Raw genomic sequence first — 214,449 nt, 5'->3', positions numbered from 1 at the left:
ATCATTTCATGGAGACAATCAAGAGTCTAAATGGAGTTGAAACACAGAGGAGCAGGATCCCTTCAGCCACATACAAGGAGATAAAACAAGCAGAGTTTGATGATAGTTACTGAGGCTACCATGAAACCAGCGAAGGTTTTGCATTGTTATCTGAAATTGTCCTAAGCAAGGAATTAGATACACCAGCTTTCCAAAACATGCATGCATTTCTTATCATGTTTGCACAATATAGAGTCTAGCAAAAGGCACTGAATTATTTTTACTATGTTAAAAAAGGTGTTTTGGCTCATTTCTTACAGTTGATATTATGTTGGTACACCGTGTACAACTGACAAAATGGATACTGACGTCAAAGAAGAAGAACTCCCTTGTTGTAAAATTTCAGACAAATGACCCATTATACGAAACATGGATTATTTCTTGCACAGCCAGCATAAATCACACCAGTAGCCATGGGCTGACTGACAAAGCTAAGTGAGAATTTTCTTTAATTGATAAATTAAAGATTTTGATAGAAATTTTAAAGTATCCCAGCTGTCTTCCAGAGCGTAACAGTCCAGCTATTACCTAATCATATATTTCATAAAACAAAGTACATACATTAATAAAAGCCCAAAACAAAATGAGAATACAATAAAACAAGGACATAACAAAAGTTTAAAGTCAGTATTTTTCAATCAATATCGAGCAAATAAAATATTAATTACCTATACATTATGTCTACTATAATGATCTGCTTATGGCCCTATCAATATTGCCCAACTCATCAACAAAATATATTTGAAACTCACTGAAGTGGAGGAAGAGGAAAAATGAGGCACGGAGGACAACGGCTAATGGAGCGGTGGCCTAATTTTTCCAAACGTGAAGGAGCTTTTCAATCTTTTCACTACAGAACAGCAATAACAAAGCGGATAAGGAGAGTGATGCTCAAAATAATGACGATTCAATCACCCCTAAGCCTTGAGCATATAAACCCCGCTGGACAGAAATGCTGCTTTTTGGGGGGCAACTCTGAGCTGCTCCATTAGCAGCTCCTTAGGTATCGCTCTGTCCACAGAAGCGGTCATTTGTTTCTATTTCAAAATTGCATTTTGCATATTTTGTGTCAATCAGGTACTGCATAAGTCACCAGAAATCGAAGTTTGTTCTTTCAGCGATATTAAAATTCCAGACGTATGCAAAAAGATTGTCAGTTGCTCTCTCTCTGGCATCACAGGTTGTTGTAAGGGACTTTTAGCCTGTTAGCCTTTTAGCCCTTCTGAGCTCTTATTCTTTTCTTGTCTTCGATGCTTTTTCTCTTCTGTCACTGCTTCTTTCTTCAGTCACTGTTAAAATGTTTGTAGCTGAACCTAATATAAAGTAACATAATAATTATTATTAAAGTAAAGAAGAATTATTCAACTAAATATTCATCTATGGGGTGGCATGGTGGTGCAGTGGTTAGCACTGTTGCCTCACACCTCTGGGACCTGGGTTCGAGTCTCCGCCTGGGTCACATGTGTGTGGAGTTTGCATGTTCTCCCCATGTTGTCGTGGGGTTTCCTCTGGGTACTCCGGTTTCCCCCTACAGTCCAAAGACATGCTGAGTTGCTAAAATTACCCCTAGGAATGTGTGCGTGAGTGACTGGTGTGTGAGTATGCCCTGCGATGGGCTGCCCCCCATCCTGGGTTGTTCCCTGCCTCGTGCCCATTGCTTCCAGGATAGGCTCCGGACCCCCCGCGACCCAGTAGGATAAGTGGTTTGGAAAATGGATGGATGGATGTTTCATGAAATAATGGTGAATCACTAAAGGTTCTACATTTCATGGTCCCCATATGTAATATATGTAAAATATTTAAAAGGTGCATGCCTTCAGTTTTTAATGCTGTGTTCAGGTTATTATGTGATTCTACTGTTAACATCATAATTTGCTTTGTAAAATACTCCTTAGGTGTTCAGTTGATGCATTTTGAGAAACCGCCCAAACTGATCCATGAGATCAGATTCTGAAATGCACAGTAGAGCTAAAGTCACACTAAACTTGCTCAGCTTGATAAGCTCTGCTAAACACTTTGGCCTATTTTGTACCACACTTACAGATTAGTGAAAATGGTATATATTCAACTAATAAATCAAGCCATATTCTTGTATATAAAAATAATGTTTTAATGATATTTGGGACCCTTTGTTCAAGTTCAAGCTTTGGATCCAGTGAGGATTCATTTAAATCCTTCTGGCTTTATCCCAGAAACCAGCAGATCTGGCTATTTTATAGGTGCCAAATCCGCACCTCAAACAACCCCCCCTGTGTCTAGATCAGCGAGTATTACCACCATGGTGCATGTCAGCTCTTTTGTAAGCAAGCTTTTTTTTTCTAATTCTTATCTGTTGTATTTGTCAAAAGTGTTGACTTAAATCCTTTTACCAGTTGTGCATGCTGGTCATGCAGGTGTTTGACATTATCCAACACGGAATGCGGAATCGAGACACCTTCACGATACAGGTCATCACTGTCCTTAACCCTGTTATCATTCGCTTCACTAACTTCACTTTTCAGTGCAGACATAATCCCCACAGTGCAAGTTAAACTAAGCGAGTTAAATACAGGATGCTTACTTTGCATAAATTGAAATTTAAAATTCTGGGACCATTTGTCTAAAAAAAAAAAAAAAGTGAAAAATATATTTCTGTGCAGTGAAATCCAAAAGGATATACATAATGGCCATTGATTGATTGACATAATTGCAAATGTTTCAGAGTGAATACAGTTTTAATTTGTGTTTTGTGCCTCCAGTGCGTGTATGTAAAATAAGTGCCAATATTTCTTTTAACCTTATGAGGACATAAAGGAAGAGCTGTCAAATGCAAAAAAAAGAGAAAACAATGAAGTGCAACTAGTTTGAATAAGCACAAAGTAAATGATGGATAAATATGAACACAGTTAAAGAGAATAGTGAATTATTTACTCCAGTATCTGGCATTATTAAAAAAAAATACAAAATTGGTACAATTGGTAAAATTGGTGTAGTTGCCCAGGGTTCTTGGTACTAAAATTCCTGTCAAGGTGAGACCTCTGGTTATATTAGTTAATATTAGTTTTCCCTTATTTATGTAAGGGATGGTTATTCCTTGGGTCCCGACCCCTGAGACAGACCCAATAATTAAAATTTTATGTCAGGTAGGTAGGTGGGGGCAGTCCAGCAATCATACTAATAGGTCCCTCTAGGTAGGGGCTCAGTAGATTGGCGGCTGTAAGGGGGTTCCTTACTTGGCTATGTACCTGCTAGAAAGAAAACAAATGTCAGAGGGGGTTCTAACCCATCATTTGACAACATGACTGCCCTGTGACCCCACATAGAACAGGTGGGGATGGATGGATGGATGGATGGATGGATGGATGGATGGATGGATGGATGCAGCCAACGTTTCTGTTGTCCTATCTGAACATCAGGCTACCTGCCTCTGTCCTCTCTCCTCCCTCACACACGTTTCTCCGCCTCCGGTTTTGCCTTAAATGTCTGCTGTCATAAAGTTTCACATGCAGGATTTTCCAACACTACCCTGTGTACAATTACACTGATGTAGCACATTACATCCTAATGTGATGTCCCGCGGTATTCTGTAATACTTGGGAAATTTGTGGTACTGACTGTTTGAATTGCACAGGTAAGGTTACCTGTCTTACTTAATCTGTTGTTTTTATTGCTTCTGTTAAAATCTGTACTGTAAGTTGGAGTAATGCATATGATAAGTAAAATGAGTATTAACTGTATTTTGCTTTGAATGATTCTTTTTTCTATAGATTATTCCATATTATTCCTGAATTATTCTATAGAAATCAGCAGAATATTTGGAGAACTGTTGTTTGTCTTTATTTAGTTTCTATTGTCTATTTTTATGTGTTTGATGGTTAAATGTATAATTTAATTTAAAAGTATTTTATTAAAAGATTTCCATGTTACTTTCAGTAGTAGTTAATTGTCTTTAATGTGCATTTCTGACAAAGAATGCTGGTTTTGATAAAGTCGATTGTAGCGGGTTCTTCATTCCGCCAGAATTCTCAGAGCAGATGCGCTTTTGAAGCTTCTTTTCTTCCTGCCAGAGTGTGTGCAGGCTGTGTGTGTCTTGGTGGCAACCAGATAGTTTTTCCTTTTTCTGGAATAATAAACAGTTTGCCCTCCTTCACGGGCTAAGAAACTGTCTCCTGTCCTTTCTCCTCTCTCCAAACATTATATATATTGTTTAACTGCAATTCAATTTAAGTGCAACAATTGAAACAGTTTCTTAAAATGTTAGCTGAGTCCCTAGTATAGACACCTTTCCTTTGTCTCCCTTACTCTCTCACATACATACAAAACTCTGTGTTATTTGTACAGTTCATGTGTTTGTGTTATTTTGATTGTACCCTAACCTGCTTATGTTTCAGCAACAGGTCCAGTGAGAGACTCAACTTGAGGCCATGGGTCCACCTTTGGCACGCATCGCTCTTTCAGAGCTCAGTCATCGGTGGGGGCAACTTCGATTCCGCCTAAAGAACAAAAAAGCGTGGACTCAAATGGTTGATGAGATTTTCATGCTACAAAGCCAGAGGTAAACAGAGTAAAGATGGAGGCTGTGTCTTATTCGCATATATATGTCAACCTAGCTGCATTGAAAACAGTGAGATAGTAGGTTAAAAACCCTGGATGGGGTCCGGGGGGGGATTCCATCTCATGGCCGTCAGATGGCAAAACGGGGTGGAAACTGTAAGTCATATGGGAAACCATCAGAATTGACACTTATTCTCACACTAAATTGATCAACTCGTAATACACTAAGAAGTTTCAGAACTACGGTCAGCATTATTTCGCCAAGTACAAGCATAGTACAAGGAATTCATTCTAGTATCTAGTCATACAAAAGGCACATGTTAATATACATATTGCATGGTACGCTATGATAAATTCAATACAAAGCACAGAAGTCATAAAACAAACAGGAAAACACAACTATAATATCATTATAATTCTGCCAGCTTTTTCGACAATTTCACAGATTAATCAGATTCTCTGCCTTCCCCAAAATGTAATATGCAGCCTGGACTCAATCAGCTTATATTCACTTTCACATCCCTTTTTTAGAGTGAATGACATCCCTCTCTTCTTCGCTGCCCATGAGAATGCCGTTGGTTCCATAAAAAAGCTCCTTAAATGTCCATCCACAGATATCTTCGAAAGAGGTGTGGCCTGATCTTCTCCTGCTTAATCTATTTTCACCCCTGAATTGATTTCTAAACAATATTATTACAGTAAAGTAATATTGAAATTGTACTTTTTTTTTTTTTGATGAAGAGGCAATTACTTAACGTGCCCGTGATGATAGTCTCATAACAGTTTAATTAATTGAGTGATTGATTGATTGGTAATAGTTTTCTAGTTTTTTATGTAATCAGTATCTCTGTACTCTTTGAACAAACATGTAAATAAATGCTGCAAACTACTGATGGCAAAAAAATGCTTCATGAACCATTTGCTATATTTTTTGACGCCAATAGATGGTGCTGTCAGTTCAAAAAATGGCTCAAAATATGCAACAAAGCAAGCCAAGACCACCTTTAGAAGGGGGATAAAATACTTCACATGGTTCACGAGGCATCATTTTGTCCATCACTATTGTAAACACTGTAGTTCATACATGTTGGAAGTTGGAAGTGGACTTTCTGTTATTGTCAGTATTAGCCTATGACACTGTAAGGCACCCAATTCATTGTTAAAGTCACTTATTAAGTGTTTGTGTCTCCCTGCCTCAGGGGCCCTTGGGGAGACTGCACTCCATGTGGCAGCACTGGCAAATCACCTAGAGGCTTCAGTGGCTATAATGGAAGAGGTTCCTGAGCTCATAAATGAGCCCATGACCTCTGACCTCTACCAGGGTAAAAATTCAGATTTGTTCCATCCAACCACATTAGAACTGTGGCATGCATGTTTTATATCATTCATTATTACGGCCTGTGGGAGGCACAGCAGATCAGAGGTTAGCACTGCAGTCTCACACCTCCAGGGTTGTCCCTCCTCTACCCAGGTATGAGTGTCGAGGTTTTCTCCTCAGGATCACATGGATTTTCTCCATATACTTCAGTTTCCTGCTGCAATGCAAGGATTAACTGATGTTTCTAAATGAGCCATAGTAGATTACCTAAGATGTACTGTAATTCCGGCCAGAATGTCCCCTGTCTTGCACCCTGAGCTTCCTGAAATGTTCCCAAAATCACCTTAAGTTCATACTGGAAAAGTGACTATTGAAAATGGATGAATAGATTATCTAATGTTCAAATGATGTAAAGTTAAAGAAAGCTTTTTTTATGCAGGTATTGATTCTGTGATTCTCTCCCTGCAGGTCTGACCGCGCTTCACATTGCTGTGATGAACCAAAACCTGGACTTGGTAAAAGAGTTAATTGCCAATGGCGCTGATGTAGCAACTCCTAGGGTGACCGGGATCTATTTTATGAAAAGAAGAGGAGGACTCTTGTACTATGGTGAGAGAAAGAGCTGTTTCAAATCCTGGGGGTTTTAGACTGTAGCTGCAAGCAGAGCAGTTTCGTTTTTGGGCCCAAGTAGAATATCTGCAAGGCTCGTCCCGCTACCCCAGACAGATACAAAAGTGTCACCTTTGATACACATTTTAAAAATCACAAGGGTTTCACCTTTAATACAGCTGTGGCTTCCTTGGTGGAACCTCTGGGGTGTAAAATAAGTGAGAAACAGACTACTTACTACATGTGGTATGAGTTGTGGCTTCTGTTTGGAAAAAACTTTAGAGAAGAAATACATCTACAGTACTACATCTTTTTGGGAATTGCAACTAGTGTTTTTCCAGCTGTACTATTAATGGTATCATTCATGTTTTTTACATTAGTACCTGTGCATGCATACGTGTGTCCGTATGTGTGTGTGCGTGTGTGTGTGTGTGTGTGTGTGTGTGTGTGTGTGTGCGTATATGTGTGTAGGTTATGTGTACTACATTGTTGAGACAAAATGTTTTAGTCCCACAAGGGGAACCTCAGTTTTACAGAAATCTCTATCTGAAATCAAAAAAATTAAATGTCAAAATCTTTTCATTTTGTTTGGTTACTGATGGTTAAAGTAAGGGCTGGGTGAGAGCTTACGGTTGTCAGTTTTGGGATTAGGGCTTTTTCCATAGAAATGAATGTACGGTCCCCAGAAAGATGTGAATACGTGTGTGTGTGGGCATATATATATTATATTGTGGGAACCAGATTTTCCCACAATGTGATGAAAATCTCTTATGATTTGACCTTGTGGGGACATTTTGTTCAGTTCCCTCAAAGAGAAACTCAATTTCAGAACTTTTAACCAATTTTGAACTTTAATCAATCAATTTAATCATTTTGAACTAAAACAGCCAAAAGTCTTGTATTTTGTTTGGTTACTTATGATTAAGGTTATGGCTGAGTAACGGTTCAGGTCGTCATTGTTGACATTAGGGTTTTGCCCATAAAAATGAATAGAGAGTATCCACAAAGATTTATGTAACTAATTTGAGTGTCTGCTTGTGTGTGTTTGAGCCATTTCATTTTTCAACATGCAACTGTCTCCAATGTCAGGCGAACACATTGTGTCTTTCGCTGCTTGTGTGGGAAACGAAGAGATTCTCAGTGCGCTGATCAATGCTGGAGCCAACATCAGGGCGCAAGACAGCTTTGGTAAATTCCTGTTTATTTCTTTTCAATCCTATGAACATCCATGACCTACAACGAGCTTACACCATCTCCCCATTTTCCGATTCATTTGTATAATTTTATTACCTTAATTTTTTTAACATTTATCCTCTGCTTGTGTCTTTCATTAGGAAACACAGTGCTGCACATTCTTGCTATGCAAAATAGTAAAGAATCTGTTACCAAAGTTATTGACATCTTCTTGGCATCGGATAAAGAGCTGAACAGAGACATACCATTGGACCGCCAGACCAACTACCGGGGATTAACTCCCTTAAAAGCATCTGCTAAGGAGGGAAACATGTTGGTGAGAAATGCACCTGTCATCGAATCACTTCCCCAGCAAAGGATTGTGGGGGACCAGCAGCCATCACAGAGCATATACACATACAATAATATGTCAATAATATGTCAAGTAAGAAATCTTCATTATAATTATTGTTGGTTGGCACTTAACAACTAAAGTTATTAATCCTGTCCATGGAAACATACATGAGACAGATGTGGTGATGTTTCACCATTTGAGACAGTTGGAAGCAGAAGAGGAGAGACACAAGGGAAAAGTAGGGATGCTGTAGATCCCAGGCAGTATTCCAGTGAGCCACAGAACACTGGGGGTTGGTTAATTGGCAAAAAACAAAAAACTATAATCAAAACTAGCTTTTTTCACAATGCACCTTATATTAATAACCCCTGACATCCACACATTCTCATTACATCTGAAAATAATGGCAATTAATAAACATATTAAATCTGGCATGCTATTCGAAAACCACGCCCACCCGCCTCCCCCTGCCTGATTGATGTATTTTACCAGTAAAATTTTGGATGATATATGCTAGTCTGCAGTCATCAACAGCTTGGAAGCCCATACTCTACAACATTGGACAAATACAACAAACTTTTGAGACTTTCAAACCCACATCATGACCTGACACAGCAAGTCACATGGGGTAGTCACATGACAGAATTGTGACCTTGTGTCATATAGGAACTTTCACCTAATACTTAAAACAGGAGCAACCACATACAGGATAGCCTCCAACTGAGAAAAACAGATGGAGTAGATATTTTTGACTTTAAAAGTCATTGGTATTTTAAATTCACTTCTGAATGTGACAGGAAATCAAAACTGATGTTACTAAACACAGGAAAATGACAGATTTTTCACATACTTCATTCTGCATTGTTTTACAACAGTTGTTTTAGTAAAACTCACATCTTGCACTTCTTATTGGATGCACTAATGTGTCTTACAAGTGTTATGAATGAAAAACAGAGTAAATTATGATGTTATTAATATCCTAATGATCCCCTGTCCCTCATTTTACGCTGCCTATCCAGGTGTTTCAACATTTGGTCAATAGCAGACGGCGAAGCCAGTGGACTTTGGGCCCTCTCAACTCCCATCTTTACGACCTGACGGAGTTTGACTCATATGGCGATGAATTCTCTGTACTGGAGAATGTCATAGTGAGCCATAAAAAAGAGGTGAATAATGAATTAGGCTGCCGTGAAGTAAATAAAGAGGGACAACAGTGTTTTCACCAAGTCTCAGGGCTATGATCTCTACTTTCCTTCTCTCTTCTCTCTCAGGCGAGGAAGGTACTAGATGTACCTCCAGCAAAACAGCTCATTGATCTCAAGTGGAAGTTATATGCCAAGCATTATTTTAGGTAGCCGTCTTTTGTATTTTTTGGTATTATGATGAGGATGCTATTGCCTTATAAACCATGAGTGTCAAAGGTTTATTGATTCACTAAGATTTATATAGAGTTTTCCCAGTCCTGTACCTTAGCAGTCCATTCCTCAGTCTTTGTACTTAAAATAATGCATCTTATTGCGAGCTCTATGGAGACTTCATGATGAATTTGTGTTCTAAAGATTTTATTACATCACATTCATTATTACATGTATGAATTATCATTTTGTTGTTTTGTGACAAAGGTTTTTGGCACTACTGTACCACTTGTACATGGGGATCTTTACTCTCTGCTGTGTCTACCGCCCACTGAAGCCAATCCCAGAGAATTACACCCTGATACATCAGGATAATACCATCTATATTCCAAAGACTCTGGATGTAAGAAAACATCAACTTTTTGGGTGCATAATTTCAGCAGTTTGGTGGGAGCATTGTTTCACTCTGTCCTTTATTACATTTCCTTTCATCATCAGGAGAGCTACTTAACGTATAATGACCAGCTACGATTAGTGGGAGAGATGATCAGTGTCCTGGGTGCTTTTATTATACTTGTACTAGAGGTAACTACAAGCCTTGTTCTAGTTAATAACCTGCTATCCATCATAAGCTTATTGTAAAAAATATTTAAAAAAAAACATTTTCTTTATATTCATCTTAGATTCCAGATATAATGAGAATTGGACCCAAGCAATATTTTGGTCAGTCGGTACTAGGAGGTCCCTTCCATGCCACTCTGTAAGTATTTTGCATTTAATTTTCCCTACAGAAACAATTTTGGTTGGAATATTTAGCATTGTATGTATAGCTGGCCTATAATGCCATGAAAAAGTCTTTCGCAGTCAAAGAAAATACTGAATATTTCTCTGATATATCTGCTCATAAAAAGAAAACAGTTTAACATTAGAATGTATGCAAGTGAATTGTAATATAATATAAAGTAATATGTAAAGATACCATAAGAATTTCTTCTGCTCTACAACGTTTCTGACATCTTGTAGGATGGCAAGATGAACATCGCTTTAGTTCCGAAATCTCTCTTCATCTGTCATTGCATGTATTCATTAAATTTCACCTACACCTTAAATGAATTAACTTAATAAGCTAAATAACTTGATGAGTGGTGGTGCTGTTAGGGTCCTGAAACACTGGGGGCTTAGCCCAACCAAGAAATCTTTCGATTTTTACCTAATAATTGCACCATTTCCAGCTCTGAGGCTGTTGCCTGTTGTGCTCTAGCTTGGTGAGTCAACTACAGAACACAGCGATCACTTTTAAATCATTTGAACTAAATTAAATGACTAGTTAGTGAAATTAAAGCCCCATGTTTCAAACTGAATGGGCATTTATATCTTGTGAATATCAACAATGATGTGAATTTATTTGAGGAAACATATCATCTGGCATTCTTTATTTCATTTCTTTCCTTCCTTTTCACGTGCTGTATTAGTCTTTCTAATGATGTTTAATGTATTACAACCCATCCACTGTAAAGCGCCTTGGGATGACTCTGTTGTGAAAGGCGCTATATGAAAATAAATTGGGTCGAAAAATTGAATCGAACATAGACATTTCACTCATGGAGCTAACCTTTTTCCGAATGATAACGAGAAACTTCAAGTACAAAAATGATCTGTTTACACTGCATTGTTTGTGCATTTCTGAATAACGTATTTGTATTTGGGTGCATCCTTTCCAGCTAGACCAGTGGTTCTCAAACCGTGCCATTGCACACTGCTGTGCTTTGGGAGCTGGGCAGATGTGTTTTGGAATTAGTCTTATGATGTTTCACATGCAAACGTGTACCTTGGAAATTCTTGTTTTCATGAATGGTGAGCCTTGTTTCAAAATCATTTGAGAACCAGTGAGCTACACCAGCTAGCTAGCGAGTGCTCTTCTTCACCGATCTGAGCCTGCAGGTGAAGCTACTGTGGTAACAGGAAGTAACACTGCCTCCATGTCCTCCATCCTCGCATGCATCTCCTCGCCGTTTTTCCTTTTGAAAAAGCTTCATATATCCATAATTATTTTTGTAAAGAAAGTTTTTCCTGTAAAGTAGTTAGCTCCCCCCACATGCCAACAATGACAAGCCCGCTACCCAGTGCTCTCCCGTGCTCACACGTAATGCATGTGCTGTAGCTCCCGATAACCAGGCCTAACGATGTCCCTGTTCATGAGGCATCGATTAGCCAAATGTGGGTGTTTGGGATGGTTACTGCTAACGCTGGGGTTAGTATACATTTTGAAATGGTTAAGGTAATAAGGTCATACACTTTCACAAACTTAATATCATATCATATGAAAAATAATGTTATCAGTTTTCCTTCTGCACAGTACTATAAGGGTCTGTGAGAATACAAACCAATGAGTTGTTTGTTTGCATCATTGTAGTGCTGTTACTCGCTACGGCTTCAATAAAGTAGTTTTCTTCAACTCTCCCTCTCAGGATTGGCTATAGCTGTTTGGTGTTACTCGTCTGTTTGCTTCGAGTGGCCGAATTGCCAGGAGAGGAAAATGCCATGTCGCTCGCTTTGATCCTGGGCTGGTGTAACATCATGTATTTTGCACGTGGATTTCAGATGCTCGGACCGTACATGATCATGGTGCAAAAGGTAACTGTTTTCAACCATCGTCAGTAAGTAAGATTGTTTCCCTTTAATTGGTTAGTCTGCAAAAATAAGGCATCATTACAATATTCAGATTATATTTCTGTCAATAAGAGAGAAAGGACTTGAGGTGATTTGTCTTATTTAAAAGTTTATGCGAATGTTTATGTGTTATTATTTTTGCTCCTGAGTTTAAAAGATTATTCTGTTTATCATTTTTTAGATTTTGTGTGGTGATGTAGTGAGGTTTATTTGGCTGATAACTGTCACACTGCTCGCATGTACCACTGGTAAGTAAAAGTTATTTCTGGAAAAGTAACCATTTGATAATGATTTTCAGCAATATTATTACAGTATATTGCAGAAATAGTACAATTTTTGTAGTCAGTTGTTAAAATGCTGCTCAGGAAATGTGTAGCTGCAAATCTTTTTCACCGATTTGTCGATGTCATGTATCCCTGTGACCTAATTGGTTGGTCATGCAAATCTCTGTCCTGTCTACCCCCCTCCCTCTATTCTCCTTCCACAGCTATGTGGATGATATACATGACCCAAGACCCAACCAAAGTCCCCTCCTTTAGATCTTTCGGTGTTACCCTGTTCTCCGAGTTTGAGGTCTCCATAGGCCTTGTCGACCTCATTGTCGACAACAGCCAGCCCAACCCGCCAATCGTCTACGTGCTACATGTCGTCTTTTCATTGGTTTGCTCCCTTCTCATTATCAACCTGCTGATCTCCATGATGGGCGACACGCACTGGAAGGTGACTCAGGAGAGGGATGAGTTGTGGAAGACCCAGGTATCATCTACTCCTTTTTTAATACTTATAAATCAAGATGTTCTGTTCCCACATACTGATTGGTCAGTACAGTGTTCCAGCCTAGCAAAAATACAATTTTAGTGTTGCAGTTTTTGTTTGAATTTGTTTACAGCCTAGCTGTACTTGTGTCTAGTTGATTCATTGACAGCCATATGTTTGTAGTGTGCTATTTGTATCACTTGTGCATCACTTTGGATAAAAGTGTCTGCTACTTAAAAAAACATATGGTTTTGGGACCGGTCCACCACTTCTGCAGTCACTTATCACTGCAATATCTTTAAAATGATTTGCCTGATCTTTTTAAACATTATACATATTGCAAGGAAACGAACTGGAACTGGTAAAAATAACTGAAGTAGCACTGCGTAGCGCTAGCAAAGAAAATGGTATTTGCCGACCCTTATTTCATTACCAAAATATGCCAAACAATATTTGTTGAATCTTTCTCAAACTACACAGAAACATTTTTCTATTGGTGAAACTTTAGAAATATTTTCATGTTGATACAAATTGCAACACACTGAAAACATAATCTCTTGGTGGCAGCAAAGGGAAGGATGTGCATATGACCACAGATGACCGACCCTTACCCTTATGAATGTGACAAATCTTATTTCCACTTCACCAAAATACTATATGGATGAATATCTACACCTGATTTCACCTTCAGACAAATAACAGGAAAACCTGAGTAGCAGTTCCAGGTGGCATCAAAAGATGGAAAGGGTGGCTGCAAGGGACACTTGATGTTGTGAAGGCAGTAACTCTAAAAGTATTACATGGATCTTTTTCAAATTTCCCCGGAACATTGTATAGGTGTTGATCTTGGGCCTTTTTTTTTTTTTGGGGGGGGGGGCTGTCCAGGAAATACATTTCCTATTTCCTATAAAATTAAAACAACAACTAAACCAATTTGCTAAGAAGACTTTTCACCATCTTGCTATATTCGTCTCAACCCTCACGTTATAGTTGGTCGCCACCATACTAATGCTGGAAAGAAGATTGCCCCGATGTCTCTGGCCTCGGATAGGGGTGAATGGAGCGGAGTACAATCTGGGGGATTGCTGGTATCTCAGGTAAGCCCTCACCTGGTTCAGAGTGACTCCATAAACAGTGTTGAGTTTTTGACATCATTATAATACTTTGTAGAAGCATTAAAAAAATAAAACGACATGCTTCTGCCCACACCAGAGTGGAAGACAGAAACGAGCCGGACACTAAAAAGACGCATCAGCCTGTTAACTCCTCTTCAAGCGATAGCGTGAAAAATGAGCCGACCTCATCTCTGGTGGACATTGTTCGCAAAGCCAAGCCAATAATGATGGGTGGAGCAGGCAGGGGAAGAGGAAAGAGGAACTGGCAAGTGCTCAAGGCATCATATGTGGCACAGAAGCAAAAATCAGCCAACACATAGATGAGAGCCAAATATGGTGTAATCAAACCAAGCAAAACTATTTCTATAGATTAAATACACAGAATGATATTTACTGTATAATATTTAGGGATATATGCAGGAAGTGGACACAAAACTGAAGAAATTATATGTGACATATAAACAAATTTCTTCCCCATACATGTATATGCATTATAATCGTGTGCAGGGATTTACAGGAATAATAACCATTGATTCCTACAACTTTACTGGCACTGTTTACATATTGCCACCATGTCTCACTTTTCTGTATGTCAAAGAATAAAAATGGATTATGAATATATGAACAACTGTTTAATGTCATTTTGGGAATGGTACAAAAGTTACAGCAAATCACTCAGAGTAAACAGTATTGTGATCTTAGTGCAAAAATACAAGCAGTGTGTTAGTCAACATGGTTTTACTTTAACGTACAATAAAAGTGCAAAGTTCAACACACAGTGTAGTAGGAGATACTGTGGCTGAACCTTTCCTGCAGCATCTACTGTAGTGCAACATCGGCAAATCCTGGTCTTGAGTGAAATATAAAAAATCACAAGCAAGTTAAAATACATAATTGCACATATATGTTGCAGTAGTAGCTTGAGCTGGAAATGGACACATCTGAAACACTAATATGATTGTAGCATTACGCTAAACTGATAAAAGTTTCTTTAGTCATCTTGCTAAAAGCTGCAAAGTAATTCAGAGAGAGGGAAAAGGTCAATTACAGACCGGCCTCACACCATCTTCTGGCAGATGTAGGCAGTGTAATACATACACGGCGCGGATCCCCAGTTACTTCCGGGTGACTGCTTCCCCATCAGGCACCCGCAATTCTCCCCGTCTGCTCCGGGGGCCCAGTAACTGCAGGAGATCGAGAAGAATGCTTACTCTCTGATAACAGTGTGCAGCCATTGCTCCCTGGAAGGTCTCCAACTATTAAATCCTTTATTTGGCAATCATCACAGAAAGCATGATGTGGATCCGGAAGAGAGGTACCACCTGAGAGAGGTACCGGATGCACTTGAATGCTGAATTCGAGACTTTTACCCCTGGTAGGAACAATACTACATGGCCATGCGACCATGCCACTCTCACCTGTCTGCAAGCACGGTCTGGTTTATCCAGGTCCATTCTCCGCCTGTCGACCGGCTTAGCCCAATCCAATATACCAGGCTTCCCTTCTCAGTAAGAAATGCCTGTATCAAGAAAGAGACCAGCTCTGGGTCTTAGATTTGTGAGAGAGCCTTCACAGAAGACTCTGTTTATCCGGCGAAGTGCTGCCGGCAGAGCTCAGCACCTGCACTTGCTGGTTGTCGATGACGGCCAGATCGGCGCCCCATTTCCTGCACTGCTCCCTGCTGCGGCTCCAGGTCTCTCGCACATCAGACAGCAAAAAGCACCAGTTCTCAAACTGTAGCCAACCTTGACCACAGCGGTGGCATCCAGTGTCTGCAAAATACAGGAGGTTATTAATGTTCTTGGTTCTTATTTTAACCCCATAGCATAATCCCATGTTTTAATCTCAGTGAAGCACTTTGAGCTGCATTTCATGTGTGAAAAGTGCTGTAAAAATAACGATTATTATAATTTAATTATCACTATAAGGTACATAAAAACACACTAGAAATGACACAACAGAACAGAAGAAACTGTTGCTCCTGAAAATGTTCTTACAGTAATCGTATATAAATAAATCTGAAAAAAGACAACTTGAACGTCTAGCCAAAAGCTCTGATTGTACTCTAAATCCGATCAGGTACACCATATTCACGACTTGATAATGAAATCTAATGTTTCTGTTTCTTTAAAAGGGGCAGCATGGTGGTTAGCACTGTTGCCTCACACCTCTGGGACGCGGGTTCGAGTCTCCGCCTGGGTCACATGTGTGTGGAGTTCGCATGTTCTCCCCATGTCGTCGTGGGGTTTCCTCCAGGTACTCCGGTTTCCCCCCACAGTCCAAAAACATGCTGAGGCTAGTTGGACTTGCTAAATTGCCCGTAGGTGTGAATGGTGTGTGAATGTGCCCTGCGATGGGCTGGCCCCCCATCCTGGGTTGTCCCCTGCCTCGTGCCCATTGCTTCCGGGATAGGCTCCGGACCCCCCGCGACCCAGTAGTATAAGCGGTTTGGAAAATGGATGGATGTTTCTTTAAATTCTGTTTATCTGCTACTAATTCAACGAAAGAACAGCACGAAACCTAGAACGAAACCTAGGCAGTACAGTAGTGCCAATATATTTCATTATAACATTAATGCAAAAACAGTTATGTTATAATAATATTAAGCGCACGTGCTTAATTACTACGAACAAACACCTTTTTTTTGTGGGACAAGTGCTGGATATAACTCATTGCAAAGCTGCACACTGCAGACGTCAGATGGGTCCTTCTCTTGATTCTCTTCATTCAAGCAAGTGCTTCTTATCTGACCTTCTAAAAAGAAGGAGAGAGACAGTTACAGAATTCACGAAACCAAAAAAGAAGCATTCGTGCATATTGAAAAAAACGGTGTATATTATTATATAGATACAGACTGCTGGCACACAGGGCGATGACAGCGGCAGCAAGGATCACGGTGAGGACGAACAGGATGATGGACATCGTTCGGTAAATACGAATCCCTCTCTGAACCTCTGCAATCACGGAGAAAGCGTCGTAAAATACGTTTGATGCGTTTCTTTTCTTAAGTTCCAATAAGGCTATTATTACACCAATATGCAAATAAATCTAAAACGATATTTATGAATAAATTACTCAAATGTGTATTTATTATCAAATGTCTACTCGTATAAATACAGCTCTTTTGCAAAGAACCGTACCTTCATATTCCTTTGATTCATCTGGTCCTTTTTCCTTTTCCTCCCCAATCAAATAATTCCGGCAAAATTTGATATACATTATATGAAGATATTTTCACCCACTGTTGTAAGAGTAGCGACATGCACTGTGTGACATCCAGGGCATTGAATACGTATGTTTTTCCCCAAGGGACACTTTCCTTTTTTCAGGAGAACATGGCGTCGGGTGCTTAAATTAAAGTTCCTGAAAAGGAAGGGGTGGACCCCGGCGTTTCTTAGCAACGTCAAGACCTGCTTGCTTGCTTTACTTATTTATTTCATTATTTTATTTATTTATTTCATTTATTTATTTATTTCTCTCTCTGTTTTCTCCCTTTTTTATAGCTTACTTTTAAGTGTGTGGTGTTATGGGTGTTATGGCGAGTCAGTGGATAATACTGTTGCCCTACATCTGTGGGATTATAAGCTGTGGGATATCTGTGGGATACTACTGTGTTTTTGTGAGATTTCCATGATCTTTCCCTGCTGTGGGAGTTTACTTTTGGAGTTGTTATTAATTAGTGACTCTAAATTGCCCATAGTGTGTGATTTTGTGTGTTTGCCCTGCCATGGACTGGCTCTCCCCCACCAGGTCTACCTAAATAATTGACAATGAACATACTTGCTTACGTTAATTCTGTTACAATGTCTTTGTCCACAAGTCACCTTGGTGAGTATGAATGCAGGTTTGTGAATGACACATACCTCCAAGAGCACACACAAAACATTCCGCCTTGAAGAGACCATTTACAGACTAAACAGAATATAAGACCTCTGCTTTGTTCAGTCAGCAAATTGCTTCGGCAGTGCTTAGCCTTGAGTACTAGATAGTAAGACGATGTAAGTTAATGTTCCTTCTCAGCCACGCTGCGTCGAAGAATGAGTGAGCATATTGTAATGTAACTGTGCCTTGTCTACGGGCATTGACTGGCATTTGGGAAGGTTGCTCTTTTTTCTCCAGCAACAGCAATATATAGCCTATATGCCAGGGGGGTCCAACCCATCAGTCAATCACAGATGTTACTGGTTTGTAGAATAAACTCATATCCAAATTATAGGAGGCATATTTCATTTCTCATCTCACACTAACCATACTGAAATGTGTACTGTTTGACGTAAGCATAGAATTGCTATCCTCACAATCTGGCAAGCTGCGGTCTCCCATCTACCTTCAAGTTTCTTCAAACTTTTTTAAACTTCAGCTAAAATATTGGCGATAACAGTAGTGACCATATGGCTGAGGGTTTAATGACATCTGTAGGAGCTTCAAACTTGTTCTTTACACCCATTAACCTGAACATTAAAACCACCTGCCTAATATTGTGTAGGTTCTCCTCATGCTGCTAAAACAGCTCTGACCCATTGAGGCATGGATTCCATAAGCCCTCTGAAGGTGTCCTGTGGTATCTGGCACTAAGATTTTAACAGCAGATTCTTTAAGTCCTATAAGTTGCAAAGTAGGGCCTCCATAGATTGTACTTGTTTGTCCAGCACATCCCACAAATGCTTGATCAGATTGACATCTGAGGAATTTGAAGGCCAAGTCAATACCTCGAACTGAATGGACATTGTTCCGGACCTCCATTGTGGAAGTGGCCGTACAGACCTGTGGCTGCAGGGTGGTCGGTGCCAGTCATGGCGGTAACCCCCTTACCCAATGGTGGATACCAGAGGTGAGGGGGTCTATCAAGGTAAAGAAGGAGGCCTACCGGGAATTATTAACACAGGGGTCTCTGGGGGCAGCTAACAGCTACCAGTAGGGCAGGCAGAACGCGGCTCGAGTGGTTGCGGAAGCAAAAACATCACCCAGAAAGTGGAAGGAATACTTTGAGGACCTCCTCAACCCTGCCTTAGACACATCTACATACACCACCTTCAAGACATTAGAGGGCACGGGGCAGAGGGGCTGGAGTGGACCTGCCCATTCCTGAGGCTGAGGTTGGCAGGGTGGTTGTGGTTGCCCCCGGGGATGGACAAGAGGTCCGGGGTACCTGAAGGCTCTGGATATTGTGGGGCTGTCATAGTTGACAAACCTTCTCAACAGTGCATGGAGGTCAAGGACAGTACCGCTGGATTGGCAGACTGGGGTGGTGGTCCCCTTATTTAAGAAAGGGGACCAGAGAATGTGTTCCAACTACTTCCTCAGCCTTCCTGGGAAAGTCTATTTCAGGGTACTGGCTGAGATCGATAGTCGAATCTCGGATTCAGGAGGAACAATGCCGTTTTCGTCCTGGCTGTGGATCAGTGGACCAGCTTTATACCCTAGCGAGGGTACTGGAGGATTCCTGCTTCCAAAACATAAACTACAGAAACTGACAGTTCATTCCCCATATATGATGACACCCTTGACAGGTGCCATTATAACCAGCTATTCAATGTTACCCACTTCATCAGTGGTTTTAATGTTACGGCTGATGAATTATATTCATATAGCTATAGTGTATATTCCATAGCTATCCTTCACTCTTATTGTCTAGCTTCAGGAAGTTTGCTGTACTGTGCGGCAATCTCACATGATACAAAAAATGGTATAAATAGAATATTATGAAGAAGCTAATGTCAGCCAGTGCACTTTCATTATGACTGCGGTGCGTCTCTTTCATAATCTTTCTTTTCTTTCTTAATTCCTCTTTCTCTCATTTTCTTATCCACCACTTTTCTGTGATATTCATTTGTTTTGTTTTGATTATCCTAAGACACTCTGCAGCCTAAAATTGTAATAAACTCACACCAATAAGTATTAAAGATCATATTACATCTTTAAAAAAAAAGATTTTTGGGACATGCTGTTCCGAACATTCATGAATGAAAACTCTGTCTCCCTTCCTCTGGGTCTCAGTGTAAGCTTGACCATTACAGTAGCACAAAGCAGAGGCGGACAGCATAGAGAGTCACAGTCAGAGAGTGTTCATCTAGTTAGTGAAAACAAAATCTTGGTCTGGATTTTTACTTTCTGAACCTGAACTATCCTCCTCTGGCCCAAGGCAGTTATAAGACTATCCCCAGAAGCAATTTGCATCTCATGATGGTGTACAGCTTTTCTTTTTGTAACCACCAGACAACTTGTTTGTTACTTTATTATCAGATTAATTAGCTGAATTCTTCGGTAGATTGATATGCGGCATATTCTGCATCCCAATAAAATGCACTACTTTGAAAAGGAGTTCAATGTGTCGACTTGGTCTCCAAATTCCCCAGATCTTAATCTGATGAAGCATCTATAGGATGTGCTTGGACAAACAGGTCTAATCCATGGTGGCCCCACCTCTCAATTTACAGGACTTAAAGGATCTGCTGCTATCATCTTGGTGCCAGATACCACAGGACAGCTTCAGAGCAGGGACGGATTATGGGTTGTGTGGGCCCCTGGGCAAAACGTTTGCGAGGGCCCCCCCACCACCACCAGCACCACAACCACCACAATTCAAGGGCCCTTGGCAGCCAAACGCCCTCCCTATAGGGTCAGGGGCCCTTGTAAGCAGAGGATCAAAGAATGTAGGCCCTCTAAAATAGACAAACGAAAATAAATTGTTGATAAGCATTGCAAATTGTTTTGGGCTAGGGGCCCCATGGGCCCCCTGCACCCCAAGGGCCCCTGGGCAGCTGCTCCGCTGGCCCGGTCCGTAATCCGTCCCTGCTTCAGAGGTCTGGTGAAGTCCATGCCTCAAAAAGTCTGCGTTGTTTTAGTGGCATGAGGAGGACCTACACATAATTAGGCAGGTGGTTTTAATGTTATGGCTGACCGGTGTATGTATGTTTATGTGTAGATATACATATGCCAAGTCAGAAAATGGGCGGGAAAGATCACCACGGACACCTCACACCCAGCTCACAATGTCTTTGAACTTCTCCCCTCCAACAGATGCTACAGATCACTGCGTGTCAGAACAGACAGGCACAAGGGCGGCGTGTTCCCACAAGCTGCCAGCCTTACGAACAACTGACCGCACTGTTACTGCTACATTTAGAAAAAATTAATGGTCAGTTTGTAACTTTTTAATAAGAAAATGGGATGTACTATACATCAGAGAACGATACTTGAAGTCCATTATGGAAAGGAAGTTCTCATACTCTTATTGCTGTATGTTTTGTGGAAAAACCATCTCTCAAAGCTTTTTTCACTTCCAATTATTGCCCCCTATTTACAGCAGCTCATAGCATATAGTTGTGAAGCCATACAGCAGGTAGTCAATATTTTTAAACTACACACTGGCAGCTTCAATGTGTTAGTAATTATAGGAGACCACACACCTTTGTATTTTGTGCATTCTTAACTCAATCCGACAATGGCCACATCGAGTGTTACCTCTTGTCTTTTCTGTGGAGGGCACCACGGCTGTCTCGTATATATTTTCAGTTGGCCTGTCCAGTGTCCTGTAATCGGGTTCATTATCTTTCCCTGTGTAATGAAAGGTAGAGCAGAAGATGCTGCATACCGGGGAGAAGCTATAGGAAAACTAAACAAATACATGAGATGGTCCCTCTTGTACCTGTTTTTGCCAGAAGCTCACTTTTCTCTTTCGCTGTTCCTGGTTTCTCTTCATCTTCTCCCTTCTGATGATCTCCGCATACTTCCAGCTTTTCAATCTTTTGCAACTCCATCTTGGCTTTCTTCAAAGTTTCTACTTTCACTTTAGCTGATAACCCTACTAAGTTAGAGCCAAAATCACGTTTACAAGACTGAAATCCTTAAGAACCCCCCGCCTTTCCAACACTGAGCATTGTCAACGTGATTTTTTTTACCAGTGAAAAATAGAAGTGGAAGAAGCTTCCAGAAAGTATTCGGATGGATAATTGAAATAACAAGGCATAGAACAATACATTTCTGTAAAGAGATTAAGATTCTGAAAAGCAAATACAAGGACTGATTCCCACACTTACTACCATTTGGAGCACCACTCCAGCTTTTATCTTTTCATTTAGTCTGCAACACTTCTCCTTTATGCAATTTATAAATTCTTCCCTCCTTCCTAACCCCTCCCCCTTTACACAATTAAATTTTTTTCCCTCTTTCATAACCCATCTTCCCTTGAAATAAATTTGCATATTTCAACTTTTGTTCTATCAAGTCAACACTCCAGTCTTGTGAAAGAGTACAAAAAAATCTTTTTTTCAACATAGACGAAAAACATGGAGAAATATTAATCATCATTTCAACAATTCTTGTAGAGAAATATGGTAAAATTTAAAGTCTACCATTTATCCATCCATCCATTTTCCAAAACGCTTATCCTACTGGGTCGCAGGAGTCTACCATTTACTAAATTAAAATAAACAAAAATTTCTTATAAGGAAATAGTACACTCCCACATTTAACATTACATTAAACCTAAAATTTTGAGTTATGTGCATCAAATCAGGCGCAACTGATTAGGTTATTAGTAGACAGAATTTTCCAGAATCACCCCTTATATAAACAGTTGAGCTTGTTTGGTCATTACCATTGGGGTGCATGATATTTGTCACGGGTCGTGGGCAGCGATCGCGAGCCGAGCGGCGATCGTGCGGAAGGAGCAGGCAAGCAAGTGGGATACGGGGAAAACGGGGGTTTATTTCTAGGAACAGGACGGGTAACAGGCATTGACTCACAAACATCAATGACAGACAAAGCAAACTGGGGAGACCAGGACTTAAATACACGGAACAAGGCAGCAGGAAACAAGACACGACTGGGCAGGATCAGGAAATCACACGTGGGTAATTAGGGGGCGTGGCACACAGGAGGAGCGGACGAGCCGGGCATGACAGAACCCCCCCCCAAAGGCGCGCTACACCGGGCGCGCCAAGGAAGGGGGCGACGGACGGGACGAGGCAGAACAGAATCAACACACGACGGGGAACAGGACCGAAGCACAAAACAAGGCAAGAGACAGAACATAGGACAGGAGCTGACAAAGGGCCGGGAAAGCGGAGAGACAGATTAGAAAGGGAGAAACAGAGGGAACAGGCGGAACAAAAGGACCGGGAGTGAACGGAGGGAACCCAGAGGGAGAAGGAGGAACACGAGGAGCAGAGACGGGAGGAACAAAGGAACGAGGAATGGAGAAAGGAGGAAAGACAGGAGGAGGAGCAAACAAAGGAGGGACCAGGGCAGGAGAGAAGGGAGAGAAGGCAGGGGAACAAAGGGGAGCCCGTGGGAGCCCCAGCGGGCGACGGGCGGCAGCCGGAGGGGCCGCAGGCGGCCGGGAGGCCGGAGCCGAAGGGGACCGAGAAGGGGCAGAGGAGACAGGGCGAGGGACCCGCGGAGGGGCCAGGGAGGGAGCAGGAGGGAGCACCAGGGAAGGGGACGAGGGAGCTGGAAGGGGCCAGGGCGAAGGCACGGAGGAGGGGGGAGCCGCAGCAGGCGGCGATGTCCGGGGGAGGGCCGGAGGTAGGGGCCCCGCAGGCGACCGAGGAGCCGCCGTCGGAGAACCCCCAGGCGACCGACCAGGACCCGGAGAGGGGAGCGAGGCAGGGCGACGAGGCACCGGAGAGGGACCCGCAGGCGACAGCCGACCCGGAGGGCCAGGACCCGCAGGCGCCAACCGAGCCCCAGCGCAGGCGAGGCAGGGCGAGCCAGGGGGCAGGGCGGGCGGGACCCCAGCCCTGCGTCTGTGTCCCCTCCCTTTACGGGACACAGACATGACCCCAGGTTGGGGTCGAGTTCGCCGGGGCGAGGGAGAAACTGTCACAGGGGGCGCCTCGGGAGCTGCTGCAGCGCGGTCAGGAACAGGAGCGCTGACAGGAGCTGCAGGTGACTGCAGTGGGGGCGCCTGCCCGGGAGCTGCAGCAGGTGGCTGCAGTGGGGGCGCCTCTGCAGGGACAGGAGTGCGGTCAGGAACAGGAGCGCGGTCAGGAACAGGAGCGCGGTCAGGAACAGGAGCGCGGTCAGGAACAGGAGCTGGCTGCAGTGGGGGCGCCTGCCCGGGAGCTGCAGCAGGCGGCTGCAGAGGGGGCGCCTGCCCGGGAGCTGCAGCAGGCGGCTGCAGAGGGGGCGCCTGCCCGGGAGCTGCAGCAGGCGGCTGCAGAGGGGGCGCCTCTACAGGAACTGGAGCGCGGTCAGGAACTGGAGCGCGGTCAGGAACAGGAGGTGGCTGCAGTGGGGGCACCGGCCCGGGAGCTGCAGCAGGCGGCTGCAGAGGGGGCGCCTGCCCGGGAGCTGCAGCAGGCGGCTGCAGAGGGGGCGCCTCTGCAGGAACTGGAGCGCGGTCAGGAACAGGAGCGCTGACGGGAGCTGCAGCAGGTGGCTGCAATGGGGGCGCCTGCCCGGGAGCTGCAGCAGGCGGCTGCAGAGGGGGCGCCTGCCCGGGAGCTGCAGCAGGCGGCTGCAGAGGGGGCGCCTGCCCGGGAGCTGCAGCAGGCGGCTGCAGAGGGGGCGCCTGCCCGGGAGCTGCAGCAGGCGGCTGCAGAGGGGGCGCCTCTGCAGGAACTGGAGCGCGGTCAGGAACGGGAGCTGGCTGCAGTGGGGGCGCCTGCCCGGGAGCTGCAGCAGGCGGCTGCAGTGGGGGCGCCTGCCCGGGAGCTGCAGCAGGCGGCTGCAGTGGGGGCGCCTGCCCGGGAGCTGCAGCAGGCAGCGAAGGCGGCTGCGCAGGCGGCGGCTGCGCAGGCGGCGGCAGCGGCGAAGGCGGCAATGGCGGCTGCACGGGAGCGGGGTCCGCCGGCAATGGCGGCTGCACGGGAGCGGGGTCCGCCGGCAATGGCGGCTGCACGGGAGCGGGGTCCGCCGGCAATGGCGGCTGCACGGGAGCGGAGTCTGCAGCCCTCTGGAGCAGTAGGAGCTGCCGCACGTCCTCTGTCATACTCTCCAGCTGCTCGGGGTCGGAAGCGGGAGTAAACGCTGCAAAGCTCCTCTGGAGTCGCTCCGTTAGCTCCACTACCTCCGGACTTACTGGAGGGACCAGTTCCCCCCAGATCCTCCAGAACAACCCCTGAAGGGCAAAGAACTGGGAGGCGCAGTTCACCGGCTTCCCTGGGTGAGGCGCGGGTAGCGCCTCCGGGGTGGTTACTGCAGGGGGAGAGAGCTGTGTGTCCGTGGGCGTTAACGGAGGAAGCCCCTCTGACCAGGCGGCCGCAGCGAGCAGCGGAGGCGGCTGCTCAAGCTGTTCCGCAGGGAGGAGCTCTGGGTCCAGGAAGACGAAGGGCTCGTCCTCGTCGTCCTCGCTCGGAGCCCAGAGCCTCGCCAGGGAGCAGGGTCCCAGACCGTACGGCCCCAGGTCGGGACCCAGGACGAGCTCCTCCTCCTGTGGGAGCCAGGGGCTGGAGAGCGAGCAGGCGCCCAGACGGATCGGCTCTTCAGGGAGCTTCTTCCGCCTTCTCCGCTTCTTCTTGTGGTCTGTCATTCTGTCACGGGTCGTGGGCAGCGATCGCGAGCCGAGCGGCGATCGTGCGGAAGGAGCAGGCAAGCAAGTGGGATACGGGGAAAACGGGGGTTTATTTCTAGGAACAGGACGGGTAACAGGCATTGACTCACAAACATCAATGACAGACAAAGCAAACTGGGGAGACCAGGACTTAAATACACGGAACAAGGCAGCAGGAAACAAGACACGACTGGGCAGGATCAGGAAATCACACGTGGGTAATTAGGGGGCGTGGCACACAGGAGGAGCGGACGAGCCGGGCATGACAATATTGGCATCATGTCAATCTCAAATACTTTTCTAAGGCCCTCAGAAAGAAGGCTGTTGATGCCTTTGAGTCTGGGAAGGGTTTTAAAACCATTTCAAAGATATCTGAAATAATCAACTCTACTATTCATAAAATAATCTATACAGTCAGGTCCATAAACATTGGGACATCGACACAATTCTAATCCTTTTGGCTCTATACACCACCACAATGGATTTGAAATGAAACTAACAAGATGTGCTTTAACTGCAGACTTTCAGCTTTAATTTGAGGGTATTTACATACAAATCAGGTGAACGGTGTAGGAATTACAGCAGTTTGTATATCTGCCACCCACTTTTTAAGGGACCAAAGGTAATGGGACAATTGGCTGCTCAGCTGTTCCATGGCCAAGTGTGTGTCATTCCCTCATTATCTAATTTACAAGGAGCAGATAAAAGGTCTAGAGTTCATTTCAAGTGTGTTATTTGCATTTGGAATCCGTTGCTGTCAACTCTCAATATGAGATGCAAAGACCTATCACTATCAGTGAAGCAAGCTGTCATTAGGCTGAAAAATAAAAACAAACCCATCAGAGAGTTTCATTTCAAATCCATTGTGGTGGTGTATAGAGCCAAAAAGATTAGAATTGTGTCGATGTCCCAATATTTATGGACCTGACTGTAAATGGAGAAGGTTTCAAACCACTGGCAGTCTGTCCAGGCCAAGCTGTCCTACTAAATTCAGCCAAAGAACAGAGCACAAGATGTATCAAGAAATCTCAAAGCACCATAGGGTGCCATCAAGGGATCTAGAAGCAGCTCTTTCCACCCATCATGTGGAACTGACAGAGACAACCATAAGAAAAAGGTGGCCCACATGGCAGGTCTATAAGGAAGAGGCTTCTGCTCTCAAAAAACATAAAGAGTGTATGTTCAACACAAGACTGAAACATCAGCACAAGGGGCACAAATCCAAATGTCATGTTTGCCGGAAAGAAAAACATTTCAGAAAATGAACATCATAGCTACTGTGTAGCTTGGTGGTGGGAGCGTTTGGTTTGGGGCTGACTGGCTGCCTTAAGGCCCAGCCAACTTGCCCTCATAGTGCCACATTCTACTATTGGGCATATGAGTGCTTTTTGGGTGCACAAATTTCCACACTTTTGAAGTGTGCATATTCTCGCCCTGGCAGTGTAGTCACATCTATAGTGCTTATCCTGAAAAAGAAGGCACAGTGTGCAATTCAACATGTAAGAAAAGGCTGATACACCCTCAGTGATTCTCACTATAAGGAAAACATGGAATAGGAATGAATCCATATACTTTTTCTGCTTAGTTTTATTTTTCCTTTATTCAAAACAAGGAAATATGCTTAACCAATAGATACAGTATTATGTTAGTAATATTAGTAAAATGTTAGTAATACTAGCAACATGGATAGAAAGTTTAGAATGCATGGCTGATGAACAAATATTGGGTAACGCTTTACCCACGACTGTACCTTCAGAATGCCTTTATAATCCATTTGTAGAACATTTCACAGTTCACTATAATAATGCATTCATAGATCACTCATAAGCAGCATGTAAGTAAACATTAACATAGTAACATACCTCAACAAGAATTGCATGGACACACTACTTCCTTAGAACCTCTTTTCGCTCATCTAAGTTGCAACATGGACTGAACTACTAGATGATGCACTCTGTTCAATAAAAGGCACAGAGCATGCCCCAAAGCATACCAAAAGGACCATCTAGTGGGGTCAGAAAGTACAGAAAATGGTTCATGAGGCGTCCTTTTGTCCATCACTAACTCTATCCGTCAATACTGTTCAAACGAGATTAAAATAATGGTTTGTCAAACATGCTGAAAATAAAAAGAAACTTACTTTTCACAAGACTGTACATACATCAAGCCGACCAGCTTGCACCCCACTTCAGTACAGTGTCAATGGAGTGATTCAATAATTTATTCATTAATCTCCTATAACGCTTGTTGTGGGGTTGTGGCGCCTATTCCAGAAACACTGGGCACAAAGCAAGGAATCACCGAGGACAGGGTGCCACTCCATCACTGGACACACAAACTCCAGACACACTGACCCAGGGTAGGGAATGGAGCCCTGTTATCCAGAGGTGAAGTGACCATGACAACCACGGCGCCAGTGTGCCGCCCCCCCACAATTATTCATCACTTGCATAATGTCGCTGACAAACTGGGGTTTATGATGCTACATCACAACACACATCCTCTCTTTGCATGACCTAAAAATTGGGAAACCTCATACGACACACTGCAAAAAATGAAAATCTGTACTAATGTAAATTCAGCATATTAATCTTGTTGCATCATTTTTAGGATTTATTTTCTTAAGGCAGTACATACTTTAGATTATTTTACTTCTTTCAAGAAAATTCATCTTGAGTTACCCCTCTGGAGTCGATGGCATCATCGGCGATGCCCAGTGGCGGAACAACTGCACACAAGGCCCCAGGGCAAGACACTGATCGGGCCCCCCCTCCCCCTCAGCGCGCAGACACGCACACGCACGAAACGATTTTTAATGTATAGGTGCAGGATCACAAAAAACTAAATGAGAGAATTCGACTGTCCCCCACAACAACTGTAAAGTTTTAGTGGCTAAATTGCATTTTCTACACCTTTTCAGACAGCAGCAGATTTGTTTGGCTATGCCTAGAATTTTTTTTATACAATTTAGACAACACAGTATCATTAACCTACTTTAACGCATTTATTTATACAACCACATTTTTCCCACATTTTGACATCAGTGATGCAGTGAAGATACATGTTGGAAATGATGCTTGTTGCCATTTATGTATTCCCTGTAAGCTTGCAGAGCGAAACTTAGGCTGCTCAAGAAAGAGTGCAGGCTAAAATGCATGAAGATATTTCTTGCATGCTAACCACAGAGTTCCAGTAAAAACTCTTGCGAAATACATGTTGCGAAATCATATGTCCAACTGTCTTGTTCTGCTTAGCAGCAGTAGGTACTAATAGATGCACTCATGTGTTATCAACTATATATGGTATTAAAGGAAATAAAACTGTATCATGTGATCCTTCTGCTGTTCTGTAACTAGAAGTGCAAAATAAAAGGAGCTGAAAGGGAAAAAAAAAGTAAACCATCACCTTTCTTTGTTTTACCTGCAGTGGGGGCATGTAGTGCCGCCCTAACCTGAAGATCGCTATTCGCATTCTAAATAGCCACATTTCTGCATATTCAAACCGCATTCGCATGTTAATTTGATGAACAACGTGATCCCGATGAGTTTAATGCCAAAACAAATATATAAGAAATAATTTATTTGCATGAATTTTATGATATTGAATGAAATGTGTGACCATGCCCCAGTCAGTGAAAGTGTGTCCCTACCCATAGACCCCAGAGGGTTACCCTACTTAGATAAATCTGCTCAAAATTAGTTGTATTAACCTACACTGGTAAAAGGGTTGTATTAGTAGTTAGACCATAAGAATAGTTTACTTGTTTCAAGAGGATTAGTCCATCCATCCATCCATTTTCCAAACCGCTTATCCTATTGGGTCGCGGGGGGTCCGGAGCCTATCCCGGAAGCAATGGGCACGAGGCAGGGAACAACCCAGGATGGGGGGCCAGCCCATCGCAGAGAGGATTAGTCCATCCACAATAATCTGTTTTAATCAAGCCATGGGAAAAGGTTGGAATAGACCTTTTTGAGTGGGAAAAGCAAAATTACCTGCTCATTATCAATTATTTCTCCAGATTTATTGAGGTGGCACACCTTAGAACAACTTCATCAGAGGCCACAATCAGCGCCCTCAAAGACATTTTTGCACGTCATGGTATTCCTGAGGAAGTGGTCTTGGACAATGGTCCTCAGTTCCTGTCAGAGGTCGTCCGTCAGTTTGCCAGAGCTTCGGACTTCAGACACACTACAGCAAGCCCGCATTATTCTCAGGCAAATGGGGGGCCTGAGAGGGGGGTGCGTACAGTCAAAGAACTGTGGGCTAAAGAGAAAGACCATAGCAAAGCACTGCTTGTCTACAGGTCCACACCACTGCAGCACGGCTTCTCTCCCTCACAACTGCTTATGGGCAGACGATTACGCACAACTCTTCCCCAGGCGTCTGGTCACTTGGACCCTCTGTGGCCAGACTTTCTGAAAGACTGAACTTGTGAAAAAAAAACATAAACAGGAGAAGTGTGTTAAATGATTATTTCTCTGGATGTTATTGATGACTATTCCTCAGGGGGTACGATGCTTTATTGGTTCTTTTCTAGTTACTTAGTTACATGTTTAGATACAAAGGAGAAGGTGGGATTATCGTTTGGCTAAAAGGGGGAGGTGTAATGAGTGACGGGTACTACAGTTCCCAGGATGCTTTGTAAGGGTCAGGGGATGCTTCAGAAATAAAAGTGCAACCTGCATGTTGGTAGCAGAAGGTCTCTGTGTCTCATTTATGCCTGACGATACAACCACTTTTTAAAAAAAACGGTGCTTAGACTCGAATCTCATACACATGTTGGTGCAGTGGTTAGCACTGTTGCCTCACACCTCTGGGACCTGGGTTCAAGTCTCTTCCTGGGTTACATGTGTGTGGAGTTTGCATGTTCTCCCCATGTCGTCGTGGGGTTTCCTCCAGGTACCCCCCATAGTCCAAAAACATGCTGAGGCTGTACCGGAGGCTGAGGCTAATTGGAGTTGCCCATAGGTGTGCATGTGTGAGTGAATGGTGTGTGTGTGAGTGTGCCCTGTGATGGGCTGGTGATAGGCTGGCCTCCCATCCTGGGTTGTTCCCTGTCTCGTGCCCATTGCTTCTGGGATAGGCTCCGGACCCCCAGCGACCCACTAGGATAAGCGGTTTGGAAAATGGATGGATAATCTGAACATAAATATTATCTTTGATACTGTTCATAATATAAGGAAATATCTTCAGAAGTATGTATCAGCATCTGACCAGAAGACTGTTTAAGTTTTTACAGTATATATACATATACAATATATACTGTATTATATTACAGTATCATTAGATGCCATTGTACTGACACCGATTGAGCATGGTTTGTCCTGTACATCAGTGGATGAATAAGTAAAACCTTGCATGCCTGAATTTATACAATCCAGTTCCATATTCCCCGACAAAATGAGGTGCTTCGATGCATATTTAATTTCCTGCGGCACAACACCTTTAAGCACGATGTGCATTATATCCTGAGGGGTTTGCTGGATAAGATCATAGACTGTAAAATCTATAAGTATACTCCTTCTGTTTATACCGGTCATGGGGGCATTTTTAAGAAAGTCTGTTCTGGCCCTCTCTATTTCTTGGCACTGCCTGATGTGATTTTCTAATGTTCTCAGTTTAAAACTCTTTTCATCAAAATAGTTTTGCATAGTCTAAAAGTCACACTCAAGTGCCTACACTTACTGAAAGTAAACCCAGCTCCAGATTTAAACCTAGCCAGGTCATGCTGAGGAAGGGTATCACCACATACTGATATTACCGCACCATATACAGCGCCCTACACAATTATTGGCACCCCTTGTAAAGATTTCTTAAAAAGGGTTAGAAAAAAATCTACCTTTCAGTGAAGTAGCTTCATCTCACACTGAAAAAAACCATTCTCTGAAATAAATTTATTCAAAGAAAAAACAAATCCTTCATTAAGAAATTACTATTTTTAACAAAAACACATGTGCCACAATTATTGGCACCTCTGGAAATTACAGTGAACACAATGTAACTGAAGCATGTTTCCCCTGTAAATTCTACATCTTTAGGTTGATTGGAGTGAAAAGGAACCTTCAAGCTGTCAACAATGACTTCCTGATTAACTGGGGTACAAACATGAGGTGACACAGATCCCAAATTCCATTAGTCATCCATCAACATGGCAAAGATAAGGGAACATACGAAACTAATGAGGGAGAAGTGTGTTGACCTTCATAAGTCAGGGAATGGGTATGAAAAATAGCTACTTGCCTGAAAATGCCAATTTCTACTGTTAGAGAAATAATAAAAAAATGGACAACAACTGAAATTGTTACAAACCTGCCTGGAAGAGGACCCAAGTTTATTTTCCACCCACATACAGTGATGAAGATTGTAAGAGAGGCAAAAAATCCCCAAGGATTACGCCGTCTAACGCCACCATGCATTCTAATGGATTATTTGGATAGTATGCTAGAAAAAAGATTTTTTTTTGTCAATTAACCACAAACGTAAACACCTGGAGTTTGAGAAAGACTATTACAACTTTGACTGGAACCAAGATTCAATAGTCTGATGAAACAAAAATGGAGCTTTTTGGTAATAAACATTCAAGGTAGGTTTGGTGTAAAAAGAAAGGCGGCTCAGGTAAAAAGATCTGTATCTCAACTAAAATATGGTGGAGGTTCTGAGATGTGAGACTGTTTTACTTCCAAAGGCCCTGGAAACCTTGTTATGATACATGGCATTATGGACTCCATGAAATGTCAGGATATTTTAAATTAAAATTTTGCTGCCTGTGCCAGGAAACTAAAACTGGGCCATCAAGTTGGGCCAATACTGGATCTTCCAGCAGGACAATGACCCTAAGCACATGTCCAAATCAACACAAAAATAGTTAGCTGATCACAGAATCAAGCTGCTGCCATGGCCATCTCAGTCCCCTGACATGAACCCCACTGAAAACCAGTGGGCTGAGCTAAAGAGAAGAGAGCACAAGAGATGGCCTCGGACCTTGGATGATCTGGAGAGATTCTGTAAAGAAAAGGTCATTTTTCTTCATCTTTATGGATGGATTTCCCAGGAGCAGACCTCATCCAGCTCCTGTGGACCCACCAGTGAGAACAACGAGGAAACCACTCCATCCAAAACAATTCAACTACAAAGCCCCCAATATGTCATTTATACAGACAGTGAGTTAGAGCATGTTTGAATTGAAAAAAGTTGGGAGAGGAGGAGAGTATGAGCTCTCTAAAGAGCTGTCATGTAGGGTCATAGGAAATACAATAACAAACATGGTCTCGAGGGCCTCGGATGTGGAAGACTTCATCAAGTAGCCAACTAAAGAAGACCTGCAAGAAATGGCAAGACATCTTGTTTCATACTACCCGATGTTATCCGACAAACTCGACACAGAATGTCAATGGGTATGTAAGCATTGTGACATCGATATAATAATTTTATATATAGTATAGTATAGTATAGTATAGTATAGTGCCTCGTGCCCATTGCTTCCGGGATAGGCTCCGGACCCCCCGCGACCCAGTAGGATAAGCGGTTTGGAAAATGGATGGATACTATAGTATAGTATAGTATAGTATATATTTTGTAGGGAAGGGTACAAGTACGGTATGCATTTCTATTTTGTAGTCATGGTTTAGGAAATGTTTGACACAGTAAACCTGTAAGCTGCGAGCCTAACATTCACTGACAGTATTGTTGATACTCCATACATGTAAGAATAGAATTTTGAAAAGGTGACTAAACGGACACACCCTCAGCCTCTTAATGTGTTGGACTGTTCGCGTGTCTATGAGTAGATGGTAAGTAAATAGGTTTAATAAATAAACAATCAATGCCTGTTGCTTGCTGTTAAAGATGCATTCATCACACATTTGTATCCTGTACCTAAATGGATCAGTATGAACACATACCCCCTTACACCCCTAATCAGAGTAAGAGTTTGACATTTGTTGTGCACCTCTTTATACTTCAAAATATGTGATCATTTTGGAAGGTTGAAACTGTTAATGAGAAAAATTAGCGGCAGTTTAAAAATAGCATACCTTTTTAAATTCTAATAGGAAATTTCCTATTGGGGGGGGGGGGGGGGGGGGGGGAGAGACGCCATGAGTTTGGAGCCACAAAGGAAAGTGAGGGAAATCTTGACCCCCAAGGCATCCACTGTCATTCTCTCTTCAAGTTTCAGTTGCCCCATCAGCACTCCAGAAAGCTTAAAGGTTCACCCACCCATAACCAGCACTCCAAGGGCTGATGTTCTGGGTAAATGTATTAGCCTTTCATAGGATATTTATCGGCGGGACGTTGTTGTTTATGTATGAAATATAGTTAGGGTCAGAATTATCGGTCTCCTTTGTAAAACTGCACAAACCAGAAATGACTATAGTCGATACTGTACATAGTAATAGAATATAATAAAACAAGACTAAGCAAAAATGACTAAATTATTAGCCACCAGACAGTTATTTTTCAATAGTGTACATTTTCTGCCTCAAAACAGACAAGCTTTTATTTTTGATCAATGGCATAGATTCATGGAGAGACATTAATAAGTTGAGATTTTGAAGGGTGATGTAAACACATATGCCACCAGAGTAGCTTTGTGGTTTGTCACTGTGACTTTAAGCAAGACAGTGACCTAAGGTTACATCTAAATTGCTCTGAGATATTTTTAGAGACACCTAAATAAAAGTCCTACACAGCCCTCATATAGTGCAGAGCTCAGTGCAATTGGGAAACTGTTGCAGAAACTCAAAGTTCTTAAACATAAATGAAAACTCCACTATTTGGAAGAGCTGGAACAATGTTTGTATGGAAGAACGAACAAGAATATGTGCCACTCTCGTCAGGAACAAAAATACGAGATTGTGAGAAAGTTTACATGGCTAATGATTTTGACCTTGTCATTTTTGCATTTTCCTATTTCTATTCAGCACAAGAAGAATAAGATTTTGTCTCTTCTTCTGGAAGTGATAAGAGAATAAACATTAAGGGTTTTGTGCAGGTTCATACAGGGGACTTATAATTTTGACTTGAACAGTATGTTGGTGTCATTACCATTTCGGATTTCTAGTATTTTCTATCCTTCTATTCTTTCTTAACCTATTGGACGAATGCAAACAGGACAGTTGGGTGGCTCAGTCCAGACACTATAAAACTCTGCAGGAGATGTATCGCAAGACCAAACAAAACGGAGATGCTGTGGCACAACTTCTCGACCTGGAATTTGAGGAGAGAAGATCTTTTATCCATTCAGATGTACTGAAGGAACCAAACAGACCGGCAAAAATCATTGAGGCATATCCCTGTTTTAAAGATAATGACCATGTAAGTACACTCACCACTCACAATTCACACTTGGGCTCTTGAACAATCCAGTGTTTTGGGAAATTAGCTTATTAGAGTATTGGAAGTGTTCTGTTAAACATTTGGAGCATACTGCTTAAATAAAGTAACGGTTTAAAAAAATACTACAATGGTTGAAGAATGATGTGCATTAACTAAATTCCCATGAGTTGTGTCATTTCCATAAAACCTTAGAATTTGAAGAATGGTTTAACAATACACTTCATGGTTGTCTATTTTGTATGTTTTTTTTTTTTAAATACCAAGGTTCTTGATGAACTTGGACGAATAATCGACAACGACAACTCCAGTTATGCAATGGAACTAAGGGAGCGATGGCTTGATTTCTAATCCAATTACCTTCTACAGGGTTTCCAAGAAGGCATTGAAGCCACCAATGGCACCTCCTGCTGTTAAGGCCTTATTTTTTATTGAAAAATAAAACACACGTAAACACGAGAATTAGGGCTGGGTGGAGGTGCCTGGCTGGTTTCCATTGTGTAGAGGGCGGAGGTGAACCTCCTGGTCATAACTCACAAAGAGTTAAGCAAGGGAGAATATGTAAGTAGGGATGGAACAGTTCATGAATAAAATCTGTTTGGTTCGCTTATCTTTGTTCGGCTCAGCGCAAGCACAAAAAATTACTTTTCATCAGTAATAGATGGTATGCAGCTGCTGCATGGTTTCGGTCAGCTGTGTGAAATCATTCTGGATTTTGTGCTACCTATGGTGTTGGCAGTAAGAAAGGCATGGAAAAACTGGGACTGTGTGCAACATGCTGCTTACGCTAGCGGCAACACATCCAGTATGTTACCGTGGTGAAGTTAGTTTTACGTCAGATATTTGACAGACGTTCGCTCGGAACTAGCAGTGTCTTCGTACACGATATAGCCGACTCGTTGCTTTCAGAGAAGGCGCGCTCACTCCAGAGCCCTTGCTCTCACCCACAGCGGCTCCACATTGGGACCATCGACAAAAAATTTTAGTCAGCAGTGTCTCCCCATTTACTGTATGAAAATCACTCCTGAACTGAACTGAACTGTGGATTTTGTGAACCATTCCACTCCTAGTAGCAAAGTAGTCATTCTAATGGAGTAGAGCCAGACAGCATGATGCAGGTCGTGAAGCACTCTGAAGGGGGACCTATTTTGTGATAATGTCTGCCTCACCTTACATTTTCCTCATTTTACATTTTAGCTTGTTATAAAGCTATCAACCTGATCAATGCACTTCCAAATCTGCTCCCTTCTAATCTTACCGTGTTGAAGAAGATGACGTCTTCAGCAAAAGCACTCATCTATGTCCTAAAGGTAAATCAGAATTTTTTTAAGTAAGCATTTAACATAAACTCTTGACATTCTCTCAACAGTTAAAGCGCAACCCCAGCTATATTCGACCCATAGCTCTGTTGTCCAAGGTCACACCGTGCTTTTGGTAGGAAAAAGAACAGACCAAAAAGCAGCAGCTAAAGCGAACCTATCGGGGAACTTGAAGTTACGTTTCAGTTTGTGTCCCGTTAGGGTAGCTTTGGTAAACGCCAAGCAATGAGCTGTCAATTTGAAAGTATTATGTTTGGTTATGACATGGAACATGATTCAACCAATCAGGATGCTGATTGTGAGGTTTCTGTGTGTGGGTGGACAGGTGGGTTGATTGATGGGTGGATGTATGTATGATCTACTAATGTTGTGTGATTATGTTCAGCCCGCAGAGGACCCAGAGGCATATCTAGCCAGAAGGCCGCTCGCCACACCACTCCTCCTGCTCACCAAAGATGGAGGCGTCTGCTTTTTATGTGTGGGAGCCACACCAGCCACCTCCATCCCAAAGAGCAGTCTAGGAGAGGCAATGCTGTATATTATGGCATATTACTACGCCTTCCACATGACGTAAAAAAATGCATCTTAAGACAAGACAATTTCTTAAAATAAGTCTCCTAAATCTAAGAATTATTCGCTTATTGTGAGATTTTTAATGTGCTGCAAGCAAGCACACTGGTCTCATTTTCATCCTCTTGCTTACTTGTTTTCAGCAAGCTTGGCTCTGATCCAGTTGGCTTCTAAGCAATAATTCTCCAAAATAAGAACAAATATCTTAAAATTAGATAAACAGAAATTAACAAGAACACTACGTACTAGTATTTATTTGCCTAAATTAAGATTTTTTAAGATTAAAATTTAAGATTTTTTTTCTTGTTTCAAGAAAACTTAAGTGCAATTTTCTTAAGATAATTTTGCTTGAAATAAGTAGTTTTTTTTCTAAAAGTTATTATTTTCTTGTTTTTAGAGGTATTTTTTTGCAGTGCAAATGTTTCATTTTTTTTATTTTGCTTGAAAAGTTTAACATAATTCTAGAAAAATTAAATGCACATGACTCAGTTGAGAGCAAAAAATAGGAAGCAGATACGTCTCCTCTGACTCTCCAACACACAGCATTGCTCTGACTTTGCTCTTTCTCATAACTGTAATCAATTAATGAATATTGTTAACCAATGCAATACAGGAGCAAAACACTGAGAAACTCACACAAATGAACCTGCTATTTTGTTCTATAATTTCTTTCAGAGAATCTTGAATGTATAATTCAAAAGTGAAACAGCAGTGGTATAAACATACAAAAGTAGTGTCACCTGTCACAGCCCCAGCCCCTATTCCCTCCTTCCCCCTTCTCCTCAAGCGCCATAAACACTCTCAGTGCTATACGTCATGTACAGAAAGAGATCCTCTTCATGGTGTTCCTGAAATAAATGAACACAGAGAAAAAAGCTGGGTGTAATCACCCATTAAAAAGGGACTTTGTGAGAACCCCAGAGAACAGTGGGAGGGTGAAGGGATTACCTCGTAGACAACGGAGAGAGGGGAACTCGACGGAGGCAGCGAGTTATTGACGAAAAAGAAAAGTGCCTCCTCTGGTCGCATAGAAACCCGCTGCCGGATTAAGAAACACAGCTGACCCACTAGGAGAGACGAGCAGAAAATCTGTCAGCATTACCGGTAAATATCGTTTTGCTTTAGTTTAGACTGGAACATACTATTTCATCACATGTTATGAGAGTATTGTCTATATGTGTATCACTCGGTGCTGCTGAGTATTTGATACGTCTGACTGAAACAGCGACAACATACAAAAACATACGTGCAGCATGCAACAATTCAAAATAATTTTAAGTAACCTGTGAGATCAGATGGAACAAGGTATTTCTTCTTATCCAGGTCTGGTGCTCTTGATCTAGGCGCCCGCTCAACGATAATCTAATTAAAGAACATTTCAAAGTTTTTAAGCAAAACAGAAATGTTACAAAAATACATATGCATGGATACAGAGTAAATTAACACACTCCCGGAATGGACCGTTTTGCTTGTATGAAAGTGTAACAAAATAAATGGTAAACTGACCGGTATCTTGTCCGGATGCTTCGCTCGGACTCTCTCCCCCTCAGCCTTCCTTACATCCAGCGGCACACCTCGCTTATACTGGCTACCCATCTAGAGAAAAATAGAAGCTGTGCATTTACTGATTGGAAAACCGCGCGACTCTAAAATTACGCATACTACTACCAAGACATCTCATAAGCGTAAAGAAATTAATGATTATAGAATGACATACAGAGTGACATTTTAATGGCTGCGTTTTGAAACGAAAACACAATACATAAATGTAGCCATCCCGCTAATGATCCCTCATCCCAACGCGAATGCGCATTAGCTAGCAGTCATCTGAACGAAAGCAGCAATAAACAGGAAATTGATCAGATGAAGATTTCCAGGCAGATGTCAGTATTTAGCGAGACAGACACTTGCGAGCTAATTAGCAATCCACCCGACGTCCACGACCCATCTATAGCATGACAGCTTTCCCGATCTCCGAAACTCACCTTTGGATTAATAATTAAGAAAAACGAATTAGCAAAAATCCCCAAAATTGCTATTTTTTTTCTTCCAGTTACTAAAGAATATAAACCATATGAATGAAATATTAATTGCAATGTGTAACTTAAGTCTTATTAAGTCTTAAAATGTCGACTGGTCCACTTCTCCTACAGAAACAACAACAAACAGATGAACGCCCCCATTAAGGCTATCTTAACCAATCATCTGCAAGCACGCAGATTTCTGTCCATTTGGCAGCAAGTCAGGGGAGGGATTTCATTTGTTGACAGCACTTCTATTGGTCTGTTTTCATGCTTATCTTGCATGTGCAGCCCGTTATTCTGCTTGGTTTTACACAGATGGGACCAATGGAAAGCAGGTAGATTGCTGGGGGCGTGTCTCGTAGTGTGAGTTCTACGTGTGCTGCGTTGTGTTCTTTAAACTTCGGACCAGTCGTAAGCACGGTAGTTAACTTCAATACAGTAGGCTCCAGATAAATCCGAAATATAGTTTACTTTAAACAAAGTGTTTTATGCAGTCCAGTTATTTCGACTAACATGGATGTTTCTCGTGTTAACTTTTGCGACTACAAATGCAAACTGTAACTACTTGCTACGTGCTGAGCATGTATGAGCATGACTGATATGGCCTGCAGCTAAATCAACTTGTGTAATATTCAGCACAGCTGTCGTCCGTTTTTATGTTGTACATTACAAAATTCCCTCCTGGAAATTTTCAACTGAAAAAATGGAAAATGAGGCATTTATAAGACGGCTATCTAAATTACTTCTTCTTGTTAAAGTGTCAGAAAGATATTCCCACTTTGGTTATCCACATAGGAATTGAATCTTTAGGGAGTGTTTGGTGACACAGAGGTAACATCCCCATGATTCACCTGGCTTCTGTGCCAGCTATAAATACCTGTCTTAAATATTGTTTAGCAATTTCAGTATGACAAGCATAACAAATACACAAGAATTATCCAGTTGTTAAGATGATTTTCACGCTACCATGACAACCGCAGTCTGACCTTTTTCCATAGGTCATTCATTTGATGGTTTTCTGGCTGACAGCCACAGCCTGTACCTTTTCCTTTGCATAGGATTGTGATTACTTTCTTTACGTAGTGTGCAGCATGTAAGCATAGAATTAGTGGCTGGTTTACAAAGAACTTCTTCAAGGTGCAGTATATGGAGCCAGAAGAATACTGATATTTGCATTTTAATGTAACTATTTTCTACATTAAAGACATTCTATTCATTCCGTTCTGTAGTTAGTATGGAGTTTTGAATGTACCATGTGACCAAATAAAGTGACCCACATGTCATTTTGTTTTATTCATCCACCCACCCATCCATGTTCCCTTACTTTGACTTCAGTACACGATCATGTTGAGTCTGGAGTCTCTCCCAAAAAGTAAGTAAGTGCATTTTTATTCATAAAGCACATTTTACATTTAAAAATAACTGAAGTTTACCAAAATGCTCCATAATATTTACAAACAGTATGTAAAACAACATAAGACATAGCCAAACAATGTCAGTCCAAGAAGGGAGTGGAGGAAACTTTAGACAAATACAGAATATATTGTTAATATATATTGCTAATCTGGACTGAATGCAAGTTTGATGTACAGGCTTAGTGGATGGACACCCTGGATGGGATGCCTGTCAGTCATAAGGCACACCAGTGCACACATTCACACAGCCAACCATGCGATATGGACAGTTTAAAGACGCCGTATCACACACCAGTACCAGTTATTCAGTTTTCCTGATTGTTTGGTTGAAGTGTGCTGGAAACTGAGAAGGAGCAAAAATGTGGATTGTGGGGGGGGTACCAAGAACCAAACTGAAAAACACCAACCTAACTGTACGTTTTTGAACAGTGACAGGAAACCGAAGTACCCACATAAAATACAGAATGAAAAATGCTGTTTCCACACAGTCATATCGGATTAAAATTGAAATATATATTATTGGCTATAAATAACATGTAATCCAGATAATTTGATTCTAAATCTCAATAGAAATTTCCATTGGAAATCCAAGGTGATTTTATTAAACTAAACTACTTTCTGTCTTGGGCTTAGGGATTGTTACTAATTGTTTGTATTCCTGGCTGTGTTTGCTCTTTAGCGTGATAGAGAGCTATTTCAGTTTTCTACATTTTTCTTTGCTTCCATTAGCCCGTAATTACGTGAGGCAACATTTTATTACAAGGATTAAAAGGTCTCTGGTCAACCAGTTTTAATGGAATAACAAGCTACCCTTTTCCACAGTTAAACATTAATCTATATATACTTCATCTATTTACATTTTACTTACTAATATACACAACAGAACACAACATTATTCATTGTATGGGCACCTGCAGTAAGTTTATCTTTTGAAAATTATACAGACAATTGAGCAATTAATAATAGCAGATGTCATACAGATCTAACTAAGTCACCATAATATACAATTTTTATTAAAAGTTCTGAGGAAATACCCGACCATCCTCACTCTGAAATGTGCTCACCGCTGCTCTATTTTGCTATATATACATAATACTTTCATTGTTTACCTTGGCAGTGGTATATATACAAACATACACGATTTGTACAGGAAACACATTAGTATACTGTAGTACTGCAGTGGCATGAGGGAAACAGGAGTCAAATAGGAGTATGAAGAACTAGGCTTCTGTAAATCGTTACTTTATAATTTGCAAACACATGTTCCTCAAATCCTATTTGCCTGTTATACCAAAAAGAAACAAAAAAACAATATTCCCTTATTCGATGTGTCCCCAAAAAATACTTAATTCAAAAGTTAAAAAAAATATATTTGCCTGTTAGACATACATAACTATAATTAATGCACATATTCCCTAGACACTGAACTTAAAGAATTGGATCTGACTGCATATTTTTGAAATTTCTGTGAAATTCACAGTCTTGTTTATTACATGACTGTCGTGCCTGTTCAGCACTAGCTTAGTGAGTTGCGGTAGCAGTTTTAATCTTCTGCGTGTCCAGTAGGTTGCGCTGTCTGGCTCTTGCGTTAACGATGGGCTCCAAATGTCCCTCTGGAGCCCATCCTCTCTGTCTGTCCGAAAGCCTTGTACCCTCAACCCAGCCTGAGAGAAAGGAAAACGCAGACAGTGAACTAATGAATATATCCACATAAATGACTGATATGTACAAACACATTTATAACAGTGCTTCAAAGCAGCATTTTAAAGGAATCTGTTTCATCTGTCGAACACTGATCTCTCTTACCATCACTGCTCTGCTGGTGAACCAGTAGGACGTCGGCTTTCTCCAAGGATATTTCATCTGGTTGCTGGGCAACAAAAGCTTTGACACACTGAACCTGGGTAAGGTCTGTGGGTTAGAGTAAATGTAGTAAATAATGTGAAGCACTGATTCAACCAATAACACGGAAAAGGCTTCTAATAGGGGCACTGAAAAAGGCTGGTACCTTGTGCCATCGTGAAATCTATGTCGGGATGGGGTCGGGAAAGTGCAGACATCCAGCGTAGTTTATCGCTGCTGAAAGGGTAAGAAAAATCAAAGTCACTGTGTAAAATCTTTTTATCAATGTTATAGAACTATCCTATGTATTATTAAATTGTATAATGCTTAATTCATTACAACCCATACTTCATAAACTCTCCTTAAACCCCAAGCCTAAGATCATCACAGAATCTGTAGTAAGTGAACTGAATTGAATTCAATTGAATTCCTTTATTGTCATTGTACACAGCTTGCCTCTTTGGATGCAGTTCTACTACAATATTGTAATACATATCAGCAAATAACTACACATAGTTAATGTATAGAACATTTTATTTTGATATTTCTGATAATGTATTTTTTTCTGTGTTGGTTGTCTTTGCCCCAGTTAATCCTGCACGGCAAAATGGTGAGAACAGGCTGAGGTCTGGATGAAGCTCTATGCTCGTCCCACACGCCTGTGGCTGTGGGGTGCGGCTCTCCTACTGTGTGTCACTGCGAAGCAGCAGAGCCTTCTTGGGCGGCAGGTGGAGGCGGAACACGTTCTTCTGCAGGGAGTGCAGCTTGATGCGGCAGTTCTCCACACGAATCTTCTCCGTGGGAGCGTAGTCAATCACCGAGAACCTGCCACTTCTAATAACCAGAAAAGTAGAGGCTAATATAGTGACCAGAGTTGCACAATAACTCGATCAATAACTATAACTGCCCTGCAGACAGAGTTTCTGTTTCTGGTTAATTAATACACTGAGTAAGAGTGTGCTGCTACATTATCTGTGCACCCTCAAGTGAAGTGTTACCTCTATTTTTATTGAGTTGAAACAGGGTACACTTGCTTTTTCACTCTTTCAGCCAGGGGATTTGAACAAGAGACCTTCTGATCAGAGGCACATACTCCTAAATTGCTGAGTTACATGCAACCCACATACTAAACACTAAACCAACAACCACATGGACTACACTCTCCTTGGGTAATAAGGGAACTCAGCATGATAAAATGGATTAGGCTGTGTGCACAGAAGCTTGTTGACATGCTCACTCTTTCTGGAGGGACAGCAGCAGGTAGTCATTGAAAAGGTGCAGGTACACAGTCCTCTCCGTCTCTTTCAGAGCAAAATCACACATTTCTGCTACAGAGCCCTCCCGTATTAGCCTACGGGACTGACTGACCAGAGGCAGCGTCTGAGGAGAAGAGCATCCTTTCAGCATGTGCCACAAATGATCCATCCATCTCTTAACCACTAATCCTGGATCGGACTGCTGGCTAGAAATGATATTTTGTATAATTAAACAATCATCCATGCTTATATAGTAAGGATTTAAGGATTGCACTAGTATTTTAACAAACCACAAGGATGAATAGCTACCCAATATTTGTTATTATTATTAATAATAATAATAATAATAATAAATTGTATTTATATAGTGCCTTTCTCACACTCAAAGATGCTTTACATGTGCAATCAATAATACAATGAAGAAATGCACATGCAGAAATGACAGCAACAACAAGCCAACAACAATGAGAATGTCACGAACTGGTTATATAAATTATAGCATTGCTGAAATAAATGAGTTTTCAATTGATGCTTGAAAATATTAACTGACTGTACCACAAACAGACTTTCAGAAAAAATGCAAATTGAGACTGACAAAACGCTAGACAACAACAACAATAAACACCAGTGAGAAGCAGCAGCCAAAACGTGTACAGCGGTCGCTCGACTGTAGCCGGAAATCCCCCCAAAAGATCTCTCTCTGTGCCCATGGAGGAGGTTAAGACCATTGCCATTCAATGATATTTACCTTGCATCCAAAGTCCACCTTGAAGCTTAGCGAGACTAATGATTCAATACTCTTCATTTGAGTAATGCTGTCATTGCTTTCCTTTATGAGCTGAAAAAAGATGAGAGTGAATGACTTCACTGGACACTGGAGTAAAACGTCAAGACGGAGGAAAGAAGCAGAGAGATGGCATACCTTCTCGAGCAACTTCAACGCTTTGATAGCCTGTACCTCTTCCTTGGTGTTTGAGACTGATCTCTTGACAATGTTCTGCAAAGAATAAAAAATAGTCACCTCTGAAGGAGTGAAACATGGCTTTACTAAGGCGGAAATGCAAGTAGATGCACTAGTTTGATGCAAGGGGTGACAAAGACCTGTACAAGGAGCTTAAGTCGCGTGATCCTCTGGAAGGGAAGGACAAGGAAGGAACGCAGAGGTAGACGCTGACACACCGGACTGCGCTCCAGGGTCTCCACGACACGCCGGAACCCGGGACATTCGTCCCTGAAGCAGCAAGAGGATTCATGCAGGATGCTGACTGAACCGAATGAAAACACTGAACCTATAGATGCCTATTACAGTAGAGGTTACATGCGACATTCTCTCAAGTGTGTATGACTTTGAGTGACAATTCGTATAACATTACATTAATTTATTTTACCCAAAATTTAAAAGAATCACAGAAACAAAGAGAAACTTTATAATAGATTAAATTAGATCAGATCAGATCAGATCAGATTAGATTCAGCTTTATTGTCATTGTATTGAGTACAGGTATAGAGCAGTGAAATACAATTAGCATCTAACCAGGTGCAAATAAAACATATATAAATACAATAAAGTATAAATAAAACAGATAAATTATAAATATTAATTATTTCCTGCACAAAATCTGCAGCATAAGTTGCAGACAGGAAGTTCAGGACAGGAATGATTGTGCTGGAAATGACAAGATGCAATGAATGTAATAATCAAGATACCACCACTAATGCACAAAAACACCTACAACATTTAGACAAAGCTACACAAAATAGTAAAAGTCATTGAAGAGAAAATCATAATTAAACTTACATAAGTCTTTGGTAAGTCTTGTCCTGGTATGATTGGTTGGTGAGATAAGGCACATAGACCAATCGGAATCGAGGGCAGTAGCGGATGATGATGTCACACACAGTAAAGTGCATCACGTCCCTCTCTACCTGCTCCTCCAGTCTGGACAGGAAACTGAAAATGGATGAAAAGGGTACAAAGGTTCCCAACAGTCTATCATAAGGCAGAAACTCACACACAGAACTACACATTACAGGCAATTTAGAAAGATCGTTTATTGTAACTATATGTTTTTGGGCTGAGGCTACATTAAGTACAGCAGGGTGATATTAAAATAGAGCATGTAACTAACACCTATATACAGGTGTTAATGGGAAATGGTTCCGTACCTGTAACTGAGAGCTCTGACTTCCCGGAGTCGGGAAAACAGCCAGTTCTTGTCCTGTGCTGACAGCAGCACTGCCAGCTGCTTTGACTTGACAAAGTGATCTACTGCAATATCTAAACTCCGGCAGTAGGAGGCCTCAGAGGTCACCACCTCAAACCGCACCTGAAAAGTGATACTTCACTGAAGGCAAACGTAATGACAAACAGACCATCGTTTTCGAGAGATACAGAATCGTGATCTGGAAGAGAATGCTGGATTCACCTCCTGTAGGCGTCGCTCATCTTCATTCAGATCGCTCAGTTCGCTGCTTTTCCTGACTCCGGGTAGGTCCTGCCAGAGAGTGGGGGACAGGGAGAAGGAGGCAGAGAAGCGTGGAGAGGAGGATCGTGGGGGTGGTGGCAGCAGTGGGAGAGAGCGTGTGCTTGTGTTGGGAAGGGTGTTGGATTGGTAGAGTGAGTGAGGGTGCGGGTAAGACGGGACAGGGGGCAGGGGCCGCCGAGAAAGCTGGGACGACAGATGTGGCAATGTGGGAGAAGTGGCGTCCGAGCAAGACTGCAGGAGAATCTCCTGGTTCTGAACCACCTCACAGTACTCCTGATAGAGCTGGGAATCTGGGAGAGGAGAAGAGAGACAGACTGCTTTTATACACACACCTGTGGCCTGTGACCTATTATAAGTAGTTTATTTGTGTGTTGTAACTGAATGTCCCATCGATGTTTTTAGCACATTCCACGGGATCTATTTGTCTCATCAAATAAAAATTCAGAAATAATAGATGATTATTGTAAGAATCCAGAAAGATGTGGCTAATCAGGCATATATTACCATCCGGTGACAACCTATAACAATTAATTTTGTTGTAACAGAATGTCAGAAATAGAGGACTTCTACCTAAAATCAGATAAATGCGCAAATTCCTCATGTCAGAAGCAGAACCAGCACTGACTGGATACCTATAACCATCTTAGCATCTTCTCTTGCCGGTTTTGTTGTTATTCTTGGATCCAATCAGTGATTTGTCCCTAAATCAGCAAAATGGCTCAGTAGTAACGACTGAGCCAATGTGCTGCCCCAGATGCACCTTTTCATGGCAAAGCTCCTCCATCAGGCCCAAAAGGTTTAAATGATTTGGATGGAAAAGTTGTCAAGAACTACTCACTAAAAAATCTGGAGTTCTTCTTCTTGGGTCTTCTAAGGGAATCTGATGTTCTTCAGGAGGAAAGGATATGGATATTTAATTTGAGCTTGCAAATGGTCTTTTCTCACTTTTTCACAAGAATAAATCGATATATAAAAATGATGTGAAGCATATTCCTGCAATGGTACTCTATTAATATTGTTTTGATGTTAAGTTTTTTTAAAATCACTAGAAGTTAAATACCCTTCTCTGTTTTACTTTGTTACTTCTGTAATATAATTTGTATTTCAAGTTATTTTCATTCTCAGTATTTTTTGGTATTGTTGAAAAAAAATTTCTATCATGATCAATTGGTATAGTATTTCTCTATATCACTCACCCTGCATACTTATTCAAAAATATTTAACATCTGATTTTATTACAGGCTTACAGTCACATCGGATAAAATGACATCATTTAGAAGTGCTTGGGACTAGCTGTGTACACAGCGAATCGCATTGTGTCACCTTAGCTCCGCCTCGCCACAGCTGAGACTCAGCTTGTCGTCATCTTCTGGAAAAAACAATGGAATAATAATGGCACTATTTGACAATATGTCCACTTACAATGTCTTCACAGCTACTAGGTGTCTCTGTTTACAGACTGAAGAAATGCTACTGAGACATGGAGAAAGAGTTAAACAGGTTAATTAAATAGAATATACATTAAAGGGTCCATACGCTAAAAACAAACCCAACCATTGCTATACCCATCTGTGGCTGATGACCCCCTAACATTTGACCCCTTCAACTTGTGTAGATGGTTATATTCATTATTTTAAGCAAACAGACTGAGACTGGAATCGAACTGGCTCATTCCTTGTTGATTTCCCCTTTTCTCACCTGATACGTCAAAAACTCTTGAGCTGATAATTCGTCCCGACTCATTCTCTCCATATTTACATCTGTCCGTTGCCTTCCGGCACATTCTTCTCCTTAAGAGTGCTTCATCTGCCTGATTTTGAAAACAACAAGAGTCTTCCTCTTCGTTCTGTATCACCCATCTTTGCTCAGCAACTCCCTTGGTAGCTGATGTTGGGGATTTACTGGGACTGCTCACGGGGCTGGGGCAGCTATCAGACTTGGAAAGTGTTCGTTTTGTGATTGGCGAGTGGCAGATTTGGTCTGTCTCACTATTTGTACAGCTTTCATCTTCTGCAGTCATCTGGATGCCTGTATCTGCACCAACCTGCGCATTCTCTCGTACACTTACGACAATGATTGGGTCTGATTCCATGTAAGCATCTGTGCTCAGTTCTGAATTCTTCATTTCCTCTTTTTCATTGTTTGTCAGCATGTCACTGTAGGTATGTGTGTTTATCTGTATACATGCCTCTGTGTTTTTATCATCCTCACAATTTGTAACTGGGTCTGAGGTATCCTGTGTGTCCATCTCTGGACTTTCTTCCCATTTCTCAGTGGGACCATCTTCAGATGTATCAGGAATTTCAGTCCTAATGTCCACGGGACTCTTTAAATAGGAGGTAGCCTCTTCCTTACATTGTTCTACATTGTTCCTGCAGGTTGATTCATCAGTTGTTCGGGAAATGGGTTCCGTCTGTCTTTGGTTGTCTGATTCATGTTCTGAACAGGGTTCTTTGTCAGACTTCCGGTTGGCTGTAAACATGCTCTTGTTCTCCCTTCCATCGCCAGGTTCTGATGGTAGATCTACACAAGGCTCAGTGTGTCTCTTTTCCTCAGAGCTTGTAAAGGTATTTTCTGTCCCTGGTTCATTTTCCTCAGTCATAACAATCCTGCCATTTTCAAAGCATCCATAACCTCCATCCTCATTTAAATACTGATCAGTATCTTTACTATTATTTGACTCTAGAGGGATTTCAGAGTTGCCATCGCCATGTGGCTTTTTGGAGACACATAATGTATCCAGACTGCTCTCGTCGTCAGATTTTTCAGTGTCTTTTCCCACTTCTTTCTCCTTGTCAATGTCATTCTCGCTTTCAGCCAGAGGAGGGACACTACCATTGTCAGGCCCTAGATCTGTATTTAATTCTTCTGTTTGTTGACATCCCTCGTTTTTACACAGTGTCTGTCCAACTACAAAGAACACTGTAACTTTTTTGTCATCATCGTCACCATTTCCACCATCATCATCACCATCTCCATCATCTTCATCATCACCATCTCCATCATCATCTCCATCATCATCACCCTTCTTTCCTTCCAGTGCTTTGCTGTCTCGCATTTCAACCACTCTGTTTCTTTTCAAATCTAGATCCTCCCCCATGTCTGTCAGCTCATTGGTGCTCTCATCCTCTCCTTCCAAAGTTCTGTCTCCATCATCTCTTTCATGCTGCTCTGTACCCTTCTTCATCTGTTCTGCATTCTGAAATTCTACAGACTGTAAGTCTTCATCAGATGTAGCAGCACATTGCAAAAATTCTTTGCCATCCTCAATGGTCTCCTTTTGCTCCTCCTCTCCCCCACTAGAGACTGTTGCCAAGCCATCCTCCATCCTCTCCTCTTGTTTCTCCTGTCTTCCACTTTCTCCTTCATTCTCAGAGGGATAGCATTCCTCACTCACATTCCCCACATCACTCTCGCCTTCATCTGTGCTGCCCATGACATCCTCTGTCAGGTTTTGGTTTATGTCTTCTTGCGTCTTACTCTGTGCATCATTCTCAGATTCCAAATCCCCATCATAGCACATCTCCTTCCCTAACCATTTGTCGTTTTCATCCTCATCCTCTCTATCTCTTTCTGGTTTTCTTTCAGCTCCTTTACCATTTCCCTCATTCTCATCCCACTCTGAATCACTCTCTTCTCCTCCAGTAAATTCCCCTTCATCCATGGGCATTTGTATATCCTCATCAACACACTGTTCATGAACAGCCTCTCTCTCTGTGATTTCCAGGCCCTCTTTTTGTGAGTCTATCCGCATCCTGCTTGGCCTCTGCCTTTTGTCTTGTGTTGTCTGTCTCTCTTTCTCCTTTTTCCCACACTCCACGTCACTGCCATATCCCCACGGTCTACTTCTAGTGTCTGTCCAATGCTCATCTATACTCTTACTTTCCAGGTCTCCTTGTTTTTTCGGATATCTTTCCCTACCTGGACTGCGATGTTTCTGCCGTTCCTCTCGGGAATATTTCATAGGATCTCTGCCTTTTTCTCCATATATCTGCCAGTTTCCCATAAGCCGTGACTGCGTTCCTTCTCTTCCTGTTTCTGGTCCTCTGACTCTCTGCCTACCATTATATCTGTCCATGTCTGTTTGCATTAATCTATCTCTATATCTGTCATTCTCTCTCCTTCCCTCAATGTCTCTGTATCTTGCTTTTGTTTTGTCTTGCTTCTTACCTCTTTGCATGTCTCTCTCTTTATACCCCCAGCCATCCATGTACCGTTCTCGTCCCTTCTCCTCACCGTCTCCCTCACTCCTACTTTGTTTCTGCTGAAGTCCCCTCGGAGGGTCTATCTCCCTTCCTTGCAGAATGTCTCCTTCACCATCTCCATCACTTTTTATCACTCTATGCCTCTGTCTATTCCTCTCCCATCCCTCTCGATCGGAGAACTGCTCAGTTTCTGTTTCAGGTATTCTCAGTCTCTCAGCTGGACGGTGTCCCCTGCTTCTCTCATATTGGTTGGTTCTCCCACCTTCCCTTTCTCTGTCTCTTCCCCTCTCTCTTTCACCTTGTAACTCCTTCTCCTCCCACACTTCTCTGTGTCTGTATCTAGGACTCGGTTCCTTCCATATTTCACATTTCTCTAGTTGTACTTCTTTATCTCTCACTCCTCCTCCATTCTTCCTGTATTCTTTCCCTCTATCGTTCCATCTCTCCATGTCTCGATTCCTCTGAATGTCTCTCTGTTCATCTCTTGGACGGCCTACTTTTCTTTCTCTGTGACTGATTTCTTCCCTTTCCATTCCTCGTTGTCTCTCTTGAGGCTTAGTTGGTCCATCACCTTCTCTGCACATACTTTTTATCAGTCTCTCCACTCGCTCCCTGCTTGTTTCTGGCATTTGATGAAATATGCTATATTCTCTCGATCTTTCCTTCCCAGTCTTTTCACTGGCAAGCCTCTCATATTGTCTCCGTTCCTCCTTCCCTAACTTAATGTATCTTCTCTCTCTTTCCTGTGCTGTTCCTACTGATTCCTTTTCCCTTCCCTTATGACCTTGTGCCAGCCCTCTTTCTCTCTCCCTCCTCCATTCTCTAATTCTCTCTATTTCTCTTTGCCTCTTCCATTGTTCTTCCTGGTCGTGTTCCCGTTGTCTCACTGCTTGCACTGCAGTGTCACTTTTGGGACTGGATCCTCGAGCAGTGTGATCCTTTCGTTTGCGAGCACTCACAGACGGGTTTTCTCCGGAAGACTGCAGTGAACCAAAGAGGTTCCAGCTGAAACCTTTAGTCACCATGGTAACATGCTTTTCAGGATCTACAAGACAAAAAATATTTTTCCATGTACTACAATTAACCCGTCTATCTTATATTCATATATTAATTGAAATTCTTGCCTGACCAACAATGCATTTCAACTTAATTTAAAACTGCATTTGTACATTAACAATTATTTTACAACAACAATTACATTATATATACTTTGACCTATGAACATTTATTAAAAATGACTCACACCACAATTCTATTTGCTTATACCAAAAGACATTTGTATGAATTAGCTACCCTGTTACCAAATGCTGTAACATAGCCATTTTGCCGATTAAAAGATAATAATAATAATAATAATAATTCTCCAATAATAGCTTTCTCAGTTGTACATCACTTCGGAAAAAAACATCTGCTAAGTAAATAAATGCAAAAATAATTAATAACCCCACAGCCCCAACAGGAGAACCAGCTATTATTATTATTAATAATAATAATAATAATAATAATAAAAAATAATAATAATGAAGATGATGATGCGTGACCCTATTTCAATTGCTAATCCTGCTGGGAACAGCACTGAAACAGATCTGAATGCTCCAGAGCATTACTGAAAGGCACATGATAGGGAGAAGATTTATCAGTGTCACTACTGTGCAGGCGGTAGTGATATATTTGCTTTATCATCAAACATTTATTACACTAAGAAAATGTAGGTATTTTAATAAATGATTAAGATTTCATATCAAGACTGAATACTGTTCATTACAGGGTGCAGCAACAAGCTGCAACTGTAAAAATGGGTTAGGACTGCTGTCTCATATTTAAACTGGAAAGACAAGTTAAAACAACTTACTTCAACTTGATAAATAATGCAAAAAAATGGCAAGACTCACCTGAGTTTGTTAAGCAAGGAAATCTCTCCTTTTTTTTCCTAAAGCAATAAACCAGACCTTTTTAGAATTGCATAATACAGCAGAAACCTACATTTCTGTAGTCCAGTAACAAGATCATTTTGTGCTTTTGAAAGTGACTTTTATTTGACTCCAGAGGGATTTCAGAGTTTCCATCACCATGTGGCTTTTCGGAGACACATAATGGATTAAAAAGTAATAGTAACAGTAACAATCCAAAGAAGAATGAGAGAAGGAAGATCGTTTTACTTTTTCCCTTCTTCTGAAAACAAGCGTCTATGCTGCGACTGACTTCCTCTCTTCGCTTCACTTCAGATTTCACTCCTCATCCCCCTTCCTCCCTCCTTTCTCAAATTCCCAAACAAGTCTGAACAAATTGTCACTTTACCTTTCCCAGTGCCTTTTGTCTTCTACAGAATCCATGTTACTCAATATTGAAAAGTTTTTGTTACACAGTTCAGCTATATTGCACCGGTCTTCCTTCTCATTGTTAAGAATGGCATGGACACTTGAAATTATTAACTCTGTTTAAGTTATCTTTCTTTCTGAATCCATTCCAAAGACAGGAAGTGTACCTGCTGGGCGTTCCTCTCTGTGATTGGTGAATGGTGAAGGCTGGGTGTGTCATTGTCTTACAGCAGGTAAGGCAATGGCAATGCTGAGGGGGAAGGGAGAGTGTTTACACTCTCAATATGTCTAGGGAGGAGAAATTAACCGTTTAAAACCCAAACTGCATATTAAAGGCACCTCCATGTTTATATACATATTGTTTTGTAAGGTATGTTTCATTTTCTGCAGTTAGTTGTATTTCACTGCAAATGAGCAGTGGAAGAGTATTTTCTTCAAACCTGTTGATCAACTGTTGGCATATGTGTTAAATACACACACACACACACACACACACCAAAATCCAGCATGTAATTGCCATTTCAACATACCAATATTTCACAAATATCTGAGTGTTGGTAACGAAAACCGCGCCAACTGGTTTTTTTTTTCATAAATTAAGTATGATTCAAATCACGATGCCACCTAGATGTTCTTAGTTGCACATGACAGTTCTGCACTTGCTCTGTTTTTAATTATAGCTTATTAAGCATACACAACTGAAGAGATCTAATCAAGCACATTAACTTCATCAATATACATTTGCTAGCGATCCTTTTAAAAAACAGAGAATAAAATGTGGGTCAGTGGGTTAGGATGCTGTGGTTGTGATCAGAAGGTTGCTGGTTTAAATCCTGTGATTCACAGAGTGATTTCACCTTTGAACCCCTGAACAAGGTCCTTAATCCAAAATGCTCCAGAAACTAGCTTAGTCTGTTCTTTGTTATTTAACTTCGAATAAAAGCTAAATAAATAAATGTAAAAACATATGCATAAACAGGCTCAGTCTTTTAACGATGATCGATGAATAGGTGAAACAAAACACATTTAAACCAAAAAAAGCTCATCTTCTACAATGTCGGTCACATGGCACGAAAGAATGACTGTTTCCTAGTTCAGTCACATGACCTCTATGTTTAGTTTCACTTCCGCGTTTCGGATTGGACATGGGATAATAATGATAATCTGCATAGTGAAAGTATATGATAAAGCCAGCAACTATGTGGATTTCGCATGCCTACGTTTGCCAATATCTGTAACCAATGATGCTTATTGAGTTTTCTTCCCCGTAATACGTCTGATTTTTTTTTCCATTTCGACCGTTGCATCGCTCGTGGTTTTCTGATAAGCGAGGTGACTACCCTAGCTGTCAGTTACGGTTAGTAAGGCGTAATTCGAGGAACCAGTTAGCTGTAGCTAAAGTAGTAAAGGATATTTATCCTGATTATATTCGATCTGTTCGCTCTCCTTAACCGTGTTGGAGAAAGCCGAGGTAGGTTGGAAATGAGCTCGCTTCTTTTAACTTGGGCCACATGTTTTTTGAGTGAGTAAGCGTCATATGGCTGTCACTGAGTCTTCTCACTGTTACGGTGAGAAGTTCCGGTGTTCTGAATAATATAAAGGTTAATGTGGAGTAAAACGCTTTAAAAAAATATTTCTTCTTTGCAGTTCTTTTGGGAAGCAACTGTTTGTCCTGCTCAGTCACTTCAGACTATTTAAGTTTAAGTGTTGTTAAATGCATTCCATTGTATTCCATTAATCATACGTCTTTCCCCAGGATCCGATGTATATATTCCACAAAATGCCAGTGCTGTCTTTAGTTGTTCTGTTGGTCCTCGTCATTGAAGATGGGGAAGCTGGCAACAACACAAGCAACTGTAAGCTGGACTCAGTATCGAAGAATTCACAGGCCGAAAAAGAAGCTTTGGGCAGATTGGAGCCCCTCACAAATAGGAAGTGAGTATGAGCCAAAAATCCCATCCCATCTTCCACCATCACTGTGTTATCTTATAGCAGATAAACATCCATTTAGAATTACACATTACAACAGTGCCTCACATTTCTGTAATCAGTCATTCATGATCACATTGTTATTTAGCTCTGATGTGACTTTGTGTCCCTGTTAATGGGTGTCCCACTTCTATCTCTAAGCTTCACTGTGAACACCGGTGGAGATGAAGCCTACACGTACCAGTTTCGCGTGTGTGGTGATGCTGGGGAAATCCCCGAAGGAGGAGTTGTGCAGAGAGACAAAGAGGGAAAGGAGACTGTTGTAGGGAGGTACAACGTCACAGAGGCTATTGGTGGCAGTAAGTACAGCTGTTTGCTCTGATGTTCTTTCAACATTTTGGGAACATTGTGAACATTTTGTATGGTCATCAGCTCAGTGGGAACCTGGGTGGGGAATGGCTTTAGTAATGAAATTGTGTATCACTTTTGCTTTACACTAGAGTTTCCCAACCCGGTCCTTGGGGAACCTATGATGGTCCACATTTTTGCTCCTTCCCAGCTTCCTGCTTGGGAGGGACTGTCTGAGTGTCTGACTGTCCAGGCTGAGAAACACCGTTAGGGTTTTTCCTGCTTTGTGGAGAGTTTATAGATCCTGTAGATCAGTATACTGTAGATCCTATTTTAACACCCCCCATCCTCCAGGTGACTGGGTGATGCTGATCTACAAGAACGGCTCTTCGTATGACAGGCACTGTAGCAGTGAGGGGCGGAAGGCCATCATCATGATCTCTTGCAAGCCAGGAGTCTTGGCGGTAAGTGGAATTCCGGGCGCTAGCTTGTTCCATTATAATTTTATATCACAGTATTGTCTTGTTGATATCATCATAATTATCATTGTTATTATTATCATCATTCAATTTGTTACCTTGTGTTGAGTTGTTATATAATGCGGCATTATTACATAATACGTTGTTACACGGGTCCAGGCCAGAATCACTAAGGCTACGTTCACATTACGAGCCTCAGTGTTCAATTCCGAAGTTTTGCTCCGACCAGGTTGGCCTATCTTGATGGTTCCCATTGATAATTACAAGTGACTTGTATCTAACTGTAATGTCAATGCAACTGTCCTCCGAAATGGCACACATGCGCACATTGATACGTTTTTGCACAGTGCTATCAACAACGGAAAATGCTCAGCACATGCATATAAGAAAAAAACCACATGAATTCCGATCTGACTGTTCCCATTCATGCCTCATGGTTACGATTCCCTTATTTATCCAATCTATGACCACATATGAAAGGATCTAATTCCTGTGTCCACAAACAGCAATGAAAACATCAGATTTGTATTACTTCTGCCTGTTAATGTGAGCGTAGTCTAAGGATGCATCTGAAATTAGCGAGTGTACATGATCTAGTCGAGGACTAATTGATACATTATTAATTTGAGGTGCTATTCACCATTAGCCACTCCTGCAAACCTGGGTCTGGGGGAACTTCTGTTTATCTGTAATTCAATGATAAAATAACTCACCTGTCACTTGTTTATTCGCTCATTTATTTTTGTTCCACCACAGGGTGATCTAGCAATAATTCTGGAGGAGAGACAAAGGGAGAAGAACTGTTTTTATCTGTTTGAGCTGGATTCCAGTGCCGTCTGTCCACCCGTATCCTCTAAACTGAGCTTGGGTTCGATTCTGCTGATCATGTAAGAATGAACCAACATGGCTTCATTAGCTATAATTTTGTTTTGGGATGTTAAAATTGGTGATTCTCTGAGCTGTGTTCATGTGTCTTCTTATGCCTCAGTGGTTTTACCTGCTTGGCGGTGTACTTGATTGGTGGATTCCTCTACCAGCGGCTGGTTGTTGGAGCCAAAGGGATGGAGCAATTTCCCAACTACTCCTTCTGGCAGGAAATTGGAAACCTGACTGCAGTGAGTATTGACGATCTATGCCCATGGCCATGGTGTTAACGGACGCGTTTTAAACTCGTCTGTCTTTTCATCATTTAGGATGGGTGTGACTTTGTGTGTCGATCCCGTGGCAGTCGGGAGGAACCGCCTACCTGCCAGGGTGTGGCCACTGAGCCTTTGGGGGAGGAGTCGGAAGAGAGAGATGATCAATTGCTGCCCATGTGACCTCATCAAATTCATATCAGGATGTATATGTTTATGGTGACTTTTTTTGGAATTCAAAGATATGAAACATTAAAGGATAATCGAGAATCGTAAAAATTATGAAGAATAGGAGATTTGTGTTATGTTATAGATGTTTCTAAATATTATGGAACAGTGTTGCACATCCCAGATAGTCATAATATTTGACAGAGCAGCAATTCCAACAATAACATGGGAAATAGAGATATATCATGTGCTGTTACATAGAATTTAGCTGTGATTTAACCAAATGAAATATCACAAAGTTATAGCAATGTTGTTGACAGTTACGACTATAATGTAAATGTACGGATGGCCAGAAAAACAAAAACTGTAACTGTAATATTATTTTTTTCAAGAAGGAATGTGACACTGGTTAAACATTTGGCAAGAAAATGCAGCTACTGAAATAATGATTGTTATTTTAATACTGTACGATTCCTAATATACATGTGATGACTTTTTTTTCCATTTCCATTTATGTTGTGGTGTATATATTTCTAAGCTTGGAAAAAGCCACAGGAGTAATTCAGTATTTGGACGCACATAGATAGCTGTGAATCCAAAGAACAGCACTGATGCATAACCGTCAAGTCATCTGTACTGCAGGTGTGTTTGAACTTTAATGAGATTCGTGAACTCCCATTGCAGTGCTCTTATTTTTACTGTTTACTTCAAAGCAAATTTAAATAGCTATTTTTGTTTTCACCTTTGAGGCAAGATTAGTAGTAAAGAATAAAGTGTGTATCTGATTACGCCTCTGCCTTGTACTGTTTGCTTCTTTAATGAGTAGGACTGTGCTGTAGTGTTGTAGGTAAGTCAACAGTATGACTTCTTCGTACAACACCCAACGTGCTTTTGTCACCAATCGAGAAATGCGAGGTGGTTCACAACGGTAACTAGGAAGAGCCCCTGTTGCTAGCAGGTTTGTAATGCTTGTTGTGGTTGTGAGACATTATATAAAATGCTGCGTTTACATAAATAAAAGAAGAAAATTACAGTTTGTCCTGTTCTTTTTTATTTTATTTTTTTTACAAAAGTTTAAAAAAGTTTCTTAACTTTAGAGCAGTGTTTCTCAAACCAGTCTTTGGGAACCCCCAGACAGTCCGCGTTTTTGCTTCCTCCCAGCTGTGGACTGTCTTGGACCAAGGACCAGCTTGAAATATGGTGCTTTAGAGCAGCGCTTCTTAACCAGGAATCCATGAACTTGGTTACAAAAAAAAACTATATTTTCAGCTCTAGTTGAAATCTAGCATTTCCCAATAATGAATGTAGACCACATACCAGAGCAGTATCATCATTACCTGCGACTTGGTCACCAACAGGTATCAAGGATGTTTTCATGATTAGTCTGAGGAGCAGTCCACAAGCCTCACCACACTGCCAAAGGGGTCCATAACAGCAAGCAGGTTAAGTTTTAAAGATGGTTGTACTGTATGTTTACGTTTAATTATTTAGATGCTTTTGCTCAAAGCAACATACAAGTGAGGTACAGTGCTTACAAAAACTATTGGGGCGCTTGCTTATATTTGTGAAAATGTTGCAAATTTATATATTTCACAACATTGACAAGGAATGTTTAACATATCTGTGTACAGGGCCCTCCACAATTATTGGCACCCCTTGTAAAGATTTGTAAAAAGGGTTAAAAAAAATCTACATTTCAGTGAAGTAGCTATATCTCACACTGAAAAAAAAATTGAAAAATCCAACCTTTCTTTGAAATAAATTTATTCAAAGAAAAAACAAATCCTTCATTAAGAAATAATTATTTTTAACAAAAACACATGTGCCACAATTATTGCCCTGCTTTTAATACTTTGTACAACCTTCCTTTGCCAATATAACAGCACTGAATCTTCTCCTATAACATTTAATAAGGTTGAGGTCAAAGTTTTAATAGTCTTTCGCAAACTCCCGGTGTTTACATTTGTGCTGTCTCGTTATTCCTGGGTCCTAAAAGTGGAAGTGTGTGAGTAGTAAGCTGCGGCGCTTCCTCACACAGGAGATTGTAGGAGTGAAAGCTACGGCGCTTTCTCCTGACATAACTAGATTGTAGGAGTGAAAGCTACGGCGCTTTCTCCTAACAGTTAGCTGACATAAAAAGCTTTTTTTCTGGCATACCATTCAAATTGTCACGGGACGCTCCGGAAGTGAGCGAACGCGCTGGCAGGCTAGCGAGCAAGGAGCAGGCAGGCAAGCGGAATACGGGGAAAACGGGGTTTAATGGCGGAAAACGAGGTGCATGGAACATCAGACGCTGACTGACATCAATGACGGACAAAGGACTCGGGTAAGACACGGACTGAAATACACAGGACTGATTGAAAATAAGCAGACACAGCTGGGTACAATCCGGGAAACACATGTGGGTAAGCAGGGGGCGTGGCACACAGGAGGAGCCGACGAGCAGGGCATGACACAAATAATCCATTAGAATGAATGTGGCGTTTGATGGTTTTTTTTCAGAGACGTGGTAACCCCAAGATTTTACTTTGTCTTGTAAATCACCACCAGAGATCCTTGGGGATTTTTTGCCTCTCTTACAATCTTCATCACTGTATGTGGGTGGAAAATAAACTTGGGTCCCCTTCCAGGCAGGTTTGTAACAGTTCCAGTTGTTGTCCTCATTTTTATTTCCCTAACAGTAGAAATTTTCAGGCAAGTAACTATTTTCCATGCCCATTCCCTGACTTATGAAGGTCAACACACTTCTCCCTCATTAGTTTCGTATGTTCTCTTACCTTTGCCATGTAGATGGATGACTAAGGGAATTTGGGATCTGTGTCACCTCATGTTTGTATCCCAGTTAATCAGGAAGTCATGGATGACAGCTTGAAGGTTCCTTTTCACTCCAATCAACCTAAAGATGTAGAATTTACAGGGGAAACATGCTTCAGTTACATTGTGTTCACTGTAATTTCCAGGGCTGCCAATAATTGTGGCACATGTGTTTTTGTTAAAAATAATTATTTCTTAATGAAGGATTTGTTTTTTCTTTGAATAAATTTATTTCAAAGAAAGGTTGGATTTTTCAGTGTGAGATCAAGCTACTTCACTGAAAGGTAGATTTTTTCTAACCCTTTTTACAAATCTTTAAAACTACTGTTTTAAACATAATATATTTTGTAAATGAATTAATTATTTTTGTTGTAAAGCCAAATTGCAATATTTTTACTGAATCGAGCAAGCAACCCCAAACCTTCTGTGAGCACTGTATATACTGTAATATGCTGTATTTTAAATTATTAGAAATTAGTAGAAGAATCATGAGACTCAAGTTCATTTTTTATTTGACCTCTAAGTTATGCCTTATACGCATTGGTGATCTTCACTTTTGAGGACACAATTTTTGTCGTATATATGAAGTGTGTTAATATACAGTAGACCTTCGTTTGGGAGCTGTATCTATTTATGCGCCCTGGGACATTCCCTTACTTTAACCCGCTCCCCTGCCTTTTACACCTCTCCGTCTTTCTTGTTTTCTGCCCATGTTTGTGGCCACGTCTGCACTATACAAATAGGTTTATTAGTATTTCCACCCTTTCTCCTAATTTTCTTGTCTTTTATTCCCCTCTTCCCTCAACTGATATTCCACAGAAATGCATCAATGTAGAATAGCAGAAATGAAACTAATATAAAGTAAAAAATGAAAGTAAGTAGATTGAATTGCATGTAACAAACGCTAGTTATTCTTTTCTGTTGCCCTGTTAGTCCTGGGAACCATTGGAGCAGTAGTATCATTCCTTGGAGTTTGTGCTCCTTAGACTCCAAGACGATCGGCATGAAAAGGCACCTGAGGCTGCACAGTTTCATTCAACTTCATTGTCATTGTGAAACATCACAGCTGCTCGAACGTCGAAGCTGCTCAGATGCTTACACTTTTTCCAGCTTCCAACACATCAAATTCAAGAACTGGCTGTTCATTTGCCTAATATATAACAACACCCTTGACAGATGCAATTGTAATGAGAAAATCAATGTTATTCATTTCACCTGTATGTGGCTGATTGGTGTATATATTTATTCCAGAAGTTTGGTTGGGTGTTCATACTGGATTCTTTTTGAGGGGTTCAGGATGTGCACTGTGTGGGAAAAAAAGCTGTTTGCCAGTCTGGGGGTTTAACAGCACATGCTCTTATGGCAGAAGGGCAAAGAGTTCATGGCTGGGGTGTGTGTTACCCTTGTTGATTCAAGGTGCTCTCTTCAGACACCCCTTTTACTGACAACATCGATTTCTGGGAGCCATACATCAGGAATTCGTACAGTTTTATCCCTGGCTACAAAGCCTTGCAGTCACCTGCTGTGCGGTTGTCTTGGCAGTCGGTGATGCTGCTGGTCAGGCAGCATTCTATTATATCACTTGAGAAGTTTGTGAGAATGTGTCTCGTAAACAGCTTTCTTCAGTTTTCATAAGAAATGCAATGGCTGCTGGGCTTTCTTTGCAAGAGCAGAAGAGTAAGCAGTCTATGTGAGGTCCTCAGAGATCCCAAGAATCCCGAGAAACCTTAACACGTGTTTTGTCACTCATCTTCTTAGGTTAAGAACATTTAGCATTTTTATGAAATAAAACACATTCAAGGAATATAAAGTAGCTAATAAAGAAATTAAATTAAATTTTTTAAGGTTTTAGGACTTTTTTCAGCTTAGCTGTTACTTAACGTCCATGGAATATCTAAAAACATTTAAGTGAGCCATTTTATAGCCACATATTATAAATGCTTACGAAAATACGTTGCAAATCGCGCTAGAATTTTTTCATAACGGGACGATCCAGTGCTATACGGATTAGTAGGAAATGTAACTATGATTTCGAAATATTATTATTATTATTATTATTATTATTATGCGCGCCATTCCTCGCGGCTGTTAGACGTCATCAGTCTACGCCGGAAGTGCATAGACAGACGCCAAAAAAGGAGGCGGAATATTTTGTCTATTAGCAGAATCGCGGATTTTTATATTATTAGGTGCTTGGTAGCGAATTATATGAAAACATAAATAAACGACTACAGAAAACTATTACACAAGGAGGGGGGAAATAGACGTATGTATATCTAGAAAGGACTTGATGGGAAAACTGTTCTTTGCTCATGCAAAACTAATAAAAAGAAACGTATATTGCCACTGCGAACTGATAATAGCGATTGTATTTTAGCTGCAAGCGCGATTTTACTGTTTACAATATGGTATTTATTAATAGTAATAGATATTAATATAATATGGAAGTTTTATAGTAACGCTGTTATTTATCTGTAAGTATTGTTTTAAGCACGTAAGTGCTACACGTAAGCAGTATTAAGAGTAGCTAAGGGGTTAAGGTATTTTAATCGCGGTACAACTCGCTTTGTATTTCAGCTAAAGAAACGGGATTCTTGCAATAAATTTCACCATGTAAATCCTGTAGCTAAACTACGACCACGGGGAATCTGTTAAGTTAGCATTTTCTATTTCGTTTACATTTTCTCTGAGAAAATTGAGAAGTTGCGAGATAAATCATCCGTTATTTATGGACAATTGGACTGTAACTGCATTTTAGTGTATGGAAGTTTTTGGATATATTAACGTATTGCATGTGCTTGCAGAAATAATACTTTGTTATTTGTGCATTGTTTCAAGTGTTGATTTTGAGTCCATGTCCAGAAATTTAAATTAGCTGTGTGTTACGGAAAGACACGTTTATTTTTTGTTTGTTTGTTTGTTGGGGGGATACTTACCGTCTATTCATCATTGATTCAAATAAGTTATGATCAGTAATAGAATTAAAAAGGATAAAGACTTTATGAGTGTTACTTTGTACAGCCAATAACCATCAGCCTCCATTATTCATTCCCCCAAGCCAATGTTTTGTTTTGTGAATCTTTGATTGACAGCTTTGCTTTCCACTCAGGATGGAGACTGATGGGGACCAGAATGCAGGTTCTGCTAATGGAAACACTCCATCTGGGGGAAACTCTCGCCCACCTCAGATATCTCAAATGTCTCTGTATGAGAGACAGGCTGTACAGGTCAGTGGGTCTATACATGCATATTACGTTTCCCCTTGTACTTTGCCTTTTACCTTATAGGTAGTTGTCATGCCCTAACATATTGGCCACCCAGAATCATTATAAAAAATGCCTGGATAATAGATGGAAATGTATAATAAAATTGTACAAAAAAGTGTCCACTCTGATTGTTGTGGTTGTTATAAAGTACACATTTCTACCTCTTGAGTTTGTATGAAAGCTAATAATAAGCTTATTAGTTATAATGTAAGTAAATAAGATGTGGAATGACTACTTGGAAATCAGCCCTCAAGCAGTGAGTATTTAATGGGCTTTTTTTCTGCAGTTTATTCAGTGTAGCCTTATTAGCATTAGCACATTAACATAAGCATAATGAAGAGAAAATTCAGCAGTACTCACAGGAAGAGAAACCAGTAATAAAAAATATAATGTTGGCAGAATAAGAGGTATGGAAACCTGATCAGATGTAGTACACATGTACGTAGTTTAGTGTATGTTGATTTAGTAGGTGGTTCTTTCCTTGTACACAGACTCGAAGTACCGGCTTAATGTTACACTAAGCATTAACTGGGAAGCTTTCTTGTGCCTTTTTTCTCCCAGTATAACCACTGTTCTCATTGCTGGATACAGGCTCTCCAGGCCCTGCAGAGGCAGCCCAATGCGGCCCAGTACTTCCAGCAACTGATGCTGCAGCAACAGATTAGCAGTGCCCAGCTCCAGAACCTTGCGGCCGTGCAGCAGGTACCAGTACTGCCATGAAGCAGTGCTTTTGGGTGCCTCTGGGTCTGCCATTGGCTGCCTGGGTCGGGGGAAGCTTGTTAGTGCCATGTGTTTGAGCAGCCGTGACATCCTAGGAGGGTCCTGTTTGGATGCTGATTTTCTGTCATTCCTCGTACCTCTCTCTCTCCAGGCCACCCTCGCAGCCAGCCGTCAGTCCAGTTCCCCCAGTAACAGTGTCTCCCAAGCCACCAGCACAGCTCACTGCACCGTGCGTCCAAATGTCTCTCTCGCTATACCAGGAATATGAATCTTTCTTTATTAGGCTGATATTCATACTCGCTAGTTTTAATTGGTTAAAATGCATCAAATGAGCTTCACTTGCAGTTTGAAGTTACTTTTTGAACACATAAGGAAGTGTTTAGGAATGAAATTTTAGTTTTCTTTCACATTGTGCTCCTTTATTGATTACAGAGTAGACATAACAATACTAAAATGGCTTTTTATCACAAAGGTTTAGGTTTAATCCTTTCTGCCTAACGTCAAGTTAATTTCGCAGGTGAACTTAAGTTCTTCGGGGGGGGGAGCCATGAGCAACCCTCGGCCTCTTGGCCCCGCCTCCTCTACGACATCATCAGCCCTGAGTCAGTCAGTACTGCTGGGTGGAAACACAGCTGGACAGGGACAGATGTTCCTCAGAGTGAGTTTGAAATTTCATTTTCAGGCCCACACTGGTGCCACCACTGACTCCCACGCCTCCTCCTGTGGCTACGGAGGTCACCTTGCTGGTGGAGTTATTCAGAGACCCGCTATCCTGGGATCATTACTGTTATTTCAGTGTTTGACATAGTATGAGGTTTGCATTATTATATCTTATGTTGTTTTAAATGGACATTTTTATTAACCGTTTAACTACCATCCTTTACCAGGTTAATCGCTCTCTTAGGACACCACTTTCCTCGCAGCTTATATTCATGCCTTCTGGCACAGCAACAGCTGCTGTAGCAACAGTCACCCAGCAACAGACCCAACAGCAACATCAGCAACACGAAGTTACTCCCGTCTCTTCTAATAGCCAATCCGACACAGACCAAGTAAGAGCGCTTCCGAAGTATCCGTGGGACTCGGTGCCTGACGCATCACTCCCCTTGCTTTCTGACATGTGTCTCTCCATTCAGGTCCAGAACCTGGCCCTCCGCTGTGTCTCCAGTTCTCAGGTTGCCACAGTGAAGACAGAGTGCCCCGACCGGAAGGACACGGGTAGGAAGAACCGGAGTTTCACTCCATGACATCACTAATGCCTGTCATTTTCTAACCTCCTCCTTTTCTAATTAATTAAATAATTAAAATTCAAGGACCAGGAAGTATTTTGTGACGCGTGTGACGTCCAAGCAGTGTTGGGGTCACTGTGCTCAGGTGGCATGTTGAGGGCTCCTAAGCTGATATTTCCCCCCATCTGTTTCTCTTTTTTCTTGGGTCCTCAGCCGCCTACTCTATGGTCCAACAGCCACAACAGCAATTTCCCCAGACTGCGCAACAGACCACAGGGCAGCAAACCACAGGGCAGCAGCTGCAGCCCCCACAGCAGCAACAAATGCATGCTAAACTGCCCTCTTACACCCAGCCCTCCACTCCCACTATTCCCAGTATGAACCTCAAAACCGGAAACCAGCCCAACATGGCCCCTCCACCAGCCCCTCCCCTGCCCCCCTCTTCTTCCCCTTCTCCATCTATTCCTCTCTCTCAGCTTCTTCTCTCTACTTCTGGCTTCTGTCAAGCACGTGCTGTCACCACAGTTACCTCGGCTACCACGGCGACTCACATCTTGGTTCCGACTTCCAACACCTCAACCCCATCGCAGGGGTATCCTGTCAGCTCTGCAGGGCCCAAACCTAATATTAACACGCAGACACTGGTGGTTCAACCACTCCAGCAAACCAACACTAACATAAGCTCTGAGAAGATGGCCCATACTTCCGGTCCTGTCCCCATTCAGCCGAAAACTGTCCAAGGCCTCCGCTTGCCCCTCCAGCTTCCCTCAAGACACCCCCCTCCAATTCTACCTGCACCACCAAGCAACCCCCAGTGCAGTACCTCTCACCTGCCGCCGCATGTTCCTGTTCAGCTGGTGGGTGCCAGGCAGGGTTCTCTAGGAAACTCCCAGGCTTTGGCTCTAGCGCAGGCTCGAAGCTGCTGTGCCCAGGATAGCGGGTCTCTGAATAACTCCACCAGCAAGGTGACCTCCGTGGCCACAGGAGGAGGCGTGGGAGTCGGTGGTGGCTCCAGTGCGGGCCTGAAGTCACCCCAGAGTGCACTGCCTTTGACCCAGGTCTCTCAGATTCACCTGCCTGCCACTCAAGGTCCTCTACTAAATCCAGCCCGCTCTTCCTCCTCTGCCTCGCCCTCTGCCGCCAATTCTTCTGCTCCCTGCCTCTCTGTCGCCCACCCTTTGGACATCCAGGCTACCCCGTCACTGGCAGTGCCTCCTAGTGGAGATCCAGTGCACGTGCAGTCCGTTCAGATGCAGGTGAGTGAAGCATACATTCTCCATTAGTTAACTTCTATAACCGTCCTCGACCAATTGATGTGAGCATGTGTGTCTAAAAGCCCGACTCATCATGTTTCCTGTGACTTGAAGGGAAAACCTGCAGCTGGCTCTCTGAAGAGGAAGTCGGAGTGCGATGTGAACATGTCAGTGGCCGGGCCCAGCCTGGTCTCCACTCCCCCGGCCAGAGAGCTATCCCCTCCTATCTTGACTCCGGCTATTGAAGAAGGCGAGGAATCAATGTTTCTGCATTGCTGATATAATGATATAATACTGTCTAATTACAGTGTTGTTGAGAATTAAAATATAGGAGTGACATTTTTGCCACTTATTCGGCTTCTCATTCCTTCTCTCTTTTTTCTTTTTATTCCTCTTCAGCCTGTGGTACCACCTCCACTCCATCCTGCCTGTCCCTTTCTACTTGTCGAGCAGGAGGTGGGCAGGAGAAGGGCCCCCCTCCCCAGGCTGTAGTCAAACCCCAAGTCCTCACTCACCTAATTGAGGGCTTTGTCATCCAGGAAGGTGCAGAGCCCTTTCCAGTAAGTTCTTTATCAGAGCAAGAGCTAGACCTGCGGTGGGTTGCACCAATCTTAGCCTCCGATGGACATAAACTGCCCTTACATTCCAGTGTACACACTGCTGAAAAACAATCGGTCGCACCCCACACAAGTAGTTTCAACGTAGCACTATGTTATAACGTAAACACCAACTTAATATTAGGTGTAAAGTCCATCTTAAAAAAAATCTAAAAAAGTGAAAATGGCACAAATGTGAATAATCTAACAAAAACATTTTTGTCTTTAACAAGTAATAGTATAACGTTGTCAGTGATAATTTTAATAACTTGTTACTTTGTCCACTGATTTAGGATAAAACAAGGTCACTGGCTTGAACCTTAGTCTAGAGAGCTAACGTCAGCTGGCAGGCCAGTGAAATGCACTGCCCTGCCATTATTTGTTTCGTGTGAACCCTGTCTGTCTACATTGAGGTTGAGTATCTCATGTAGTAAAGTGACTGTCAAGCACCTATTATAAATGTCTATCTAACTTGACCACAAATTTGCTAAACATACTAGTAGTATGATGCATATCTCCATTGATGCATACGGATTCCCCCCCCCCATATGTTAACCACGGATTAACTGTAAAATTTTACCACCATAGTGTGAAAGCTTTATTGCCGCTGTCACTTTTAAAACTTAAAATCATTTCTCACACCTAAAGAGAATCCCCCACTTATGCGTAGGACATGGAGAATTTTAGATTTTCTGTGAGAACGCAATAACAAAAAAAAACGCATGAATGAAGCAGCATGACAGCCATGGCATTTTTAGTGGAATCTGATCCCCTCCTTCCCATGACATACATTGGTCGCCTGTCTGCAACTTGTTTTTCCAAGAACTCATTTTATAATCTTGAAAAAACAACGTTGGCTATACTGAGACCACGAGAAAAATAAGTGATCTTGACATAAGACAGAAAAACACAATGATGTGTGTCCTCTGTGGACTTCCACCCAATGCAAAGTTGCAATGAAAAGACAGACAGAGCAGTGTTATGATCCAGTCTGTGACTTAAATACCGTAATATGAGCCGAACTGTGAATTTTGTGATCCGCTGCACCCCTAAACCAAACCTAGTAAGCTACCTAGTGCGCACTTCTTACATTGCACCATCCATGACTCATTACAGGTTTCATTACAGCTGTGAGTTAAACAGTTCTCATAAATACAGAGAAACAAATCGGTAGCTATGCATAACCCAAAGTCAACAAACATGTGGAACAGCAAGTTGGTTCTGGTAATATGAGACAGCGATTTCGATTGGTTGTGCATGGTGAAAACGTCATTCTGTGCGACAGTATTTTTATTTATTAGCTACTAACTTAGATGTAGTTTAAGTAGCAGTGGTGTAACTGGCAAAGAATGCGGCGCTAGTTTTAGCGTAAGACTTAAGGTGCACTTTACGACTTTACACCCGACTTTATTATTGAAGTTACGCTAAGCTTGTAGAACAGACTACTGGACTGTCAAGGGGAGTGGCCTCTGTAACCATGGTAACCACTTGCTGATTGGCAGGTCACCGGACCAGTGAAGGATCGATCTGATGGGACATTGCCAATGGCTGCACCACCTGCAGACCAGACAGAGTCTGAGTCTCCTGCAGGTGAGTGTCTATGACCTGTAAAAAGCAAGCAGATGAGCCCAGCCAGAGGCTCTGTGTGTTTCCTGGATGTAACTCCTTATCCCGCCCCTGCACCCAGTGATGAAGTGTGAATACTGTGAAGGTTTTGCTCCAGCGAACCAGTTCCGGGGCTCCAAGCGCTTCTGCTCCATGACTTGTGCCAAGAGGTATGGTTACTATTACTACTGCCACCACCACCACTGCTACTTCAGATATGCAACAGTGACTCATACCACCTTCATATCTCAAGCCTCTACTCTTGTCTCATGTAATGAAAATATGGCAGGCTGAATGTGCTGAAACTATTAATAACAACGGTCCCGTTCTTGGAAAGATGACGAAAGTTATTTAGTTAACTAAAAATGGTTGGCACCAGGTATTATATTGGGCACCCCAGCCCGCGTCCCTTAAGCAGAGTTACCATTTTACTGACTCTTTAAAAGAGATTTTTAGTAAAGTCGAGCCGGAGGCTTTTTTAGATTTTTTTTTTTTTAATTTATTGTAAGGAAATCTTAAGCATCTTATTTAGATTTTTTTAATCAGCATTTTGTAGTCATTTATGCAGTTTTTTATGGAAGATTATAAGCACAAAAATTCAAATGGCAATTCATTTTGCAATTGTCAATTCAATATTCAACCAGAGCATGCATTTGTCATTTCAATATTTAATCTGTGCATGTAATTTGAAAATACATTTTGCAATCGGCAATTCAATGTGCAAAGTGCTTATGCAATCCTTAATTCATTTCATAATGTTTTGAATAAAAAATAGAATGACAATTCACTGAATTGCATTTCGTTTTGCCATGGGCTTTTTGCCTCTTTATTCAAATGGCAATTCATTTGGCAATTGTCAATTCAATATTCAATCAGAGCATGCATTTGTCATTTCAATATTTAATCTGTGCATGTAATTTGAAAATACATTTTGCAATCGGCAATTCAATGTGCAAAGTGCTTATGCAATCCTTAATTCATTTCATAATGTTTTGAATAAAAAATAGAATGACAATTCACTGAATTGCATTTCGTTTTGCCATGGGCTTTTTGCCTCTTTATTCAAATGGCAATGGCGTCCCCGGGAATTGCGTTGCATGTTGGGGAGAAAACTCAATTTGCAATTCCCAACTGTCAGACCGCTCATCAAGGTGGACCTTCATTAACGACGTCACTTCCTTGTTTAGGGCCTCGCTACCATTCAACGGATTTGTTCGTTTAGTTAGAATGAGTAAACCCCCTTTATCTTCTTTATTATTTTTTTTAAATTTTTTTATTATTATTTATTATTTTTATTATTTGTAATAATTATAACTAGTTGCACTTTTCCTTATTTGATTGTAACATGCTGATTATATCATTGCAATAACATGCTTTTACCACAGGAGGTGTGATATATTGTTATGTAGACTTTTATAAGTAACTGTTTGTTTGAGTTTGTAATTGTTTTGCTCTAAATAAAGTTCTTTAAAACGTAAAAAAAAAAAAGTTAGAATGAGTAATGGCGGCAGAAGAGCTTGCAGTAAATATTTCTGTCTTAGCAGATGACATGGAAATTAATCGGGTATCAGCAGTAGATGCGTTTGATAGGTTGTTTGTGTTGTCACAGAGGGTAGAGGAACTTACAATCTTAACTGGACTTGATACGAGAAGGGTGCAAACTAATGTAGCTCAGGCGTTACATCAAGTCACGCAGTTGGTTACCCTCTGTGACAACACAAACAACCTATCAAACGCATCTACTGCTGATACCCGATTAATTTCCATGTCATCTGCTAAGGCAGAAATATTTGCTGCAAGCTCTTCAGCCGCCATTACTCATTCTAACTAAACGAACAAATCAATGGTAGCGAGGCCCTAAACAAGGAAGTGACGTCGTTAATGAAGGTCCACCTTGATGAGCGATCTGACAGTTGGGAATTGCAAATTGAGTTTTCTCCCCAACATGCAATGCAATTCCCGGGGACGCCATTGCCATTTGAATAAAGAGGCAAAAAGCCCATGGCAAAACGAAATGCAATTCAGTGAATTGTCATTCTATTTTTTATTCAAAACATTATGAAATGAATTAAGGATTGCATAAGCACTTTGCACATTGAATTGCCGATTGCAAAATGTATTTTCAAATTACATGCACAGATTAAATATTGAAATGACAAATGCATGCTCTGATTGAATATTGAATTGACAATTGCCAAATGAATTGCCATTTGAATAAAGAGGCAAAAAGCCCATGGCAAAACGAAATGCAATTCAGTGAATTGTCATTCTATTTTTTATTCAAAACATTATGAAATGAATTAAGGATTGCATAAGCACTTTGCACATTGAATTGCCGATTGCAAAATGTATTTTCAAATTACATGCACAGATTAAATATTGAAATGACAAATGCATGCTCTGGTTGAATATTGAATTGACAATTGCAAAATGAATTGCCATTTGAATTTTTGTGCTTATAATCTTCCATAGTTTTTACCTTTTTGGCTAGTTTTAATTCCTGCTTTAATCCCTATTTACTCTCACCTTGAATTGCAGAACTTATTCTCCACTAGGGGGTGCAAAAGCACCATGCTGTGGAAGTGCTGCCTTGTGATTCAGGGGCAGCCAGGTAGCATTACTCTCTCATTACTTGAACTGCTGATGGCTGTACCCCTGCAGATACAACGTGAGCTGCAGCCACCAGTACCGCTCACGGCGCGGCCGGGCCCTGCGAAGTGTGGCTGGGGGGCCTGCAGGCCCTGATGGCATCCTGAGGCGCAGGGGTCCTCGCAGAAGCAGTTCAGAAATTGCCAGTGCCAGAATAGCGGGAAGACACCTGCCTGTCAAGGTGTGTGAGCATCCCTTGTAACGTGTGTTTTCCAACTGTAAACGTGTGTCTCCTTTTCTATGCACCTTTTGCTAAGCGTGCAGCTGGGCTGTGGAGGGGTGATGCCAGTAGGAAGGGTGGGGTGAGCTTGTAGGAGGGACCTGCTGTGCGATGGCTGCCCTAAATGACGCCCAGCCTGAAGATGACGGGGTCCTCGCTGGCACCATTTGAGCTGCACGGCTGCCCCTTTATTGATGTCATGTTACTCACTAGTGCCCACACTCACTGGGAGCTTGTTTCTAATAACCCACGCCCCCCCCCCTCCCACCCAAAGTGTCGATCAGAGTCCAGCCGCTCCGAAGACGTCTCCAGCTGCGAGGAGGAAGAAGAGGAGGACTCCCTGTCTCTGTCTCCAGGCTCGTCATTTTCTGTCCCTCGAGCTGCTCATTGCAGGGCCCAGCTGGAAGGGCAGGCCCCCGGGGGCCTCTCGCTAGATGGGGCCCACTTCCTGTCTGGGAGCCCTTCTCACTGGAGCGTAGAGGAAGTGTGTCAGTTTATCTCATCTCTGCAAGGTGAGTTTCCCGTTGGTATCCCTGGTTTACTGTTTGATGTTTTATTTAATTCCTCGCCCTGCTTTTATTACATTGAGTAGTGCGTGTCCCTCTTGGCTAGCAGAACTGAAAATGACCATTTGTGGGTGTTCTGGGTCCCTCTGTCTTTTTCAAGTAGTAATGCTTGTTCCAAAATGTGAAATCACACCAGGTTGAGATGACCATTTACCTACAATGCACTACTTTGTATGTCCATGTCACATCCCCTGTGTCACAGAGTGGCTCATAAAAACCAGATCTATCCATTTATGGAATGGATATAAGTAGAGTTAATGATATGAAAATAAAGTTCTATAAGTGTAATGGGGTCATTCACCTTCTACCGACAAGAAAAGCTTGTTGGGGGAAAGTAGCCAGACTGACCAGCTGGGTCACCTACGTCCATTTGCACAGCCTTAGAGTCAAATATAAGTAAATAATTCTCTGCATGGCAATCGGATGCCCCCAGTCAGCTGCTGTGCTGTTTAAAATGCACCCTTCGTGCCTTGGTTCTAGACGTAGTCAGATGTACTTCTGTATCGCCTCGGAAGGACCATGTTCATAACACTCTTTCTCTCTCCTGTCCATTAGGCTGTGAGGACCTGGCGAGTCAGTTCCTCTCGCAGGAGATTGACGGTCAGGCCCTACTTCTGCTGAGGGAGGAGCACCTCATGTCCACCATGAATATCAAGCTGGGGCCTGCACTCAAGATCTGCGCCTCCATCAACAACCTGAGGGACTGAGACACTGATAGTACCTGTAGGGGTGGGCTGTACCACACTTCTTCACTGGGGGGGGGGGGGGTTGGGTGGGGCTGTTCGAGCAGGCTGTACCACACCTCCTCATTGGGGGGTTAGGGGTGGTGTGAGAGAAGGAAGAGAAACATAGTGTAAGGGCTTAGGTTCCATTCTTTGGGGACTTGTTTTCTGTGTTTTGTGAAAGAGGGCGGTAAAATATCCGAAGAAAGGTCACCATAATGCCAGACTTCTGAATGTGTATTTGTGAAAGAGGAGAGTCGAGGGTTGGCTGTCTGTATATGTGCCTGTTTCTCAGCAAACAATACCCACATTTGGCCATCTCTGCATATGCAATGAAGGAAGGCGATCATCATCATTATTCATTAGTTACCTAAAACAACATCTGATGTCAGAGAGTTGCCTTTTCACTGTTTCAGTGGTGTTTTAGTGAAGTAACATAGTATTAGAGTTCAAAAATAGCAATACCAGGTTCCTCTGTTCCAAAGCATACAGTGAACTACATTGTCCATCATTCCATGTGAAGTTTTTGTTCTACACTGGTGGACAGACAATTGTGATTCCAAATAGACTGGAATGAAAAGTATGAGTGAATTACTTTTTTTTTCACACACAATTGAGGTCTGGTTTATAGCCATTTTAATCTACTAAAACAGTATTTTGTTATTCTTGCAGTTTTGATCTATGAAAACTATCATTGTTAATCTTCTGCTAAAGTATCTACACGTTGATTAGCCTACTGCTTATGGCTCTAGAAATAAAGGACTATTAATGGATATTATGCCTAACAGGATGTTTTTAAGCCCTTAAACCATAGATGAGAGATTTAGTCCACATATTCAAGCATTTTAAAATCATTTTTATTACATGTGCATTCTCATGCTGTCTTCATTTTAGTAATACTTCAAGCACTAGCAGCATAAAAAGTTGTACAAGCGTACCGATTCACACTGCTCACATCTGGACCCCTGCACTGCATCCCATAACTAGCAGTTTGTGGGCTTAACCTGAACTTTAAAAATCTTTATTGACAGGACACACAATCAGGGGCTAGCAGCAGATCTGAGACTTCTATTGTATGCAGTCATTAGTCTGCTTTGGCTATCCTAACCTATGACTAATTGTACCATTGTTTTATAAAAGAATATTAGACAAACAGAGCCAATATGCTGCTGCAATATCATTACCAATACTTAGAAAATGAGCATGATGGACGATTTCTATTTATTGTAGCTCATTAATAGGAGGGACATGTTACACATTCAGTAGGACATGTCAATGCAATCAGCAAGGTAGCCAAACAGGCTACCTGCTTAGTGACCCTCAGCCGTGGGTACATGCTGGAATATACGCAAAGCCCTGCTTCACCCAGACCCTATCCCTAACTTCAACAAACATGCTGCTGTCACAACCTGCAAGTGTGCAACTAATCTACAGTTCAGACTAAGATCAGTCTGAAATAAGGAGCAAGAACACATTTAGCGGCATACAACTGCTGGAATTTCTTAAAAGGGGAAAAATGTCACAGGTGACTAACCAGGGAACATATATAGCAATAATTCTTCATAACATCATAAAATATCAATATTATATAATTAATCTTATATTACACGGAATTTGTAACCCTGACAACACCTACATACATACATTTACTTACATGCCCATCCAAATCTGTTAATAACAGTCCTTATTCCTTTTGTGTGAAAGATTAAGTACTAGCATCTATCAAAGAACACTGTAGCTGTTATCTTCTGCATATCCGGCCTCCTGCAGGTAGCGCTCGATGTTGATTGGCTCAGGTACTCGCAGGACGGCCCGGTCATTGGCAGACTTCTCTCCAGATTGGAGCTTGCGGCTCAGTTCAGCCAGTGAAGGACGGTCCTGCTCTTTCCATTGGCAACAGGCTTTCATGATGGAGTAACTAAAAAAGGCAAGGTAACAGAATCTGTCATTATATATGTCTTCGGGACAATGCTATTTGTGGTAATATGTACCACAATGGTCTTCGTATTCACCTAAGGTCCTGACCTTAAGCATGGTGAAGGATAGACAACAGCCACTTCAGTCTACACCTAGACATGAAAACCTAAAACATATATGGTTTGTATGCCAGGGCGGGGGGAATTAACTACTTACAGTGAGCTGGGGCAGTGGGCTGGCCTCTTCAGAGTCCTCCCTCTCTGCAATTGCTGCAGGAGCTCATTTACTGCCACGTCTGCGAACGGGGCGTCCCCTGTGACAGGATGATGGCAAGCAACAGCTCCTTGTCACCAGCATTGTGAGAAAGTCTTTCACAGCATCACACCCAAATACGCTCCATTATGCATCATCACAGGCCATCACTGATGGCCTACATCACATTTAAGATTAAATTTTTCTCAGGCTTGTTCTACACACAAAGCTATACTTGGAAATAATTCCTCAGATTATTAAAGCAATTACCCACAACCATTTGGAAACATGCCGCTTTTAGCACCCTGTACCTCTTACACAGATGACTCTATGCCCAGTGAGTCAACCCTAACCCTATAAATGTCCATCCCATTCATAAGGCCATTTGAGCAGCATCATTATTGACAATACTGCTGTGTTTCCCAGACGGTCCATGTTTTTGCTCCCTACCGGGGAGCAAAAATGTGGACTGTCTTGGCACCCCCGAGGACTGGTTTGAGAAACACTGCATTACTGAGATGCTCAATATACATTTTAGCCTTAATTCGGCAAATTCATTCAAAATATGTAAACTTTACACTATATGACCAAAAGCATGTGGACACCAGTTTGACTAGCATCTCATTCCAAAACCTTCATATTAATACGAAGTTGGTCACACTTTGCTGCTGTAATATCCTGTGCTCTTCTGGGAAGGCTTCCCAATAAAAGCTTGTAACATTGCTGGTGGGATTTGCTGCCATTCAGGGTGATTAACGATGCTGGGTGATCAGGTCACTCTCTGTGTGTGACTGACCACTTCACAGCTGAACTCACTCTCAGATGTTTCCACTCCACAATCACCTCACTTACAGCCCACCAGGGTAACTCTAGCAGGACAAATCTGGTGAACTGACTTCTTGGAAAGATGTGGAAAGATGGCGTATTATGATAGTACTAAGTGGAAAGTCACTAATCTCCCCTGTACAACAACCACCCTTTCTGCTGATGATTGTTCCAGAAGATTGCATAACTGTGTGCTTGATTATACATCTGTGTCAGCAGTAGGTGTAGATTAAACAAGAAATTCCTCTGATTAACTGGGATGTTCACATACTTTTGGCCATATGACCATTTACCTACAATGCATTACCCTTTAGTTTTACACTCGCGTTTGTGTTTCCCAGTTAAAGGAGTCACAAGTCAATGTCATATTTCAACTTTCAAGTTCATGGATTAATTTGGGTTCATTATGCTCTGATATATTACACCTCAACCCCTGTAACACTGAGAAAAAGGACATTTAACTTACCAAGAGTCACCATTTCATACAGCAAGATGCCAAAAGACCAGCTGGGGGGCAAATGGCACTGTGTTATTACTGCAGACTCCCAGCCTAGCTTACTGTCAACGATGCCATTCTTGCTCACCGCTTCAGCCACTTACATGTCACTGTGAGTAGAGGCGCTCCTCCTGGCTAGCACCTCAGGAGCCTGCCATTTTTTAATCCCGTTAGTATTCGGGGGTGGAATACCCTGCGTTTTCTTGTATGCTGTGCCCAGTCCCCACAGTTTTACGGTCATATCCCGGCCCACAAGCACACTCCGGGCCCCAAGGTTTCCATGGACAACACCCTTTTTGTGGAGGTGATCCTGGATTGGGAAGAATTTAAGCCAGAATTCAGGGTGGCTCGGGCACCATTCAGCTCCCAGGGGGCTGGAGGGGGTGGGACTCACCAGAGCAGATGCCACTTGGGTTGCCATGGTGAATATACGCTTCTCTGTCAGATCACAAGGGGCCTCATGACTCACATTATCCTGTCAACGACAACTCGGTATGTATGCTCCTTTCGGACACAGAGACAGTTTGGCACGTGCGCTCGGCTCCCCCGAACCCTGCCCCCACCTGCCGACACCTCCAGAGGAAGCCCAGGAGATCCCGGTTGGTCAGCTCCTCCACAACAGTGATGAGCGGGGCGCGCAGCGTGACAGTGCCCAGCACAGCGGGCAGGAACGGGTGCGAGCCCAGCTGCCACAGAAAGGAGGTAAAGCCTTGGAAGTTCTGCCGTTCACTGGCACTAGCAGAATCTGGGGAGGAGAGGGATGGTGCAGGGAGAGAAAGGGGTGCGTAATGTTGGTGATGGATGCACCTTCAGTCTATTTTTGAAAGTGAATTTGTTTCGATTCAGGTTCATATTCAAAAGCTGGCTTGCCGGTGGCAGAGCTAGTTGGGGAGGAAGAATGTAGAGAGAGCGCAGAGACGGCAGTGGTTACCGTTGAGGACTCTTAGAACGACATCTCTGTCGTCCATCCTGGCTCGGTACAGAGAGACACACTCATCTGCGTTCAGCGAGAAAGTGAATGGCAGAGTGGAGATCTTGTTGAAAGACTCAGGTAGTCTCTGTCTAGGCAACTCTGGGAGGACAGGCTGCGGGGTGGGGTCTGACTGAGGGGGCAGAATGAAGGTGGAGTAGGTTGGGCCATCCAGAGCGATGGTCTCATGCTCCAGAGGATTCAGTCCTATGGGAGCTGTAGACACAGACAGGAGAACGCTAAAGACACTGCTATGTGGACAATCGTGCAGTTCTGATGGCTGTATTCACTGCTTTAGTAAGCAAATACAGTACTGTGCAAAAGTCTTAGGCAGTCAAAGACAATGATGCTCAACAGATTTACATGTGGGTGCAAAGCTATGATGAGTGTTTTATCCAAAGTGACTTGCAGTAGAGGGAAGGATTATGATTTCCTGTGTGCCCCCTGGGATTTGAACCCACAAATTTTGCATTGTTAGTGACATGAAGTACTTTTTGAGTTACAGACGGTAAACATATTTACAGCAACCATCCAATATACCCATATATTTGCTGACCCGACCAGAAGCATATTATGTTTGGCTAATCAATACCTCATCAAGTTATTGAACTAATTAAGTTAATTGATTGAATGCGTACATGGTATTGCTAGGATGCCCTTGAGAAGAGACTTCGGGACTGAAGTGATGTTCATCTAGCCATCAAATAAGATGCCAGTAATTTGGAGAACAGAAGAAATTCTTGCAAATTTTTTTATTGTTACTGTTCATTTGTATATATTCTAGTGTTAAATTGTTAACACTAAATTAAATTTTCCCCACTTTTGGCACTCGCAGGCTCCCTCACCATCAATGCCTTGCCGTTCCCTCCTGGATCGCTGCCGCTGGAGGCCGTTGGTGTGGCTGTGCCGCTGCTGCCGGTTTACTTTCTCGGGGCAGAAACGCAGCAGCAGCAGGAAGATAAGAGTCACCAGGAAGCTCATGAGGAGCACGATGGGCACCACGATCACTTCCTGCTCGTACACGCGGATCACTGCAGGCGAAGCAGTTAGTGGAGCAGTTAGCGGCAAGTTGGAGGGGACTGTATCCTTAGAGAAGGCCAATGTGGTTCATAGGAAGGGGGCGTCTTATGACAGACAGTAGAGCGTGCAAATGACCAGAGGTGGGTAGTTCAGCTCCAGAGACTAAAAATCCAGACCAAGATTTTGTTTCCACCAGCCAGCTGAGTACTCGTTCACTGTGACACTTTATGCTCAACTTGTTGGTTGAAACAAATTCTTGGTCTGGAATTTTACTCTCTGAACCTGAATTACCCACCTCTGCAAATGACCAAATATTAATGTGAAACAGTGAGAAAACCACAGACAAAAGCAAGTCAGAAAAAGACCTAATTAAGACTCACTGCAGAGACTGTCCCCATATTGACACTGGTAACCTGCATTATAGGACGCCATCCTAGAAGTAAAACAGAGGACTGCATTTAATGGTTGTATGCAGCAAATAAAACAAAATATACTCTGTTGATGACAGGGAACATTTTAGTGCATTCAGCAGCAAGCAAAACAAGAGAAAGAGAGCACACACAGTGCAGCCAAATAAATATAGTGCAAACACGTTTAAAAAATACACATTGCCCAAATAGCATGTTCTGGAAACAGAATATCTGTGAGGAAATGAATAAAAATAAATTAACGCATGGTATATGTGCAATGAAAAACAGAGAGTAGCAGATGTTTGCAACATTAAATACCAGAATTCCCATTAATAGACAAGTGGTCACCATACCTATTTGGAACCACACATGCCTTACAGGTGCATTATGGGTAAGTGTGTATATATTTACATACGCCAGAGCCACTGCCTTGATTAAATACATAACGCATTCAGACTTTGCTCAGCCATTCAAAGGGTCGCTTCTGATGGACTGTTTAATCATACAGCTGATATTGAAGGTTTTATTTCTGCTATTGATGTCCCCCTTAAAATAACTGAACCTGCAGTGTGACCTGTGTCCAGTAGTGCAGCTTCATGTCACCCAGACCCGGACAGACACAGGTAAGGAGACATCAGCAACATCATTTTAAGTTCTATTTGAGCAAAGGAAATAGGTCGAGTAATAGAAAAAGGAGTAGATACCACAAAATACGGACATGAGCAGTGTGAGGAAACTGTACACAAACTGATTTCCTGGATACTAATCTTGTTCAGACTATGATACTCCAGCGTAAACTTCGGGGGGTGGAGGGGGGGCACCTTTGGGTACCTGCTGGGTAACAGCATAACCTCTTTCTCTGGCCCACATCATGACAGAACACAAGCAGGCCGTGGAACAGGGCGGCCATTGCCAGGGGATATTTTCCCAAAATGCCACAGTATGTTTTAAGTTAGGGGATTAACTAATGCGGCCTTCCTTAGTGATCTGTGGCATAGTTTTAACCTGTTTTACCACATTTCCCCCTTTGGCAAACTATGCACTCTTGCAAATGCTACTGAACAGGAAGCACACATACATATTATGTGTTACATTTTTCATTTATATATTTATACGTGTGTGTATACACACAGACAGTATTGTGCAAAAGTGTTAGTCAAAAAAGTATAAGTAAAAAGCTATTTATCTGGTTAGTAAGTGTATTTTTGCTCAGAATAATAATAAAAACACAGTTTAGTGCTAAAACATGCAAATTAACAGTGACATAAGTCTTCTCCTCAGGGGCAACTCAGCCATTCCCTGTATTTGTAAAATTTAAATTAATACTATACATACATACACACACACACACAAATATATATATGTAATTCTATTCAAAGGACCACTACACACTTACAGAACACACCCGCAATCAGCTTACCCAAAATACTGTTGTAAAAAATCTATACCTTTAAAATTTAATGATTACTCTGTTTAAAGGGAAGAGTGGTTAAACTCTGTTTTTATTGCACTGGCTCCCCATGACAATGACAGTCGTTTTTAGCTACAAGTGACATGTCAAGTTTCTCGCGTAACTGACACCGCTCCTACCGGCCTCTTTCTGTCTGTTAGTCTGCGCCACGCAGCTGACTCACTCCTTTCGTTCACCCTTCCAGCAGGTCCACCTTCATCTGCTCACTGATTTCCAGCTTCCTTCACTCTTAGTCCATGTCCTTTGGATTTCTTATAACTCTGGGATCCAGTCAGATTGAGTGGCTCCAGGTCAGAGTCTCCCAAGAATACTCGCTTTCATACTCTATATGATCCTTCTCTACGGTTTCCAGTCTAACTGCATTAAGCCTCCTCTCTCTCTCTCCTACTTTGGCTAAACAGGTCCTTCCACTCCTGTTTATGTACATAGCTCCTTTTGTTCAGCCTACCTGACGTCTTCTGCCTCTCTCCGTTCATCTTTTCATAGCCCTACAGCAGCTCCCACACCTAAACCTGAAATTCTGGCTCCATCACTGTCCTTCATCGCTGTGGCCATGCCAGGCTCGGTCAGCTGGTTTACATCACAGGTACAGCAAATAAAACCCCACAGATGCGTTTATTTCAGCCATTTATTTGCATCTCTGTGGAAGAAGCGGTTTCACACTTTAGCAGTGAGCTTTATCGGCTGAGGTCCCAACCACTTCTCTCCTGAAAAAGAAGGATGGGATATGGTGGCCATGTGATGACACACTGGGTGCAGCGCTCCTGTCCTTCAGCAGATAGGTTCTGCTAAACATGTGTAAGGCAGCCAGAGCATTTCTAAACATGGTTACATATTCAGGGAGATAACATTAATTTAAGAAAAAATAAATACCATGAACATGAGAATATGTTAGAGTCCTGAGATATGGATGAAATGAAATGATTAAATTAAATAAAAAAATTATCTTTACCGGAATGTCTTTCAAGTTTAAGAGCACATTCAAAAATTTCACTTACCAATTTTCACTACATTAAATGCAGTTAGTAAATTTAACATAGTGTAGGATGTGACGAGTCAGGTTTTACGTAATATCAATTTTTGATTTCTTAGAAAAATTGAGGCATGTTTTGTTTAAATAATTTGAACCTGGAATTTTACTCGGCACTATTTAAAAACAAATTATCACTATTTGCATTTCCGAATACAGTGAGTTTCAGTGACTTGCTTTCATTTCAAATTAATTACTCTGAAATCAGTAATGTCACCGAGTTACTAAAATTTCCGTAACAATAGCAGTTCTGTAACTGTACTCCAGAGAACTTCACTAATGTCAAGGATGCTCGGATGACTGACCTCTTAAGAAAGTGACAATGTGACGAGAAACAAACTGAGTGACGATTTCAGGGTAATCACCTATGCAGTGGGCCATGAGCTCGAATCGGTCAGATCCAAAAAACATCTCCCGCTTTCCGTCTACGTGACACACGATGAGGGGAAAGCCAAAGGCCTACAGCAGAAACATGGCTGAGGCAACCTCAACAACATCAGAGATAAGCAGCACTGAGACAGGTTCTTGTGACACAAGGTGCACATTCATTTACAAGACATTTTTGTCCAAAGTGATGTACAAGTAAGGATCAAAGAGCAGGGTCATACAGTCTCCCTGGAGTAACTGGGGGTTAGGGGCCTTGCTCAGCGGCCCAGTGGTGATATCATTTCACCAGCTAGGGAATTTGAAACTGCAACTTTCTGATCGTAGGCACAGAGCATAACCTGCAAGCCACAAGCTGTCATTCAGCACCCAAATGTAATGACTAGATAAAAGAGTTTGAGAAGAGTATATATTTATAAAGGCATACAGGGACACATTTATTTAATACATTTATTTGGCAGTCAATCACAAACATGAGTCAAGTCAGTCAATTTACTGTATAGTGAAATCGTATAACTAGCAACCCAATAAGTACGCATGGGCATCGTTAGGTCTGATCAGTATTTTTAAGCCGAGCCTCGAGTATTTTAGCCCCAATGCCAATCTTCCTTCCAAAAAAAAATCAAAAAGCCAAACCCCAGGTAAACTTGACTTCAATAGCTAGAAACACCCCTGTAAGTATGTACTTACCTGCTTTAATATTTATGGTCCTGAAACATGTTATTGCCCTCTCTATCTGATGCAATGTTGAATGGCTGATCCCTCACCATATGACACTAGATACAGCGATGCACTGCGGAACAATAATGAAAAACATTCCCTTGTTTATCAGAGTCCCCGCCCACTCCAGCAATTTGATTGGTGCAAGGATCCCATGTGGGCCACACAGCACAGCCTGTAAAAGTAAATATCAGCATGATGTGAGACAACAGTTGTCAAAACTGACATCATTTCAAACTGACCCCATAGTCCAGTGCTTCCTGGGTTACGCTCTTCAGTTTGTCCTTGATCTTCTCAGAGGCCATCAACTGCAAAAGCTCCTCCACTTCCCTAGCAGAAATTCCTGCCTTCATCGCAGCCTGGAGTTAAAATGACAAAAATGAGATAAAGGGCCTGCAGAGATTTACACAGCAGCAGCGATGAAGATACTGCTCCAACTGGCACCTGAGAGAGCGAGGCAGGCAGGGTGATGTCTTCGTCTCGACACCAGATCCTCATCCACATCTCCCTGGAGACTCTCTCCACACTCGGCTCATCAGCTCCGTATCTCTCTCCCACAGCAGTTACGAAGCGCATAGCTGCAAGTGAACCTGGCGACCCAGGTACAGAAAGGAATCAGACCGAGTTCAGCTGGATACCACTAACGGAACTTCCGTACTTCCAGGAGAGTTTGTACACCTATATCATCATCCAGCTAAGAAAACAGGACTAAAAACGATAGTTTTGTTATTTTTAATTAACAACCCATAAATAATGACCACACAAATTACATTTGTTGCATTGGTATTCTTCTTCTTCATCTTATTATTATTATTATTAGTTGTAGTAATAGTGGTACATAAAATGAAGAGGAAAAGTGGGGTACCCTTCCGGAACATGACCTCAGCAGGATCGGTAGGAAAACTAAGGGGAACCGTAAAGTACTCAGCCAGCCGAAGTAGGTCTGTTCCCATGTAGTGAAACTTGTTAGGGATTAACCCAGGGGGGTTATTGCCTGTGGAAGGCCATAAACGGAAGTCAACATGTTATGTTTATACAGTGAACCTTACAATGCATCAACAGACTGTAATAGCTACTAATGCGTTTATTTTTTTATTATTATTATTATTATTATTATTATTATTATTATTATTATTCATTTTCGTTTACACTCCTCTACCTGCTGCAAAGTTAAAATGTTCAAATATCGCTATTTACCGGACCCCTTCATGACCCCTCCTAAAAATGCAGGGCGAAGTTTAAGGTCAATGTTCCAAACAGCTCTGTATCGACAGAGAACCTACAGGAAGAAACAAAAAAAACCTTTAAAACTAACTGATCGTCAAATTAATGTCTAAACAAAACATATTAAAATTTGACATTTCGTTTCATCATTTTCTGAATATTCACCTGCCAACAAAGACAAACACTAACCTCGAATCCCAGCCAGGAGTAAGGGGAGACGACATCATAAAACAGCTCGATTACTTTCCGGGAAGCCATTATCTGGAAATGATTTTAGAGTATGTAACAGGTACTAATGTAAATTCTATATATATGAATGCGCCTTTAAACAATGTTATCATCTCTTGCTGAAGTATTATCCTTCGCAGCTGTAACTATACCTAACAGTATCGTTTCGTGCAAACATTAAATCACTTAACGTAGCAATGCAATGTACTTTTTTTGTGTTTTACCATGTGGTATTACTATGTTTAACGCATTAAAGTCGCTGTTTGTCTATACTTACTTAACTCGTACTTGTGAGAGAAGACGGTACCAAAGGTTACCCCGGATATGAACGGATTGGACTACGGGCGCCTCTTCCTGTACACTATCACAATGCGGTTTTCTCCTTGAGAAACGATCGCTGGTGAGTCAAGGAAAGACACATTTTTTATGATTAAATAAAATGGTCAACATGCGCAAACGATTATAATTCATCCTTTGCATTATATAACCCATTTAGGAGTTGTAGCTCACTTTCTGATTGCCGGCTGATTACTAATTACAGATATATGTTTGTCACTAACGGTCCACGCGTACAGTTGTATCGCTTTACATAAGATTTCCTTTCCATTAGACTCATCACAGACGAATAACGAGCGATACTGCCTCAATTTCGGCTCCGCAGCCGCTGACTTACTGTTTGAAATGCTGTGGTTTGTTGCTGGCTAACCTCCAGGGCTATAATAAAGTACGGGACAGATCTTTCGATGGTATGCAAATAACACGTAGATGCCTGTACTTTGTACAATGTTAAATGTTTGTATATGACATCAATAAAAATGCTGTGTACCCTTGGCAGGTTAAGGTAGCAAATCTCACAACACAGCACTCGCGATAAACTTCTGAAGTAGCTGCTGTTATGACCCTTTGAAATTGGTTCAGTTCTTTACCGTATGCAATTCCGTTGCTGCGATTGTTGTTTACAAACTAACGCAAACAATCATTTATCGTAGTAATTCAATGGCACACTTTACACGTGAATCTTTTTGTAATAATTTAATTTATTTCTTTTAAAACACAAAACTGTAAATTGCCAGGTAATGCTGCCCACAGTTTGCAATGGGAAATCGCCTGCAGTCGCCAAATGCCGTCAAAATAAAATTTTAAAAAGTGGAAAATCCGTCCGTACCCACAAGGCATGGAATAACGCAGGATGGGGAAGACACACAGTTAACACCCAATTAATGGATTCAAGGCACAGATTTGAACCGTGGTGCTAGAGGTGTACGGTAAGATGTACTAGACGCTATATAGTACAAAGTAAAAAAGGAAAGAAAAAAATAACGGCCTTATTAAAATTGATTTTTGAAGTTTTTAAATAAAATACTGATAGCCACTCGATTGTTGGAAAGTCCCAGATTTGTCTGAAACCTTGATAAATCTAGAGACCGTATCACCGTGGCCACTATATACAGTAAGCATACACTCATCCATCAATGTTTTCCAGCCCCTTGTCCAGTATGTTTTGTTTTCTTTCCTTTTATTTGTTAGTATTTCTTATTTCTGTACATGAATTGGAGTCGGTTTCATTATAGAAAAAACAAGAGGTCTATAAATCACAACATCAGACTCTGCATATCTAACCATCTGACTTAAACAGCATGAATTTAGGGTTGAATTACCATTCAGTTAACTTACATGACAGTCGTGTTTCACAGAAGGATTTCCAGTTATAATGTATGAAGAGGGATTTGTGCATGTTACCGAAGCACTGTTTACCTTGGCATGCCATGCCTGCGTTCAACTGTAAACATTTACATTAAAAGAAGTAACAATTAAGGTAAAATACACATATTTTGAAAATAAAAACCAGTGACATTTATTATAAACTTGATATTCCTTGAATTTCAATGCAGAAATTGTATTATTAATTAGTAATACATTTAATAATTATCAATTCATCGAATTGCAGATGAATGACTCAAATCTTTAAATACTGTGAGTTACAATGTATTTTTGCGGCATACATACTGTAGGGCTCAATGCGAAATCCATCTGGGTGATGACAGATGAAACAAAATAGAAGAGCTACACATATTCCTGGCTACACATCTTCTTGCGGGCTGCTTTGATCTTTAGTATCCTTAGAGCCGGGGCTCTCATTGACCTGAACGTGGCTTCCCAACTGCTTGTTTGCGGACTCACTGAAACACGAGGCATATCATGAACGTCAGTACATCTGCTCGTCAAGAAATAGTGCAGATTACGATGCCAAAGTTGGCTTGGCTACACTAAGCGTGAGATCTGTAAGACCAAAGGTCCGCAGGGATTTATACTGCAGGAATCTTAAATAAAAGCAGACTGAAATTTCATTTTTATGACAATTTCCTTTAAATTCCACATCAACATTGTCCCAGAAGAAATTGTACATTATGGTTCTCACCTTTCTCCCTCTTTTTCTGTTGAACATGAATTCTGGAAAGGAATCATCAAGTGAGGGATTAATGATCTAAAAAGCAATTAATTTGAGTTTACGGTGCATGAATGGCTGCAGTATTTGCATGTAACTTTTAACAGTGTAAAACCCCACCCTTCCCATTGGTCCATAATACCGTATGATGATACCACAAACGTCCTGCGTGCATGGTGACAGATGCACTCATACCATATGAGTTGCCCTGGACTTCTGTGCACTTCCTCCTACTATCTTCTTTGGGACCCCCAGGTTGTCAAAGGAGTGGCTCCGTACCCTTATGGCTCTCTGAGATCAAGCAGCATAGAAGGACTTTAAGCAGCGGTCAGGTTAAAATCACATGGAGGCAGTCAGAATGAATCACTCAACCTTGAAGTTTTCGATGAAGCCGCCACCTCCTTCTGATCCTGTGCGACCGCTTTCAGGCTGCGAGAGGGCCTGAGGGGGCGATTCCCCCAGCATGCACTGCGACTGGGCGCTCAGTTCTGATCGGAGTCCCTCAAGAAGCGATGAACGCGTGCGCAGCTAAGAGTGGGTAAGATAGACTTAGACAGATGACCATCCTGGGCGTTATTGCAGTTTCTGTCTGATTCACTGGAGATATAGAAAGGCAGGAAATATTATCTTCATTTTCCATTTTACCTCCAGTCTATTGAATCGTGCAGCCTGATAACAGGATATCTCTGCATTGATGAGCTTGGTAAGGAGAAATTCTCTCAGTTGAGAAGACTAAGAGAAAACAGAAAGAGAGAATTTTGTCTTATTAGTTGATGTTAAGAGTTTGGAAGGTTTGGGAATAATTCTATATAATTGAGTCACCAACCGTGACTCCAGTGGATTTGAATAATTTAGGTTACTTAAGGCCTACTTTTGAATATGTTCATATTTACCTCCGTGAATGTGGGGGGATCTGGGAGGGATGGGCCAAACGGGGGCACGTCCTCCCTGGCTGTGACGCACACCTTTTGGTAAGAAAGTGTTTACAGTTTTCTCTACAGGTGTTTTCAGCACCTTGCCTTTAAATCCATGCACATTTGTATGCATTATGTGGGAAACTTGTTTAAAAATGAACACAGCATTTGTTTATTTACCAGGCCCTTTTGTCCAAATGAGGAGAGCTTGTAGGTCAGAGGATCGGCCACCATCCCTGGAGCAGTTGGGGATGAGAGCTTTGCTCAAGGGCCCAACGCTGATATGACTCCTCTACCAACCATGGAATTTGAATCCACAGCCTCCCTAATGTGGGCACATAGCACTAACCCACTGTACTACACACTGCCCTAATTCTAGCATCTAAACAAATTTCAAAATGTTTGTGCACCTTCTCACCTGAAACAGCCCCCTTCCTCCCTCCTTAGCTCCATCTTCTCCTTGAACTCGCCTAACAACAATGAAGCAGTGAAGGAAGTGGGAGCTGATGATGTCACAAACAAATGGGACTTGACCTTCTTGGTAAACCAGGGCAACAATATCATTGCCGATGTGCCTTTTCCTCTGCAGCTGACAGACAGAAAGGACAACACTTGTTGAGTCAAATTTTTGTATTGTGTGTTTTATCTAAAACTGAGCCTTATTCCATGAAAACAGTAAAAGCTCAACTGACCTGCTGTGTGTCACCTTCTGTGAAAGGCAGTTTTGTGGCTACGTGGAACATTATTTCCCTTCCAGAAAAGGAGGTGTAGACGGCTTTACTTCCTGTTTGACCGTGACACACATCCAAACCTCCTCTAAACCTAAATAAGACAAAGACAACCATTAAGGTCAACAAAGCTCTTCCCTGTATACCCCGCCGTATCTGGTGAGAACAACATGGGACCTTGCCGTAACACTTTCACTTCTACGGTTCTTTATAGTGTGATAATATGCCAAAAGGAACATTTTACGAATGCCTTTCAGCAAAAATGTTCTGTTATTCTTCATTCTTTTCAATGGGGTATTGATTTCCCATGGGGCTGAAGACAAAATGGAACAGACATCATAGCTAAATGAACAAGTATCACATGTTCACAATAGAGATTATAGCTAAGATGTGTCAGCCATGATCATCCACAAATGTTTAAGCCACTGGCAGACCTCAAACCAGTACAGATGGCCTTGGGCTTTTTTCCAAAGCGAAGTAGGAATGAGGCGAGCTTGGCATCAGAGGACAGCTTAGCCAGCATCCCACAGGCCTGGTGAAACAATTAACCTGGCAGACCTACTCTATGTTAACAGGTGCACTGGAGATTACGGCATGTTACAGCATTTGCCATTCATTACCCGGTAAAGCCTTGTAGCTTAACTGTCTCCCCCAGAATGGAAAGAAAGTCCCGAAACTCTTCACTCTCGTCATTGTTGCTCAGTATATCTTTCTCTGTCAGCTGAAACAGTTGTGGGGGAGGGGGGGGGGGGAGAGACACAACAAACACAGTGGCGTGAGAGCTTGGACAGAGCAGGAAGGCTAGATGTGCCTAGTAACAACAGACCAATAAAAAGGACAATAGAAGAAAGGTTTGTATCAGTTGGACGTAACCAAAGCTACAACATCCAGAATGCTTGAGGAGAATGGATGCAGTGGGATGCTTTAATTGACACTGAAGCCATAATATTAATCAATGCAAATATTTCTCTTCACAAGAAATATGTTTTTCGGCAAGTGTGCGAGAAATGAATGAGTCACTATGCCTCTAACAGCACTGTGTGGATCTGCAACATGTATTTACCGCAGACTGCTGGCTTATATGAAGTCATAATCAAAAGTCAGATCTAAGCATACAGTATATCTGCCATTGTCGCCACCATTGAATGGAAATAAATGAGGCATGCATTTTATTTGTTTTGCAGTGACACTCAATAAGGTAACTGAAAGTCATTCTAGACCCAACAGCTACTTTGTCCGAAAGCATTGTGAAATATTTAAACCCTATTTAGATTTTTGTTGTTTTTGCAAACCTTTTTACCTTTTATGCTTCCAGCAAGCTAACAGCTTTTACTCATTTCACCGGCATTTGCTCATTTCACCATACTATATATATATATATATATATATATATATATATATATATATATATATATATATATATATATATATATATATATATATATATATATATAGGATGCTTTTCATCCCTGTGATACCTGTTTATCTGTCAAAGTGGATTTCGAATTACTCGCTGGAGCTACAACTGAGCTGTTCTGACCTCTTCTGAAACAAGTTGTTTGAAACCGAGGGTGTTCATCAGAGTTGTGAAAGGTCAACTGAAATGTGCGCAAGAGCAAATGACACAAATAAATCCAGGATCTAATTACAACTAAGATAGAGTTTACACTCTGTTACTGTTGCCCTGCACATTTTATAGTCAGCATTCTTCAGTGTTTTACCTGTCCCTCTTTCTGGTATAAAACACCAAACTTGAAGTTTTGTGACACTCTGTGCTCGTCAAATGTTGTGATAAGTTCCGGGGCCTGAAATGAAGACACACGAAAGTAAGTTCTTAACAAAACACTATCAAATCAGAAAAAGAAAACTAATAAAAAAAAACACCATTAAACTTATAGTCTGCAGTTGATGTATAGTTTGACTTGTATATTCAAATTTAGTTTAATTTTTTAATTAGTGAAACAGGTAAACTGATACTGAAATGTATGTAAAATGGAAGTTGAGTACTTGTCGAAGAAAGAAAACTTACCTTAAGGTAGCTGACCGGTTCAAATCGGGTCACGGTTACGTTATTGCAAAGCATCTAGGAGCCAAATGTCACTGTTAGTCTTACTTACCTTTTTGTCTTGTATAATTTTCTTAATCACTAATGAAATGCATTGCTAACGAATTCAAAGGAGGCACAAACAACTTAATTTTAGAAACAAGAGTTGCTTTTAATAATATCTACATAGTCCGTAACTGTTTAAAGACATCAGACATGCTTTTTACCAAGCTGCTAAATAAAGTGCAACTTTCTTAATAGTAGAAATGTCACTATACGCAGAACTAAATATTCAAGTACCTTAGCCAGCTCTACAGCATTAGGGAAACGATGGAAGAGAGAGAGAGAGAAAACTCCATGCAGTGTGCATTCTTTCATTCTGCAAGACAGAGATTCAGGTGTGAAGATCCCTCTCAAAGCAGCTCCTTTTATCATTCAAAAGAGAACAACTAACATCACACAAGATTTTAATTCAGTAGCCCATTAGATCTATACATCTTCACAAAATCATGTAACCTAACAGGATGCCAGCAAATAACTGTCAATTGTTGAGCATTAATACAAACCTCAGTATGACTCTAATTCTCTTTTCCTCCTCCTCCAAGCAGACAGAGAGAATGAGGGATCCTAAAGCTGTATCTACTGCTGTGAATGAGTGATGATACTAGGAAAGAGGAAGAGGATCTGGTCAAGAAGTGCATGTGTTGGCTTACAGGACTTTGGTGTGCATCAGTACATCAGAGCGCTGAACTGACTTTGGATCTGAAACATTCTCTGTAGATCTTCGTTTCCAGGTCTCTCTCCATGATGTCGTAACTCTCTGTAGCTTGTCCTGGCTCACATAAGCTGGGACTAATGGCAGCGAACTTCTCCAAAGGCGGATCTATCCAGTAGCCTCCGCATTTAGGGGGAATGATCAAAGGGAGGACCCCACTAATTTTTAAAAGCTGTGATTAAAGAAAAAAAAAGTGGGAAATCTTAGCATTGCTACCCATTTACTCTGCAATCTAACATACTTAAGGTTTTGGAATCAAGTTCTTGCAAGTGAACGCATGACCATCTCACACAGAGCTGGACATCTTGAATGTTTCGTTATAACGATCCTACCTTCACGGGAGGAGGGAATTCGCAGCGCTGCTCGTCAAGCCGACTTCCCTAATGGAAAAAGGTACGAAAGCATCACTGATTGGAAAGGGGATCCAGTGCTACCAGGGTCCGAACAAACCCAATTCATAGCAGATCGTTATAAGTTACCTGAAGTTTTTCAATTATCTCAAAAAGCTCGGCATCCTTGACCAGAAGAGGAGGAAGCAAATGTCAGTCGACACAGAAGTAGTTTCACGTGGTGGAATCCTCAGTTAAAAAGCAGAAGCTTACCCTCTGGCCGGAAGCAGCAGGAAGGAGAGGTTTCGCCTCATTGGGGGGGGGATCAAGAATGTCTAATATGCTGTGCTGTATGGACTCCGATCTGGTGTGAGACACCATTAGACAGACATGCATGCTATAAGGTCAACAAGCCCTGTATATATACTGGCACTCAGTCAGCTACACAGGTAGATACAGGTAGAGAGAGATCATATATTACCGTGCTTCTTCAGTACCAATGAACTTGTCGACCCTGTAGACAAAGTAGCAACAACTGTTAAACCAGTGTGTATTACATTAATACCAAATTATTCTGTTTTACAAGTGTGCATGACATGAAGCACAAAGATCATATAGACTACATTCTTATAAAATATCACCAAAGGTGATAATATGAAGGTGGAACCTTTAGTCTGTTTAATATAGTTGTCTCACTCACCCGCCATAAGCCCCAAAAGTGAAGCTTCTTTTTCTGGAAAGCACCTTCTCGCCCCCTCTTTCCTTGTCCATTTGCCTGTGCCGGTGTTGATACACTGTGACGTCTAGTGAGCCAGTCAGTCACTGCATATACTGACTAAATATCTCCTTCCCTTTCGATCTCTGTCCTTTACCCCCTGTCTCTTTTCTCGTTTAATCTCCCTACTTCCTTCCATGTATCCCGCTGTTCGAGAGACTGACGCAAATAACCTTTTCACTTCCATGAGAGATGTGTGCAGATGTAGACAGATATATAAGAAATACATTAGCATTGGTATATAAATAAACAAACAAGCTATGTGTTCAATGTGCACAGACACATAGTAGCAGGCCAATTATTGGTATATGCAGAAAAAGCTGGAACAAAGTGAATATCTGATTTTAGACCTGTTACCCTTTGAGTCAGCAAAAAATCATCAATTATTGACAACACTCACTGAGACAGGAGAGCATGGCAGCAGGAGGGAGAGAGAGAGAGAAAGAAAAAGCAAATAGGTTTATATTAAAAGAATGGGAAAGTATAAATTTACATGGGCAAAAGAGCTCTGTAAATAAGATAACAAGGAACCTTACATAACTGGTACTTCTTTAAATGGAACCTTCCAAAACATGAACGTAGGGTCTCTCTGCTTTCCCAGAAAGATGAACCTGATTATCCATCCTATTTCCATAACCGTTTATCCACCACAGATTCACAGCACGACCCGGAGCCGGACTCAGCAAGTAAATGGCACGAGACAGGCTACACTCCTGGAAGACGGATGCCAGTGCCACACAGGGCACAGAATCGTATGCTGAAAGCTATTTGAAGACCACAATCCATTGAAATCAAGGGACCTGGGGAAAATACCTACCCATACAGAGAAGGAAGATAACTATACATACAGAGAAGAGCGGTGAAAGGTTGAAAGGTCAAACCAACTTCTCTGAACATGTGAGGCCACTGTATTACAGTCAGATGGACCATATCTCCTTAAATGCTAAAGACAGATCTTTTGAATCACTTGTGAATCACGCACATAATAGTAGACGTCTACTATATTCTGCAGTCTAGTGAATTAACCTGATTAAATATTTACATATTTAGTTATTTAGCAGGTTCTTTTTTTTTTTAAAGTGATCTACATTTCAGAGAACAGCATCAGTGTTCCTTAGCCTAAAGGTAAAATCACTCTGCTGACCATGGGATCTGAACTGGTGACCTTCCTTTGACAGACCCAATAACCCGCTGAACCACACAGCACCCCAAAAAACATAATGCTGCATATGCACAGATACAGATAAATCCATCAGCAGAATTGTGAGAATCTATTTTATATATCTATTCTATATATTGAGAAACTGCTCATGAAATAATACATCTAAGATTCAGTAGGATGTCACACAGCATCAAGATGAACCTAGAGTCTGTCCCAGGAAGGACAGGACACGAGGCAGAGGACAGTCCATCACAATATACACACACATACAATTACAATTACAGTTAAAATTCACCCTGATGTACAAAATTAAACTGTAACATGGGAAGAACATGCAAACTCCACACACAGCGAGTCAGGAGCAAGAATATAACCCACAGTCCTGGACCATGAAAATTAAAGGCCACAGCATTAATCATTTCAAGGGCAACAGTTCCCCATATCTATCTTACTGTTTATACTCGAACTTTATTACACAAACTTATTGCATGAAAAAAAATCTCCCTCCAGGAAGATTGTTAAAGTATTTTCTATTTTCTTTCCCACCAGTCCAGTATTGTGATTACAGCATAAGCATACTATTTACAAAGAGCCTGTCATCTATCGCAGATGGGTTCTTCATCAAAAAATTCACTTAAACAACATTGTTGGTACGATGTTAATGCATTCAGGCCGAAATTGTATTTCGACTATCAATGTTACTGTTCCGCGCCTTTTTTTGATAGACATGCCGCTAGAGTCTGCCCACTTTTTAAATTTCATTTAAAAAAAATGGAAACATTTTACAGGACCAGTCTAACTCAGTACGCTTTTATGTATTTGGCTATAACGTTTACTATTTCCGATTGGTTGTTTGTTTATTTCCAGCGTTCTGAATTTAAGCAACTTGGACTGAGAAGTCCTGTCTCTTGCCAGTATTTTACGACCGTGCTAGCCAATCATAGGCCCCTCTTCAGTAATCTGGGACTCTAATTTGTCCACAGAACGTCACTCAAACTGGAACCGCTTCCTGATTGGTGGAACCTCATGCTCATCATTGTGTTCCAACACTGCCTTACATTTGTAATCGCGCGGAAGTGGCGGGGAGGCTTAGAACGATAGGTTACCTCAAATTATTTTAACTTAGGAAAAATATTTTGGTTACCTATACTTAAAAAACGCAACTAGTATCTTTAGTCTTTCTCGTTGGAAATTGCGTCCAAATATATAGTTTTCTTCCGTAGACTTCTTCGTCTGTCTTATTTTGTTTTGGTAAAGCCTGCTAATGTTAGCCTGTCAGTGCTTTTACTTAGCTAACGAGCACGAGTCGAATTTTTTTTGTTTGTTTTAAAAATAACTGCCTCAACTTGTTATTTTGTAACAATAGCCAGATAATTTCCGAATAACGTCTATGTGTGCTTATGGGTATTCTTTAGAAAAAGAAATATTGCCAGGTATTTTCTGTAGGCTGCTCTGGAATTTTTAACTACAGAGTTGATGGTATTTCGTGTGTTTTGTGCACTTTTCCCATTCCCAAGCAAGTTCTTTGCAAGAAAGTGGTATTTTTTTTAACGTTGACGGGAGTTGCTTAACTACACTGCAGTTTTAATAGCAACAAAATACTTCACAAGTTATATATATAAATACTAAATGACAATTTAGTATTTAAAGTTAACCTTATATTTGAGCGGGACTACAAGGAAGGTAAATGTATTTCCCCCATAGTGTTTTCGCTAACGTAGTCTTAAATTATCTCTCGTTGGCTGATTAGCTAGTCTGTACTTAAAAATGGACCGTGCACCTGTAGCAGTGTACACTCATCCACAGAGTGCCTAGTTTAGTTACTAACTTTGAAAGAGTTATAGTATACCACGTTTCAGCCGTTGCTGTAATTTTTACATCTAAATAGTAATATGGGTATAATGCATTTCGTGGCCTCATTAGATATTTTTTTGAAGTGGATGGATAGATAGATGTGTCAGCTATTGATTCTTAACTCCACGTTAATTTTGGACATATTGGACAAATTCTGTAATTTCCTTTAGTAAACAGTTAGAGATCGCAGCTTTCCATAGCGCTGACCTGATACCGATTTCATTCGTGAAAAATGAGTGGTAACCTTGGGTTCTGTGGCAGGATGCTGGGCGAATGCGGCATGCAGGAACAAGAAAAGCGGGCGCTGCGGAAATGCTCCGTGTCACTCTGCAACCAGCTGGTGGTGGACGAGGAGCTGCTTCAGATGCTCCAGGCCAATGACATCCTCACTGATGGAATGGCTGAGGGGATCCTGGTAATTAAGCGCTCCAGGGCACCTGCCCCAGTTCAGCAAAATATGGTCATCTTCCAGACCCTTATGCAGTACAGGAGTCCTGGGAGCCTTCACACTATAGTACCGGGCTTTTCAATCCTTATACAGAGACCCCTAAATGAAAAATAGACTGGAGCCAGGGACCGGCCTACCACTAATGCATGAATAATTAGTGTCCAGGAGGTTTTAATATTCCTTGCTCCAAACCAGGGGGCATTAATGTTTATGACGTTGAGAAATACCAGCATTTCATCTTTTTATAAATAATTTCTGCCGACCCCTGGTTCTCTGCTATCCCCGCTATTGCCCAGTCACAGTGCTTTCCTATTTGGATGAGTTCGTCTTCAGTGCTGTTGTGCAGCATGGTTCACTAGGGGACTTTCTTATTATTGTGAGACAGGGACATGAGCAGTGGCACGATGCAACCTGTTCAGGCCTTATTGTAATTGTAGTGAGTCGCAGTATTAACGTTTTTGTGCGTATTTTGTTTCTCACCTCAGGCGGAGCAGACCTCCCGGAAGAAGAGCTGGCGTCTGCTGGCCCTGCTTCCGAAGAGAGGGCCCAAGGCCTTCAGCAGCTTCTGCTTGGCCCTGATAGACACTGAGCAGCGGCACCTTCACGACATGCTGATGGACCAGATGAAGAGGGGCAGGGAGGTGAGCACAGGGAGCATGTCCCTGCAGCCGATTTCGAGGGGGGGAGCTAACGGTAAGCCAAGCGTCTGGTGCCTAGGATGGTTCAGCTCTGGCCAGGGTATTGTTGATGCTGGTACCTCCATACATGTTTCAGGACTGCGTGGAATCCTGTCTGCCACTGCCCACCCAGGAGGACTCGGCTAGAATCAAGAGAGCCAGGACTCATGGTCGGTAAACATCTGAGCATGGGGTGAAGGAGCATTAAGCACATAAGTGCCAGATTGAGACGAATTTGTGGCATTTCAGAATCCACAGAGATGTTCCTAGACGCAGACAGTCCAGTCATCACGGGTGTTCTCCCCTGTTCCAAGGGATTCTATGAAGCTCACTGCAAACAGGCAAGCACCATCTCTCAAAGCTTCTTGGTTTTTAGGGTTAAATCACTTCAGAAACTTCTGGGAACTGGCACCTTCACGTGAAGGTGTTGCCCCTCCCAGTTTAGGATTACCCCCTGCCTGCCTGTTCATATTGTGGTTTTAATTCCCCACCTTTTTATGAACAGGCATACAAGATGGTCTCTAGCCCCAGGGGTTTGGCTCTCATCATCAGCAACGTGAACTTTGACCGTGAAATTCCCGAGCTGGTCAGTCGGGTCGGAGGAGAAGTGGATGAAGAGGTTCTAAGCAGAGTTTTTGCAGATTTGGACTTCTCAGTTGGGGTATTCAGGAACTTGACGGCTCAGGTACAGCCAGCATAACATAACAGCCTGTGAAAAGAGGAAGACATGCTGCAGCTAGTGTGTAAATTATCCCGTCAGTTATAGATTTTGTTTGACATATAACTAATTGTCCTGTTCGTGGGTGTGGGGTACTTTACAGCCCCCTGTCACTAACCGCATTTTCGGATCTTGTGTCCTATGTTTACATTTTTGCCTACTTGGCGTCATTGTGCATCTCCTCCAGGGCATGAAGGAGTGTGTCGAGCAGTTCCGTGGGAGGCCGGAGCACCAGGTCGCGGACAGCTGCGCCGTTTGCCTTCTGTCTCACGGTGTGGAGGGGGCAGTGTATGGCACAGATGGTCAGCTCCTGGAGGTGAGCAGGATAACCATGAGAAATGTCAAGTCGCTTTGTCACCAAGAGGCCGCAGAACCATAAATATCATTTTTGTCTTGCTCTCTCTGGCAGTTGGACTGGGTATTTCAGGTTTTTGACAATGCACGCTGTCCCCAGCTTCAGAACAAGCCCAAAATGTTCTTTATCCAAGCCTGCAGAGGAGGTACGCTGTTGCCAGACTAATATTTTCATTTAATATTTTCCTTTTCTTTAGAAAATGTACCGGACGCATTCCTCCATAATTGAGTTGATCAGGTGCCGCTTTGTTTGCTTGTCATTGAAACCTAAACTTTTATTATTTTGTCCTGCCAAGGCCTGATGTTTGAAATCCGGGGTGAGGAAATGAGTTGAAAAGGTGAACTCTAGAAGCAGTCTGCTTTTTAACCCTTAGCTCGGTCATTTTACAGCAGCTTCACCTTATTTGAAGCGTGTTTCTGGGGCCTTTTGATGTGACCCTTGCTCACTCTATACTTCCCCTCCCCAGAGGAGATGGACGGCGGGATCGAGCAGGCGGATGGCAGGGAGCAAATGCGCTCCCCAGGTTGCGAGGAGAGGGATGCCGGGATAGAGGAGGAAAGGGAGACTGCTGTCAGGCAGGACAGGGACAGAGAGCGGCTGCGCGTGAAACTGCCTCAGCGCTCGGACATGATCTGCGGCTTCGCCTCTCTGAAAGGTGGGGAGGGGGCCGTTTCAGGGACATGAGCTCAAAGCAGGATTGCGGGAGAGCCATCTGACTGGCTGTCGCCGTGTTCGCAGGCACAGCAGCGATGAGGAACACGAAGAGGGGTTCGTGGTACATCCAAGAGCTGAATGCGGCCTTCAGACAGAGAGCCCAGGACACACACCTGTCAGACATACTGGTTCAGGTATCTTCCTCTTGCCCATAAAGGTTGCTGCTTTGTATTCCATATTTTTAAGCTCGGGCTGCGTCCGCCTGGAGTCATATTTGAGGACGTGCTGGCTTAATGGTTAAGCAGCTCCTTATTTTACTTTCTTCTCCTCATCATTGAAGGACTGTGGCCATTGCCTGTGCCTGGCTCACTAGTCAATTAACTGCAGGTGACTCATTCAGATGTTGGCAAAACTAAGTAAGCAAATGTCTTGTTAAGCCCTTCCTCATTATCTGTGTAGTAATAGTACATTTATTTCAGTTACATATTGATTCTTAACATGAATGAATAGTATTAAGATGCTGGGAGGAGACTGTAGTACTCCTGGAAACCCACACAAACATGGGAAGTACAAGCAAATTACACACACAACTTAAATATTCATTCATTTGTATGGGCTCGACCCTTATCCTAACTGACAACCCTAACCCTAAAAATAGGCTTTTGGCTGTTTTAGTGTTTTGATTGCATTCACAAATTTTTCTAAAATTGAGGTCACCCTTGTGGAGACCAAAAAATGTCCCCACAAGCTAAAAAGTAACAGGAATCTATCACATTGTGGGGAAATCTGGTCCCCATGGTGTAATAATTACAAACACAGGCGCACACACAACCGGGATGGGAAATCAAATCCACTACCATAGATTTGAAGGCTGCGGTGCTAATCATTATGCCACCCTTCAGTATCGCCAACTTTGGGAGTCAAGATCATCTGACCATTTAATATAGTCACAAATATAATCAGTACATTTTTATCATTGGCCCACCAGTATACTCCCATATACTATACTTCCCTCTTCAACTACAAATGTTTGGTTATGCTACAGTAGCAACAAGATAAGCCAAAGGGTTCTAAAACAAGTTACTTATTAATTATATGATGTCGGTGGTTAGATGAGAGCATAGTGAGATGGCTGAACTGAGTCAGGTGCACACACAAAGCATGAGAGAATTTAATCAAACTTCCAATCATAACTAGCACTCTGAAATTTGAAAGTTGTAGTAGCTACTTTATATGTAACTTTTGCCATTAGAGGAATTTATTTAATTAATTAAGAACCAGTACTAAAACAATTAGATGTTATAGAAGTACCCAACCATTTGTCATGTGCTTATATGGTATACAGCTAGAGCCAAAGGATGGACAGGGTAAACAGCAGGCTGTCTGCTGAATGGGAATCTCAACAAACCCGGGCAGGGAAAGACAGCTGGACGTGCAGAGGCAGGGAGAGGAATCCATGCTGTAGCTGTGGGGGTTTGAGCCACAGTAGAGTCTGGTCTGTCCAGTGGAAGCGTGTACATTTCGCTGATTGCTCCATCACATTTTTGCCTCCGTCAAAGAATGATGGGAACATGAAGAGGCTTGAATGTGACTTGAAAATGCCTTTTGGGTATCGGCCCCGATAAACATCTCACGGTAGCGCGTATGATGGACATGGTGGCGTTTTCAGATACAAATGCTAATTTCAGTCAGTAGGCTGCTGGTAGGAATGCTCTCAATGCTGGGTTTTCTATGGAAAAGCAGGGTGGAAACTAGAGGAAACGCTTTATGTATGTGTATATTTTTGGGGCTTATCGGGTTCAGTTTGTCAGCACAAGTGGTATTTTACCACCCTGCTAATCATATGCTGGCATGTCCTACCCAGCATTCCCTGACGTGTTAAAGCCATCAGTCAACTTGTATGTCGCCATCCGTCCTGAGCTGGGCTGTCTCTCCCCCCCCCCCCCCCCCCCCCACACACAGGTGAACGCCTGCATCAAGCAGAGGGAAGGCTACGCTCCTGGTACCGCGTACCACCGCTGCAAGGAGATGTCAGAGTTCACCAGCTCCCTGTGCAAAGACCTCTTCCTCTTCCCTAAGTACTACCCCGAGCAGTGACTCGCTACAGCGTGTATACTGGGTATCCCTTTGCCCTCAAAGGAAAGATGAAGACAAAGAGGAATCTGGATCTACACAATACAGCCAATCTCTGCAGTGTAGTGACAAGCGTCCAGAGTTGATTTGAGCACAACATACCAGCTCACATTCATTCCAGTTGACAATCTTCCTGTTGTCGTCACAAGGTTGAGGTGTCCATATGAGTTTTAAAATAACTACCATTTTATGCAGATAACTTTTTTTAACTGTTTTTCAGTTTTATACCCTGTTTATATACATCCATTATTTGTTTCTCCTAAACTGTATGTGTGACATTGGATCAATTTATTATTTAGGATGCAACAGCACTTAAGCCGGAAATGACCAGCTAGTTAAATAAAAGGCCCTGGGAAGACTACACAACAACCGTGTACCCGTTAAGCTTGATGAGTGTCACCTGGAAAGTGTGCGGGGCAGCGTTCCGTTATCGACATAGTGGGAAATGTGCCTCGGTTCCATTTAATTTGGTGTGGGTAAGCACTACGCTTCAGTGCATATCGATTTCACACAGGCGTGTACAGAGACGCGCATGCAATTTAATAAATGTGCGAATGCACAGTAAGGGATCAAAACAGATAATGGAGACGGGTGAGAACCTCTTCTGCTGTCTGAAATATCCCTCCGAGGCCACAGGCATATTGCAAATGAGTCTTTCCTCCCCTTTAGTTCTTGTTTTTAAAGGAATACTCCTTTTCTGCTGGTCCTCTGCACCCCAGAGAAATGGGTCCTGACAGACCTTTGAGAGTTTATTTAGAAAGGTTAAAGCACTATATTAGTGCCGCCCCTCCCCGTACATAAAGATTTAGAGTAATACTTCATTTACTGTATCCTTAACCACTGTTGAGGCATTAATGTCACTTCAGAAACGCTTGCATTAAGTGTGCTGTTTGGAGTCAGTCAGGCTGGTTCCCAGTTTTTGTGAGCAGGGAAAAGTTTCTGCTGGGATATCCGGTCTGTTGTCTTAAAACACTCCAGTATTATACTCTGTTAAATGCCAAAAATTCTCAGTACCATGTGTCTTGAAGGGTTACAGTATATTCATTTTAAGGCAACAGTACCGGATTGTTTCAGTGTAGGTGAAAGTTTGAGGAGGTGTGCGAATCTGGGGGAGAACGGTGCAGATAAACGGGTTCGTGCAGAGCTTTGCTGCAGCCTTTAGCAGCCTGTGTATATGTGCTCAGGAGCGATGGTCTGGGTGATGAGATGTTCTGTAGTGGCAAAGAGCAGAAGATCAAGTTAGCAGCCATATCACATTTTACTGCCTCCGTGCCGTCTTCGCCGGGCTGATGGTGCTGCAGGGTGCAGTTGCTTAGGTATAAAACGTGGAAATTAATGTAATTCCTGACTCGCGTGCCTATCTGCCAAATGTCAAGATGGATTTCTCATGGTGTTTGTTTTTTTTTATTTTTGTTTTTTAAATAAAAGGAATTTTAATCTGCTGTGCTTGCGGTCATTCTTCTGTCATACACATCATGTGAGTGTTAGCCGTTGCTGAGCTCAGAGCTTGCTCAGGTCCCCTGCTGTTGCTGCTGTCTACCATCCCATGTACACAGGAAGGCATGATATTGCCTTACCGCTCTCTGTGGAGTGGTAAATCTAGCCAGAGTATCACTTTAGTCGCTTCATTTCAGCGGTTCTGCTTTGCTCTTGGTGGCCCTGCTGTCGTTTTACGCTTAACACTGCTGTTTTACATGGTGCATCTTAAAGCTGTCACAGTTAATGGACCTGCCTGTACGGATGCTCCGAAATCGCCATGTCCCCCACTCCGAATACTAGACGGGAAGTCCCACACCCTGACGTGTCTTATCCCACGGGGAATGTTGGCGAGACCCGGCCACCATGTTTTTATTGCGGAGATACGATGCAAGTCTCTTCCCTTCGATCAGGTAGCTGACGTATGAAATACGACACCGATATGTAATGAAAACATCAGTTCTGATCAACGGGGGCATGTTACAAAACCTCGGGGGGGGTGGGGGGGGGAGCAACTGTCACATGGGCCTGCGTCCAACAGACCCCTGTCACGTGGGGGCAGCCCTGAAGGTGCATCGCTGCTCGTGAAGCTCCCCAACCCCCCCTCCACTACAAAACAAAAAAATTAACTGCAGTTGAGGTCTTCATGTGTTGCCGAGGACAACCAGAGTGCGTCCCCCTGTTGTTCATGTGAGCCCGTAAGTGTGTGAGCTGCCTTTCTAATAAAGGAAACCGCCGCTCTGGGCCGGGCCGGGCCGCCTCGTCACTCACACGTGCGGGGGGTCCAGGGGGCTCGTGGCCGGCGCTGGATCTACAGTGGGGCGTCGCCGCCACTGGTTCCGTCGCCAGGGGCCAGTTAGTGAACGTCGTGTGCTCTGCAGCGGGTGGAAATGCTGAGGAGGGCAGCCGGTTTATTTTTGGGTCAGTGACAGCGCGTCAATGGCTGCAGATGTACCGCAAAGGAAGGCTCTGAGATACCAACAGACCCTGGTCAGTCCCTGCGCTCCGGCGCCCTGCCGCCGTGCTGCTCGCCTGTGCTCCTGCTGCCCGCATGGTCCCTGGCGGCACCGCTGGCTTCCCCACCCAAAGCGCCGGAGCCCTGGCTCGAGCTCCCGACTCGCCCCGACCCTGCTCCTCACAGCTGCTCTGTCAGTCAGCCTCCCGTTCGTGCCTTTCGCTACCTGTGCTCTGCATGGAGAATGGCTCCAGCTTCACCCGACACTCGGATGCATAACACTGCTTTGGCTTGTCGTCCTGCCACTCATCCTGATGTCAGACCTGACTTACGCACTTTATTTATACCTAACCAAGTCTGATAAATCTTCTAGAAGCTATAAGCCTGATCTAACAGTATATAAATCCAGTTTCAGCATATCCGGTGTGGATAAGTAGAGTACACTACCAGTTTCACCAGTTTATAGTGCATATGTTTTCCCACTTCTACTACATGTGAAAAGATACATGGCTACTATTGTCTCTGAATTTGGTCTTCAGGCGATATGTAATGTGTGTTCTTGAAAAATCTTTAAATCCGAACCGGTTTCGCGATGACCTGGAATGTAAAAACAGACGTGTAAACGCAGCCCAGCAGAGATCCTGAAAGATGACACAGGAGTGACATTTGTGGTGCGGAGTAGTGTGGGAAGGGCACGATTAAAGAGGGGCAGCGATAAAGACCTCAGGTAGAGCACAGGGGCAGGCTCAGCTAGGATATCACAGCGGCCAATCGATGTGGGGAATTCTGTGAGGGAACTCGCATGGGGATTCGGGGCTCTTGTCTCGCAGGCTGGATCGGGACAGATGGGCACCAGAGAGAGTTCTGGTTACGAGGGGGGGTGAGAGAAGGTCTCAGGTTATCAGAGTGAGCAGACCCCGGAGGTGCCGAGGAGACCCCAGATTTACGTGTCAATTTCTTTGCTGAGTCACAAACCCACCAGACTGATTTTTTTTTTTAAAAGGTGATTTTCGGCACAGCATGTGACTGACACCGGTGTGGACACTTACCGGCTATTTTTAATAACATTAATTAACTTTGCTCAGTGGGAGGGATCATAACATGGCTAACAGGTTGAGAGGGGAAATTTGGCTGTCTCAGAATTGACAAAATAATGATTGCCGCATTATCGATCTGATCAATTTTGGACCTGTCAGCCATGATCTTGAAAAATCAGCTGGATGCAGAGATGGACTCCTTGGGAGGTCAGTTCACTGGGGAGTGGAGTCAGAGGGGCTGTGACTGTGAGCCTTGTGGTGTGCATATCGCGTGGGGAACAAAGAGGAGGGGATTTTAAATGTCGAAATTAGCAGCGAGTAATCTGGCTGCGAGCGTGATGTGAAATAAGTCTCGGATTTAAGGCTGACATGCCAATATGTCCCGGAGTGCTGTTGGCGCCCTGTGGATTTTGGTTTCCCCGGAAGTCATCTAAGGAACAATTAAGCTTGTACGCACAGCTTCCCGCAGCTCCGAGCTGGCAAAGCAGAGGGGCATTAAGGGGGCAGATGTGGAGATAAAACCTGACAGTGAGAGGTCGCTGGTGGCGGAGTTGGCGAATCGTGTGAGGATGTGCTTTAATAGTCACTTAAACACCAGCAGCGGCAATGCAGACAGCTTTGGTGGCGACTGTCTGCACCTTTTTAATCCACTTTTGGATGAGATGTGACTGTTTTTCTTTTTTATTCCAGTGGGAAGGTGCCTTAGGAGCAGGAATGGATGACGCCATGATTTTCAGGATGCATAAAGATGGCAGGATAGACTTGGAGAAATAAGAAGGGATACAAAGATAAACAGAGAGCGAGAGAGAGAGAGAAGCGTGTGGAAAAGTGTGTCAGTGAACATTGGGTCACACTGAAGCTATATATAACGCAGCGTTGGGTTACAGCGAGTGGGTAGTGTTGGGGGTCGCGGGATGAGCTGGGCAGGGCTCCGGCAGCAGTTGTAGGAGGTGTGGAAATGAAATATTGTAGCGAGATGTGATAGGAATATAAGTGCAATATGAAAATAGAATTTGAGTCAATTGAAAGCTCACAGCTACCACACGAAGGCATTGTGAACGTAACCCTTGCTTAATTAGCCTGGCCAAAGGCCACACTGCAGTGACACACGTTCATTCACACCGAGGTTTTACCCACACAGCTATGCTGACGCACCGCACTGTGTGGTAAAGCAGTGCTGCAGTTGGATGAGGCTTTATAATCAAAATAAGCAAGGGCTTAATGTGACAGGCCTTGGGATAAATTCTCTGAATTAAGAGCTGCTGACATGTAATTGTCAACCCGGACTGCTTGCATCAACAGCCCCCAAACTCCACCAGGTCCCCCTGGGTTAGGCTTCTCATGCTGCTTGTCCCATCCTGTGTGGGTCACGATGATACTGTATCACCCCCCACCCCCACCCACATGAAAAAAGGCAGGTACAGTTTGGCTAATTAGAATTGACGGATAAAAAGCAGAGATTTGGTGTGATTAAGTGCCAGAGTAGGAGTGAGACGGGACAGGGAAGAGGGGACCAAAGAATCCCGAAGTGGACCAATAGACGCGGGAAGAAGATGAACGAACAAATCGATACAATTGAAAAGGTGATGAATTTAGACCAAGTTCCGGTAAGACTTAATATCTGCAGTCGTCTCTGCGGAGGTCTCCATGTCGGCAGCATCACCTGAATGCTCTCGGCAGTGTGTCACCTGCAGATGTGCTACTCGGTTTCCAGTTGCTTCGCGCTGCATTCTGCCGTCCAGGCGCTTGTGTCTCTGCGTGCGGCTCGGGATGATGGGCTGCTTCTTCACCGTTAAGATCGGAGTTTGTGCGTACACTCGCTCGCACACATGCCCAAACTCCTGCCTGAGAACCTCCTCGCCGTCCTTCACTGTTCGGGTCAGATTTTATCATGATCCCCGCTATATTGTGGGCATTGACAGACACGAGATCACATGGGTAGCACCCGCTCGCCAGCACGGGGGACCTAAGAATTTGTTGTTTTTTTTTAATTAACTCTCAAAGTCAGTGCGTCCTTTACCTGTCAGGCACTCTCAGTTTCCTTCTAACTTCCCTTCTAATCCACTTTGCTCCTAACTCTGACTGTCAAGCAGCATCTCTTTCCCCACTTAGTGAAATCTGTTTGCGTGCATCGCCCAGCTACGTTGAGGCTGGATTCTTGCAGCCGATGGTGTTTATTTCATTCCTGGTTACCATGCTTCTCTGCCTTTATCAGAACAGTAAGGGAAGCCAAAGTGCCCAGTGCAGCTACCTGGCGGTTGGAGGCATTCCGAACGTTAAACGCCGGGAAACTGTAAATCACTCTCCAAAAGAGAGCGAGTGTTTCACACGCTGTCTGCCTGATTCATTAGCTTGCTGTAGTTAAGCATTGACGTGATTTGACAGCAGCTTACGCAAGCAGACCTGTTTATGTCTGTGCTTCTTTGTCCTGGTTTTTATAACAAGCATCCATAGGTATTCAAATGTCCGTTTTTAATCGTAGATAAATTCCGGTATCATGAATTTTTATACTTGTCCCAGAATACAGTGTGGAAAATGGATGGTTGGATGGATTGTATTGCAATAATTAATAGCTTTATGGTTTTAATCGGATCATGTTTCAATTTTCACAATAAAACGCCACTGTGATCATGGCTGCATATTTGAATATATCCCCCTGTAATTTATTATTACAGGGATTCAGTTGATATTAGCACGCTGAAAATGTTAAGCTAAATCCTTGGCTACATCGGATCTCCATTGGTCCAGACCATCATCAGGGCCCTTTGTGTTCCCAAACTCTCATTCACATCCGCTTCTGGGGCTCAGCAGTGCCTCGACAGTCTTGTGATATGTGTTACAGGAAATCTTCTGAAGTATATCATCTGTCTTCGTATCACTTTCAGCTGCATTTCTAAAGTATATCATCTGGCCACTGTATTTTTTCGTCAGCTTCTTCATTTTTATCAACTTTAACTGCGTAATATATGACGCCTGGCCCTTCTCTCTGGCTGTGATTGATACTTCCCCTATGGTTAATGTTTAATACCGACCTTGTGTTAAAGTCAGAGTAACGGGGACTCAGCGGGAGTAACACTGGTGTACCCAAACACAGCATGCCCAAGGGGACTACAGCACGGGAGGTCGGTATGTCTACCTATCGCTTAATGCCACCTAAGAGCCTTTGCATTACGCCTGACTTAGTTGACAAAGGGCCGATACCATATTCAATGCATTTTACAAGCCGTCAACTATTTATGCAGCGCTGCGACATTTAGCATCTTGAATTTGCAACCCTGGGGTCCCATTTATCGCTGGATTGCTTGCAATCCCAGCAGTTCCACGTAGCTGTTATGTCACCGGTTATTTTAACATCTGTATCGCAACCCAGTTGTCACGGTAGAAGAGCGTGATGCTGACTCGCAGCCATGTTTTTCTGAAGGGACTAATCATTTGTTTTAGCCATCAAAGAAGCGGCACGTGTGGCTGATCGGCACGAATAATAGCAATGGCGGTAACGAGAGAGAGTAACTGCGGCAGTAACTCACATTGAGTTTGAGAACCAGTTGTTTCATCTTAGCAGTTTATTCATACAGTGCACTGCTGACTGGGGCCCGGCGGAGAACAACACGTCAATTGTTTTTTATTCTGGTTCAAGGTTAGAGCTTTAGAACTCACGTCTGAAGACTCAGCCAATGGCTGCAGGATCGGCCAGAGATCCGGCACAACGTGGTGGCCAGTGGCAGGGCCGGGGCCATGAAGGTCATCCGGCCAGTGCCTCCGATGCATCCGGGGGGTGGGGGAGGCGTTCGGATGTTGGAGGCAGCACCGTTTCCTGGTAGCGAGATTCGAGGTGGCAGTCTGCATAAAGACCGCCTTCGTGCAGGATGGTGTGTGAGAGTTCAGAGGCACGGACGGATCATATATATAGGTGTAAGCGTAAATATATCCATTAGCGGCATGTATTAATGTATTAGTGCTGTGCTGCTGAGAGCAGGGGGATGGAATGTGCCCCTGTGAGTGCTTCCCCAGCTGCCTGGCCCCGTGCCAGCCAGGACTCGTCCCCCCGAACCCGAGTTTCCGCTGCCGCTGTCCTGTTTCGCCTATTTCTGTCTGCCCGTGTTCTTGCTCTGAGTCTCAGGCACACTGGCTCACTAATGCAGGCAGCTCATCATGCCTGCATTCTCATACCCCACCCCTCCCTGCCTATGCCCCACCCTTCCTTACCATGTCCGGCCCCCTTACCACCACCACCCCACCCCCCCAGCCCCGCCTCCCCCCGAGTATTGAATTGCAACCAGCAATGTCTGTGTTAAGATCAGCTGAACAGGAGCATTATTGATGCGGAAATGAGGAAAGTTAGGAATTAGGAATATGAACTGTAGGCATGTGCTTAGCGATATGGATTGTTTGTCATTTCTGAGTACTAGTCATGGTGATCGGCTGGTAACTAGCATGCCCCCACCCCCAGCTTTATGGTGAGTACAAGGAGCAGCTAGGCAGTGGGGCTCAGAGGGAAGCTGCCACTCGGCTGCTGACAGAGAAGCAATGGGGGGGACATGTGGGGGGGACGCCCACGGCACCGCTCGCCCCCAGCCACCCCCAGCCTGTCACCATGGAGACAGGAGCCCCATCTCCAGGACTCAGCAACACCCCCCCAGCGAAGAAGCCGCAGCCGTACTCCATGTGCCGAGGTGAGTCCCTGCCCACTGACCCCTGACCTTCAGGTACTGTAATTAGCAGAAAAGCCATTGTTACATACTGTACTGTGTAAGTTAATTTGTCTTCCATTAATCACATTCTGGGCTCAGTATTATGGCTCTTATTGAATCCCCATGGAAAAACAAAATCGACGTTGAAAAATGCCCCATAAGTCATTGTGGATCGTGATAAACTCACCTATTAAAATATCCATGATGAAACAAATTGAGGGATTGATGATTAACCATTTGGCAGAGTGTGTGGCGCGGATACAGAAGTACCTCATCACCAAACTGGGAGAGGACTGGATCTTCCTGGTTTTGCTGGGCTTCACCATGGCTTTGGTCAGCTGGTCCATGGACTACGCCAGTGCCAGGAGTCTGCAAGGTACCATGGTATCTAATCCATGCGCAGGGCATAATGGGAGATTTGCCCCCATCTTTGGAAGATCTTGGCATGAGGATTTCAACACATGGCATAGATGGTTAAACGCTTGCATGCTTAAGATGTGGGGAAATCCTCCTCCTTTGGGCTGGATGAGCTGGTCCCAGTTGCTCTAGTGCTAAATTCTGGGGAATAATGAGTGATACCCCCTTCCTGTTTCAGTAGTTACTGCCAGATGGCAGCTATGTAGATAAAAACAAAAAACTGTGACTTGAAGGTCGCTCCACTCTTAAGTGGCAGGGTCAGGCCCTGATGTTGGACCTTTGAGCACCGGTATTTCCCCTGAATGCGACATGTAGCTGTTTAAAGGGTATAATGCGTGACCTATTTGGTATAAAAATAAAAGCAATACATCCACCCTTTGAATAAAAAGGCAGTGGGCCTTGCAGTGGGGGAAGGGGAGCGTGGGATGCTCGCTAACGCCCCCTCCTGTCCCCTTCGCAGTGTATAAGTGGATGTACCGGGAGCTGCGGGAGAACGTGCTGCTGCAGTTCCTAGCCTGGGTCACCTACCCCATGGTCCTCATCATCTTCTCCTCCCTCTTTTGCCATCTGGTCGCACCCCAGTCTGTCGGTGAGCTCTGGCTGGGACCCGACACCACCTCCATCCGCCGTCCCATTATCTTGCGCTCTTTGTTCCTGTCTCCTTGCCCTGCCCCCTGTCCTCTCTCTCTGTCAGTCTGAGCGCGCTCATTAGTTCCCGATGACACAATGTAAAGGCCACTTAGTCACACAGTGCCACTTTCTGATTAATCTTCTGCTATGTTGACCATTTAATACATTAATTTCCTTAAATTTCTTCAAGGTTGCACTCTTTCTGCTCCCTCTGTCAGGCTCAGGAATCCCAGAGATAAAGACCATCCTCCGAGGGGTGATCCTGAAGGAGTACTTGACCCTCAAGGCCTTTGTGGCCAAAGTGATTGGCCTGACAGCCAGCCTGGGGAGCGGCATGCCCCTGGGCAAGGAGGTGGGCTGCTGCTGCTGACATCATCACGCTCGCTCCCCACCTGACCTCTCCGCAGAAGCATGACAGTGAGCCACTCAGTCTGAGTGTGCTCTTTACTCTCATGCTTATATGGCAAAATAGTTCACAGGAAAAACATCCTATAAGAAAATTCTGTGCAGTTTTGTAGGTTTGAACTACTACCCTCTTACAGAACCCTGACATAATGGTTACACAATCCCAGTTTTCATTCTCCCAGTTATCCCATAGATCTGGGTAGCTATCCATCTCTTGCTCTTATTCACCCGTTGCAATATCTGCATTATGTTTATTTTGCACTTATATATATCTTATATGGCGGCTTTGTATTTGTATTTATTATTATAGTTATAATTGCATTTATTGTCTTACTTACTAAGCACCCCAATTTGTGTTTCGTTTGGGTGTTTAATTTGTGTTACGTTTGGTGTTTAATTTGTGTTACGTTTGGTGTTTAATTTGTGTTTGCTGGTAGCTGGATGAACATACAGAGAAAGATTTTCATTGCATAGTGTAACTGTTTTCTGTCCGCATGACTCCTGAATCTTGAATCGTTTCCCCTGACACCCCCCTCCCTATCCATCTATTCATCCATCCATCCATCCATCCATACATGCAGGGTCCCTTCGTTCACATCGCCAGCATCTGCGCCGCCGTGCTCAGCCGATTCATGTCACTCTTCTCGGGTGTGTATGAGGTAAGCACGGTCCAGCCAGTGTCCAAAACCCATGAATCCCAGTTGCGCTCAACTCGGATGTGCCCTTTTCCAGATTGCATCCACTGTTTGGCTTGACATGGTTCCTCTGTGTGTCTGTTAACGAAGGCTGTTTTTTCCTAACATGCAGTGACTCCTCTAGCTCTGCGAACCCCTTCGAATTAATGTATGATAATAATGCCTGGCATGTATATTAACAATATTCCCATGTCTGTCTCTGCACCTCTGTCCCCCCCCCACCCCTCCTTGTTTGGACCCCCACACCAGAATATGGGCCACAAACAGGACCTGTTAATTTGTGCGTGTGCCGTGGGAGTGGCCACCTGTTTCGCTGCCCCTATAGGAGGCAAGTCAGAACTGTATCTCCCAATATGAACCTTGTCCACGTATGCTGTGCATGATGGGAGACTGAGTGTTTTGCTTTTTCTATGTGGTTCCTGCTTGTCTGGCCACGCTGCTCTTTGCCGTGATATAGAACTACAGGAAGTGACACGCTAATAGGAATACTAGCGGAACAGGGAAGATCTCAGGCAAGTGTGTGCAGCAGTTAAAATGAGCTCATTCACAACAGAGTCCAAGGGTCTCATTTATCATCCGTGCATACAAACATTTTTACGTATAGAATGGTATTTATCAACTTCTTCCTATATTTCCAAAGATTCCAAAGATCATTTGTGCACACGAACCTGTAGTGGCAGAGAACCGTGGCTGAAGCCAAGCTATCGGCACATAAGACACTCACAGGCTCAACCTTGATGGACTGACAAATAGAATGTTGTATTTATGTTCACTCAAAATATGCGCAGGCAGGTCATGCTAATGACAATGAATCGTTCCAAAATGGCCACAAAAATTAATTTATCACTGGCACTAAATATATGCTTTACGTGACAACAGACGTGTCTGGCACAATTAATTTTTCGCAACATTCACTTGTTGGTCTACTGCGGCATACGACACGCATTACTTGCTGCAACCAGTTAAACGCACCCACAATGTGTTTTACCTATTTCTGATAGCCTGGGTGCTGGGTAATGGAGGTGCACTGTCAGTGTCACCATCTGGAATGAGTGCCATTACGGATGTTTCGTCCATGAGCTGTGTTACCATCCAGAGGTGACACTGATGTGGTGCTTGGGCCGCCCCCTGTGGCATGGACGTGGGTTCTGTGGGCTGTGATCCTTTTTTGGTGGTCATTTTCATATTGAACCACTTCTTCCCCATCTCTGCCATCTTCTAACTACAGGTGACAACATTAATTGCATGTATCACCTGTCCCTATGTTAGATCCTTCTCCTTCTTTGACAGGCCTCTGCTAAAGCTGCCATACAAAAAAGCCTGTTTTTTTCTTTTCTATTACGTCCAGCAACCCTTCTACCTCATTTTTGGTGAAGTTGTGTTTTCCATCCCCCTTTGCGTTTTTTATTTTTTACTTTATTTCTTAATACCAAAATACAGTTACAAAATAACAATACGAGCATATAGCAAAAAAATATATTACAGACAGGCATAAGGGGAAATGGGTAAGTGGGATATATTTCTTCACAGTTTCCATTTCTGAAACACGTTACCCAATTGTGCTTCATATGCTCATATATGGTTCATTGAGGGCATTTCATTTTTAAATTAATCTTTTTAAATTAGTGTTACCATGTGTTTGTGTGCACGAGTGATAAATGCCAATTTGCCTGTGCATACTAGCGATTCGTACGCACACATTTAGGAACTGTACTACGCACACTCTGGTAAATGAGAGGGCAGGTCAGCCTGGTTTGATGGCAGCTGGTATCAGAATGATGGATGCATCTCGCAACAGATCCACTGATATACAGTGGCACTGAGATCAGGTGTGAAAGGGCAGAAACATATAGCTACCTCAGATTGTTTGTTTTTAAAGCCTTTATTGTCATTGTACAGGTAGCAAGTACAAATTTAATCTTGTTCTCCTATGAGACAACATACCTACAGGAGAGAGTAAAACTTGAGGTCAGAGCACAGGGGCAGGCAATGTTCCAGCACCCCTGAAGCAGTTGTAGGGATTATGGGCCCAGTAGTGATACGATTAGTGTTGAAGCCTCAGGATTTGAACCTGCAACCTTCTGGACAAAGCCACAGAGCTGTACTCCTCTCCGCCATCATCATCCTAGGAGGAGAGCCAGGGAAGAGATGCTGTTGGATGACAAAGTACACTGGTCCTGGCTTTACTCTGATTACAGGGCATGCCAGGAAATGTTTAACTATTGCAGACACTCACATAAGTGTGCAGAATTCCTAGGGGTCTATTTATAAGTTTATAAGCTTGTTTGTTGACACGATAGAGAAGGAGGATTTGTCAGAGCATTCAGTTCAATCAGAGCTGGTTCTGAATCCTCGTGGTCCACCCTCAGTCCGCTACACACTTCGTGCCCAGCGGCCTTCCTGTTCTGCTTTGCGCTCTGCTCTGCTGTCAGTGAATGCAGTTTATGAGCACAGGCTCCCGCTCGCTGCTCTTCATTGATGATCTCTGCCACTGGGACAACGACACAATCTGTAACCCTTATATATTGATGCTGGCTTTCTTTCTGACCGACACACATGCACTATGTGTTCATTTTCATCCTCTGCCTCTGTGCGGAGTCCTGTTATATTTTGCTTGTTACTTATAATTCTCTCGTATGATGTTATCTTACAGTGTCATATTTTTCTATCCTGCTTTTCCCTTTGCACCTTTCTTCCTTCCTCCCTTCTTCCCAATCACACGGCGCTCTCTCTCTGCTGTCACTCCCTTTCCGGCCCCGCCTCCTCACCTGTGGCCCTCCCCCCTCCCCTTGCGTCAGTAGAATCCTTATGCCTACACAGACATCCTCACAGTGGGCTGCGCTGTGGGGGTGGGCTGCTGCTTTGGCACACCCCTTGGAGGTAACCCGCCCCCATGACCACCTACACTCTCTCGGGCAGTAATCGAAGTGGTCTGCTTGGCCATTCACTCACTGTTCCCTATATATGAAAATCAATGTAGTTCCTATACAAGGAATTAGCGAAACAAGATGACGATTTGGGACATAAGATGTTCTAAGGTGGAGTTTTGGCAGCTGACATTTGTGAATAGTACAATACAACAATATGATAAACTGACTATGGAAGATGAAGTGAAAATGAATATGGAAGAATTACATTTTTTTTTATTAATGTTTAAAATTAATTTGTTTATTATTATTGATGTACTTGTTATTGTTGTTGCTGTTGTTAATATTAATAACAAATAGGTTTGCAGTGCACTATTGGTATTTTGTAATTGACTATACAGTGCACTATATAGGTAATAGGAAGCGATTTTGAATAGAGCCATAAAGCCCTTTTAAACAGTTAGGCCCCTCTTTGATTCAGATGAAGGACATCAAAGTAACCTCCTTGCTCTGTGAAATTCCCCCCATCATTTCTCTGCACGTCTCCTGCGCCTTTTCACTTTTCACAGCCTCAGAATTAATTTCATCCCCCTGCACCCAGTCCTTGTCTCTCACTCTCACTTGTCTCTCCTTCAGGAGTGTTGTTCAGCATTGAGGTTACATCTACCTCTTTCGCTGTGAGGAATTACTGGAGGGGATACTTCGCCGCCACCTTCAGCGCCTTCATATTCCGAGTGCTGGCTGTGTGGAATAAAGATGCCGGTAAGATTAGGCAAACCTCGGACCTCTAGCGAGAAGCCTGCAGTTGCAGATTGTAAGCTCTTGAGACCTGTTTATTCACATTCAATGAATATGAGATTAGGGGGCGTGCTGTGGACTGTAACTCGTGCATGTCACATTCCGCAGTGAGATGATTAGAGCTATAGAAAGTTCTAGATGTATTTGTGCAGTGTGTTGTAATGCAGTGTTGTCTCTCAGTTACCATCACCGCTCTCTTCCGCACCAATTTCCGGATGGAGTTTCCCTTCGACCTTCAGGAGCTGCCAGCGTTTGCCATTATTGGGTGAGAGAGATGGCGAGAAGGAGTAAAAATGTGAGAGCGCCATGGCCACCCTCTGTTTGTACCCCAACCCCGGCCATGCAGTACTAACCGCGCAGGGCACCTGGCCTACACCTCACCGCCCTTGTCACTGTGGACGCGCCATACTCTTCCGCCATGTGCTGATAGCCATGCTCTGCTCTCCCTGCAGCATTTCTTGCGGATTTCTTGGTGCCTTTTTCGTTTTCCTGAATCGCCAAGTGGTGCTGGTGATGAGGAAACAGAACGCCCTGACCCGCTTCCTGACCAAACAGTGAGAAATGGGAGCACTCATGTGACGGCTGATTTCGGCCAACCATAACGTTTCCCTGTGAATAAATCATAGCTGTAACAACAATCATAGCTACTGCTGTCTGTGTCCCAGGTTCCAGACCCTGACCATAACTCCTATGTCTCTGCAATTTATTTTTCAGCCGACTGATTTACCCGGCCGTGGTGACCTTAGTTATCGCATCACTGACCTTTCCCCCTGGATTTGGACAGTTCATGGCCGGAGAGGTCAGAGGTCAAATTCCTCTTATAGTGTTCAGTTTTATGGTCAAACTCAGAATGAAGCTTTGCACACTGGATGCCACTTGCTGTTTGCTGGTTTGTCTATAAAATCATAGGGTAACGTGACATGTACTGTATGTGTAGACTATAATTGTAATGATAGCTCCTGCTGTTATCACCATATAACTTCTTGTATTAACATCTTTTATCCCACAGTTAATGCCAAGAGAAGCAATTAACTCCCTGTTCGATAATTACACCTGGACCAAAATCTGGGGCTCCCCTCCCCCGCCTGGCCTTGGCCGCTCGACGGCATGGCTACACCCCCAAGTCAATGTCTTTTTCATCATCATCCTCTTCATTGTCATGAAGGTACTCATGAAGTCTCTTTTTCTGTAAGTGTATCTATTAGCAAAATAGCTTTGTGATCGATGTAAAGATTAGAATAATTAATTATTAGAGGTTACACAAACCAAAAGGAAACGTTATCCAAGGCTGTACAAGATGGTCTTCCCATATAGGTGTCTGACAGAGGTCGATAGCCTCGGCAATAAACCACAAAGGATCACCTGATGACCCGAAGGACAAAACTCATCACCATAAACTGTGGATGAATGGAAACAACCTTCATCTAGCAATCTAGGGAAAAAGTCATAGTGCGAATTTATAGACGTTTGACTGTATAACATGGAAGAGAGTGAGCAGGATGATACGCGATGGAGGTGGATGAGCGATTCGGCCTGGACTCCAGCACTTATGCAAGTAGATTAGAAATAGATGGGTTGGGTTCTCCGGTAGGGGTCAGTTTTTCCATGAGGCTGAGGCCAGTAGCCTGGCTGCTCTACCAGCATATACTGACAGTTTTCAGCAGGTCCAGTCCAATATAGAACAGGCAAGATTTCCTCCCCATAGGGTTTTGTGAGTGATGAAATGAAAAGTAGAGGGTAGTTTATCTCTCTACTCACACTGTATATATATAAAAACACCGTATAAATAACTGCTGTATCCAAGAATGCCAGAAGAATATTTATTTTAAAAACAATAAGATGTTTTAAAATGAGTCTGCTTTACTCTGTTTGCCAGTGTCAGCTGTGAGTCGCCAATATTTTTATCCCTGTTCATCGTTCAGTTCTGGATGTCTGCTGTCGCCACGACGATGCCCATCCCATCAGGTTCCTTCATGCCAGTCTTCGTCTTGGGTAAATACTGAAAATGAATCATTTTTTCTTTATCGTTGAGATGAAGCTCAACTACAGTGTGTATGTTTAGGGTGAACGTGTGCGTTTGATGTGCTTGGGAAGTGCAAGGCTTTGCCATGTGTTTGTCTGCCTACCGTCTGATCCAGGAGCAGCATTTGGCAGATTAGTGGGTGAGGTCATGGCTACCCTCTTCCCCAATGGCATCCTCTTTGATGGCATAGTGTACCGCATCCTGCCAGGAGGATATGCAGTCATCGGTCAGTGTCTAAGCCATCCTGAGTGCTGTCCCTATCCCTACTCGCCTCCTCACTGATGGTCCTCCGTTCCATTTCTCCAATCGTTCTTTTTTCCTCTTCCACCTCGTCCTCCCCTCCAGGGGCTGCTGCCATGACGGGCGCTGTCACCCATACGGTGTCCACAGCGGTGATCTGCTTCGAGCTGACAGGTCAGATCTCTCACATTCTACCCATGATGGTGGCTGTCATTTTGGCCAACATGGTGGCCCAAGGGTTGCAGCCCTCGCTGTACGACTCCATCATTCAGATCAAGAAGCTGCCTTACCTCCCAGAGCTGGGATTGGGGCACATCAGGTAGGGCAGCGCAGTCCCTGGACTGGGCGTTTAGGTACAGCATTTCACATTCATGTGTCCCTCTGTTGTAACTATGGTCCAACTTTTTTCACAGCAAGTATAACATCTTTGTGGAAGATATTATGGTGAAGAAAGTGAAGTTCGTTTCCTCGCGGTCCACATACAGAGAGCTTAAAAGTCTGCTGCAGTCCACATCACTGAAAACTCTCCCGCTGGTCGAATCAGAGGGTAAGAGAAATGCACTTGTTATTCTCTGCTGAGGGAATTTTTGCCCTTTTTCCTTGAAAATAAAGGTGAATGCTCCCGTGGCGTGACACACTCATAACGAAAAGTCAAAGGAAAGAAAGCAGGAATGTTACAGGACGAACCGCTGAGCAATAGCATTTAAACTGCTGCTGTTGACTATAAGAGGTTGTTTCCAGAGAAACTGAAAGTCTGTGGAAGAATGTTTTTCATGCAAGTTTTTAGGCTGTGGTATGGTAAGGAACATAAATACATTTATATGAATGTAGTAACTTGGGCCAAAAAAACATCAGCTATTCTATATAAATTTTGCTGCTCTCATAGGTGATCTGTTTTATCATGCTCCTTTTCTTTTTTTTAGATTCAATGATCCTTCTGGGCTCGGTTGAGACGGCAGACCTTCAGGTGATCTCTGATTGGTGGCTCTCAAATGAGCGCAGGCTCCTCTGCCAGGGCCGAGGACTGGCTTCCAGGGTCAGCTGGGAATCATTCGCCTTCGTGGACGAGGAGGCAGGGGAGGAGACGAGAGACCGGGTTTGTGACACATTCGGGAAGAAGCTGTGTTTATCCTAAATAGTCAGCATTCTTCACTTCAGAGAATTCCAGAATTTTCAACAGCTGACGCCTAGAATTCTAGAAGCAGATACAATACGTCCGCCAAGTTAGCCTAGAGTAATCAACCTACTGAGTCATGCATTTGCTTTCCAGAGCACCTCTGTGCAGGAGGAGCAAAACGGGCCCCTCCCACCTCCTAAACCCCAGGAGCCGCTAGCTAGCCACCCGGTTCCCAGTAAGTTCCTTTATGATCTCATTGACATCCTCTTCCTGCCTGATTTAATGTTAATATTCAATATTTGCAATGAAGTGAAATGCTGCTCTTGCCAATTAATTGCAATTCTGAATTTCAGGCATCTAGTGGGGGCACTGCCCCCTCTGCCCCCACCCCCCCCCCCCCCCAATATCTACCCATCCATATAAGTAGCATATATCCATAAATGTGGACCCCTTGCATTTGAGCTTATATAAGAAATTAACTTTGGAGTCTGGGACACGAAGTGTGTGCGTCATGGTCAAAGGGGGCCCAAGATATGAGTGAACTAAATGGCTGCTTAGGGCCCAGAAACCACCAGGGGGCCCCCATCTGACCAGCCTGTGAGAATGGGAAGGAAGACAACCAATAATAGCTTGGTTGATCAAATTTAGGGCTCTGCAATGGGTTGGATTGGCCCTGGTCATGGTGTTTACAGGCATCTCTGCAATATGCATAAGTTCCTGCCTCAGAAAAGGTGTGGATAGTGTACTCATGCCATGTGACTGGCGCGGGCTTATTTCTGCTGACCTGTGACCTTTCCCTTGAGACCAAGGCCCCCCGCGGGCTCTGAGGAACGCCTTCCTGCATTTCTTCTTCCCGTGTGCAGACAGGCACAGCGATGCGCAGGTACTCCTTCCAGATGCTGGCCGCCCTTTATGGACCATTCTGCTTGTGTTGAGCCTTTGCTGAGATACTCGGATGGAGGCAGACATCCCAGTGTAGCGCGATCATACAATGAAAACTGCCTTTGGGATATTTAAACCTTACACTGTTTAAGATAAGTATGCATTACTGACTGAATAACACATATAATAAGCTTGTAATATGGATCTGTGCATATATAAATATCAATCTTCCAATTGCTTATCTAGGACAGGATCACAAGGGCCGGTCTTATCTCAGGCAGCTCAGGTCAGGGCCGGGGTACACCCAGGACAATACACCAGTCCATCACAGGATGTGAATACACACTTGAAAAACATGAAGTGCTAATTCACCATGTGTTTGGACTGTAAGAGGAAACACACATGACTCGAGGGGAACATGCAAACTTTGCACACACAGGCTGGGCGTGATGCAAACACAGTCTTTGCACCACCATGTCGCCCATATATAGACATGTATATATTTATCTGTACTTATGTTTACGTTTTATGTGTATTCCAGTGCAGCTGTTGCAATTTCAGGTTTAGATTTCATTCCTGTAATAGCAGGCAGACTGCAATATCCCCTTACTGCCACCAGATGGCACCAGAACTTTTGCATGCCATTTCAGATTAAATATCTGGCGTCGCAGAACAGCATCAGCTAGTGAGTTGTCTACAAATGCAAGTGATGAAATAGGGTTCATAGCTGCCAACACTAGTCATTGATACCCCTTTCACATTCTCTGTCTTTGTTTCTCTCTCTCTCTCTCTCTCTCTCTCTCTCTCTCTCTCTGTGTAGGCACACAGAACACCTTCTCTTGTGGATACAATGACGCCAGAAGAGGTATAAAAAAAAACCTTGAGTGGAAAATGGCCCAGTTAAACCTAAATTATTCATTGTGGGTGACATCACGGTGCCTGTATAGACCCGCTGGTTTCCATGTTCAGATCAAAGCCTGGGAGGAAGCAGAGCTGGACAAGCAAATAGACATCGAGCAGCTCCGCGTGGACCCCTCCCCTTTCCAGCTGGTGGAGAAGACCTCCCTGCACAAGGTCAGTTGTGGCCAGACAAGCGGCATGTTTAATGTGCTCCACACGCCCTTGGCATCCAGCTTTGGTCCCATCCTTCGGCCCTGGTATATTACAGATGGGCTGATTTGGACTGGAGCTGGTCTACATTAACGTGACGTAGGGCACATGTGTGGCAGAAAGACTGGAGACGAAGCTGTAGTGTAGCCTAGACCTGTTAGAACTCAAACAGTGCCCACACTTGGGCGCCACCTAGACCTCACCGGCATCATGACACTCTGTCCTTTTTACTGTCAGACTCACGCCCTGTTCTCCCTGCTGGGCATCAGTCACGCTTACGTTACCAGCATTGGGAAGATAGTTGGAGTCGTTGCCCTGAAGGAGGTATGAATCGCTCCCCCCCTTCCTCTGTAATTGGTAAGGCTTAGTATTTAATGCATCCCCATCCCCATTCCCCCCCCCCACCCCCCCCCCCACCACCGACATCCCCCTGGTCATATGATTACTCCACTGTAATTTCTTCCTTCATTTCTTTTAATTTCACCTTTTGTTTCTCTGTCAGTGTTAATTGCGTTTTTTTCCCACTCTGGCCTTTTGCCCCCCCCACAGCTCCAGAAGGCCATCGAGGGCTCCACCCGCAGTGGGGTGCGTCTACGCCCCCCGCTGGCCAGTTTCCGTGAAGCCAGTCGAAAGGCTAAGAAGCCAGCCCAGGCATCCTCTGCCCCGTCCTCCCCAAAGGACGGCTGGAGAGAGGGTTCCAGGAGAGACCCCAAGGATGGTACAGGTGCAGGGGCGGGAGGGGGCACTTCTGGTGACGGGACACCGGTCGCCGAAAGGGGACCGGTAAGTCCCCCAACATCCCCCACATCCCCCACATCCTCCTTGTCCATTGCTCTATCAGCTCTCCGACCTACCCTGAAGCGGAAGAGGGATGAGGAGAAACAGAGTGAAGAAGAGCAAATCTAGACAAGAGTAAGGTGGTCACGTGACCATGTCGTGTCAGAAAGACTAATTTTCTCTCCTTATTATTTGGTGGCTGTGTACTCATCTGGAGGTGCTTTCAAGGTCGGCGAAAACGTATGAGAGAATGCACTTGGTGCAGCTAAAGTACATAAAGAATGATACAGGGCCACCGGGGGCTTATGGGAAATGTAGTTCTATTGTGTAGTTTCCATGCTGACACTTTTATCTTATCTATAAGGTGTCTTCTCATTTTCCGTTTCTCAGGATTTTTTTCTTAAGTCTTTAACTTGCAAAAGAATGAATGGTTGATTTTTTTTTCTCTTTATTTTGATGTATGCTTTTTAAGTGCCTGTCCGTGCTTTTTGATTTACTCTAGGATGTTTTCGTTGATCAGCTCTGGCAATCGGCGTGCTTGTGAAAAGCACACGTCCACCCCGTGTATGTTTCCGTCTGTCTACGGTAGTAACTGTCAGGAATGTATGAAAAGGGAATCAGCTCTTTTGTTGTAATTCAGTTTTTTTTTGTGATTAAATCTTCATTGTAGACAATTTGTGTAAGTTAACTAATGAATGTATTTACTTAATTCAGTCAGAGATTACAACAGTTATTCATACTGATTATTATTATTATTATTATGTATAATAAATACTGAATTTATCTAGAGATTTCTCATTATTTTTTGTTACAGAAATTGAACCGTCCCAGATGTACACTTCCAAACAGTTTTGCACTGAAACACGTTTTGGGCATCCTTCTGACAGTAAGGAATAGCTAGTCTGGCAATATTTTCCAGAAACAAAAGCACGTCTTTCTGCATGTTTCTTTATTCGCTTGTTATTCTTTTGTTGTCCCGCTGGGGGACCCCCTAGGGATGGTTGGGGTGGAGGGGTCCGAGTGGCAGTTTGGGGACCGGGCTGTTTGTTTCTTGCGGGGGGGGGGGGGGTGGACACAGGAAGAGAGAAGAAGGGAGTCCAGGTGGAAGAGTCGCGTTGTATACAGAGTAGACATGTACATGTAAGACCCATTTTAAATTGTTTTCAAAAAAAAAAAACTTTTCATTTAGGGGTAATATTTAGCACTTATTCAGGAGCCAGATCTAAAAGGTCCTGCATAACTTGTAACATGTAAAATTGAGAATATTATTCTTCAGTATGGAGTGAGGACAGAGGCGGGCACAGGGACGTATAGAGAGGCAAGCAGGAAGCCAGTAATACTCATGCTTGCATGACAGTTCGTATTTAAAGATGGCAGTAGTATCATACAAAAAATCAGAAATCAATTAACAGATAACTGAAGACGCCGTTAAACCTCAAAATACCCCCAAGAAAAGAGATTTCGCTTCAGAGTATTTCTTATTCCTTCATACCGTCCTGTTCCAGACAAAAATAGTAGCGTAGCTTTTAGGAAGCAATATTCTTTAGTAATTCGTTTAATTTGTGTTTAAAAAAACGTTTATTATTAATCCATTTCGTAGCTGTTTTTATATCTAAAAAGTAGTTACTAGGAATTGGTGTTGGCAGTAAAGAATTTTTCTCCATAGAAAGGTACTTGAACTGAATTACTCAGATTGTTTTTGCACACATGCGTTTGCTAAGTAAATACGAACATTTCTGAAAATAATCCTGAAATATGAGGGATTTTCGCTGTCGTGTGTTGCATTATGTGGTGGAGGAGGCGCCGCCAATTTCCTTTTTCACTTAATCTACATGGAAGTAGGCCCACTTTAAGTCTTAAATATCTTTTAAACACAAATAAAATACACAGCTTCGAAAAAAAGCTAAGTATATTTTTGTCTGTTTCTATGGAGAGGCAAAATCTCTTGTAGGACAAACGAAGATGGTCTACACAAATTAAAGTTGGTTCACCCCAAATCACCCAGAAATAAATAAAGGAATATCTATCATTTTTTTTGCAGTTTTCCTGTTTGAATGTATATCAAACTTGGTCCCAGTTTGATGCAGTGGAGTACAAATGTTCAACATAAGAGTATCAAAGACAGATTGCAGCTGTCTGTTGTATTCTACAATGTTTTTTGTGCTCTACAACGAACAGGGAAACTAAAATGATATATATTCTGCCAAATCTGGGTCGGAGTACTGAAATTTCTGTTATAAAAAAAGTCACAACATTGCATAAATAGACAATCAATAAATTATTCAGTTCAAGTAAGAGTGACTTTGCGTTTCCCAGACAATCATCCAGAGCAATAAAGGTGGTTCTCAGTTAAAATGATTATATTCATCATCATTCTTGTTTATGGTTCATGCACATCAGGAAACCTGTGTAAGAAATCAGCCATTCTGGCTTCTGAGGTGCCCATACTCATACATACTCAATGGACAAGACAAGCACTGTCCCATCGCAGAAAATCCACAAACGAAGCAAGGGCAATTTGGTGCTGCTTCTGGATTTAACTGTGGTGCATATAATAATAATTATTATTAATATTCCCATTCACATAATCAGGCAAGCTGCTATTAAAATCCTTACCCATTTTCCCCTCCACTGGCAGCACAATTAAGAGACGGGATTCTCCCGAACAAGAGTTCAGACCGTGAGATAGTACAAAAATAAATAAATCATTGTAAAAGCTCAGGAACATAATTCAAAGTGACAGAAGCTGTGATTGTTCGTGTGTGCAATATTTACATCTATATGATAGAGTGGCCACGAGCCCTTTAAAACATTTTCCCGCAAATCTGTTACAATTTCGATTTATTTTCCCTAAAATCAATACTGCCCCCACAGTTTCTCTCACGCTGAATAATAATTTCATTTTATAGGTAAATGTCCTTAAGCCCAATGCCTCATTGAAGTAGGGAGATCCTGACTTGTTCCATCTCAGTCCACGTCCATGACCCGGCACCGAAATCCCAAATGTTTCCTCGTGATGTCCTTGTTTAGAGCAGCTTTGCGGCAAAATAGTTCATTTAGTTCCCAGGGTTTGTGTCTGGCTGTCGAACAGCTTCTGGTTCTTGGTGCTCCCAGAGTTTTGCAGAAGACAAAACAAAGACCATCAGAGTCTTGTTCCACGTGGATCCTTGCCCGCTTTGTCCAGCGTAAGTGCAAAGTTTCTTCCTTGTTCTCTCTCTGACTCACCAGCAAAGTACGGTATGAAGGAAACGATGTTCAGAGCATTTCATATTCATTACACTACAGTTCAGTGCAGTTTTATACTGTGTTGCACAGTACTGTTACGCACTGTCCAGCAAAGCATGCATGCAATAGAAACACATTCAGTATCAGACAATGTGCAAATAACACATTGTGCAGTAAAGTACAGTCCCGTCCAGTATAGTGCCAACAAGATAACAAGATATTAACAAATAGTACGTTTTTTTTATTGGACTCATTCGGAATGGGCTGCACTAAACTGACCAGGTCTAAAGAAAACTTGCCCTGATTCATTTTATCAATGATGTTTTTAACCACAATGTGCTAATTTAGGGAATTCACACACTTGATTAAAACTGTTTCATCCGTGTTACTGAGTGCTTCTTTTTGTGTGTGTGTGTGTGTGTGTGTGTGTGTGTGTGTGTGTGTGTGTGTGTGTGTGTGTGTGTTGCCTGTATTTTTGTGACTGAGAGTTACATGTATGGAAACCGCTTTGCAGATAAGTGGGCAGTAACACAAATTATTTGGGGAGCCAAGTGCCGTGTACATGTTCTGGAAGATGATCTACAAACATTTATCATATCTTATCTTGAATTGGATATTCGAGATTTGGAATTATTCAAAAATCGTGTTAGTGTTCTAAAGTATATATTTTTATACACATATACATGACTCATTATATGGTATTTTTGTTTTATTTTAAAAAAGTATTATAATAATTATTAATTATGACTGTTATATTTATATGTATATTATGCGCTGATGATGGAGTTCAGTCAATTGCATCATTGTAAAAAGCATGCACATATCTATCTTTTGGTTTCTTGTTTCGTTTTCTATTGCTCTCTGTTCCCTGATTCAGGTACAGTCCCTCTGTCACTCTCTCTCCATCTCCTCCACTCTTCACTCTCTCGGGGAACGCTTACTATTCAATGACATCCGGCTTCCATTAAATGTTTGTCCTTCGTTCAGTATTTTCTCTCCGCTCTTTGTTCTTCCTTCCATGAAAATTGTCTTTAAAACAATCACCAACATCACAGGGAATCATCATGGAGATAGATGTCTCACACCTGCAGAGTAGGAGATGGATAATATTTATTTTTAAAATGAATTGATTTTTAAAATTGACATTTCTGGTACTTGTATAATTTCAGCAAAGATGGAAGTATGTCTGTCCATAACACCTACCACTCAATTAGTTTGCCGCAATTGCTACTGATGCTTCCTCCAACTCTTCATCCTTTTCCTCCAAGGGCTGACTGACACAGGAAGTGACATCAGAGGGTTTCCGCTCTGTGATTGGCTCCCCGGGTGCCTGCCCTGGGCTGCTTCCTCCAGTACTGGAAGGCTCCTCTCTTGGCGCAAGTGGGGTCAAGGTTATAGCTTCAGGCTCCATACATAACGTAATTTCTTCTTCCTGTTAATATATGAACCTGGATTTAACTAAATGAAATCCAACCATTCACTATATGGTAAAAAGTATGTGGACACCCCTATTAATTAGAGGAATATTCAAATTAAGCCACGTCCATTGTTGAAACAAGTGTATAATTAAGCAGACAGTCACATAATCTCCGGCAACATACATTAGCAGCAGAATGGGTGGTTGTACAAAACAAGTTAGGGGCTTCCCACTTGGCCCATCATAGAACACCATCTTTCCAACAAGTCAGTTCACCAGATTTGTTCTGCTAGAGCTGCCCTGGTCAGCTGTAAGTGAGGTGATTGTAAAGTGAACACGTCTGAGAGTGAGTTCAGCTGTGAAGTGTGAAACTCACAGAAAGTGACCTGATCGCTCTGCATTATCACCCTGAATGGCAGCAAATCCCACCAGCAATGTTACAAGCTTTTAATGGGAAGCCTTCCCAGAAGAGCACAGGATATTACAGCAGCAAAGTGTGACCAACTTCATATTAATATCCGAGGTTTTGGAATGAGATGCTGGACAAACTGGTGTCCACATGCTTTTGGTCATATAGCGTACATACAGTACTGTTTAAAAGTCTTAGGCAGGTAAAGAAAATGATGTTTAGATTATCCTCGTGTTGGTATAAAACTATGATATTATGCCTGTCAAAGTGTGTCAGCTTTAGCCATTTCAGAACCTCTGCTAAAATCATCCTAGTATTTGCAGCGGCCGTCCAGTGCAGCCACGTATTATTTGACTTGGCCACTAGCACACCTCACACAGGTAGTCAATCTCTCACTGACTTTTTAAACCAATATATTTCATTATTTAATTGAGCTGTTGCTGAAATTTAGCAACATCATGGAAAAGCTGAGGTGTCCCTGAGGAGAAGTTTGGGAACTGAAGCGGTGTTCATCTAGCCATCCAATTAGATATCAGTAACTTTTTAGAAAACAGAAGAAAGTATTACTAGATTTTATTGTGTTACTCTTAATTTGCACATGTTCTATTGTTAAATTGTGATTTTTGTTCTAAGCCAAAGTACACTTGCTACCCAGATAAACAGCTTTAAACATTTCTTTGGACTGCCTAAGACTTTTGCACATTACTGTATATTCATAGCTTCCGGGATAGACTCTGGACCCCCCGCGACCCAGTAGGATAAGCGGTTTGGAAAATGGATGGATGGATGGATGGATGGATGTATATACATATGTTTCTCCTCCAAGATGGATTTGCGTGTGATGATAGAGAACATCAAAGTCAATAATTTATGACTTCAACAGAACATATAATCATCATTTTCCAGTTGCCATTTAGTTGAAAGGAAATATATAGATAAATACAGTAAGTGCAGTCAACTAATAAATAGTTATTTATGGGGGGGGGTTGGGTTTGCTGAAAATCACTTTTACAAGCACTGCAGCTCGACACTTTCATACACATACAGTGCTGGTCATCACTGCATAGGGAGCTTGATGGAGGTCGAGGCAAAGCTGTGTTTCTTCACAGGAAGGCTGAGCTCCACACCGGCAGTAATGCACTGTATCAGTTACTAAGATGATATGACAGGTCAGGCACTACCTGTCCCTCCCTGCTCCTCGCTTCTCTTACAGATGTCCCTGAGGACACCAGGAGGTGTTGGATAATTAAGAGTCTCTTACATCTTAGAAATCTACACATAATGATAATGAAATTGTAACTGGAAGCAGTATTATGATTGTTAACGTGCATACAGTGTAATATACAACAGACCAGCTTTAGCTGAATTCAAATTCATTTCATTATATACTAACTACATTATATTCCCCATGATCATTGGAAAGACTAGTTAGCATTGATTTTATTAATATGTTAAGTTAAATGTGCAGCTGATAGAATTTTACAGAATCCAGTTGCAAAATAAACATGGCTATATTTGAATATGACTTTTTTCATCCAGCTCTATAAATTGCAGAAAACACATAACATAAACAAAAATATAGATAACTCCAAAGCATGATATACAAATGTTGTTTACTATATTGTACCATATTACATGTTTTAATAATTCATTTTATGAGACTATATATCTCATTATATTTTTGCATATATCTATGCAGTGATAATATAAAATACATCCATCTATTTTCTATACTTGCTTGTCCTATGCAGGGTTGCAAAGCCAATCCTGGATACTATTGGCACAAGACAGGGAATAACCCAGCACTGGGCGCCAACCCATCACAGGGCACACACACATACATACAGTGGAATATCCACTTAGTTCAGCATGTTTTTGGATTGTGGGGGGTGGGGGGGGAGGGGGCAGCGGACGTTTTACTACAGCATACAATCCTCCTCCCCCCACACACACACACACACACGCGCGCATGCGCAGCAGAGACTCAAACGCTTGAGGCAACAGTGCTAACCGCTCCACCACTGTCCCACCCAACATAAAAAAACAATCAAAATTAATTAAACATACACTATATAGAGAGATAGAGCTTTGGAAAAAAATTGAGACCACAGCAAAATTTTCAGTTTCACTCATTCCTCAATTTATGGAAATGCTTCTGTGTCACATATACATTTTTTGTAAACTCCAATCTGGCTCTTCTCTGTTTCTTATTAATGAAAGGTCTCTTCTTTGCTTTATGGGACTTCAGTCCTGTTTCTAGGAGCCTGATATGAACTGTCCTAGCTGTGCACTTCATACCTGCACTTAATGTTTCCCATTCATTTTGAAGGTCACTTGAGATCATCCGGTGATTTATGAGGCACTGTTGGATAAGCTGACAGTCATCTCTACCATTAGAATGTTGTTTCAGCCCTTTACATGACTGGTTTCTAGTCGTCCCCAGTGTCTCCTGCTTCACCATGTTCTTGTGTACTGCGGTCTTATAAATTTTGAGCCAGGTAGCAACCTACTGCTCAGCGTAGCCTTCTGATAGCAGAACCATGATTAAACCAGGATTTAAAAATGCAGATTAAACAAATATATAGAGTGATCTCTTAATTTTTTCCAGAGCTGTATAGAGATTGTTCTTCGTAACACGCATTATGCTGGCCAACCAAGACCAAGTGAGGAACCAAGCCTGGCTCGGGTGCTGGTTATGCAATTTTAATGATTGTTCCTTTTCAGCATTATCTAGTATGTTTTCTAAAAGTAAGTCTAAAGTTTACTAGTGCTGTTATTGTGTGAGTTGTCCATGTGCACTTTGAGCCAATCATAATCATTTTTCGTCCCTGCTGTTGGACACACTCATAGACAGTGTGGCACATTTGGGAAAAATTCAGCCAAATGAGTGCCAAGCTGGTACAGAAAATGGATGGATGGATGGATGGATGGATGGATGGATGGATGGATGGGATGAGCTAAGGAGGAGAAAAGTAAACAAGAATTGGTCACCAAAAGACATTGGTCTTCTGCTGTATGGAAATATTTTGGATTCGATAGAGACAATACTGAGCAAAAGCAAGTGATTTTTTTCACACTTTGTGTCTGTTGACAACTCAGGGCAACACCACCAGCTTATCTGACACTCTGTTAGTAGATAATAAGTTCCATTTGGCTATAGTTTATTTTGTGTAAAAGTTTCAAGACCTTTTTTTTTTATAAATGTCTTAATATTTATCTCAAATAATTAAAAGACCACAATGTGAACTTTTTTCACTAGCGTTCAGCATAACTCAATGCACACAATATGTTCACAAAATATAATTATACATAGATGTCATATTTTCTTAGGCAATTAAACAATTGTCTTAGGACACAGGAACTGCAGAAAGTTAAGCTAAATAATTTAAGTCAAAGTCATAACAAAGAAAGGCTACCCTACTCCAAGAGGCTAAAGGGCTAACTTTGCATTTCATGAATCCATGGATGTCTTCTTTTGAGTTGTTGTCGCATTGCAGTCATGTTGGTGTGATATTAGAGTTCTGTGACGACTGCATTTTCATTCACTTTTAATGTGCAGTGCTCCCACACATCTTAGGCTTTCGCAACTCTTTCTATTTGAACCCAAAACCTCATAAGGCTCCGCCTTCCTTCCATGAAACTGATGCTTTTTTTAAAAAAAAAATCAAGTCAGAATTTAACCGAGTAATCACGACAGCTCTATTTGAAATGAATTTACTTTAATCAAAAATGCAAAAATGAAAAATAAGATCTCAAAATCTTACATTTCACTCCTTAAAATTAATTATTAATTTGAATAATTTCATTTAGCTGTTAAAAATGGAACTGCAGCAGGTGCCTTTGTGCTAATAGGCTGTTCCCTTTATGCGATGATTTATTAAATTGATAGAGCTAATAAATTTTTACTTAGTCAACATCAATCAGCCCTTAAGTTTTCAGTACAGTTAGGATGGTCTGTTTAACATTAATGTGACCAAATTTATATTGGGCAAATGCCAACCAACCAGAGAATTTTTCATTATTTTAAATACAAAGGAAGTTAGCCAAAAATGTTTTAAGATGACCAAACATCCTGCTCTATAGAGAATTCCTTGGCCCATCTCATTGGAACTGGCACTGGAGCCAAATCACATTAGAATTAACTATGACCTTCAAATGCAAAACATTAGCATGCAGCATAAAACCATGAAATGCTAACCTTGATCTCCTCCTCTTCCTGTTGCTCTAGTAGTGGTTCGTTCTCTGTTGTACTCTCTTCGACTCCAGTCACTGCCAAACCCCCTTCGCCTGCTGACACACCCACATACCCGCCAACTTCGCCCTGATAGGCCTCAATCTGCCCTGCTCCCCACAAGTCGACCAATGGGGGGTGGGAGGGCGGAGCCAGACTATGGATGGTGCTGTTGGGTGTGGCTTGCAGGGAGTGTGTAGCGCTGTGTAGCCTGTGTTCCAGGGACTAAAAAGAATGCCAGACGTGTAAAACTGTGCAGAATTGACTCAAAATCCCATCTGCAACCACAACGGCTGTGTACATATTTTCTGCCCATTCAACGGATAGAGCATGAATGTAACTTGCTTTCACCTGTTGTTGCTGATACTGCAGCAGTTGCTGTTGCTGGTAGTGCTGTATTTGCTGCAGCTGCTGTATTTGCTGCAATTGGCTCTGCTGTAAGTTGAACTGCTGCTGTTGCTGATGTGTCAGATAGTGCGCAGTGCTGCCCTCGTACCCTTCGGGTCCAGCCGCCATGACGTAAGAGCCAGCAGCCGGGGAGGCCACTCCTGACGGCTCGTTGCTAATCGGCTCCCAGGCGTCAGAGGAGGAGAGACAGTAGAGACCTTGCGAGACGTACGTGTGCGGCCAGACCTCGGCAGAGGAGTGGTGAAGGATCTGGTCTGGGAGGAAATGTGGGGGTGTGTTAAGTTCCAGAAGCATAGATTGAAATGGCTGATCACAGTAGTACAGTATATTCCATCCATCTTCTAAGCCCTTATCCTGGTCAGGGTCACTAGGAGGGCACAAGGCAGTGCTACACAGTGGATGGGAGGCTAGTCCATCTCAGGGCAAGTTCAATATATTGAATTTTCACATATCAAGTTTTCCAGCATTTGTAGCATTACTTTTGCTGTACTGCTGTCACCAGCCATCATAAGGAGAATTTATCAAACAGAGATGAGCTGCGTAAAGCTGGCTTATTCACCAGTGCGAGCTCCCAGTAACGCCACAGACAGATATGACGAATTAAGCTGATGCTTTCTAGAGGACGCCGCCTCCCAATCATTTATTTGCTGCGCAGACTGTCTGGCATTTCTGATTGCCTCAGACAATGTGCTGAATCGTTACAATAATCTAATAATGCAATTTGCTAAATATACTGATTTCATATTTGAAAAAAGAACTTGGTAAATAACCTTGAGTTGAATTCTATTTTGACATGAAATTTCCAAGAAGTCATTTGTTCTGATTAATGTTATTTAATGCCTATTTTTTCCATACTGTTTCACTGACTCTCCTCTCCCAGAGTGTCTTACAAGGGGATTTGATTTCGTTTGCTGCAGTTTGGAATCAAACACAGGTAAGCAGACATCGTGCCGTCCGCTGCGGCCCGACGGATACCTCTGCTGGTGATGCTCTCCTGGTTGACCTCGCTGAGGTGAGCTACACTGCCCTGGTTGGAACCGGCACTTAAGCTCTCCCCGTCCATGGAGGTCCAAGCCAGTAGGGTAGCTTCTGAGATGGCAAACTGCTGCATCACTCCTGTGGGAGGAAGGCGAGAGAGCAGATGTGGGTTTCGTCCTCCTTGGCCAGAAGCAATGACGGTTCGTGAAGGTGGAACGAGAAACGGACTCAGTGGGAACCGGAGAGAAAGATATGGAGATATGGAGGTGGATTTCTGGCGGCTGTGGGGGGGGCGGCTCACCGGCTGCAAAACGAGCCTCCTTCTCGCCATCGCTCAGGTCACTATAGGCGTCATTCTCCAGCTTCCTCTCGCGCTCTCGCTCCCGGTTCAGGTGGGTGCGGCCGGCGCTCCCCCCCGCCCCGATGGTCTGCATGCCCCAGCTCTGCCATTCGATCATGTGGGCGACACGACCCTGTGCCATGGCAGTGGGCTTGGTCACTTTGTCCTTCATGGAACGCGTCACACCTGAGAGGCGCCATTTTGGGACAGATGGGCGTGGCACAGAAGGGAGAGGCCGGCGATTGGATGACAGAGACAGCAAGAGAGAGAAGGAGATAGAGAGTGGTGGAGGGAGACAGATGAAGATTGTTAATATCATAGAAATATCTCCTGGTCAGACTTCTACAGTGAAGAGTCTGTGTGATGATGCGTGCTGGGTAATGGGGTTAGTTTAAGTGCAGAGATAGCAATTTGCTGATATCCAATGATAAAGGCTATGCTTCCCAGAAGTGCATTAAGAAATTATGTTGTATATTAAATCATGGTGGCTAGAAATGGGCAGTGATGAATGAAACTTTTTGGCTTGTTGACATAACACCTATTAAACTGCACCTGACAGTGACACGCTCGACCCAGCACTTTACCTTTATTTAAATGGAATATCTTAATCAAGTCATTGTGTTTTATATTTAGGTAGCTGTCGGTATATATCTAAAAACTGACTATATATCTGAGACACGTCCCTTTAAATGATTGGTCGGCGGATTTGATGACCATGAACAAATGGGTAATGCGGTTATGGATACTGGATCACTTGATACTACAATAACACTACGGCTAGGAACAGGTATACATAAAAAAACAGTACAGTAACACTGACTAATTTGCCACTACAACTCACAACAACTACACAGAAGCCAACCACCATACACTACATTTCCCACCCAATTTTAACAACAAGCCACATGAAGATGCATTGTGGGTAGTGTATTTCTTTCTTTGGATTTTGAGGATTGACTTGATCCCATCAATGACTACAATAGTCATTGACATGCATTTTCCATGGAGGTAGGAAGTGATACAGGGTACCCACAAGGGGCCATGTTGGCTCCTTCCTCTGACACCAAGCTCTGCCGGACCGGAGCCAACATGGTAGATTTACCAGTCACAGGACAGACACACACCTGACACACCTGTCAGAGAGGACTTAGCCAGAGCACCAATCCCATAGGCGTTGGAGTTTCGCTTCAGGCGAGGAAGGATGGAGGTGGTGTCCTCCATAGAAAGCTGAAAGGAGCGAGGAGTATACAGATGGATACAGGGAAAAAAAAACGCAGAGAGAACGGGTGGGTCGGGGGGGTGCAAACCCCACAAGAGATGGCGGCAGCGGTGGGGGGAGGGGTTTTATTTGTGAGGAGGGGAAACAGGGATGCCGGGAGGAGTAATTAGGAAAAAGTCAGCGTAAGATGGTGGAAATGAGCAAAATAACACAGAAAGAGTGAGTGGGGGGGAGAGAAGGGGGTGTTTAAATACAGCAGAAAATCCTAAATGGACAGAAGGACACGGAAACAGATCTACGTAGAAAATATCTATGTTTCCCATAGACATCGTGAGCAGCCTGCCCCTTGTCCGCTTTGAAGTGGTCTTACTGAGAATGAGGCTTTTAGTCTGACACACGTGTGACTGTGAGAGAGTAAACAGAAAGTGCACAGAGACTGTTCTAAGCACTACGGTACAGCAGCACGGCACCAGCAGAGAGGTAAAGAGAGAGAAAAGGACAGATATAGGAGGGCAGGAAGGGAGGCGGGTAAAATGTACGTTACCTAAGGCGAGAGTTAGAAAATAAAAAGAATGGAGGAATGATATTCACGAAGACTTACATTGATTCCTTCCCATGAAAAGTCTGTACGGCCATGCTGAGAGAGGAAGAGGAGAGAGAGGGAAAGGCAAGGGCACAGGAAAGAAGGAAGAGGACAGCAGGGATTGGAACAGCAGGAGGAAGATTTAAAGGCATGCGAGCAAGGAGGGGGGGAGGGGGGAGGTAGGTCAGAGACAGAGACAGTAAGAAAGAAAGAAAGAAGGAAGGAAAGAAAGCAAGAAAGAAAGAAAGAAAGGGAGGAAGAGGAAAGTTAAAAATAGAGTGGCAGAAAGAGGGACAGACTGAAAGACAGATCAGTCCATAGTACACACGGCGATGGTGCCATTTGGCCATATGCAAGTTTCCGGTCGCGGGTTCCTCTACCGACGTCACAGCAAAAGGGGCAGGACTAAAACCCAGGGCCAATGGGCATGGAGTGGGTGGGTCCCAGACAGGCCAGAACAGGAGAGGGCAGGTCACAGAGAGGCCAGGGCAGGAGAGGGTGCCCATAGTGCACCTTATGCTAGCCTCATTTCCAGGTCAACCGACAGCTCGAAGGTAATGCTGATGACAGTGTCTGTAGGCCTCCAGAGGTACTGTGGGATGGTGCAGATTAAACACAGAGGCCTGCGGGTTGGCCGCTTCATGCCGAACGGTCTGCAGCGTGGCCTCATCCGCAAACGGATGTCAGGTACTGCTTCTGTGACCCGGTCACAGCCGGGCAGGCGGTGGTCACCGACCCAGCCCGCCCTGGGTTAACTCTCAGTGACACGCACCACCTCGACAGGTCGGCATGAGGTCGTGTCCCTCAGGGACTTCAGTTTCCCAGGCCTGTAAAAACCAGAGCGCCACTGACCAACCGGGAGTGGAGAAAGACACTGGGAAAGGGAGTCACAAGGAAGGGGTGTGGCCACACTGAAAGGATGGAGCTGCAAATAAGGGGCGGGGTCATGAAGAATGGGCGGCACCATATAGAACAGGGGCACAAAGAAGTCACTAATAATAAGTGGGCCTGCAAAGAATGGGCAGGGCTGCAAAGAAGGGGTGTAATCACATGGATGGGAGGGGCCACAAAGCAGCAGGGGGGCACGTGACATGGGGCGGTGAGATGTGGGCAGTCACAGCCACGGCCAATGTTGGGCTTTGGCCGACGCAGCCCAAGGAGCAGTGCAAGATGCATGATCGAGCTCCCCTGCTCACAGCATGGTAGCTGTGTTCGCAGCTCAAGCAGTGGGCTGCTAACTTCCATAAATAGACACTCCCGTCTTCCTGGGGTAAAGCTGGAGTCTCCCTGGCGGCCATTTTGGATCAAGATTCTCAAAGTGTGATTGTGGGAGGTGGAGGGATTGCAGCCGGAGCTGACGTCACACAGGGATAGACCTCGCAGCAGCAGGATGCTGCTCCATTCAATGTCACACCGGATTCATTAGGAGAAAATAAAAGCCACTGGTATATAAACGTTAATGGCCTACCTGTTCCCCATCCTTCTGTACTGGAACTCCGTCCGCCGCTAGCAACAGGAAGGAGAGGGAGAAGAGCCACACGTTTACAGGTTTATATAGAAATTACAGCGACCATACAGTGAAGCATCAGGGTGTCTGTTAGTAAGAAGGAGCTTTTTTGGTGCAGGTCCTCACACAGTAATAGTAATGGCCTCAAATGGACGCCGTGTGTTTACAGCTGATGTCACACACAGCATCAGCAAGGAGGGAGGAAGCCAAGAAGCAGCAGCACCAACAGTTTAGTTTAACAAATGAGTTCATCAGTGGAGTCCATTTTTTTTCCTCTCGGTCCAATCTTAATTAAAACATAACTTAATTATAGAGGTCTTTCTGGTAATTAAGTTTAAATACAGTATGGTCTCTGGGCAATTTTTTTTCAATCAGTGTATGGTCTCTGAAGATGGGAGTTAGTCAGCTGAGCTAGAAAGATTACTAAATGACACGGGTTTAAAATCAAGGCGACGCTCAGTCGGGCCTGGTAAACGGATACCCTGAAGGGTCTGTCTGTCATTGATAGCCTGGAATGCCTCTCTGCTATATTCACTTGTTCTGTTTATGAAGACAAAATGTAGCACAGTCAAAAGGCTCGCCACCCTGCCCACATCTTACAAGGCCCATTAATAAACAGACCAATGAGATTCGATAAAGGCCTGATCTCAGCCAATCCCACTCTTGGTCACATGACCACTTGTGAGTGACAGCTGTTGAAATGGCATGTACTGATCCGATCTGTGATAACGGGAGCTACAGAGAGGTGGATAGGGAATGGGCTGAGGATGGATCTACGTTACTGCGAGCGTCAGGAGATCACACAGCGTCTTGGTCTCCAACAATATGATGCACAGCCGAGACGCATTCTCACTTCTGAGTTCATCACGAAAGCAGTCATACTTTTCCAGTGCATGTGTAGAACGAGCAAAACAACAGTGCGCTCAGAGAGGTCTGTGTGTCGGGCTTTCGGGTAGAGCACCATCCAGCTCGATATCGTCGCCTCGCTGGCGGAGACATGGTGGACGAGGCTCGATCCACGTATAAGCGAGCTGCTGGATGCCGGCCCGCTGACACACCAGGTAGGTCTGCGCCTGACCGCCGCATCCGGGCAGGATGTTGACACTCGCCACGGGCCGGAAGAAGGTGGTGGGGGGGGACGGGGGTCACAGGGCTCCTCCCCCTGCTGCCCCCACCGCTCTCTCCAAACATCACATCAGTGATAGGCTGGAAGGAAGTGGGAGGCCTGACTCATGAGGGCCGGGCGTTGGGAGAGGCTGGGTTGCACTGCAGGGAGCAGCTGACGATGGTAGCGGGCAGCGGGCGGCGGGCGGCGCACTCAGACCAGAGCCATTTGGCCGCCGCAGTAAAACATTTCTTGGCACACGGTTTCAGACGCTGATGTTTATGGATTAAAAACAAGCCTTGTCTGCGGTGGATTGTTGATAGCAAGAGAGCTGGGAGAAGGGTGCAGGCAAGCAGCCCCCAGGGGCCGCCCGGAGCCCCCCACACAAGACGTGGAAGGAGCCACCTCCTGGAAAAACCTGCAGCAAACACACAAATTCTCGCACAGCCCCCAAGAAACACTCCGCAGAACTGCTGTGCTCGACACAGGCTTGCTCAAGAGCGCCATTAGCGTGACTCTGGGTTCATTCGAATGCTTTTAAGAGACGATGGATAAATTGGGTCTAAACCTGCTTAGTGCCTGCGTTCCTTGTGGTAACATTTCATCAATGACAGCAATTTCGATTACAATCTGGCCTTGACAATGCACTAATATCTACGTTCCCAGCAGCAGTGGCTCCAATGAAACTCTCCAGTTGCATAGCACTGCATATTATTATAATTTCACCACCCACACGTTTGTTCCCTGTGTCTGAGTCATGGGTTTGTGTCACTGATAATTGCCCCCCACCCTAGTCCTATCTCCTCTACTCCTTCCCCATGGTCAGGACATTATTCAATCACCTGTTATGTGTTTGTGCACCTATGTGTCAGAATGTCAGCAAATCAATGTATCAGTCAGCTCTGGTACTACTGCACTGTTCGGAAATCAGTCATTAGGTGACTGAATCAGCGGGTGAACATGTCACTGTGCCGGTTGAAGGACGCAGTACCGTTGCGATGTGTGCGTGTCAGTCAGTCAGCAGTTTTAATCAAATCGATATCAGGGAATCCCTCGGTAAGGCAATATCATAAAGACAGTCAAATGGAACAGGACCGAGCTGAGACGTGTACACAAACGGTGACGGCAAGAAATACGACCGCGCAAATGAACATAGAACAACTAAATTAAATATATATATATATAAAAAACACTCATGATCATTCAGTTTTTACCCCGCAGCCTTATGTATCACGCCACACTAAATATTTGGCAATATCTGCAAATATTTGCATTGGATGCATTGCACGTTTACAACAAAATGACAGTCTGCAGAATTGGAAATATCTGAATATCTGTAAACAATGCCATCTAGAAGGTAATATGGTCACGCGAAATGCTGGGTTATATGCACGGATGGGAGACTTTCACTGCGATCTCACATGGCGATGCACTCAAATCCAGCGTTTTAGAGCAACATTATGAGCCTTTGATCGCCTTCCAAAGTAGCCTCTCGGTAATAGTGAATGCGATTTAGCCATTTCAGCATCTCCTCACCGCCGGCACCGTAGGGCTGGTGCAGCTTGACGAAGAAGCGATTTGGCCGTATCAGGGAAATGCTGCATGGCGCACAGTTTTTAAGGGGGCTGATTTTCACGGCCCCGGTGTTATAAATGATCCCTGTCTGCGGTAGCTTGCGATCAATAACGGATGGTGTTATGAGCTCCGTTATTAGTACATTGTCAAAGTATCTAAGCCCAGGTAACTGAACTCTGAAGTTTGTGTATGAGATGATGCCTGGTATGTTAACATTAACGTGAGTCAGATCCTCCACGCTCGTTTTCAAGCAGGGGTATCCCTCGAATTACTCCATTTTCTCGGTACTGTTTGAAATAACACACCGCGGGGCTCTGGATCACCTCATTCATGTTAATTAACTTTTAATTCCAGATTATGCTCAGTGACAGTCAAACTTAATCTTATATAGGCCTAGTTAACGCTTCATTCATTTAGTTTTTTGCGCGCATTTCAGGAATACAGTATTAAATCCTTTCGTGATTTATCAAAGGAATATAGAGTATTAATGCGTCCATAATTAAGTACTAGGATGTACTTAATTATGATGATAATGCAAGAATTGAGCACGTGACCCTGTATGTTCTTAGTTCGTATAGCGGTTTTTAATACGGACTGCTGTATATTAACATAAAACACCAAGTATAATTTATCTCAAATTTTCAGTTTCCTTAATTCAGTACTCATCCTCAAAGAAAGAAGTACTATATATTATTTTGTACATATACCTATATTTACGTATTTTAGTGGAGAATTGTCTGAAAAAAATATTTAATTCAGGAATATGTTCACTGTATTAAATATCGGCCAAAAAATGCACAAAAACCACATGCATTTGAAATAAACATTTATTTCGGCCTTAACGCGAATTTTCCCTATGTATGAAAGTGATTTCTCCCAATTTCTGGCATATAATGTAGATACACGTTGTAGATATATTACTGTCATCTCAGATATGCATTACCTAGTAGACAAACATTTCCCATCCCGCTATATTCACCAAGAACACATTGAATTTATCCAAATGGTCCTCGACATGATTTGAAGATGACTTTCAGCGATTATTTGAATTTCCTCTAAATAGCTGTGGGGTCTCTCTTAATGATTCGCTTATGACCTATGCATTATACGTTACACTGATGTCAGGAACGCTGCACATATAAACATCTCTTTCCGAGAAAATGCCGTTTTACTCTCATTTACTCCGCGGCCACCTTGACATCGATTTACTCCAATGTGACAAACATGGGTAGAATCAGGGACGCTTTTAACCTAAATACTACACGCAATCACACACAGTCGTTTCCTCACGTACTGCCTCTCCTTCTCTCCCCCTCGCTCCAGTCCTCCTCTCCCAGCAGTGAAATTCAGCATGTCTCCCCGCTCCACCTCTCCGTCTGCCCCCACCTCTGTTTATACATGCAACGCTACGCCGCGTAAATATTGTTCTTCAACCGTTTCTCCCGTTCCTTCTTCCTCCCGTCTCTCTTAGCCTGCAGTCGCTTCCCGGTAGCCTCTGTCACAGCGATGCAGTCTCGCCCCTCCATCCATCCATCCATCCATCCATCCATCTTCATATCCCTCCCTACCTCCCTCCCTCCCACACTCTCTCCGGCGTACACATACATCGGAAAAAAGCGCACGATGCTCGGGCCCGCTGGCTTTCCCGTGCCGTAGCCCGCGTTACGCTCCGGCGTGCCTGTGCCATGCGGAACGCCCCGAAGCTCGTTCCACGAAGCATACGAAGATTTGCATCGTTAACCGAGAGGCAGCCACCCCCGACCCACACCCCCACCACCATCGGCCCCAGTCTCCCCTACCCGTCTCCGCTGGGCAAATAACAAATGGAAAATCTTACTGAGTGTCCTGGAGCCGATACATCCCATGTTTTTTTTACAGAGGCCCTGACAATAAGCAAGGAAGCTCTACCTTTTCACCATACATTCTCTCTCTATTTCTCTCTCCCTTTCTTTTCCTCTCTCGCGTCGTATGTGCCTCTCTCTCCTTTTGCCTCTCTCTCCTCTCGCTCCATCTCCCTTTCGCTCTCTCTCCCTCTCCCCCTCTCTCTCCCAGCGCAGTATCGATGAATCGTAACATCCAGTCTGCCAGTGAGTCAGTACAGGAACGAGAATGGAAGGAAAAAGAGATAGGTATACATTGTAAAACATATATCATACATTATTGTTGTTAATATTATGGCTTCTGCAGTTTTAATGATAAATGCTCACTGTAAAAGTCTCACTGTTGTAAATTAAAAATGTACTGCAGTCAGAATAATGTACACAAGATACAACTTCCTGAAACCATAATTCATTTATAACCTTTGTGTTTAATAAGGTTAAAAGTCAACAGAGGTCATCCTTTTAATGTGCCAATAAATGCCATTCACAGACAGGTTACCATTTGAAACGTGTCATTTCATTATTGCTGCCAGTGTAGATATCCCCTCACTGCCATGCCATTGTAAACCTGGCATAAAATGGGGGGTGTTCTCGGTTTGGCTCCCCCTGTGAGGCTCGCTCTGCTTCACAATGCAGTACAGCTGTTTCCCACCTTTCCCGCCCTCTCTCTCTCTCTCTCTCTCTCTCTCACACACACACACACACTCTTCTCCCTCACTCCCTCTCTTGCTCATGTACAGCACACACACGCAAGAGACAGACAGCAATACGCTTTTGAAAAATCACAAAATGCCAGAGCAATATTGCTTGCCCCCTTTACTCTTAATCCCTCTCTATAACTTTCATCACCTCCACTGACTCCCAAACACACCCCGAATAAAAGGAAGGGCAGTCCTGATCTTTGCTGCTCTGTGCATTGTGCACTTGAGGTTGGTAATGTCAGCATGCGGCGCTTTCCAGCGGGACTGGTGGCTAATTGTATATTTACATGTGCTGCTTCTCTGTGTGTTTCCCCCACCAAATGATGCAGGGGGGATGTGGGAGGGAGGTGATCATACACACTGAGAAGGAGGGACAGATGGAGAGAAAAGGAGAGAGGGAGGCAGGGGGTGGAAGGTGAAGAGGGACAGATAGGTGCTTTGAATCCCGTTAAGGAGAGGTGAGGCTGTGGCACAAATTAGTATTCAAAGAGAGAGGGAGACAGAGGAGGGAGGGGTGAAGGGGGAAGGGTGGAAAGAGGTGGAAGAAGAAGGTGGATTCGAAAATCGAGAAAGGACCTGAACTGTGCAGAAGTCATGATTGAGCCATGAAGAAGGTTCTACTTACATGAAGCAAAAACTGGCTTTATATCCACATAAAGTACTGCACATTGCTTTTTGTTTACACTCCAGCTGACAGGGATGGATATTACAGCACAGTCACACAGGGATAATAAATAGTGGTACCCAGCCCATGTCCAGCAGGAAAATCAATCTGACACTGCAATCTGTTCCTCCACACCAGAAGGGGGGGTAAGGCAGCCTGCCAGAGAGTCACCGGAGGATATTTGACTACATGTGGCCCAGCGTGAATAAAAGACCGCCCGTTCCCCAGTGTCTTTAATCAGGAAGGGTCCAGCTGCAGGCGCCTGTAGAGTGGAGCTCCACCGGAAATACATCACCTCCACAGGAAACACGTGATCTCAACTTGCGGTGATACAGCGAATAAACCCTATCCTTAACCTTAACCCTAACCCTAACCTTAACCTTAACCCTAACCGGAGCTCCACTTTACGTCCTTAAAGATCACGTGTTTCCTGTGGAGGTGACGTACTTCCGGTGGAGCTCCACTCCACAGGAGTCTGCAGCTAGACCCTCTTGCTTTAATCGGCTGGCACCGGAGAGAGTTCGGCGCCCCCTGGCATTGCACAACAGAATAGCAGAAATGAAGTTACCTCATCAAAAATCAAGTTGTTTCGCAGAGTGTAGAAGAACAGTGGTTTAGATGATTGTAGCTAGCTTCCACTGTGGTGGATGACTCCTGGGAAGTCAGGTTCACCAATACTTTGCTCTTTCATGTTTTGGGAAAGGTAATTCCCAAATTAGATGGTTGGAATTCATAACCATGCCCTGTTAAAAAGGACTTTTCATAAATGACTGTCGCAGTGTTCCTTGTGGGATGTCTGTCTCTCCTTCATTCCTCTGCAGGTCAGCGATATTAATGACGTTTCCTTTCTCTGCCCAGATCTTTCACTTACATTATCCACAGCATGTTCTCTTTTCTTCATTCCCTCTAATTGGTTGCAGCTTCGCCCCAGTAGATGGCTTTTTGATCACCTGTTTGGACAGGGCTTTTTTTTTTGACAGGATCTGTATGATCATTTTACCCCCAGTTACACATGCACACACAAGCCTTGCTGTCCTGAGGGATAGCCTCCCTTGAGAAGTCAAGTTGTTTTTTTCCAGCACTGATGCTGCTACCGCTTCTACAGCTCCTGCTCATCCAGAAAGGAGGACGCAATGGTGCTGTTACTGGGGAAGTGTTTGGGTTTAACCTGTGATTGCTATGCTACACTTACATAAGCATGGATTATATTACACTTCATGTTGTCCTGTAGACTTTGGCAGTCTGCTCACACCCTGGCTGGTAGCCACACATTTAGCATTGGGATGGTTGGGTTTTGCAGAGCATGGACACTCTGAGCAGACAGACAGTTTATAGACTCAATGATAGACTCAATGAAGGAAGGGCTAGAGAATAATCTGGCTTTTAGAGCTTTTAGACTGCACTGTAGCTTGGGTGGTCTGTGGTTTGTTCTCTAATTGGAAATATTCCTCCCTCTAACCAAAACTAATTTCTTGTTTTTCTGTCATTATCCATCGCTTCCTCTAAGTCAGGGGTGTCCAATCTTATCCGCAAAGGGCCGGTGTGTATGCAGGTTTTGGGGATGACCTTTAGGTCAGCTATTCAACCTCAGGTGTGAGGACTCTTCAATCAATCAGTCCTCTAATCAGTAACCTAGTTAAGGAGTTGCAATGAAAACCCACATACACACCAGCCCTTTGCGGATAAAATTGGACACCCCTGCTCTAAGTTTATGTTGATCTATGTTCAGTCTGTTTACATTCCTCTGTTAATTCTTCAACAATCAGCTGGTTCCCAGATCTGACCGTGACTATCACTTCTGCATCTTGATCAGCACTAGAAATCTTTTTTATCTGTCCAGCTCTGCAACTCCATGTTTTGTCAGTCCAGCAATTTTTGCCATGGGCTTGACAATGCACGGGTTTACACAATACACTGACATCTGCTGGACAATTCATGCATTACAGCTGAGGTCAGTCATATGAGCTTCTTTGTTAATTGCCTTTTTATTGGAGATAGGTTTCAAAAGGCTGGATCTGCTCCACAGGGAAAGTCCATGTCTGCTTGTGTGTGTGTGTGTTGTATTACAGGTACCTGTACTCTAATCAGATGCTGCATGTCTGTAAACCAGATGAATCAGATATAGTCTGGAATCTGAGCGTTAACTTTGGAGCAAGTTATCAGCGGATGGTGACTCACTCGCAGTGGTAAAGAAGAAGAGGATTTGCTCGCAGTGAGCCTGGCAGGCATCCAGCTCCACTGGCTCAGACTCAGAAATGACTCCCGTCGTCGAACAGCGCCCCAAGGCTGGCCCAGGATTTATCCATCCTGCTCAAGGAAGACTCTGAAGTCGATATATCCACCCACTGGGCAAACAGCTCAGGGAGATACAGTGATCTCCATTTACAGACCAGCCCTCCATTACGTCCCCTACTTCATGCTGGGCTCTTGGAGACCAGTGTCCCTCCTGATCTGCATCCTCCATTATCAAACTGCATAATCGGTAACATTTTGCTGGGAAATAGTCAGGTAATAGAAGCCAAATCAAAAGCTCAAAGGATTTCAAGGTCAGGCTGAGCCAGACGCTCCAATGTAAAGCACATTCCAAAAAGGGAACGTGGTGAGCAGGATAGGCAAAGAGACATCCCATCCCTGTGACTCGTTCAGCATCACATCTAAATTCAGGCCAATGGATTTAGGCTAATTGATTCAGACTGATATAATTACTGCTGAAAGTGGCCAGAAGTTGTAACTACAAGAGGACACAAACCGCCAAAAATGTCAACAGGACAACACCGATCTCTCCCTGTTTTTTGGGCGACAGTGTCATGAAAGAGACTATAAAAAATATAAAAAATAAACTGAGCTTAATTCAATGGGTGTTAATGTGTTTTTGCAGACACAATGATTTTACTGTATTTTACATCAACTTTTAAAACTCCACCCTATATCACGTGTCAGCATGGTGAAACTTGGTGACTTAAATTTTGAAATTTGAATAATATATGAAATATACAGTATTTCTATAATTTTTTTTTTATGCTATAGAAGTTAGTGCTAGTTGTAGTCATTTGATATATACCTATTTAATCACCCGCCTTCCCCCATTATCACTCCTGCCCTCAGTTGTTCATTCTTTCTCTCTCTCACTCTCTCTCTCTCTCTCTCTCTCTCTCTCTCTCTCTCTCTCTCTCTCCTCCTCCTGACCTTACAAGGAAACACAAGCAGAAGGCTGATGTCATAGAATGAAGAATGTCTCAAGAATCCAGCGAGAGTGAGAGAGAGAGAGAGAGAGAGAGAGAGAGAGAGAGCGATGCAGAAACCGGGAGGTAGGGGGGGGGGGCACAAAGTTTATGGACTGACTATCCTATGTTAGGGGGGGGTCAGAAGGAAGGGGAAAGAGAAAGAGAGAGAGAGATCTTTGCTCAGTAATACACCGCTCCTGAGCAAAAGTCAAACGAGAGGGAACTTGTTTGGGACGGTTGTGTCATTCCTTTTTCAGAGAGAGACGGGGGAGGGTGAAAAGGCTGTACAGGCACTTAAAAGGTTTGCGAGAAAAGTTAGCACCATATACATACACTGTGTTGCTGCACAAGGCACTGGTGCACCTTCGTAGGAGCTGGCAAAGTGAGACTGTCACTTATGCAAAGGGAGTGTCACTTAAATTCACTTTGTGACTGAAGCTAAGAGCAGGTAAGTTATTTGTCGTGATGAATTTCGTGTATTTGGAAGAGGTTTATACTTTAAACATCAAAAGTCGCTTATAATTCACATTTTCATATAACTTTCTCCCCATTAAACTTTAATATAGTTTTGGACATTTTAATTTAATGCCTGGCAGTGTATTTCAGGGACGGTCAAAAATATTTTCTTGCAGACAATTGGTTTTGGTATGTGATTATTTTAAGCTCCTGATTTATAGTAGACAGCAAAATTTGGTCAGGACATAGGTCCAGACAGGTTAAAAAGCAGAGGTGGATGAACACTACCAACACCCAGGAGTCGTGCATCGGAGTGGACACGGAAATGTATTATCACTGACAGGAAGTCGGTCACTTTAAATAAACAAAAAAAAGTTTTGCAAACGCTTTTTTGTTGGAACTGGCTAAAGGACCTCGGGACGAAAAGTGCGATAGCACGTTATCACACTGGTTGTAGGTTGAGAAAGAAAAGGGGGGTTGGAGGAGAAAAAGAAAGGGGGGAGATACGGAAATCAACCGATAGCGACATTTTTGACGGGGGATCTTGCAGCCTGGGTTACGGTAAGTGCTTCGCTTTTACCGTAATGTCTCAGAGTAATGCTGAGATTATGTTAGTTACGCTGCTTCGTCATTACTGCATCTTCAAGGACGACGCCCTGCTCGATGCAATATCCGTTTTACGCAAACATCTAAATCAGTTATGTATGTACACGGACAGTCACATTGGAAAGGCGTCACCCCGTTATTAGAGCACAGCTGGGGGATCGCCTAGCTTATATGGACAGTATTGTGCTTGGCAGTCATGCAGATGTAGATGAGGGTTTGAATGCTGACGCGGCGTGGATCGCTTATAAAACAGGGCATACTATCTGTATTGAATTAAAGTCTAGATTAGCAAAAGAAAAAAAAGCCGCTACGTACACTGAAATGAAGCAGAGGCTTGTCTTTGCACGCACGCGCTTTCTTTCGTAGTGTTTTGTGTTGTGAATTAATGCGACAGACGGTTAAAATGAGGGAAACGGGTTTCCCCAGAGAAGTGATGATGACGATCGACCATCCTGCGTAGATGTCGCAGAAAACCTTAAATGCATATAGTTAAATCCACCAGATCCAGTTTTCTCTTTTTACTGGTGAATTACACCAGCTGCCCCTCTCCAGCAGGAGTGCAAATGCCGACGGACTGAAGGCATTTCAAAGGCCCGGTTGTGGACCAAGCAGGGTAAACAATGGTATCGGAAACACACGACGATCATTAGATTTCAAAGCATCATATTGTGCATATTTATTTACTAGTTACTAAAGCAACCACTGTAACCCACGTTGTTCCATATAGGCTTATTGGCTCTGGGGTTCATACCAGGTTTGGTTTCCTGTTGGGTTTAGTGGTTTGATTCGTTTATGGTTAGGGTTTGTCATTCGCTAGGGTTTGACTTATGTTAAATGTTTAGTATACTTGACAGCTAAAAGATGCTGGCTCTACCCGTGGAAAAGCATTTCTGCTTTTTAACGTTTTAAACTTCCTTCTTGTGTGATCTTCTGTTCCGTGTCAGCTATAAAAGATATTGTATCCTACCTGCCGCTTTTTGTTAATTTAGTAACTTAAAATCGAAATCCCCGTTTATGTCACTTCTGCTTTTACTGAAGCAGTGCAGGCTTAGAATCTTATTCAAAGGGATGAGCAGATGTCCTTTCAGGGGCCTGAAGTGGAAACATGAGCTGATGCCATGAGGAACAGCACAACGTCAATTAGACACTTAACATCCCCTTTCAGACAGTGTTGCTTTGCTGTATTGTCCAAGCCATGCATTGTTTGTAAGTTTTATTGATGCTAGATAGAAAAGAAACTCTAGATTTTCCGACAGAGGACTTTTTAACAACATTACTGAAAAATTCTGCTACTGGTCGGTTAATATCAGGTAGCTTAACAATGAATTTTGTTTGTCATTTTGTAGGCTTCATAAAGGAAGTAATCTGCTGTTGTAATGGATGGATCGAACGTCCCTCACAGCATGCTCATGGCATGTATAGTGGGTTGTATAGTGGGTTTGTTTTGCTGCTGTAGTTGATCTTGAGTAAGTGGCAGTGATTCCCGCTGCCTTGCGATCCGCTCTGAAGTCATTGTAATCTGGAGTCCGGTGCTTGGACAGCGTCCTGTGTTCGTGCGGAATGCTGGACTCCTGGGACATACTGCTCTGAGCCGAGCCAGAGGGTGTCAACAAAAACCAGTTACTTGCTGGAACACATCCGCCAGCAGTGCACGACTCGGAGCACAGATGGGAAGAGTGCCGTCTGTGACATTCCGCATTCCTGGTATGTTTCACTAGGCTTGTAGAATTCCTGTGCTGCCGAAGGAATGCTGTGCATGGACATCTCAGGTACTATAGGCTCATGAGCAGGAGCAGCTCTTTGAGATGGGAAGCTATTAGTGATGCTATAAATAGCTCATAGAGCAGGTGTATGCTTGTTTACTGGCGAGATAGGTGGTATGTCGCGTACTACCATTTACAGAAAAGGTTTTTAATGAATACAGATGAAGCGTTTGCGATATTTTATGACATTTCAGCTGCCGGCGATAATGGTAGACATTTTGTTTGCTTTGTGTGGTTTCCGCTTAGCTTTTGATAAGAAATGGCATCAACACCTGATTCATTTTGTTCATTAGCTGTGTCGTGAAGTTGGTTGGGTTATGCATTTTTTTTTTCTTAACACAGTTAAGTTAACACAGTTATAACAAGGCATTTAGGTACTCCCGTGTGCATGGAGCTGGTGGGGCGCAGTGGGTTAGGCCTGCCTGTGAGCAGAAGGTTGTCAGGTCGGGTCCCCTGGCTCACAGAGTGACCTTACCGCTGTTGCACTCTTGATCGAGCTCCTTAGCTCCAGGGCGCCTGATGACTTTGCATCCCATCCTCATAGGAGCATAAGAGGAGATATGAAAAAGCAAGAATTCCTATATAGGCCTGCTGGTCCTGCTACAAATGGCAAAATACTATATTATCACAAGACAGAAACTTCTAGAACAGTTTAGACTGCCAGATTGTAAATGGTTATGTATGCATACATAGACACTCTAAAATGTTCACACTATGGATCTTGCTACACCTCGACTAGTGCAGGCCGTTTGTTCTCCCATCACAGAGTTGTAGGCTTGACTTCTAAATAAGATTAAGGTTTGTCACTTGATCTATCTGCAGTGATTCACCTTCTTTGTCTTTTTTTCCTAGATTAAGAAAATGTCTGACTCCAGTGACAGCAAGCCGTTTGTGGCGACTTCCTCCATAACCTTCAAAGTTACCACTCCTTCCTTTTATAACCAACCAAAAAAGTTTGCTTCTGTGGCTCCGCCTCGGCCCAAAAGTCAGACTAGCCAACCACAACCTGCGGCCTCTAACCTAATACCTGCCAGCACAGCCGTTATTGGTCGCGTGGGGGAGCTTCCTCCGCCTCCGCCTCCTGTCTGTGATGGTAAATTTCTTTTGCTTTGTTACTGGTTGCTTCAACTCAAGGACATGAAGTTTTGAGAGAGACCTTCAAAATCTCATTGCAATGTCTGATATAAATAAAAAGCCAAGTTCAAACGTGAACAAAACCATGGCTATTGAAGTATGTTATGGTTTTGGTGAAGATTGAGCTGGAAGTCATTATGATGATTATTGAAAGTTAATGTTTGAAGAAAAGATTTATAGTTAATGATGGTTCCTTCCCTCTTCTGCCAGACTTCCCACCCCCTCCTCCCCCATTGGATGATGCTGATCTACCAGTCCCGCCCCCTGAATGCCAAATCACACCCCCTGCTTATGAGGCCCCTCCCCCTGCCTTCCCTGCTCCTCCCTCTCCGCCTCCAGAAGACTTTCCTATTCCATCAGCACCTGAGGACATCTCCTCACAAACGTATACCCCTCCTCCTCCCCCTCCGCCTCCTCCGCCTCCCCTGCCACCTCCTTCCAGCAGTAACCATAATAACTCTCAGGTGAGTTTGGACGAGATGCTGTTGCGGGTCTCTGTATCCTGTTTGTCGCCAGTAGGTCAATGTCCACTTTATTGTTGCTTATGCTTGTGTTAATTTGTTATTTTGCTCTTTAATTAGCTGCTCATCATTAGGGAGTATATATAGCTAAATAAACACACATCTGTTTCCTGTGTCCCTTCTCTCTGCTGCTCTTTGTCATGATTTCACAGAGGCTCATGGAGAAGCAGACTAGCTTTGACAGGCAGCTGGATTCCCTAACTGATCTGTTGTCTGAGATGGAAACCAGAGGGCCTTTTAACCCCAAGGTAAGAATTGGATCTTTTTTACTGTTAAGGAATATGAAACAAATATTGTGAGATTAATATATTTTCTACCTTTTCCCTTCACAGTTACCTACTCAAGCTCCAGTAGCATCTGCACCCAAACCATCTGGCCCACCGGCCACTGCCCCAAAACCGCTTTCCTTCCTGCCTCCCCCTGAGCTTCAGGACCGCCCACCCCCCGCTCCATGGGCTGAAGAGCTCAAAGCAAGGACGACGAACAGACAAGCCAATCAGGGCTCTGCCTCCACCCATAGTCAGCCTCCACCAGCCAATAAGACTCCGACGGTGACCCCCAAGACAGGCTTTCTCACCAATCAAGGCACATCCAACAACAAGAGCCCGGCTTTCGGCTCCAAGGGGGGCGTCACCGCTCCCTCTACCGTCACAAAAGCCCCAAATTCTATCACACCCTCCTTTGCTCTGAAACCTGCCCCATCTAATTCATTCCCTCCTCCCCCTGTTAATCAAAATGTACCCAAGCGGGCCGTTTCGCCAGTTTTCAACCACTCGAAGACCTCCCCAGCTGCTAGTCATGAAAATGTGAGCGCCCCCACTGTGGCTTCACAGTCTAAACCGATCTCTTCAGCATCTCCTCCATGCGCCCAATCTGCGGGGCCTCCAGCCTCCAAGGTGAGCCGCAGGTCCGGTCAAGCCGTTAGGGGACGTGGGGCACCTAGAGCGCTGAAGGGCACAGATTTGGGCAAACTGCTGATTTCACTTGTCCATGCCCCTTGAAGTACAAATACCCCCTGCAGTGCCAGCGCAGCACAGCTATGTCATGTGGGGGGAGGAGAAAGGTGTCAAGGATGTTGTTAGGGTTAGCAGGCTGTTAATAGGGCTGTCAGAGGATCAGTTTCTTATTCGCAATTAATTGCATGTACAGTTTTGGTACAATACCATCAAAAAAAGCTTTTATGATCTCAGTATTGAGTATAGAGATGAAATCCTATAAAAAATCTCTGCTCATACCACTCTCCCATTGGGGTATATTAATAAACACAGTTAAAATTAATGCCATCAAAGAAATAACACGTTGCAACTTTAACATTAGCGCTAACACTAATGTGTTACCTTTGCAGCCCTAGTTCTTATTTATTTTTGCTGTCTGACATTTTAAAATGGTGTAATGACGTGAGACCGGGCTTGATGGCTTCGATGCTTCGGCTACAGGTTAGCGCTTCCAAAACCTTTATCTGCTCATATTCCCATATGTCTGTTTCTCGCTGTTTTGTCGTGTCGTAGCCTGCCCAGCCCGCTGGTTCTGGTTCCGGTTCTGGTTCCGGATCCGGTTTGGGAATGCCCCTTTCCATGAGAGAAGTGGAGGAGCTAGAGAAAATGACTCAGGACTTCATCAAGAACATGGACGCACACGCCCCTGTCATCACCTCAGCTCCCACAGGTAGGCGCTGTAATCTGTGCCCCTATGGCACCTTGTGATAAAGCTTCGGCCCATTGTAATTCAGTATAATAGTATAAGTATATATGCTGCCCGTGGGGTATTCAAAGTATTTAAACCAGTTGAAGTCTGAACTTGCTCCATGGGAGAGTGTGTTGTTTTGCTTAAAATCGAGAAGAGGTACAAGCCCCAGCCCTGCAATGATATGAGAATGAAATTAAACTGAGCTTCTCAAGAAAGGTATAGGGTATGAGAGAGGTGGCCTGAAATGGGATTGGTCATCGGGAATGTGGGGATCCTGTGTTTGTGGAAATTTGTCATGTTACGTTTTGTGAGAGGCTGTGAAAACAGTCTCCAGTGGCCTCAGTTGTCTATGTAGTTTGTTTACGTTTATCCCCTGATAAGAATGCAGTATCCTTACTTGGAGCGGGTTGCCAGTTTCCCGCTGTCGTGCAGAGCAGGAACATACAGCTCCAACATGAGCTCAACTCCCATTTTATTATTACAATGGGCAACTCAAACCTACTGCTATCTCTAATGTAGAATTGTTTAAAAATGATGCCAGTGAAAGAGCTAGCCTACTTTTAAATGAATTGCAGGATCACTACTCCTGTTCCAAAGCATCCAAAATGTCTACTAAAAAATCCACACAAAAGTGCACAACGCTAAATGGATTCAGAAGGTAGCTACAGTAAATTAGCTAAGTAGCCTCACTAGCGCTCTAGGTTGGCTTCGCTCGACTGAAAAGCAGCGGATTGCTAATTCACCTAACATTTGTTGAAGTAGCTGTAGCGCAGCTAGCTGTTAGAGGCAGGATATTAATTATTAGCGTTTTAGGCTGTGAATGTTTTAGACAAATTGCAATATATCCCCATGGACACTGCCAAAACAAAGAGAAATGATTGTAATGGGTATTTAATATTCCAGTATTTAGCGCTTACAGTATTTACTGTTGAGCAAATGCCATGCTGGAACGGCTTGGCTGAATGTGGGTTCTGTCCCCGAAGGATCTTGGTAAGGTATCTTCGTTTTGTGTCTTGTAGCCAGGCAACTAAACGGGGAACTTGATCTCTATAAACGCTTTCTATTTTTGCAATGAATTTTTAAGAAGGAACTGTTGAGCAATTAGTGACATCATAATGAGTTGGGTATGTCGTTCGCTTGAGCTTTACTCACAACAGCTAAATGTCATTTTAGAAGGCCTACATTTGGGGTGGGGGCTGGGGGGAGTGGGGATGACAAATTTAAGTGCAGCCTGCAAGTGCTTTACTAGTGTACATCTTGCAGAATGAAAACTACCAGCCCGCTAGCTTTTATTAATTGCATGACGGAAATTCTCCATGTATATCTGAATTAAGGCTGGATTTATAAAAGAACATCACATTTTACAACGTCAGGTTAATGGGGCATGACACTGGGTGGTGGAATGGATTTTGATTCTATTTTTACAAATGGGGGGGGGGGGGGAGAAATGAATTAAGTAATTAAACCCAAAATTGCCCCTATTCAGTTAATTTCCCCAGCATTAATATCCCAGGATCTTTAAAAGATACAGCTTTACTTTCACTTCACCAGAGGCATTACTGTGTGCATATCCTGCATTCAGCATTAGCATTTAGCATAAACCTGTATTCTGGGCTATTCTGCATTTCTCCCAGAGGTGTGTGGGAAGTGTAGGCAGGCCCTCTCCCGCTCCCAGCCCGCCGTTCGTGCCATGGACAAGCTCTTTCACTCCGACTGCTTCTGCTGCATGTCCTGCCAGCGACCCCTGCAGGGCTTGCAGTTCTATGACAGAGATGGACAACCACAGTGCGAGGACTGCTTTGTGGTGAGTTTTGCACAAGTCTGATTGACAGCGTCTCTATTCCCGTTTCTTTCTATTAAGGGTATGTATAAGTTTACTGCCACTGGAGCCGCAGGGGATGGATGTTCATAGCCAAAATCCTCGTAGGACTGGGTGGTTGGTGTTGCAGTGCTGGATGAGTGTGCATGCTGGTTGTGTTGCTGTTTAGAGGGTGTGGTGCTGAGGCTTCCTGCGGCCTCGGCTTTCGACACACTCCTTTTCCTCATAACTGGCTACACCCCGGGTTCATGCCGCTCCCCGCTTCCCGCAGAACTCCCTGCCAATGTGCGCACGCTGCGGCGAGCACGTCACCGACCGCGTGCTCAAGGCTGTCGGCCAGAGTTTCCACGCACATTGCTTCCGCTGTAGTACTTGCGACTGCAGCCTGGAGGGAGCGCCCTTCATCACTGATGACGACAGCCGACCCTACTGCGTTTCTGACTACCACCGGTGAGGGAGCCCGCCAACTGCATCGTCCAGCCCTCTGCGGCTGTTATAGTCCCCTTTATTAACAGTACTCCCAAGAGCCAGGAAGGAGCAAAAACATGGACTGTCTGGGGCCCCCTAAGACAAGAGTTGGCAAACCCTGCACTATACTATTCTAACATGACTGTGCTTCTCTGCCTGTCGCTCAGTCGCTTCTCGCCGGTCTGCGTGAGCTGTAAGGAGCCCATCGTGCCTGATCCCGGTAGTGAGGAGACCGTCCGGGTGGTGGCTCTCGACAAGAACTTCCACCTGAAGTGCTACAGATGCGAGGTAATGACTCCCTCTTGCCATAGCTGTTAGGTTGAAGAAACTGTTAGTAATCATTTGTTATCATTTCTGTATAATGAGCAATGAGTGTAAATATGTATATACATTATTTTGTTTTACTTTACCTTCATACTTTAGATTATATTAGTTTACACGTATCCTGAGCACGTGTTTAAATAGTTGTCCACCTGAGTAAAACCAGAACAACTTCTTACTCTCACAGTCCTTTCTTTGTTCTCACTCCAAGACCCCTGCCCCCCATTGACTATAAATAAAGGTGCCAAGGGGAACCACCCTTTGTAACACATTCCTTCGTAGCCTAGCATGCATAGTGTGGTTACCCTTGTGCAAGTAAAACTCTAAGTGTGTTGTCTCGGAATTAATGGTGTGTACAGAGTTGGAGTGGAAAGCCTGTCGCTTTCTCCAACAATAGCCGTCCATGTTGAGAAGTTTTCAATTTTTGTGAATAATCACTCAGTTTTCCCACAGTTAAATGCTCCGTGCTGTTAGCATGGGCATGTTAATTTAAACATATATTTTTTTCTCTCCAATTATTCTTGTGTTTTGCTAATATGGCGGACATTTCTGTGTGCTTTCTCTATTTGCCCAATCACAGGACTGCGCACGCCCCCTGTCTATAGAGGCAGATGCTGATGGCTGCTACCCATTGGACGGTAGAATCCTCTGCATGAAGTGCCACACCCACCGTGTCAAGCAGGCCGCGCATTGATTTGTGAAGACAGCCGCCAGTCTAAGCCTGACCAAAAATGAAACGCATAGAATAGCTTTGGCTCTGATTTTGCGATAATAGCCATTTCTGGCCTGTCTCAGTACAGAGGTAATGTACTGTACTGTGCAAGTCCTCTAGTCACTCTGGTTAGCCTATGTCTATGATGTCTGTCATGCATTTAGCTCCCAGCATGATTTACACAGGTATAGCTTTGGCTTTAAGCAACCTCTAACACCAGTGCACTTTGAGATTACTAGTACATGGCAACTTCTCCAGCATTTTTACTTCAACAGAAGTAAATCTGAGTACTTTACAAAACCTTTTGTGGGATGAAGAGTTTAAGGTGCATTGGGCTTGCTCCACCAGTCGACTTAGGGAGGGAATTTCTAGCAATCACAGTATATGGAGTGTTTTGTATAAACTACATTTCCCAGCAGAACTTCCTTGCAATTTTTTTGGTCTCAGTGCTGCATGGGAATAGTAGTTTTAGGGCTAAACATTGTATCTTGTGTGGTGAGCCTGTAAGATTTTGATGGCAGAGTTTTTTCCCCCTCTATATTCAGTGTTTATAAAGACTGATAACATTTTTGTGTTGTAGCTATAAATACAATGGTTTAAAATGCCATTTAATTCACACGCTTAAATTATAGCATATAACAGGTGTTGATGAAAATAATGCGTATTTAAGTGCTTCTAGCACTGCAGCCCGGCTGAAATTACATTGCCAATTAAATAGCTCATTTCATTTTCCTTAAGCCTGTGTTTTGCAACAAATTTAGATATTTAAACATTAATATCAACACTTAAGAGACTATAACAACATTGCCTTGGTTAAATAAGTGAATTCAACGTTAGTGTAGAAGTTCAAATTACAAATACCTATAGAATTGCTGTTATGGCTGCATATGAATACATAGCTGAACTTAAAATGTGTATTTAAGGCACGCATGAAATAGAATTACAGTTAGACACACCTGCACTTAGATATCTTTGAAAGTGTTTGAATTGCAGTTTTGGAAATTCCAAAACAATAATTGCTATTTGAAGAAATTCCATACATGTTGTTATAGTTACACTAATACTGATGTCTCCATCTAATAATAGCATGTGCCTTCATTGTAAGTGGTATAAACGTAATTGGATCACATTCAAAGCTGCACAGACAGCCTTGCAAATTGTATCCAGCCATTAGAACCATTGTCGTTTAGTTCCACTTCAGCTATATTGCCTCCCCTCCTCTCTCAGAAATGAGCTTGGCTGCACCATGTTTTTTTCTGGCGAGTGCCTCTATTTTGCTACGTCTTTTGTATGTTCTTCGAATGGATTTTCTAGATTAGGATTTTTATTGTTACATTGCAGCTTTGATAGTATTTACAGCCACACAGAGCATTTCGCTCTTTTTCCTTCCTTCCTTATTCATTCCCCTTCCATCTGGTTCATTCCACATACTCATTAATTGAGAAAAAAAACTGTGTGTTTTGACTTCACCGGGACAATACTTCAACCGTACTTTTGCCAGGCAGTATGTTTAGTTTTTCATTGTTATAATCATCTTCATAATTATTGCGGTAACGGTTGTTTTTTGTTATTCCGTTATCATTTTTTGTTACATGTTTTTGTCTTTTTTTTTTTTCTTTTTTTTTACTGTATTAAACAATAAACTGAAAACTGATAATTCATTTTTATCCCTTTTTATTTACTGAATAGCCATATTGTTTGCATAAAATAAAGTACGTACCTTAGAAAATGGGGGACGGAGGTCACATCCTGCCCTTTCAGTATGTGAGACATGCTCCTTCCTCTTGGATGGTTTCAAAATGACTTCATACTCACGTCTCCGCTTATGTCAGTTGGGTCCGGCCCTTTCTTCCACAGATAACGTGAAGCAGAGCGGCAATGGTGTTAAAACAGGCCTGAAGCCTCCCATTACAGCATTCCTCATGGCCCTGTTCCTGGCTCTAGCATGACCTTGTTATGACTAGCGGAAGACTCTGATGGTACTGGGATACCTACCATTCTAACATTGCTATGCCTACCCTTGCACCACCATCATGAAGGGGCAGAGACGGGGGATGCGTGGCTGTCTGGGGGTACTCTGCCTTATCAGGGAGGGGCAGAGGTGTGAGTGATCAGGGGAGATAAGAGGCAGGATGACGACTGATGAGTTTCAAGGGAAAGCGAGACCAACGAGAGACAGACCCACTGTGTCAAGTAACACAGGCACAGAGACGTGTTTACAGTTTCCTGCTGCTCGCTGACTGAAAACTTGCAATGATTGATGAGTCACCGTTAGCAATGGTAAGACCATCTGCAGGCTATGTTCTGGAAACAATGAAAGCATTGAATAAATACTAGTATGAAGGTCAGTATTCTTTTACACAAAGTCATCTACTGTAATTCTTAACTGGTAGCTTAGCTTTTAGTTTTAGTATCTAGTCGCCATTGGGTCTGATTCAAAGCTTCCAAAAAGCAAAGACATTCTGCTACTTTCCACTTTGTACTTAATCCTCTCTTGTTTTCCTTGGAAAAAGCTTTGCTTGCTTGTTTACGTTTGGACATTCTGGCAGCAGTGCGGAAGTTTCCAGCAGTGCAGGTTAAGTAACCTTATCACAACGGCGGGGGTCCTCCTGAACTCTATCTGGCACGAGTCCATGTTTTTCAGTATCCTGATCCCTGTCCAATACTTCTGTTTTTAAAGACCAGAATTGCACAAATCAAGCAAATTAAATTGAAAAAGGTGAAAATTCCTGACAGGTCTCTGGTTGTGAATGCTGTTATTTCCCACAGTACAAACCTGCAATTCTCATCCATTTAGCCCCAATCTGTCCAGAAATCCAGGATTTCAACTAAGCAGTGGCAGATTCTGCTGGTCCTTGGCTCTTCAGTCATTGTCCTGCTGCTGTTGGGGCTCTGTTTGCATTTCATCTCTTCTGGAGCTTTTGACCCTTGGGCTGTAGGGGTCAACAGAGCTTCACCACGGCCAGGTACCTTGGCTTAGCCTACTGACTTTCCACGATGTGTAAATCCCCTGTGGGTTTAAAATAGGTGTTTGAAGATGTTCTCATTCTGCTCCGTTGCAGCTCCTCCGTGCCTCTCGCAGGCCTGCCTGAAGGCCGCAGAGCGGCTTTCCGCCTCAGCAGACCCCTTCGCCCAACCCTGCGACCACTTCCTGTTCACCTGTTCGCCAAAGGAAGTCCTGTCATCCAGGTTGAGAGAAAAGCACAGAGGTGAAGCTGAGGGGCAGAGTGGGAGGATGCAGGGGGAGAGATGGAGGAACAGAGGCAGAAATGCAGGCAGAGCAAGAGAATCAGAGACATTTGCAGTGACGCCATCTGTCCAGTCAGCTCAAAGGACAGCAGTACTACAGCTGATAAGGGAGATTTTAGGTGAGTTTTTAAATATATCTTCTCAGGCAATGTTGCGGTGATTGTCTGTAATATACCTTATACTCTCAGATTGTCTTGCTTTCTTTGCAATAAAGGGTTTTGCATTTACCATTGAGACTGTACCTCTGTGACATCCTCTGACATTTCTGCTCCATCCTCACAGAATCCAGGGACAGTCCAGGGCCAGAGAACTCAGCTGAGCAGAAGGCCAGGAGGTTCTACAGTACATGCTTGGATACAGAGAGGATAGAAAAGGCTGGACCGGAACCATTTCTGAAACTCATAGAGAAGGTGATGACAAGGCAGTGTTAACTTTCGAGAATGCTAGAAGCAGGCTGTCAAACAGACTGGCAAAGGAAAGTTCCTGTCATGCTAGGGGCCTGTATCTGTAAATGGCTGAAAGATATGCGTCTGTGTTACCAAACTGCTAATTGTATATAAGAATCCATCTTTCTCTCCCTCGCTTTAGCTGGGAGGCTGGGCAGTATTTGGAAAACGGCATAGAAGCGACTTCAATGCAACTCTTTCTCTCCTGATGAAAGATTACTTCACTTTCCCATTTTTCAATGTTTATGTGGGGAGCGGCCCCAGTAAAAACAATACAGGGCATCAGCAGAAATACATACAGGTCAGTGCAATTACTTATGGAGTCAGTTTAGAGGAACAGTAACAGTGTTCCCAAGATGCTGGAGTCCATTAATTATGTCTTTATTGTTTGCTGCGCAGGTCATGGGATGGGATGAGTGCAAAAATAGTTAGGTTTAGATTTCCATGCCTGATGGAAATCCCAAATTCACATGGCATCAAGGGCACCCGTGTGATTCTTCTAAAACAGTGTCTCCTCTCCATAGATTGACCAGCCTGATATTCAAATCCCCGTCGAATGGATAAGCAAGAAACCAATTCCCATACCTCGAAAAAAAAAAGTTCAGGTTGGGATTTCTCCTCAAAATCCGGATCGGTCAACTGATATTACAGAATCTCATTAAACTTTTCGTGTCTTTTTACTCTTTTTTTGCATTTATTTTTGTCCTCCCCAGGATTTGCGTCACTTCCTGTTGTCTCGTGTCCAACTCCTCAGTCTTTTGGGGGTGCCTTCCAGCAGTACCAGCCAGCACACGGGCATGTTCGTCCAGCTGTCCTCTGAGTTGGCCCAGTTCACCTCACCCCTGCTGTACCGCCTGGAGCACCAGCTGTTATACCATCGACTGACTGTGAGGGAGCTGCAGGTCGGGAGCTCCGCCCTCCTTCCCCGCTGCATTCGATCTGTAGGGTCTTGCCCAGTGACTAGTCTGCTTCTTCTTCCTCTCTTGAAGCTTTTTAGTGTCACTGTGGTTTTATTGAAGTCCAGTTTGAATCGGCTTCATTTCACAATGTTTACCTCTTGATCTTACAGTGTTTTTCTGAGCTCATCCATACCAGAAGCTTCAGGGCTGCCTGCATGGTTTTTATGCTCGATTTTTCATCTCTTCATTGATACTCTGTCTCTACAGGCTCAAGCCCCTGCCATCGATTGGCTGGGCTGCCTGCGGGCTGCTTTTCACCCCCTGACTGTCCGTGAATCCGACGTTGTTTACCTCCACAATCTGCCATACATCACCCACATGTCTAAAATTATCCAAAAATGGAGGTTCACTAAGGAATTTAGTCACAGGTACTGTGGTGAAGTAGCATGTTTGCTTTATATTTACATGGTGTACCCAGTCAGAATGCTAATCGAAATGCTAAACAAAATGCTCAACTACATCAGTGTCTATGTACAGAATAACATAGGACTTTGGATGCAGTTGCATAACATTTTATTTACCTTTTCATTCCAGTGACACTCTTCACACTTTCATGATCCTCAGTCTCTTAAACACATTCGTACCGGCACTGGATTCCAGATTTATTGAAATCCAAAGGAATTTCTCTGCAGTGTTGGGAAAGACAGAGGAGGTGAGTGGAACGGCGCACTATGTTGTCCGTCACGTTCCTTTTAGAAGTAGGACCTGGGGAGCTGGACTGAGTGGGGTCTCTGTGCTTAGTTTGCTTTTCAATGTTCTTGTCTTGAGGTTGTGCCCCGATGGAGCCACTGTGTTCAGCAGACAGAGATTGGATTTAATACGGTGCTCCAAAACTTGATAAGAGAGAGGGTTGGAGTGGCTGAGGTGAGGCCATTTGTACGTTGTATCAAATTGAGCATGACAGAGCACAGCTCAGAAACAAACCTTTTTATTTAAAAAGCATCTGATCACCACACACAATATGCCGAAATTTGCTATTTACCCAGGCTGAAGACCTGATGCATTCTGTGTACTCTTCCCTGAAATCAGACCTAGCAGATCTTCCGTGGAGAAATCAGAATCCTTCCATTTTGCACAAGGTAAAGGCTGCTATATTGCCATCATTATTAATATTATTTACTGGCATCCCATCCAGTCTGTCTCCCGCCTTGTGCTCTGCGCTTCCTGGGCTCGGCTCCAGGCTCACTGTGACCTTGTACAGGATAAGCTGTTACGGAAAATACATGGATTAATATTCTTCACAGACACCTTCATCTTGATTGTATGGGAAGCAGCTGTAGTCAAGACATCAGACAAGCAGAATTACAACAATTTAATCCACTGTCTACTAAAATCTTAAAGGATTAAAGTGACAGTAAAAGAAAAAAATATTAAAGTGAAAAGGAAGGAAATGTTTGATTGGTGTATAACGGGCACATATTCCTAAAATGAATGATCATGAAGAGAGAAACTGAGGTTCAAGCAGATCTCCAGGTGGGAGGCGGAGCTTACTTTGTTTGTGATAAGAACTGCATTGGACATAAAGCCAGGCTTGGAGGGAGTATATAGAGAGAGACTATTGCGAATCCCATCAGATGGTGACATCTGCTGGGACAAGTGCCGGGTTCCTAATATTCACATGTAATTATTTGCTAGTGATTTGCCTTTTTCAAACCTCTTTTTATAGGTTATGTCCTTGAGTCCAAGACTTTCACGATACACAGAATTCACCACTAAAGAAAATCTCGATGAACAATATTCAAATGTAAGTACGTATTTTCTATAATGATAAATAATAATAATATTGTTTCATACTATTATAATAATTGTAATCATTGTAATAATGATTATTTACAAAGGGAGACTGTGCCCCTGCTCCGCCCCTCTAATCCTTACTCCTTCCACACCAATCAACCTGTACCATTTCTAGAAGTCCTGGAAGGATCTCATGGAAATATGAAAGTTAGTAAGTGTGTTTTTACCTGAGTGCTGTGAGTCCTAGTCATGACATGTAACTCCACATTCCACATTCCAGATTGGCAGAATCTTTCCCCTCCAAATAGGTGCTTACCTGTTCTACTTTGTTTATGCCATAATGTCCATGTCATAAAGTCTCATTTCTATATTTTTATATGTCTAAATAGTTATGTTTTATTTCTCATTTGCACTGGAAGCAACATTTTCCATGACATAACAGTAAGAACTGTATCTGACTTCCTAAGGGGCCACAGACAGATTTTTTTTGTGTGCACAGTGTACATGTAATTTATTTAACTGATTCTTTTATCCGAAAACCCTTACAGTAGAGGGAAGGGCTACAATGTATCTGTGCTCGCTGGGATTTGAATTCACAACCTTCCCATTATTAGCATAATGATCTATCTGTTGAGCTGTGGGAGTTCTGTTAATGTTATATTGAATCGTGCTTTAACATGCCCACAAAATACTAACTCGACAATGCAATCAGAAAATACAAGACAGATCACATCCCATACAGGTTCAAAACCAGACGCAGCATTTTATTTTTATTTTTAAGTAAGGGGATGGGTTCAAACTCCAATCGTCACATTTCCCAAAAGACTTAATTGTATGACTACAATTATATCGTGTTCCTTTTACATGATAAAAAATTGACCAATTAATGTTCTTATTTTCAGTATGCAGATGGAGATAGCTGCAGGCAGCAACAGTATTTACAATCAAAGTATTTTTAACTCTTGGCTCTTTTCCTTAGAGCAGAGTTCCGCAATTCCAGTCCTGGAAAGCCAGTTTTTTGGTTAAAGTTTTTATCAATATATATATTTACATATATAGTGCAGAGAAATACATACATGCATGCATACACACACATACACACTATCGAGAGCAAAGCTTGGGGTCTGAGTGCACAGTACTGCAATTCCTTTGAAGGGTACCTCAATCTACAGTATGATTTAGGCTGATATAGCATCAGCAATGCTTCAACGGAACAACAATGCACAACAATCCCAGGGAGCACACACAAATTGTAGCCTTTCCCTCTACTGTAAGTCTTTTTGGGTAAAAGCAACAGTTAAATTTAAATGAGTTGCATGTATGTCATGCACACGAAAAGTGTGGAATGTGCAATAAAGTGTATTTTCAGTCCTACATGTCGCAACAAGAAATCACAGCATTCAGGTAAAAACTCATTTATTAACTTTCACATTTCCTGTTGATCCATCCAGTACTTCTATAAATTGTACTGGTTGGTAAGTGTGGGAGGAGTACAGATTAGATGGGTGGAACCAGAGACGGGGCTGTCCAGGAAATACAATGCTGTCAGTCTGACAGCCCCCTTTCAAGTTGTAATAATTGTAATGGCTGTAATGAAAATTAATAATGATATTAATGCAGTACTCAAAATGCAAAATGAGGTTGGAGTCTTTTTCTCTGCTAGGTCCCCATAATAGAAGGTGACTACTTCTCCAACTATCTGCAGTTGCTCATTCTCCGACGGAAGAACCGAAACAAGGTTTTCTCACACATGTCAATTTCCAATACGTGAGTAAGCGACTTGTTCCCTAGTGTTTGCCTTCCTGTGAATGGGTCAGTTGCAGGGCTTGACAAAATACAACATTCATTCAAAGGGGTCCTGCAATGTTTACTGTTTCCTAGTTAGGGCCTAACATTTTGTTTCTCTGTCTTGTAGCTTCGCAGTTACTCCACATCTCACTGGCAATGAGATCCACTTCCCTTTGGGAATGTTCCTTCCACCACTCTTCCATGCTTCTTTCCCCAGGTATCAATATTTTCCCATTCAACACTATTAGTGATGTTACAAATATGGCTCCCTGCGTTGCTCAAAAGCACTCATTAAAAGACACTAAATCCATCACAGTAATTGTATTCGGCAGGGCTGTCAGCTATAGCATTTGAATTACTGGAATATTTTATTAATTCTTGTTAGAATAGTATGATGTTAAATCTGCTCTGTTAATTGTGCTTGACAGGGCTGTCAACTACGCAGTGCTCGGGACGCTGATGGCTAAGGATATTTTACATCTCCTCATGCCAGACAGTAAGGCAGATTGTTGCTGTGACTTTCCATGCATTTATTTTCCTACAGGATCTCTTTCCAGTCAAAAATATTTTAAGCTCTGTGTTGATGTTACGTTGCATTCCAATTAATTTCACTTGGCCTCTCCATCAGTCGTCAGTTTTGATGAGCTGTCAAAATTGGTGGCCAATACAAATACTTTGCCATTGTCAGTACCCATGCACTACCAAGCAGTACTGTGACATCAGTTATCTGCAGACCTGACCTACGGATAAAATTCAAATCCCCAGTTGAAGAGCATGTTTGTAAAATTCACTCAGTCCATAGAGATACATTTTCAGGCAATTTCTATAGACTTCAGAAATTTAAAGAAAATTCTTCGTTGCATTACATAAGATGTACATAATGAGTTTTGCTTCCCAGTACTATAACATATTGTGGTGGCTGCAAATAAAGATGAGGAGAGATGGATTGACACAAAGTTGCTCTTTATATCAGTCCTTGCCAGAAGCACACAATAAGCAATGACAACACAGAGGCAAACATGGCAGACAAATGCGGGGAGTGTACACACTACACGGGAAGGCTCACACATGGTAGACTAGAGCATGTCAGAATTTCACATACAACACAGGTATGGGTACACGCAATACTCGGGAGTAAAGCAGATCTTTACACTAAACACAGACAGCTACTTATTACGAGACACACACAGGAGCTATATAAACGGCCCATGAGCATGTAGATGGAGCCTTGTGATGGAGCTACAATATCACAAGGAAGCCTGACTTTAGGTCATTGATGGTCTCATCTCGCGTTTTGGAAATCTGCTGTTTAATTTAGGCCAGTCAAGGAGCCATTTCCTGCCCTTGTACTAGTTTTTCTGTATCATTTGGAGAGACATTATCTTAATGATGCATTGGAATTACCCCTCGGCTAAATGTTGAGGTCACTTCTCCTATAGCATAGAGGCTCTATATGTAGTGCAATGTAGTGCAGTGAAATTAATTACCACTCTTGCACTGAAACCGCGATTAATATTCTGCAGTCTCTTATTTGATCTGCTTTCCTTGTGAAGTACATTTAATTCCTCATATGCCAGCTTGCTTCACCAGTAACTGTAAACACTGAAGTGTTTCTGAGTGTGTCTCTGAGAAACCATCTCTTCTGTTGCTCAGTCCAGGCCCAGAGTCAGGCTCCAGAGACAGTGAGTCAGTGTGTCTGGGCACTGTATGGTAACCTGACTGGGGGCCCAGACAGGGCTCAGCGGGCCCCAGTCACGCCTGCCCAGCACTGGGAGACGTGGGCTCAGTACACAGCCCTCCAGATTGCGCTGCAGGTCAGGGCATCCGCTCAGCTGCCTTACTGTCAGTCACAGAGCACATATGGCATCACCCTTTTTCAGAATCCTTCAGTTTGTGCCTCAGTTTCCTCATTCATCGTCACTCTTCTTTTTAAATCTCTCCCAGGCCTATCAGGATTCACTCACGCAGCAGGAGGATACCTCTTTGTCAGGCCTCTATCACAATCGGCTCTTCTTTGCAGCCTTTTCACAGGTATGGTGACGACAAAATTATGAATATCCAAAGAAAAGAATCAAATGCAGTAAAACGTTCACTCTGCCTCTAAAAAAAATTGATTTGATTCTTAAGAAGACTATTGATAAGTGCTGCCCTAGAGCATATGCCCAGTCATACACAAGCACATTGTGTGGCTCTGTTCCCCTGACCAGATGGTCATGGGATCAACTCCCATGCATGGCAGACTGATGTCACCATTGCGCCCTTGAGCAAGGCCCATAACCCCAATTCTCCAGGTCCACTGGACACTGGCTGTTGCTACTGTATGCTCTATATGTGTCTCTGTGTCCTGTGGAAGGAAACTACTTAATGTCTCCATGGGATGCATAAAATATCTATTCTATTCTTTTCTTTTCTATTCTATTCTATTCTGTTCTAAATTACAGGTCAGCTGTGACTTTGAGCTGCATTATGATCACCTGCCATTTGCAGACTCTTTCCTGCTTGCCGCCATCTGTATGAAGTCTGATTTTTGCCCCCAGTCCATGATTTGCACCCAAAATATCCCTGAACATTTCAAACAAAGCTGTTGATTACTCATGATACTCATTTTATTTTGAATATATACAGATGTAGTTACATAAAGCTGTTCAGAATGTGTAAAAGTATCTGTCCACTGAAGACGTACTGCATTTATGTTTTAAGTGTATCTATATGTGCATAAACTGTACACCTCAACAGATGAAGCAGGGGCAAATTGATGATTATATATGTATATACACATATTTTTCTACAAAATTATGATGCAATAATTCTTTTTTTCTACTTGTTTTCATTTTTAAATTACAAAATAAAAGTTGATTGCTGAATAGCTTTACTTTTTCACATTCACAGCAATGTAATAAATATGTTTGTAATGTAATGCATATTTGTTATCATTTTATATTAATAAGTTGCCTATTTCTGTTAAGCCTCTTGTGGTTAATCACATATCCACTGGGTACCTGCATTTCCCATCCATCCGTCCATCCATCCATCCATCCATCCGTCCATCCATCCATCCATCCATCCATCCATCCCCCTTCCATTTCTCATAGCCATGTATTTGGGTACGTCTCACCCAGAAATGAAACAGGCCATCAGAGGGCACTCACACACTCAGTCATACACAGTGTAGAGGCACCAGTACCCATAACTGGACGTAATGATGATGATGATTGGTGCTGTTTTTGCACAAGTATGAGTCTGGGGCTTGGCCAAGGGTGTGCCGGGATGTGCAAACATATATTTATTGTTTTTGCATATGTAACGGTTTATGTGTATTAGCATCTGTGAAGAGTTTTCTTCTGAGTGTTCATGGGTTGTTACATGAATAGGGTGATGGTAAGGTTATTTGTATACCTGTAGTGTGTGAATCACATGTCAAATGTATCATCTAGAAAGTATAGATAAGAAAAAGAATTACTTGATTTTATACTGAAACATTAAGCTGTATTGTTAAGAGTTGCACCCACGATACAGTGGTGCTAGAAGTTTGTGAGTTTTGCTCTATTTCTGCATGTACACTACTCACAATAAGTTAGGGATATTGTAATGTACATGAGTGCTTCTCCAATTTGCTCTGAATATTAATGAAATGTGTAAAAGTTCCCTTTGATATTACTAATAACGTAGAGAAGAAACACCATTGTCATTAGCTTAATATTTATTACCCCAGAAATTTAGACAATAACAGAGACAGCCCCAAATAACAAAAATTGACAATGTCAGTAGCGGGTGTTTCCTCCATTTGCCGCAATGACAGTTTGACAGCAGCGTCTCATGCTCCTCACTAGCCTCATGATGTTGTCCTGAGGCAACGTGTTCCACTCTTCCACAAGTGCTACACGCAGTTCTGCCAGGTCACGTGGGGGTGGGGTACGATCATCCAGTCTCTGCTTCAATTGGTCCCAGACGTGCTCTATGGGGTTCAGGTCAAGGGACATTGATGGCCATACCATGAGGCACTCCAACTTCCTGAAGTCGAGCTGTGACAATTCTGCCACGATGTGGTGGAGCATTACCATCCATGAACAGAAAGTTGGGGGTGTGCTGGCGGAATTGGGGGATGATGGTGGGTTCAATGATGTCTCTGAGGTAAGAACTGAGCCATGGACAATAATGGACCAAAATCTGTTTTGCGCTGACTGGTGATGCCTGCCCAGACTGTTGCACCTCCTCCACCAAAGCAAACCCTGGGGACCATGTTGACCTCAGCGTATCGCTCTCCTCGCCGTCTCCAGCAACGCTGACGGCCATCATTTCTGTGCAAGGTGACCCAACACTCATCAGTGAACAGGACGGTAGACCACTGCTGCATTGTCCAGGTCACATGGTCTTGTGCCCACTGCAAACGTTCACGGCTGTGTCTTGGTGTCAGTCGAGTCACCTGCAATGGCCATCTGGCATTCAAGCCAAAGCGGTGGAGTCTGTTGCGAATGGTTTGTCTGGAAACCATAGTACGCATCTTGTAAACGGGCCTGCAGCTGTGTGGCAGTTACATAACGAAGTCTGAGTGCAGTGGTCCTTAGGTACTGGTCATCATTGCGGTCTGTGAGGGCTCCACTCCTGGGTCTGTCCTGAACTCTGCCAGTAGTTCTGTGTCTTGATGCAAGTCTGCTGATAACACTTTGAGAGACACCAAGTTCACGAGCAACATCTGACTGCCTGCCACCGACCTGAAGGCGCGCCATGGCCAGGTGGAGCCGGTCGTCCGGTAAGTGACGTCGTGTGTTCATGGCTGTTTGACCGATGAACTTGGAATGACTTGCTGACAATACCAGCTTTTTATCCCCACAGACTGTTGAAATTGATGCCACATTGAAAAAGGTTGTGTTGTGGCATTGGCCCCAATAAGGCACACCTGTACACAGTGAGACCATTACATGGAAAACACAAGATGAGGTGTGTCTATCACCCCAATACAATTGCCTCCCTATCCCAAAAATGTCTGAAGTGTAACAAACACCGTATGTATGACATCCACTGAGTCTCTCACAATATCCCTAACTTATTGTGAGTAGTGTATTTGACCTAAAACATGATCAGATTTTTATTTAAGTTGTAAATAAAGTTCTACAGTATAACTTCAGGATATCTGTCCCTGTCTTGAAGCTCAAAAACAAAATGGGTCAGGCAGTTAGACAATGACTCTAAACATACAAGATGTTCTGCCAAAATACAGTCAACCAGCAGGAACATCATGTTCTGGAATGAGTAAGTCCAAATCCTGGCCTTAACGATATGGAAGTGTTATGGAAGTACTTCAATCGAGTAGTTCATGTGAGCTAACCCAACAACATCCCTGAGTTGAAGCTGTTCTGTAAGTAGTACAGGGCTTGTAGTTTCCTACAAGCTGATGAGCAGGACTGATCAACAGTTACCAGAATTGTTTAGTTGAAGTTATTGCTGTGGGGTCACACCAGTTATCGACAGAAAAGGTTCACATACATTTCCCACACACACATATGAAGCGTTCAATCATTCTCCTCAATAAATAAATAAACAAGGATAAGGCTTTTTGTTTGATTTAATTGGGTTCTCTTTATCTAGTTTTAGGACTTACTTTAAAGGTCATATTTAGCAGAAATGGTGAAAATTCTAAAGGGTTCACAAACTTTCTAGTATCACTGCATGTATAAGAAATTATCTGAATTCAAGTTTATTTTAATTCTAGTTTCTTGAATTCAAATTACAATTTCGCATCCTGCTTTCAACCGTAATTCAACTTGAATGCCATATTCAATTCACTTCTGAATAGTGCACAACCCTGGTAGCGGTGCCTTGCAGGGTGGTTCCACGCACAAACATACAAACGATTGCGCAACTCCAGTTCACCGGAGAAACCCACACTGACATAGGAAGGTATAAGAGGGGTGCGGCAGCAAGCGTGTCTGCGCCACCGTGCAACCCCCAAGCCAATAAGGCCACATTTACGAAATCACTCTGCGACGCCAGCGCACAGCAGATTACCGCGACGGCTACTTCTCAGCAAAACAAGATGGCAGCATACACAGGAGCCAAGCGTGGTCTCGAACATTTGGATGAATATGAACCTAAGCCGGCTAAACAAATGCGAAACCTTCACGAAAAAATGTCGGAGAAAAGGCTTGTTGTTGTTCTTGAAGGAGCGACGTTAGAAACAGTGAAGGTACTACAGTTTTATTTTATAATCATACGTACATTCCGGATTCATACTTACAATCAAGCAAGGAATGAGAGTTAGTGGTTACACATATACGCTTCTAATGTTACTTGTGATACGTATTGCGTTGTAACGTTTGTCTTAAATTAAATAAAGAGTGAACAGGTTTAAGCCAATTGGATGTGCTGTTTTTATACTTCTAGGTTGGAAAATCCTTTGAACTTCTGAACTGCGATCAACACAAGAGCATGATTATTAAAAATGGGAGAGATCCTGGCACCGTCCGACCTGATATCACGCACCAGGTGCTCAGACACGTTTACTTCTGATAGTTGATTTTTTTATGGGTTGCGTGAACACAAACATTATAACTAACTGTCATCCCTTTTGTCCAACGCAGTGTTTGCTCATGTTAATGGACAGTCCTCTGAATCGCGCTGGATTGCTGCAGGTTTATGTTCATACGGAAAAAAACTCTTTAATAGAGATCAACCCTCAGACACGTATTCCTCGCACTTTTACACGTTTTTGTGGACTAATGGGTAAGTGAATTTCTGATACACAGTAAATTTTTACGTACATCATTTACATCATTGTAGACCTGTCATCCTTCCCTCTCTCTCGCTATGCTGTCCCTTCCATCAGTCCAGCTCCTACACAAGCTGAAAGTGAGGGCTGCTGACGGACCCCAGCGCTTACTCAGGCTCATCAGAAACCCGGTTTCGGACCACCTGCCGCCAGGCTGCCCCCGCATCGCTATGTCTTTCTCTGCAACTAGTGGTGCTGTGTGCCCCAGGACCTTGGTTCCCAGTGAGGGTCCTGCCACTGTGGTTATAGGAGCATTTGCACATGGATCGGTGAGTAGAGGTCACCAATGGGCAGGAGCTGAAACCTCTGTTGTACAGAATAATAGGAATGTGTATATGGTTAAAAATGACTGTACTTTCGGCTGTAAAACTGATCTTCATACTTCTGAATGAAAGTTAAACTTTTTGAAGTATGCTTTACTTTCCCATTTGACTAAGAAAACATTATGAACTTGAGAGGTGATAAACTGATCCCGACACAAGTATACGAGACAAATCACAGGTGACAACTGTAGGTTTTAAATTTTAAACAAGGTTTAGTAAGTCCCCTGTTTAGTGCTGCGGCCAAGTCATCTACACATAATTTGTGGGTGCACAAATACAACAGATTTTATGGGAGTACAAATCTTTGTAATAAGGCATAATGTGCCTCCATTCCAACTGGAGAATGTACTTCTGTACCTGTCAAATAGCACACAGTTTCATTCAGTTTACTGTTAAATATTAGGGGTTTTAGTCATTCAAGCCTATACAGCAATATCAAATACATGTACACCACTGAGCCTGTATCTTCCTTTCCAAATTGATCTTATTTGTCCACAGAAAATTTTAACCAATTCTACTGTGAAATGTGGGAGTTATGGCCATTAAAATCTTTATATTGTATATGGTAATAAAATATGCATATACACTGAGCCTGTATCTTTGTAATAACACAAAAATATGTCCCATTCTTAGTACGAATGTTCTTTTATATCTGATAAGTAGCCAAACAGGGGCAGCATGGTGGTGTAGTGGTTTGCACTGTTACCTCACACCTCTGGGACCCGAGTTCAAGTCTCCACCTGGGTCACATGTGTGTGGAGTTTGCATGTTCTCTCCATGTCGTTGTGGGGTTTTCTCTGGGTACTCCGGTTTCCCCCCACAGTCCAAAGACATGCCGAGGCTAATTGGAGTTGCTAAATTGCCCGTAGGTGTGCATGTGTGAGTGAATGGTGTGTGAGTGTGTCCTGCGATGGGCTGGCCCCCCATCCTGGGCTGTTCCTTGCCTCGTGCCCATAGCTTCCGGGATAGGCTCTGGACCCCCCGCGACCCAGTAGGATAAGCGGTTTGGAAAATGGATGGATGGAAGTAGCTAAACAAAGTTTCATCCAATTCTGTGGGTAGAAATTAGGAGTTATGGTCATTCAAACCTATATACTGTACATGGCAGTTATAATACATGTTTGTAGCACTGAGCCCGTATTTTAATAATGCAGAATGCACAGATGAGATAAAACATTATGGCAGCCCCCATGTGAAGCGAATAATGTTAACTATCTCGTAAAAGAAGTGCAAATAACGGTCTGGGATGTATTAGAATATTATGGAATTGCTCAGTATATTCCAGTGTTTGGATAGTTTTCCACAATCCAAGAGGCATTTATTTCTTTAAAAGAGTTTGCAGTTTAAAACAGTGTGCAACAAAGAGCAGTCAAACAAGCCCATTATACATCAGTGCATTAATTAGTGTTACCTTTATGTAATTGAGCATATCGGTGACACTAAATCCCTGCCTAATCAAAGAGAAATTAAAATGGTGTTAAGCCTGTGACTAAAGTGTATGACTGTATGACCAGATCCTGTCATGAATTTCCGGAAAAAAGCTCCTGGAAATGTCCTGGAAAATGATTCCTTAAAAATAGTGGGAACCCTGAGTACAGTACTGTACATAAAATATACCTTATTGTCGTTTCGCTGCTGCATCCCATTGGGATGTTCATCATAAACATTGAGTCTATATTCTATATCAATGAGTCTATGACATTTTTACGTGTGTCGGTTATTATCATGTACCGTATTTAGGTTTTGGCAGCCATAACCCCTAATTACAGAATCCAAATATTCCCACCATTGAATTGGATGAAACTTTGTGTTTGTGTGGCTCCTTGAGAACATTCTCAAGTTGGAATGGAAGACACATTATGTTTCATTAGAAAGATTTGAGCAAATTAATTTACAACCATAAAACCCTTAGTATTCACGCACCTGCAAACTATGTGTGGATGGCTTGACTGTATTTTTCTAGTGGAGTCCCTGGGACCTCAGCCAACAGTGATGTAAGCACAAGTCAAGTTTGTACTGAATAATTTATAGTGGTGCACTGATATGGCAATTCGGATCAATACTGATTACAGGTACATTTTGCGTAAGATCGCTGATACTGATAACTGGGTAACAATTCACTTGCTGAGTTGGCGGTGCAGGTGTTACACTTACCTAGCTTGGCGGTGCAGATTAACGGAATAAGGTTATGCAATATTTTATTCTGTGGAAAATAAATGATTCATCTGCTAGCAAGATTTAATAATGAATTGTGTGCCTGTACTTTGAGATGTCTTCTAAGTCAACTGACACCCATTCCGTATTTTACCAGATCGTCCTAAATTGTGAAATAAAATGCCATGTTCTGTTCTGAACCAATACGTAAAATGATTTGTCGTGTATTTCGGGGGTGGGGTGTTGGTGATGAGGCAAGCTGCAGAATTCTGGGCCAACTGAAGCTTGTGGCGAGATTGGGAGCTGAAGCCAATCAGGAGGGAGTTGTGGTCGTCAAGGTGACTGGAAATGCAGGCGTGGAGGAGGGATTCAGCAGCAGGATGGCAGGGTCTGATGCGGCTGATGTTACGCAGATGGATGAAACATGGCTGTTTAATGAGACAAGGAAAGAGGGATGAATTGATGAGCCATGGATGAGGAATGGGAACACTCCTTAATGGCTTCAAGTTTTCTTGCACTTAGCATGATGCTCAACTGAATCTGGCCTAGAGTGCTGCAGCACTTAGGGTCGGCTCTGCGTGTGACAATATCTGATTTTGTTTTTAGGTATATTTGCTACTTTCAGCAGAGTTATGTGCTGTGCTGTGCATAAAACCAAAAGCTACTATGTTGCACATATAGCTGATATCTGGCATTGTGGTAACATGATTGCTTTTTAATCTCCTGGGTAACTTTAGCCTCTCATGATTTTCTTCCAGGTGAACGTGGATTATACAGAAAAAACCGTCTCTATCAGTAACTACCCCCTGTCTGCAGCCTTGACGTGCGCCAAAGTCTGTTCAGCCTATGAGGAAGTTTGGGGTGTTTTATGACCTGGAAAGGTTTATGGTATCTTCTGTCCAAATCTGTCATTGGATTCAATAAAGTCTTTCATCCATGTAACTGGACCTAGGGTTCAGTGTATGTGTGGATATTATGTATAGAAAGGAAATATCATTGGAAACATCCGTTACAAGGAATCTGTTCCAGAATGTGTAATTTTACAGATTTTTCAATGTTATGACAAATAAACAGGCATTTTACACTTGTTTGATTTATTTTCACAAGTGCACTACACTTATGAACTGTTTGCATTTTCTGTAAATTTATATGAGCATAATGGAGCCGCCCAGCCTTTCAGACACTGCTTTTCAGCCTCGCCTGAGTAAATCATCTCCTGCTTGGCCCCACCGCTCCTGACTGTCTTCCCTCTCGGCTTTGCCTTCCCTGCATTCTTCACAGCAGATCTCTGCCGCACAATTTATCAAAACCGTCGGCAGACTTAGAGAAGCTATGAACCATATTGCTTAAACAGACAATATTGATGCTTTATTCCCAAGGGACCCACATGCACCAGCTCCTTTAGTCTGCACCAAATATTTCTTTCTGATGAGACTTTTTGTGGCAGATTCACTTGTTTATTTTTGTTGACATCATCAAAGCTGCATGTACACAGTTCTTGCTTCAGGTGGACCTGGACACCCCGTCATGGTTCCACTTGCAGGACGAGTCAATGCACTTTATTTTGAACAGTTTCACTTTTCCGGATTACTTGACAGAAGTTATACTGTTACAGTAAAGCTACTATTTTAAGTCCATCCAACATGTGAGTAAAGCAGGTTGGGGTAGCTTTCTAAAAATATAAATAGCCATTTCACTGATAAATATGCCCCGTTAATTGTTACTGCCTACAAAGACATATAGACAAATAATGCATAAGTTATTCTCTTGAGATCGGGGAATTAATAACATTCATCACTGTTTGTTTATTCATTTTTGGTCAGTTCTTTAAACACCTGATCAGTGATCCTAGTAGGAAATTGCATGTGAAACCAGCAGACACTGTCAAATAATTAACTGCTTTGCATTATTAATCAATGCATTTACTGTAACAGCAGGAAAGCTAACATTTATGAATCTGTAGGCTGTAGTAGCGAGTTAGTAAATTTGTCATTGTGAGTACTACTGATGTGCTGCAGCATTTGAGCTCGTCTCGCGCGTCCTTCGCTTATGTTCTCGCAGGCTATCTGTGTCCAGCTCACAAAATTACGTGACCATGGCTACAACATGTCAACTAGAAGCTCATGGGAAAATTCAAATATTATAAAAATTTATGTAAATATTCATAAATAGCACAAGTCACTCATTAGGCCATTTGTCACACACTTTTTTTCATTGTTCAGCGTTGCAGCGGTGTCATTGATGAGCACATTTAATCCTATTTCCATAAGGCAGAAACCGAGATATTAAAACCACTCAAAGTAATAACAAATATCAACAAATAAATGCTGACATTGCTGCTTTCCTGTATTTGTTTCTCCTACCATAAATATCCAGATTCACTCAAATCATTTCCATAGCAGTATGGATGGTCTTGCCTTTATTAGTTGTTTTATGTTGTTAGTTGTTATTGTAAAAACTGATAAAAGTGATTGTATATAAAACTGCTAAAATTTCTAATTGAATTATATTTCTACAAAATAATTTTACAGCAATTCCTACATGTTTGACACAAATGGTGCCAATGGTAACTATTTTAATAAAGTCCATGTAATTCACTGTTTTTTTTACATATTTTAAGGCAGAGTATGGCTGGTGAGTTATGATTATATAAAAGAGCTCTTCACAAAAGAAATTCAGGTTTTGATTTTATTGACAGTGCACTGCCAGAGACAACTAGCAGCAACATAAAGGGGAAGCTGACAATTTACACAACACTCACTAATGAAATAACATGATTACACATATGTGATATGTACATGTGGCACAAAGCATGCTTTTAATCTGGATGATCAATAATGCCGATTTATCAGCATCACACTTACCCCACCCAAGTGGTCAGCCGTTCCCAGCGACCCACAAATCCAAGACAAAGTGCCTCAAGTGGGCGTTGTCACTATGGCTGGTGCACCACAGCCCCCAAGCCTCCTGGTGTACCTCCCTCTGACACATCCTTGTTCTGAGCTACTTCAGGGGTCCGACTCTGAGGGTGAAGGGAGGAGGGGCAGGTCTTCACAATGTCCAGCAGCTTGCAAACCTTTCCAAACACCTACACCTCAAAGTTGCAGCCCTCGGCACTATGCAGCTCCTGCGGCACATCGAAGCAGCAGAACTCCTCCTCAAAGGGCCTCACGGCTGTAATCACTGCACTTCGATCATGGACTGCATACCCTTTGGACCTCAAGATTAAGATTAACGTCATTGATCCCAGGGGGAAATTCTGGTGCATATAGCAGCAAGACAGACATATAGTGTAAGACAAAGGTGTAAAGATTGTACACACAGTGTAAATAAAGTATACAAACACAAATAAATGAAATATTCTGAAAATACTAAGAGGATTCAGAAGATACTAAAACAGTATCGGAATATTTAATTTATTTGGGTTTGTATCAGTTGATTAAGTACAAACCTCAGTAGCAACACGTCCACAGATACATCTCGGAACAAACATGGCTGCCTCCATGAACATGCGGCTGGGTGTTGTTGCTTTATATATTAGCAGTTTTTGAGTGAGATTATTTTTTCCGAGAGACAAACAAACAAGAAACACGAACTAGTCAAACCACAATGAAAGCTTTATAAAATATTTTAGTACATTCATAGCGATATTATTTTTTCGAGAGGCAAACAAACTACAAACAAACCAAAGATACTAACAAGTCTGGTAAAAATCTAATATCACATGCTAGGATACTGTTTACGGTCACGATATGGTATTCCCTAAATCGAACACGTGCAATTACAATTAATATTAATATATTTAACAAAATAAACATTTTTAAAGATTTATAAAAATAGAATTACTGTTGACTGTTTAAGCCGCCATGTTTAAATTTTGTCACAGGGGCAACTCGGACAAGAAATTCTAAATAGATCAAATAATGACGTACACGCAAAACCAGTGTGCGCATGCATTAGCAGATCTTGGTATGACGTCAGCGCGCAGCCGTCGCAGGAAACACGTGATTCATGCGCTTTAGTCTTCCGGGAACAAACGTGTGTTGGAGATGTGCATGTGCGTTTAATGCGCATGGTTGTAGCGATCAGTTTAAACAGACTGAGGAGAAACAACAAAAAGCGGAGTTAATAGAAGTGGAAGGAAAAAGATAAGAGTAAGTCTTTATTATACCTACGCGTGTAGTGTATGTATAGCATCGTGCTTAATGAAATGATACGTGGAATAAGTATTTTTGATTAAAAACTAGTTTCGCTCAGCATTTGACTTTTGATATATTTCCACACGTTTGGCCACTACTTTTTTCTTCAATGTAAATAAGTATGTTTCTCTTGTCATCTGCAGTATACATCTGTAAATCATTTAATAACTTAGATAACCTGCAAGCTAGTTAACAGTTCATGTAGATCCTGTGACCGGTTCAGTTTTTGGAGGTGTTCGTGATGTCAACGAGATTATAATTTTATTACTTTTATAAGTAATAAAAGTAGGCTAAATGGGTATTTATAGCATTAGTATTAGCCAGCAAAGATGTAATATAATCTGCCATACAAATTAATTTTAAAAGTGGTCTGCGAATGAATATAATCAGTTCTGTCATCATTTTTATCCGTGATGTGCAAGTTGGAGCAATTTGGTTGTGCAGCACATATGTCTGTATATCTACTGTATCTAATTACCGTTTCAATTGCAGCAAAGTGCACCAACCCATTATGTAATTGTTTTACAGACAGAACAACGTATTTAGCATGGGCAGAAAATTGGATCCCACCAATAAGGTGAAGCGAGGGCCGGGTCGGAAGGCCAGGAAGCAGAAGGGGGCAGAGACTGAGGTCGCAAAGTTCTTAGTAGATGGTATGATTGCGGAGGCTCTTTCCTGACGTTCATATTATAAATAATGTCTTTAATTATCTATACTTTGTAAGGTTTAACTTGTGTTCCACTGCAGCCCACTAAACATATACATGTCCAGCCTACATGTACTCCATCCATCCATTTTCCAAACCGCTTATCCTACTGGGTCGCGGGGGGTCCGGAGCCTATCCCGGAAGCAATGGGCACGAGGCAGGAAACAACCCAGGATGGGGGGCCAGCCCATCGCAGGGCACACTCACCCACCATTCACTCTCACACCTATGGGCAATTTAGCAAGTCCAATTAGCCTCAGCATGTTTCTGGACTGTTGGGGGGTCCCAGAGGTGTGAGGCGACAGTGCTAACCACTGCACCACCATGCCGCCCCCCTACATGTACTCTGTACAGCATTTATAAATATGACTTATTACTCACATAACTCTTTGAACTGCCATCTGTTACGACACTATGGATATTTCTGATTATTGTTTAATGTTTTGTCTCTTGAAACTTATGTCTCCTCCAGTTACAGACTTGGAGTTTAGCACTACACATTGTACTGAATATAACTGTATATGACAAATAAAACTTTGATTCATATATTATTCTTTTATTTCAAACTGAAAAGCTGCAAACATTGGGAATGTTTGTGTTCTTTCAGAGGAGAGAGAGCCTAAGCGATTGTCCAGCCGAGGCAGAAGACGGTAAGAATTTAACGGGCAATTAGCCAATGGCAAACAACCGACCATAATGAAGGTTATGATGGAAAATTAAAACTGGAATCCACAAGTAAACATCAAGATAACCTTGGCAGAAAGCATATCAGTACTTCTCATGCATGGAATTTCAAAAGTTTGATGAGAATATACATTGTCTGAGCAATGGTCATACTTTTTGTGTAGTGCTTTAAAGAGAGCAAAGGTTTCTCAGAAGCCGAAAGAGACTGTGGAGAAGCTTGCAGAGAAAGGTATGTGATTCTCTATATTTGTATTCTTTATTTGTTGATGGTAATTTTTCACGCATGATTTGTTTGAATATATTATTTTGGACTCTAATGGGCAGATGGTTAATTGGAGATGCTGGTTACCTATTGCAGTAGCTCAGATAAATTCTATAGACGTTACGGTTTTCTTCTTTCCCCCTGTTAGGGTTTACCGATGAAAACAGCGTGTGGTTGAAACCAGCGAAGAGGAAGCGTTCTGTTGATGACAACGGAGATGACAGCGACAGCCAGTGGGAAGAGGAGGAGAACGAGGAGTCAGGACAGGAAGCTGGAGATGGTTTTGATAAAGCAGGGCAGAGTGATGATGATGATGATGATGAAGAAATGGTTGATGACTATGGTGCTATGGATGACGGCGAGAAAGATGAAGATGGGAGCGATGGAGAAGAGGTACATGTGATGTGTCTGACACCTTACCGTTTGGTTACATTCATTTATTGACACTGCTCTTTCTCTGTGAAATCCAGCTGCTCCCCATCGAGCGTGCCGCAAAGAAGCAGAAGAAACTGGAAGAAGCCATGGAACAGGAGAGCGATGAGGAGCGAGAGGAGAGTGGGAGTGAGGGGGAGGATGAAGATGACACTGTCCAGGCCAACTTCGATGAGATGGACAGATTCAAGCTGCCTGGAGCTGAGCAGCGGGAAAAAGAGGGTCAGTGTTGAATCTGCACAACCTTTGTCGTTATTGCACAATTTTCTTTCCACCTTGTGTCATTAATTTCACTTCAGAGCTTTTTTTGTATGATGTACAGCATATTGTTGTTTTACTAGTTTTTGTACCTTGTGTTGCTTCACATTCATCTGTGTTTCATTCTTGATTTCCTTTTAGAAGCCATGCCCATAGATCTGCAGAGCATCCATCAGCGCATAAAGGACAACGTTGATGTCCTCTCCGACTTTGCAGACAAAAGGGAAGAGGGGAAGGAGAGGGCGGAGTATCTCTCTCTTTTGAAGAAGGACCTTTGCACATATTACAGCTACAATTGGTTTCTTATAGAGAAGCTCCTTGACATTTTCCCATTGTCTGAGGTAAATGGATCATATTTTGTGTAAAGAAATTATTGGTTTAAGACCGTCCAGAAATCAATTAATGCTCCAAACATGTTTGGTTAGTGCTGGTGTTTGCTGCACTCATGGGAGTTTTACTTGCATAAAAATGTTCCGAGGGGCAGAACAAAAAAATGATTGATTCAGATACGTAACCAATGAGATTTTAGGGAAGGTTGGTTTAAGCAACTTGGTCCCAGCCCCTCTAGTTACTTGAACCCACCTCCTCTCCTATCCCATGTGTCCTCATAAGTAATTTTTGAGTGGGCCACCTGAAACAACAAGCCCCTCCCTGTGTATATGATATGACGTAAGGGTGTGCGTAGAGAGCTCAGTCTGGGACATACACTTGGTGTGCCCGTCTTGATTTTAAGGCTGATTTTTACGAATGATGTGAGTTTCATAGATGATATTCGGCTATAACTGAAAATAATTGTTGTTTCTGTTTCTTTTATGTAGTTGATTGATTTCCTGGAGGCCAATGAGATCCAGCGACCTGTCACAATTCGGACCAATACCCTCAAGACGAGGAGGCGGGATTTGGCTCAGGTAAACATCAGCTTGTTGTGATCTTTTTTTTTGCATTTGAATAATTTTATGTATATTATCAAGACTTTGCTGTCAGTTCTTAAGTATGTTTTTATGTACGTTTCCGTTATTTGCTTCTTGAAGGTCTATGGACAGATATATTCTTCCAGTATATTCTTTCATCAGGTGTACTGATGTTGAATGTTTGAGAAAATGAGGAATTGTTTTGGACTTTTCTTTGTTTAAAAACAGGCTCTGATCAACAGAGGTGTGAATTTAGATCCAATAGGGAAGTGGTCTAAGGTGGGCCTGGTCATCTTTGACTCCTCAGTACCTATAGGTCAGTATTTACATATTTCCTGAAACCTCAATACGATTCCAGTGTTTATATTTTTCTTCCACTTCCTCCTGATTGTACCTCGACTGTGCTAATCACGACTTCTTGGTCTGTCATAGGTGCCACCCCAGAATACCTTGCTGGTCATTACATGCTACAAGGTGCTTCTAGTTTTTTGCCTGTCATGGCACTTTCCCCCCAGGAGGGGGAGTCCGTGCTAGACATGAGCTGTGCCCCTGGAGGAAAAACCACATATATGGGTATGTGTCTCACTCTGCAGGCAAATTACTGTAAACAGCTGTGAATGGCGAATGTTTTGTAAAGAATTGCTCCACTGTGACTTGTAAGATTTCATACTGTTTGTGCAGTCTGACATTTGAATGGACGCATTGAGCTGCATGTTTTGTGTCCCAGCCCAGCTTATGAGGAACACGGGCATAATTGTGGCAAATGATGCCAACGCAGACAGATTGAAGAGCGTCATGGGAAACCTCCATCGTCTGGGCGTCACCAACACAATCATCTGCAACTACGATGGCCGACAGTTCCCTAAAGTACACGCCCTTCAATAGTTACCAAACTAATATTTTCCTTGTTTTCTGTTTACATAATGAATGTCATTTTTATATATCGCTCTAATATGGTTAGCTCCTGCATAGATAGGTGTTTTGCCATTGGATGGCTGGAAATGTCCCACCCTTATTTTAAAAATAAAATCATGTGATTGGCAGGTGATGGGTGGGTTCGATCGGGTGCTGCTGGATGCCCCCTGCTCTGGCACTGGAGTCATTTCCAAAGATCCAGCTGTGAAGACCAGTAAGGTAACACATATATCAGAATATTACTCGTAGGATGATGATGGCAGCGTGCACAGTAATGTGGTTCCCGGATCAGAATGACCCTCACTCATCTCCTCAGGATGAAGCTGATATCCAGCGATCTGCTCACCTGCAGAAAGAACTAATACTGTCCGCCATCGATTCCCTCAATGCAGACTCTCCGTCGGGGGGTTATCTAGTCTATTGTACCTGCTCGATTACGGTAAGTAGTAAGAGCACCTCCCTTCATCCTTCAGTGGTTGGTAGCTTTGTGGGTTAGGACTCTACCTGTGATCAGAAGCTTGTGGGTTCAAATCCTATGACTGGCAGAGCTGTGTCACTGATGGGCCCTTGAGCAAGGCTTTCATCATCTTCCCTGGAACAGCATGCTGCTTTTTCTCAGGTTACAACTAGGGGTGTAACTGTACATAAAATATACGGTTCAGTGTAGTTTTTCTGCAACCGGAAAAACAATTTTTTATTATTTTTTTTATTATTAAAATTGCAAAAATTAGGTAAAATCGCAATCCAAATATGTCTGAATTACAAACCTTAAGAGATTATAATTTTTTATTGTCTTTACAATGTGCAAATAAGCAAAGCAGAACTGGGGCGGCATGGTGGTGCAGTGGTTAGCACTGTTGCCTCACACCTCTGGGACCTGGGTTTGAGTCTCCGCCTCGAGCACATGTGTGTGGAGATTGCATGTTCTCCCCATGTTGTCGTGGGGTTTCTTCTGGGTACTCCGGTTTGCCCCCACAGTCCAAAGACATGCTGAGGCTAATTGGAGTTGCTAAATTATCCGTAGGTGTGCATGTGTGAGTGTGTGAATGGTGTGTGAGTGTGCCCTGCGATGGGCTGGCCCCCCATCCTGGGTTGTTCCCTGCCTCGTGCCCATTGCTTCCGGGACCCCCCGTGACCCAGTAGGATAAACGGTTTGGAAAATGGATGGATGGATGGATAAAAGCAGAACTATAATATTATAAGCTATAATGAATTAAATTTGTGAACTAAATTGTGATCTAAAGCTTTGGTCGTAACCAAATCAGAGCCACAATTAGCATAATAATGTTTTCCACACTGAACATCTACTTGTGAATTTAGGTTCCACCTATGACAATAGATGCATTAATTAGTGATGTGTACTGAACGAAAAATGATGTACCAAACAGTACACAACAAATACTGTTACAGCCCTTCAGCAGTGTCTCATTCTGACAATTTCACCTTTTTTAGGTTTCGTGTTTTCTGATATGATGACAATACAGGATATTCAATGATTTTATTTTTCTTATAAAGACGTGGTGTCTTAATTTTTTATACAAAACCTGTTAGTTTTGTTTCACACTCTATCTTTTGCTAGCTCACATGTAAGATTTCCCCAATGTAACTACATTTCAGAAATTGCTGAATTCTGGTATTCACAAAAGGATAGATTTGCAAACCACTGTTCAAATATTGGTATCTCTTAGTTCTTTGGACATGCACATTCCTTTGACTGATATGGACATAGATTTTGATAATAATGAAATTCACTCACACTTCTTTAGGTGGAGGAGAATGAATGGGTGGTGGATTATGCACTGAAGAAGAGGAACGTGAAGCTGGTGCCCACTGGCCTGGACTTTGGGAAAGAAGGATTCACCAGGTAAAGCAGTAGCAACAGTCTTTTCAATCTGGCCCTGTCTGAGCTCTGGAAGGGATGGATACAATTATTGGTGTGAGTGGGACACTGGCAGAGTCTGACTTGTCCTTTAGACCCATACCACGTGAACATGTAATTTACAGGCCTTTTTCCTTCCTAAGGTTTAAAGAGCGCAGGTTTCATCCTTCCCTCCGTCTTTCACGCCGATTTTACCCTCATTCGCACAACATGGATGGTTTCTTTGTGGCAAAACTGAAGAAATTCTCCAACACTATTCCAGTGAAGCCTGTTAACAAAACTGCAGGTAAGACAAGAACTATAAAATTATTTAACGACTTTTGGGTCACGCAAATGCGTACTTAATACATTCCAACACGCATCTAAACATTCCATCTGGTGTGTTGCAGAGGCTGACAACGAGCCCATTGGCACAGAAACGCCTGCCCCTTCGAATGAGACTCCCAGAAAGTCACCTGCAAAGACCAAGGCCAAAAAGCAGCCAATAAGCAAGCCCGATACTGAAAAGAAAAAGGAGACCAATTGGAGCACGGAAAAAGACATCCGGGAAAAACCAACACGTGTCTTGAAGAAAAGGAAAATGGAAGGGACAACGCAACATAAAACTGTGGCAGTAGAGGGGAATGCTGCAAAGAAGGAGGGGGTGGGGGAGAAAAAGAAGGGGAGCAAGTTTGAGAAGAAAGATGACCAAAAGAGGAAACGGCTTATGAAGAAAAAGACCAGAATGGGGAAGAACAAATTCAGGAAGCTGCAGAGGCTGCTATAAAATGTAAAGAGCATATAGGATGTGCATAGCAGTGGGAAAGCAGGGATGTACTGCTGCAGCTGGGATCACCAGTGAGTCAGTATCTCCGCTGGCAGGGTGAAAATCTCAGAAAACCAGAGGGGCTTCTGATGGCCAGCTGTCACTGCACTGCTGTCCTATGACATTGATCCATGAAAAGTATGATTTCAAAGTGTGACGCCTTCATGGACTTTTTACCACCTCTTAAGATGTTTTATATAAAGATGTGTTTTTGTTGTGTCCTGTGTTCCCACACCACCAGTGGTTCATCAAGAAAACATTCAATAAAAACGTTTTGGGGACACTTTATTTACAGTGACTGAATGCAGTGTCATCGTTTTTTTTCTGTTTAGTAATTTAGTGATGCATTGATGTATTGGTCAGTTATGACCAGTAATGTGCTATGTCATTTCAGCTTGATGGTCTTTTTTGCGTCCAAATAGAAACGAGAGCATTTTAAACTTCATTACCAGTTTGCCTGTAGGTAAATAATAAATACGTCCCTTTTAAATGAGCTTGATAGCACCATGACGGAATGAAACCATACCCAGTAAACCCAGCCATGCTGCCTGGTAGGATAACCGCGCGAGCGCCCAGCGTATGACACGCCCTCCACCGGATTGGCCCCGCCCCCTCCTCGCATATCCGCATTCTCCGTCCTTCCTCCATTGGCTCGCGTGTTCCCTGACCGGAAGTTCTCTTGTTTTTGTTATCCAAGATGGCGGCGGGAATGTATTTAGAACACTACTTGGACAGTGAGTTAACATTTGCCTTTTTTTGTAACCAGTTCCTTTTAATTCTGTTACGGCTGTGCGTTATTTTGCATTTTAATATGTTATAAATAAATTCGTATTACTGTGATATGTTTTTCTTGCGCGTGAGGTTGCGAGCCCTTTCTCGGTACCTGCAGCCAGAACAAGCATGAACAATTAGCTAGGTTGTCAAATCATTATATGCATATCTTTAAACTATTAGTAATTTATTTTCATCTCATACAACTCTAAGTGAAAATGACAGTTTTAAGTCGTGGTTAAAGTTACTGTGGTATAATTTGTATCTGCTCGCTCAGGTATGATCAGTTTTGATTGTGGAATTGGCCGCATTTGTTATTTGTGTTGATTTGTTTTGAAAAACTGTTATATCTTCGTGCATACAGGTATAGAAAATCTGCCATTTGAACTGCAGAGGAATTTCCAGTTAATGAGAGACCTGGACCAGCGGACAGAGGGTACGGTGATTATCCGAACATCAATCAGATCTATATCATTATATTTTTCTATTTTGTATTATTGGTCCTCTATTTTTTAGGATAACTTATTGCAGTGTACTGCAAATATACAGCTTCTGTGTCAGCTTAAATGTCCTATGTGATGCTCTCCGTATTGACGTGCGGTATCTGACTATGGATTTTATTTGGTCTTTTTGTTCTTTCGTAGACCTTAAGGAGCAGATTGACTCCATGGCACGTGAGTACACTGCCAATGCGCGGACTCTGTCTTCAGAGCAGAAGGTGTCACTCCTGCGGCAAATCCAGCAGTCCTACAGCAAGTGCAAGGAGTTTGGAGATGACAAAGTGCAACTGGCCATGCAGACTTACGAGATGGTCAGCACCACACGTCTTTTTTGTGTCCAGTTGTGTTGTGAGCTGATTTGATACAGTCTGTCATAACATGTTAGAATCGATCTTCGGTACTTTTGTGGTACTGCGCCTGTGAGGTAATAAGTATGCAGCATACTTGCGTAAAGATCTAAAAACGCTGGTGATTGGCTGCCTAACACAACGTTACACGAAAACATATGCCCAGAGACAAACTTGTGACCTACTTGTGTGTGTCTTGTTTTTGTTTGTCGCGTAGTGGAACAAATGCCTAAGAAATCAAACGTGTGGCTCCGAGAGTTCCAGGCTGTGACAATTTAGTCGCATTTTGCGACCGTTTTTGGAGACAGTGCGACTGATTTTGTAACTAGGTGCACCAGTCCGTCTTGCGAATATGCCCCTCATTTATGCCCAAGTATGCTCCCTTATATATATGCTCCCGTATAGAGAACGATATATACGAATGACATTCATTGTGTAAAGAGAAAACAAGGAAAATATTAGTTTGGTAACTACTGATGAAAAGGGCGTGTACTTTAGGGAACTGTGGCGCAGGTATACAGAGTGGAGTTTTCCGGCGAGTTCATAGCTGTCCCGAGTACTACAGAGTTAATAGCCACCTACCAGTCAGCCAGAAAAGTGCATTTGTTGTTTCTGGGTAAATTCCAAAATAAGTTGCTTGTGATACCTCTGAAAGTACGAGATTACACGGATGCACGCACATACGGAGTGCAGACTAGGTGGAAATGGCAGCACAAGATCCGATGAAAGCGGTAGGCATTGCTCCAAAGTGTCACGCATTGACCGCGAGATACACAGTGCATCCCTAACAGGTGTAATCAATCTCCAAACTTTTGTTTAAACTTGATAGCCCTGGTAAAATATACATAAAAGTCTGTGTCCCTTTATGATCGCGATCGATTCCCCCAGTAACAAACCAATAGCTAACAAAACGACTTGTTTAAATAAAATATTAGTGCTGTAACGTTTTATGTATTCTTCTTCTTGTTGAATTGATGTAAAATTGATTTGGTATGTAAATTGATTTAAAAACATATTGGTATTAAAAAAGGTATTGTTTTACGTTCATATTTTTTTGTTTTTTTCATTTACAGCATTTTGCAGACGCTCTTTTCCAGAGCGACTTCCAACCAGTGCTTAGTAGTCTATGACCGTTCTTCAATTTATAAGCTAGACATAAAATCAACAGCTGTCAAGATCAAATAACCTCTAAGAACATTGTATAGAAAAGTTGTAAAATTTGTTCAGGAACCGGCATGAAATCAAGGTATCGTTCTGATACTGGTATGGAAAATAATTGAGCGATGCAGAGCCCTAGTTAGAACATAAAGGAGCCATGCCAAAACCCCGTCTCTTATTTTACACTTCACATTCATAATTTGGTGTAATGTAAAAAATGAATAAAGGGATTAGTTGCTCCAAGTTTAGCTTGTTTCCCTTTTGTGATTAAGGTTGTTATGGCTGGTCATGCAGATATCTTACAAATCAAAAACTAGCACGGACCTATGAATACAGGGAAAATACTTCAATTGACTTTGATTATTATTTGTAGAATAAGTGATATACTTAGATATGTCAGCATATTTTGTTAGAAGCTACAGTGTCTTCTTGTGCCATTTTCACTGTGCTTTGTGTTTCTGTTTAACAAGGTTGACAAACACATCCGGAGGCTGGACACAGATCTGGCTCGCTTTGAGGCTGATTTGAAGGAGAAGCAAATTGAGAGCACTGACTATGACTCCACCTCCAGCAAGGGCAAAAAGAGTGAGTTCAGACAACTGGTAGATTCATGTTCATTCTGAATGTGTTTTTATATTGCGTTGCTATATTGTAGCCCATTTATTTTAATGGCTACATCATAAACTAGAAATGGTTCTAGACATAGGAGTAGAGCTATCTGTTTAAAGAGCAATACCACCAAAGCCAATATACACTAGGCTGGTGTTGGCAATCTAAAGATATGGGGTTATCATCAGCTAGAATACACGTTTGTTTTGAAATCTGGGCACACATTGCAGAATATCTTTACTGAACTTTACTGTAGATATTTTACATTTCCTGGATTAAGCTAGAATTCGTGAAACCGATTTAACAATTCTGTTTGGGAATTGTATGGCTTTTAATGAGAGCAGAGGTCATATATATGCATGATACATTTTATTTTTGTTCATTGTATACAGCTCTAAATATTTAATATCTGACATTATAGGTTTAATACAGAGCTTTTTAGCGTAGTCATTTGGGGTTCGCACATTGTTCTCAGTGTAACTTTGTTATAAATTGGTTAGGTTTTTGCAGTAATGGAAATGTATGTTTATAAAGAATTTTCCTTCATATTTGGTTATTTATTTGTATATATTTTTAAATACAGAAATGAGAAGTTGTGGGCTTGATTCATCTAATGTCACTGCCTCTGTTAGGTGAATCAAGGTTGCCCAAAGAGAAGAAAGTGGCTCGAACTCGGTCGAAAGTGAAGAACCCAGAAGAGGATGGAAGCCCAAAGAATGGACAAAAGAAAGTCAAACTTAATCACACGTAGGCTTATTTGTATTAACGTTTATATTCAGGTTTTATTCTGCTTCTGCGTCTTCATAACTGCTCTTTGGCAATTTCCCTTTAATTCTCCTGTCACTTTGCTATGAATCTTTTTTTTTGCCTTTAATTTAAATATTTACTTGGCTCCGATGGCACATTAGGGTAGGAAACAGTAAAATAGTTTACTGGGCCTGTACATTGTATTTTTAAGGTTTTAACAGCTTAAAGCCATCATATGAACAAATAATGAAAACTGGTTCTCAAGCCTTACTGATTGCATATATACTGTAACAGTAAAGCATGTACTATAAGGTGATGTCCCTTTGCCTGGCAGGGGGGAGTTCAGTGCACCGTCTGTGAATTTCGGGAACGTCCATCCCTCCGATGTGCTGGACATGCCGGTGGATCCAAACGAACCCACATACTGTCTGTGCCACCAGGTCTCCTACGGGGAGATGATTGGCTGCGATAACACAGATGTGAGGTCACCTCTGATGGCTGACTTGTGCCCCCCTATTATTTTTCTTTTTGTGATACTGTCTGCTAGCTGGAATTAATTAGCGTTTGTCTTTCTTTAGTGTTCCATTGAGTGGTTCCACTTTGCTTGTGTGGGATTGACAACTAAGCCAAGAGGCAAATGGTGAGATGATGTTCATGCCTAAGTTAGTGTATATAAAGTACCACATTGTGCACTTACAAAGGATAGTAATGTGCATTTATCATTTTTAAATTTTGATCTTTTAAAGTTGTAGCAGTTCTGTGTTTGTGACAATTGCAATGCATAAAATATGCAGAATTTCATTAGTGAGTGATCCCCAAATGAATACTATACTGATTATGAATACTATCAATAAAACTAAAGCATTTTAGTTAATCAGTATAGTGAAGGCTTCCATTTGTCATCTAACTTTTTAAAAAATTATTCTTTTCCTCTTGTTTTAGGTACTGTCCACGGTGCTCTCAAGAAAGAAAAAAGAAGTGACTGAGGTAGAAGCGCTCATTCAGAGGAGTGGAGAGAGAGAGGGAGAGAGAAAGAGGGGAGGAGGGGACAGTGTATGTGCTCCCTCTTTTCACTCAAGTAATGATATGATCTCCTTTTCCCTCTCTGCAGTATTTGGTGCTTTTTTTGTTCTCCTATTCCCTGTTTCTGGCACAGGGAAGGAAAGCTGCAGGTGTAACTACAGCTGTATTTTCAGTTTAAGCATTATGTTTTCAGTGACTATTTTGTTGATGTTTGTGGTTTTTTTTAACTGAGTTTAAAAAGTTAAATATAAACAGCATTAATCCAGCACTTTCTCCTTGACTGGAATGTTTATTATACTGTACTCTATCATACTGTGTTCTGTTATTCCATATTATATTAAACATCTTGTGTACTGCATCAATTTATTTTGGAAGGGGTAATTTCTAAGGGCATACTTTATATACTGAAGATTCACAGGGCTAAACTATGTAGTAAGTTATGTTTGTGTGTAATGTAGTTTATCGTTACAGGAAGACCTGCAAAACATGGACAGTATTATAACCTGGACTCAGACCTATGTAACTGAACTGTGCTACTCTACCTTTGTTGGCTAGAATGGTTCGTAAATAATGATGTAGTGGCAAAAACCAATGTAAATAACTGATAACGAATTGAGAAATGTACGACTTGTTCGGAATTGTTAAATACAATTATTACATTGTACACATGCTGTATTTCTGTTTTTCTCATTTTACGCAACACGGACGCAGTATATCGTGGCATACAATGAAATGATGAACTTAATTACATACGCGAATTCAGTTTGCATAAATGGACAAATTTATTTAGTGGTAGTGTGGACATTTTAATTCACCTCAAGTAATTCTTATCTCAGAAGCAACCGCCATTTTGGCTTAGCGCGGCCGTGTGACATGTGCGTGGTAAATGGCCTCCGGTTTACGTCCTTTCGGAAGCAGCGTGATGACGCATTTCCTTTGGCGCCAACGGGGTAGAATTCAAAACCTGTGCGGCAAACCGTTGCCAGTATAGTGGCTGCTGATGTGCTGTATGGGAGTACTTATTGCACTGTTTGTAGCTGTCCCTTTAACACAAATACAGGTAAGTATTCCTTATTTCACTTTTTAAACAAATTTTAAACAAAACAAAGAGGAAAAGAATAATATACATTGTATATGCATGTTTTGATAACTTGGGTAGTGTCTGAAATATACTGAACATCAGCTAAATGGCGATTTACTCAGTTTGAGAAATGGTGGTAACTTTTGTTCAGATGTGTTTGTTGGTAACGGCGAAGGCATTTTGTTTTGAACTATATTCCAAAGTGCTTTTGTGTAAGTAGCTAGCTTGTTAGTTAACCCAGGACATTTACTTTTCGGTATCAAATACTTTGCTTTTTTGTTGCTTTAAGCTTTTACATTATTTTAAGACGTTCCGTGTGGTTGACGTTCATTCTTCGCTTGCTAGATTGGCAAATAACAATGGGAAGTGGGTTTGAACAGGCTTGGTAACGTGTTTCCGATTAGTGTAAACCAGCTGTTATCCTGTGTCATTTGCTGAATTGTAAATGCGAATAGAAATGTTTTTAAATTTAAAAATAAGTTTTGTTTTTCTTTTGTTCATTATTGTAGCAGTTGCGGGGCTGGCTCTGGATTATGGTTCTCTGCTCAGTCTCACTACATTGATGCGATTGTCGGAACAACGTGATTTGCTGTAAAACAACCATGTCTTCCTCTCATTGTGGTAGCGATGTGGGACTTCGCGGTGCCAGTGTGTGTGCGTGATTTGGTGAAGACCGGGGGTGTTGATCAATATGTGGTTCAGGACGTTCTCTCCCCCAAACAGCTGCCTTCCCACTTAAACAGTGAGTACCTCCAATGCCTGCATAGACATGTCCAATCCACGGATCTCCTTACAATCGAACTTTTAAGCCTTTTAAACCGGCCAAGTGTTTCCCGTGTATGGTAAACTTTATCCACGTCCCAATTCCTCAAGGAAGGGATGGGGATTTCTCTGCTGTGTTGGTCTTTACCTGTATGCACCTCAACCTCTCCTTCAGGTTTTAAGACTGCAATGAGGACCCAGGGTCCACTGTGTATCCTGGAGCATTTTGATACACTGTACAGCGTCTTGCAGTAAGTACTTAAGTTTGTATGCCCATAAACAGAACAGGAAAACGTCATATGTCGAATAAGGTCATATGTAGCTTTCTGTAGGACTGTTACATGGAAAGTATATGCCGTTAACCGTGCTTTTCTCTTTCAGGCACTTCCAGGCAGTAGATTTGGCTGTTAAAGAAGACGCATTAGAGTTGCTCATACAAGGTTAGTCCACGAATGCATTCTGCCTGTTCCTTTTGTTTCATGTAATGGTATATCAACATCACACTTCTTTTTGACTTCTTTTACCAGTGGTGAGCGGTCTCTCGGTGTCCCTCCCATCCCTCCTCCTCTCTACCTCTCTGTCTGCTGTGGACAGGAAGCAGCATCTCAATGCAGTGAAGATGGGTGTGTTCCTGCTCTGCAAGCTTACAGAGTGCCTGGAGAGCGACTCTTGCAGGCAGAGTATTGTCACTGCACCAAGCAAGGTATTCTGTTCCCTGAAGTGTTTAGAGCATTTCTTATGTTTCATTGTTCAGTGAATTCCTTAGTGTGCTGTTACCTGTCGTGCCACTTAGGTCACTGGTGGTGGTCTTGTTGCTGATGCTTACTTTGTTGTCCAGTGATGAAACCAAGGCGAATGCGAGCTAATTGGTAGGGTATGGGTGCATCAGTCTCCTGATTTGATGGGTAATCTTGGCAGGGTAGTAGAGCTTGGCTTCTCTGCTGTAAGGGCCCACCCATAATAAATTGGCTTCTCTCCTCGGATCCCTTATCGGAAATTAAGGTTGGGGAGGAGGATGGAGCCAACAGTGTGTGTGTGTGTGTGTGTGTGTGTGTGTGTGTGTGTGTGTGTGTGTGTGTGTCAGGAGGCAGAGGACACCCTGCCCTCAATATGCCCATTGGCTATGAGCGACATCTTTGGTAATCTGAGGACAACTTGCGACTCGCTGCGGGTCTCGGATATTGGTTTACCCATTGCATCGGTTGTATTTACTCCTGTTACTGACCATGTTGGATTTCGACACCTACAGGGCAACAAAAAGGGCCGGGCTGGCAGTGAATCTCAGATGCACTGGGATGCGGAGAGGGAAACAGTACTCCAGGTTCTCATCCAGCTACTACAGCTGGACATCAGGTCTCTGTGGAGCCTGTCTCTGGTGGAGGAGGAGTTTGTCAGGTCCGTCTCAAGATCCAGCCTGTTGTTTTTTTTGGGGGGGGGGGTGTATCTGTCCTGTAAAGAATAATTCAGACCCATTCTGCTGAAATACTATAGATGTAGTAGTTTTTTGTATATTCAATTTTTTTAGATTATTGTATAGTCTTTTATTACTCCAGTATTGTCCATTTTGCTGCTGTAACAATGTACATTTCCCATTTGTGAGATAAATAAAGGTTAACTTATCATGACAATTGTTGCCCGGTGGTCTGAGTTGGGTTTTGTCTTGTCAATAGTTGTGTGACATGTTGTTGCTACAAACTTCTTGAGAACCCCACCATCAGCCTTGTGAGGAGCAAGGCCAGCCGTGATGCCATCATCCATCTCTTGGGGGTGCTCATCAAGAAATACAACCACATGCTAGGTGTGCAGCCTGTTACTCTGCCTGCTGTTCTCCTTCATGCGTGGATCGTTAGGCATTAAAGGGAGGTGCCCACTGGTAACGGTTTCTGACCCAGTGACTGCCATCCTCCAGGTGCCAGTGTGAAGGTCATCCAGTTGCTGCAACACTTTGAGCAGCTGTCCACCGTGTGCGCGCAGGCGGTCTCTGTGTGGAGCATGGAGTACGGTGTCAAGGCTGTCGTCGGGGAAGTCATGAGGTCTGTGTGCTATTAAATGAAAGGGCAGTCATCTTGTAACTGCATATCATGGACTGCATCGTTGGGGTGGTAGTGTAGGACTCACTCTGGATGAGATGCAAATTTTGCAATGTTTCCCTGATCTATCCTGCCTTGTTCACGTGGGTCACCCCAATGTCACCCTCCTGCTGCAGGGAGATCGGTCAGAAGCCCTCTGAGGAGCTCAGCAGGGAGGGTTCAGGCGTCAAGGCCTTCTCCTCCTTCCTGTCGGAGCTCAGTGCGCTAGTGCCTGAAGCCATGATCCCCAACATCAGTGTACTTCTCGCTCATCTGGAAGGAGAGGTGAGGCTGTCCCTGTGCTAGGAGATTTCGGAACTGAGCTCTCATTTATAAAAGTGTTTTATTTAACACTTTTTATTTTGGTATCTGTTTTATTGCCAGTATACCATATTCTCAACAGCATACTGAGGTATCTTGTAAGAGTGACTGCAGAGTTGTCCTAATTTAGCTGTTTCATTGGTTCGTTTTCCCTTCTTCCTCCCCTGACCAATGGCAGAGCCCCAGCATGCGTGTGGCTGTGTGTGAGGTGCTCGGGGAAGTGCTGGTTCGGGTGCTCAGTGGTGATGGGCTGGACGACTCTGGGCGGGCCGACAGGGACCGTTTCCTGGACACCCTACAAGAGCACCTGCACGACACACACTCCCACGTCAGGTCCCGTGTACTGCAGGTCTACACGCGCATCGTCAACAGCAAGGTGGGTGGGTGGCTAGGCTTGAGCCAGGCTTTCCCTGAGTCATCGACTGGCCTGCAGGTGTTCATGGTTACTGCCTTGTCTTTCAGGCTCTACCCCTTACCAGGTACACAGAGGTCATGAGCTTGACAGTGTGTCGGCTGATGGACAAGTCAGTCAACGCGTGCAAGAGTGCCATCCAGCTGCTGGCTGCCTTCATTGCTCATAACCCCTACAGCTGTAAGGTACAAAGAATGCTTTGTCAAGCCACATTGTTGTGAAGATGGTTAGTTTTATTAAAATTTGGAAACTGGCATCTCTGAATTTCCATGCAGCTGAGCAGCGCTGATCTGAAAAAACCCCTGGAGAAGGAGACTGCTAAACTGGCAGAGCTCCGGCAGAAGGCTGCCACCAAAGTCCCTGGTAAGTGCTCCTCCCCCACACCCTTACCCCATCACTATGCCTTTGTCTTGTGTCTCTGCCTCCTTATTGGCACGTAATCCTGGCAGGTCATTGGCCACGTGCTGCATTGCTGTAAGGACCCACATACTGTGCGTTTTTGTGATGTGCCCGACTCATCACCTTCTACAGTGGCTGTCATCGAAGCCTCTGAGCTGTGGGAGGCCATGGAGCCTGAGCTGCTGCAGACGGTGCAGGCTGAGCTGGAGGCCTGCGGTCAGGATGGGGAGGGGGACGATGAGGTCGACTGGAAGGGGGACATGAAGGAAACTGACCAGGCCACTGCTGTGAGCGTCGCTCAGCTTCTCAGAGACAACAAGTACAGGTGTGTGGGGTGTCTGCGTCACGCTTGGTGTGTGTGCATGCTCCTGCCCGCTGGACGGTCCTCTCATGTATGCCATTGTCCCACAGACAGGCCGTACGACTCTGTGTCCGAGCCAATGGCACCTTCCCTGATTCTCAGCTCTTCTGCGGCGTCTCCCCCCTCACTGTGGAGTCAGTTGTTGATACACTGGGTCTGATCTTCAAGGGTAATGAGACTGCCCCTGCCTCTCAGGCTTTCAACTCGCACAGCACTGGGCCTCTGATGTCCGATGGTGGGTTGTTCCGTCCTCTTCGCCACTAACCTTCCACCTGAATTTCTTTTTCATTGACATTAGGTCCAGTGCAAGCTCAGTCTGATGCCGAGGAGGTGCAGGTCTCCAATCAGGCGGAAGAGGCAGCAGAGCTGAGCCACAGAGATGAGGTGGAAGAGAGTGTGCTGAAGAAGCAGGAGATGCTGGTTCAGTACCTGAGAGACACAGAGAGCTTTGTCCTCCAGGTGGAGAAGGCCATAGCACTCATTAACACCATGCTGTACTGGAAGACCACCAGTGGTAGGCCTTCTGATGCTGTTTCTGTGATTTGGAGGGTAACTTGTATTTCATGAAAGCTTTTGCAGAGCTTTCTGTTGTGTGATGCCTTCTCCTGTGTCTGTGTGGGCTGTAGTGGTCCAGGAGGCGGTGCAGTTCTGCGTGACGGTGTGTGAGTTTGGTGTGGCCGACTCGCTGTCCGGCGTGCGGAAGATGCTACCACTGGTGTGGTCCTCAGACCAGGCCGTGAAGGATGCTGTGGTCCAGGCATACAAGAGACTCTACCTTAATCCTCAGGGGGACACCACACGGTCAGTGCCCTGCCCAATTGCTCTACTGTATCACGTGGCAATGTACTGCAGTGCTGGTGAACCTTTTGTCGTGATTATGCTTGGCACCAGAGCTGAACTGGTTTGGTAACTGTCTAATTGACACGGCCCTAAACCCCCCCTGCCTTACAGGGCCAAGGCGCAAACTCTGGTGAATAGCCTGTCAGAGCTGATGGTGGATGCTTCACTGGGGACCATCCAGTGCCTGGAGGAGATAGTGAGAGGCCTTTTAAGCTACTCTGCTTGGTGCTGTCCCTCGATACAGCGCAGTGTGGCGTGATGCTCGCTCCCTGTGACCCATAGGTGCAGGAGTTCTTCAGCAGCAGCTCCAGCCTGCAGACCAGTGTGGTGCAGCTCCTATGGGAGAGATTCACTGGGAAGCTGGAGAGCCGCAGCCTACAGCGGCGCGCCGCCGTCCTGTTACTGGGAATGGCCGCACGGTGAGGGGCTTGGACACTGCCGTCTCCAGGAAGCTGGAAAACGCAGTCTGGTCATTAACTAGGCTGCAACTTCTCCTTTCTATGAGTGAAGCAAATATTTTGCCATCTTTGTTAATCTGTGTCCAATGTTAACGTGCTACTCCTGTTTTCGTGGGGAGTGTTAGGGCAGAGAGGGAGGTAGTGCTCAGTAACCTGGATACGTTGTGCTCCGTGGCTCTTGGGGAGACGGTGGCTGAGGATTACCTCCTGGCCAGAGATACTGTCCTCACCATCTGCAGCATCACTGATCACAACAGGGTAAAGGCCTGCCGTCCTCCTCTTCTCTTTACCACCCCATTCCTGCTCGCTGTCTGCTAACTCAATCGGAAAATTTTTGCCCCACAGCCAAATAAAGGTGCCCCCCCATTCAGGCTACCCCAAGACCACCAACTCTTCACCTGCCTCACCCAAGCCATAGCTAAAGGTACCTGCTGTCGATCTTGACCCGTTTAGGTTCTGTGATCCGTTTAGCCCTGCTTTGATCCTGAGTGCGTGTTGCCCCAGGCGTGTTGCTGACCGACCCCTACTGGCATACCTTCATGGAGCAGGCCATCCGAGTCCTCTACTTCTTGGCTGAGTCCCCTGACCAGCTCTGCTCCCGGCTCCTCCAGCAATGCTCACGTCTGCTGCTGGATCAGATTGCCAAGGGTGGTGAGGGCAGCAAAGAGGCTGTCCAGTCACAGGTTGAGACTGAGCAGGGTAAGTCAATCATCACACTGCCATTTTTTTGGCTTTAGGTTTTAATTTGACATCAGCACTCCAAAAAGACACTGTTTAATGTCTTAAAGACACATTTTTTAGAATAGAAAACAACTTGTGTAGTCCCATAAAGTTTTTTTTTTTTTTGTTTTCGCATCTGCTGAAGTACCTTAAGTTCTCTAAGTGTCTAATAATGGTATAATGCTGTAAAAACAATGTGTTGTTTTTAACGCAAACCGTGTTGATTTTAACACATTTGTATGTCCAGTTAAGTACAACACAATTCATGTCAGTTTTGCAATAGGCAGTGTGACACATTTTGAGCAGTGAGCTGTCAGTTTTTACTGTTTTATTTACAAATGGTCTGTCTTCCAAATTTATTTAAAGCATGAGCACACCTTGTCATGTAGCACCTCATGTACATTGACTATATGTAGAGTTGCTCTTGTATAACTTAAATCTGTAGTCCAAGATGCAAGATTTCTTGTGGATCAAGGGGTGCGGGGGTGGTGGTGGTACTACTGGGGGGGGGGCACACACAATCATTGTTATAAGGCCAATCCATCCAAATCTAATTAGGCAGAATACATTTTTGCTTATTGGTCAAACGACAAAATTTGGTGTCTTTAAGGGATAGACTGTGTGCAGTTTCAAAACCAAAGTGTATGTGACAGTCGAACTTAGCGTGAGTGTCTCCCGGTGTGACTACCTTTTCACATGTGAACCCCATTTATCTATCTGGTAAAAGCACCACGGCATGGATACATTTTTCTTACCACTCGTTACTTTACCATTATGAAAGACGTGATCTTGCAGCTGATATCAATGTGGTGAATAAAGGGGATGAAGTCCCCCCCTCTTTTCTCGAACACTGTCCTCTGTTTTACATTCACACTGGAGCCTGTGGAGAAAGTCACACAGTGTTAGTAGGTGACCTGAGGATTGGTTAGGGGGTCGACTCCTGTTTTGCTCCCGTTTCCATTGGACTCTACCGGTAAAATGGCGCCATAAGTGTGTGTGTATAAGCAAGTGAGGAGGGAGACGCGTTGTTGCCCACCGAGTCATGAGTGATTGCTAAATAACATAATGTAGGCTATTAGTGCCACTAACCCAGAATGTGCACAAGGCTGAAATCGGGCTTCCCGAGCACGTTCTTACGGCACCCTGTACGACTAATCGCAGTCCAGCAATTAGGCTGCCATACTAGAAACAAAACAGGAGAAATTTTCAATTCACAAACGTTTTTAATCACAACAGCTATTTACAGTGGTTGAGAGCATAACATAAACCTCAGGAGGGGGAAAGGCTAAAATAACAAACCAGCCAAGATTAGCTATTCGGAGTGGAACTACCTTGCCTAAAAACACACAAACAAGTTAACAAAGTGCCCTCACTCCATAACTAACCAAAAACAGAAAAGCTCACTCAAACAAAGATGGCAGCAATCCCCCAAAAGGGCCTAATTACAAAAATGAAAGAAAAAAATTAAGATAAACATTGCTTATCGCACATCCTACTCCAAACTAGGCCATATAACCTCAACCAACCTCCAGTCTGCAATCTGGACAAAACAACCACAGCAAACAACCAATCAACAGTGAGAGGATTGACTCTGTATCAGGAACAGGAGCAGCCAGGCTTTTATCCCCAACAAGGGATTGGGCAGACAATCGGGCAACCTGATTATCCAATCAGGCAGACAATGACGACCAACCTGCAGTGCAATGTGATTGGATAAATATTTAAGGCTTTGTGTGTTTCATACTAGGGTAGCTTTTTTTAGTTTTAACACAATGAATAACGCTGTATAATCAAGAAGGCCTAGGGAATTCTAAACGTTCTGATTCTTGTCTTTTAATGGGCGCCCGACATCATGTAGCACCAGTGCTCCAAACCACCTTAAATTTGCACTACCTTTCACTGCCATTCAAAGTGGAATCGACAGAAACCAACAAGTTCATGCCTGTTTGGAGATCTCTAAAAACCAAAAGCACCAAAGTCTGAAAGAGCAGCCAGCTTTACTGGCTGGGTGCGGAATCACTGAATTACTGTGGGGTTCTTTCCCCTAAAGAAGCCCAAAGTGGCATTGCTTAGATTAAGAGTGACTGACATACCGTGGCACCCCTGCCTAAGGCGTGATTTGAATATTCCCTTGTATTATAACAACCTCCCCCACCCCCACATTTTTTTTTCCTTCAGTCAACTGCGTCTCCCTGGCCCAGCTGCTCTCCCTCTGTGGCTGTGTGGCCTTCTGGCAGGTGTCGTACCTAGAGCGCAGCATCAGTACAGAGCTGCGCAGGAGGAGAGGAGAGAAGGAGGACAAGGGCCCTTCTGCCAAAGCCAAGGTGAGCTGCTGTCCGCTGGCACCTTTACAGCACCTGAGTGCCCCTAAGACCTCTTCATTGTTTAGAACGACAGACAACAGGTGGACTAGCCTTTGGTAGGTATACCTAATATGACTTGTATAAATCAGGCTTCTAGTGTTTTGTGTCTGGTGAGCATCCTGCATAGTAACTCGAGTTATGAACTAGCGCTTCACCGCTGGCTCTAGACCTCAAGCCAGTAAACTATAACTAACAGCCACTCACTTTCTGCCATAGTTTTGGTCTAGTTTTGGCTTTGTTTTATTTTTGCTGAAATGTACATTCCTGCAGCAAGCATCCAATGACAGCTGCATAGAGGAGGAGCTGGGATTGGTGGGTGCCTCAGCCGAGGACACGGAGGCAGAGCTTATCCGCAGGATCTGCGAGACGGAGCTGCTGGCTGGTGAGAGCGAGTCCCCACCTGGTGCTTCCCAGGCAGTCCTGCGTGGTCTTGTGGCTTCCTCTCCCATACCCTACTCTGCATGACTGACACCGCTTAACACGCTGCTCTCTCGCCCAGAGGAGAACCTGTTGGTGGCCTTCCTGCCTCTCCTGGTGAGGGTGTGCAGTTCCCCAGGGCACTACTCACACCCCCAGCTTTCGGTGGCCGCCTGTCTCGCCCTAGCGCAGTTCATGATGATCAGGTGACTGCTTCTCTGCAGAAGTGCTCTGGCTGCCCTAAACACATCACATGATCAGTGCTGGTGTACCTGCCCTTTTGGGGAGGGCATATCCCCCCTCATTATGACCTCCATGCCCCCCCCCCCCCCTTCAATTTCACAGCCCTTCTGTGTGTGAGGAGAACATCCGGCTACTCTTCACGGTGCTGGAGAAGTCCTCCCTCCCTGTTGTCAGAGCCAACACCATAATCGCCCTGGGAGACCTCACAGTCCGCTTCCCGAACATCCTTGAACCCTGGACACAGAACTTGTATGCCAGGTAACAGCCCCACCTACAACACCCCCTGGCAAGCTGCAAGGTGGTCAGCAGCTTTTATTTCCGGAGGGTGGGAGCCGACCCTATGGCTGGACAGCCAGCTGCTGTGCTGCCTTTTATGGTAGGTGCCTGATGGGGCTACGAGTTCTCGGCAGGCACCTGTTTGTAAATGTAGTGTCATGGACAGGATGGGTCTGTTTGGCCTTGTGAATCTGGTGTAGGAGATGTTAAACATACACATGTTTATTGTTCTGCCCATGAGCATGGAAACGAGCTGGACCTGACCGGTCAAAATCGATGTTTGGATTGTGCCTTTATACAGCCTGACTGTCGTTATCCTGAAAGGCTCTGACATGGACCCTGGGGGCTTATCAAAAGCACAGCAGTAATCGAGTGACACTCAGGCTCTCCAGGCTGTCTGGCTAGTTGCAGTATGGCATCTTTGTCATCCTTGCACCTCTCAGAAGAGGAGTTGCCATTAGGAAGCGCTTCTCTCTGCCTGCGCACTGTGTTGCACCGTTAAATAAACTCCTTGAATAATTTTTTCCCTTTTTCTGAAAGAACTAAAGGATGTGGTCCAGAGTAAATTACTGGACCAAGCTGCTCATTATGCTTCTCCTTCTCAGACCCCTGGCCTGTGTGACGCAACCATGGTAACAGGCCTGCACATTGTGCACCACTGCGTTTCAGTTAGTCCCTGAAATGACCCATTCCACAGAGCCATTCTGTCTGTGGAGAAAGCTGTCAGTCTGAGGCTACCTCCCCCCGGCGGCAGCGAATGACATCCAAGGAAGGGGGGTGGAATTGAGGCCCGATTTTTAAATATGTGGGAAGTGACTTTTCATTATTCTAGTGTCTCCCTTGCATAGTAACTCTAGTTGGTTTCTCTGTTGGTCCTTCAATGAACTGTCTGTGTTGGGAACACTCTGGGGGGGGGGGGGTGTAAGGCTCGTGACCATAGTGTGACACTCCTTGTGGCAGGCTCAGCGACGACAGCCCGGCAGTACGGCAGACTGCTGTCACCGTGCTGACACAGCTGGTGCTGAAGGACGTGCTGAAGGTGAAGGGGCAGGTGAGCGAGGTGGCCCTGCTGCTCATCGATCCCCAGCGGCACATCACCAGCCTGGCCCTCAACTTCTTCAATGAGCTCGCCACCAAGGTACGGAGCCGCCTCATCCCGACTGTGAGCTTTATGCTGGAGTTGCCCCAGAAATCGGCACATGCCTGTGCGTACAGTAAACACGCAGTGTAAACCTGCTGCTGGAAGGTGACGCAAAGCCAAACGTGAATATCCGAGTGACCAGCTGAACCATGAATGTTATCATGCAGCGGCGTCCTAAACCAAACAGATGGGCTCTTCCTTGATTCTATACTTTGGTCATTCCCCTGTTGGGCAAGCTTCAGCAGTACCTTCAACGCACTGATGGAGTCTGCAGCCCCACGCGATAACTCTGTACCGCAGAAAAGTAAACAGTCGTTAATCACGACCCAGGAGTGTTTGTTGCAGGAGACAAAGTTCTGGAAAGGCTGTGTTTTTCTTTGGTTTAATTGCGATTTAGTTATTTTTCCTAAAAATAAACATTATGGTTTCGGCAGTTCACTTAAGCATTGACGACTGCGGAGTAGCCTGCAGGCTGCAAGCTATATCCTGACGCCTGTTTAGGATGCCAAACTTAATTAAAGGAGAAAATAATTCCCCAGCATTTAGTGCCACATCAGTCTCAAAGACTTTTAATGTCCCAAAACAAAGAGATCTGCAAAAGGGTGAATGGCACGGGCCTCTTGTTGCCTGGCATATCCAATAATAACAATAATTATATGACATAATAGGCTAGTAGTATGTTTTACATTTTCAAGAATGATCGGAATAGAACGTATTTATGTTTGGAAGTCAGTGGTGTGTCAGTGTCTCATTTGCTAATAGTAGTTAAGTCAGAAAACAGTGGAGAAAACCCATAGTTTAAAGGAGCCAAAATTTCAAAGCTCAAGATTCAGGACAGTGGCTCCAGTGTCGCAGGTGCTGTGAGAGCTTATGCTCCGTTAAAAAAAAAATAACGGCAGTTTGAGTCCGTTTTCCTGCTGTTAACAGAGGAATGGCAATGGGAAGCTGCTCTAAATTTCCTGTATTTTGGGTCGGGATCTCGAGATTTTCCAGCCTGCTTTTTAAAATAAGTTTGGGCTATTTGTAAACGTAGGCTACATAAATAGTCCGTAAAGCCATATTTTATTTGCTGTGTATTACTAAACCATTGTTTAAATAAATTTGCACTGAAAACTTGATGTTTCATCATTTATAGCCAATTATTGACAATGGTAGTCTTGCCTTAGCTTGAGTTATTGTTGCAATTATTTAAATGTAATTCAACCAGGGGCTTAGCGGATAATGGACAACATAGCATTGAAAATTTTATGCATGGCCAAGGTGGTATGGGCCCGCAACACGGAGCATTTGTTTAAAAAAAAAAATCGGTCTTTCTTTTTGCTTTAATCTATGCTGACGTTCCACCGCTCTTCCTCTGAGCTGCTCCACTCTTTCAAGTTGCCCGTGTTGTCACCCCTTTTTTTAATGCTGTGATGTCGAGATTGCTCACCTCACACCAATGAGTGAAGTTCAGCTGTGTCACATAACACTCTCTCATCCTGCAATCACTTTTGTCCTGTGACTGTTCAGTTTTCCTCTGCTCCAAATACCTAGTCAAGTGTAATGGTCAAGTGTTTTAAGGTGGAAACTAGTATACTATGAAGCCATGTGTATTAAACATTTAATTGAATTTCATTGAAACTTTGTAGTGTGACTTAATTCGTGGTGATCAAGCTAATTTGTTGGCCCGAAAAAAGCAAGACTCATCAATATCTTCACCAATCCATACCTGTTAAATCGGATATCGCCATATGTGATTTTTTTATATATATATTTTTTGGCAGTATTGAAGCTGAACATGCTTCATGCTGCCACTCAGTTTCTTTGCCGCACAGTGACTTCCGCCTGCTGTGTATTTTATGCTATTAACAACCAGTAGCACAGCGATATACAAGACTTCTGGGGAAAAAAAGTTTTGTAAGAAGTTCTGAAGGGTGGAAGTACCGTTTAGCAGAAAATCCCAATAAACAAAGCACATGCAATTGTTTGGGACGTTGCAAGTAATATGAAAAAAGCAATGGATGATTTGGGAATCATTGGCTTGGGTTGTTCTGCACGCTCGCTAAAGCTTGATATACGGAGACTGCTGGCGCTGTTCCCGGTGGGAGACATTTTAAGCATTCGCCACTTCCGTATACTTCACTTGTTATTCAAATTTTTTTAGCATACATTAATTTTTTTTTTTCCATTTATATTTACTTTGTTTAAAACAATTACAGGATAAATACATTAAAATATTAAAGTAAAGAGACCTCTTGTATTGGAATCTGTATCCTAATCGGATTGGAACCGAAAAAATGTGAATCTGCCTATCCCTACATAAGTAGAAAAATCTTAATGACTTATACTTAATGGTCATCTCTATGGCTTTGATCAGACTGAGGTTTTCAGCGACTCTCTGCTAAAAGTGGAACAGCCTCTGAATGTATATTACTTGTTCTGCTTTCAAATGCCTGTGATTTACATTTGTGACATGCACGCTATAAAAAGTGTTCATAAATTTGATCGTGGATCATGTGAATGCGCTCATGCCATTCGTGATTCCAGTGCCTTTGGGACTGTGCCCCTCTGTGCCCACGTCGCATGTCTGGCTTTGCAGGACAATGCCATCTACAACATTCTGCCGGACATCATCAGCCGCTTGTCAGACCCGCAGCGTGGCATGAACGAGGAAGACTTCAACACCATTATGAAGTGAGTGAGCGGGCCCCCAGCAGTGCCTTCATGCTCCCCTCCTGACACACAGTGGCCCGGACTGAGCAGGCTGCATCTCCACTATACCACCCCCCCCCCCCCCCCCATGCAGGCAGATCTTCTCCTACATCACCAAGGAGAAGCAGACCGAGAGCCTGGTGGATAAGCTGTGCCAGAGATTCAGGACAGCAAGGTGAGCGGCCAATCGTGCTCACGCCGCAGGAGACGGGAAAAGTCCCGCCCTCTGCTGGTCGTGACTGAGCTCCTCTCTGTCGCCCACCCTGGAGCCCTGTCAGAAGAGGCTTCCGGAACCTGTTTGTTTTGAAACCTGTGCCACTGAGTGTGTGTGTGCTCCTCTTCCCCTATGTCCCCCTCAGGACAGAGAGGCAGTGGTGTGACCTGGCCGTGTCTCTCTCGCTGCTCAACATGTGTGAGCGTGGCTTCAAGCGTCTGCAGGAATGCTGGGAATGCTACAGCGACAAGCTTTCCGAGCCTGGCGTATACCAGCCCCTGTTGGCCATCGCAGCCCGCCTGCGCCGGGGGGCCAAGCCCCAGCTCAAGGTCAGTGCTGTAGGAGAGGTTTGCTGGTTCCATTGGAGCTTGCTAGTGAGCTCCAATAGCTTTTTGTGTGAAGTATCACGTGCTGGCCTGTTGCAGCTCGCTCACCAAGATGTGCTCATGGATGACTCATGCAGTGCCAGGGAGGAAAGTTTTAACCTCCCCTCCCCCCTTCTGCCCACCCGCTACACGTTCCTGCCCCCCCCCCCAGACCCAGGTGGAGGACTTTGAGAAGAAACTCACAGCGGTGCACACGCGCGGCCTGGAGAATGTGGAGAGCGGTGAGGCAGACGGCCGCTCTGAGGTCGGGGAGACCCAACCAGCCCCTTTCACACCCCAGGCCGTGTGCAAGAAGAGCCACAAGCCCACAAGAGGTAGGAGTGCTGGCCTGCCACCTTCCGGTGTAAGCGCTGTAGCCGGCCTCTGAAGCTCCCTGAGCTGTGTCTGACATTCTCAGGCAAAGGGAAAGCCGGCCAGAACACCAGCGACTTCGCGACCCCCAGGGCCCGGCGGCGAGTTCCCAAGAAGGTCCACATCTCCTTCAGCAGCGACGAGGAGGAGGAGGAGGAAGGGGAAGATGAAGATGGTGAGGCTCTGCCGGCTCTCGTGTGCCATTCCGGGTCTGCCCTAACCACCCCTTCGTGTGTCACTCTGGAAGCTTCTCTCCCCCCAGGGGCCATGCTGGCTGAGAGTGAGACTCCTAAGGTGACCACGCCCATCTCCCGCTCCTCCCGACGGTCTCGCCTCAGGCACTGATGCTTCAGCACTCTTGTCAGTCTTATTTTATTACTGTTTTTATCTTCTATAACATTTTTGAATGTCTTGTGCAGTGATTTCTGTGTTTTTCCTCCCCGTACTAAAGTTGTAATTATGTGATTTGAACTTATTCTGTTTAAACCAATAGAACAGCGAGTCAGATATTCCTCCTCTCATATGTATACCCCACCGTTCTTCATATTATTCCATACGGCACCGCAAGGAAGTGTCTTGAAACGGGCTTTTGTTGCTCTGCTGAACATTGTCTGCTCTCAGTAAAACACGTTATTGCCTTGTTCAAAATAAATGGTCAATTTTAAAACACCCTTTGGTCATGTGCTTATGAATTCATCTCACCGTATGACAAATACCTGTCACACTGCATCTGCTGCCTTTGATGTTTGTAATTTCTCTCTTACTCTGCGGTCATGGTGCCACTGGGGATGAGGTTGTGGTCTTCCATGCTTATTTGGTTGGCGGTGGGGATGTGTACAGGGGCTGTGGATGTTACAGAATCAATGATAAACCAGAATGAAAAACCGTAAAGCTCATAGCTTTCCCTATTTGTGTTTGAAAGTGCCTGGAGTTCCTAGAAGATGTTTAGTCTCCCTGAACGACCCTTGCTGAGCTGATCATGATCAGCTTCTATGGGGAACTGATCCAATAACCTGCCACCTCATCCAAGTTCCTTGGCAACTCTCTCCTCAGGCAACAGCAGCTCTGGATTGGATGTACATTCCCAGGAATGTCTGTTTGGACAGGGATGACCTCATAGTGGCCGGATTTATTTCTTCTCCGTGTAACTCATTAATTCTTCCTCGTTAGCTCCCTTCGTATTTGGACAGTGAGGCGAGACTTGGCTCCTTCTCGTTTCATACTCTTACATGCTGGCTACTGACAGTACAGATGTATGGGGGGGGGGTAGAATCCACCTTATTATAGCCCACGCATTATATGCTCACTAATTATTTTCTTTGTATTGGGGAGAACTCATAATTAAGCAGTAAGATGAGGATTTGTTTGCAAATGAGTTCTTATTTGAATGCTTTAGCTGTTCATTGTCTCCATTCTTAAATTCATCTACATTCTCTCCTACCTTTCCGCCCACCCATGCATGCACATCATTCCGCTATACCTCCCTATCTTGCTGTGCCCCCCCCCCCCCCCCCCAGCCATTGGTATCTCCTCCTCCTCACTCGCTCTGCCTCGGCATTTTATTGCAGTGTACTTGCCACCACCACCACCACCCCCCCCCCATCTTTTGTTAATCTGCTCTCGCCCACTCATCCTTCCCACTCCCTTGCGCTCCCTCCGTCTCATAAATGACAGCAAGCATGGCGAAGGCCAATTATTTGCTCTCCTGTCTTTGTGAACAAGTTATATAAAAAAAAAATAATAAAATTGAAAAATGTCTACTTTTCTGTCTGTTGTCGTTTGACCAGCGATCGGCTGAAGGATCGCCCGCTGTTGTCGCCAAATGTTTCCCGCACACCACCAGAGTCGAGAGTCAGTACGATCTCACGTTGTGTCCCAGCAATGTCAGGAGCTGTCACTGTAAAACCTCTCGTTAGGCTGCTCAGAGAATCGGGGAGATGGTCCACTGTAGCACAAACAGAGCTCGTGCCAAGTGCGCAATTATAAAAATGCCCGTTTCTTTGTGCATGACATTTACCCAACTTTTTTTTTTTTTTTTTTTTCTTACAAACACGACATTGGCAATATGTCCAGCCGGCATGTGTGACATCTCCACCGATAGTTGGTGTTTGTGTTGGACGCCGTGTGCGGAGAGCAGTGCTGGGACGGCATGAAGGCAGTGGGCGCTGGGACAGCAGATGGCCCTGACAGACTGTAACTCACCAGGAGGAGTGTGGATGGGCCGTACAGACGGTGCCAATAGTTAAAATTAAAGGAAAAACTAGATGGTGTTTAGCTAGTTTTGTTACAAGCGGTGTGAAGCTAGCAATTGTCGCTCTGACACGTCGAGCCTTTGAAGCAGGACCAGACGGGTCGCCATCTTTACTGCGTAACCATTAGGCTCAGAGTCGTCGTCGGAGCTTGCCAGATGCCGCTTTCAAGTGTATCATGAATCCGCCGCTGGGTATCTCAAGCAAGTCTTGCCACGCCTGTCTCAAAATTGTCTCAATGTTACCAGATCACTGGTGAAAAAAAAAAAAACTACTTCCTGTAATTGTTCAATATGTGCAGTGCTTGTGCCCCAGGAAGCATGACGCCAGAACCGTTGTGTTGCTTGGCAGCCTGCACCGTTTGTGCACCTTCTGGAGACGGATGGCGAAAAGGGAGCGAAGAGCGATGTAGCGGTATTGGGTGGTGGGGTGACCTAGGCGTGAATGACATGATGCCGACCTCCAGGGGTGTCGGAGGGTCATGTACACCCTGGCAGATTCAGGGAGCCTCTCCGCCAACCTTCGGCAAAATCTAGTGAAGGGGACCCCTCACTCTCGCTAGATAAATGATGTGTGGGATGTGAGTTTCTTTAGACTGAAAGTGCCAACCCAAGGGGGGTCCAAGGTGACATTTCATGAGTTGTTCTGGCCAAGCCCTGACCCTGGTGGGTGTCTGTGCCCATCTTATGATGTCATGTTCTGGGAAACGCCACAGCCACCTGTGACTGCTGGCCCCTCTGGCCGTGTGGCACATCGTACCCAGCTGCGGCAGCATCCCTTTGTGCAGAAAGCAGAGTGTGTGGGGGCCGGACGGCGGGGAGGGGGGCGATCAGCTGCTATATACACGGGCTCCCTCCCTCAGAGTGAACACAGACACGGAGCTAACTGCACAGAAAGTGAACCGAAACCCACGGAACATTTACACCATCGCCGAAGGAGAGGTTTTCAGTGGGTGCCAAGAGTGTGTGAGGCAGCGAGATAGAGAGAGAGAGAGAGAGAGAAGGAGGAAGGAGGCATGGAATACAGCCTGTGAAACACAGAGACAACAGCTGCCAGATCGCGGATTCTCAGGGGAACATAACGAGGGAAGGTGAGTGGCTCTGTAGGTACACCGTGGGTGACAGGTAAGGAGCTGGGAGGGGACACCGGCTGGGGAAATGTCAGGCATGAACGATTCACACTACACCCCAGTCAGAAAACATTCTCTCACTAACATAGAGCTTATAGATGTCCACGTAATAGTGGTTTGTTCATCTGAATGAATTATTTTTTTAGAACTAATATCAGCCGTGCCAAATGAATTTTTTTGCAATAATTACCGGTGGGAATATGATTTTATAGCTTATAGATGTCCACGTAATAGTTATTTGTTCATGTAAATGAATTATTTTTCTATAACTAATATCCGCAGTGCCAAATGAATTTTTTTTGCAATAATTACTGGTGGGAATATGATTTTATGTTAGTTTCTGTGACAGTCTGGGTCACTGGGATTGTTATGCTGTAAATGTCTTTCAGTTGTACAGAGAGACCCGCTATTTTCTGGCATCCCCCTGCCCCCCCCACGGTCCTGGTCCAGCATGTCCTCAGCCTTCATCCTCGCAGTCCTGCTCCTTGCAGTTCCTGCGCAGCACGCAGAGAGTCGTGCTCTTCACGACCCCAGTGATGCAATGCAGGCACGTAGATGGGCAGCATACCGCATGTTTTGACATACGGGAGGACCCCAATATGTTAGGCAAAAAGCATTAATATATAACAGCCACAGGAGATTAAAGCACTGCTCACTGAAATGTGATTTTCATAATTGTGATTATGGTTGTCTTTGGTATTTATATGTACTGCATGAGTATCGTCCATTTATTGACTCTCTTTCCCCCTTTTTATACCATTTAGTTTATGGAAAAGTTTCTTGCACACTACAGTGACCTCATGACCCTTGACGACCTTGAGAATATAGGGAGCAGTCCAATGGAAGAGCCACAGCTCTTCGATTCAGGGTTAGAGGTCACAGAGTACCCTAAATGGATCGAAATTCCCGCTGAAAATGATAACGCTTGGATCCACCTCCTCCGGCGAGCTATAGCCAGTCAGAAAAGGGCCCCGCCAGACAGGGCAAAGAGGGGCTGGAACCGGGGCTGTTTCGGCTTGAAGCTGGATCGCATCGGCTCCCTGAGCGGCCTGGGCTGCTAGCAACTGACCGAGGTGAGATTCTGCCTTCGGGAGCTGCAGTGAGAATGCAGGCAGCATGGGGAATGAGGGGCAGTCTGTGTTCAGTGTCGTTATTTACGTGGCCAATACTGGATCAAGGCTGAGCAGATATACTCCTGGGACAGAGAAAAGGTCAGGAGGCAGACTCTGTGTGTCACAACGTAATCATACTAATAACTGTTAAAATATCTGTATTTCTGTAATGTAGTGGACACTATCTGTAATTTTTTTGCATATTTTTATTTTGGCTTAAATGATATATAAAAATACTTCATGTTTCCTAAATTATTGCTGTTAAATTTGTTTTATGTAAATTGCAGTAATTCTGTATTGCTATTACAGATAGCTGTCGTTCATCATTGTACATGAAAGTATATTCCATTCACATTAAAAATCTTTTGAATCTTGAAAGATAGTTTACTTATTTGTTTACATTCGCTGCTGAAAAAGTCACTTAAACATTGTGTCATTTGGTATGTTAATGTAAAAGCAGTTACGTTTGCTTGGAAAAATGAACAGTAAAGAACAAGACTGAACTGAGGTTTACCAGTATATGCTGTCATACATGTAAAGGTTTCTCTTTTATGTAATAAATAAAGCTCTCTTTGAACGTTTGTCATCAGTTGAATGCCTGTAAATTAAAGTTTGTTCAATGAAAGTATAGAAATCTGAGCTCATTACTTTGTAAATTCACCCCTCACAATAAGCCATTAACACCTTAGGAGTGGTTCATTCAGAGCAAATCGTTTCACAGCTGCGGGCTCCAGGTTCAAATCTGGTCCCAGCTCAGTCTGCATGTGGAGTTTTTAATGTTCTCCAGGTGCCTGCTTGAGCACGACAGCTGAAATACCAGTATTTAGTTGAACTGGTATCTCTTAAATGCCCATTGTGTGTGTGTGAGTGTGTGAGAGAGAGAGAGATATGCCCTGCGATAGACAATTCTCATCTCCCGACTCGCGCCCTGTGCTACCCTATGCTGCCTGGTACAGGTTTCCAGGCTCTTGATAATCATTGCCAAGGAATGCGGTTGAAAGATGGATGTATGGATGGACAAATGAATGGAATTCTGACAAAAGATCACAAAGAATGTTTTATCCATGGGAAGATTATATGGCATATTGTTCAGATTTGTTCACATATAGAATCAAATCCTTACATTTTAAATGTATTATCTTGGAAAGAAGACATAAAATGTGAAAAAAACAGCACTGCTGCTAACTTTAGTTAATAATATTTCTCGAAAAACCTACATTTGGTAGTCATCGGTTTAAAGACTTCTATCTTTAAAATAATCTAATAGTAAAAAAGGACAAATTGAAAACAAACAAATTGAAAAGATTAACGACCAATCAGTAAAAGTGAAATTGTCATATGCTACATGCATGGAACGGAGGATTTTGGGAATATAGGAATCAGCCCTGAGCACCCACTGACATGGTTTAAAAAGGTTGTCTGAGTTACTTTTAGTTTGACCTTTACTTCACCTCGGAAAGCTTATGCAGGGCATCCGGGGAATGAGGGGGGGGCATCTTAGAAGTTACACCAGTGAACAGCATAACAGTTACAGAGCTGTAATAGTTACAGAAAAGACGCTTCGCAATTCCATTACAACGTCACCAGAATCAATTGGGTTGCAATCCTTCACTTCTACAAGTTAAGTACAACTGGATGCACGATTCACTGAGCAACCCCTAACAGATTTTTGATATACTTCATTAAATGACAGCGCAAGTTGTGGCCGTGCCTGTTCTGATTCAGGCTGATTCTGGCCACTAGCACACCAGAAATAGGGGGACAGCAAGAGGGTGAAAACGGGGTCATGGTCCTTCTGTTAAATGTCACCCCCTAAAAGACCGAGATGTGATCCTTCTCGCTGTCCGTGCACTGCTGGGGAGAAGGTCAGACACTTGCCTGCCTACTTCTCCAAATCTTTTTACATGCACCCCGTGTTCTTTGGTACTCAATATTTAAGCAATCTTACCAACACTACATTTTTCATTATTCAGTTTAATTTACATAAAACACGTTACTGACATACATTTACAGAGTAAAACGTTTAAAGTTAACGAGGGACAACATAATTAGGTTAGGTCTGCAGCCAATTAGAAGACGTTTATCTGAAAATTTAACTACAGAGTAAACCCATTTTCACCCATACTTAAAATTACCTTACAAAACCTGTCATTCGTGTATCTATTAATATTTAAGTATTTTTTAAACGGCGAGAAATAAATCCAACAGATTAAAAAACCTGGCCAATCACTTCGTTCCTTCATATTTCGCTAATCTTTTCCCCCATAATTCAACTAACAAACACACATTGGATTACATGTACTATTATACCCTACCTGTGAAATGCATAAACCTCTTATTTTCTTTTATTTAACATTACAGCGAGCTTTAATAAAAACGAATAAAATATCCATCCGAGCAAAAGAAGGTTGCAAAAGTTTGCTTTGTACGTGTAACTGAACCGTGCCATATGAAGGATTTGATTTGTATTAAATGAAACGTATATTAAACTATACATCATATAACGATATGCAAAAATAAATACTATGTTAAACTAAACACGATCATTATACGACTGCACCGTAAAGAAAAGATTAGCAGACCGTCAGGAGCGACAGCCTGGGTTTCTTCCCTCCCCCATCATGGCGATGACCTTGACATTACGAGCCCGTGGTGTCAGGAGGCGTGTCCCAGCAGCCTAATAAAGATGCCAGCTCGGCCAGATCCGGTCTACTCACATTGCAGGACTGCAGGCGCTTCTTGATCGGTAAAATATAGCATTTAATTGTGTCAGTCTTATTGTAAGTCTGAACCTTAACGCTAGAAACTTTCATTATGTATTTCTAATGCCATACATTTGTTGCCATTTTTAAAATACGGATATTTTAAAGCTAAAATGTAACTATTTGAGGTTGTGATTGCCATATTATATATATATATATATATATATATATATATATATGTGTGTGTATATATATTATAATATGTTTTTAGAAGTAGATCGTTATGCGATCTTTCAATGGGGCTTTCAATGGCGACGTTACGCAGTTGCGTTTCTCTCGAGTGTTTGTTTTGCGTTTGGTTGCTCGAGGATCGCCTTTAATAAGCTAATGCATAGTGTGATTGTTATATGCGAATTAATTTGTTGGAGCAGTTGCCTAATTTAGCTTTGCGAAATCAGGTTGCGCGATTTATATCTCAACAAGGGAAGTTTCTCCGTATAGAGTTATTGCTGCTGTGTGATGGATCAGCATATCTCTTAATAGATTATCTGTATTAGCATGAACCTGTTTGCATGCGTGAGACTTTAAACGTGTTAGTATGGATTCAGAGCCATGTGCTTACCTACTTAACTTTGCCTTGTGAGGTATCGGTCCTCTCCCTATGAAGGAGGAAATGACTAATGTGTATCTTTTCAGAGCACTAGACCAAACCCGACAAAATGGTGAAAGTTGGAGTTAACGGGTAAGTTGCCGACGACGAATTGCACTAACACTGCACAGGCGACTGAAGTTCTTATCGATTGCCTGGTGAATTTTAGAAATATCACAGGATAAGGTTAAATGTCAGAGGAAATACATGGGCATGTCCCCACCCATCATGCGCTGGGAAGCTGCGAGAGGCTTGAGGACGTGACTAGCCGCCACACATCTTTTATGCATCGCTTCCCTCTTCGTCTGAGATCACGTTTCTTTCTCTAATTTTATCCTGCCAGCCTTTCAAGCTGGCCTTATTGTTTTGCTTGTTATGGCGCTGTTAAATGTCGAACACAGAAGTGGATGGTTTTTTATTTTTTATTTTTTCCCCCTCTCCCTCCTTTCCCCTACTTGCGGTGGTTTGACCTTCTATACCTAAAGCTTAAGTGGTCACAAGGAGTGATGAATGTCCCCTTTTCTCCTGATTGTCAATTAGTTGCTGAATTAAAATCTGCCCCAGGCTTTTTTTATTTTTTTTTTATTTTCTGGACTACAGTGTATTTCTTCTGTGCAGGCTAAGGATGTTCTAGGTTTTAATTTGCAACACATAATGTCCCAAAAGCACTTGCTGCTTGTTTTGTTGAACTTTGGGCTCTGAAATGGAGCCACACATTGACCTTTGCTCTTCTGTGAGCTCTAGTTTGTCGAGGGTAGTGCGTCACTTTCTTTTTGCGTCAGCATTGTAGTAGCTCATCTCACCTTGTCAGTCTGGGGCAACAGTTAAGGATGACAAATTCTGTTTTAATTGTGACCTTCTATTAAAGCTCTCGGAAACAAGTAAGCGTAACCGCTTTTCTGAAAGGATGCGGCCAAACTTGATGCCCAGTTGGCATTCAGAGTCCAGTCTCTTGTGAAAGGAGTGCTGTATTTAGTATGCCAGTGCAGTGGAAACAGTTCCCCACACGATTATGCAGTCGTTCCAGTAGTCTGTGCTGTCTTGGGTTTTGTATGACTGGTCCTTTGGGTATTCAGCCATGTTGGCTGATTCTGATTGTCGGAGCTCTTGTGCCATCTAGTGGTTGAATATGAGAACCCTGAAATTTATGCGTCTTCCCTTGATCTTGCCTATTATAGGTTCAGTGGGGTTTTTGAACATAAGGGGTGGCTGCTTGTTTTTGACTTGACTGATCTGTTGGGTAAGGGAAGCAAATGTTTGCTCAAATCTAATCTAGTGTCCATATTCATTGGATTTTGATTGCAGATTTGGTCGTATTGGCCGCCTGGTAACCCGTGCTGCTTTCCAGTCTGGAAAGGTCGAGATTGTGGCCATCAATGACCCCTTCATTGACCTGGACTACATGGTGAAGCTGGAATCCTACTGAGCTTATGTCTTGTACTATGACTCATTAGATGCATATCTGTTACTGTGACATAATCCTCTGCCTGTCCTCCACTCTGCAGGTGTACATGTTCAAATATGACTCTACGCATGGGAACTTCAAAGGAGAAGTGAAAGCTGAGGGTGGCAAGCTCTACATCTCTGGAAAGGCGATCGCTGTGTTCCACGAGTGAGTGTCTGGTTTGCCTGTCGATAGCCTGGTGTTTGCTGGCTTTTGGGTGGATGAATCACCTTGCATATCATTTCAGGCGTGACCCTGCAAATATTAAATGGGGTGAGGCCGGGGCAGAATACGTTGTGGAGTCCACAGGAGTCTTTACCACCACAGAGAAGGCATCTGTAAGTGTCAGTCTCTCATGAGTAGTCTGCACTCTCTCTCCTGAGCAAATCCCGAACAGCCTGTCTTTTTGTAGGCTCACCTGAAGGGAGGTGCCAAGAGGGTCATCATCTCAGCCCCCAGTGCTGACGCCCCCATGTTTGTGATGGGTGTCAATCATGAGAAGTACGACAACTCCCTCAAGGTCGTCAGGTAACCCCTCCCCTCTCTGTACAAATGGTTTGCTGTGAACTTGTTGCACACTTGGACTGATCACAGTACATGAGCATTAAGGTTGACGCTCTCTCTCCAACAGCAATGCCTCCTGCACAACAAACTGCCTGGCCCCGCTAGCCAAGGTCATCAATGACACTTTCACAATCGTTGAAGGGCTCATGGTGAGGGTCGGCTTCAGACTCGAGGCTTTACTGAGGTGTAGGGGTTATGCTTTCCTAAGTGCACTGACTCGCCTTTTCGCAGAGCACAGTGCACGCTATCACAGCCACTCAGAAGACCGTGGATGGGCCCTCTGGCAAGCTGTGGAGAGATGGCCGAGGTGCTGGCCAGAACATCATTCCAGCATCTACTGGGGCTGCCAAAGCTGTGGGCAAGGTCATCCCTGAGCTGAACGGGTTGGTACCAGTACCGAGTAGCCTTTTTGCAGCCTTAGATTTCACAAAATGAATTATGTATGTCGACGTTGACATTCTGTACGTGTCACAGGAAGCTGACGGGTATGGCGTTCCGTGTACCTACCCCCAACGTGTCGGTGGTTGACCTTACAGTGCGTCTGGAGAAGCCGGTAGGTCAAGGTTCTTTTTAAAAAAAAATTTTTTTTTTTTTAAGGATTTGTGTTTAGCTTGCCTTTTCTCCCCTCAGGCCAAATATGATGACATCAAGAAGGCAGTTAAGGCTGCCTCTGAGGGACCCATGAAGGGCATTCTGGGATACACAGAGGATCAGGTGTGTAGGGGTGTGAATGCTGATGGGCAAGTAGAACATGGTCTTTTAACCAATGCATTGCCATGTTATATTTTTTGGTGCTGCACCAGTAAAACACCCAGTTGTGAAGATGAGCCTTAAGATTTTAGTGATTCCTAATAGATTCCTGTTCCAGGTGGTGTCCACTGACTTCAATGGGGACAGCCGTTCTTCCATCTTTGATGCCGGTGCTGGTATTGCGCTCAATGACCACTTCGTCAAGCTGGTCTCATGGTATGTGAGACGCATCTTAACGGCTTGGTCCTGTCTGGCATTTAGTGTCTTGATGGCTAGTAATTTGTTTAACTTTGTATTTTTTGTTTTGGTCTTTGCAGGTATGATAATGAGTTTGGCTACAGCAACCGTGTCATTGACCTCATGGCTCACATGGCTTCCAAGGAGTAGAACCTTATCGGTCACATGGCCTTTCCCTCCATCTGGATGACTTGCAATGTGGTCAGCAAAAACAAAGACCAAATACTTTTTGTACCAATGCTGTCCCTACAGTGTGAGGCTAACCGGAACAGTGACAGTATCAGTCTGCTGTGTTTAATCCTGCAGAATAAAATTGCTTCAATTCCCTCAAACATTTCCTGTGTCGGTAATACTTTGTACCTCATTCTATGGTCAAAAGTGCCCTTTACCCGCCAGATCTGCAATTTGAACTTGATGAATTGTGTGCAACTGTCCTGCTTGAGAGTTCTTGGAATGGAAGGTTGCATGTTTAACCTGTTTAAAGTCCTGTCTCTCTCCATGCAGTATTATCCCTGGGTTAAACATTGTTTAATGCTGACGTGCTTCTGATATTGTGCAGACTGGCTTAAGTTGTGGGATCTTTCATGTATGCTGGAGAGTTTAAAGGACAAGCACTCGCAGCTGCTGTTAGACGGTCACTAATTTTAGGAGTATAGTCGGGGATAACTACAGCTGTCAATTGATAAAGGGGAGAGACACTTGATAGCCAAGGGTGTTAATGTACATGGACAAACTCGTAGCCAATTTTGCTTGGATGTTTCTGTCCAAAGCAATGTATGAGTAAAGAACATCAGATATGCCCAGTGAACTCCTTTGTGGTATAAGTGTGGCTAGGCTGAGCTTCTGATGAATGCAGTACTGGAACCACAGCTGTGCAACCTACAAAGAACCAGAACCTTGTAAAAACTATACAGTCATGGACAAGTGCAACAAAAGGTGTTTGGGGAATAATGGAGTGCTGAGCTGCACGCCCAAGCCAGTCCAACAGCATGAGAATGGCATTAACATTTCACAGTATCAGGGCTAATGTCATGCAGAAGGTGAACAGACACGCACCTGGGCTGATGTAAGGCCTAAGTTTAGTGGGTGACATTTGAGGACACGACCTAATACGTCATGGAAGTGTCAGTATCGTGTGCCATTGAGGTTGTTTCTCTTTTTACTGTCTGGCCCACGTCAACTACAATCTCCCACCCTAATGGGTTTTTATAATCAGACCACCCTTTTGTACTTTGCGTCAGTGAGACAAGCTATTGATTTTAAATATCTTTTTCCAGTTATATTTTTCTGATATGATTCTTTGAGACAAAATTTTAAGAGTTAATGTGAGGCCAAAATACTTTCCGTATTCCAACAAAAATCCATCTATCTTCCCGACTGTTCTGCTCAGTTGTGGGAGGACTGGAGGATCCTTACCCAACATGGAGGACAGACGGGCAAAGTGGGAATGGACTTCAGCCCCCCAAGCCTAGATGTGAGACAAGAGTACCATCCATTAAACATACACGCCACCAATTTCCCAGAGCAATACAGAGGCTCCTCTACTTACGAACTTTCAGACATACGAGCGAAGAGGACTGTAAGTCCAAATTGTGTTCATTTGGGCTCAATTTTTTTCTGCACGCCAATTCCACCTAGTACGATTTCTGGCCGCTACTCCCGCCGCGCAGCAGCGTAGCGTGCGTACTCCCGACATCCTAGTTCTTTGTACTTGCATATACCCTTAAATGATGTTGAATAACAACATATGAAGATTTCAAGTTACGAACAGCAGTTCGGAGCGTATCTTTAGAGGAGCGTCTGTATTCGTTTTTTTTCCACTTCCATTATACTAACAACTTTAGATGTGAGTCAATTTATATACACCAAAAGATGTATGTTAAATGTATGTTAGAAGCACCAGAAGAAGCCACATCCACATGTACACATATACACATGTACCTTTAATTTTACTGTACTCCAACTAAGCTAAAGCTGCCATACCTTTCCGCCGCTAGGGGGAGCTGCTGCATAAATGTAGTTTGGTGAAGTAGCGAATTCTATCTGCTCCCAACGATGCACGCGGTTATGCGTTTTCCAGCCGTTAGTGATATTTACATCTTATTCTATCTTCTTAATAGATGTTTTTAACATGTATGAATTACATTATTTGTGGCATACACCTTCATTTTTTTAATGGAGTGGCATGGCCATCATTACAATAGCATCAGAATCAGATTTATTGGCCAAATATGTTGACACACACAAAGAATTTGGTTCCGGACCATGATGTCTTTCAACAGACAGAAAATATACAGACATTTAACATATAATTTCGAGACAATATCCAACATACAAGCCATATACAGATTAAATACAAGACAAGTAATAAACATAAAGTGCCAACAGTAATACTGAGCATCACAATGAGGTTGTACAATATAGTATTTGCAGAAGTGAGGCAGGGTGTAAAGATGGACGCCTGCGCCATAGCAGATGATACAAGTCAATTATTTATGGGGGTGATGGCATGAGGACAGAAACAGCTCCGGTGTTGCTGTGTAGTTTTTACCTTCTCTTCGTCC

General features: G+C 43.2%; 18 protein-coding genes, 2 long non-coding RNA genes and 1 other non-coding gene across 63 annotated transcripts; 16 read left to right on the top strand and 5 right to left on the bottom strand.

Moving 5' to 3' along the window:
• The first annotated feature begins 3,512 nt into the window (after positions 1 to 3,512).
• Positions 3,513 to 14,542, top strand: trpv6 (transient receptor potential cation channel, subfamily V, member 6). The gene is made up of 17 exons (XM_049025171.1): positions 3,513 to 3,649; positions 4,410 to 4,573; positions 5,104 to 5,201; positions 5,772 to 5,894; positions 6,359 to 6,499; positions 7,589 to 7,687; positions 7,834 to 8,009; positions 9,047 to 9,193; positions 9,299 to 9,378; positions 9,650 to 9,785; positions 9,881 to 9,967; positions 10,066 to 10,142; positions 11,851 to 12,016; positions 12,234 to 12,300; positions 12,540 to 12,808; positions 13,799 to 13,905; positions 14,021 to 14,542. Exons 2-17 carry the CDS (start codon positions 4,443 to 4,445, stop codon positions 14,241 to 14,243), a joined length of 2,127 nt encoding a protein of 708 aa, XP_048881128.1. The 5' UTR covers positions 3,513 to 3,649; positions 4,410 to 4,442; the 3' UTR covers positions 14,244 to 14,542.
• On the bottom strand, positions 14,534 to 22,068 carry si:dkey-26c10.5 (uncharacterized protein LOC563797 homolog). Of its 7 annotated transcripts, none has more exons than XM_049025174.1 (8): positions 21,963 to 22,068; positions 21,572 to 21,730; positions 21,388 to 21,480; positions 16,779 to 16,877; positions 16,561 to 16,677; positions 15,544 to 15,695; positions 15,342 to 15,442; positions 14,534 to 15,107 (listed from the first exon to the last, which is right to left on the bottom strand). In XM_049025174.1, the coding sequence occupies exons 2-8, from the start codon at positions 21,681 to 21,683 to the stop codon at positions 14,981 to 14,983; spliced, it is 801 nt and encodes a 266-aa protein (XP_048881131.1). In that variant the 5' UTR covers positions 21,684 to 21,730; positions 21,963 to 22,068; the 3' UTR covers positions 14,534 to 14,980. The 7 variants fall into 7 exon arrangements, with proteins under 7 accessions (XP_048881131.1, XP_048881132.1, XP_048881133.1 ...); XM_049025175.1 differs by having other exon boundaries at positions 21,572 to 21,727; positions 21,963 to 21,994; XM_049025176.1 differs by having other exon boundaries at positions 16,561 to 16,674; positions 21,572 to 22,016.
• Positions 22,069 to 34,116: 12,048 nt separating this feature from the next.
• On the top strand, positions 34,117 to 44,207 carry LOC125748406 (uncharacterized). 2 transcript variants are annotated; one of them, XR_007399544.1, is made up of 2 exons: positions 34,117 to 34,735; positions 35,951 to 44,207. It is a non-coding gene; the product is annotated as an uncharacterized LOC125748406 (long non-coding RNA). The 2 variants fall into 2 exon arrangements; XR_007399543.1 differs by having other exon boundaries at positions 35,021 to 44,207.
• Positions 40,039 to 52,359, bottom strand: arhgef5 (Rho guanine nucleotide exchange factor (GEF) 5). 5 transcript variants are annotated; one of them, XM_049024444.1, is made up of 16 exons: positions 52,169 to 52,359; positions 51,763 to 51,800; positions 47,364 to 50,915; positions 46,989 to 47,034; positions 46,504 to 46,553; positions 45,606 to 45,955; positions 45,346 to 45,506; positions 44,978 to 45,130; positions 44,281 to 44,410; positions 44,102 to 44,176; positions 43,928 to 44,017; positions 43,161 to 43,303; positions 42,611 to 42,757; positions 42,090 to 42,157; positions 41,888 to 41,992; positions 40,039 to 41,745 (listed from the first exon to the last, which is right to left on the bottom strand). In XM_049024444.1, the coding sequence occupies exons 1-16, from the start codon at positions 52,201 to 52,203 to the stop codon at positions 41,603 to 41,605; spliced, it is 5,286 nt and encodes a 1,761-aa protein (XP_048880401.1). In that variant the 5' UTR covers positions 52,204 to 52,359; the 3' UTR covers positions 40,039 to 41,602. The 5 variants fall into 5 exon arrangements, with proteins under 5 accessions (XP_048880401.1, XP_048880399.1, XP_048880398.1 ...); XM_049024442.1 differs by having other exon boundaries at positions 42,090 to 42,160; positions 46,989 to 47,031; XM_049024441.1 differs by having other exon boundaries at positions 42,090 to 42,160; positions 52,169 to 52,358.
• Positions 52,360 to 53,289: 930 nt separating this feature from the next.
• m6pr (mannose-6-phosphate receptor (cation dependent)) lies at positions 53,290 to 57,279 on the top strand. The gene is made up of 7 exons (XM_049026314.1): positions 53,290 to 53,659; positions 53,945 to 54,123; positions 54,319 to 54,476; positions 54,820 to 54,929; positions 55,701 to 55,831; positions 55,933 to 56,059; positions 56,138 to 57,279. Exons 2-7 carry the CDS (start codon positions 53,951 to 53,953, stop codon positions 56,261 to 56,263), a joined length of 825 nt encoding a protein of 274 aa, XP_048882271.1. The 5' UTR covers positions 53,290 to 53,659; positions 53,945 to 53,950; the 3' UTR covers positions 56,264 to 57,279.
• Positions 57,280 to 58,220: 941 nt separating this feature from the next.
• On the top strand, positions 58,221 to 71,938 carry phc1 (polyhomeotic homolog 1). 2 transcript variants are annotated; one of them, XM_049026563.1, is made up of 15 exons: positions 58,221 to 58,574; positions 62,172 to 62,289; positions 62,920 to 63,030; positions 63,200 to 63,277; positions 63,566 to 63,706; positions 63,936 to 64,100; positions 64,185 to 64,266; positions 64,491 to 65,533; positions 65,645 to 65,780; positions 65,930 to 66,090; positions 67,629 to 67,716; positions 67,814 to 67,901; positions 70,393 to 70,561; positions 70,875 to 71,112; positions 71,722 to 71,938. In XM_049026563.1, the coding sequence occupies exons 1-15, from the start codon at positions 58,555 to 58,557 to the stop codon at positions 71,871 to 71,873; spliced, it is 2,790 nt and encodes a 929-aa protein (XP_048882520.1). In that variant the 5' UTR covers positions 58,221 to 58,554; the 3' UTR covers positions 71,874 to 71,938. The 2 variants fall into 2 exon arrangements, with proteins under 2 accessions (XP_048882520.1, XP_048882521.1); XM_049026564.1 differs by lacking the exon at positions 58,221 to 58,574 and adding an exon at positions 61,179 to 61,328.
• A 785-nt stretch (positions 71,939 to 72,723) lies between these two features.
• styk1b (serine/threonine/tyrosine kinase 1b) lies at positions 72,724 to 81,738 on the bottom strand. Of its 5 annotated transcripts, none has more exons than XM_049026592.1 (10): positions 81,626 to 81,738; positions 77,749 to 77,801; positions 77,194 to 77,379; positions 76,310 to 76,564; positions 75,942 to 76,123; positions 75,773 to 75,853; positions 75,483 to 75,688; positions 75,349 to 75,389; positions 74,022 to 74,118; positions 72,724 to 73,806 (listed from the first exon to the last, which is right to left on the bottom strand). In XM_049026592.1, exons 1-10 carry the CDS (start codon positions 81,628 to 81,630, stop codon positions 73,611 to 73,613), a joined length of 1,302 nt encoding a protein of 433 aa, XP_048882549.1. In that variant the 5' UTR covers positions 81,631 to 81,738; the 3' UTR covers positions 72,724 to 73,610. The 5 variants fall into 5 exon arrangements, with proteins under 5 accessions (XP_048882549.1, XP_048882553.1, XP_048882550.1 ...); XM_049026596.1 differs by lacking the exon at positions 81,626 to 81,738 and adding an exon at positions 79,698 to 79,826; XM_049026593.1 differs by lacking the exon at positions 81,626 to 81,738 and adding an exon at positions 79,369 to 79,637.
• On the top strand, positions 78,229 to 90,358 carry LOC125749382 (uncharacterized). The gene is made up of 4 exons (XR_007399864.1): positions 78,229 to 78,401; positions 79,736 to 83,235; positions 89,573 to 90,135; positions 90,249 to 90,358. It is a non-coding gene; the product is annotated as an uncharacterized LOC125749382 (long non-coding RNA).
• Positions 83,109 to 90,903, bottom strand: rap1gapl (RAP1 GTPase activating protein-like). Its single transcript, XM_049026573.1, has 21 exons — positions 90,772 to 90,903; positions 90,553 to 90,585; positions 90,345 to 90,435; positions 90,222 to 90,257; positions 90,075 to 90,122; positions 89,723 to 89,914; positions 89,534 to 89,631; positions 89,268 to 89,346; positions 88,953 to 89,006; positions 88,645 to 88,728; positions 87,544 to 87,644; positions 86,888 to 87,017; positions 86,614 to 86,784; positions 86,175 to 86,246; positions 85,927 to 86,013; positions 85,654 to 85,809; positions 85,477 to 85,572; positions 85,255 to 85,286; positions 84,843 to 85,015; positions 83,762 to 84,615; positions 83,109 to 83,232 (listed from the first exon to the last, which is right to left on the bottom strand). The coding sequence occupies exons 1-19, from the start codon at positions 90,840 to 90,842 to the stop codon at positions 84,916 to 84,918; spliced, it is 1,731 nt and encodes a 576-aa protein (XP_048882530.1). The 5' UTR covers positions 90,843 to 90,903; the 3' UTR covers positions 83,109 to 83,232; positions 83,762 to 84,615; positions 84,843 to 84,915.
• A 2,158-nt stretch (positions 90,904 to 93,061) lies between these two features.
• casp2 (caspase 2, apoptosis-related cysteine peptidase) lies at positions 93,062 to 100,289 on the top strand. 3 transcript variants are annotated; one of them, XM_049026590.1, is made up of 11 exons: positions 93,062 to 93,691; positions 94,124 to 94,277; positions 94,796 to 94,951; positions 95,085 to 95,157; positions 95,237 to 95,328; positions 95,493 to 95,672; positions 95,893 to 96,021; positions 96,115 to 96,205; positions 96,527 to 96,715; positions 96,799 to 96,908; positions 98,677 to 100,289. In XM_049026590.1, exons 2-11 carry the CDS (start codon positions 94,125 to 94,127, stop codon positions 98,809 to 98,811), a joined length of 1,308 nt encoding a protein of 435 aa, XP_048882547.1. In that variant the 5' UTR covers positions 93,062 to 93,691; position 94,124; the 3' UTR covers positions 98,812 to 100,289. The 3 variants fall into 3 exon arrangements, with proteins under 3 accessions (XP_048882547.1, XP_048882548.1, XP_048882546.1); XM_049026591.1 differs by lacking the exon at positions 93,062 to 93,691 and adding an exon at positions 97,055 to 97,130 and having other exon boundaries at positions 93,701 to 94,277; positions 98,677 to 98,812; XM_049026589.1 differs by lacking the exon at positions 93,062 to 93,691 and having other exon boundaries at positions 93,703 to 94,277.
• A 641-nt stretch (positions 100,290 to 100,930) lies between these two features.
• Positions 100,931 to 119,750, top strand: clcn1b (chloride channel, voltage-sensitive 1b). 5 transcript variants are annotated; one of them, XM_049026560.1, is made up of 23 exons: positions 100,931 to 101,313; positions 106,766 to 106,988; positions 107,251 to 107,382; positions 107,884 to 108,012; positions 108,272 to 108,405; positions 109,040 to 109,117; positions 111,955 to 112,033; positions 112,657 to 112,782; positions 112,999 to 113,083; positions 113,271 to 113,372; positions 113,533 to 113,617; positions 113,828 to 113,983; positions 114,741 to 114,810; positions 114,957 to 115,067; positions 115,187 to 115,400; positions 115,495 to 115,628; positions 116,005 to 116,177; positions 116,352 to 116,433; positions 117,002 to 117,081; positions 117,901 to 117,945; positions 118,050 to 118,154; positions 118,428 to 118,514; positions 118,740 to 119,750. In XM_049026560.1, the coding sequence occupies exons 1-23, from the start codon at positions 101,263 to 101,265 to the stop codon at positions 119,094 to 119,096; spliced, it is 2,838 nt and encodes a 945-aa protein (XP_048882517.1). In that variant the 5' UTR covers positions 100,931 to 101,262; the 3' UTR covers positions 119,097 to 119,750. The 5 variants fall into 5 exon arrangements, with proteins under 5 accessions (XP_048882517.1, XP_048882515.1, XP_048882516.1 ...); XM_049026558.1 differs by lacking the exon at positions 100,931 to 101,313 and adding an exon at positions 102,874 to 103,922; XM_049026559.1 differs by lacking the exons at positions 100,931 to 101,313; positions 111,955 to 112,033 and adding exons at positions 102,874 to 103,922; positions 109,403 to 109,481.
• Positions 119,751 to 120,858: 1,108 nt separating this feature from the next.
• On the bottom strand, positions 120,859 to 153,875 carry fam131bb (family with sequence similarity 131 member Bb). Of its 13 annotated transcripts, XM_049026575.1 has the most exons (10): positions 137,802 to 138,042; positions 133,246 to 133,283; positions 131,796 to 131,831; positions 131,100 to 131,202; positions 129,937 to 130,161; positions 129,633 to 129,773; positions 128,601 to 128,911; positions 128,217 to 128,474; positions 123,396 to 123,624; positions 120,859 to 123,277 (listed from the first exon to the last, which is right to left on the bottom strand). In XM_049026575.1, exons 1-9 carry the CDS (start codon positions 137,827 to 137,829, stop codon positions 123,403 to 123,405), a joined length of 1,362 nt encoding a protein of 453 aa, XP_048882532.1. In that variant the 5' UTR covers positions 137,830 to 138,042; the 3' UTR covers positions 120,859 to 123,277; positions 123,396 to 123,402. The 13 variants fall into 13 exon arrangements, with proteins under 13 accessions (XP_048882532.1, XP_048882535.1, XP_048882542.1 ...); XM_049026578.1 differs by lacking the exon at positions 131,796 to 131,831; XM_049026574.1 differs by lacking the exons at positions 120,859 to 123,277; positions 123,396 to 123,624 and adding an exon at positions 125,964 to 126,975 and having other exon boundaries at positions 137,802 to 138,055.
• zyx (zyxin) lies at positions 142,528 to 153,546 on the top strand. Of its 4 annotated transcripts, none has more exons than XM_049026569.1 (10): positions 142,528 to 142,881; positions 146,111 to 146,351; positions 146,603 to 146,856; positions 147,066 to 147,161; positions 147,246 to 147,809; positions 148,422 to 148,578; positions 150,234 to 150,403; positions 150,690 to 150,868; positions 151,054 to 151,174; positions 151,788 to 153,544. In XM_049026569.1, exons 2-10 carry the CDS (start codon positions 146,120 to 146,122, stop codon positions 151,899 to 151,901), a joined length of 1,887 nt encoding a protein of 628 aa, XP_048882526.1. In that variant the 5' UTR covers positions 142,528 to 142,881; positions 146,111 to 146,119; the 3' UTR covers positions 151,902 to 153,544. The 4 variants fall into 4 exon arrangements, with proteins under 4 accessions (XP_048882526.1, XP_048882527.1, XP_048882525.1 ...); XM_049026570.1 differs by lacking the exon at positions 142,528 to 142,881 and adding an exon at positions 142,904 to 143,450 and having other exon boundaries at positions 151,788 to 153,545; XM_049026568.1 differs by lacking the exon at positions 142,528 to 142,881 and adding an exon at positions 143,465 to 144,118 and having other exon boundaries at positions 151,788 to 153,545.
• Positions 153,876 to 154,027: 152 nt separating the features above from the next.
• kel (Kell metallo-endopeptidase (Kell blood group)) lies at positions 154,028 to 162,959 on the top strand. Of its 3 annotated transcripts, none has more exons than XM_049026566.1 (18): positions 154,028 to 154,199; positions 154,732 to 154,885; positions 154,982 to 155,287; positions 155,451 to 155,578; positions 155,757 to 155,915; positions 156,139 to 156,219; positions 156,328 to 156,516; positions 156,781 to 156,941; positions 157,108 to 157,225; positions 157,342 to 157,437; positions 157,560 to 157,652; positions 158,240 to 158,317; positions 159,971 to 160,074; positions 160,223 to 160,312; positions 160,524 to 160,591; positions 161,749 to 161,909; positions 162,040 to 162,126; positions 162,537 to 162,959. In XM_049026566.1, exons 1-18 carry the CDS (start codon positions 154,173 to 154,175, stop codon positions 162,681 to 162,683), a joined length of 2,247 nt encoding a protein of 748 aa, XP_048882523.1. In that variant the 5' UTR covers positions 154,028 to 154,172; the 3' UTR covers positions 162,684 to 162,959. The 3 variants fall into 3 exon arrangements, with proteins under 3 accessions (XP_048882523.1, XP_048882522.1, XP_048882524.1); XM_049026565.1 differs by having other exon boundaries at positions 154,717 to 154,885; XM_049026567.1 differs by having other exon boundaries at positions 154,058 to 154,263; positions 154,717 to 154,885.
• Positions 162,960 to 165,978: 3,019 nt separating this feature from the next.
• Positions 165,979 to 170,422, top strand: emg1 (EMG1 N1-specific pseudouridine methyltransferase). The gene is made up of 5 exons (XM_049024915.1): positions 165,979 to 166,279; positions 166,477 to 166,578; positions 166,674 to 166,815; positions 166,919 to 167,130; positions 170,097 to 170,422. Exons 1-5 carry the CDS (start codon positions 166,130 to 166,132, stop codon positions 170,208 to 170,210), a joined length of 720 nt encoding a protein of 239 aa, XP_048880872.1. The 5' UTR covers positions 165,979 to 166,129; the 3' UTR covers positions 170,211 to 170,422.
• Positions 170,423 to 173,341: 2,919 nt separating this feature from the next.
• Positions 173,342 to 180,692, top strand: nop2 (NOP2 nucleolar protein homolog (yeast)). The gene is made up of 16 exons (XM_049024911.1): positions 173,342 to 173,492; positions 174,066 to 174,190; positions 174,851 to 174,893; positions 175,092 to 175,156; positions 175,338 to 175,582; positions 175,660 to 175,843; positions 176,021 to 176,220; positions 176,698 to 176,787; positions 177,019 to 177,106; positions 177,223 to 177,363; positions 177,518 to 177,657; positions 177,835 to 177,924; positions 178,022 to 178,144; positions 179,472 to 179,569; positions 179,728 to 179,870; positions 179,974 to 180,692. The coding sequence occupies exons 2-16, from the start codon at positions 174,085 to 174,087 to the stop codon at positions 180,348 to 180,350; spliced, it is 2,133 nt and encodes a 710-aa protein (XP_048880868.1). The 5' UTR covers positions 173,342 to 173,492; positions 174,066 to 174,084; the 3' UTR covers positions 180,351 to 180,692.
• A 328-nt stretch (positions 180,693 to 181,020) lies between these two features.
• ing4 (inhibitor of growth family, member 4) lies at positions 181,021 to 186,208 on the top strand. Of its 3 annotated transcripts, none has more exons than XM_049024913.1 (8): positions 181,021 to 181,123; positions 181,525 to 181,596; positions 181,805 to 181,971; positions 183,636 to 183,750; positions 184,407 to 184,501; positions 184,857 to 185,000; positions 185,100 to 185,161; positions 185,464 to 186,208. In XM_049024913.1, exons 1-8 carry the CDS (start codon positions 181,087 to 181,089, stop codon positions 185,501 to 185,503), a joined length of 732 nt encoding a protein of 243 aa, XP_048880870.1. In that variant the 5' UTR covers positions 181,021 to 181,086; the 3' UTR covers positions 185,504 to 186,208. The 3 variants fall into 3 exon arrangements, with proteins under 3 accessions (XP_048880870.1, XP_048880869.1, XP_048880871.1); XM_049024912.1 differs by having other exon boundaries at positions 184,407 to 184,521; positions 184,856 to 185,000; XM_049024914.1 differs by lacking the exon at positions 181,021 to 181,123 and adding an exon at positions 181,300 to 181,437 and having other exon boundaries at positions 184,407 to 184,521; positions 184,856 to 185,000.
• Positions 186,209 to 186,353: 145 nt separating this feature from the next.
• ncapd2 (non-SMC condensin I complex, subunit D2) lies at positions 186,354 to 201,718 on the top strand. Of its 2 annotated transcripts, XM_049024909.1 has the most exons (32): positions 186,354 to 186,604; positions 187,251 to 187,367; positions 187,563 to 187,638; positions 187,769 to 187,827; positions 187,915 to 188,090; positions 188,637 to 188,782; positions 189,058 to 189,185; positions 189,297 to 189,420; positions 189,594 to 189,741; positions 189,956 to 190,153; positions 190,240 to 190,374; positions 190,465 to 190,552; positions 190,721 to 190,913; positions 191,000 to 191,118; positions 191,248 to 191,463; positions 191,576 to 191,750; positions 191,901 to 191,985; positions 192,072 to 192,208; positions 192,373 to 192,505; positions 192,593 to 192,671; positions 192,752 to 192,946; positions 195,146 to 195,291; positions 195,601 to 195,712; positions 195,830 to 195,953; positions 196,093 to 196,248; positions 197,227 to 197,404; positions 199,986 to 200,080; positions 200,193 to 200,273; positions 200,458 to 200,641; positions 200,850 to 201,012; positions 201,096 to 201,224; positions 201,312 to 201,718. In XM_049024909.1, exons 2-32 carry the CDS (start codon positions 187,253 to 187,255, stop codon positions 201,392 to 201,394), a joined length of 4,176 nt encoding a protein of 1,391 aa, XP_048880866.1. In that variant the 5' UTR covers positions 186,354 to 186,604; positions 187,251 to 187,252; the 3' UTR covers positions 201,395 to 201,718. The 2 variants fall into 2 exon arrangements, with proteins under 2 accessions (XP_048880866.1, XP_048880867.1); XM_049024910.1 differs by lacking the exons at positions 186,354 to 186,604; positions 187,251 to 187,367 and having other exon boundaries at positions 187,982 to 188,090.
• On the top strand, positions 188,220 to 188,540 carry LOC125749966 (small nucleolar RNA U85). Its single transcript, XR_007400244.1, has one exon. It is a non-coding gene; the product is annotated as a small nucleolar RNA U85 (small nucleolar RNA).
• Positions 201,719 to 204,076: 2,358 nt separating the features above from the next.
• On the top strand, positions 204,077 to 206,164 carry wu:fj39g12 (C-type natriuretic peptide-like). Its single transcript, XM_049027101.1, has 3 exons — positions 204,077 to 204,388; positions 204,817 to 204,974; positions 205,192 to 206,164. The coding sequence occupies exons 2-3, from the start codon at positions 204,879 to 204,881 to the stop codon at positions 205,486 to 205,488; spliced, it is 393 nt and encodes a 130-aa protein (XP_048883058.1). The 5' UTR covers positions 204,077 to 204,388; positions 204,817 to 204,878; the 3' UTR covers positions 205,489 to 206,164.
• A 2,010-nt stretch (positions 206,165 to 208,174) lies between these two features.
• On the top strand, positions 208,175 to 212,217 carry gapdh (glyceraldehyde-3-phosphate dehydrogenase). The gene is made up of 12 exons (XM_049026002.1): positions 208,175 to 208,285; positions 208,938 to 208,983; positions 210,196 to 210,295; positions 210,396 to 210,502; positions 210,582 to 210,672; positions 210,747 to 210,862; positions 210,966 to 211,047; positions 211,130 to 211,281; positions 211,373 to 211,451; positions 211,529 to 211,612; positions 211,767 to 211,864; positions 211,966 to 212,217. The coding sequence occupies exons 2-12, from the start codon at positions 208,961 to 208,963 to the stop codon at positions 212,033 to 212,035; spliced, it is 1,002 nt and encodes a 333-aa protein (XP_048881959.1). The 5' UTR covers positions 208,175 to 208,285; positions 208,938 to 208,960; the 3' UTR covers positions 212,036 to 212,217.
• The last annotated feature ends 2,232 nt before the right edge of the window (positions 212,218 to 214,449 follow it).

This window comes from Brienomyrus brachyistius, chromosome 9 (assembly GCF_023856365.1).
Source record: "Brienomyrus brachyistius isolate T26 chromosome 9, BBRACH_0.4, whole genome shotgun sequence".
NCBI classification, from domain to species: domain Eukaryota; kingdom Metazoa; phylum Chordata; class Actinopteri; order Osteoglossiformes; family Mormyridae; genus Brienomyrus; species Brienomyrus brachyistius.
This window is presented reverse-complemented; position numbering and strand designations above follow the sequence as displayed.

Bases quoted from the DNA above. Each gene is read 5' to 3' on its own strand.
- trpv6 (XM_049025171.1), top strand. From the start codon at position 4,443: ATGGGTCCACCTTTGGCACGCATCGCTCTTTCAGAGCTCAGTCATCGG. The intron at 5,895-6,358 runs GTAAAAATTCAG...CTCTCCCTGCAG, and splicing joins GACCTCTGACCTCTACCAGG to GTCTGACCGCGCTTCACATT. The intron at 6,500-7,588 runs GTGAGAGAAAGA...CTCCAATGTCAG, and splicing joins AGGAGGACTCTTGTACTATG to GCGAACACATTGTGTCTTTC.
- si:dkey-26c10.5 (XM_049025174.1), bottom strand. From the start codon at position 21,683: ATGGAGTTGCAAAAGATTGAAAAGCTGGAAGTATGCGGAGATCATCAG. The intron at 15,696-16,560 runs GTGTTTGTTCGT...TGTATTTTGCAG, and splicing joins ACTTGTCCCACAAAAAAAAG to ACACTGGATGCCACCGCTGT. The intron at 15,443-15,543 runs GTGCTGAGCTCT...TTCTTGATACAG, and splicing joins TCGACAACCAGCAAGTGCAG to GCATTTCTTACTGAGAAGGG.
- arhgef5 (XM_049024441.1), bottom strand. From the start codon at position 52,203: ATGGATTCTGTAGAAGACAAAAGGCACTGGGAAAG. The intron at 41,993-42,089 runs GTACCAGCCTTT...TCTAACCCACAG, and splicing joins AGATTTCACGATGGCACAAG to ACCTTACCCAGGTTCAGTGT. The intron at 41,746-41,887 runs GTAAGAGAGATC...CCTTTCTCTCAG, and splicing joins TCACCAGCAGAGCAGTGATG to GCTGGGTTGAGGGTACAAGG.
- m6pr (XM_049026314.1), top strand. From the start codon at position 53,951: ATGTATATATTCCACAAAATGCCAGTGCTGTCTTTAGTTGTTCTGTTG. The intron at 54,477-54,819 runs GTAAGTACAGCT...CCCATCCTCCAG, and splicing joins CACAGAGGCTATTGGTGGCA to GTGACTGGGTGATGCTGATC. The intron at 55,832-55,932 runs GTAAGAATGAAC...CTTATGCCTCAG, and splicing joins GGTTCGATTCTGCTGATCAT to TGGTTTTACCTGCTTGGCGG.
- phc1 (XM_049026563.1), top strand. From the start codon at position 58,555: ATGACGGACAAAGGACTCGG. The intron at 62,290-62,919 runs GTCAGTGGGTCT...TGCTGGATACAG, and splicing joins ATGAGAGACAGGCTGTACAG to GCTCTCCAGGCCCTGCAGAG. The intron at 65,534-65,644 runs GTGAGTGAAGCA...TGTGACTTGAAG, and splicing joins TGCAGTCCGTTCAGATGCAG to GGAAAACCTGCAGCTGGCTC.
- styk1b (XM_049026592.1), bottom strand. The intron at 75,854-75,941 runs GTGGGGGCAGGG...TGTCGTTGACAG, and splicing joins TCCTCTGGAGGTGTCGGCAG to GATAATGTGAGTCATGAGGC. The intron at 75,390-75,482 runs GTAAGTGGCTGA...TTTGCCCCCCAG, and splicing joins GCCTCTACTCACAGTGACAT to CTGGTCTTTTGGCATCTTGC.
- rap1gapl (XM_049026573.1), bottom strand. From the start codon at position 90,842: ATGGACAAGGAAAGAGGGGGCGAGAAGGTGCTTTCCAGAAAAAGAAGC. The intron at 90,123-90,221 runs GTAACTTATAAC...TTTTTCCATTAG, and splicing joins AGATAATTGAAAAACTTCAG to GGAAGTCGGCTTGACGAGCA. The intron at 87,645-88,644 runs GTAAAACACTGA...CAACTGTTTCAG, and splicing joins TATACCAGAAAGAGGGACAG to CTGACAGAGAAAGATATACT.
- casp2 (XM_049026589.1), top strand. From the start codon at position 94,095: ATGAGTGGTAACCTTGGGTTCTGTGGCAGGATGCTGGGCGAATGCGGC. The intron at 94,278-94,795 runs GTAATTAAGCGC...TTCTCACCTCAG, and splicing joins GAATGGCTGAGGGGATCCTG to GCGGAGCAGACCTCCCGGAA. The intron at 96,022-96,114 runs GTGAGCAGGATA...TCTCTCTGGCAG, and splicing joins CAGATGGTCAGCTCCTGGAG to TTGGACTGGGTATTTCAGGT.
- clcn1b (XM_049026558.1), top strand. From the start codon at position 103,869: ATGAACGAACAAATCGATACAATTGAAAAGGTGATGAATTTAGACCAA. The intron at 112,783-112,998 runs GTAAGATTAGGC...GTTGTCTCTCAG, and splicing joins TGTGTGGAATAAAGATGCCG to TTACCATCACCGCTCTCTTC. The intron at 118,515-118,739 runs GTATGAATCGCT...CCCCCCCCACAG, and splicing joins GAGTCGTTGCCCTGAAGGAG to CTCCAGAAGGCCATCGAGGG.
- fam131bb (XM_049026574.1), bottom strand. From the start codon at position 137,829: ATGGGATGTATCGGCTCCAGGACACTCA. The intron at 133,284-137,801 runs GTAAGATTTTCC...TCCTGTTGCTAG, and splicing joins TATCGGCTCCAGGACACTCA to CGGCGGACGGAGTTCCAGTA. The intron at 129,774-129,936 runs GTGAGCCGCCCC...TTCCTCCCACAG, and splicing joins GGAGGCTCGTTTTGCAGCCG to GAGTGATGCAGCAGTTTGCC.
- zyx (XM_049026568.1), top strand. The intron at 147,162-147,245 runs GTAAGAATTGGA...TTCCCTTCACAG, and splicing joins GAGGGCCTTTTAACCCCAAG to TTACCTACTCAAGCTCCAGT. The intron at 148,579-150,233 runs GTAGGCGCTGTA...CATTTCTCCCAG, and splicing joins CATCACCTCAGCTCCCACAG to AGGTGTGTGGGAAGTGTAGG.
- kel (XM_049026565.1), top strand. From the start codon at position 154,173: ATGATTGATGAGTCACCGTTAGCAATG. The intron at 154,886-154,981 runs GTACCTTGGCTT...GCTCCGTTGCAG, and splicing joins CAGAGCTTCACCACGGCCAG to CTCCTCCGTGCCTCTCGCAG. The intron at 155,288-155,450 runs GTGAGTTTTTAA...CCATCCTCACAG, and splicing joins GCTGATAAGGGAGATTTTAG to AATCCAGGGACAGTCCAGGG.
- emg1 (XM_049024915.1), top strand. From the start codon at position 166,130: ATGGCAGCATACACAGGAGCCAAGCGTGGTCTCGAACATTTGGATGAA. The intron at 166,579-166,673 runs GTGCTCAGACAC...TGTCCAACGCAG, and splicing joins GACCTGATATCACGCACCAG to TGTTTGCTCATGTTAATGGA. The intron at 166,816-166,918 runs GTAAGTGAATTT...CCCTTCCATCAG, and splicing joins ACGTTTTTGTGGACTAATGG to TCCAGCTCCTACACAAGCTG.
- nop2 (XM_049024911.1), top strand. From the start codon at position 174,085: ATGGGCAGAAAATTGGATCCCACCAATAAGGTGAAGCGAGGGCCGGGT. The intron at 175,844-176,020 runs GTCAGTGTTGAA...ATTTCCTTTTAG, and splicing joins TGAGCAGCGGGAAAAAGAGG to AAGCCATGCCCATAGATCTG. The intron at 177,925-178,021 runs GTAACACATATA...TCATCTCCTCAG, and splicing joins CAGCTGTGAAGACCAGTAAG to GATGAAGCTGATATCCAGCG.
- ing4 (XM_049024912.1), top strand. From the start codon at position 181,087: ATGGCGGCGGGAATGTATTTAGAACACTACTTGGACA. The intron at 181,124-181,524 runs GTGAGTTAACAT...TCGTGCATACAG, and splicing joins TTTAGAACACTACTTGGACA to GTATAGAAAATCTGCCATTT. The intron at 181,972-183,635 runs GTCAGCACCACA...CTGTTTAACAAG, and splicing joins CCATGCAGACTTACGAGATG to GTTGACAAACACATCCGGAG.
- ncapd2 (XM_049024909.1), top strand. From the start codon at position 187,253: ATGTGGGACTTCGCGGTGCCAGTGTGTGTGCGTGATTTGGTGAAGACC. The intron at 190,553-190,720 runs GTAAGTGCTCCT...CACCTTCTACAG, and splicing joins GGCTGCCACCAAAGTCCCTG to TGGCTGTCATCGAAGCCTCT. The intron at 191,986-192,071 runs GTGAGAGGCCTT...TGTGACCCATAG, and splicing joins TCCAGTGCCTGGAGGAGATA to GTGCAGGAGTTCTTCAGCAG.
- wu:fj39g12 (XM_049027101.1), top strand. From the start codon at position 204,879: ATGTCCTCAGCCTTCATCCTCGCAGTCCTGCTCCTTGCAGTTCCTGCG. The intron at 204,975-205,191 runs GCACGTAGATGG...TATACCATTTAG, and splicing joins ACCCCAGTGATGCAATGCAG to TTTATGGAAAAGTTTCTTGC.
- gapdh (XM_049026002.1), top strand. From the start codon at position 208,961: ATGGTGAAAGTTGGAGTTAACGG. The intron at 211,452-211,528 runs GTAGGTCAAGGT...TTCTCCCCTCAG, and splicing joins CAGTGCGTCTGGAGAAGCCG to GCCAAATATGATGACATCAA. The intron at 211,613-211,766 runs GTGTGTAGGGGT...TTCCTGTTCCAG, and splicing joins TGGGATACACAGAGGATCAG to GTGGTGTCCACTGACTTCAA.